The sequence below is a fragment of the Lagopus muta genome, chromosome 6 (assembly GCF_023343835.1).
Source record: "Lagopus muta isolate bLagMut1 chromosome 6, bLagMut1 primary, whole genome shotgun sequence".
NCBI classification, from domain to species: domain Eukaryota; kingdom Metazoa; phylum Chordata; class Aves; order Galliformes; family Phasianidae; genus Lagopus; species Lagopus muta.
Genome location: NC_064438.1, coordinates 48,533,186 through 48,821,543, shown reverse-complemented (window position 1 = coordinate 48,821,543; position 288,358 = coordinate 48,533,186). Strand labels below are relative to the sequence as shown.

The following is a 288,358-nucleotide window of genomic DNA, read 5'->3' as shown; positions in this document are numbered from 1 at the left end:
TTTTACTGTCTGACCACAGGCCCAAAACTAGTACACAAAGGGGAAAAAAAACAGGAATTGCAATTCTGAAATTTCAAATCTTTGCTTTTGGAACAAGTATTATCTTTCAAGAATCAAGAAGTACTAAGAAAAGAAATAGTTTTAAGGTAGTAGATCTAGACTTCAAAATTGACCTTTTTGATATAGAGGACAGTAATTAATTCCCAAAGGAGGTTGTGGATGCCCCATCTGCGGAAGCATTCAAGTCCAGGCTGGATGTGGCTCTGGGCAGCTTGGTCTAGCAGTTGGCAACCCTGCACATAGCAGGGGGGTTTGAAACTAGATGATCATTGTGGTCCTTTTCAACCCAGGCCATTCTGTGATTCTATGATTAAAAAGGAACTCAGGCCAGAATTGAAAATGAGAAGCAAAACCATTGCACACTAACATGAGGCTTATGTAAGTCAACCTCACTCTTAGTCCAGACATGCGTCTATTTGGTTCAAATGAAAACAATATTCACATTTTTGTTTTTCATAGGAAAACAGAATATAAAAAGCTAAACTCATCCTCTCATTTAGCCTTTGCACTGATTTTGGTGATACATCCTTCTGAAATACAGGTAACCAAGAAAAACCTTCAGCTCCCCCCCACCACTGTCAGTTCCCAATGACTCAGCTCTTCTGTAGAGGACCTGACATGATAAAATAGCACAAGCCTAACCTGGCAAGAATGTGTTTTTTAAAAAAAAAAAAAAAAAAAAAGTCAGTACTATTTTTTTGTGTGTCTTAGTCAGATCAGTTACGCTTTTCAACATCAACAAAAGAGTGTAGTTCACTGCTCTTATTTTGTTCTCACACATCAAAATGCTCTGTTACAAGTAGAAATTGATTCCCCAGGGTGCGCTTCTTAAAAAAACCCCTCTGATCATTCAGGTAAATGAGCAATGAACTACAGCCAATCCTTTTGAGCCACACCAGCAGATCTGTGTCAAGGCAAAATACATTTGCCATATGCATGATGCATGCCTCTTTGTTAAGTACTAAGCTTGCATATCCCAGCTATCACACGATATTCTCACTGAACTTTGAGAAGAATGCAGTCACATCCAAAGTGTATGCAAGCCTACGGCCCTCTATGGCTCCAGTTTCAGTTCTAATTTCAGACTAGGAGCTTTATCACAAAATCTTAGTGAACAAAAAAAAAAAAAAAAAAAAAAAAATTGCAGTGCAAGTGTACTTTATTCCCACTTGCCCTTTTCATGACAAAGGATTTCAGGCAAACTTTCAATAAATACTATGAAGCTCTTCAGACTAACAGTCTTAAAACGTCCATCCATGTCAATGAATAGATTTCAGAGTAAGAACCCCAGGTCTATCACACTCCAGGCACTGAAACCTGGACACTTCCACAGCATAACATTCTCAGCAACCAGCTGCATCCTGCAATTCTGTGGAACTGTTAGCACAAAGCAAACACAAGGTATCCATTCACTGAGATTTGAAGACAAAACAACTCAAATAGGGTTTTTTTGTTTGTTTGTTTTTTTAAATTTGCAGCCGGATAAGCAGCTTCATGCAGCCTGTAACAGGGCCAGTAAAGGCACAATAAGTTGTTATCTGTGAGGGAATAAATTTTAGCCAGAAACCCTGTGACTTTGGGAGGGTTGAGCTCTGGTCTGTAGGAGATGTACTACTTTTAAAAGCCTTGACTTTCATACAGATGAGTTGTTTTCAATAAACCTGGCATTTAGTTGTTTTAACTGTTACGCTAATACCTAGAAATTTGTGGAACCCCAATAAAACTCATGTTAAAAGGACACAAAATTTGTATGAACAGCCTTTGGGATAGAACTGCTAAGCTTCAACATAACTGTCAGGTTATTATTTTTAAAATAAAAAGCAGAAGAGTCAATCTATTCTCATCCTTGGAAACCAAGCTCCTTTTTTGCTGAGACTTAAAACAACATTAGCCTGAGCCAGAAACAGCACGGGAAACCTGAGCAGAGATTATTTGCATCAGGCATTGCTGTTGCAACCCCAGCACGGGCTCCTAGAAAGAAAATTGTCAGACAAGTTAAAGTGCAGTGTAACTGCAAATCAGTCAATATAAATTGTAGCTGGATATATGGACAGACATACTGTACTTTCCTGTTTTTTAGGTTCTACTGAATATATGCCGTTAGTGGTTTCAATACTCAAAACCCAGAATTCCCACATGTCCCACAGCTGAAATAATCCTTCCCCAAAGACGAAGACAGATGTGCACATTATAATCACTACCTGAGCCTTTCACAAATATCTCTGTGAAGAGCAACTATCGCCACTCTAATTGCAGTTCTCATATACCACATGGCAAGTGCACCATCTAGTCACAGAACTGCTCACTGCCACAGCCATGGCATGCTAAAACACCTGACAAACATTCCAGCATATATCGTCCACGTTTCAGCCGATCTTTCATATGAAGAAAAATTTGGAGGCAGCAAGAGGCAGATCTTACAGACCATCAGTTGAATTCACTTGAGCTTTATGTCAAATGTGGTTCTGTAGGGGAAGCATGAATGTTGGTTGGGCAGAGCTTTGTGGGCAGCATTAGTTGGAACTTTTTCAGTGGAAACTAGCTCAGTTGCAAACTCAGCACTGCCCACAAGAGACAGAACATATGTAAGCGTTTATTACATGATTCCATCTGAAGACCCATTTAGGCTGATAGTTTAAAACTCCAACAATTGTACCGCAGGCTCTAATAACATTTTGTTCTTCTGTATATCAAGTTCTTCCAAAGTCTGGAAGAAAAAAATGAAGAGAAAGGAATTCTCTTAAGCTACAAGTACTTTTTAAAAAGAGTTACATCATGCTCATACTCAGTGGAAATTTTTTTTTTTTCTTAGTTATAGGTATCACCAGGCTACAGAGAGTCCAAAAACACCCATTTTTAGGTGCACCTCTGCTGAATCAACACAAGCTTCCATCAGCCCCTTCAGACTCCTTCCTTCTTGCCTCTCCTTAAAGTGCGGGATGAACATTAGACATTCGCCCATAATGGAATTAACAATTCCTTATTATTGCATAGTGGTCGCACAGGCAGCTGCCTATAAGCAATTGAGTAGTACCACAAATCTAAGCAGCACATACAGGAGGAGAGCAGAAAAGAGTCTGAATTCCCTATTTCTTCAAGCTATGCCACCTACTTAGATTTCCTCCCTGCCTCAAGCTAGTGACGCCTGCTAGACTGACAAGACCTCTGAGGTTCATTAATACCAGGTTAACTGGGTGGCCTTCATTTCTCTTCTGCCCTGGGGCTCTGTGGAAACTGTCCCACCAGTTTCTTACTTCAAATCCTCAAAAGAAATGCTTAGACTCACCATTTCATTACCTCTTTAAACTAAAGTGTTCCTCCTTTAATCTACTCCCTTTTTACATGCCTCCACAAAGTAGGACACATGAAATCTTTTCCCAAAGTTACTTGACTGTGGCTGGTTTGGCTTGAGCATGTTATTCCTTTCTAAGTGCTCTACCACTACTCTTTTGGCTTTCTCTTATTCATGCTTAATATATGCCGGCATGTTTCAAAGAGAGATGAATTTAAGACTCTATTACAGAATCATAGAATCCTTAGAGTTCAAAGAGGCTTTTAAAAGGTCATCTAGTCCAAATCCCCTACAATGAGCAGAGACATCCACAGCCAGATCAGGTTGCCCAGAGCATGGTCCAGCCTGAGCTTGAGTGTCTCCAAGGACTGAGCATCCACCGCATCTCTTCCAGTGCTTCATCTCCCTCACTGTGAAGGACTTTTTCCCCTTATATCCAAGAGCATGAAGTTCATTTATGCTTCATGCATATTATTTGTAGAAAAAAAAAAAAAAAACACCCCATGAACTTTTATTCCTAATATGATACTGCTGCAAGTGCTATCAGTGGACATGACGACCCTGGATTTACCTATTGGAAAGCCATACGCATGTACGTACATTAATTTTGTAACTTGAACAGAGCTATCTATCTCTAACTTTTCTTATTGGCTTACACAGAAAAGAAAGCCTTGAAGCCAGAGGATTATTGGATTTCTTCGCATCTTTTTTAAACTTACAGGCAGTTTTTGTGTGTGCAAATATATACATGTACAGAAGATTATGACTAGGACAGGAAAATGAACATCTCTAGCCAAGATAAATGTAGAATCTGGATGGAAAGAAGCAAAATATAGGAAGGACAAAGGCTAGTGCCACTGATATTCAAAATAAAGACGACCTCTGGGAAATGTTGACAACTGATAGACAAGCCAAGCTTTCTAGAGGGGAAAACAGGCACTGTGGGCACTCATTTCTCGTTATAAGTGCTGACTGGACCTGCAGACAGCTGTGAAGAACAAACCTGAACAAACTACAACTTTTCCCTTCTAGCTTCTCCAGTTTCACATCTGCTTTATACTAGAGCAAGAATTAAGGTATTCTCTGATGAGTTCATCTTATCAACAGCAGAATATCCAGGCAGTTGTTTAAAGAGACACTCCATCAGACAGGATTCCACATTGGAATCAATCTCCTTATGGTTTTCTCCTACTACTAAGCCCAAATGTGTCTCCTTATACTTTCATCTCTGGCTTCCAGATGATCTTTGTTCTTCCTGAGCAAGAAGCCACTACTAATTCATTCTCAGGCTTGAAACTACAGGCATTGCTTCAAGATTCCCTATAAGCAGGCTGCCTCATATCTTTCAGCAATTCAGGCTCTCAGTTATTGAACTGCTCAGATGTCTATAGTCCTCCAAGACCCATTATTTAGAAAGAAAGCAAGCACAGGTGAGAGTTGAAGTTTGAATCCCTTAAAAGATTATGCTTGCCATGATAAGATGCAGGACTCTTGAAACTATCAATAATTTAAGCACTGGAAGGTAGAATAGAATAAGTCCAAAGAATTCCACGTTCATTCAGCCAGTCAAAATATTAACCATTCCTTGCTAAAAATCCTTTAGATGCCCAACTCCCAGCAAGTTGTGAGATGTTTGCCAGTACTCTGGAAGACTTGATGAAATTCTTTTTTGAATTTGGTACAAAAAAAATTGTAAAAATTAAAATGTGTCTCTCCTCTTCCAGTTTTGTCAGGTTTCAATGCCAGTAAGGTATAGACAGGCAAATCAAAATTTTATCACAACATGTTCAGAGTATGGGAACAAATATCACATTACAAAGTTTCTTTGCACATCCTTTTGTACAGACAAAGACAAAACAAGTGAAATAGGAGAGGCTAGGATTGAATATTATACCTAGAACTTTGAATATACATGAATCGCCAAAAAATACTTAGGATGAAGAACAGTAAGTGAAAAAACTACCTCAGCGTCTTTACATTTATGCTATCCTTATTCATGCAGCTTTGATTGTAAAGTGCATACTCTGCATTCGGTTTATACAAACCCACACACGTTAGAAGAATGAGTGAATTTTGCATACTACAGGTAGGACATGAAAACCAGCATTACTTAGGAACACATGCATATGTTCATACCTGATGGCTGAAGATCAAAACTGGATATTGTAGTAACCTTTCCATATGAATCATTAACTGCGTGCCACTAAAGATGCCAGGTCTCTACTCTCCAACAGAATTCCAAATAAGATCAATAATCCTGTTGGAGTAACAGTACTGGCTTCAGCTGCCAATGAAGATGCTGTTTAGGTTTTGTTGCAGTATTAGAAGTGGTTCTACTTTCATTAGAAGTAGTTACCTACAAGAAAAGAACTACAGCCTTGTTCTCATTTTCCCTTTTTTGCCCTTTTCATCAGTCAATGGTGATGGGTTAAAAATTTCCTAATATATTAAAAAAAAAAAAAAAAAAAAAAAGCAGTTTCGAAGAACTCTAGGTGTTTCCGTGTTCAAATGCTGCCATCAAGTGGAAATACATAGAATCGTAGAATCCTTAGAGGTGGAAGGGTCCTCTGGAGACCATCTAGTCCAATTCCCCTGCAATGAATAGGGACACCACAGCTAGATCAGGTTGCCCAGGACCTGATCCAGCCTCACCTTGAAAGTCTACAGGGACGAGGTATCAACCACATCACTAGGCAACCTGTTCTAGTGCCTCACCACTCACTGTACACGCTTCAGTGTAGTAGAAGGTGACAACTACTAGCAAGGCCATTGCTTTAAAAAATTAGGTGAACCAGACTAAAAGAATAAAACAGTGTATTTGTTGCAAGTTATTAGGCAAATTATAAAAACATTTGTTATAATGTAAACTTCTTCTATTTAACTTCCTTAAATCTGAAACTTTTCTATAGTATTGCTCCACACCCCCAAAAATTGTCTGTATCACTAAAGACTAGAAAATGTATTGCATTCCTGTGAACTTGTCAGGAGTTCAGACACTGATATGAACTGCAGAGGTAAAGAAGTAAAGCAGAAAGAAAAATTATTTTTCGTGATTTGGAAATTTAATGCTTTTCTTTAAATCCCAAAGCAATAGTTAAGTATTTCATTCTCAAATACAAACACGTCTTTATAAAACATCTTGTTCCCCTTCTTGCAAAGATTTGAAAGAACCATATCCTCATTTTCTTCAAGAAATTTAGGAAGAAAATTCAAAATACTTGGTGTTAGAACAGTGGAATCTATCTGGTCTTGATGTCTTTTATGGCTGCAGAGATGCAGCAAGGCTCATGAATACTACTCAGCTTTAAGTGCTGACTCCAATCTGGGTTGAGTAACCACAGACGTCTTCTCTCAAGGCTCCTCTTCTTTCACCTAAGCCAGGCACTATTGGATATTTTCCTAGGCTGTGTGACAATCAGGAATGCAAAATTTGTCCATGGCTCATTCACAAGAAATGCATAGCAAATGAGATGTGTTTTGGAAAATCAACAGTGCATGCACAGTACGTGTGCAATAATTTAGTGTGCTCTGGATGCACATACACATAGTTCTGCCAGAAAAGGAAAAAAAGAAACAAAACAGCTAAAGCAAGGAGTCCTGTAACTGCAAAAATTGTTTTGCCCTTAAGACTGTAATGGTAAATAAATTTTGCCAAGGCACAGACAAATTTAAGAACTTGGAGAGGGAATGACAGAGTTATGAAAACTATCTGACTCAAGCAAGGTAATCAGGATCACTGTCTTTGGTGATGGTTTGTATGCATTCCCACAGCCAAGTCATTAACACTTCTTCACTCTCAAAATCTGAAAGTCTGTTTTAAGGAAGAATACTATGGGCTATCTGGATCTAAATAACTATTTGAAAAGTGAGTTGAAGTTGTTGGCCAAGAAGAGCAGACCAACTGAACTCTTGTTAAGATGTATCTATAGCAGATTGTGTAGCACTTTCAAATAGAATTCTTATTAATCAAAAGCAACGCTTACATTATTGGGTTATGAACAGATTATCAAGAACAGCAATAAAATGGTAAGCTACACGTACTCTCCACAAGTGTGGCTTGTCCAGAGTTTGGTAACTGCTATTTCCTATGCTCCACTTTTACAGCAGCCAGACTTCTTCGCCACAACATGAGACAAAGAGATAAAACAACCAACAACCAACCAACAAGCAACAAAGCCTTCCTACACCCTGGATGTAAAACCTTTGTGGAAGATTCGTGGATCTTTTATTGTTAATATAGCAGGAACAGAGGTTAAAATTTCTCAAAAGGGACCAAATAAAAATACTATTTAATATATTCTGCTATACCTTGGGGAGAATAGAGAATTACTGACTTTAACTGATAAGTGAGAAGTATCCCACTGTCTCAACCTGCCCCTCAGGTTAGTTGTCCTTACTTTTTTTTTTTTTGGTCACTAATAAGGCAGAGGTGGGGTTTGAGGCTCAGAGAGATAACTGCTTGACTACAAAAAGCATTATAGGTCAGCACCTCTGGTAATGGTCACCACCGATACATTATTCTCTCATTAATAACAAATATATAAAAAAAAAATTGAAGTGATATCTGCATATTTTGTCTTTGTATCAGTGTTTTCACGAATTGTTTATTTAGAATTCTTGCTTTGGAGACTTCCTGGATCTTATTGCTTCATATACTGTAGCTTTTTCAAATTTAAGTCTTCCTTAGCACTCTAGCACTCTCTTATGTTATGATCAGGCATTAGAGCCATTCACTACACTACCAACACACAACAGACTTCCATACATACGTTTATCTTCCCTGTTCCAGAAAAGAATTAAAGACAGCTATAATTTTTTCCAACCTTTCATGTTCAAGTTAGTATTTGTCCTCTTTTGAGAATGTATTAGGACAATAGCAGCCTCATATACTTCTTCATTGCCAACGATAGAAAGGAACATAGTGAGTTACTGGCCTCAACTTCAAAGAGGATCTCCTGTCTATATATAAAGAAGTACACTGTGCTGGAGGAGCTGCCAACTAGGTTACTGTGGCCAAAAATCTTGTGACAGTTTATAAATATGAATTACTATAATTTCCTGCTGTCCGTAACAGGCTTAGTTACTTGGAGCCTTGCTGTAGTTTGTAGCAAAGTGAGTTATAAGGGCCCTGATGTAGCCCTTGCAGGCAGGGAGGGGAGAGGTACACAGCTGCATAACAGCTATGACAACCTTAGTCCCTGCAGAGGTGGTGCAAGAACACCAGTAAGGGAAAGTTAAACCCAAGCTAAAATGAGGAAAAATAATCTATTCCCTTCACAATGGGAGGCACTGCCATGGTACCATAACTTCATACAAATACACACCATCATTCACTGAATAAGTTCTGTCTCCTTGGATGATTTTACCAAAGACTTCACTGTCCAGCTTCTTCTGTACAGTTTGTAGTTTTAAGCAAAGACAGCTTTTAAATGATTTTTAAAGGGCAGGTATACTTCAGCTATGCCTCTTCTACTGCTTCACTAGATTTAGAGAGGTGCAGGAAACTGAGAGTGTCCCTCTTTTGATGTATCTGGAATTCAACCACAGATTCCTAGACAATATCTGTTTTAACTGATTTGGTCAATACTTTCCACAGAACCATCTCAACACTTACTTTGATGCTGGAATACTATAATGGGACAATAATAGCAGGGTGGCAAAGTCTTTGACTACAGCAAAAAAGAACAAGCTCAAATACAGCAGCTACTGAAACAAAAGAAAAGAGCTGCTTACCTTTAGAAGACCTTGGATAGGCAGAAATCTCCAGCAGGAGATGCCCTCACCTCCACTGCCAAGCCTTAAATGAGGTCTGGGAAAGGATGGATCCTGGCTCCACCCCTTCCAATCACTCAGAGCATTGCATGCATCTGAGCTCCCCTGGGTTAGCCCTGCCTTCCTACCAGGTGTTCAATCACTGTTTCAGGCCATGACTCAGCATTTCCACTACAGATGTTATCACTAATCTTTGCACTCTGCAATACTATGATATGCACAGATATTAACAACAATACAGCTCTATAACAGTAGCACTTAAGAGAAATATCAACAACAAAAAGCCCTGGGGCAATGACTTGTATCTACATTAAGGCTTTTTAAAAACATGTATCTCTCTCTCTGCATATATATACATTTATATTAATAATCATATAATTATATGTATGCATATAAGTTGCTTGAACAGCTCTTAACGGATGTGGGAATAGCCTCGTAATCAGAATCAGACAGCTTAGAGGAAGATGCTAAGTATTCCTACCTAGAGTGGTTGGAGGAGGAAATTGTTAACAATATTTGTTTGCATGTTTGCTTTTTAAAATTGCAAGAACCAGGCTATCAGGAAGGAGGCAAATCTGTGAGATGAGGTGGTCCTAAGGTGCAGCATGCTCTCACCAACGGTGCAGACCCTATGGGACTAAACAAATCTGTGCCTGTGAGTGAGCTCATCGGCAGTCCCAGACACAGCAAAAGAAGACAGGACTGGAATACAGGTCCACAGTCCATACAAGAGAAGAATCTGGATAAAACAAACCTGAATAAAATCTACAACATAGTGCAGGGTATTGATCTAACTGATCATCTGAGGTCCAACCAGAATGTGTAGATAGAAAACAGCATATCTACATCATAGCTCAAATCAGGACTGATAACTTTGGGCTGAGTTGAAATAGGATTTAGATGAGTGGGGATCCAGGTGAGACTGATCAGGGATGCTAAGACCTATTAGCTCCCTCAAGCCCCTGAAAATGCTGTGATTTTTATCAGCCTTTATCCAGGTGATGTTTTTGAGTCTTTTCAAATCTTGTCTGCTCTTTGAAATATGGCAGAGAAAATACAGATTTGAAAAACTTAAAACTTAAAAAGTGCCCTTTTTCATAATATCATAGAATGGCTAGGTTGGAAGGGACTTTAAAACCACTCAGTTCCCACCCCCAGCCATGAGCTGGTTGCTCTGTTCAGATGGGGTGAGGCACCCACAGCTCTCTGGGCAGCAGTGCCAGGGTCTCACTGTCCTCTGAATTAAGAATCAGAGTGCATCTAACTCAAATCTCCCCTTTTATTTTAAATCATTCCTCCTCATCCTGTCACTATCAGACCATGAAAAAGTTGGCCTTTGTCTTGTTTTCAGGTGATTTCAGTGTGATTTTATGAGAAATCATATGACACACTCTACCCTTTTCATTTCTGACCATAATATGAGCATGAATAATATTTGGCAGACTTCCTTGAGAAGTAATTATGGAAAAGCCAGAATCACATCCTTTGCATCTTGACCAGGTCTCTAGACAGAAGGTTTGACCAGATATGTTAAATGCCTTTTTAGTATTCTAGTAGATACACAATTTACTGAGGCAGCATCTGAACTGACAGAGGCCTGTAACCTGAAATTATAAACACACAGATTCCAAAGAGAGAGTAACAAATTTTGGAAGTTGTATATTCAGCAAAACTAACTGGATAGGTGAGACATCATTGTGAGTTTGCTCCTCCTGATACCAATTGCTAACATATTTATCACAGATAGAAGGATTAGGCAGGGGACATTTATGATGAATTGGTTGAAATATAACATTTACAAATAAAAAATTAAACGAGTATAGCCCTTATATGTTGTTTATTAGAAAAAAAAACAACAAATCAAAACAACAAAAACCACATCACTGAGTAATTTACAGGTACCATATTTGTCAAATAAACTATGCACTAGTCAAGAAAGCTGCAGAACACTTCCAGTGGTAAATTTTACCTTTTATTTTACAAAAAATAGCTGCCTTGAAGATTCCCTGGTCTTTAGTTCTTTTTTTTTTTTTAGATTTACTTTGGGGAATGAAAAATCCTTTGCAATACAGATATGTTACATTTGTCTTCATTACCATCCAGCACAAGCTGCAGCAAACGCACCCACAGATCCTGAGGCCAACGACAGGTAATAAGTTCAATTTATTTTACATATAGTTATGAAATGTTTCAATTTGGTAGCAAGCTTTCAAGGGGCTAGATGGCAGTGTAGTTCTTGGTGTAATTTGTCAATTTGATTTTCTCTGGGAAAATAATATTAACAGAAAGGTTTTCCCCATTACTAGACTTCAGAAGAGAGTTCTTTTTCTTGCGCAGGAGATGACTATATTTGGCATTAGCCAACCACATTTCACATTTTGAAAAAAATACAATCCCAGTTGTACCCAAAACTACAAGACATGTAAGTAATCCCAGTACAACAAAACATATCACTTGGCTTTTACTGAGCAAGGGATCTGCATTTTGGATTGTTTCTTTCACTGTTATTTTCAGGATTTCATGTTCTTGATGCACTGATCTGTGATGAGCTTTTGGTGGAAGCTTGTAATTCTGCATGTTCTTTGTGCCAATATTCACTGCAGAAAGGCTTGTATTTTTGCTGGCATATTTGCAGGTGGCACCAACAAATTCTGGCTTACAGATGCATTTGAATCCTCCCTGTGGATGTTCTTTGCATGTTCCTCCATTCATACATGGGTCACTTGCACAGAATGTGACACGACTGCTGCAGAGTTTTCCTGTATAACCATGGGGACATAAACAGCTGAAACCTGCACCAATATCTGTACATGTTCCTCCATTTTCACATGGGTTGGATTCACAGTCATCCCTATCTATTTCACAGAAGTTGCCAGCAAAACCAGAAGGGCACAAACAGGAAGCATGGGGTGCAAAACCATTGTCATCAACGCATGTTCCTCCATTCTGGCAGGGAGAGCTGGAAGAGAGAACAAACACATACATATATAGAACTCAATAAAATTCTAAAGAAAGAAGCTATTAGGAAACACTTTGTGTAATAAGAGAAGCTGGTTCTCTTCAGAAGAGCCAAATCCTAATGTAAATTCACTGAAGTCAATGAAATTGAATCAAAAATGAGTTCTTAAACAGCTCTGTCAATGCAGATTGTAGTATCTTCTGCTGACCTCTCAGGCAGAATTAATACAGCACTATATAAATCCAACCTGAAGAGTTGTGAATGGATTTTAATATATTCCAAACATTTATCCAAATTAAGCTTCCCAATGTTTTCATAAGCTTAGAGCTACTTAGCTGAGTAACTATCTAGACAAGGCTGAACAAACAGACTAGCAGAAAGGCTTTCTCCACCTGATTGCATATAATCTGTGCATTGTATTGGCAAAGCAAAACACTTTAATGGCAGCACAGTGATTGTTTTTATTCTGCTTCTATTGTGCTCCATGACAAAAAAGCTAGAGGTGAATAAGTACAGTTTCTACAAACAGCTGTTGAGACCAAATTTTTGAAAAAGTAACACAAACTATAATAAAAGATGTGATGGTTTCAGCAGTAGCAAAGGAAGCTGTCATGTGAGAACAAGGGCAGAGGAAACCAAGCATTTCTTCATTTCTTCAAACTCTTTCAGAATTTAATTATTAAAAGCCTGTTACTACGCTTTAAATGGTATAAATTCTTTGAAGTAATCTTTTTTTTTCTTTTGCTTTGAAATGTAGCTGTGCCTTACCAAGCACAAGGCCAAAAAGACAGAGACACCTACTGACAAAAAAATGTTATCAAATTCAGTGGAGCCGTAGAAAGTAGATGTGGTGCTTTAACCCATCTTGTTGGCAGAAAAGGGGCCCAGGGTTTGCAAATAAATCTCAAAATTATTTTCATGGCAGTGATGAACAGTATATGAACAAAGCTTTTAAAACTTACCTTCTAAAAATGGATTTCAGGCATGAAAAATACAACATAACACTTCCCAAAGATTACAATAAGCCTATTTGACAACAGTCAATTGCATATTGACTATTGAGTACTTCAGTATTGACAAGCAGTACTTCAGTGTTACCTTGCAAGTAGAAAGCCTTACAGGTACCAAACCACTGCAGCTTCATGAACACTGAGATTTCACATATGTAGTAGTTGGTAGCAGTGTTCCACCATGGATTTCCATAGTGGAGACACAGTTCTTTAAGAGCCTGAGTGAGGTGACTTGCAAAAGGAAAATAAGCTCCTTTTTACAAATGGCCCCAACCATAAATGGGATGAGGCTGAGCTTCTCAAATGTGCAGTTGTTGCTCTGGGGGTAGACATCACACTGAGTGCCCTCAGCCTTTGGCCTTACTGAAGATTGAAACCCTTGGTGGCCATTAGGTGACTACTGTAGAGAAGTCATGTCTGTTTTTGTTTTTTTTTTTTTAATACTTTCACATAAAACAAACAGCTCTGTGCTCTCACATTAGCTGTTCACTTTCACGCATGCTCTCACTATAGCTGTTGGCTGCAAAAAGTGCTATTGAGAGAACAAACTAGAAATTTGGAAGCTGAATTAGGAAAGGAGTTGTCCCTGGACTTTGCCAACTGGGAAAGCCTATAACAGTAGGAGATAATGCAATCAAGGAAATTAGCCACAGTCACTAGCTACTGTGTGTGTTTTAAGGAAATTATGGAAGCTGGAGCTGCACAGTCCTTGATTAACTGAATGGTTATAGTCTGTCTTGGAGAGCCTAGCACCCTCTCTTGGCTTTACAGATCTCACGGAAAATCAAACAAACTTGGATATATCAGTATGAAGAAGATTCAAACCTCATGGGCAGATCAGATTGAAGGAAATGCAGGGGATTTCTAGGAAGATGGGAAGAAATTACTGGAGAAAGCAAATGTAAAATGATTTTTTCTGATTTTTCATGTGAAATAATTTTTTATACTTTTTCAGAAGTAGAAAATATAAAAAGTGTTTCGAAAATGCATGCGTTTTGAAAATCTATTCTTCATTTATTACTGAGCTTCATTTACCTAACATTAAATATGTTTAAGTGAATATTGTATTAATAGTCTCCTTGAATAGATTTACAGTCCTAGTAGAAGAATTATATACTTTAGCATAGAGATGTTGCATCTTAGCAAAGAAATCTGAAGTATGGTCAGGGGTATAGATCTTAAATTCACATCAGAAACCATTATTTACCCATTAATAATACAAGGTCCTTTCCTGAGATGGCAGTTTTTTCCTGTAAATCCCTGGGCACACAGACAAATATATCCTCCATCACCAGTCTCTATGCATGTTGAGTTATTGGTGCAGGGCTTTGCAGAGCATGGCTGAATATCTGTTTAAAAAAACAATTAAAACATTTTTAAAAATTATTAAAACACTGTTCAATGAAATGAATGCTGAAGAGTCAGCAGAAGAGCAAAGCAGGGCTCAATTAAACTTATGAGAAAAGTTCAATTAAACTCAGGAGAAAGAATCAGCAAATAGTAAACAGTGCTTTAAATAAAACATAGCTTTAATGGCCATTCATCCTACATTTTACAAGTCCTGATTTATTCCTCCCTTTTAACATGAAGAACAGATTGTTCAATTATTGCAAGCACTTTGAGCTCATTTCTTTTCCTAGCTGTCACTTTTGAAATGATTTTGAAGTGTTCCAGTACATAAATAACTAATAATATCAATAAAATATTAGTAGGTAAGAAAGAAGTTCGAAGTAGCTTAGTCATCCTTTCCTGGCCTTGGCATCTCCATGAGCAGAATTCTGATAAAGAAAATAAGAATTAGGAACTCCTCATGCTCTCTAACCAAAAGTCTATCATTTTGTGTTCGTGAACAAACATTTCATAATAACAGATTGGCAGGTTATAAAGACCCTCTTAAGATTTCATCATCTGTCTGTGTTACATCTAACCCTTACAGAGCTGCACCAGAAGAGACAGCTGACATATTTGACCAAAAGTTACACATCTCTTTTTTTTTTTTAGTGTTTCCCTGCTAAGGGATTTCCCAATTGAACTACTACCAATTTTTACAAATAACTAAAATTAAATATACAAACAAGTGCGTATTTTATCTATCTAATGGAGCAGCTGCAGTGAAGAGCTGGCTACAAGGCATCTGATGCCTCACATATTCATGTCCATATGTACACTAAGAATCAATGAATGATAAAGGTTGGAAAAGATCAGCTCTAAGATCAGCTAGTTTGACCATTAGCTCTCTAAACCGCGTCCGCCAGTGCCACATCTCTATGGTTCTGGAACACCTCCAGGGATGGTGACTCCACCACTTCCTTGGGCAGCCTGTGCCAATGCATCATCACTCTTTCAGAGAATAAATTTTTCCTAATATAGAAAATAAAAAGGATTTAAGAGCATTTATTTTTCACTTCCCACAACATAATGGGAAAGTTAGTTAATATCATGAGGTACTGCTAAATTTTATCCATGGCAAAACACTTCAGTAGCCTTAGCTTTTAAATATAATCTTCCCCGGATAAAAGGCTCTATTTTCTAATGTGTTTGCCTGTTCTTATTACAAGAAAAGCACTTTGCACATGCTTTAAGATCCAATTTTCACAAGGACTTGAATAAATAAACTTGAATGCTTTCTAGAATGGTGTTGTTTGCCACCTATTTTGGCTGGCTTTAAAGGCAGCTAAAAAAATATGAATTCTGATGCATGAGTGAGAAAACTTCTGAAATGTATATGTGGATAGGCATATGTACTAATTGGTACATACGTATATGAATATGTACATTGCTACTAGTAATTTATGTACGGAATTTGGTTTTTAAACACAATTTAAAACACAATTTAGAGTATTATGTCCTTTTAAAATGTAAGCACACAGATAAACCAAATACTCCATATCCTCTATTCTCTTTAGTTTTCCTATCAGAAGACCAAAATCCAAATAATTTAATTGCTTCAAGTGGTAGCTGAGTCTCAGATGAAAATTGAAAAAAAGATTGTATATTTACAAATGTATTATGAATAGCTGCAATCACATTACCAATAAATTAATTAACCCTTTTGTAAAACTAAGCTGTCAGGCTGCAGTGCATGAAGTGATCATTCAGTGTTTTTCTCAGGAAAGCATCACAGCGATTGGATTTCAGGTTGGAAAAGATTCTGCACCAGAGGGCAGTGGGCATGGAACAGGATCTGTTGAGGCAGTGTCACAGCCCTGAGCTGCTTGGGTTGAGGAAATGTTTGGATAACATTCTCAGACTTAGGCTTTGCTTTTTGGGTGGCCCTGTGTGCAGCCAGAAGTTGGACTGGATGATCGCTGTGGTTCCCTTCTAATTAATTATATTTTGTGATTCTATGGTTCACAGCACAGCAGAGTTTGTCTCTTGCATGTCTATCATAGGCATTAGCAAAGAGGTAAGTTAGCAGTATTAACGCTTAGACCAGCTCACAGATATTTTTCCTTAAGTGACATGCATAGGCATGTGACTGTAACAATAATCATAAATGACACCAAAAATACTGGCCTACATGTTTACAGTGAACCCAATCTATAATTTGCATGCCTGTGAATTATAAGGTAGGTCATTCTTCATCTGAACTGAGAACCAGATGGCCAGCCCATGGTGAATATAAAACCACTTGATGACATAAAACTGCTCCAGAAAGGAACGTGATCCATAGTAAGGAGATTATACACTAAATTTCCTAGAAAACAGAAAAAGAGAACACCATCATTCAAAAAATACCTTATTCCCTCTTGTGTTTAGCAAGCAAATAAGCTGCTAAGACTGCATCTATATTTTACAGATATTTCAGGTGTTAACAGTGGCCAAATGAATTTGTGGGTTTTACCATCTCTCTGTTGACAATTGCTCACAGCTGGCAACAGTGAAACAGTGGTTTTGCCAAAAATTCCCTGGCAAATATGACACTTCCTATAGCAGCAAAAAGGAAGAATGCCAAGGGAATGACAAAAACTGTGTTACTCACAGTCCTCTGTCAGTCTCCCCAGAAACAGTACAAATGTAGCTTTTTAACAAGGCTTATCACATTACACACATGAAGCTAAAATTTGTTGCCACTGGCTAAAACATGTCAACTAAAGGCATTCTCATGTGAAAATGCAACAGTTGTGGCCTCTGGACATCACATCATTTCAGTATTAAAAAAGATTCAAGGAATGTGGCTTTTTACGTAAGAAAGTGATGTGTTTGTATTATGACAATTAAAAAAACAGTTATATGTATCTGTCAATGATCCCAACATGAATGGGAGCATTTGTTTTGTTCTTTTTCCTAACTTATCAAGCATCATTTAGTGGTAGTTGTTAATAAGTTATAACACTCTGTAATGACTTTATACATTCAGGAAACCAACACCATTGGTGTTGGACACCAGAGGGTGTCAGAGGTTGAACAACTAACCTCATTTGAGGATACAGTGCATTCACGGACCAGTAGGACAATTTTTAACAGCCTTCCAGTGGCAGGAAAAAGACTGGGTCTTTTGTGGCAAAAGAATGCTTTAGAGTAGGCCCACTGAGATGGACCTACTCAGTGAATCCATTGAGATGAAAGACTTTCAATGTAATATAACCATCTTTTCATCTGCAGGGACGTTCCATTTTGGCTGAGTATTCTTGGCACATCTTCATTGGGATCTAAATTCAAATTGGCAAAGAACATGGAGATAACTCTGAGTGTTGAGAGAAGTAATACTTTGTGGACTTTAACAAGGGATATCCACTTTATACTGAAGAATCATCACAATTAATGCTCATTAAAATATTATTTTTCCACGAATATATGGTTACAATTCCCAAAGAATTATTTTCCATCATAAATACCAACTGAAAAAGGTTGCAAAACTCAGAACTGTGATGATATTTAAGTGCCAAGAAATTCAGGTAGACCCTTAATATGGTTCTTAGAAGTGTGTCCAACTTGAAAACATAACCTTTACTTGCAGAAATCTTTAGTTTTGGAGCTCCATGTCACTGCAAGTACATGGTCAACCAGAAATCTTCTAGTCATCCTGAAAATTTTATCCAGTTCAAATTGCATCATCATTCAATACTGTTTTGGACATTCATTGACAGCCATGCTCTATAAATTGTAAGCTGTGTAACAGTGAAAGCCCAGAATAGAAGCAAAAAGAACAAGGACTTGGACACTTGTCTTCTTCAGATGCATCTCTGCAGGCTGAACTGGTGCACGGTCCTGGATGCTCCTGCGGTTTCTGCACTCTCACATCTTTTGGCTGAACACTTATTTGCCAACACCAGCCAACATAAACTAGCTCAGCAAAGACCAACTCCTCAAATTCCTAATGCCATGTGGCACATTCTGACAGGAACGGGGTGAGTGAGCGTGCTCTGCTTATCCCTCGGATCTGGGAGGAAGGCAGCATTTTGCCTGGTCAGACCTTTCTCTGACTTATATCAGTGCTATTCCATTGAGCCGTCATAGGATTAAGGAACAAAGGATTATGAGGTTTTCTTTTTCAATAAGTATTCAGTATTAAGCTCTTATTTTCCCATACAAAAATTTACATATATATATATTTATATATATATACATGTAGTGTGTCATATAAATATTTCAAATTAACTAATACATACAAAAAGATGTGTCTTCATCATAAAGATTAATATGACAATGATGAATAGTTGTTTGTTAGCATTATTCACAATTACAAATATTTAAAATAGAATGAGGAGTGTATGCCTCACTCACACATATGCCCAAATACCAAACACACTGAATGTTTTGGAAGAGACCTCAAAGCCCACCCAGTATCAACCCCTTACTGTGGGCTGGCTGCCCCCCACCAGATCAGGATGCCCACCCAGCCCAGCCTTGTGCACCTCCAAGGATGGGGCACCCACAGCTCTCTGGGCAGCAGTGCCAGAGCTTCTTATGTGCTGCTGCCCAGAATCTCCTTATTATCTTGCTCTAGCATTTTTTAAAATTAGTTATCCATAAGATCTTTTGTATGTCTCCATCACCAGATGGGGCTGTTTCACCTCATTTGCTCAAGGAAAAGAAAGGATGTGCAAACCTATGTCACAGAGGCTGCCAACCCAGCCCTCCTCACAGATGCACTGCCAGGGTTTGACACAGCTGCCATGCAAGCACCCAGGGAAAGGGACACACTGATTGCAGAGAGTACCCTGCCAACCAGGCAGACACCTGAAAGAGATAGGAGACAATACACAAGCATGGTTTATTTTTAATAAACATAATTACATGGATGTTCCCCTTTTCAGAGTGCAATAAACAAACTTTTGGATTCAAAATTGGACCATGCAGTGCACCTGATCAAAAAGATAGCATCAATGCTTCTACAATACTAGAAGTATTTATATGAAAAAACAAAAACAAAAACAATAAACCCAAAAAACTGGTTCATGCAATGACAATAAATAAATGTAAACAACAATAAATACTTTTCATACTGGGATAATTAGGCTAAAGAGGCATCTAGATAACTCTGCTCTATCACTCCAGTTATGGCATGGTAATAGAGTGCTGCCTCATTACTGTACCATATTTGCAGAGAATACACTGTTTCAGCTTCTATTTTAAAGAGCAATGAATTATTGAGGAGGTCTGTTTCTAAGCTAAGGCTCTGTCTGACAGATCATTTTACCTGCATTCTCTGGGAAATTCACAAAACCCGTTCACTGGGTGGCAGCCAGCTTTACAGCTCACACCTAAAAGAAGAGATTTTTAATACCAAAATAGAAAAATCAGCACTCAGGATAAAAAAAAAAAAAATAAAAATGTCCTATATACATTACTGATGTTTTTTAAAAGAAATCAGACTGCAGAGTGAAAAAGAGCAACTCAAAGCTGCATAGTAGTATTCTGATTTCTGTCAAATATGTGTTTCTGCAACGTAAAGGTTTTTAATGAACCTGGAGCACGTTACAGGGTGTTTCTATAAGGTAGGAGAACTATAAGGTAGGAGAATTGACATAAAGAATTGACTGCAAAAGAACACAGAATAAAACGCAATAGCAAAGTGTGAGTGCTCTCATACTACTTTAAAAGGGAAATTTCAGAACAGACACACATATGCCACCACACAACACCCGACTACAGCTGCATTATTTCAGAACTACTTGAAACACAGTAATGTCTTTAATCTGGAAAAAATATGTATATCTATTTAAAACTACTTACAAGCTCATTTCCACCTTACGTCTGATAACAACAACAAAAGATTAAATCTCAGATGAGTAACTCAAGTTTATTATAATGATGTCTCAGCCACTTTTCTCCCTCCCTCAACTATCTGCATCGAGAAGCATCAAGCCACACCACGAAGCAGCACCGCTAACCGCTTCCCTGCAGGCGAATGGCACGAGGAGCGCCTCGCACGGCGCATCGCCGCACCTCCGGCCGGAGCTATTGCTGGGGAAAGCAGAGCTCTCAGCCCGGCCTCGGCCAACTCCTCCAACTTTCCCAAGTCGCTCCCGCAGGTTACCTGGGGCGGCGGGGAGGACGAAGGGGAGCAGGCAGCAGCAGCAGCAGCAGCAGCCGAGGAGCCCGGCGGCGCGCAGCCTCATGTTGGGACCGCTGAGCGCGGAGCTCGCGCGGATCCTCCCGGGTGGCGAGGAGGAGGAGAAAAAGGAGGAGGCACCCCCGGCCTCCGCCCGCAGAGCCGGCGAGTTGCGGTGCGGTGGGGCGGGAGGAGAAAGCGAGAGCGGAGCGCTGCCCGGCTACCCCCGGCCCGGCTGTGCAGAGCAGCGGGCACCGCGCGCACCCCGCCTGTCGCGATCGCGGGCGAGAGGAGGTTCGTGGTGGGGCGCGGTAGGAGGGAGGGTTGAGGGGGGGGGGGGGGGGGACACTTTGAGCACGCCTCTTACCTCGGGATCGCTGTCCTCTAAGAGCCAGTGCTGGGCTCCGGGTTTCAGAAGACTTCTTTCCCAAAGCACATCAGAGCAACTTTTTTTTTTCTTTTTTCTTTTTTTCTGGGTGACCCCTGCAAAGGCAGTACAGGCTTGTTCTGTTTCAGAGGCGAGCGTGATAAATAAGAAAAGAACAAAGTGCCCCCAAAGCTGACAGTCTTTATTTCTTTTCTTTTTTTTTTTCTTTTTTTTTTTTTTTTTTTTTTTTGTGTGTGTGTGTGTGTGTGGTTGTTCATAATATATATAAGAAAAACATTTTTACACCACCACCAAGCAGTTTAAATTCTATGCTTTGCTCTGTGACTGTTCCTCTTTCTTTTCTATCTTTCTGTTCTTCCTTTGAGCTGTCCCTCATGTCCCTTATGATGGGCTATTTCTTGTTCCTTGCCATCGTCTTTTAAAGAAATTTTGCTCTTCCTAAAGGACCCGTTTTCTGCTTCAGGTGTGATGCTTACAACCACCAGTCATCATTTACCAGTTTGTCTACATTTACATGCAGCAACTAGAGATCACTATAATACAGTAAGAAACTATAAAACCTTTTCTCTAGATTATAATGGGCTAATTTAAGATTAACTGCCTGAAAATGTGAGAGAAACCAAGAAGCACGCATTAGCTTCAGTTAGCCCATTTACTGGTGCTTAAAGATAATGATGTCACTCAGGTTGAAAAAGTTTGCTTCTGTTAATGCTGATTTTTAGTTTTAACCTAGAATGGGGGAAATGAAGGACAGAAAAAGGGAGAGGATGAGAATGAGTAGTGGTTTAAAAGACAGCACTGAGGTGAAAGGGGTTAGAGGCAGATGCTACTGCTTCAAATTTCTCCAGAAGTTTGGCTACCTGAGAAAAACCATGCCCATTTGACTGAGATTATCTCCATGCCTTTTCTGTTTGTCTTGTGTCTTTCCTTTTTCACTGATACATTACTTGCTGCTTTGAAAACAGTGGCACTGAGGGACGTGCCAGGGGCATGGTGGTTGTGGGTTGATGGTTGTGTGGGTTGATGGTTGGACTAAGTGGTCTTAGTAGTCTTTTCCAACTTTAATGATTCTATGATTTTGTAAAGGGGTTTATTTGCCAGCACAGCTTTTGCCACTGTTCACCCTTGCTGGGGTATTGTGGATGGCAGAAGTGCATCAACAATTCTTATGCTTGGTTTGCTTTTTTTTTTTTTTTTTTTTGACCAGGAAATAATCTGGGCAGTTAAATGCCTACAGGTTTTTCGACATTTCTCTAGTATTTTGAACATCAAAGCAGACTTCCTGCTTCCTCTCTAAGTAGCTGGCAGAAAGGTCTCCTCATATTCAGTATTTTTTAGCACTTAAGACTAGAGAATTTCTAGAATTCATAGATTTTATCTGTACACTCATCACTGTCAAATTATCTGATCTCATCTGCATTGTAAATATGTACTCTGATACACAGTGATGTGTTTCTTCTATTTTCTGTGTTAACTGCTTGTATTCTTCCAAACTGATTTCTTATGAAAGAACATTAGAAAAATCTTGTTCTCTCAGTTCTGTGTATGTTATAATCACCATAACAAACTTCAATTTTTCTAGTTTGTCCTTCTTACTTATTTTCCATTTTGTACATGGATGCACCGTTAGATAAAAGTAATCTATTTTTTAGATCAACTCTACTTCACACTCTTCTATACATCATAGGTGCCTCTTGGATGGCTGAAATCAGAATGAATTTCCATCTTCCCATCTTTCCTACTACCATCCAAACAGAAAGCTGATAATTGTATTTTTGTAGCGTTAGAATCCTTTTTGTCAAAGTGTAGTCTGTCCATTGTATCCAACCAGAACCCACTGGAACAAAATATATACTGATATTAATAAAATAATTTCAGAACAGAAGCCCCATTGTTGTGCAGATCATTGTCTTCTCACTCCTTCTTCCACCTGAAGAAACCAAACTGCAAATCATTTTCTCTTACCTAGTTTGCTGGCCAAAATACTCTGATCCAAACTTCTGCAAGCACTACAAGTGTCCCAGAAAATTAGAGATTGTGTTTTTGTTGATCTTAAGGATTTCTTCTGAGAACAATTTTTTTATTATTATATTAAGTCTTTGCGTTAGAAATTGAGAAGAAAAGAACTTCAGTAGTCATCATTGCAAAGAGATCAGTCTGTCATCTTTGGGAAACAGGTAATGTCTTTGCAACCCTGAGAAATTTTCTCAGGAACTTGCTATAGGAATCAGGGCATCAAAGACAGTGACTGCAAGAGCTGAACCCAGTGAATAACCTCCATGGATCCTTTTCCAGAATCTGAGATTTTTTTTTTCCAGGACACCACATAACAATCTTGTCTTCTTGGACAGGAATAATGAACATGTTCAGGGACAGAGCTTCTGCATAAAGCAGGCTGAGCTGAATCATGATAAAAACATCCTGTTTCACACTGAACATGGAATTGGAGTATTTCAAACTTCAGCAGCTTGCGCACAGCTCTGAAAAGACTGGAAATCCTTGAAGCAGCCAGGAGTCCTTCAAGTTCTGGCCTCGTTGGGACTACTCATAACTCCCAAGTGCTTGTTTACCTACAAATATAACACCTTTTGTCCAGAACTGCAGGAAACTGGAGATGGAGTACCTGTGTTAGTGATGAGAAACACAGAGCAAATTGTTAGTATAATAGCTCCTAAAGGTCCCTGGTAGCTAAAACTGCAAGGATAACAATAGTCACACAGAAACCATATCTAGAAAGCAGACATAACAATAATTTGGGGTATACTTTTCAAATCCTATAGAGAAAAAAAACCCAAACCCCAACAAATTCCAGGGCAGTGCCATCTCCTTGGCAAAGCAGCAATATTTTGTGAACAGAATAACAGTAACAGAAATGCTGACCTCATCAGTGTACAGAGATGTAGATTAGATGTTTGGAAGAAATTCTTTACTCAGAGGGCAGTGAAGCCCTGGCACTGCTGCCCAGAGAGCTGTGTGTGGGTGTCGCATCCCTGGAGGTGCCCAAGGCCAGGTTGGATGGGGCCCTGGGCAGCTTTATCAGACATCATTAATGCAGCTGGAGCAGTAAGGAACAATTTTACACTCTCTATGTTAGTATGTCTGGACAGGATAGGCTGTGCCAACAAGGAGCTACACATAGAAATCCTTCTCTTTTCCCCTTGCTCCTTACAGTGTCCCACAGTACACTGCTGCACTGCTCCCCATGTGCCAGCTTCATTTCTGCTACCTCTGAGCTGATTCAGTATACTGAACAGATATGAGACTGATAGGGAAAAGATGAAATCATTTTTACCATCTCCATATTTCTACTACCACAAAAGTCAGCAGATGAATGTCTGTAGAACTCTGTGAGGTTCACAAGCACATAAACCAGAAAGCTTTTCTGCACAAAACAGATTTCACTACACACGGAAATAGCAGCAGTCAACAGTTAGCTATGGACTGCCAAAATATTTTTTTTTACTGTGGTGATTTTTTCTCATTGGAACAGTAGCCAAAGTGTGCTGAGCTAAAATATACAGCAGTAATTTACAGGAATTAAATCCAAACCCATTCCTTTGCCTTACGCTCAAGATGCTCACAGTATTTTCTCCATTGACAGAGAACTGTCTCAGTGCTATCCATCACCCAATTACTACACAGTGAATTGTGTCAGCTACTTCGGGAATCAAACAGTCAGAATGGCCTGTGTTGAAAAGGACCACAATGATCATCTAGTTTCAACCCCCCTGCTATGTGCAGGGTTGCCAACCAGCAGACCAGGCTGCCCAGAGCCACATCCAGCCTGGCCTTGAATGCCTCCAGGGATGGGGCATCCACAACCTCCTTGGGCAACCTGTTCCAGTGTGTCACCACCCCCTGTGTGTAATATTTCCTCCTAATATCTAATATCTAACCTAAACCTCTCCTGTCTTAGTTTAAAACCATTCCCCCTTGTCCTATTACTATCAATCCATATAAACAGTCGTTCCCCCTCCTGTTTATATATTACATGAGATCTTGGCCACTCTGAAGACAGAGGCAAAGCTTCCATCACAGGGGCAGTTTTCCACTGTCTGCAAAAATCTGTAGTGGGCAGATGGACCACTTTATGGCAGATGGCCAGAACTTTAATTGAAAGAAGATGAATTTCACCTGAATGTATAGACATCTTCTTTAACAGTGATGTTGATCAGACACTATGACGGTTTGCCAAATAAAGTAGAATCTAAGCAATTACATGTCTTAAGGGAAAGGTTAACTACACTTTTGGGAAGACTGATGAAACCATCACTTCTTGCAGCACTTTTTTTGCATTGGATTAGCCAAGATGTCGCTTTCAAAACCAGCATTTTTGGTCCCTTAATATCTTTCCATCTAGAAAACATTTCTTTCAAACTGCTGTTAAGAAAGCCTTTTGATTAGATGCTTAACAGTCTGACAGATATCAACAGTAGCCAAGAAGTTGTATCACACCGTATCCAATATATCCAACATTCTTTACCTGTTTTGACATGAAAACAACAATCAATCAGTTGATATTTTACAGCACCTTGTAATATTTTCTTTTCCTTTAGTATGACAAATTTGGTGCAGAGAACATACACGCAGATTCCTAACAGTCAGTCAGTAAACAGAAATTTTTTCAATCATGTTAGTGATGTTACACTTTAAAATGCATTTTTTATTCCTTCCCAAGGCTAGAAAAGTAATTTTACTTCCTGTTCAAAACTCAACTAGATCTGAGAGTTTATTTCAGGGAAAGGACTGTCTGTGTGTACAGAGAAAACGAAGAAGAGAAACAGTTTCTGTACCAAGACGCAATGTTCTTACTGTTTTCTGAATAGGGAGAATAAATGATTCTTTCTTCGGGCTGAAATAGATATTTATAAAGAAAAATATACAGTTTACTCTGGGACATGTGCATGTAAAAATGAACAGCTTACTTTTAAGTACAGTGAATTTGAAATTACAGTGAGACATTGAAAATGAAATGCCTGAGATTGGGGATTAAAAATTGAACCACAATCCAGTTTTTGTTTTTGTTTTTGTTTTTTTTTTTTGAGACTTTTCCACGTATGGATGATCCAGAAAGAGAAAATCATGTCTAGATGTGAATGAAGAGCAGGAAAACAGACAAAGGGGAAAGACATACATAGAAAAAAATAAATAGATGCATGAGGACATTAAAAGAAAAAGGTTCATCAATATAAAAAAGACATATTTAATAACTTAGAAAATTTTACACAAGTTGCTTTCCAGCATTTTTTTGGAACCAGCATTTCTAGTCAGAGCTCTGATCCTTATAAGTGTCTGGTGTTTTAAAGCTATGAACCGATCACAACTGAGGAGTTAGATGCTTGCAGTAACTCAGGGAGATGTTGGTGGTTGGCAAAAAAAATAAATGAGAACCAGTCCACATGCCTCCTGGACTTATTATTGCTGTCAGAACTCTACCTGCTATTTCATCTTCGCTTTTGTCTTAATCTCAGCTGGAATGTTTTTGCTAACTGCAGAAGCAAGCTGTTATTTTCAGTCCTAGTGGCTTCTCTGGTTTTGTGCCATTTTAGTGGAAGGATGCTGTGTTTGCTTCTGTTGTACACAACTCACAGCCAACATTTCTGTTGCCCTTATTTACACACACTCACGTATGGCTATTTATTGACTGCTATCAGTTGCCTGTCACATGCAAAAACTTCCATATTTTTACTTTGTCTTCTGACAAATAAACCAGCTCCTTTTTTCTACTCGCTTCTTATTTTCTTCATTTATTTTTATTTTATATACATTTCTTTGGTTGAATTGCTATCTTTATAGACATCTAATCATACTACAAATCAGGTTAGGTTCACTGTAGTCTTACTTCACAGTTTCTTGTTTGATTCCCCCTCCTGCACTATTAACATTGGTATGCTGTACAGTTCTTTTTTTTTTTTTACTGTGTCTAATTGGTTTCTCTGCTGCTACTTTTTTGTAAGGCTGTTTTATAATTACGGTTTTCATTGCTCTTTTTAATGATAATGTCAAATGAAATCTAAATTAGGTTATATTTGCCTTATTATGTTTACCTTGCATTTTGTCAGGGTCTATTTAACCTTTATTTTGTTACACAATATCCTATAATCCTGAATAAAGAAATGTTTAGTTCTATCAAAGTTTCTTCCCCGTGCATTTTCACCTCCTGTGTTGGGGACGTATCAACTGCTTCAGGAGAATTTCTCTGTCTCTAAATCTAATAATAATATTTTGTAACAACTGGTGCCACAAAAAGAATTATTTGAAAAGTAAAACAAACACAAACCAGAAGGGACTTATAGTAGGAGTAATAAACAAGTATATGCCAGGTGAAGTCTTACTTTTTGTAGCCAGAAGTTTATTTTCTATGATTACCATTGAGAGCAAATGAAATAGAGATTGGCAGTATATCAACTCTTTACAAATGTTACATCATCACAGTCTACATCCCTTGGTTTAATTCACGTCTCAGCTCTTATTTTCAAAGAAATCTTCCTTCTTTCATGTCTCAGCTTGAAGTGAAAGAATTTACAAATAAAGAACAAATGTTCAATAATGTTACTACAGTTATATATTTAAAATTATTGAATTTGGAAAGAACTTGCCATCAATAAGCATTTGTTCTGACATGAAAAAAGACACAATTTTTTACCTTTCAGTTCCTATATCAGCAGTAACTAATTCTATAACTTTATAAAGATGCTTTTTTCGGAGAAAGATTTTGGGTGATTTATTACTTAGTAGATATTTCTCTGGCACTGCGGCCCAGAGAGCTGTGGATGCCCCATCCCTGGAGGTGCTTAAGGCCAGGCTGGATGGGCCCTGGGATGCCTGAGCTGGTGGGGGGCAGCCAGCCCACAGCAGAAGGTTGGAAATGGGTGGGCTTTGAGGTCCCTTCTAACCCAAATCATTCTATCATTCTGTGATATTAATGTAGAATTCATTGTGATACCGATGGTTTTTTGAGATTAAAATTATAAATTAATTAAGCAGGAACCTTGCTGTTATCAGTGGTGACTGAAATAACCATGTTCCTATGAAGATTAAGAAGATGTTTGAGGCTAGACAAAACAGCTATGATTTCTGTCTCCCTGAATCAGATCTAACTCATGAATTCTGTGGTTTATTATTTTTTTTCAAACCAAATAAAACAAATACCTTGACATGCAAGAAGTTTTTTTCTGTACTGCTGAGTATACTGAGATCTTGTTGTTGCTTTAGAGTTTTTTGGTGACTTCAGGTCATGCTAAAAACCAGAACTGAGTCCAGAGTTGTTCCACATTCAGGACTTCCAGTCCAGCTGGCTATCAGCAAGGGCACTACGTGTTCCTTGCACCAGAAATGAGCAAATTTTCTGTTTTCCAAACTAACATGAACTATGGAACTTCTAGAGAAGGATCCATGTGCTCACAATCTTAAAATAGTCATTTTCTGTATTTGTCTTTTTTCACTGCTACCATGAATAATGCTAGCTACTAGTTGTTCACACTTGCAGATCTTTTACAAACAAATTATATATTTAATCTACATATTGCTGCCTGTTGAACACTTGTGCAAATGTGCAATTTCTCTTTCAAGTGTAATAATCCTTAGGCGTTTTGTTCAAAACTGTGATTTTCCCTCTTTACCCTTTCCATATTCAAACAAATTTGTCATTTCTTTTGTGTCCTACTCTTTTACATAAGGCAATAGCATTATGTTTTCTGATTTAGTGATGTTCACCATTACTATCAGATAGATTTTTATCTATTCTCCCTCTTTCCAATACTTTATTTATTTGTTTGTTTGTTTGTTTTTTGGTTGTGATACACAGTGAATGCAGCAAGGACTTAGGGACTGGAAACAAAACAAAGAACTGGTTTGTGTTTTGCCTTCTATTGGTAAAAGCCTCCAGTGACAAGGAGGAGAAAGAATAGGTGTCCCTTCAACTGCAGTTCTGGAAAGCAGTGGCAAGCATGACTGACATGAAGGATACAACAATGCTCTCAATTATGTTTGCATAAATGCAGAAAAGTACTGATTATTTTTTATTGCAGATATGACAATTACATTGTCATATTTTCATAATTTCATTATTATATGGTTTGCTTTTATCTTACTAATGTAGCTGCATCTTGTTTTAAATTTATAAACCTCTTGTGTCAAGAACTGCCTTTTTATTTTACATTTCTAAAATACTAGTCTCCATGATGGGTTCCAAGTCATTTTGACAATGATAAGATGATTTAGTGTTTGTGTTGCATTAAAATCTGGCAGCTGCTATCAGGACTGGAATCTGACTGGCACAGGACATTTTATATGAGAAGGCACATACTGAGAATATGAACAAACACAAAAATCAAGGCAGAACAGATTAGGATACAGCAGCACTCAAATAACACAATCATACTGAGCTAGAAAAGAGCACACAGTTTCCTTTCCTTTGAAAAATGGGATTCTCATATTGTTTCAACATTTGTTTGCCTGTTTTTGAGAAAAGTATGCACAAAACCTGTGCAATTATTCTATTATTCTTAAAAATGAAAAACCAAGCCCTCAATAACTGTGAAATGCAAGAAGTAAGATCTATCTGCAAACTTACGTCAGCTTTCATTGAATACGCTTTCCAATCCCGTCAACAATCTCCTCATTACATACTGCTTTTTCAAGGCACATCTGCTTTTCAGTATTTTGTTTACTCATGTGGCTCCTCTCCCTTATCTGCTGAATTTCTCAATCTTTTCTAAGGACTATTATTAATTTTTCTCTCAGACGTTTCATACTGTTCACATTAACATCCAATAGCTACAAAAATAGAAATGAACATATTTTCAGAACCTTTCTGTACCAAAAGGCACTCACACATTCATTTTAGATTTGGAGGACAGAAGGACAAAAGAAATTAAAATAAACACTTCCTGCTCATTTTTAGTTGCCAACGTAAGACATTTTTTCAGTACATTTAACACATTAGTTATTCAAAGCATAGCTCTCAAAACTGTGAAAAGCAATGGTGAAAGCTCAACACCTTTTCAATTCAGCCTCAAGTGAGAGACCCAGATAACGAGCAAAACATAATTAATCACTGCATATGAAAAGTTTGGCTCTAATGACTTCCACAGTAATATAGATATCCTCATGGAGAGGCAGAGAAGAAAACAATTCTGCAGAAGCCTTAATGCAGGAATCAGACTTCTCCTGCATACTTCTGTATGCACCTTCTGACCTCTTACCCTGCAGATCATGCACTTCTCTAAGCACAGCTCATTTTCACAACTTGGCTCTGATTCCTGCAGCAGTAACAGCACATGGCATTTAAGTAAACCTTTCTTCAAAATAAAGTAATATAAGAGAACTGAAGATAGGTTCACAGAGAAGTGCATTTATGATGTTTTGTAACACTTATGTTGTTTTAAAAACAGTATATGCATGCAGTAAATATCCTGGTTTTTTTCTTTTTTTTTTTTTCTTTTTTACTTTTGATGTTTTTGTTTTAGAATCAGAAATAGGAATAGAATATCCCCTGACATGGCATCATCTTGGTATCTTTATGGTACACCTGTTGGTTACCAAAATCTAGAGCCACTGCACAGAACTCATCAGCTCAAATTAGTGGAGTAGCTGCTGGTCATGGCAAGTAGTTCTTCACTGTGGGACAATGAGACTCTGCAGAGGAATTTTATCTGTATTTGAGGATGGCAGAGAAATGGTATGACTCAAAGAATTTCTTCCAGGTGCAGCTCCAAACTTTTCTTCACAAGATCAATTCCTTCTGCCTTGTATTTCCTGTGTTTTCTCATTTGCGTATTCCACAGTTCTTGGTCCTATCTCAGTGTCTGTTTCCCTCTGGAACTATCATAAAACCCAGAAACCAGCTTCTCTTCTCACTTGCACACAGATCTGCTTTATGAAAGCCACTAATCACACTGGCTTTTTAGTTGTTTTCCACTCATTACCTTAAATTCATTTTCTTTTCAGGTAGTTTTTGTCGTCTTGTTCCACTTTCCACCCCAGAGCCTTTTTGCTTTTTGAAGACTCATCTTCTCCTTGGCCAGACCAACAGGACAAACAAACTTGCTGAGGTTTTATTTGTTTCTGTTGAACATGTGCAAATGATGATTTTTAGGGGTTTCATCTCATATCGAAAAGAATAAATGTTCATAAGAAAAATAGGAAGCATTCCTTGAAGGAAAATTCAGCCTATCTTGCTAAACTTCAAATCTGTGTCTGTAGAATGAAGATAGGATAAAATGTTGAAAACTTGCTTGATTTTTTCTTTAATGTTACTGTAATTTTGGCCCAGTTCCATGCCAACCATATCCTGAATCTTGGAAATTGTTTTAGAATTTCGGCTGATAATAATTACATGCATTTCAAGAAAATACCTGATGCAGAAAATCCCAGCTGAAATAGCTATAAACTTAATCAATCTATTTTGTCTGAAAACAAGGTCTAATGAGATAAAGTATTTTGTTAACTTAAGGGTAGGTAATGCTAAATCACTAGCCATGGAGGTGAGGTGGATGTGAGATAATAGCAGCACGGGAATAGAAAGGGAATGATCAGAGAATACAGAACACAGTGGGAAGGAGAAAATAATAGGAATGACAAAAACCATGAGGAAGGAGAATGGGTCTGGAATACTGAGGCAAGTGCAGGACAGAAGAAATTAGCGCTAAACATACAGGCCATGGTTCCCAGAGAACTCACTCTCTCACCCACTGCATACCATAACAGTTCCCAGTCATTCTGCCACTAACTCTTGCCTGAACTCTTGCCTGCCTTGTTGCCTTTGCTTTAGAAGTGTGTTGGCGTTTGCTTTTGCACTGCATTTCCCACTGCTCTCTAACGATTTGTTGAAAAGAAGACCACCACTGGCTCCTGGAAAGCTACTTTCACTCTTAAGCCCAACTCTTCACCCTCTGAGCCCACAGACCTGAGCATCTGCACATCCCTAAGAGGCATGTGGGCCCAGTATCTCCATCAGCGGTACCTTGCCAAGGATAGATTAAGAAAAAACTTGGCTCATTCCTGCAGAAACTCAAAGGCACGTTCATGCTCATGCTGTGATTTCTCTTACACACTATGCAACAATGAAATTGAGAAGAAGCAGGATGACCCATTTGTTTGGTTGCCATGACAATGTGTTACTGAGAGCAAAATGCTGCTCCAAGCAGCCTTGCTGTTTGGCTGCTGATAGTACCTTAAAAAATAATGTAAGACAGTTGTCCATTGTCATTACACTGCACCACATTGACCTCTGTGAAGTGAGAGGGGCAGCTCATCTAAAAGAGGAGATCTGTTGCTCAGAACATAGCGTTTCTTTGAAAAGAAGTTTTTAGATTTTTTTTTTTAGGAGAGGTTAGATGAAGCAGATGAGTATCTAGTTGTTTATTTGAAATTTCAGGAAGAATCATTTCATTTCTAATGGTATTGTAATGCTGCAAATAAAGGGCATAAGGAAAGCCAACAGTGGCTTACGGACACGGGTGAGAACTATATTCATATCATAGCAGAAGTAAAAACATTTTCCCTGGAGTAGAAGCTGCTGACATCTGTAAGTGGGTGTGCATAGGGGACATGTAAAGATATGCTTGAGGTCTAGTTTAGAACATGGCTAAAGATTACTCTGCATCTGACCCAGACAAGGATAGGCAGTGAACAATTTTAAAACTTATGTTTTGCTATAAATATTGATAATGCAATTATTATTCATATCGTTAATAATGATGAGAATAATAATTTGAATCAGTGGAGAACTTACTTATTCAAATTGCTCTGACATATTGGGTTCTGTATCTACTTGCCTGCTCTTATATAAACTTCTATACTCATTTCTTTCAAAACTCCTGTCAGTGAACAGCAACGTGTCCCAGTAGACCAGATGTTATTTCTTCCTATTCTCTGAGACATTTGGAGACATGTAGCTGTTCCTGTCACAGGGAGGGATGTGCTTTGCAAATCTCCGTTTCCTTGACAAGAGCAGCTCTTAGCAACGGGCGATTTCCCCCTTGCAGTGGTTCTCTCCTTTCCTCTGTGTATTCGCTGTTTAACAAGTTTATCTCTGCTTGTACACAAGTTTCTTCCTAGTCTGCATCACCAGTTTTGATTTGCAAGAATTCAGAGATTTGCTTCCCCTTTTTAATAGAACTCTTTCTTAAAAGGATCTTCTAATTTGAATTTTATGGTAAATGGAAAGGGGCAAAAGTAATTTACAGAACATAGATGACAAGGAAAATTTCTTTAATGTGATAACTGATTTTACAGGAAACCAAAGAGACAAACTATTTTGATATCAATGAAGAGAGATGCTCTTGAGACAAAAGATAGAAATGTACTGGGGAAATCCCTCGTGTACAAATGTCTAAGATCTGGTAAGTTCTTCATAAAAGAAGAGAGGACATGAAGAAGTGATTAGTCTGTGATTCTGTTAAAAGGAAATAACATGAGATGAAGTTTACCGGAGTTTAAGTTAAGGAAAAGGAACTGACCACAACATAACAGTGGATCTGTAACAGGCTGCTGTTATCAGTGAAACTAACTGCTTCAAGAGCAATCCATAGATGCACACTGCAAGGTCTTGTCAATTTGCAGCCCAACTCCAAATCACAACCACTTAGCTTCATATGGTGTACAATATGAAACATCCAGAGAGGTGGAATCAAAGTGAAAGATATGCAGAGGAAAGGGAGTAGAGATTCCTGAAGAGTTCCAGATTTTTGCTCTGTGTTGCTCTAAACAGTTTCTGTACATGAGCTACAGGCTTCATTCTCTTAGCTGAAACTCTCAATACTCTGTGTTATACAAACTCAACATTTTTTAAACCTTAAATATTCAAAGAAAGTATGAGATGAACATTAAGGTAATGTAAATCATCTTCAGCTGTGATACAGATAAGCCAATTCATATAACATGAGAATTTAGCTCATGTTCTTAGGAATTAGGGATGGACAGCTCCAGAGGAATATATCAATCAAAAACACAGGAAAACTTTGGAATTCAATGTAGAAATGCGTAGAGGAAATACTGGAGGTAAAGGAGTTCAGCAAATGCAGGTATATTCATTAAAGTAGCGTAAGCATACACCAAAATAGTATTGTAAAGAAGTAGATAGGAATACAACCCAATAGGCATAATTATGAGGATAAATATGTAAGTTTCATAAACAGAAATAAAGAATATGATTCTGCTAGGAAGAGATGATTTAGGAAAAAATACATATGTATCCCATATAAGGATTGCAGACACACTGAATGGCCTCCTGGCCTTTCCCAGAACAACTGAGAGGCAATGCACTCTATTGCAGCATCTAAGAGCCATTTAGAAGCACACTAGAAGGCATGGCTCATATCTCATATACTTTTTTTTTGTCTTCCCTGATGATAAGAACAACTCAAGTCTTATAATAATGTTTTCTGAACCATTTACCAGCTCTATAAAGTCCCAGATGTTTGTCTGGGATCTCTAATGGATTACAATGAAATTTGTAAGGGATTAATTCAATCTACAAGCAATTGCTGCACCATGGAAAAGACATCAAGATAAGGTTCCTTGAAAGAACTCAGAAATAATAATTACCATCTAATGTCTCCCAGTCCAATCCCAAAGATTAGAATTAGAAGAATTCAATCTTCAGAAAGATTGAAATCAAAATGACTTTTACTAAAATATGTATCTTCCTGTTGATGTCAGTGGGCTTATAATTTCACACTGGGCACATTTCTTTACTAGTTGCCAAGGAGAGATTTTGATATAAAATAAACTTTCATTTCAAATAGAATACTGAATAGAAAATTAACTTTGTTCAATATCTGGAAGGATTCATGCCTATTTGAGTCAAAACCTAGGTATTTTCATTGACTATCCTCAAAAAGAAAAAAAGAATCTCTTTCTATGAACACGAAGTGGTCACTTAAAAGCAAAAGGTGAAGAGCATTATGTGCAATTTATACATGCCTATGCACTTGGATAGCTGCTGTGAAATATCATTTGCTTTTAGTATGAAGCCACAGGAATCAAACTGATTGGTACAGTATCTTTATGAGAGATCTCTGTAAGTTGGGAAACACTTTCTATTTCACTGCAGGTTTGTCCTTTAATTTGAGCAATGGCTGGAGGAAGAAATAGCGGACTTTTGATTTCAACCAGCATTCCCAAGTTACACAAAGATAAGCATGCTGATAAAGCAGACAAAGAACAGGAAAGGATGTAATTTCAGTGAGCTGCATGCTGGTTTCTGACTGTCACAAGTTTTGCTTTAGCTTTGTTATTTCAGGAGGCAAGTAATGGCCAATGTCCCACTACTTGTCTGCTGTCCCTTCTAGTAAGGAAGAGCCACCATCAGAACTTGAGTAGACATCATCCCATCACCTCAGGATCGGTAAGCCAGCCATACATAACCTTCTGATCAACTACCCCAGTTATCAGCTTGCATCTGTGGAGTACTTTAGAAGGCTGATTTAGGGCAACCATAGGCCTCTTCATGAACCTGAGATGGCAATGCATATTGATATTCTGTGCCAAGCACAATAAAATATCCTCAATTAAGTAAATGCTATTACTGGGAATGTAAGTCTGAATAGTCTTCTGGAAAATAACTGCAGAAATGAAGAGCAGAAACATAAATGGCTAATGGCTTATTCTTCTGGAAAAAGAGGAACTTTCTATAACACTAAAAGCCTGGATGATGCAGAAACTCAATTGTTAGTTCAGTTTTTTCATAAATGCACAGAACTGTTGAGGATATCTTCTCCCTTTCCTGAGGAAATCCAGTATGTTTTTGACAATTCCTGTACATTAGCAGGCAGACATTAAATCTTCATGGCCCGCCCAAAAATATATATCCTTCTGTCTATACACGTAGATGAGACAAATAAGCAGCTTTTGAAACCAAGTCTTATAGTGGTGGCTGAAAGTTTCAACTGAAACTTTTTTTTTTGTGAAAAGAATGGATTTCTACAATACAAAAATATCTGCTGTCTCACAAGTTTATCTTCATTACAAACCTTAAAATGGCCCCAAATCAGAGACCTTTTTTCTGCTCAGCTTTGAAATAGTTTAGTTTTCACATGTGCTTACTTTTATGGAAGACCTAAAAGGCCTGCAACAAATTGTCAATTTTTCAACAAAGATTAAATTTTTTTTTAGCAATTTCAGTCTATAGAAATCAATGATTGCAATTCATTATTGAAAAATAATTTGTGGCATGCAAGTCATGCAAGGTGATATTATTATTTTATACCTTCAACAAACAGGAGTTTAGTAAGAATATGAGACAACTGTAACCCTTTTGTATAAATCTTTTTCATTCTTATCCCTCTTAATACATATGTTCTATATGGAATTCCTCCGTGTTTAAAAATGCAACATGATTGGCTTACTGCTGGGATAACAACTTTAGTAAAATCTCCCATTATAATTTATTTAACCCCATGCTCTAAAACAGTTATACAAGCTGTAAAGTTGAAAAAAAAAAAAAAAAAAAAAAAAAAAAAAAAAGAAAAAGAAAGAAAGAAAGAAAAAGAAAAAAAGAAAAAAAACCCCTAAAGGCAAAGCAAAGTATTGTTATAGGCTTCATTAAATCTCACTGAAGTGTGTTGAATATTATAAACACAAGCCCTTAGGTTCCACAAGTTCAAAATTATGTTAAGACCCTGTTACAAAAAATAGATTCCTGCATTATAAATTTGCTGCATACAATGTGAGATGCAGTGGCATGTGAACACACATCCATATAGGTTTAAAAACCTAAATAACACTGTAGAAATAGTTGCTCTATGCCAGTTTACTGCGGTACCAAAGCCTGTTAGCAAAGTTGGTCTGTCATGAAGGTTTATCAGGATATTTGTTGACAGTTTGCTTGAAGTGGTTCCAGGCAGGAGCACCAAAGAAAGAATGAGCCAGAGAGAAGGCTGCTGAAAGCCCTTAGGTGTTAGTCTAAGCCAGTCCTATATGCTTGCCCAAAACCAGACTTCTAAAAATGCTGCTTTTTGGGCAGTGTTAACTGATTTGCTGAAGAGTCAGGATAGGCAAATTTTTCTGTTAGTCCTTCCTTGGTATAAAAATGTCACTTTTCATTTGCATCCTAAGCAAATTAGGAGGTATCAGAGAAACCTGACTCCGTCACCACTCTTTTACAAAATGTGGCTTTCAACTATTTAACTTTCTCCTACATATCTAGGGTAAAATTATACAGGCAAATAAAAAAACAAGAATGAACAAATCTCACTGTATTTTTCCCTATGAAGTAATAAATATTTTTTTCTGTACAGACAAATCTTATAAATGTTTTGAATAACCAAAAGAAATTAACATTACATCACAAGTTATGTAACTTCATACTGCATCTTTTTGGTGCTCTGAAACTAGAAAACATTGTAAATACATTTGATAGCTAACATCTGCAATATTAATTCCACACATCCTTAGTGGGGGGTGCAGAGGATAGAAAAATTGAATTACTTTACAGTTAACAATTTCTTTTCTTTGCATAACAACATGTCTTGAAACTGGGTCCGCAGAGTATTAGCAGACTTCCTACTATCTTTCTATGAAGTCTTGTGTTTAATGCAGGCATAGGTATACACACGTATGCAACTTATTTCAGGATTTCCTGTTGCCCTCCCCTATGACCTGGAGCTACTTTGAGCTATACAGAAACTAAGGGAGGAAAAGAGTCCTAGTGGGGATAACTAATGGCAGGAAGAGAGGAAAGAGAAATACCCGATGGACACATTTCGTTCCTTCTTTAGCCTATGACCTAATATACAGTTAAGTGAAGAAAGCATATCCATAATTGTTCAGTTAGTTTATGAAAAAAAAAAAAAATAAAGCTCTGCCATAGTTGATGCAAGGTCTGGCTGACTGAATATCTTTATTGTTCAAACACAGCTCCCCTAGGGTCAAGTTCTACAGCTTGGATTAGTCAAAGACCAGGCATCTGTAACACAGATGAGGCAGCATGAACTTTTAATTCTACTTTAAGACATTCTGTCCTGAAATCCTCTGCTACAAGTCCTTCCCTTTTCCAGTGGTCTGGTTTGAAGAATGGGCTTGACGGTCCAGACTGATTTGGGATTTACCAAACCTGGGCCACAGTGGGCCAAAGGAGCAGTGAGAAGTGATTAGAGCAATTTGAATGGGGTGCTGTGGGTTTTACTGGGTTTGATGCTCACATTCTTAACTATTTTCAACAGCAGATTTAATACAATATTGTATATATAAATTCGAAGAGACCTCATATTGCATCACTTCAAGTCCCTTATTAGGTTTTAAAATCTTAACATCTTTTATACCTCAGCTTTGACACTGCTTCTGGGCTAGATTTCTCAGTAGACACATTGTAGTTCTGTCAGATAACACAGTCTGTGATATTCCTTCCTAGCAAATTCCTCATCAGCTTTATTAACAATGGATCTATATTGCACGCTAGAGAATCCTAATCCTTTATGGTGCACTGCTATTTTCTGTGGTGCTGTGAGCACTGTCCTGTTCAAAGCCCTTGAACTGAATGCTAACTGACTGGATTAAATCTTCTGTACTTCCTTTTTCCCTCCTTTACCAACCTCCTTTTCTTTTATATTCCTTACTTCCCCTAGCTTTCTTCAGGTCTCCTTCCTGTATTCAATATTTATTTCTCAATTTTTCAAGCACCATCTGCAACAAAATTTTATTTTCCCTGGTGAGATACTTGGTATTTATGCACTGCAGTGTCCCACTGGCTATGGGTTGTGCGTTTTCTTGTCTCAGCCAAGGTGCAGTGTGAAGCTTGAATAAACAGAGATGCTGGACCTGCCAGCCACAGTCTGGAAAGCCTACATCCAACAACCCTCCTTACATCTGCAGGCTCCTGTTTACATCTTTCCTAGACAGTGGGTCGGAAAGAAGAAAACACATCAGTGTGCTTGAAACTATCTGCAGAAAACTTTATATTTAAAAATAAAAGATGGGAGAAGAATCACAGAGAATTTGAATGATTATTTTCCTGTTCATTCCTGATTCACTTTTTTCTACTAATGGATATTTCTTACTTCGGGCTTTGAAAATGACAGATTCATTTGCATGCTGGAGTAAGTGATAATAACTTAGCTGCCTAATTCCCTGCTTCGAAATCTACAGAGAAAATAAAAGAAATGCTCATTAACATTTTATGCAGCCTCTGGATATAAATGATATATCCACAGACAAGAAGCAGCTCTTAGACCTCAATACTGAACTCTTAAGATAACTTAAAATAAACTACTTTCTTCACAAGGCTTGCTAGAGTAATGTCTTGCTACAGCCAGGAATTCCTGTGAGTTCAGTTCACCATAACAGAGTTCTCATAGACAATTCTTTTGGTGCACTTCCAAATGGTGTGATTTGTGGCCTTGATGGAGTTGAGTGAGGCTTCTAACATACTTATGAGTCAGAACTTTGCAGCTTGGAAATAGACAAATCCTGGAACAGCTATTTAAGTTGTTTTTCTCCTATTTTCTTTGTACTACTCTTGGTTACAAACATTATGCTGTTTGTAGAATATTTAATAAAAGTAATTCACACTGTAGACCTGATTAGGTCCCTAGTAGTTTCCTGCATTTATGCCTTTCTTATCATTGGCCTATGAAGATATAATTATCATATTATTACAATAAATAATTACTTCAGGTTGCTGCAGAAGAAGCAATTGGCCCAGGCTGCCCAGGGAGGTGGTGGAGTCATCATCCCTGGAGGTGTTCAAAAAACATGGAGATATGGCACTAAGGAGCATGGCGGATGGGTTGGGTTGGATTAGACGGCCTTAAAGATCTTCTCCAAACTTAATGATTCTATGATTTTAAGAGTGGAAGCCTCTCTATGTACACCGTTGCAACAACTGCTGATAACCAAAACCCCTCTTTCATGACAGCTGTTCCAGCTTCCTACTTTGTCTCTCTGCGATTTGTTGTTCAAAATTCCTCTGTATACATCCCTTGTCCCTGTTATGAGTTTCTAATGTCTGTTCAATTTAGAGGGTTTCTAGAAAACTCTAAAAAATATCCAGCAGGAATTGCATTCTCAAGCCTTGTCTCTTGAAGATTTTTGCTTTGTATTTTTGTTTCGAGTCACATGATTCTTACTGATCTACTTTTTTTCTGACTTCTGCACACCCTTGGCAGAAAATTAGAGTATTTAGTCTTCCTTCAAGCTCTTTAGAGCACCTTTTCACTTACATTTCTACCTTCACCTCCATCTTGCCTTTGATTATACTTCCTTCTGTCAACCACTCCCTCCTTTGTCTGACCATTTGTTTTCACTTTCCCTTTGATGTTTTACTTACCCTTGAGGCTTTTCTTTACCCTGTACCAGCTGAGGGCTTTTTTAGTGTTTTGGTTTTTTTCTTTTCTTTTCTTTATTTTTTTGGTCTACAGTCAGATCCCTAGTTGAAAAAACAAATCCAATTATCCTTTATGCAATCCTGTTGCAAATAAATTATTTAGACACATATTGTATAATAATTGCTGATTCCAAAAGCAGCTGATTCTATTTCTGACTTTAGCTTTTGCAAACTAAGGCCCTACTGGCAGAAAACCCATTATCCTCTGAAGGAGGTAACATTTTTATACAATAAAAAACTAGTTTTCCCATTCAATAAATATATAATTTTACTAGAAAAATGTGAAAAGCTTTACTTGTGTGTGGGAACAGGTGCAATAGATCCCCCATAGAGCTATAAAGATAAACAGGAAAAATTGTCTTAATATCTACTAGAGAGCCAATCTGCTTGAGCCAACTCCCTGAGTATACTGGCAGTTAGAACATTCTACTAAGCATTTTGTGTGGAAGATACTGAATGATGTTAATATTCCATGGTGTAACTGACTGCAACAAACTAGGAACAAAGGAACCTAAGCCAAACCTCACTGATGCTTTTTCAAACTATCCTTAAAAAGCTGTAACCATGGGGAGCTCATGCTCTCTTAAGGTAAGATATTCCAGTGGTTAATTATCATCACTGTGAGAAAATTTTCCCTAATGTCTATCCTAAAACTCCTTTGATCTAATTTAGCCTCATTACATCTTGTCCTGTCCACTGTAGATACAAGGAAAAGATAATTCTTTTCTCTTTGCTGCAATCTGCTCCATGTCTGAGGTTTTCTGCTATAAGTTCTTATTTTCTAAGCCTCTCTGTCTTTTAGTTACAGGTAACAATTTTCCCGAGTACACAGACTCTTGAAACAGATTATGATAGTACCTTCCGAAAATTCTGAAACCAGGCTGTGAAATCTCTCACGCAAGTTTCCATACAGCTTGGCTGCACAGCACATGATAGAAGTGCCTTGTGATTCTTCACATAAGTCTTCCCTAGAACAAAAATAAAAGCTTCTAAATATCGTACATGTAAATGCATTTCTTCCTAGATAAGTGGAAAGTAGATTTCATGATTATAGAAAACAATACATCTGTGGTAGTCAGGTCTCAGTCTATGCCAGTCTCCTAGGTAATTAAAATTATAATAATGTGATAATTAATTCTTTCATTACTAAGCAATTAGCGCCTGGGTGTGACTGAAGGTGGTTTGTGAAGGAACATTCAGCCCTGTGGCCAAGAAGTGAGAAGGCAAGGAGTAATTGAAGCTGCAGACATCAGCTTTTAGCAGGAGCTCAGGTTCAGGCAACAAACACTGATGTCCTGCTGATGGTCACTGCCATCAATGATTTCCACTCAGGGCTTTCCTCCTTTCCCAGTAGATAAAAATAGTAACTTGTAGGCTTGCCTAGCTATAGTGGAGCAAGATTCCCTTCTGTCAGATATTGGCAAAAGAAACATAATGGCTTATTGTCATGGAAATTAATGAGCTGGAGACAGATTCAGATTACTGCATAAAGTGACAATGTATGTGGAAGCTCATAACTCCTACGTAACAATTCTCATGTGTAACAATTCTCATCTAAAAGAAACGGCTGACAAAAAGTACCACTGCCTGAGAATGAAGGCATTACCATCCCAGGAAATCCTGCCCAGTTACAAAACCATCACTCACAAACATAGCGATATTTTCCACTTGTTTTAGATGGATGTTTTAGATTGAATGGATGTTACTGTTACTTTTGTCCATGGTTAATTCACACTACAATGAGAAGGAAGTTTTCATCATACCTGAAAATGATTAACCTCAGTTTTCACAAGATTTGCCAGCAAATAATGCTGCAGAAATAAATTACTGCAGATCAAGGAACTGTGGAGCATGGAGCTGCTCTAAATACAACAGAGAAAAAAAAAAGTCAAAGGCAAGAAGAATGAGATGGGCACATTTGTCAGTAAGGGAGTGTTCCTTAAGGAGTGTTCAATTCTATTCTGCAACGCCTTCTGTAATTACAAAGATGAAAAGGTTAGGTTGTTGGTGTGCTGAGATCTATCAATGAATACTTTCTTTTTGAAAGAGGAGCTATTTTGTGTTTTCTGTTTGTTCTCAGACTGCTCAATGAGTCCTTCCTCAGACTTGGACCGCTGTCCCTTGGACCAAGCAGAAGATATTGTGCAGATTGATTATTTAAAAACCTAGTTTGTTACACTGCTAAGTTATACACAGGTAACTTATAAGTACAAACTTTATACGTTAATGTATTAGTCACACACTCAAATCATTTTCAGAAAGACTCACTTAGATCAAGGTTAATGTTAACAACGTTCTTAGGAATTTATACTTACATCTGAAAAGCAAACTGCATATTGTGAAAAACAAAGCTAGTCACTGAAAAAGACTGATTAAAGACTAAGACATGCAATGAATAACATTAAAAATGAAAGAATATAATAAAATATGACATTAAATTAAAAGCACAAATTGTTCATGTTTCACTGAGCCATCCATTTTAATACTACTGACATAATAGCATACATTATTTATTACTCATATTAATAAAATTATAGATAAAAAAAAAGGATGATTTTTTTCTGAAACAAATTCAAGTCAAGGAAGTCTGGAGCTAAGGATGGACCTTAAATTAGTCATATGAATTTGGTGGCCGAGTTAAAGTTGTTCTGCTTTTGGAGATTCTTTTTTTTAAATGGAGGTTGAAGTTGCATTTTTCAACTTTATGATTTCATTTATTACTTTCAGGAGATTTAAATGTTCGTGCAATTTAGAAATTGATTTAATGATAATCTGTTTCAACTGAAATTTAGCAATTGCAAACTACTGGATAAAACCTGGGAAATTTTTGTTATTTTGTTTAAGCAACAGAAAGAGAAGCCAAGCATTAACAAAAGGAACTTGACATGCACTAAAAGTCTTCCAGTTGAATACATGCTAGGACTACATGTGTTGTGATCACATGAATCATGCTTGTAAGAGTAACATTATTACATCTTCATTGTTAGACTATCAGCAGCTGTGTCCTTTCTAACACTAGGGTCACTCTAATGCAATCTCAAAATTTTTTTGAATACCTCTCATTTGTAAAAGATTGTAATTTAAAACTCTCTTACTTAGCTCTTCAGGAGGAGCACGTGACTTATTCTTTAATGTATTGGCTAGATGTAACTTTATAACGTTTGTTACAATGGGAGAAACTGACATTTTCAAGGTCTTTCAGCCAGAGATTTTACATTGGGTATTCATAATAATTATTCAGAAGGTGCTTTGGTTGCAAATAGGGGAACAAAAACAAATTCTAAAGAACTGAGTTTAGTAGCAAACCCTGGTGGAACAAGAGACAGAACTTTGCCACGATTGTCCAGGAGAGTGTTTGGAGAGGAGCTTGAAATGTATGGATACATTTTCTCTGTTGTCTCCATCAAGGTGCTTAATTGAATCTTCAGTGGCAAATTCTTCTATTTCACAGCTTTGAAATACGAAGAAAGCACCTCAGACTGTGTCTGTGGTAAGTAGCACCAATTTTGCCTATCATCAGACAGATGCAGTGGGCTTTATAGGGAGTACAAGTGTGTCTACTTGGATTATAACTCAGTCAAACAAGAACAACTTTTAATCTTGCATGCTTAAGATGCTGTGAACTGTAAGGACTGATAAATGCAGTTAATTTGTTTTTTTCAGTATTAGCATTTTGTTGAAGTAAACAATTTGGTAATGAGTGATCATCATACATTCTTTAGGCAGCTATTTATATTCTTTAACACACTGTTCATTCAAAAGCAACAGAATAAATTAAAGTGCTTGGCCATTCATACGAAACATAACGGAAACCATCTTGACTTCAATGACCAAATTTAAAACACTATCAATCTTTTGAGATTTCAAGATATGAATCTACCCTCTGAGGCTGGAATCCAGTTTGGACATAGGTGATGCGGAGGGAAGGAGGAAAGGAAACAGAATCCAGACAGGATAATTTATTTGCTAAACATACAACCTGTGCTCTTGCCACTTACTGAGTTCACTGAGAGCAAGGAAAAGCTCAAGGTACCTCCTTTCTTGTATTCTTTATCACAGGGATGGGTCTTTTCCCAGCAAGGAAAGAAAAGATAAAGGTATGACGTGCACAAGAAAAAATAACTCCTATTATACATGCCATCCTGAAAAATCTCTCTTGTTGCAAGAATGAGAAGTGAGAGTTGATTGCAACACATTTGCATTTACAGAAAAATGCCAATCTAATACTCCAGGTATGGCATTACCAGGATTTTTTTCAGAGAAAGCTTTTCTTACTTGTGCTTTGAACTGAAACAAAACCAGACTATAACAGCAAACTTTTCCCATCAAGGAGCATCCTGCACTGACCTATGATCTGTGCTTATTCCATACCCTCTCCCAAGTTTTTTGCTGGCGTGATCTCTTCTGGATAAAGACTGCTTTATGATCTCAGGATTAGCTGCACCGCTACAAGAAGTAGGCAGCCCTCAAAATGCCTCAAAACAACTGTAGTTGGAAATATAGAAATGATATATATATAGAAGCCAGCAACCCCTGAGGTAAACAAAGTGGAACTAATGTTCCTGTACTCTGTAGAATGTCGGTCTCTACCTACTATCTCCACAGCAAGGGAAGGACAAAAAGTAGTTAAAAGAACATACGGCTTTTAAAAGAGTTTGAACATTTTTCCTTGATCTTCCTATAGGCTGAACTTTAGGTTATATGAGGATGGATTTTACACATACCCCAGATTAAAACTTTACAACAGAGAGAATACTTGAGAACTCTCTTTATTCCTCATACTCAATTATTCTTGCTCAGAAAAAAAAAAATAAAAAAAATAATGGAACAACCAAGAAAAAACATCAATGCAAATCACCACTAGCTATGGTGCTTTTTTTTTTTTTTTTTTTTTTTTTTTTTTTTTTTTAAGAAAATCATTGTAATTCCAATAATAAAATTGTATGTCTCACAAAAATTTGTTTTGTTTCCTATATATTCCTTAAGAATGACTATTATTGAAGAAAAGCCCATAAATTTTATGCTGTGGGAGATTTAAAAAGGCTGGGAAAAATTATCTACTGTTGTACATGGCAATAGTTTCAACCCATTACATCTGCAGAAAATTTAGATCTCTGTATGTCTCAAAGAAAAAAAAAACATTAAAAAAAAAAACATGACTAACTTTTAAGGCACTCTTTGTCATCTGCAATAAATACTACATTGTAAATTTTGTAATTGCTATATCTTTTTCTCATTTACTTTTTTTCTACAAAACTATACTCTCCAGACAAAATTGAAATGGGGATAATTCACTGTAAGTGCAAATTATAGAAAGAAGAGAAAATTAATTTCTACAGGAGCTTTGGAGACTTTATGAGGTTAAAACAGGAAAAAGTGTAAGGAATAGAACAGAAGAGGTATGCCAAATTACTGTTAATTTCTGTGATCACGGAGTAATGTCCCAGAGATACATTATCCAACTGAAGTTAACAAGGCTCTGTTCAGAATAGATCTAGATCTCTTGTACGTATGTATCCGTACTTATAATGTTGTTCTGAAGAAAGGAATAATGCAAACACAAACATATTGTGATAGAAGTCAGTCCAAAGAGAGGAAATTTATTATTTTGATTATCATGATACTACCAATCATTATCTAGAACAGAACCAATTATACTCCTTGCATTTTGCTTACTGGAGATGAAGAATCTAACACATTTGAGCCTTTGCAAAATAAATTACTGTTCTAGCAAGTGGGATTGTTGTTCCATTCTTCTCTTCTGGTATCTACCTTGATGGGAATTTAAGTACAGTTGAAAGCATTCACATTTATTTCATAAAGAAGTATGCAAGATTGATCTTAAAGCAACAGTTATCAATACCATAATCTTTGCACATCAAGCTCTTACTTCTGGCCAGCTGACAACTTCAAAAGTTCAAAAGTTCTCAGCATTTTTTCCTGCATGTTTTAACTTGGCTGAGGAAGCAGCTTATTAAAAACTCGTTTATGTGGGTCAGTTCTAAATATGGAACCCTCGAAAGATATTGCAAGGCAAATAATACTTAAGTTATAGTGATCCCATTTTCTTTTGCTATGCCAGAACTGCTCTGTGGACTACAGTAAGAGAGATTTTTCCATTATGGCTGGATCAACATAACAAGCACTAAAAAACATTAAGATGAATTTTAACTTTCTATTTCCTCACTGCTCAAGGTCTTCCCCATGAATGCTGGCTGACAAGATCAGCAGCCCAAGAAGATATATCTAAAATCCAGCCACTCAGCAAAGCTGGAAAGCTTCTGGGCACTGGAACAGATGCCAGCTAACAAAAAACACTATGGAGCCTGTGTCTGAAAAACACAAACATTTGGTGCCTCGCCCTGAAAAGAGTTATTCAGCTGTAACAAATCACTGATATTCAGCTCTTTTATAGTGCCAGTTGGCACTAGACAGAAGTGCCAAGCCAAAGTAGGTTTCCACTCCAAATCTTTGAGAGTCTGAAGTCTACCATCCATCAGGGGAGGGAACAAAGCACGGGCAAGACTGGGAGCCAGACCAGTGCTGGAGGAGAACGCAAGTGACAGCCAGCCCGCCCTGCAACTGCACTGGGCTCATGAGGACAGTAAGCTTTCATCTGGCTGCTCTGACTAAAACAGAATCATTCCTCAGTATCAGGCAGTAGTTCATCAGTCATCTCTATTTCAATCATAATTTGTCATTGTTTCCCAGCCAGGCATAATGAAATTGATTTCCACTTTCAAAATCAATTTAGCCTCATCAGGAAAACAAGTGAATGAAGGCATTTCCAACTTCGTTGTAAATCCAGTGACTTGAAATGAAACTGTACTCAGAAAACCATGCCTATCTCTTTTTACTGAATCTTATCCTTGTAGAAGAAGGAGAAGCTGGAAGATAAGGAACAGTAGGAGAAAAGCAGCAACTTCAGCAACCTTTTATTGTCAGCAGTTGCTACCCTACTCCTGGTAACCTCCATTACGCTTCAAAAAAAGTGCACTTTCCTACTCCCAGCTTACAGAAGGAAGGAGAACCAAAGATCAAAAAAGTGAGGAAAAGAATCAGACCCTTTTCGTCTCCTCAGATTTTTTTTTACTTTCTGGTAAAAATATATCTTCATTCTGAGTTGGAGCAAAAAGTCAAATATGCCCCTGTGAATACACACAGAAGCTATCAATTTCTTGACTTTGCATCAAAAAGGATTAACAAGACACTTTGAATCCACCTGCTAGAGAAAATACTTTGGATCACAGTGTAAGCATCCATTTCCCCTGATTATAGCTAGAAGTGTTTGCTAGTATTTTAATGCAAAGCATAGAGATGCTGCATGCATTTTGCTCGTATAAGACAAGTTTACGCATCGTTCTGGTTTATGGACATCTGTATCACATGAATATTTTAAGATTTTCTATCTTTCTGAATTTTGCTTACTTCTCCCTTTCCTGTTTCTGTTATTATCATTGTTTTACCCAAGTTATAATTAATTAAAAAAAATATTCAGGTGAAGGTGCTAGTTTATGTGCTGGAGTGATCAACTCCACTTTGCACCAGAGAGCAACGTGTTGTGCTGCAGAGAGCTAGTTTGACCTGATGTATACCTTGGGAAAGTAAATTTCTGCAAATGCTCATGTGGCATAGCAGTTTTAATATATTTTAATTTTCTCTTCAAAATCAGCACATTGCTCATGTTCATCTTTTTACCAAAATTTTGCCATTTCCACTAATAAAAAAAGATTTAGACAATGCACTACATCTAGATCAATTGAATAAGTCATATGATGCCAGGCCACTGAAGAAAATAAATGTAAACATTACAGTTTTAAAAATCAGTGACAAAAATTAATTCACAATGCAATGATGCACAGAATGACAGGATTCTCACTGTGGACTAGGGCTCCTGAGCATTTTTTTGAAGAAAGGAAGAAGTTTAAACATCTGGGTCCTTTCTGCATTGTCTTTACAGCCATGCAGTAAATATAAATTCGTCATGTCTATTTAGTTGGCAAAAAACAGAATTCCATAAATTTTCAGTTTTCAGTAGTTTGCTACTGGAATAAATATAATAGAACCTTTATATAAATGCAGTGAATTGTTACCTGAAGCTGACAAGACTGTAAGAGCACAGAGAATGATTAATTTCATAGGCAGAATTTTCTAACAGAAAGAAGAGACACGCAGTGAGGATTCAGGTGCTGAAGAGGTGAACTGGAGCACTCCCACATCTGTTGTTGGCACTGTAAAACACAAAACCTACAGCAATATTTTATACTGCAGATTTTACAAAGGCATCCACCTGGATGGGTTAGGGCTTTTGTTGTGTAACCAATCTGGATTGCGTGTGCTTGGGAAGGAGAAAGACCTATACCAAGAGATGGATGGCCATGACTTGCTTCTTCAGAGAGATAAAAATAATCTTTTTGTTATTTTGGCTTTGTTGCTGTTGTTTGAGTACTGTGTGCATCTATGTAAGCACAAAAATTTGGAAGAGAGTCCTTGTTTGAAGGTAATGTCCCTCTTGGTTCACTTCAATGCCTGTACTCTGTGTCTTGGAGTATGCAAGGACATTCTTTCTGAATGAAATCAAATCAGAAGATGTACTCTAGCTGTGTATATAGTACACCTCTGCCATGCCACTGGTGTGAGTTCCGTGCCTTTGTGGGCAAGATTCCAGTTTTATGAAGTTCAACTACATGATATTGGCTCAGTTTTACTGTCAAACAATTTTGTCAGTCTGTAAATGAATGATTCCACAAAGCAATATCATGCAAGAGGAAAAAAAATAATATGCCAAAAACCAACCAAACCAAACGAAAACAAACGCACAAAAACAATATCATAGAACCAAAGAGTTAATGTGGGAATAGTCAGTAACTAGAAGTATTGAGAGATGAATGCTGACATGAAAATGTGCAGAACATGGGAATACTAGGAAAAAGGAATGAAAAGATTTTTGAAAGCAGTATGCTGGCAAAAACTAGGATCAGGCTCTTCCAAAGAACAAAATTTTCCCACGATGGCTCTCTAAATTTTACCTGACACTTAAAGAGTGCCTGTGATTTCAAGGTAGGCTGAGAATGCTAACGTCTGGCCTAGTAGTAGGTTACTCCAAGCAACTTACTCTATTTGTTAAGCAGTATGTATTTGTTGTACACTCACAAGTTGTATTTAATCATATTTTCAAGATATTAAGGTAAAGTAACTCAGAGAACTGAGGGTTACGTTCCCTATGAACTGAAACTGCTTTTAGGCTGCCTCTAATCCAAAGTTTCTTTTCTTGACAGTTTGCCCCAGGGAGCCAATTAAACTATTGAGAATAGAGCTAGGTTCAAATTCTGCCTTATGCATCACTTACAGTCTTGTTGGCCAAGCTCTAGCTGCTGTATGCTTTGTAATTTTTGTCCAAGCTGAAGCTGGAAAATATCCATCAGGGTCTCTATTCTCAGGCTGAGTTTGCAAAATGAAAATAAAAGTGCTTTTTCCTTGTAAAGTGCACACATTTGGTTTGCAGTTGTCACGTAACTATGATTATGGAAGTGTTTAAAGACATTTTTGCACTTATTTTCTCTCCCCATATCTATTTCAGAGGCTGAGCTGAGTTTATAGATATCAAAGCAGTCTTTCCATCAGTGTCAGAAGCTGCCAGACTATGAAGTTCAACAAATTTAAAACTCCCTCTTTCTTCCCAGACATTTCATTTCAACTGTTATAAAACACTTTTCTCCTGACACTTTCATGGAGAATTTCACTAACTACCTGTTCATCACCAGATACTTCTGCAAACTCAAGGGTAACAAAACTCCTTTCATTCAAAAACGGGAGAGCCCCAAGGCTACTCCATCACTCAGTGGGAGCACCATGGAGAGTTTGCTATTCATGGAAATCCATTGTTCCACAGAGAGAGGCCAGCTGTCTCATAAGGACAATTCTGTCCAACTCCAAAATCAAGCAGTATTGGGGACCACAGTCCAAGAGGAGTTGTCTGCAGATTGTTTTAGAAGGAGAAGGGACAGTAAGGATCTGCAGGATTCATCCTGCTGGCCTGAAACACGTGTGAAATCCATCAGGAAGTCAATGAAGCATAAATATCATACGTCCAGTGTTCATCTATTGTTATCTTTTAATGGCAGACAACAGAGAAAGCAGCACAGATGGCTGCATTTATGGTCCCATTCAGTACAGACATAAAATTGCTTCCTGACATTTTTTGAGTCATTTACATTTCCCACTCTCACTTACAGGGCTCACTTATGCCACTTACATGGTTTTTAATGAACCACAAGCAGTGCAAGGTCTAAAGCCAGCTTTCATCCTGGCTGTTAATGCACTCTAGGTTGCATCAGTGAAGAGGTAAAGATTAATTTTAACAGGTATGTGTTACTATGAGGCATGGGAACAGGAGATTTTCATTGGATATTTTGGAACAGTTTGATATTTCTGCCTTACTAAGGTGTGGAAACTACAGCATCCCACGTTGCCTTATTCTAACTTATTCTTATCAGATCTGAAGTCCCACACAACCCATAGAAGGAGAAAACTGTATAAGAAGCTTATGTGATTAATAAGTAACTAGTGGCAGGAAATATAATTAGTGTCAAACACCATGAATTTAATTCATAGCCTCCAGAACCTGTCAAATTTGATGTACAAGGATAAAAATAGTTGTTGAATGCAATAGCTTCCCTGTAACAGATTTCAGTAGAATGTATGGATAAGATACCATGAAGCTCTGTTTAGAAAAGGAGGAGAATAGGAACCAGGGTGCTCATGAAATGGATTTAGAAGAGGCAATACAGCTGTCACAGAAAATTAGTTTGAAAACAGAAGTCATCATCAAAAGGAGGTAATCATCAAATATGCCTGTTCCACGTGGCCTTCATCTTTCTTTAATTAAATGATGGAAACTGAAGATACTCTGCATCAAATTCAAATTATTTCAAGCTGCCCTTTCTTCCTCAACATACTATCATGGTGCGCAACTCTTATATTCCTAACCAAATATTAGGGAAAGTAACAGGTTAGCAAGTTACTGACTACATAGTCATGTTAGAGCAAAATGGACTGCCAGCCACTTACCAGGCTATTCTGAGACCACAAAACAAAATCTCTGGCATCCCTGCTATGCTGGCACTTTTCAAGCATGCACGCAGTTTATAGCACTGATGCATGTTATTAGTAGATTAGCGAGCCCTGTGAGAGTGGGAAATGTAAATGACTCAAAAAATGTCAGGAAGCAATTTTATGTCCTTTTTCCTCTCAAAGGGTGGTCAGGCACTGGAATGGCCTGCCCAGGGAGGTGGTGGAGTCGCCATCCCTGGCAGTGTTCAAGAGGCGCCTGGATGTGGAGCTACGAGAGATGGTTTAGTAGCTTGTGGCACTGATAGGAATGGGAGGGTGGTTGGACTAGATGATCTTGCAGGTCGTTTCCAACCTTGTGATTCTGTGATTCTATGTTATTAGTAGATCTCTCTTCAGACTCTGCTGCTCCAAATTACCTGTCTCTTTTGGCTACTACTGATTCTTCATTGTTTGTGCCAATATTCAGTGACTGACATGATTTTTTTTATTATTCCAAGAGGAATATCAGTAGCAAATTATTCAGTCAGTCATTACAATCACTGTAAATTGCAAGATTCTTTACCTTTGTTACCCCATTTTGTTGTCACGTCAAATTTCTAGCTCTGCCCTCTTTGACACCCACGTCAGGTATGTACATTTGCTAGAACTCCTAAAAGAGTTTACTTTTTTATTTTATAATTCCAAAAGCAATCATATAATGCCTGCTAGATTGTAGAAGCAGATTCTTTACAGCAAGAAACAACTAAAGATTCTTCCCTTGAGATTAAAGAATTATATTTTCTTCCCAATAAATTTGATTAGCCCTAAATTATGTATATGAGTAACTGAGTTCTTCTGCATTATTATCATGGTCTTTCCAGAAACAAACAAAAAAGAAAACAGCAGAAATATATAAATAGGTAAGTGTAAATCATGAAAATAGCGGACTTCTCTTTCAATAACAAAAGAAAAACATGGTTTTATGATCTGCAGTAGTCAAAAATTTATCTGCCAAAGCATATTTTTAGATGAAAGGAGTTCCTCAAAAGAAGAAAAGAGTGTTCTGAGTCAGCTGCTTCAGACAGCTTTAACCATTGGAAAAATAAAAGACTTGTTATTTTTCAAATGTAAGATAAAGAACAGTGCATCACCACAGCAGTATTTAAATTGAAACTCTCTAGCTTTTCAGAACTTTCCTTTTGGGTAAAAATAGTAGAAGGAAAACAAAAGATATGTTGGAGCAATTATTCTTTTTCCAAATCCAACATACATCCATTAACAAACACAGAGACCTGAAACTTCCCTTCCTCTCCCTGCTGTTCCTCTATAAGTGAAAATCCTTTTTTGCCCAGATAACGTAACATGTAATTTGGACTGCAAATTTATTTGCCTATTCTAATATTTGTCTTCAGACTAATACAGATATTGACATAGCTACAAATAATTTTAATACCAGTAAATATTAATTTTTAAAATGTGTTATTAAATGAAGCACCTGGAAAATTCACCACAGTATTTTTTTTTAATAAAAAATAGTGATTAATGTCAGATTTGAGAAAAAAAGCTGACCATTTTGCATAAGTAACTTTGAGCTATAAAGTTTTCTGAAAAGTAATTTTAGCTGAAAACTATGGTGAAGAAGTTGCAGGGAAACTAGATTGTATTGCATGTAACAGTGATAAATCTTCATGTACAGTTATTTTTCCACCAGAATTAAACAAGTGATTGATTTGCTTGAAGAAAATGCATTTTAAAAATGCTACATGCAAATATTCTAAAAAAGTCCTAAAAAATTCTAAAAAAAATATTCTGAAAAAATACTAGAAATTTACACCTGAAAATTCAAAAACGGATCATTCTAACTACACCAAACACAAATAAAATATCAGTGCTGATGCCTCATCCACACAGAGGAGCACAGTGCCAGATCATTAGCATTTCATTTAGTGAAAGCGCTGTCTGAATCTGCAGACCCTCTGGAGTAATCCATCTGTTCTCATTAATCAGGGCATCTGTTTTGGCAACTATGCATTAACAGGAATTCTGTACTCGATCAAAAATCCAAAAGCCATTCCTTTGTGAATGTGATATGAGATACCTTGTCTTGTCTTTAGAAGAATTTTATAATCCTCTCTCCTTTCTTGCCCCTGCGCCCTGTCAAATCCACACCTGAAGGTACTGCACTTCATCTTGGTCACAGTGAAAGTATACTGAATGGTGATGAGAAAATAGAGGTTTAAGCATCTCTCATCAGATGCATCAGCCTTGAATAACTGAGTTATGTCTCGCAGCTAAGTTTTTAGGTGAATTCATAGAATTTTCTAAAGCACTCTGAGTTCTTACAGTGCAGTGGCTGTAAAGGTGCAGTGTATTATTTTCTTCAGCATTTTGCTGACCTGAACTCAGTCTGACACACTAACGTAGCATCTGGAAACAAATATGCACTTAAGAGAGGAGGGGGCAGAATTTTATATTTAAATCCCTAAAGATTAACTGGATATTACATGAAAGTAACAAGCTATTAGACACATGACCTATATACGTCATGATGTAAACTAAAAATTCCTACCCACCAGGTTCAGAAATGGAAATAAATCTTTTTTTGTTAATAACTCAAATCTTAATTTTATTGATTTTAATGCTATCATTATCACAGGTATGTGAACATAAGAGCAATCGCATTCCCTTCCCATCAATAAAACAAAAACAGAAGAGTCTGCAAAGCATTCTTTCTGCTTTCATAATAAACCTAAATTACCCAAGGAGCAAACTGAACTGTTGCACTGTTTCCTGCATATCCAGTTGTTCTTATGATTTGTTACATCAGTTAAAAGAGGATTCTTATTAGTAGCATCAACTTCACTATAAAATAAAGCATGGTTTAATGACCTGCATTACATGCTTGGGAACTGGGACTGATTCTGATGCTGAAACTAAAAACTTCGGTAGCCAGGAGCAATGTGTTCTGGCCCCATACAAATTCTCTTGCTCTATTCAGGAAAGCATTTAAGTACAAGTACGTAAGACTCTCTGGGATTTAAGCAACTGTTAGCAGCTTTGTTCCAGAGCATGATATTTGTTTTCTATTATAGAACTTGTAAGAAAGATTATGGACATGAAGAAGCAATTAGGTCCTTAAGAAGTTAGCTGAAGCTTATGTTCATTTTTGTGATGGATATGAGTACTGACTACAGCAAAAATGCATGGGATTTTGGACTTGATAACACAGTAGTTTAATATGAAAGGGAAAGGTTATCCCAGAAGATGAGTGAGAGCTATAAAATCTGTCACTTGTTTTGTCCTTGATGAACTAGAGAGATTGTAAATCCAATAACAAAAGCCAAAAAATTTAGTTTATTAATGCTCATCTGATGTTAAATCAGATGTCTTAAAGATAGTCAGATATCTTAGTTTCTAGTGTAAAGAAATACAGTATTTCCTAGAATAAATTCAATAGCTTTCACGTGACTCTTTGGAAGAACAAAACTCATTAAAAAACAAGTATTTTTCTAACAGTGAACACAAGTCACTTCACCTTCAAAAGCGCAGCAGTAACAGCTACTGAATGTGGTGAAAGTTGTCAATACTCTGCACTGCGTTATCTCAGACCAAGTATTTGTCATTACTACCCTCCCTTTAGAGATGATAAAGCCTCTTCACCTGTAATGACTGGCATAAAAAAAAACCAAAACACTATTTTTTGAGACTGAACTGTGTAATTTCAGGGTGCATTAGAAGCCTGCCAATGTAGGATACTGAAAAGAAATATTTTTCAAGTGTTTATTTGTTTTTTAAAAACCCAACTATTAACACTTAACATTTCAATGGGAACCATCATGGCTAAAGCTGAACTTACACTGGAATATATTTTACTTAAGCCTAAAGAAATAACAGCAAAAATGGAAAATAAACTGAACTTAAACAGTCTTTCTTATGAAATAAATCTGCCTGATATCATTACAGAATTCTAGTTTTGAAAATAAGCCATAAAAAGTTAGAGAACATCTGGAGAACGCACACTCACTTTCCAGGCATCGTATAATCTGAGGCTCCAATTTTCCATATGTATCCAAGTAAGCCCACTAAATCACTGAAGTTCAAGATCTGGCGGAAAAAGTAAAAGCGTAAATGCTTCTTTTCTGTGAAAATTCTACATGATTTCTTTGGAAAAGTTCAAGAAAATCTTTTAGACAAGTGGAAGATATACGTGTAAAGTGCCACAGGACATGTGATGTGGCAGTACTCAGAAAGGAATCTGTTCCTGTCACTCTACTATGTGAAGACCTTACAATGTTGTGATTAAAACAGGATAATATAATAAAAGACAAAGCTTTAGTGTTTTCTCTTAACAATCTTTTCTTCTCAGCATAATATAACCATTTGCAATTTCTACTTGTAAGCTCAGAAAAAGAGAGAAAATAATTGAAGTATTAACAACATATTCATTTCTGGCCCTATTAAATGATGAAGAGAATGTATCATTTTTTTCTGTAATTAAGTACCTTTCCTGCGAGAAGTAGCTGGAAACATCAAAGGAAGTGTGTGAAAGAAATAAAAATCTATCAAGAGAAAATAGCCTATGAGTATCACATTTCTTAAATGTCAAAAGATCTTCATGAATGTTCAGCTATTAAGACATAGCCAATATACTGATAGATTCAGATGATTTTGATGACTTCAAATAGACATTTTTGTAGCAGAGGTGTTTTCATGCCCAGTGTTAATTTGGAAGAAAATTTCAGCTATGTCTAGGTTAACACGGGTGCTATAATGATAATGAAATTTTACAGGACAAGAGTCATACCAGTTAAGCAGTTTTTTTTTTATTTAAACAGGTAATACTCTGCTCAATTTGGTCAAAATGCTACTGACTTTACTAGGCCCAAGTGTAATTTAATAAGGATTTAGATTAGCTCTCTCCCTGTACTGAGTATATTTAATTATTTAGCATCATGTGGTAAGAGAAATCTTCATTAAGATTTGGAAAGAGTACAACTGGTACTGTATTTCTTATAATATATGCATTATACAGCTCTGCACACTAGAAGACATTTAAGGACACATGCAATTACCCTTCGGAGACATATAAGTTTACATACAATGAACTCAACTAGGTCTTGCATACAGTTTTACTAAGGCTTCTAGATTCCGTATTACTTAAAATGCTTGGAAATACATTTTTAGAAAATGTTCGCTCTTGAAAATCCATAAAACTAGACAGCAAAACTAAGGGGCTTCCATTTTCAACATCTGTGATAGCTATTTCACTTTCACCTCCAACAATACCCCCCAGCAATGCTAAAGAGAGAAAGGATTTTTGTTGTTTGTTCTTCTGCCCTGACACCCCTATTCCCCTCCACATACTTTCTCCTTCCAAAATTCAGCTTGGATTTAGAAGCAGCTTCATCATGCTTTTAAATCACTTCACAGAAACATAAAGGTTGGAGAAAACCTCTCAGATCATCTAACCAAACCCCAATCCACCCCAACCATGCCTACTGACCACATCTCTCAGTGGCATATCTCCACAGTCCTTGAACACCTCCAGGGATGGTGACTCCATCACCTCCCCGGGAAGCCTGTGCCAATGCACTGCTGCTCTTTCTGAGAATAATTTTTTCCTAATATCCAACCTTAACCCCCCCCCCCCCCCCTTCCCCCGGTGAAGCTTAAGTCTATTACTTCTTGTCCTGTCACTGTTGCTTGGGAGAAGCGGCCAACCCTCACCTCACTACAACCTCCTTTCAGGTAACTGGAGAGAGCAATATGGTCTCTCCTGAGCCTCCTCCAGACTGAACAATCCCAGTTCCTTCAGCTGCTCCCCATAAGATTTCCTTCACAGCTTTGTTGCCCTCCTCTGGACATGCTCCAGGGCCTCAGTATCTTTCTTTTAGTTAGGGACTCAAAACTGTAAGTGCAGTCTCACCAGTGCTGAGTACTTTCCTCTGAGATGAGAGCTGCATATTCAAACACAAACTATTGTATTTGTGACCATGCACAAAATCACAAGCCAAAAGAAATACTTATAAACATCCAAGATAAGGACATGCAAGGTAACCATATTCAACAATATAACTAACAACAGCTTAAAATCAGCTTTCCCTTCTTGCAAAAGACCACTGAATAAAAGTAGCACACATATGAATAATAAGTTTCTGAATGATGAAATTTAGTTTACTTGTTAAATTTATTTTCCCTGAGTAACACAAGTTAACAGAATAAAAATTGTTTTCACTCCCAACAATATCAACAGACCTTGTAACATGCAGATTCCGTGACTTCCAGCTGCAGTGTTTCAAAGTCACATGCATTCCTTTTTTCTCTTTCCATCTGGGCTGCTTTAAACAAGTTTTAAGGTACAAACAAGAAGTATCAGCATAGCACTGCTCTGATAAAAAAGGCAACTAAAAATAAAAGACTGAAGAAAGAGACTTTTTTTATATGGATGTAGACATCACTAGGTGTATCTGATAGAAAATTAGTCTTTCAGTGCCAGATCCCTCATTAAGTCTTAAATAACTGTTCATTTTGTGCAGTCTTCGTTTAACAGATTTCATCTCCGCATAAATCATAACAACATGTCTCTGGTTCAGGCTAAATGACACCCAAAGCTCCCTCATTTTCTTTCTCAGCATCTTTTTAGGACCTTCTGGTAGAGAAGTACATCTGTTTAAATAACAGAACTAGAACAGCGAAGGGGCAATCTGAGCTATCTACCCTGTCTGCTCACCATTCCTAAGGAGAATCAGACACCACAAGTTTAAAGCTCAACAAAAAGCCATCACAGTCTTGTTACATCTCTTGTAGTCCATAATTTGAGCAGTTTTATGAGCTCTCCAACACTTCATTTGAAGTGATTACAACAATCTCACTTCCTCTCTTTTATGAGGGAGCCAAAATTTGACTCATGTATCTGGCAGGTAGAACCATACTGTTTAAATAAAAATTAAACCAATTCAGAATATTTTGACTAAGATTCCCCCCATCTGGTTAGTTAATGCTATTGTTTTGAGACTGAAACTTTTAGTGATAAAACATTTATTTTTGGTGTAACTTTCATGGTGATATTCAAACCAATCCTGAAGTTCACACAGACCTAAAATATTGTCTTATCTCAAGAAAGCCAGTTGAATTGCGATCATATGTCAGTAGATTACAGAATAAATGACTCATTCTTTCTTAAAATTTATTTTGGTGGGATATCCACTAAATTTGGGAGTCTAACCCTACAATCTGATAAGTCTGCCTCAGTGTGAGGCATAAAAGATACTTGAACTTGGCTCATTCCTACTTCAGAAAGCACTTTGTTTGCTACCAGTGAATTGGAAAATGGTAGGAACTGCATTTCAGAAGGCAAAGTTCATTATAACATTATTGTGTCTATTTTAATATTCAATTCTGAAAAATAGAAACAAATGCAATAAAAATCTGAAAATGGAAGACCAACTGAGGGCAAAGGAACATAAAATATTGGAGTTCAAAGGTCTGAAGTCTAAAAAAGTGCAAACATACACAATAAGAATAATGAGCTTCCAAAATATGCTTCCAGGGACCTTGAAAACTGTTGGTAGGGTCTCTTGGGGAAAAAAAATCAAAGGAAAAAAGGAAAACAGAAAAAATGGCAATCACTGACAAATTAGAATACATATCTAAATTCAATAAGAGGAAATCAAATAAACAGATAATTATTAAAGGAAACTCCACTATAGCATATACAAACATTATAACATATATAAACTAGAGAGTACAACCTGGACACGTGGTACAGGAGAAAAGATCTAGGGTGAGGTCATTAGAATTCATGGCAATCTGTGCACAGTTTAATAATGGATCCCATGATGCGAAGGAGGCAAGGCTGAGATGTTATCTGAAATGGTCACATTTACATCTAAGCTTTCTGAGGCTACTTGCACTTGCAATAATGTGGAAGACCAAGTCACCTGGCACAGTATGCAAAATAGATGATAACTGAAGAGAAGCCAGTGGAAAGAAAAAAAGAGGGCTGAGCAGTTCACAGATCTTGAACAATGAGAGAAAGATGAAAAAACACTGAAAAACAGGTTCAGGTACTTGTTCATCATATATTTGCTGCAGAATTTTTATGATGAAAAAATATAAGTTTCAAGCAGCAACTTTTCTGCAGGTATGATGTACAAGTTAGTTGAAAATATGTCCTGTGCCTTTAGATTTATTTCTTTCTGCCCAAAACCTGAGAGTAGAGGGAGCAGCATTTTAAGCTCTTCTTTACCTTCACTCTTCCATGTCTTTGCCTTTAAGATCCTCTGGCTTGTCTGCTGAGGAAGAGGGTGTTTGACAGCGAACAGAAGTGTTCTCATGTAAGGAGTTAACAAAGCAGACCGAGTAGGAAGGAAAAGCTTCAAAGTCATTCCTCACAGTTATGCTTATCATCTTTTAAAACAATGATACTGTGCTATTTTTAGCAAAGATCCTGGAAACACATGGTGAGCATTTATTATCCGCAGTAAGAGCAATAAGATGGTGAGAAATATTCTTCAAAGTCTTTGTTTTCTTTCATGATGTGGAAAAAAGCTCAAAGCTGGATTTTTATTTTTTTTTTTTGTATGGTATTTTGGAATTAGAGCTGGCCATACTGTTACCATTTGAATATAACTACCTACTCTGTCAAAAGTGATTAAAGCCTCTAAATCAAAATACTAATGAAGATTGTTTTCTCTCAAAATCTATGAGATCTCATGTCAGGCAGGTTTTTTTAAGCTAGCACATCACCTCAGCAGCCAAACTGGTAAGACTTTGACAAAGCCTCCACCAAAGGAATCAAAGTTCCTTGGATTACAGGTGGCAAAAGAGCACAAAACGCAGAAGAATCAGAGACTGAACTTCTCAATTAAATGGATATAAATTTCTTTAGGCTGCTGAAATATTTTGTCATCCTTGTTATCTTTCAAGGAAAGTTAAAGATTTCCAAGCTACTGGAATGTTTTACACATGGAAATAGATGTTTGTCCTCATATATGAACTTGAACAACAAACATGACTTGAACAAATCAGCAAGCTGAGTTTTGAGGCCATCTTACATTTTCCAGGAAAATAATCTTTCTAAATTATGGTCTTCGAAAAAAGGCTTTCTGCATACAAGACCAATTTGAGTTCGTGGCAGCACATCTCATATCCAATGTGACAAACAGGCAGATGACGGTCTTACTGACAGTCTAATTCTTCTCAGCCCTATTTTAAAGCTCATATCTATCTGAAATAAACTGCTTTGTGTTAAAAATAGTTTGCTATGAAGTACTATATACACTTTGGAAACTCACATCAGTTGTAGAAACATAAGTAAACAAATGGAATATTAGATCATCCAATTTCTCTTTTTATGTTGTTATTGCATGGTGGTATCAACTCAGGCTAATGAAGTGCGTCAAATGGCTATGATTATTTTCATCAAGAAGGCTTACAAGGTCTCACTGTCAACCAGATTTCAATCCTGCCTGAAATGCCACAGCTCAAAATATGTCTGATAGCAATTCAGTACAAGAAAGTGCATGTTGCAGGCATACTCAATCTATGCCGTGAATCTTGACAAAAGCTGCTTGACATATGCTTCAAAAATATTCTTCCTTGGATCTACCAGAGCCATCTCATAATGCTCTGACTATTTCTCGCTGATGCATCCAAAAAATAAACAATGGAATTTATTTTGAGGAAAACTCTAATCTTTTAGATTGTCCAGTTTCCCTTCCCTATTTGTTTCCCATCTCTATTTGCTATGCCTGTATCAGGAAATTCAAGCATTCCTAGGAATGAATATCTACTGAACTGCTAGAATGTTTAGAATGTTCCTGGCATCTCCTAGCAAGTTCCAGGTGACACTTTCTAGAGCAGTTCTTGAGCACTGTTCAGGACTTACATTTCAGGCATTTGCCAAAATCCACGCCTTCCTCATAGCACACCTGTGACCCAGATCTAAGTTGTAACATCCCTTGTAATGAGTCTCCTTTTCTACTTATGTAGGATTTCACTTTTCTGCAACATGAATTCCATTTGATTATGACATGATGGCCTCAGGTTCTCTAAAGAGTTTAGTCTCAGAGCCAGCACTATTGTAATTCAGATGAGAGCATTATAATTTACACCATTAAAGACTAGAGGTTATTTATCTATTACAGAAGTAACTTTTGTAAAGATCTTTTCTGTTTTTATGTACCGATTTCACCTAAAGTGCAGAATAAACCCTTAGCTCTATCAGTTAGAAAAAAACCCCCGCAAATTATGTAAAATTTAGAGTTAAACAATGCAAATAAATTCTGTGCCAAAAATATGGCAAAAAAAAAAAAAAAAAAAAAGATTCAAACAAAAGAAAAGAAATCAACAATTAGAAAATGAAAGTCAGGTTGGTGGTAACCCGTAAGTTAGGTGATTCAAGATTTATCTATATGCCTTCCTAGCTATGCTACAATTTTACTACCATACTGCAGGAAAGTCCTACAATATTCATAAGTTCATATTTTCCATATGGGAACATTGATTCAAACATCACTAAGAAGCAGCTTTGGAGCCTGAAGCCATTCATATCTTCAAATTGATTTTGTCTTCAGGCTGAAAGATTTATAAGAACAAAAAAATATTATTTCAAAGTCTGAAATAGGTGAATAGTTCTGCTGAACTGTTTGATATGCAAACACAGAAGGAATTAACGATATGCAAATGCACTTGGCACTTCATAGCAAAACAGTAATTATTATTTTATTATAAAAAAGCAGTAAGTCAAAATATAAAGTAAATATGTATACTGCCAATTTGCATACTTATATTCATATTGCTTATATGGCTTCAAATGAGAATAATATCCTAAGTAAAGGTAAGTAGGAGACCATTTCCTTTTATTAAGAGCCATGTAGAATCATAGTAGGTATTTAGTCCAAAACCAGCTTTTTTTCCCCCCATCTGTGCCATGTCTAAAGCTCAGAGGACCAGAGTGACAAATATGAAACAGAGACATGCATCCTTTTTTTGGTACTTAAGAACCTATACATATACATGGAGCTTATAACGGAATTGTTTTCCATAGATTTAGGTTATTCTGTTAACTGATAGACAAAATACAAGTGTAGTTTTAAACTATTAAATGAGTCATCCAATGCAAGGAAGTAGCTATGTCCTACGAGATAACTTGGCACAGAACTATGAGTCCAATTTGTAAAAAAACCTACAGATCCAGGTAATACTGAAGTCTACACGCATAGACAAGAATTGAAATACTTCAAGATAAAATTTCTTAACTTGGCTGTCCAAAGGATCTGGCATAAGTTGGCACAACAGCAGCTTTAGCAAATACAGAACACATAGGCAGTACCATTCAGCATGGTGAGGACCATTCAATGCAGTTCTGAAAACCATAAAGCCAAATCCTTATTTCTGTCCAGGCAAATAGGAATTCAGGTGCTGCAATTTAAAAGCATTTTAGAAGAAATTCTGCCTTTCTTCTTTGAAGTTGCTGTGATCACTTTAGTAGACAGAGGTCTATTTTTTTTTTTTATTTTCAGTACATTCAGGACATTTGGCAAATTTTGTCACTCACATAATCTTTTTAGAAGTAATTAACACAGCAGAATTGAAGGTGAGACTGAATTCATAGGGGTAGAAAAGAACTAGTGATCTTCAATTTGACAGCCACCAATCTCACACTGAGTAAGAACAGGGCATTTTGTCTGCCTTTCCAACTTTGACAGCAGCTAGTAAACCTGAGGCATGCAAAAAAAAAAAAAAGTTTTTTTTTTTTCTTTTTTGCCAGACATGGGAGGTTTTCTGTCAAGGAGAGATTATCTGAAGAGGAGGAAAAACTGGAATGAACTTAGGGATAAAGCTATTTTTTTTTTTTTCTGACTGAAAAGCTTGCATCTGGTGCTGATTTATCTCTTTTTTTTTTTTTCTTATTTTTTCTCCTCAAGTGTTCATTTTTTAAGATTAGACCCAGCTACTGAATTCTGTTAATTTCTAAGTAGAATTACACTAAAGGTGGTCAAGAGTAGACAGGGTGGAAAGTTTAAAGCATGTTTCTGATGATAAGTGTAAATAATTAAATTTTCTAACAAATATGCACAAATAAATGGAGGAGAGAAAATAAAACCATGGAAGCCAAAATATATGGAATATATGCAAATATACATGCATCAACATGTGCATCATGTCACGCACAACTCCTTTAAGAATCCTGAATATGGATATAGAAGCGTAAGGATTAAAAAACCCCCTTAATTTTTAGCATTCTTATTTCTTGACTCTCTGCCAAAAGAAACTCAGTGACATGAACCCAACATCTTGCAGAAATCTCCAGAGATGAAAAGACTATAAATGCGTATAAAGTGGCCTAGATTAATATGATGACACTTCAAAAGCACAAGTTGAAATATTCGTCATTTCATCTTGATCTGTGAATAATTCATCATTTTAAAACACAGGCTTTTAGATGCAGACTTGGTTGCATAATTATTGAGTTTTCTTTGATCCACATTGTTTGTTTAATCAGTTACCTAACATTAGGAAGTATGCTTTGTAATTACTGTAATTTATCTTATATAATAGAAAAATGGAAAAAAGGCTTGAATACCATATTAAAGCATTCTGAGACATTTGACAAATCTTTTCAGCTGTTCTGAGTGTAAAAGCTTTGTGTTCCCTTCCAAGAGGAGGAATAGGTAAAGACTCACTATTGATGATTAAGCTCAGTTTAGCATTCTAACTTATAATCAAAGTTTATCTGGAAGAACTATAGAAACTACAGGCACTACAAAAAATGTACAGGCATCACATTTTCATAAAGTAATATTATCTATTCTAGTACAGTAAAAATTAATTTAGCTTGTTCTAATTCTGTTATACTAAACATTTTCTCTCTATGCTTGAAATATTTAATATATTATTTAAGCCAATTAAATCTCATAAATAATTCTTTTGTGTAATTATTTCACTCTGTTCCTGTCAGCCATTCAGTGAAAGATGGATTTCAGACCAGGTATATTTATAGTTAAATTGGCTTTAGTTAGGCTTAATTACAAACTAAGATTTATTATTTCCAAACTATTTGTTTCGTAATACAGATGATCACAGCTCACTGCCTTTAGATATAATCCAAAGTTGAAACCTGGAGATATTTTCTGCCAGTGAGCGCAAAACAAATCTATCTTTGAAACGGTACCAGCTCTCAACAGGAGCCCAGTGATAGAAGCTCTACACAACAGGGAGCAGCATTCACAGCTGTGCTTCCCAAACTGCCCGTGGGCCTTAGGAAAGAGGGTAAAAATCCTGTATTCTTCTGTATCTCATCCAGTTAACACACAAGGAATGACAGCCTAGGAGCCCTACTTATTTACACGTAAAGACCTGAGTTAGGCCTAGAGAATAAAGTGTCATAGCATAGTTATACTGAAAAAAGTTCACTAAGATAGTTTAGTGAAACTGTTGACCCATCTCCACCATACCACTAACCACGTCCCCGAGTACCACATCACCATGGTTCTTGAACACCTCCAAAGACAGAGATTCCACTACTTTCATGGGCAGCCTGTGCCAATGTTTCACCACTTTTTCTGAGAAATTGTTTATCTGCCTCTGAAATCAGATGAAGCTGATCCCTCTACACATGCTCAAGTGAAGAAGAGCCTGACTGCTCAGTCAGGCTGTTAATTTGTATTGGGGAATATTAATTACCTAAGAATGTCTGAAACAATGTTCTTGACACAAGACTGTGGTGAAAAGCACAAAAATGGAATGCATCTGCAGTGATCTCAGCTTTTGGCAAACACATTTTCATTTCCTTTCAAAATGTGCAAACTATTATTCCCCAACCCATAAAAGCCTAATGGCTGAAACTCAACTATCTTAATAGTCACATTTTTCTTATACTTTAGAAATAGGAAATTCTGAGATTTTGCCCCTGCTGAAATCCAGGTTAAGATTTTATCTGAGCTACTAGTGCAGAGCAATCTGTGTCAATGCACTCTCTTCAGTAACTTCAGTGTATCTGGAGTTAAACCAACAATACCACAAACCCTGTTCTTCTAGTAGCAGCATGTAGTCCTCAACATGCTAAATAAACTCAGAATAAAGTTTTTTACCAGTCAGTATTGAAATAGTTATTTCTGCAATCCTTACACAAGACAGAAGGTATTAACAAGGCTAGAATGCAGTGGAACACTCTTTTCAATCCTCCAAAATGGAAACCAGCAGCTGTATCCCATCCTTACACTAGCCTACTTGGGTTTTCCTTCCATCAGCATGTATAACAGCTTTTTGAATCCCAGTAAACTACTGGCATCCACAGCATCTTGCAGAAGTGCAGTGGAAATTGTGTGGTTAAAAAAAAAAAAAAAAAAAAAAAAAAAAAGTACTTCCTTGCCTTTGTTTTCAACTTGATATTTGAGCATTTTATTTGCTATTCCTTTGTTGCTGTATGCTGAGAAATTGAGTACTATTTCCTACCCATCTCCTACATGACAATGGCTGTAACATCTAAAATATCTCCCTTCAAACAATTCATTTCAGGCAAAAGACCCCAATGCAATTAGTCCCTCCTTACAGAGAAGCTTCCCATCACCCTTGCTGTCAATCCTTATTGTTTTTTTATTTCCACTGTAACTTGGGTGGGAGCAACTACAAAGTTGCAGACATTGTTCAAAACACAGGTGCACTGTGAATTTGAATAGTGGCATAACCACATTTCCTGCTTACGTCCTTACTCCTTTCCTTGCAGTTCCTAACATCCTATTTTGATTTTTTGATCACAATTGAGTACTATGGGGATGTTTCCAGGGCACTATCTGCAGTTCCAGATCCCTTCCTTTAAGGGTGAGAACTAATTTAGTTCAGTATATTTAGGGTTATTCCTCCCTGAAAGCTCAATTGGTTTTTATCAACAGAGAATTTCCTCTGTCATTTTATTGCCAGAACTTACTTATTTAAGACTCCTCTTTTTCAGCTGGATTCTCATTTGACTATGGTGAATAATTTTCTCTCATCAGCAAGTTTTGTCACCTCCCTTTTCATCTTTTTTTCCAGAACACTGACAAACATGCAGAGCAGCATAATCCCCTCTATCACGGACGCTTTCTCTTCAGGTTTGTTCTAACCTTTTTCTTCCTGTCCACAAATCAGGCCAGAAAAGGACCTTCTCTTTCAGTCCGTGATCAACCTTGTTTCTAAAGGAGCATTTAATATAGAATTTTAGTCAAAATTTTTTTGAAGTCCTAAGTATTTCTATAGTTTTGCATATCTGTATCAGCTGAATCTTATTAACATAATCCATCAATCTAATAGATTTGCATCACAAGGCTTCCTTTACAACAGATATGCTATCTGTCCCTCTATAAACCTGAAAACACAGCTTGAAAACTTAACATGTATACTGGAATTGTTTTTGGTTTTTTTTCCAACAATAGTTGGCCCAGTTTAGATTTACTGTTATATAGATCCTTTAGTAATTCCTGATTGCTTTTCTTTTTAAAAGTGGTACCACATTTACTCTTAGCTTTTTGACATCAAAACCTTGGCATCTGCCTGCCTGTGCTGCTTGCCCTACCGTGGATAAACCCATTGCCCCTAGTGCCATCAGCGAGGCCAATGATAATTAGTGCTATTAGACTGGAGGATAACTTCAATTCCTTCATCTCTGGCAGATTTTCCCATTAGTGGCAGAGTTTTGCTGCAGGAAGTGAGGTCACTTTGCACAATTCAGCATCTTCATGCCACCTCTCCCCTCCTCACCCCTCAGGAATTTTGGCTCAATACCTCCTCCAGAAGTTTGGCTTACATTCCTTCCTGACTCTTAATGATGGCATTGTGCTTTTATAAACAGACATAAACAGGATAAACCTCAACCAGTTACTACAGAAGCTGCTGAGACCTTCAGGCAATGTTCATGTTCCTGGCATCTGATTCCATTATATAAAATAATTTTAAAACTCCAAAGTACTACAGGAATTCCAGGCCATGCTGCCCCTTCAGGCTGACCTGCTGGTGCCATTCCTTTCCCTTACAGCCAGTCACATCCAAATCTCGTATTCCTTTCCATCCTCAGGATTCCACAGCCATTTCATGAACCCCAAAGTCTTTGAAGGGGGTGCTTGAAGGCAGGGACCATTAGAAGTTCCTGTCGAGCTGACATTCTGCTGATTCATTTAAGTCCAAAAGGCAAGTTATTGTATATTTCTAAGTGTGGTGTTTAGAATAAGGTTGTATAAAATGAATGAAAAAAACCCCAAAAAACTATCAGACCACATAGATGAGAACTGAAGCAAATTAGAAAAAAAAAAAAAAACACACTTAAGTAAATCACATCTCCTCACAACTAACCAACAGCCACCTCTGTTCTGTTACTTTCTCCTGCCCAGCTTTGAGTGTGCTGTTTGATATCCAAATGCATGAAAACATACTTTTTACAAATGCATGAGGTATATCTTTCAAATTATTATTACCAAGCATCTATGAAAACCATTTAAAAAATAATGAGCAGTTTTAATGCACCATAACTCATGTTTAAGATCAAGAGACATGCATAGCAGTTATTATAGGGAAGAGCTTCTAAAATAAGAAAAAAAACATGAATTACAAAGCAAGGAGAACAGAAGATAATCTCTGTATTACAGCAGCCAAAGTCAGATAAACAAGAACAGACATCGCAGTGTGATTGTACAAGATGTTTGTTACTCATGACTATGAGTAATAACAGATAGCTTTGCATATTTATTAATTCTTGTATTACAATACTGGCAATAAAGTGCGGTTGTTTTCATGAAATATTAGATATAAAAAAAAGAAGATACAATAAATTAGCTTAGGCTCAGTACATGACCAGAAACACTGTAGCACCAATAAATAAATTAGTGCTTGAGTGGTATTAATTTATTTTCATGCAGAACTCTGTTATGTTCATGACACATTAATTCTTCATTTCGACAGGTGAGCATTTGGAGCTCTGAAGGAAATGCATAACCCCAGAAGTCACATACACCAGCCTTTATACTGATTAGCAGAAGATATTTAAGTGAATATTTACTTTCTGCATCCCCTAAAACCTTATTGTAAAACAAATTATTTCCAGGATACTGAAGATGGGAAGACATACCAGCATGATCTCTGATGTCTAATCACATCATTCTAATATTCCTCTCCAGCCTCATCTCTGCATAAAAAGCTCCTGGTAATTCTTTTCTGTAAAATTTTAGCTCAGGGACAGATGAAGCAAAATACAGATCTCATAAACCTCAACAATAGACAACATTTCACATTAGCACCATAAACCACAGCTGTTTAAAACTTAGCCCTTTGGTAATTTAGTACATATTCCCTCTCTCCATGCTCACATGCCTGCCTTTCTTAGGAGATTTGTACCACCTCCACTTTTCCAAATCCCCTTCCATTATCCTCTGAAAAACTTTGGTCAATAGATTCCATGTTGTTTAGTGATTTTCCATTTCTTCTTCAATCTGTCGCAGCAACAGAACACCTCAGTTTTCTCCAGCTAAAGTCTTGCATATCTGATGACATTCTAATCGCACCCATTCAACTTGACACTCAAATGACTGACTGCTCATTGTCAACAGTTAAAGACACAAAATTCTTCAGGCTTGCCAGTCTAGCTAGTCTGTATGCATCTACACACACACATCCTTCGTAAGGCACAATTACTTATACCAATAAAAGACAAGCTGGAAGAAGATGCATTAAAAAAAAAAGTTCATATTAAGAGTAGATTCAAAATTAAGCCATATATTTACTTAATTCAAAAGTGTGGTACACAGTTTTTCAGACTATATTTATGACCAGAGGCAGTATGACAGAGTGTACAATCAATAGGTGCACAAAGGTTTGGCTTAGTAATATTATCACGATGGAAATATAATCAAAATTAATAGGAATACTCACTGTTATTATAGACTCACAGTAAACTCCACAAAGAACAATCTCCAGAAAGAGGTCCTTTCTCAATGACAGTCAGCACTTAAACAGAATCTAGGAGAGATGGAGCCAGGCTCCACCCCTTCTGGTAGCACAGGTGAATTGCTTTCAGCTATGCTCCTGCAGCTGACCCATTGCTTGCCTCAGGTGGTCAATCAGAAGTTCAGGCCATGATCAACAGTTCCAGTACAGAGAGAGATCCCGTGATTTGAGGGATGAGATTTTATAGTAGCTTTTATAAATTTAAGTTGTAGTCAACTTCTAATATTAAGAAATTTTATTTATATGGGACATTACAACCATGATCTATTGAAATATTGACTCCTTCTGAAGTTAAGCAACAGAACAAAATGTTCCTGCTTCAGCTCTTGTTCAGGATTATATACATCTGCATATACCTTGGTTCACATCTAAGAAAACTAATCCCAGAACTTTTCCTTTCAACCTCTGGACATGAAACACTTCTGATCAGGAAGCCTGACCTTGGTACACCTCAACTTGCAGCATGAATGATTGAAACTGTGATTGAGCAAGATTGCCAGGTAAATTATATCCGATTAATGGAAAGTCACATTTTCAACTTTTATTCTTTCCTGCCTTTGCAGGAAGCTACATGTCAAGCAACTGACCATATCCAAGATTCTGCCATGCCAGCATTATACAAGCATATTAGTACAGCTCAGTTCATGTGATGATTGTATAACTCATGCATTCACAGAATACTAATTTTTCCCAAGTCAAGAGAAGAAGTGTAGAAACCTTTCTTTTAGCAGACTTCTTGGGAAGTCTGTAGTTAACCAGCCAAATGACCTGATGGGTCAAAATTGAATATCATATTCAGTGAGCCACAGTAATTTAGTATGTCCAAGTTAGAAGTGAGATACATTTTTGCTACAATTACACTGAAACTCTCAGCCATGCCTTGCCAACTCTGGCCCCCACCTAGTCCAGTATTTGGACTGAATTCCCATCATGACCTTGATCTGTTGAGTTAAACACAATTCTGCAAGTAGAGACAAGAGTCATGGTACTTAGAATAGCAGAAATGAGAGAAGGAGACCACAATTTACATATCAAAGTGATACAATCTAATCGGAGACTTGAGCTGAAAACTGGGAAACTGTTGGCTGTTGAACATGGATATGACACAAATAACCTCTGAGGTCTTGGACAAGCTGCTGAGTTATTCTTCCAACTTCTGTTTTCCCATTGTTTCCCCAGTCACACAGAGCTCTATGAGCCTTTACAGACTTGATATAGCGGGCTTGGAGAAGCAATGGTTAAGGTGACAGTACAAAATGAACTGTATATTATGCTGCTCTGAGACTACCATGCAGTGGAGACAACTTACAAGTGTCCATGAAATTTCTCAGTTTGATCACAATCAGATCAAAGTGCTGTCTGCAGGGAACTCTGCCCTCCCTTCCCTGTGAGATGGGGCCAGGACAGACTTGTCTCTGCAAGGTTTTAATTCTGAGAGATTCAGAATAAACAGTTCATGCTATGCTACATGAGAAGGCAAGAAAAGCATTTGTGCTTCTGAGTATGAATGCTTTTCCCAACCACTTTTAACAAAGAAAAAAGTACCCTGCTCCACAAATTAGATAGTTTCAGCCTTGAAACCTACCTGATGTCCAGGTATCATGTGAATCACCACCTGTGTTGTAATAAGGATTATTTCTTTAAAATAATAAATATTATTTTAAATCCACATCCCCGTTCTAACAAAAGACACCTCAGGGACAGCAGTCCATGCCGTGCCGTGGATGAGCAGCAATTCAATACTGCTGCTCTATAGGCTGGCAAGAGTCTGAAGAGCCTTGCAAGCAGCAGAGAAAGATGGAGTACATAGTACCAGGAACTTTGCTTTCAGCAATTGCTTTAGCCAAGCTCTGAAACAATGATTGAGCCCTATTTTCCAGTGATTTGAGGCTCTTAGCCTAAATACCCTGTAATAAAAACATAGTACATAGAAGAAATAAAGAGAAGGACAACAGCTGCTCTTACTTTGAACTTGATGGATAAATAAAATAATGCTATGACAATTTTAAAAAGAAATTATGTCAAAACCATTACCACGTTGTTTTTCCAAACAGTCTGCACCTAAAACAAAAAACCACTTCTCCTCCCTCTGACTGCTGTCAGCTGAAGAACTCCTAAGCACAGCTGGCGGTGGGTGGCAGCAGGAGGCTGAACTGGCACCAAACTCCTGAATGCAATTACCAGCAATGATGACTTTCTGAGCCTACTGATAGCTGTTTCTCCTTTTCAAGGGAAATTTCCTTCCCTATTTTCTAAACAAGAGGAAAAGTCTAATTCAGCAATAGTTAGATGAGCCTCTGATCATACCTGCCTCTCACCTGTACAACCGCAAAGGGCTGAGTGTTACCACCACTCACATGAACATCATCTATGCTATTAGCATCTGAGTAAACAATATACTCTTAAGTTTTGTATGCAATCATCTCATGGTTGTTCTTCTAAAAGCTACTACTCTATATATTAATTATTCTATAGTTCAAAGCCTCGAATCTTCTAATGAGTCAGCCAATTGAGTGCAAATGAGGTAGATATTTCTGTTGCCTGGCTTGCTTTTAAAGTTGAAGGGTGTGTAAGCTTTGTTGAGTGATTTCAAAGTTATTTGAGGACAGATAGAATGAGAATACAATTCTCCTACACTTCCTTTGTAAGTAACCAGCACATGAAGAGATTTATTTTTTCCATGCATATGTAACACTACAACCACAACTATGTGTGTTGTTTAATACAGTGCATTTTTGTACAGCTAATTACGATAGGACTTACTGTATCTGCTTGTACTACTTTGCTATTTTATAAATTGAAATACTGTACCTGCATAAATATGATGTAGTAAAATTAGTTTGACTTGCTGTAAAGTTTAACAGTTAAAAAGAAAGACACATTCTTACCTATCCATTTATGCTTTTACACACATTGAATGAGGTAATGCCACATACAAAGAGGCATTTAGATGTTCCATTGTTAAAATGGATTTTCATGTGTCCACAACTAGACAAAAAAATCCACTTTGGATATCTCTTCATATTACTGAAAATACACATTGGATACTACTGCAGTTTTTACAATACCAGTGCCTGGTCTTTACTAGATAATACGCACCTCCTACATTGTAAAGGGAATTTGGGAAGACTTAACAATTAAATATTAAGGTAATAAAGCATGGCAGATTATATGTAATTCCTTGGTATGGAAATAATGCAATTCAAGTGAAACTACTAATCAGGAGGTCTGAAAGAACTTGTCAGAGAGAACAAACATTAAAAAAAAAAAAAAAAAAAAAAAAAAAAAAAAAAGCATTCCTCGAGGCTCATTTGAATCAATTTGTTTTCTTCTTGTGATACAACTTACCGAAATGAAAGTATGTCTAAACTGAACTCTTTTTCTGTTCCCAGCTTTCCCTCAGAAGAACCTCCTAACAACAACAACAAAACACAAAAATAACAACAACAACAACAAATCCAGCTGCTAACAGGATTTAAAACATTTTCCAAAATGTGTCTGGAGTAATCTGAGAGGACACATGGGACAACTGGGCTGTAAACAGTTGTGAGAGGCCCATCATAACAGCCATGAGTGCCTGTGCTCGCCTGTGCCCCATAGTAATAGATCACATCTGCTCTCCCTGGGTATACAGCTCCCCCAGATCAGACCTACATCTTCAGTGCCTAAGCAGCACTTTCTGCATAGGAGTGTACATGAAGACAGTGTGGGCTTTATTCACTTCAGTGACTGAACATCACTTGGGTATTCCATGTTTGGCTCTCCCCTTAGTGCCAGCCAGGCACCCTATTTCAGAGCCATCCTCCATCCTCCATAGCCCAAACAGGACCTGGAGATCCTGGAAGAGTTAGTGCAATTGTTTCAGAAGCCAGAAAAATTCTTGCCTCCTGTTACATGGAAATGGATCAGAGCTTTACCCCCGTGGTAGGACTGGGAATAAAACAATTTGTTAATCACAAGACTGGTGCTAACAACTTCACCTCCTACTCCATGCTACTGGGAAGAATAAAATTAGCACAGTAGAGAAATGCTAAGCACATTGTTCTGGTAGGCCAAGAAAAATATCTGTATGGAAGCAGGGAACGCACATAGGCAGAGTTTTTGCTGAGCCCAGTTATCTATACTCAGGCTGAAAGAAAGGACTTTAACACATTTCAAGGCAATGCTGGCAATAATGGTAACCACTCCAATTTGTGGAATTCAACATTGAATGTTACAAACCCGACACATTTCTGAAGCTGTACTGAGGGACTGAAGTTTTTTAAGCATCTGCTTTAAACTTTTCCATTCTGAAAAAATATGTTCTTTTAACACTTCTGTCTGTGCAAAAAGACTTCATTTTTTCCATCACAGATATTTCATTAGCATAAGGTGAAAACGTTTCCATAGAAACAGCAGAGATATATAATTTCTAAATAATTATTTCCCCACAAAGCACCCAAAAATCATTTTCAGATTACAATGCAAAATCTCTAAATAGCATTCACCTTCTAATGTTACTGAGATAATATAAGTAAAAATTTTGAGCTTTAAACTGTAGTTCTGAATTGTTAACAATAAATAGAATATTTTAATATTTAAATATTAGAAAATAAAAAAGGAATTCAAAGACTGCACTAGGTGTAATTTCATTATCTTAAATAATCAAAATCAATATATTAAGCCATCTTCTCACTGACATTCATTTTTATATATTCAGATCATGATGAATTTTTCCTTTTATTTTCTCTTTTGACTGTCAATTATTTTATGCCTACAATGTGTGCCTATAGTCTCGGTATCAAAATGAGAAGATGCACTAAATAAAATTGGCAGTTTCTCTGTCACCCATTCACTTCGGCAGCACCTTTAGCACAGTGCTAACAGCTACTGACTTGGGTAGTATGATTAAGAGTCAAATCTCCCATCTGGGCTTCAAAAATTCATTGGAAAAACATCACTGACAGGTAGGACAAAAGTACAGGAATTTCTTTGAATCTCCCTTTCAAAAGAAAAAGCAAGATTGAGCAGAAAAGAAAGGAGGAAGAAGTGGTTCTCGGGAGAATGGTATATTCCCAGAGTAGATAGCAAATCTCAGAGAACATGGAGTTTGGAGAAGGAGATTAGAGGATAGTGAGAAGGAAAGTATTTTGTCTTTGTATTCCACGTGATACATCTTTCTAACATTATTTAGCTATAATACGTAACTGAGTTAGAAATCATTTTGTGGTGTCTTGTCATTGTTTCACAGTATATGTCATTTTTTTCAAGGAGAAAGTGATTTCTGTGATTTGTTGTTTGACATTATGCTTGTTGGAAAAAAAAACCTGTAAGGTTTCTGTTGTGTAAATAAACAATAGGAACATCAGACAGCACAGATAAACCCAGTGAACTTGCATCAAGTGCAAGAGCCATTCCATGGGCAGTGGAGCTGCTGATGCAGTCTAGAACACGTTAAGGGGAGGGGATGAGGTGACACAAGCTGTGTGACACGAGACAAATCTCTCAAATAAACCCTCAGAATCTTGATCAGATATATAACAAGTTTGAGATAAGAGAACCTAATTTCTCTCAAAAATACCAATTTTAAACTCTCTGAGTCCAGTGGACAGATTTTAGATTTGCATTCTGCAAATTAAAAGAATACATATTAAAAAAGATTTTAAAGTTGACTGAAATCAACTCTCCTATGAGAAAAAAGGTTCTCTCTGGAGCATTCTCTAAAATACAGGATAAGGTGCGGTTTACTGCATAGATAATTTCCCAGCAAGGCAAGACTGAACACTCAAAAGATGAGGATCACCAAGTGGTGTAAGAACATAATTCAAAGATACCCTGAAGTCAAACAGACTGTCTATTAAAAACTGTCACAAGAGGCTAGAAGCAAAGGGCACAGGCTCCCAAACGGACTTAAAGAGTTATTCACTTTCTTAGGTCCTATGTCAAGGACTACGGTTAGCAGAAGCTAGTTTTGAGTGTGAATAAAAATAAAGGTGCTACTTACACACACTGAAAAGTTTTTTTTGCAGTTGCTTGAATAAAACCAGCAGCTGTGCCTATGAGAAAAAGAGAATGAAGTGGTCCAACATATGGCTCCTGGGTACTAAAATGCACAGGGCACCCTGGTCCCTGTCAGCTTCTCAGCACGTGCAATGCTGTGGCATGAGCCACCCTCACTCTCCTACTGGGCCCAGTGAGAAATAACAACCAGCTGTTAGAACTCAATATACTTCCCCAGAAAAAGTGGTTGCAGCGCTGGGGCTCAGAGTCTTCTTTTTAGGTTTAAAAAACTAAAAATAAAAAAAATAATGTGCAAAAAGGACTGATAAAGTCTGTATTTCCAGACCAATGCCTCTTTCATGAACTACATTCATTGTGACCTTCTTTGGTTTAATAGTATGGTTTATACTTCATCCCAGATCCCTAACAAAGGCAGCAAAAATTGAACTCTGTAGGTTAAAGCTACATGTGCTGAGCAAGCCAAACAGGAGAACACCATTCAAAGGATATAATTAAATCTACCAGGACTCATTCTGTGAAACAGCAGCCTGTCAGCAGATAGCTCTTATGTTTTAGGATCACATACTTTAATAATAATTGGGGAGCTATCACCTACCATATTATATAGTATTTAAAAATAAAAAACTAAAGGTTTAAATTCTTTCAGAAAAAGCTAATAGCAACATTTATCTAGACACTTTTAAAGTCAGAAGGTGACAAGTCATGACAGTAAGTTACAGCATGTGTTCTCCTGCAACACTTTTCAACATACCCTCTGTTTAAATCTACAGTCAACTCCAGCTTTGTGAAAATGAGTTCAGCACCCATCCAAGGCTCCGTAAAAAGGAACAAAGTTATCTGCTGGTGTGCCATATAGGCGGTACTCCCCGCAGCAAATTGCTTTCACTGTGCCATACTATCAGAGCTCTCATCATTTTTCAAGCAGACATTAGCTTTTCAACCTAGGTGGCAGGAATGCTTCCACTTGCTTTAGGATGAGAAATTTCCCTCAGCCTTGTTATTCTGCAGATCTTAAAGGGAGTAGCTAATTGCACAGTGACAGCAACCTCAGAGATCCACGGACTCAGCAAGCTGTTATAACATTTCAGATGACAGTGTCTTCATACAGCAGTATTTACCCTAGTTCAATATGCCCCACTTTCCCACTTGCATATATCACAGAATCATAGGGGTTGGAGAGGACGTCTGAAGACCACCTAGTCAACCCACCCCACTAAAGTAGGTTCCCTATGGTAGGTTTCACAGAAGAGCATCCTAGTAGTCCTGTTAAAACAGTACCTTTAGTATAGAAACATTTCTCACTTTTTTCATTTCTAGGAACTCAAGGATAACATTCCAGATTACTTAAATGTAATCAATACTTTTACTGGGAATTTTTGCAGGCAATAACTATCTATGTATGTGCAAGTTCTGATTATGCATTGAACCATATTAAATCAATACCTCATATGCAATAAAATGGCTAAGGACAAGATATTGATAACACAATCCTTCAAGGCCTTATGAAATTTCTCCTATGCATTTTGAATTATTTTTTCCTCCTGGCAGAACATTTGTCTAGCACAATACGTTATGATTAAGTGTATGCAGCTGGAATGTTTACTGCACATTTGCACCTGCATGTTGAGCAATAAGACCCAAGAGATTTGATAAATCTGCAAAATGCACACAAAAAGAAAAGAGTACATTGGAGAACAGAGTGCAAGAGATGGTGTGACTAAAGTTTGCTTTCTAAAGAGGAGCCCAGAACTGTGTGGTCATTATGAAGTGGCCTAAAAATGAATATTCCTTTATTTCTCTCAGCTTGTATTTATACCTCCTTATTATTTAAACATGAAGTAAAAAATTGTATTCATGTTTCACGTTAGTATTCCAAAGACAGTGACTGAAAATGCACCATAACATCCATATTAATGGAGCTCTTGGGAGGACTATTTCATGATTACATAAGATGATTTTAATATCTTTACAAGATAATATTTTTAGGTTTGCCCACAGCTTTCATTATGAAGTCCTTAAAAATTAGTACATCTCTTGTTGGCATAGTTTTGAATAAAGCCTGCATATTTTCTGAATGATAGAGCAGAATAAAATACACGAAGTCAGAGAAATACATTGTTTCACACTACAGTTCTTGAGAACACTGTATAAAATGAATTGGAATACCACAGCTCTCTCAAGTATAAAGATAATCAGAAGGAGGGGAATAAAAAAAACAACAACAAAAGACCAAACCTCTCACGCGAACAGTCATTTTACCTTACGCTCCACGCTTAACAAACCACTACACTACATGTAGTTAGTAACCAGATGGAGGAGCCAAGAGTCTGTTCTTTTAGCTGGCAGCCAAAAATACACCAACATTTCTGCAGCTACGGGAATAAAGTAAGAGCACCAAGTTATTGGAATGTATTGTCTGTTCCTGTGCTTTGATATTCAAGACCAAATTAATATTCTGTTCAGATCCTGAGAGTCCAAGTCATTCTGCAGCAAGGCACTGAGAATTCCTGATAAAACTCTCAGAGCTTAATATTGAAGATGTTTATTTTGGACCATTATTCCCAAGAAAGCTATGTTTCATTATGAAACTACAAATTCAATAATAGTCAAATTCAAAGTTCAGTTTGAAAGAATAAATACATAAATACAATGCACTAAAATCATCCTGTATAAACATTAAGTAAATCAGTGCAATCTGTTTTTTTAACGTTTTCAACTTCAAAACTATTTGAAGTATTCCTACAATTCAACACATGCATTTGACCCATATCAGGAACAGACACCTGTTGCACTCTGCTAGGTAGGAATGAGGACTGTACCTTGCTGCTAGGAGTTATTTTCCACCACAACAGACTGCGTAAGCCTTAGATTTCCTTGGAGTTGTAAGAATGGCTTAACAACAGGCAGAGCTGTACTTTTTTTGCTCTGTCACTGGTTGTGTAACTCCACTATCGAACTCCTTTCCTGCTTCCATTCTCAGGGTCTCCTTACTACCTCAGAAACTCCAGTGTTAACCCTGAAAGTAACTTAGTCTTTTCTTTCAGCCTTTCTCCTTCAACCCGTTGAGTACCTTACCTCCAGAAGCAACCACACTTTGAACATCCAGCTCTTCCCATTAACCCTATAAGTATCAACTTCCCTAGATTCTACTACATGCAGTACATTTACTTCTACTGGGACACTTCTAACAAAATTATACGGAACTGAAGATTTCTTCCTACAATTGGAAGCACCTGATGATTGTGAGAGGCTCTACGTACAGCTGTTCTAGTCACTGTGAACAAACAAGTCCATCAGGAAGAGAAGACTGCTTCTGAAAGAATAGTTAAAATAGCTTTTGCAGGGTAAATAAGTAGAATCCCATGACATCTATAGTTCCTTGGCAATTTCACTCCACCCCACAAAGGAATTTCTCACAGAAAGTGTGATTTTGCTTTGTTTGAAATAATCCAAAGGAAAGAATCATAGAATATCACTGAGTCCAACTCCTGAACATTTTCTTAACCTTCTTCATATGTGCTTTTCATGATCAATAGGGGAGGGAAGTAGGAGCCATGCTCTGCTTTGTTCAGGTTATTTAATGATATTCAGCTTGGTGATGGCAGTGGAAAGGAGTCTAGTTTGTAATTGGTAAGCACTTCAGTACAGGGAAATACCTTGGAAGAAAGAAAATAGTATGAGCTTGTCCCTAAACTGAGAATGTTGACTGAGAAGGCCATGGTAGAATGCTGAGTGTCCTGGTTTGGCTGGGATAGAATTAGTTTTCTTTCCCTTTGAAACCATCATTTTTTTTTTTGTTTTTCACTAGGATTCTCCAATCCTTAAGCAATATAATCAATTTTTTTCACATAAAATGAAGTTTTGCTATTTAAGCACAAATGTTCATATATATAAACATATATTGTTATTCTTCTCTTCCCACTGAGAAATCTAGAACAAGTAAGAAGTTAGGCAATACATAAAATTGCTAGTTGGAAGTGGTGCTAAAATTAAGTGAAAATTATGCTTATGTAGTAGGTTCATCTTTTCTCTAATAGACTGGATTTCACCAGACATACTACTTTAATTGAAATTATACAGAAAATATGTGTAATATTTGCACAACAAATTTGAACACTTCCCTTGAAAGCAGAACGGTACATAAATATGGAAATAAGCCACCCTGCAGATCTGTTTACCTGCCTTTCTGCCTTGGCCCTCTTCAGTGTGCAGAGATATCTTTGAAAGAATGGGTGTAAACTGGCCCTTTCTGTCCACTCTCGCTTATCCTAAAAGCCATGTCACCACAAGTGATAGAGTGTCCTAGCATCCTCTTCCTTGCCTTCTCCTCCCTCCTCACAGACTGCTGTTGCTCTAAAATCTATCAGCTCTCATTATTCCCCAGTATCTAGCTAAGCTTAAAATACAACTGTACTTAGGTACTAAATACAGTTGAAATACAAATATAAGAAAGAGTTATTGGCAAGGTCCATAGGGAGATACATGTTTTGGAAGAGCCCCTTATAATTATTTTTAATTTTGCACATCTGCAAAAACCCAGTGGTGATCAATTTCTCCTGGTGTAATAAAGTTTTCAAAGTTGTTTTGAGCAGTTGTGTCATTATTACCTGAATTACCATGGCCAGGCAGAACAATTTCCAAATTGCTCTTGAGATAATATCCTTTCTTCCAGTTAGGTAGATTAATGTTATTATTTCCTCAACTTAGGGTTTTTTTTTTTTGCTATTTTAAGGGTCTTTTTTCCCCAGCTTCAAGCTTAAATTAATCACAGATGTTGTTCTGATGTAGACACTTCAAACAGGCCAAATTGTAAAATTATTTCCTTATATTTTAATGTAGTAAATGTTTCATATTTCCTTATAATTAATTTCATTAGAGCTTTTGTAAATGCTTGTAATAGTGAAAATCTTCAGGTGTGTAGGGAGATTATATCCATGCAGTTAGAGTAAGCTAACCTTGTTCTCTAGCTACCCACAAGTGAATGCACAGCCAGTATATGGATTTCTGAAGCAGGTGGCTGACATCAGGTTTAATTCAACATAATGACTCTGAAATCAGCTGAATCAGAGTAGAGATGGAAAAATTCTACTGAGATATGGAATATCTTCCAAAGCCAACAGAGAATTCAGGGTTTGGTTGGGGTTCCTCTCAAAACAGAAGTGCAGGTCTTACCCTGAACATTGTTTTTCTATATTCCTTTGCTCACATAACACGAAGTTTGTGCATGAGGCTGTTGTATAAATTAAACAGGATTTTGCTTTAATTAGAAAATATATCATAAAGAAAAAGCAGTTTGCTTGCCTGTACAAAGAAAATTTTCACAAAATAGCTATTATGGGCCTCCAACTGAAATTACTCTCAGCTTACGCAATTGTAGATGAGAATGTGATTTTATCAGCTGTGAAAACTACACACAGAGGATGCATAGACACAGGCATCTCAGTTTTCAATGTGTGATGTTTCCACTATCATTTGGAGACTGGGTAAACAACTACTTTAGTTCCCTTTAAGGAGTTCTGCTACCATGGTTTTTTTTGGTCTGATGCTTCTGGAAGTAATTAGCAAGCTCTCATAACTGTTGTTTATAATACATAAGTGCTGACAAACACTGAAGTATACAGTAAGACATTATAAAAAAAATGAAAGCAAATAATGAATGATGATCACCCACAGTATGAATTATAGATTCTGCGCAAGTTAGCCTGGTTCATGTTTATGCAGTGCTTAAGGGTCTTCTGCTACATTTACATTTTTACCATGAGCCTTCTTGGTTTTTATCATCTTGAAATAGAGATTAAAAATCCAGTCAGATGATTAATTAAGTCTAAAAAGCCCTGCCTGCCTGATCTCCATGTTCTGAAAATAAACACAGTGCATTTTTCACCCAAGATGAAGATCCTGCGTTTCGGCGAGACCCTAAGAATTCAGAACTGAAGTTTTTATTTATGCAAAAGTAGAGTTCCTGGAACATCAGTTCTATAAAATATTTTTTGCTGGGTGGGAGAATAAAATGATATGAAGTCAGCACATTTCACAAATACTTTGGATGCATCAAATCATCTTGAACAAAAAAACCCACCAAGTTGTGGATGACTGAGTGGAAGACTCAACAGAGAGCTACAAAAATTAACAGATCTCTGCTCCAGGTGTGTGTTACTAAAAGATTGCACATGAGGATTCAAAGAAATGGAATAGGTGTCTGGGTTGTCTGACTGCTGAAACTGCTAATAGCACCTCAGACTGCCTACCAAAGGAATAGTAATGTGTGTGACTGCTGAAGCAGTGATATGCTTTTACAATAACTTTTTTCTACAGAGAAAAGCTGCCTTCCAACAAATTAGTCAAAAGACACTGCTAACCTATTTAAGGTCAAAAATAATATAATCAGGCACCATTATTCTCTGCTCTCTGAACAGCCATGCTGATACTCTGGTGTTCTTTAAAATGCTTGCACAAAACTATGTCCACTGAACTATTCTGAGCAGATCTTTCACGACTCTGGGGAAGTGTGTCAAAGAAATATAAATGTTCCCAAATTATAGAAAAGAATATTTATGTACATCTTGCAAAAAGAATTTAAAAATAGTTCTCACTTCTGCATGTCTTTGCAATGTAACTTTAAGCGTAACTGTTGGCCCATTCACATCAAAGGGTTATTGTAATCTCTTCAATACATCATCAAACTTACAGATTTTTCTCTCTGCACATACTTGCCATTTATGCCTTCCAACCTGGAAGAATAAATAAGAATCAAAAATTAATATAAAAATCATGCGATCAGCAATTTTCTGTAATGTGCTGTTGTATCTTCAGCCATTGCCAAGGAAATAGTACTAAACTTAGAAGCAACTTCAATTCCAGTGTTTGCACCAGAAACAATTACAATATTAGTATTTATTGTTAAAGAATAGTAATACTCTTATTGAAGACAATCTGTAAACCACCTTGTTTTTATTTATTATATATATTTATTATATTTGTACATATATATATATACATATACATATATATATTTGAATATTATACTAAACTTGGGACTTCCTCTTTCAGAGAATTGTTTCTCTGGTTTTGGTCTTGAAATATTCAAAATTGTTTTAATTGTGTAATAAATTGATTAAGTATATGTTTTGCATTTACATCCACAAAAAGGTTTTGTTAAATACATCACTTAATTTTTTTCAGGCCCAGGACCTTCAATAATGTGTTTTGAACCATCAACAATGTGCTTTGGGTTATGCCTTGTATCTGCTTAGACAAGTAATTGAGTGAGTGAGGTATTCCAAGTTCCAGACACATTAGGAAAGGCAGTATTTAAAATATACTAATTCATCTGTTTTCAGAAAAAAAAGAGCTAATTGACAGCATACAGTGAAAGACATCCTGTTATGCTTGAATTAAACAGAAAGTTCTAGAATTTACCTGTCAGTATTTTAGCAGTGGCCCAGAGTTTTTGGGAGAAACTCTCTCAAAGCACATTAATATTTACCATTATTGCTAAAAGAAGTACAAAATAATTAGGAATATATGCAAGCCTAAGGAATTACAAAGCAATATAAAATATCATATTTACACTATTTCTTTCAAAATGACTGCAATATACTTCTATTAATTTAATACCAAGTAGAAATACTCTAGCTTTTGGATGCTCTCTAATATTGGGCAGATTTGGGAGCTACATGATACATGAGACAGGAGATCCCAGGCTGAGTAAGGGTCATTTCAACTCACAGAGTTCACTCTACTCTACCCTACCTCCCCTGGAGTTCCACGTGGGCAGAGAAGGTGCCCAACTGAATATGCTCAGACAACTACCCTGCTGGAGTTCCTAACAAGGGTGTGTGTGTGTGTGTGTGCATCCAGCTCCAGCAATGTCACTTCATGTTCATCTTCTCATTGTCACTCTCAGCATCTAAAAGGTGGAGCACCAGATCCACCATCTAGGTCTGCACTGACATTGGCATGAATCAACAGGACTCAAACCTCTGGCTGCACTCAGGAGATTGTAGTCATTTCAGCTAATGGAATAAAGGATAACAATCTCAGGTTGTCATTCTCAGTGTGAATCAGTGCAGGAGAGGAATGGACTCTCTGCAAGCATTTTTTCCCCTGTGTTTGTGCTAGCAGAGAAATGACGATTCCTACATTTCCATGCACTTGATTGTAGAGTGCTCTCTTAAAAGCCTCAATTCTGCTTCGAATTTCCTGCTCTCCCCTCTCTCTCCAGGCTGTCTGTCACAGCCTTGTACCTTAGCTGACCTGTGGTCCTCATTTCATACTTCTCCCAGTTCCTATCCCTGCTCAGTAAATCTCAGTTCAAATTATCTACAGATTACATCTGAAGTACAGATATTTCAAAATCCTACATGCAAATCAAATTTTGACATATTTTCAGATAGCCAGATAGCTTAAAACAAGCACCATAACAAATTTCAGGTAGTTTGCATATGTGAAGTAACATTCTCTTGTATCCACAGGGATAAAACTTGGTATTTTCCTAGGCTTTACAGTTAGTTTGAAATTTACCAGAGCTATTTAAACTATCCACACACATTTAAACATCATATAGAACTATCAGCTAAATGCTAGCAAAACTTAAGGCAGGTGAAGAAATTGTCTTTCTGGAGACAATAATAATAGCATGGCTTCTTGAAACATGACGTTATTTCTGTGTTAACAAAGTGCAAAGTAAAACAAACAAATAGAAGTCAAAATTAAATATGATTGTATGAATTTGCCCAAACAGAAAGTTTTGGAGATTTCTTTATAAATATATATTTCTTTATAAAATTTTCTTTAACATTTATTTCCACTCATCCATGAGGGTTGAAGTCCTATAAATATCTTGGTGGATATTTTTGGTGGTTTATAGGAAAATAGAAAAGCATAATGTTGATCAGGCCAATGGTACTTGTTCCATTATTAACAAAAGTTATTAATCAAGAGACATGAAACACCCAATAAGTTATGTAAGTATATGCAATATGTATATTACTTCTATAAGTTATATAGCTATCTAGTAAGAGATACATATGGTAATTACAAGATGCTTTCCATGCCTTCTGCTAATCCTACCTGTATTTCTGTTTGGTTTTGTTGAAATCTGTCTCTTTTCTCCTCCATATGTTTAGTTTTTGGTTTTTTTTCTTTTCTTTTTTTTTAATTATTTGTTTTTATATTTTCTCTTACTATCACAGAACTGCAGCCTGGATTGCTAACTTTCCTGGACAGAAACCGTACTTTATTGCTTTGAACAGTACCTGTTGAAATTCCAGGTGAGTGCATTTATATTCTGATGCAAATCTGTACTTCAGTAGCAAACATTATAATTAGACACATAATAATAGAAAGACAGATTGCAGATCCCTTATTCACAGTGCTGAGCTATTACTCATGTGAGCTGTTTTATGAAATCATTCACCAACTGCATGACTCGTGTGAAAAACTGAGCAGTTAGGACTCCAATCTGGTCCATCATCATTATCTAATGTTGTGCATTTATGTAAATTGCTCTAATTCAGAGGTCTCTTCAGTGTAAATTCCTCTTTGGATAGACTCTACTACAGCTGTAGATTCTCTTCCAAACTGGAGATCCCTGGCAGGAGACAATAGAGCAGCTTGTAAGAAGGGATCTAATTTATCCTGGTTTTGTTTTTTTTTCTAAATTTAATCGTAAAGATCACCAACATCCAAATATTTCAGTGTTAGCTTCAGCCTTTCCTGCAATCTGTAAACATGGCAAATAGCAACCTGAGTGCTTCAGTCTTTCCAGGTTACATATGCTCTCTCCTTCTCCAAGCTTTTCCTCCAAAACTGGAGTTTTCCACGGGAAGTATTCTTTCCCTATTTCCTAACAATGGTCTTTAGTTACATCTGTTGACTGCTAAGAAATTACATCTTCCCTTCTTACCCTTATTTCTCTTAATCCATGAAAGTTGAAGTCTCTTACCTTCTATACCCTTATAGAAGGTATCCCAAGAAAAAAAAACACCTTGCTACTCGGTGTTAACTATTCAAGTTCAAACAAAATACCTGGTGATTGCCCAAATAAAAAAGCATTGAACAAGCAGACAGCCTTACATGCTTCTAGGCATGAACTTGTACTCAGTACAGCTGAGGTTCATAAGTTAGCACTTGGTAGTTCAGGTTTATGCAAATTTTAAACATTTTTTTGTTCTATGACAGATTTTTTCAAGTGCTTGGGAGTAGGGAGAAATTTGCTTCTACGCTGCTGTGATTATTTCTTCCCCAATTCTTATTGCTCTGCCCACTGAAGTTTATCCACATCTTCTATTTGTAAAGCACTGTAATTCACCTTGAGTGCTAATTAACACCACTCTTTCTCTGAGTTCTACTTTTTCCTCATCAGGTGAATTGATATCCACCTCCTTGTCTTTACTTGTATCTCAATGATATGAACCGTCTTCTGGATGAAGAAATCTTTCCTCCCTATTGATCTCCAGTCCCAGCTCCATTTTCTAGTTTTTGATACCCCACTTCCTACTTTCTGCTTCCTAATGCCCTGATGTTAATCTCTTCTTACCTTTGTAGCTCACACAGCTGTTCTCTGAATATCTAATTAGTGGCACTACAACAGCTTCCCTGTTTGCTCCCTCCTCATGCCCGTTTGCCTGCTTCAATACGGTTCTTTCTGTTGCTCCTTCTATGGCACTCCCAGAAGATATCCATCATGCTGGGACTGTCGAATCCCACTGCTGCAGTGCAGCCCAGAGTACTGTGTGTCCTATGAAGGGCTCAGAGGGAGGCACAGAGTCCTCAGGAGAACGTTGTTCACACGTGTTCACATATTCACAGGATCATGGAATCATAGAATCATTAAGGTTGGAAAGAATATTAAGTCTCTAGTCCGACTGTCAAGCCAGGAAACTCATGTTCCTGGGAGAAAAGTGAGCACGCTGGATGGAAATGCCATGTAGGCTGGCTTAGAACATGAGCCAGATGATCATAACTTAGACTATCCATTCTGGTACTGTCACTTAATCAGACAGATATGAACACATTTTCTCTCTTATGCTTTTTGAGACCCTTCTGACTTCGGTACTTCAAAGTCCATGATGGTACATCTTCTTGTCCTGTTCCAGTTGATCTATGGCCAAGCTGCCAACTTCAGCCATCATCCTTAAAATCTTCATGCTTTGTTTTTAGTGTTCATAAATATTTTTCTGCAAATTTTGCTGCATTTGTATTCGTATGGGTTTGAAAATAGAAAAAAGATGTTAAAAAAAGTTTATTTGCAAATGATAAATATCAGATCTAAGTAAACCAACAGTATGGATGAATGAATTTGCATTAAATAGGATACTGTTAGAATTTTTTTTATCACTCTTTTATTATTTTATTCCATTTTATTTCATTTCATTTTTCAGAAATATTTGCTTAAAAATAATTTTTTGTCTGTTTTGTCAGTTCCCTGTTTTTGGAGAGAAGCACTGAGTCAGAGTATGGAGGGAATTTTCAAGAGGAGCCTCAGCTGCTGTGTGCCTTTTGAAGCACTGATTCATTCTTACCCACACAGTGCAGAAGAAGAGCAACTCATCATTTTGGACTTTCAATTTCTACTACAGCTAACAGGCTTCCGAATCTGTTTCATGCTTTCTTATAATGTTGACTACCCTCATAGAAACTGCACCATTGTCATGTCAATACAGTGTAAATGTCCATGTGTTCCTGACTGAGAGAAAAAAATTGCTAAGGAGGAGGAATTAGTGTAGAAATAGTGAATTTTCATTTTTAGATTGTGGTGTTGTTTTTCACTGGAGCAGTCAGTAAAAAAAGAATTGTTTTTTTGGCTGGGCTCTTTGGGATTTTCTCTGCTCCTCTTACTTTTTCGTTCATACTTAGTGAGTGCAATCACATAAATAGCTTCCAACAAATTTCCTAGATCTTTCCCTTTCCTCATTTCAATAGTTTTGATATAAAGCTTAATCAAATTAATACTTTGAGGACTTTGAGGACATTTATGTCATACAGAAAACAAAATATAAGGCAAACTCAGGTACATTTTTAGAAGTAATATTACCAGTAATTTATAAAGTAGGTGCACTGGAAGATCAACTGAGCAGATTTTCAAAAAGCCATCAAATATTTGAATACACATACACAAAGCACACACAGAGTCTAACATAGACAAGAAACTAGCTAAAATTCTCACTATTTGTTTCCTGTTAGAGAACCCAGAATTTGTTAAATGAACCAACCTTATGTTATCTGATTGGATTATGCTCTGGAAATGGAGGTGGAACTGCTGTCGCATGAAAAAAGCAAAGAAATTTCGCACAAAATAAGCCCCATGCATTCCGACTTGTCTTCAGGCATCAGAGGAGCTGGGATTGGATGAGTTTAGATTCTGAGTGATGCCATATTTGGTTCTGTAAGCCTCATCACATAGAATATATGAACAATCACAATTAAGAATTCACAAATTGCGCACTGCCCAATTTATCTAGAAACGGTAGAAAGGGTTCTCACCACCATTAATATGGAATTTGACTGTGCTCAATGAGAACATTCATGGCTAGATTACAAAATTACAATGAATATATTGCTTTATATTAAAAGCTATAAAAATATAAGAATTTTAATTAAAAAACCTTTCGAGAAAAATTTCAGAATGGTTAAATACACTCCGTATTTTTCTGTGTTTAGAGGCTTATTTGAAAATTATTCAAGTTCTAAATTTAATTAAACCTCTAAACTGTGATGGTAAGAAATAAATGAGGTGTTGGCTGGTTGTCTTGCACATAATATTTCATGCTCAGTGCTTTGTTCCTCTTTTCAGAAGACTGTGCTTTTCAAAAAACCTGGAGGCAAACCACTGCTGCAGGGTAGGAAAATTTTATTGTCCTAGCTCTAAATGCATCTCTTCCATCACTTTCCAAGGTTTTCAGATATAGCACTGATAAATCATAATCTCATTTTCAATGATGAAATTCAATGAAAGCAGAATATCAATGAATAGTTTCCTCTGGCCACGCACTTTCTCTTTACAAGTTGTTGGGGGAATATGTTAGTTTCCTAAAACTCACTTTCTTAAAAACACTCCAAAGCCCTTATATTCCCAAAGACTGGATGAGATTCAATGTGACATTCCTAGGGAGTGATCAATTATTTTCTTTCTGTGCATGGCTAGAAATGCAAGTCTTTCCACTGAACAGTAATCTATTTTACAAGGCTAAAGGACACCTTACAGATTTCCAAAGTTTAGTTTCTAGTAGTTGCTTTTTCCATGTTCATTTGAAAAATGATATTTAGTCATAAATTATATAGTTAAATTAATATGCTTTATAGTGCAGATACATTATTAAACATTTCAAATATCTAAGCAAATGCTTAAACAAATTGTTACATTTTTAAATACTCTGATCAATACTTTAATTCTTTTTTATATTAGAGATATAAAATAGTGACCACATAACAGATCCCCTTGCCCATAACGAAATAATGGAAAATATATTGATTAGTATAAAATGTCTGGAAAATGAACAATATAGTTGGATTCACTGAAAAACAGGAATGGCAGATGTGACTGGAAACCTGTTTATTACCCTTTATCAGTCTGAACAAGTCTATACAGTGCACATGCACAGCAAGTACACTGTGAACAGGTAATTAATGATCTGGAGCTCAGACGCCTGCAATGCAGAGGAAAATGAGGCAGAGATTACTGGTGCTGTTGCAGTTATCAGAAAAGAAATAAAAGGCTAAGATCTAGGGTGAAAAGGATGCTATTCCTGAACTTTCTCAAGCAGGCATACTGAAGGTAGTGAAAGAAGGACAAAAGCCCAATCCTCTCCTTTTCATTTCTACATAAAAGATGGCAATCACATCAGCAGAGAACAGTTGTGATTGATTCAGCATATTCATCCATCTCTGTTTGGGCTTAGACCCAACTCTCATTGAAACCAAATGGAGTATTTCCTTTGCCTCTTCTGCTAAAATGGGTTGAGTTTGTCATAGTGTTCCGGGAAAGTAAAGAGCTCACCTCCAGCAAAAGCTGAAAATGCTTTTCCCTCAAGCAACAGAAATGCTGAAGCAATTGTATGTCAAGCACCTCCAAGTGGTCTGGCAGAGCTGCTGTGACTTTCCTGATGCACCTGGAGAGAGGGCACAGTGAAATGGCAAGGGCTTATCCTCTGCAAACAGATAGCACCATCTATTATACTTCACATGAAATGAAGCAGTTCTTCCTCAGCTATCCGTGGGAGAGCAAGAGGCAGAGCTCTCTGGTGGCTCCCAGGAGAAGAAAGCTCTGCTTCTTTAACAAATCCAAGAAGCACTTTTTCTTGTACGATAATTATGACTCAAAATACTATGTTTTCCCTTTGAAGCACACAAAAAGTTCACACAATTCACTACAAAGAATGTACAAAATCCCTCTCACTGCACAATTCAGATGCTCCCTGACCTTACACAGGAACTGCTAATAGCTTTTTTCAGCCTTCTGTCACTGCAATTCATGAGAACCTGCTACTCTCCCCACCAACCCCAGCCCATTAGCAACAATAGAAAAAATTAAGACTTTCATACCTATAGTGATCAGAGATTTTTTTACTTTTTTTTGCAAAGTTAACACGCTACATGTTGAATTACTTCTCCTTGATTCCTTGATAAAGAAGTACACATACACACACACATATATATATATATACAAACACTCAAGGTCAGGCTGCACCAGGCTCTCAGTAACCTGTTCTAGCTGTTGATATCCCTCTTCATTGTAGGGAAGTTGGACTAGATGACCTTTAAAGATCCCTTACGACTCAAACAGTTCTATGATTGTACAGAAAAAAAAGGTACTTTTTCTTAAACAAAGCTTCTATTTTTTTCCCCTCCATGCAGCTACAATAAAGCTCTCTCATATCTATTCCTGTTCAAAGGCTTTCACATTTACCAGGGTATCACGCCTATCAACATGCCAACTGAGACTTGCAGATAGTATCCTGTCCATTAACCTTTTAAATGTGACAGTCACATTGTGCAAATTGAAATCCATCACTTTAAATTGCTTAAGATTTTTTCTAACTGATACAACAGTCTCTTCTCCACTCTCTGGCTCCACTTAGTTCTGACAATGTGCCCTTTAAGATTCACCCCAGAAACCAGATATATTTACAGCTACCTTGATCTTATTCATTCTTTCTTCTTTTTTTTTTTTCTAGTTTACAGCAAATCTAGTGCAATTATCTACTTTTCTAAGCTCACACTTAGGTAATCTTCAATCTTGTTTATGACATGAGGAACTTTTCTCTGTGGCTCTTCTCTCTCCACTCCTGCTAAAAGGAGAGGTAGCTCCAGAGGAGTGATTTCCTCATGGTCCTAACCTTTTGTTATACCAGCAGAATGCAAATACTATAATGGATAGGTTAGCAAAGAGGTTGCCAATTTTCTATTCTATTTTTAACCTGAAGAGACCAAGGGAAAAGGGAATGGATTGTATTTCATTGGGTTTACATGATTCAATTTAATATAATAACTTTACATACTGGCAGGGAAGACAACATAAAAAGTGGATTTGCTAGTGCTATCTCAGACAAATTAGGCTGCAGAATCTAACTCAGAAATTTAATTTGCAATGATACGGAACAGACTGATGTTTGACAATCTCCACAATCTATGTTTTTGAGCCCATCATTATGTATGGGCTAAGTAGGAACTAGAAAAAACAAAATGGAAAAAAAACCCACCACAATAAAATGAGACAACAATAGCAAAAAACAAGCCTATACATATGCTGGCAGAGGAACACTGCAGCATTGTACACTGCTGAGAACTTCAGGATGAAAGTGGACAATGAGCTGCATTTTATTTTTGTTGCTTGACTACAGCATCTGTGTATGGATGTACATACAGAGTGAAGTTGAAGACATTTGAATTCTTGTGAACAAGGCTGAAGAAATGGAGACTTACAATTTAATGTCAGTCCTACTGCGGAACGGACTTGGGGAAATACATGACAAGTTAAAAAGAAGCCTGAAGTACTGCTTCTCAATTTATTCCTTTTCACATTAAGAGCCAGTGCTAATGCTTTTGTGGTTTGCAAGGAATGGAGAGCCTGAGGGTAGTGATAGCTTGTGACAGCAATAGCTTCAGTTCTTCAGGAAAGAAGAAAAAAAGATTTCGCAGCCCAAAAGGAACAATTACATTGCTATGCTTCTGAAATGGGCAGTGACAAATTATCCAAAATTTGTTTGCTACTATTTGAACAAAAGCAGAATTTTTGGCTTTCTTTACTGTTGCTTAGTTCAACTTTACCACTAGTACTTGTTTTGCCATTTTATTTGGGAGATGTAACTGAGAACGCCATTTCAATTTCCATCAGTACTTCTGCCATACAGCAGTATAATGAGCTGAGCAATTCCTGTTGAAACTGGGGGAATCTACAATTACTTCTGAATTTGGTGAAGATAAGAAACAAAGAAAAATTGAAATGCTGAGATAATAACAATCTTGTGCTGATCCCTGACATCACAAGTTATTATCATTAAAATGGAAAATACACAATCAGAATTAAGATGAAGATCTACACAGAACTTAGCATTCACAAAGGGTATATTCAAGAAAGGAAGTAAGAAACATTGTAAAAGAGATTAAAAAAAAAGTTGCCAAGGGAGTATAAAGGAACATAGTCCTTAGAAAAGTCTTGTGAGAACAGTGAGGCAGGTGAGGGAAGAGATACTTTACTGCTTAAAACCATATGTTTAGGAAAAACTTACTTAAACATAATTGGATCAAAGTTGACTGCAAAACCATATATAGATTCAATATAACTGCAAACAAATACATTTCTCTTTCATGGATCTCAGTCACTGGTAGCATGAGACGTATTTACATGGATACTATGCCACTGCATAGACTCTATAAACTCCTAAAATCATATCTGGCTTAGTGTAGACAAGTCCACCTTCTCCATTAGGTTATTGAATGAGGTCTCAAAAAATGAATACAGAGAGAGAGAAGCTCAAAGATGTTTCCACATCCTAAATATTCACAGCAATGCATGCCCTGAAATAAGAGGCATAGGATCAAGGTTGGTACTTCAATAAAAGCTCCAAACTAAGGGAAACAACTAAGATAAACTATAAACATATTTCTTAAGCATTTTGCAGAGTGTGGATAGGCTTACCGTAGTGCTATGTTGTTCCCTGATTCAAGCTGTGCTCTCTTCTGTCATGAGTCAACTTGAAACCAGAGCTCTGTGTATTTTAGTTCTCACTCAACTCAGTGAGAAAAGGCCCCCATTATTTGTAAACAATTTCCAAGGCATTGATAAAAAAAAATTGAATCTTACCCTGTAACACTGTGGTAGAAGTAATATACTGGATGTGAGAAGTTGAACTGTCACCACAGTTAGTACGTACAATGTCTGATGCTATTCCATGTTTCTGACTTAGCTCTCTGCTGAGCACAAGGTACTTGCTTCAGGGAGGGCCTGAATGGATCTGAAATTTGTTTTCAGATAGGAATGACAATTCACCATTCCAAAATTATCCATACGTAGATGACTGAATGCTTTGAACTATCAGAGATTTTTCAGTGAATTTTTTTTTAAATTTTAATATTATAAAATCACATCCTACAGAACATCAATATTAAGCAAAATAAAATAAAAAATGAGAATTTTGGCATTTTTTCTTCAACTGTTCAAATATTTATTCTACTTGCCTGAGCTAGACCCTGAGATTTCTATTTGAAATTAGTATCTCACTGAGTGTAATAGACCAAGCAGATTTGCATAGAAAGGCTATAACAATAGAATTATGTCAGAACAGCCTTTCATTTAATCTAATAATATCACATCTATCACGTTTATATTTTAAGTCAGACAGCAGGAGCTCATTTCAAGAACATATTGTGCTCCTGTGGAGGGGGTGACCCTTTGCTTGGCAGGCATCACTCAGCTGTCGCGTTTGACAGAGATGATTGCATTTGAGAATAGCACCGGAATGGCAATTTTCCAAGCCTTGTTCTCACCAGGTGAGGGCAGTCATAGTCCTTAATGAAAAGCAAGCAGCTGTCACCTTGGGAGAAAACCAGATTGGCAGCCCACGCATATAGCCAGAGGGATCCTGCTTGCCCTGAGCTTTGTGTATAGGACAGGAAAAGAAAAATCAGAAACAAGGAAAAGGAAGAGAATATTCCATGAGTGCAATTTACTGGTGGTTTTTGTCTTGTGTTGCCTGTCCTGTTTGAACGTCAACTGCTATCATTTTGCAGGAAGCGGGGGCACTGCAATAATATACATATTTATGTGCAAAACAGACATGGTAATGCAGTTATCTTTGTCCCGACGCAGTGAAAGACTGTAACATCTGCATATCAATAGCCACAAATTTGATGCAGTTTTTGCTAGTGTCATTTCAGAGAAACTCAAGGAGTGGAGAGAAGGGAGCTTGCTTCTCCTTTTTCCTATGGCACTGGCTTGCCTTATTCCTATTTGCAATCCAGTAGCTGAATTCAATAGAGCACATGAGATGAGACCTAAGTGTGTACACCAGAAAACCTCACTGCACCCAGAATAAGTGACTCAGGAAGTCATATTTGGCCCTTCCAGAGAAGTGAGAGCAGATCATTTACTTCTTACGGTACATCCATGGGAGCTTAAAGGCAGCTGTTGCAATCTGTTGGCTAGGTTAATTTCTCTGCAGACAGTGCTGAGCCTTTCCAGGGCCCTGGGGAATGGGTGGAATGAGATGAATTGAAATAGCTGCTTGTTGCAAACTGAGCGATGACCCACAAGATTTCTTCTCTGCAATTCTTTGAGCTTGTTGCTCCTGAATAGAGCTCACTCCTAATAACTATCCAGGTCCTCACATTTGTCAGAAAAATTTTTGCATTAATTCTGAAAGAAAGCCACTACCCTGTGCTTTTTTAAACATCAGTAATTGATTGCTGTCAAAGACATAAGCAGGGCCAGATGACTGATGACACTTTCTTTCTTCGGGTTCCTTCAACAAACCTGCAAAATTAAAAAATGATGTACCAGAAAATTGGCACTGTCCTGGCAAAAATGGTGTGAGTTTGCAAGATTTAGGAAAGCATCTGCTTCCAAAGCTGCCTAGAATTTGTGTGTAATGGAGTACCAAGGGTGCTACAATGCTCATTAAAAATTTTCATTAGGTGGGAAACAGGTCAACAGCTTTTGTCATCACTCTTATGCTTCCCTTGTAAGAATACTTTTCAAAGTCTAATGAGCCAAAAATTAAATCTTTTACCAAAATATCAGTCCCATTTGCTGTCAGATGTTTGAGGAACTTTTTTCCCTAAGTCTTATCAATATTTCCTTCAGTTCTCAAATTACAAGAGATTATCTGATAATAGCTGAGTTTATGCCTGAGAACTGCAATGCAGAAGAGGTTACAGTTTATGGTAGTTTATAATGGAAATAGTGAGTATTTATCATTGCAAGTAACTATGTTTCACCTAACAGGGTACATAAAAATTTCATCAATACTCTCTCCATAGAATGGTGATTATTCATGTTCGTGAAATGAACAGCAACACATTTGGAAAAGGGAGTTTCCAGAGATACAATTGCATAATCCTCTCACATCTTTGCTTTCCAGTCTAAAATAAAGAAACTCATAAATCTGTTTTGAAATCCAATCCAAACAAGCATATAAGAGCTTCTTTTAACTGGGTAAATGAGCAACCTGATGCAAAAAATAATAATAATAAAAAAAAGAATTGTTAAGAGGAGTTGTTTTGAGTCAATTTCCGTGCACGACTTTTTGTTTTTCAGTGGGGCAGCAAAAAAAGCATCTCTTTTTCCCTTGTCTGTACTTACAGTTGCGTGCGTGTTTTGAAGTCCCACAATAAATATTTTTTCTATGAAAAAATATTGTTTTTACATTTTTTAAAAAAATTACACTGTATTCATAAAAATATCTACCAGCCGCAAGCATAACGCACTTCTATCAAGAATAAGCAAACTGCAGCCTCAGTATATTTCATTTTGAACTCCTTTAAATAGGATAGCATGATGACATTTTACCTGTTTAGATAGATACCTTTTCTTGACTGTCCTTTTATTTGACAGGAAATACACAAGAAACATATTACTTGCTTTTCAAAGTACTGCATTACAAAGCAGCTGCACATTACTAATCTTGTTCAGCAGTAGAATCTAAAAATACTCATAGAATCATAGAACACTCAGAGTTGGAAGAGATCTTTAAAGGCCACCTAGTCCAATTCCCCTGCAATGAACAGGAACACCTACAGTTCCATCAGGTACTCAGATCCTTGTACAGACTCACCTTGAAAGCCTCCAAGGACAAAGGCATCCACCTCCTCTCTGGGCAACCTCTGCCAGTGCCTCACCATCCTCACTCTAAAAGACTTTCTCCTTATATTCAACCTAAATCTACCCTTATTAAGTTTGAACTTAAGAGACAGCTCTTATAAACAGTATTTTCTCTATCTCTTGATTTTATTATATATGGGGAAAATCTTGCTGTATTTAATCTCTAAAAGTTGGAATCCACACAGTTAACTGTTGTATTCTCACTTCTACTTGCTCTAAAATGAGGTGGAAACTACTATAGGTTTCACTTTTGAAATAATTTTTATGCATTTAAAACTCTGCCATTGTAGCAAATGTCTTTAGAATAGGGGAGGGTACAAGAAACCTTCTCTTCTCCCATGGAGGCTGCCTCAGTTGTACAATTTCATTTGCATATGAGGAGGTACTGTGACTCAGAGGCATTCCTTACTGTCCAGTTCTTTCTTTCCTTTCTTCCACCTGAGATGCAACAAAGAGTCAGAACAGTTTGAGTGGTGGCTTCATAATACCAACTAGGAAGGGAACTAAAGGGAACAGATATAAGAACAAATTCACTGCTGTCAGTGGTCAGAAATTCAACTATGCTCTCCTTCACTTCTAAGGAAAGGGAAAGAAATGCACAGATTCTGCTGCAGACACAGGTCTGGAGTGAGGAGACTCAAGAAGACTTCTTTGCTATTGCTACATTATATTAATATATAATTCATGACACAACCAAGCACTTTAGTCAAGATCAAGTTTTTTGAGCAGTGGGTATGAGCAGAGCCTCAGTAACTCTGGACAACACAGTTCCTTTCTCTCAGTTTGACAAAACTATTTTTCCATGTTCTTAATCAGTGCTGCGGGGAGATTCTGCAGTTTCACTGCCTGAAGCCAAAGTTGTACTGCACAGCTGAGAAGCTTTCAGCACCTTGTTGTTCATTCTGAAGAAATGGGCTGGATTTGCTGATGACTTCACCATGTCCTGGTAAATACTTCACTACCAGTTTTCCATCCCTTTCTGCCTGATCACCCTCATAGCTCAATTGGCTAACCCAAAGAATTAGGCTTTGCAGTGTCAACTGCAATATAGCCTCAGTGCTATATTGGGTGGTAATAATGTGTATCTCTTTTTTGCCCAGTACAGCCTTATACCCCCCCTCCCTCTCTGACCGGATTTTCTTCCAGTGTGTTCAGGTATCTAAAATTTCATTAAATGCAAAGGCTTGATGAAGAGGAGTGGGAGTTGTGATTTCCAAACAGATACAGGAGCAAACTCACTGCTGTTAGAGGTCAGAAATTCAACTATGCTCTCCTTCACTTCTAAGGAAAGGAAAAGAAATGCACAGATTCTGCTGCAGACACAGGTCTGGAGTGAGGAGACTCAAGGAGAAGACTTCTTTGCTATTGCTACATTATATTAATATATAATTTATGACACGACCAAGCACTTTAGTCATGATCAAGTTTTTTGAGCAGTGGGTGTGAACAGAGCCTCAGTAACTCTGGACAACACAGTTCCTTTCTCTCAGTTTGACAAAACTATTTTTCCATGCTCTTAATCAGTGCAGTTCTTAATCAGTGAAGGTATCTGGTAATCTGTATCAGATCATAACTGTATACATTTCTTTTAATTTTTTTTTTTCTGCAGCTTCACACTTTTGAAGTTGTTACGTCCTTCACCAGTCTGGTTGCTGAGTCCACATAGGTGCTGTGCTTGTTTCTCTGGAGTGAGTCAAGTGTTCAGGGAAGTCTGACTGGAAGGAGAAAGTATCATCTGGTATTTTCTCTCTGTAAGATCTGAGAAACTGCTGCACCAGATGTTCACAGAATGCCTGCTCTTTCTTACTGTATCTCTCTATTTAACAATCACACCTCCAAATTGCGCCTTCACTGCAGTAACGCATTTCGTGAAGATGGAAGGAATTACAGCCTTGAAGCTGAAAAGCTATAATTGTCTTTGACCAGACCTTCATATAGAGCAGAATTCTGGAAACAGCATTGTCTTCATCCTCAAAGCATTACTATGTATCCAAAACCAAAGAATCAGAATATTCGCTTTACAAGGGATAGAAATGTTTTTCAGTCAGTTCACATTTCTTCTGCCATGTATAATACGTACTGATGGCTTCTCACTCAGTACTGGAGAGCAGCATGGGAGAACAGAGTACAATAACACACAGGTAAACTTCTGTCCTTTCTGTTTTTCACATCAAGGTTGAAATTCGGCTGAGAATTACACCCATGAGCCCTGGAAAAAAGTAGCATGCATTTTGCTTGCTCACACCTTGAGATGGACATCAGGCTGGAGAGTATAGAATGGAAAACCTTCACAAGGACAAACCTTCCAGAGACCTTTTAAAAACAAAACTCTTTTCCAGAACTATGCTCTTATATCCATATTTTATTTGCCCCAGTACTTGCAGCCTGAACTCAATACAGTGGACAAGCAGAGGAAGGATGCAGAATACAGACTGCTTTTTTAATCTGTGGTTTGTCTCCAAACCAGACTGCAAGGAAGGGCTATACACATTACTGAGTGCTTGCTTTTTTTCTTTTTTCTCTTTTTTTTTTTTTTTTTTTACTAAGAATACACCCATGTTAGTAATAGAAAAATGTAATCCCCTGTATAGTTTCATAACAACAGTTTGCCTCTGTCAAAAATCTGCTGCCCTGCAGAAGTCATTGGTAACCACTTTGACACAGAAGCTGGCAGTCCTGTCAGCCAGTCTACCTCCCTCTGGTCACCCACACACATTTACACATCTATATGGGCACAGAGACCAGGAGGGAGAGAAAAATGAAATACCTCCTGCAATTGCTTGTCCATACCTCTTTGTCACTGGACAAAAGCTTTTTCCCATGCAGTCTTTTACATATTACCTTATTCTAGTCAAGCTTACAGAACAGTGATGGAGATAAATGAAATATTGAAGGGCTAATCCTTTATTTAAAAAGCCACCAGATATGAATGGCTCATTCTAACCATTTATTACTGATTCTAGGAAGATCGGGGAAATAAATGTTTCATATCTCCTTGCAAGTGGTAGATGAAAAGAGTAAAATATTCATCAGCTCTGGTGAGCTGCAAATTCTCACTTTCTGAAACAAATTTCAAAGAATTTCAGACGTTCAAAGCATAAGCATCACTGCTGATATTTTTCCAGGAGAGCCCTCATCTTTTCTTATGTTACACTCACAACTGAGCATTGGGATCTCAGACTTAATTAAGTGAAAAGGTCAGCATAATTAGAGGTTTGTAGTCGCAGTTCCAGAGACAGTCTTCTGAAGGCATAGAACACCTCCGATTTTCTCTGTGTGCTCAAATTCCTCAAAAGTTCATAATGTATTGAACTACAGTTTATCTTGCTTTCCAGGAGAACTAGCTAAGTGACAGTACCTTATCTATGTGTGTTTCTATCACACCATCACATTATCAGCTATTTTCCCTCATTATAATCACTCTTTCTCTAACACATAAGAATCAGGTTAAAAGAAATAATTACTTGGTAGTGGGTATTTGGAGAGATTGTTGCTGAGTGCCTATTCCACACTTCCTCAGTGCAAATGAGCATCTGAAGAAAAAGCCATAATTTCACTGTCAATCAGTTGCATTGTTTGTATGGCTTGGAGAGGCACAGCGTGCAACAAGCAAGGCAGAGGATCCCCTCACAACAAATAGGTCTGAATACAGTTAGGTCTGAACACAAACAATTTATTGCTTCACCTATGAACTGTTTCATTTTAATTTCTAAGGAATACCTTTTCTGAGACTCTGTATCTTGTCAGAGACAAGTTATTAAGTGTGACACCACCATCAGCATTTTGTAAAAATTATTTGGGTATCTCAACCATTGTTACGATTATGTGGCCACTTCCATTTCCTCTATCTAAACACATACATATAAGGAAACAGTTTCTTAAAAAAAATTATCTTTAGAATTAGGTTTTAATTCTAAGTTGGCTGTTGTCATTTACGTCAGTTTCATTATGCATCGATTTGAACACAGCCAACTGCCATGATCCCGCCTTGTGGCTTATGGTACATCTTTACTGTAGAGAGAAAAGGGAAGTAACATCCTTGTTCTATTTTTACACTGCTGCCTTGTTCTGAGCCTCATACAGTGTTCAAAAGCTCATTCAAACTTGTTTAGATTTCAGTATTGCTCTTTGTCACTCATACTGATATTCACAGACAGGCAAGCAGGTTTCTATGGGTCCTTTCTGCCTCTGCTCTCTTTGTGCTATCTCAGAAATCGAGCGATCTGGGATTGAAAGGTGAGGAAAAGAAAACCCACAGGTCTCTGTTAAGGAGAGCCCACACACCAAATCCTACATTATTGAGAAGAGGAATCCTGAACAAGTTCATATAACAAGACCAGTGAAGCCCTACAGTAGTATCTAAGGTTTGAGGAAGGGGCCATCATCCTCCAAATGGAGGTGTTTACACTGGGCAGACTGACCTCTATTGGGTGAGTTTTATTTCTGATAGACCCCAAACATTCTACTAAACCTGAACATCACCTGATTCAGCTGCGCTCCTGTTTCTAGGACTGTCCTCAGCTGCTATGATGCGCTCTGAATATCTGGCAGGTGCTGTGGCACAAGCACTCCATTACTGCCACTTTTTTCCTCCAGTAGGTTGAAAGGCCTTAATAGTCTGGCAGAAGACATCTACTTATTTAAATGGAAGTTGTTCCTGCAGAGCATTGGCATTATTTAATTTTTTCTAGTTACAGCTGAGAAGAGGTACAAGAGAATATAGGACAAAGAGTTCTTATCAGACAAGTTTTTAGATATTGAGTATTTATGCATTCAACATAAGAAACAGGAAAAGAAGAAAAAAAAGATTCTCATTTGGTTACATCTAAACTGAATTCTTACTGTAACTGAATTAACATGAAGTGCACTGGGCTGATAATCCTGGAGCAAGAAGTTCAAAACTAACAACATCCTCTTTGTGCGCATGTATACATTACAGCTCTAGTGTGGATTTCTCACTGTTCTGATGAAGCCCAAAATGTTAGGTGTCTTAAAAAGATTTATAGCCTTGCTATGCTCTGAGTCCATCACAAATTGCTTTGCTTAGCCTGCCAGATGCTCCTTTCAGTTCTAAACATCAGTAATGGAACTCGGTCTATTCAGCCACTGAATATTACTTGCAGGTTTGTAACTTCAGAATTCATTTTCAGTCAGCATATTTGTTGGGATTTTTATGTGGTTTAGCAGCATACAAACCCAGGGGCTCAATGATAGAAAAATGAATTCATAAAGTGTCATGAAAGCTGCCAAAAGAAAAATCAATCTCAATTGGATATTGGCAGAAATATATCCTTCATCATTATAGAGAGATACTGTGAAAGTTGTTTTTCCCATAAAAGTTTCCCAATGTAACAAAAATGAATCTGACAAGAAAGGTACTTTGATTCATCCAACTAATAACTAAGAGCATGCTATGCAGGTACCAGCCAAAAACAAATACCAGAACAAATTTCCAAATACATCTTAAAAGTTCTGATTCGATTCAAAACTAAGAACAGATTCAAAAAATATATAGAAAGATCCCTCTAAACTACTGAAATGATGTAATAGGCATTCACATGCTTTGGAAGAGGATCGTTTATTAAAATCTAAAAATGATAATTTTATAGAGACCTAATGGTTTCCTTACTCTTGAAATAAATATACATAGGATTACTGCAAAGCACTTACTAAGAATGTAAAAAGGATGATAAAACAATTCTTGTTCTCATCCCCCAATCCATATGTATTTTGTGTAATTTTTGCCCTCAGCTGCTCAGAACAAATAACAGTTGTGAAATTTGTGGAAGACATTGGTAGTCTCCCTTCAGCAACATTTTCTGTGACCTTCTAGCAATGAAAAGACATTGAGAAGAAGACTCCAAGGAGACCTAATTAACCCTAAATATCTATTATTTTTTCTTCATCACTATGCACCTTATGAAATCAAATACTGAAAAAAAGGACCTTGGTTTGCATTGCTTTCATTTTAGGTCTACAATGAGAGTTGGCTCTTCAGTTTTGGATAGGAAATACCAAAATTTAAATTCTGAAGTTATGCATTAGGTCATTTTGTTTGTGAGATCAGTTTCTTCTTTCTATCTTTTGGCCTTAACTTCTCAAGAACATAACTGCAACTAACTTTAGCATGAGCACAGCAGAGATACAAGCTTATAACAGCAGCAGGAATCTAGCATAAATATCTTAACATTTTTATATTTAACGTTTTGCAATTATGGCTGAGAAATGAAAAGCAGAATAAATAAATACAAAATAAAGGCAGGGAGGAAGGAAAATAGGATGTATTCTATACTAAAAGCCCATTGTTTTGTATTACTGATAACAGTTTACTGATCTATTGAAACGATTATACATAAATCACTAATGAATCAAATCTGATAACAAAATGAGTATTTAAGCCCATGTTTATATATAAGGAAAAAATAAAATCGTATTGACAAAGACTTCGTGGAAGCAAATACACGAAGTACTTGGCCACCAAATAATAAAATATTGTCCAAGTCTTTGGAACAACTTATCATTTCCTAATTCAATTGGAATTTCAGTTTAGAAGATAACTCCTGATAAATTACTCACTTGACTGTTGCTGAAATAATGTTAATAACTGTCTGACATTTCTAGTAAGTAGGATAATCTTGAAACAGTTTATTGCACACACATAAGCACAGTTCATCTAGAGGTGAACTTTACCAAGGCTGAAGAAAGTAAAACAAACAAACAAAACAGTGAGGAATATTAAAAGAAGTTTGTACTACTTAATGAGTCAATTTTAACAGTTAAAAAGCTACAACTCTATGGACGAATAAATGCAGCAATTACTACTGATGGAAAATGACTAAAAGGGAAACAGGAGAAAAAATATATCAGTATATACTAGAGCATATAAAATACAGAAATCTAATGAGAAAATCTAAAGACACAAGGGAAAAATCAATATCTGTCAAAAATTAATGTCATGGATATTAATGGAAGCACAGCTTACAAATTTTTGTATAAGCATATAGGAAACATGATTTAGTAGCAATGAAATATACCCATTACTTGATAGAGATGGTAAAATATTTAGTGACAGAGAAAAGGCAATGCTATTTGAAAACATTTATAATCTATACTTGGGAAAACGCTCATGATATACATATCCCAAAAGAACACTTTGTAGTACACCAGTAGATATGGAGATGATAAATATCCTACGTTAGTGTTCAACTTTTTATTGAAGCAAGCATTTCCGGAGAACTTGTATCCACAAATCCTGTAGATTAGGGTAAGCCCTGGACAGTAACTTCCATCTTAGGAAAACAGTGTGGAATAAGTACGAAATACAACAGATAAAGGTCTTACTAGTTCTGATTATTTCACAAGGATAAGTAAAATTATCTATGCAGCTGTAGGCTGCTCGGGCTAAATGTCAGTCATGGCCAAATTAATGGAACACTCATCCGACAAAGGACAGGAATATAATTAGTGCCAACCAATATTTTTTAATAGAAAGTAGTGTTTGTTGAATAAGTCTGATTTCATTTTTCAGCAGATAAGTTTGATGTACATAGGCAACTACAAAATACATGTCTTTTGTTAACCTCCTTTTCTACATTATTGCATTATCTTAAAAACTAGTTTCCCACAGTGTCTCTAAAGTACACAGTAAGTGAACAAACACCAGAGAGATGTCAGACCTCAAAAAGCAGCTCTCCATAAAGAATCAATGGAAATATTTTAATGAGGCCCATCCCCACTCAGGTTTTCCTATTAGTTTATGAACTTGCAAATCTGCAAAAAAGAATATTTGCAAAATATAAAGACAAGAGAAGAGTACGGTGACCTCTACTTCATTTAAGTTTTACCCATTATATAAAAATAAATATTTCTGCTGGATGAATTCTTCTCTGCCAAAGAGAAATTCTGACTCTGTCTGCAGAATAGGACCCATGGATGAATGCTGTGGCTGGAATGGATAGTGGATTGGATAGTGGAGCAGCCTTTGTGGCTGACTACTCTATCTAGTGACACATTAAAAACAAACAAACAAAAAATGTTTTGCAAGAATAGAGCATACTATTAAAGAGCATATATATATATATGTATATACTGTAGAGCATACTATAAAAAAGAAAAAAAAAATCACTTTCCATTTTTTAAAATGGGGAAAGGTGACTGCCTCAATATTTTAGCAATCACTTACATTCATGAGAGGTCTGAAAAGGTTCTTCTGTAGTAAAGGTCAAAGTGACCATATAACTTCAAGGCTACATCAAGGTAAAAAGTACTGGAGGTGTTGAGGTATTTGAAGTTTGAATTAGTAAATGGGATGTGATTTCCCCCTCCAAACAGAATTGGCAAGACTAATGCATAACCTTAGTATGATTTTCATGCTTAAGAAAAACTAAGTAGAGGACTTCAGAAAAACAAACAAACAAACAAACAAACAAAAAACCCCAAAATTTGATTACAGGGTATGACAGTCTCCAATAGGGAAAAAATATCATGCACTAAAAGACTTCCACAAAAAAACAGTGTAGGGGGGTTGGAAAACTGAACAAATTTTGGTTTTATTTTCAGTCCAACAAGCTGTTGTTCTTAGCACAGGTCTAATGGAGGGATATGCGATTGAGTTATAAAGGAAATGAGATTATATGACTTAACGATTTCTTTGCTCCCAAAGCTTTATGATTTGTGCTTGCTGTTTTCCATTCCTTCCAATTACTGAGCGTTTTATTCTGAAGGGGTAAGATTTCTTCTCTCCATTGCTCTGACTGAGGTCTGCCACACTCAGTGTTGTTTTTTTCAAAACACTGAAGAATATCTCAAGGAATATATCCCATATTCTCAGTGAAAAGTGATTTATAATGAGTATGCCACTTCAGAAACACAGGTAGCAGGGAGTCACATTCATTAAGCTGTTTTGCTTTCTTGTCAGCTTACTAAGCAACGGGCAGCCCTATAAACTGGAAAATTGCCATTCAAATGGACAAAGTGGAGGTTACAGGTTGAAGGGTTGGTTAAACGCAAGGAAGCTTGGCAAAATAAAGTACCCTTCAGCAAAATACCATAACTTTGAATTTCAAATATTATTGGATCCAAGAAAAGAGATCCCATGCTATGCATGACCTCTCATTCTTTGCCACTTTACCAGTGCGTGCTGCTTTTTTCCTTCTAGTTTTTAAATGTAATTTATTGCTCAGAATCTGAAACAATGAGGCTGCACAACTAGGTTCATCAATGCCCAGTGTCAACAGATGGATTTTCAGAATTCCATTTTATAAATACAAATCTTCCCATTGTAAACAAGCATAAAGGGCACATATCAGCAAGTACCTAAGAGCAGCTACAGACATGCAAACATTTGAATGATGTATGAATTTCTAAAGGTTGGATTCAATTATACACTACTATTTTGACATTAAGACGTCAGTACAAAATATCAATGCTATTATTTGCACTGATGCCTTTGTTACAGAAATAGTTCCAACTAATGAATCCTCCATTATTCAGGCCTTACCTGCCTTACTCCTAGATGAAGCTACAATGCAGATCTACTCCTCTCTGCTTGTTTGTTTGCCCTCGTTATTAGTCAAAGCACCCAATAGTGCACTGTCTCTAACTCTGGCATGAGTCATCTCCTTCAAGTTCAAGAGACTTGGTAGAGCTGAGAGTAAAACAGAATGCTGTAATCATGTACTGTCTGTAATATTTCTCAGGAACTCATAAATTGCCATCTTATAAAAGATCAACAAACTTATTTGTATTAAAAAAAGTCAATGTACATTGCCACTTCAACTCCAAAACCAATTATGCATAATCCATAATTATGCATAATCTGGTTAGAAAATATATCATGCCATTGTTACTTCTAAACAAGAATATTTACATATCTGCAATTCTTGTTTGAGAATAAACAATATTAAAAACTTGTCCCAAATCAGAAAGCAGTGGGAAATTCCTAAGATAAGTTAAAAAAATTTGCAAGCATCTCAAATCCAGAGACATTTCTGAGGTATATAAAAATTGAACAAATCTTTATATGCTTTGCTCTGCATATTTCATCTGTAAAGATCCCACAAGTTTACAGAGCAACTCTGTCTTCCTTGTTCCCTTAAACATTATTTTTTAGATAAATGAGGATGTGCTGCCATGTTGAAGGAGAAACACAGAGCCTGTGAAAATATCCTGCACTTGTAAATGATGATTAAGGGTCATAAGAACTCATATACCTTGGGGTTAATGGGAACTGAAATGGGAAGTATGAGATTAAGCATGGTGCAGCATGACCAAAATAGCCATCAATATGAATTCAACACATACTCTCTTGAGGCTAAGTATTAGCTGCCCAAAAATGCAAGCTGAGCTGGCAGGTCTGACCTGTTACCTTACAGATCCTAAACAGAAGCACTCACAGGCTGTCCCAGTCACACAGCGTTCTTCACAACAGAAACCTGATTGTGCATAATGCTGGAATTTCCAATGGTAAATCCTAATGTTCCACTGGCAAATTGAAATAGCAGGGCACAGGCAGGTATGATTTCTGTATGGTTACTAAATGAGGTGGGAAATGAATGGTACATTAAATTTATCTCATAGCTTTAATAAGGATACTTACACCAGGCCTCCTTTTTCTCACTGTATGTCTCAACACATCAGTCTATTTCATTTTTGCTTCACAACCTTTTTCACCCCCTCAGAAAATAACTTTTATGCTTACTCTTTCATTACAGATGGAGACAGCTTCACTGGCACCCCTGTGTTCTTTAGTGTAAAAGTCGCATCACGGAATCATCAATCAACATCAGCCTATTCAGGAGCACCCAAATCTGCTGCTGTCAGACTTGTGAGATGCTCACAGTCAGCTCTTCTGTCCTTATCACCACTCATTCCAGCCCAGTGAGCTTTCTGTCACAATAAAATCTGCCAGCATACTGCAGACATGCAAATGCCAAATGTTATTTAATGTGTCTGTTACCTGTAGAAAGACTAGTTACTGCTTTCTCTCCATCACAAGACATCTCTTAGATCCTTGTGCAAATAAAAACAACTTGAAGTCACATTGATTTACACTCCTGGAACTCAAACAAGCCTTAGGAGTATGTTTAAAAGTGGTATGGCTTCTTTAGAAGCAAGCAGAAGATATTTGATATTTGACACGCTTTGTAGATAACATGGATAACGCAGCTCATTACAAAATATTAAGGCAAGGTCTTGCAAAGCTTCTCACTATGACTTTTGATGACAGCTGGACATCTGCTCCCCTTTAGATCTCAGAAAATCAGTGTCCTAAGAAAGAGGCAATCAAAGTCTACTGCAAATTTATGGGTTATTGCTTTCTTACCATACATCTGACACAAAAGAATTTTAGAAAGAGCACAAGGATTGTCTTGATCTCAGTTATATCATAGTGTTGGATAGGTATTTATCAAGAGGAGAAATGGAATTAAATACATGATTAATGTGATTAAGACCTACTGGTTTCACAGATATTCTGAGTAGTGAAAGAATTTGTTAGCAATTCAATGAAGAAGATAGATTAGTTTTATCTCCGGGTATACTATCTCTAATTTTTTGACAAGTTTCATGAATTAAGTATGGTCAGTGAAAAACTAGGGAAATAGATATCTATTTAGTTGATTTTATAATCAACTCTTCCAGTTGATGATGAAGTAGATGTCAGAACTTCCTCCCCTAACTATGTACTATTACTTTCTGATGAGAAGCTTCCAGAGTTTGAAGAATGAGAAGCCACCAAGAACACTTAGAGAAGAAAGGCTAGAAGTGGTTAATGAATACTGCTAACAAGAGAGGACAGGAGATAACTTTAGATATATTTTTTCTCATAAAAATCTATTTATTTTACTAACTGCATTGTGCCAACTGAAGAGAGTAAAAATACAAAACAAGCTCTTATTTTCTGCTTTTTTGCAATCGTCATCTGTATTGGTGTTTATTATTTGTACTCTACACAGTATCCCTTTGGACAACTAAGCTTAATGTAGGATTCCAAAATGAAAAAAAGAACAATGAAGGAAAAAAAAAAGGAAAAAGAAAGAAAAGAATATGCACAAAATTGTTCGGTTTTGTTGGGCAAATATACACACAGCTGTATCCTTAGTGGTGTTTTCAGAAGTCATATGAATTCAGTGTAAAGCAGGACAAAAAAAATGGGCATAAAGCAGAAACTAGTAGAATGCTCTTTGAGTTTAATGTGATCTGGTTTACACATCCTGAGAAGTGTAAGTTCATTTTCCATGACAGGGGAAAGAAGATAATCCAAAGCTTGCACTCTCTAGTGAAACTACCTCTGGAATTACTATTACATCAGTTCAAAATCAAGCTTTGGATGCTCCCTTTAAACTTTTTAACTAGAGCTACACTTTTAATTTTGTTCTAAGTTTGATAAAGAGCTATAGAAGAACAGAAGCACCCTCTCAGCTTACCTTTCCTGTCCCATCCAGTGATTCTTTTTCTAAACAATATTTTCTTTGTTGGGTTTCATTAGTTAATACAGATGTGCACACAAATCTGCAAACAATAATAATATTAACAATAATCACAAACTCAAACTGTCTTCTTTCCTGTTCATTACATCTCATAATTAGTCTCCCAAAGTTATATGCAATGCTAATGAGAATCATAATTGCTCAATTTTTTAAAAATAATGTTATACTTAATTATTGCTGTACATTTTAATACAATTGTCATTTTGTGATTTTGCCCAATAATAAGAGATAACAATTTCTTGCCAGCACCCACAAGCATCTTTGCTCAATTAATCATAATTGTGACAAGTTTAGTTAAAAGTTGTAGCAAAATCAATCTATGGTATGTTGCTTTTTTTAGCTGAAAATATTAAAAGACCTGTTTGTATTTGTTTCAGAATGTATTTCCTCCCATAAGGCTTAGATCTGATGAAATCATTGTGCTATATGAAATTGTTTTTCTAATAAAAATACTGTAACTATAAATCCTAATCACAACATTTGCAGAAAATACAGAAGGCAATTAATATTAAAATGATATTAGTCTCTAGAAAAACCCTAGGGACAAAAAGCAATGGAATAAACCTTCAATTTTATGCTGGTGCACACTGTGTTTCTTTTCTTATTAGAATTCAAATTCATTTTCCTTTCTGTAGTAAGCAAGACTGCTTAAACATTGTACTTAGAAAAAAATGTTAGAAATGCTGCTGCCAGAAGGAAATTTCCCAATGAAAATTGAAATCTGAAATGAGATGTTGAATTCATGGCAATAGAAAGATAAGTAAGTCTTCAATATAAGTAGAACTGATCTTGGACCCAAAGATTTTCTCATATAAAAGGATATTTTTGAAGTTCAGTTTGAGAGTTCCTCATATTGCTAGTGTCTGCCATCATCTAGTACTAGCAGAAGAATTAGCATCCGGCTCAGAAGAGCCTTTTCTTTGTCCCCTGAATTCTACTCAGATTTAGCAGACATACAGAGTTAAAAACTGTTACTATCCTAAGAGGAAAAAGCATACATCAATTGTGATAACTGCTTGCAGATAAATTCCTACACAGAAATTTTTAGTTGAGAGTACAAAACATTTGAAGTTCTGTGGCCAATTTCACAGCTGAGTATGTAAATCATATACAACTTCCAGAGATGGAAGGAATCCATAAGGATCATCCAACCCAACTTTTGGCTCCACAAAAGAATGCCTGAAAATCAGAACGTGTCTGAGTGTGCTGTCCAAACATTTCTTGATTTCCAACAGTTCGGTGCCATGACAGGCACTCAGGGGAGCCTGTGCAATGCTCACTGCCTTCTGGTGAAGAACCTTTTTCTGATATTCAACCTGAACATCCCCTGTTGTCACAGCTGTATATAGTATACATAATTTCATTCACATTTAAAAATGAATTATCTCAAATAATTTAAATGTTTTCTAAATTCAGTTTTCTAAATATTTTCAGTGATGGGAACATTTAGCAAGATATTGAATGCTGTAGAATATTTAATTGGCAGAAATCATCCTTGAAATACTCTGTTGCAAAGTTAATTTTGAAAATAACATTCCCCTCTTCAGCAAAAAAAAAAAAAAAAAAATCTACCTGTCTATAGATATAAATATTACATACACATATATCTGATGGAAACTCACAGCAATAGTCCACTCAGAAGACTTCCAAAGCAACAAGTTTCTTTGGAATCCAGGAACAACTATCTAACTACAAAATTGGGTATTAGAATAAAAATGTCTTGAACAAGGTCACAAATTTACGTGGGAATTGGAAATAGAATTTTGATCAGGTACCTTTGGTCAGGTATTCTCTCACAGCTCTGGTCATGACTTCATAATAACAGCTTGCTAGTTTACAAAACAGAAAATATAGATAGCATCTCTATTAATTCATATGATGATTAGGATTTTCAAAAAGCCAAGTACTTTCTGAAACTGTTCAAAAGCTTTTGGCTTCCCGACCTGATTCTTGTTACAGTTAAGCTCAATAAAGTATATGAAAAGCAACCCCAGATAGGAATTCTATCTTAGGCTTTTAATAGTGAATTTACAAAATTATAATTCTACAGGTGTATTTTAAACAGTGATGTAAACAATTAAGAAACTCTACAACTGTCATATATATTCACAGACTGTCCTGCAATACAACTATTTTTCCTTTTTATTTATGTTTTCAATTAGGGAGATCTGGACTACAGAACAGCCAGATCCTAATCAGAGCTAGGGAAGAAACTGCATAACCCTATGATAAGTGACGTTTCCATGGATACAACTGACTTGATCTGCTGTTTGCAAATTTGTCTTCAATACATGGGAAAACAATTGCACATTTCCAATGATCTTCCTATGAGGGTACAGACATTGCCTGCCCATGCATTGAATGCAAAGCCAAGGACTGGAGTGCAGAACCATAGAGAAATGCATATAACTTGCACTGCTCATCTGATGTACTGTGCAAAGTGTGAAGCTCTTGGTAACGTTAAGCAGAGTGGATCATTTTGTCGGTGTGAGAGACAGTTAGGCAAGAATAGTCAACAGCACAAAGGAAGTCCAGGAAACAATTAGTTGTGAAGGAATTCTGGAAAAAATTATCACAAGGATGTTGAAGGCCAACATCTGAACACAAGTCAACAATGTCACAGTATTGCAATAAAAAGCAAATGCTGCATTAGGATATACTGACAGGAATATCTGACCAGATCTGTGATGTAATCCTCCCATACAAGCCCTGTTTGGAATACCAGCTTCTATTCAGACACCACATAGAGGTTTCTAAAGCCATTTCAGATGTACGTGGTGGGAAGGCAAAGAAGTAATGAGCATGCATTATTGCAAAGAATAATCAAGTGTGCTGCTTTAAGAATTTTTTAGCTATTATATACAGTGCAGTCATGGACAGTGCTGTTAGAGGGAGTTGTGAAATCTCCACCACCATGAATTCCTCAACAGGCAGAAGGACATGTCCACCAGGATTGATCACACTGATGTGGGGCGAGGACATGATCAAAATTACCTCTTGAGATATCTCAGATTTTAGGCTCTGTATTTCATAAAAATAAGTCACACTAAAATAAAAAATCCACTAAACACTGTAAGTGTACTAGATTTCATCAGAATAACAGAATATCTCCACACCAAGCCCAAGAGGAATCTGAAATTTACAACTGAAGCAGAGATATTCCAAAAATAGCTTTTTTTTTAATGCATATTTTTATTCTAAGTAGAATAGCTTCCACCTTTTTGACACAAAGTTGTCATTTTTGGCAAAGGCCTCAGAAATCCAGGAAATTGTTCAGGAGATTACTTTTTGACATGAAGGTTATGCAGAGATGTATTAAAAGCATCACCCTGCCTTCACTTTGTTCAGTGCTCGTCAGCCAGAAAGTTCTTTTGGAAAGGCAAAAGTAAGAATGAAAGCAAAGCCCAGGGAAGCCCTGATGATGAAGGCTTTAAAAAATAGAGAAAGATTTGCCTGTACATCCAACAGAAGATAAAAAACTTCATTCGGTATTGAACGTTTTCATTAATTACTCCATTTTTCTGGAGGCAAAGCAGGGATACATTGAGATATGATACAAGTTGAAGTGAAGAACGTCAGTGGGAACAAGAACATGTTATCTTTTGTTATAATTAGGGAGAGGACCGCAAGCAGAGCAACAATTATCTGAAATTATATCTACACTGTAGGAGGCAAAGCATGGACTTCACTTAAATTAAGCCTTATTATAAAACAAGGCATGTCACTGGAGCAATACCTGATGGGACAGCAATGTGGGGAAGAATCCAAGGAGAAGATAAGGACTCTGCATACTACTACAGAGGCTCTCCATCTCTCCCACTCTGTGCATCAAATGAGAGGAGCTCAAAATTTGCAGTAGGCAGTGGAAGATTACCAGCACCTACCTAGTCCTATGACAGAGAAGTAGAAGTCAGAAGCCAGTGACAGGGTCTGTATTCTCTTCATTCTTCCCCAGTAAATCTACTTTTGAGTGGTTTTCTTCTGATCTCTTCACTGTAAATCTAGCAAAATTCTTTGCAAGATGTTAAATACAAGGTTATATTGGTTGATGTGGTAGGTAGTATTAAACAGGTCACTGGAATGTAAGAAATGGCTTCTCCTTGTGCTGGCAGAGTCTACTGTATGTGTTAAATTCAATGAATTTCTGAAGATTAAAATAGAATTTCTTTACAGCTTTTGTCACACTGCAGTGAGAACCTGACTGCCATTATCACAGTAATAACTGAAATTAAAAAGTGAAATAGTGTCGTTTGAAGATGAATACAAAGAACATAGCAAGACTTACATGTTGACTCACTTGAGCTATTCTCTCTACCTGTTGTTCTGTGTATTTGTAATCTACAAGTGGAATTTATTTCAATAAAAGCAGCATTTTTTCAATTAAATGTTTCATAATGAATTCAATATCTCTGGACAAAACTCCCCTCCAATATAACATTCAAGCAACTAATGGACTGTGTTGTAACACATTTGGCTTGGACACTCCCTGCAATATGCCTGAATTCTTTAAAGAAAAAATTATCATTAACATAGGATGCAAAGACATCTGTTCAAGAATTGGAGTTGAGTTCAGCTGGGAAATGGGATTTGTAATCACATTTCTTCAAAACAAAATGCTATTATGGACCCAGAAATTGTCAAAGCTATGAAATTGCTCTTTACTCAGGGCAAGCGCTAAGGCCATTAGGCATAGATACCTGAATTAGCAGACTATTGCACCACATTTGAGGCCTTTCAGAGCCTGTTTCAGGTCATTTAAATATTTAAATATTTGAATATTTAAGCATGTTTAATGGAAGTTGGATGCATTTTATTTTTATTTTTAGTTCTACTTTATTGCTAAGAGTAGACTAAGCTAATTCAGGCACTTGAATGGGCCACTTGCGACTTAAACAAGCTCTCAGACAAGCTAACTGAGCATCTGTCCCCATTGTACAGGGACACTTCAATCATCTTCTTGCCGGCCTGGCCATGTGCTTCTGACTCTGGCAAAATATCTCTCACTGCACAAAAAATCTGACTGTGGGGCCAAATAGTCAGAGAACAAATCCAAAAGGAAAAAAAAGAAAAAAGTGATTAGCTTTCTGAACTTATTTCTTGTGGAATCAGCTTATCACCAGTTCTACCAAAAAGGACAGTAAGCCCAAAAGAGAGAGATGGGCAAGGGCAAGATCACACTTCTTGATAGTAGCTAGCTATAACTGTATGGCCACATGAGAAAGTAGATGAGATGACAGTTACTTCCCACTGTGTGCAAAAATGGAGGGGATGGGAGCACAGTACCAGTCACAAGTTCTGTCACCAGAGAAGGATGGTAATGAAAAATTTGGCCAGCTTTCTCTCAGTGAAAGGCAAATCTGCCGGTAAAAGGGTTTTATTAATATGCATGAGAAGCAGGAGGGAGGAAAGTGGAGAAGTAAATTTAGCAAGGTTGATGTCTACATCTCTGATGTGCCTTGTGTGTCAGACATGATGGGTACAAGATGGCTACAAATGCACTCACAATCAAAAATGACAAGAGGAAATAAAAAATTAATTTCAAATACTTTTAACAATTCACACAGTTCTGTGCAACTTACTTTTAAAATTCCCTTCCCTATTCAGGTTTCACTTTACTTGATGTAGAATGTGTTGTATACTTATAGGAGTTGACTCTTAAATAACACAATTAGCAATTTTCTGCTTTTAGGAATAGTCTACACTTCTTGGAACTCACTGAATATAAGTAAGATATACTTTGCATATTGTACGCTCTGCAGGATAAAAGTGATGTAGTCATAACTCTGTTGAAATAATTGTTTTCTTCTCCTTACAATAAGAATGAATTAGACACATCTCATATGCAGTTAGGTTACTGTCTGAGGATCACAGTGCAATAGCATAAGAATCCTTCCCCAAGATTCCAATGGCTCAAGCAAACACAACACATAGCAAATTCTCCTTTCATGACTCAGTTATGATGAACATAAAAACACCAGACAGCCTCAGCCTCATCCTCTGTGCAAGGCTTCTTGAAGAGGAGCCTGCTGGTTTTGTGTGTGTGTGTGTCTGTATACTGCAGCTAAAACACCTTAATACAGAAAAAGGAATTACCATAGAATCGTAGAAGTTGGAAAGACCACTAAGGTCATCTAGCCCATCCACCAGCCCATGGCTTTGACTGTTCTAGACTATGTCACTCAGTGTGTCATCTACCCCCTTCTTGAATACCTCCAAGGACAGTGACTCCATCACCTCCTTGGGCAGACTGTTCCAGTGCATTACCATACTTTTCAAGAATAAATATTTCCTAATATACAACCTGAACTTCCACTGGTGCAATTTAAGACCATTACCACTTGTCCTATTCAAACCAAAGTGGATCTGAGAAATACAAAAGTTAATAATACCTGCAAACGATGCTATTTTTAAACTTAAGCCATACTCCTTGCTAGTGTAAATCAGCACAGTTCTATTGAAATCAAAGGATGTTCACAAAAATCCACTTTCCAGATACTATCATAAATCCTTGTCAGAACACTGAAACTCTGAAATTATGATGATGATCTTGCTTAACATTTTTTATCTTCATAAACATCACTGTAAATGTGGGCTCCCTGTTGAAGGTCACTGTTCTCACAGCAGTTGCTTTAGAGGAACATCAGCAAGTATCCTGCAGCTAATGATTGTTACTATGGACTAAAGAATTCTATTGGTTCCAAACTTAGATGTTGGAGCTGGCCACACATTTTGTGCATTGCATGAAAACCTGTTTTTTGTAGCTATCTGCAGTCAGTTGACAGTTTGATTTATATTGCTGCATTGCTGAAGATGTTTTCTCTGGATTTGATCAGGAGGTGCACAAACTGCAAGTGGTGCAAGAAACAAGAAGCATCAGGAATTGGTTTTCAGCATTTTTTTCAAATATTCTCTGAGAGAAAATAAAACACAACATAATAGTTGTCTTTTCTGAGGCAGATTAAAAGAGGCAAGAGGCCGGAACCCATGGTCAACTCCAGATTTAGAATTAGTCTTGGCAAATGTTGAGGCTGTGTTCATGAAAGGCTGGTATCATTAACTCACTTTCTGTAGTAGCTGTCTGCCCAGCATAGAAGAAGTTACAGATAGCAACAATCCCAAAGAAAAAGCAGGTTCAGATAAATACTAAGAATATTAAAGCACATGAGTATTTGTTCTTTGCTTTTTAGGCTCTGGAGTTGAAGGTCAGAACAATTAGAAAGAAATGCTGAAGATCTAGTCACAAAAATCAGTTATGTTAGGGCCATCAATTTCAAGCTGATCATCAGGACTAAAGAACTGCACTGATGTTAGTAATTCAGGCAACTTAGGAAAAAGAGCATGAATCTCTGTTTAAGGTATTTGTTTGAGGCTTTTTTTCCAAATTTTACTGTAATCGTCCAAAGATATTCTCTCTGAAGATCTACTGTTCTAATGAAGTAGAGGCAAAACATGACAAAATGACTTTTTTAAAGAAGGTTTTGTTTAGATGGCTTCTGGAGCAGAATCACAGTCAGAACATCACATAGGGACAGAGTTAAAAATACGTGGTTTCCATTCTGTGATCTGCTTCTGCACTTTGTGTGCACATGAGCAGATGTGCTCATTTGTCAGTTGTTGGTTACAATGCTATTGCACTAGCACAGGGAATTAACCTGCCTTAGAGAGGATGTCAGTTCAGAGTCTAGTTCATCAGCTGGCCCCAGTGAGTAGTTACAAACATCTTCCCATATGTCCACAGACACTATAGGTCTCTGACCTGACAGTGAACAGGGCAGAATGAGCTGGTCCCCAGAACAGCTTGGCAAAGCCTCTTGTCTCTGGCATTGCTCCCAGATCTGCTCTCAGGGCTTCTTTAGCAGATAGGATACAGAGTCACCTTTGGAAAGAAGCAAAAAGCACAAGCTCTTGGGTCCCAACAGTCTCTTTACAACTTTTTGCTCTGGTAAACAAGGGGAAAAATTGCATAACATTGTGGAAGATCATAATGAAAGTAGTTATCTATCAGATCCACTGCCTGAGCAAATTTATCGAACCTAAACGTCCTTTTAGTTTTAATAGAACTACTGGAGGAGAATTGTAACAGAGGTGCCTCTCATCTTCTTAATGCAAAAGTGATATAAAACCTAATCAATTTTACTCACATCAGTAAATCCCCTTGATTTAAAAATTTCACATTCTTGTCTGAATTCAGAGGGTTTTGGAAACTCACAAAAAAAGCCCAAAGTAAAACAAAATGTGTGTGCTGCCATTTTTTTCCACTAGCTTAGGCTCCTTAGAATATTTATATTGATTTAAACTGTTTAGAAATCTTCAAATGAATCATCTATGTAGTATTAATGTGTTACATGCATGACCTTTCCTAATGCAGTCGTTCTTTTGTATGACTTTTCACTATGTTTTTTAAAGCAGTGGCTAATTAAATTAAAAATTGGACGTTATATACTTGTGAGCCTTATTTCTATGATTCTAATAATGATAATAACTCAAAAGAAATTATTTTACTATCATTTGGCTACCAAGGAGATAACAGGTCAGCATTTTGATCTTATTCTGGAGCCTATGGGACTTAAACACCCCAAGTCCATATAAATTTAAAATTGAAAAGCCAACTAATGAATACTTTAAACAGAAGGTACCTTAACCAAAAAAATATTGGTGCCAGAATACAAATTTTCAGAGAACTATAAAAAAAAAAAAGTAATTAAAGGTTCTGTTCATGCTCTAGACTCAGAAATTTTCCTCTACTTCTATCCATGAAGATATTCCGTATGAGAAACACATAAGCATCTTGCTATAGAGAACTGAAGTTCTCTAACTGAACACTATTTATCTCATGCCCGAAGGGCAGAAGGCAGAGAATTCACAGCAGATGCAGAGAATGTAAATTTTGGGGGAAATGCATCTCACAGGTCCCTTGATGCATCATTAAGATGATGGGCTAAATCTAGTCACGCTGACAGATTATATTGTCTCCCTCAGGACAAATATATATATATAGAATCATATGATCAGAAATGGGTTGTCTAGATCAAAAATGTGAATCTTGTATACATATAGTATATGTAGCATTTGCTATGTATGTATATTTTTTATCTAAACAACCCATTTCTAATCATAAAATAATTCACTTCATAGTACCTAAACTTGGATTGGAAAAGGAGGGAAGAACTATTTTCTTAGAAATAGTTCTTAGTTTGCTGGCTTCTGGAACCAGTGTGGATTTAAGCACTTAATGTAGCTGCTGTCTCAAAAAAATATTCTTGCTCTCTTCACAATCAAAAAGTAGGCCACCATCTTGCTTCTACATTTCTGTTAAATACGTTTCCTATTTCTTTTCTCTCAATACTTCCATAGCTGTGAGCTAAATACTGTCTGCTGAATATCAGCAAGAAGCAGCTAGAAGAATCCAGGTATAGTTGTGGATATTATTACAGGTCATTGCAAATATTTAAAGATCAAACCCTCAAATCTATGCCTTTGCTGTCATCTAACATTTTTTTATTTTATGATTAATATGTTATTAAATAACAATCAGATCTGCCAGACTTATTTTATTTGTCTGTGTTCCTGTTGTCCTAGAGCTGAAGACTTTTCATTTCTAAAGCTTGTACTTGGATATCTTAACTATACAAATAATATTTCATATGGTTGCTTGGAGAAAAGTTTGAAGAAAGCCTTAAACCGAACATCTGCCTCAGTGTCCCTCAGAGAATGTGAAAAGAAACAAGTGACAGAACAAGTGACTTTGTATTTCCACTGGATCCTTTGAGCCATAGCCCCTTCCAAAGTAATCCAGGGGGACACAGCCCATCAAAGAGCCACATCTGCTCTAGAACAGAAAAAGCATACCAGATTCACTCTGTTCAGGCTCATAGATTTCCCACTCTGAATTAATCCCTCAAAGAACTTGTCTCTCCAGTGCCTAAGGATGGAGCCCACAAAGCTTTCTGAATAAGCACAAAACAAATAAACAAACAAACAAAAGGGCAATTTCCCTACCCCAACTTATCAGCAACATTTGGAAAGAGAAAAAACAAGGAGGAACCTGCATCCTGCCCTTGCACCTCCACTTCCCCCCCCGCCTAACACATTTATGAAGATAACTTTAAAGGCTGAGTAAAGAAGCAAAATCTTTGTTCTCTTTTCTTTGTGTCTCCATGCTGCTACTTCTCAGAAATAACTTACAATTTCAGGACCCATTAGGGCTTCTATTGGCAGAATTACAAAACAATGCCCTTGGTAGAGCTTTCCATTTAAAATCTCTAATCTGCAAGTTATCTGATTCTGAGCAATGTTCCTCTAAGCAGAATTTATACACTCTCTCTCTCTCTCTCTCTCTCTGTATGCCCTTTGGGACCAGAGACTATGTATAGCACTAACGCACTTAAATTTCTAATTAAAAAAAAAAAAAAAAAGCTTGCAAGTTCCTCCAAATCAATTTTCATTTCTTTATAATGACTGTAATTGACAGCTTCACAGCAGTATCAGAATACAGTGATCAAGTGGCAAGAGCAGCATGCTCACAGATGACATAGTAGAAAAAAATATTATGCTTGCTTATTTTGATAAGGAAGCAATAAAATGACCAGAGTGAAAAAAGACCCCCGAGAAAAAATGTCTGTATGATGTTTAAAATGGAAATCAGTCAGCTATTCTTACAACTGAAAAGAAAGACTGTTATGCAGTTTCCCCGCATAACAGAAGCTTGTAGCTGCATCTTCCTGGAACCCAACGATCCAGTACTTGCAGTGTGGATAATTTTCATATCATTTATTTGGTAATCAGTTTTAGATCTCTTTAGAACAACAACAACAAAAAAATGAGTTTCTTGGATGTATCTGTTATTTTAAGAAAATGATTATGATAATAAAAAAGAGTAAATACAAAAGGTCTTGAGAAATGCATCCAGAAATATTGCAGTTGGAGGTCAAAGGGTGCTGAATGTTCTACATCTGATCACAGCAGAACTGAACACTGGAAATCTGAACACGTGCAATTTTTGAGCTCTAGTTTTACTGGAATAAAGCCTAGAACCTTGTCTGGGAATAGTTTATAACAGACAATCTTCAGGGCTCATCTTTCCTCCTCTCTATTGACATCTGAAGCATCTAGTGGAAAGAGGAAAGAAGGGAAAAACTGTTTGAAAGAGTGATAGCGGATTTGTGACTGGTCAGGTACGACAGATTTCATCATATGAAGGAAACCTAATGTGCTGTGCATCCAACCCTCTCTTTGACTTTCTATCGTCTTTTCAGAAATGCAATTCATTTCTGGTGTCAAGAACTGAAAACAAAGTACTGCACAGAGCACCTCCACTGCATAGCTTTCAGTGCTGGCTGATGCAAAGAAGATAACAATTTTGCTCAGATCTCTGTTACTTTTTGAAGAAAAACAAGAAGCTCGAGTGTTTTTGAGAAACCAAGTTGGCAAATGCAAGGATGTATTACCAGAAGGTGCTAGAAGCTGTCAAAAACATGATTTTTTCAAATTGTGTTATGGAACAGTTAGTGTACAAAGCATTTACTTAGAACACAACAATTCTGAGATTTAAAATAAGGTATCTTTAAATTTAGTAATAGCTGTCACAGTGACAGAATACAGGAAAAGAATGTCAGCTATGGCCCTTATCTTGCAGATTGAGTTTATGCCTACTGAAGCTGTCCTGTACTCTGATCTCATATAGGGCTGAACTCCCATGTGTGCACCTGCCCCTGGAAGTAGAAATCACATCTTTACCAACCCCATGGTCAAACTCCCATAAGCCAAAGTAAGCCATTTAATCAATCATTCTTCAGAATAAAACTCATAGAGAGAAGTTTTGAATGTCTGCTGTGATTAAATAATGCCTTACCCCAGAAAAAAGGGGTGTTTGCGCAAACATGAATATGTTAATCTCAAAATTATGAAAGAAGGTTTGGCCTGAAAAGTTTAAAACTGTTAAAACCGTTGAAAACACATTCCTAAAATTTTGTGTGTTTGATCCAGCAGGTAATACATGGCTCCTGGCCTGATGCTAGGGCAGTATTTTGGTGCTGCTTAGGGATTCAGGATGGCCACTGTCACCCAGTTAGGATCAAGCTCAAGGCAGTTCCCTCAATAACCAGCCCTGCGGGGTAAGGTGGGAGAAAAAAGTTAAAGAAAAGCTTTTGAGAAAAGGAGACCCTGACTGGTCATGACCACATTTAATACAGTGATAATTTCAGCAACTGCAGGATCTCCAAGCTTAACAAAGTGCTCTCATTGTCCTGGATAAAATAGAAATGTGTAAGTGACCTGAAAACATTAGACTGGCTCTAGGAGTCTCCAAAATTAGGACCTAAGGAAAGCATCCTTTCAGCTGACCACAAGTCATTGCACACTGCCTTATTCCCCCTTTCACACTCCCAATACCTGCCTGTATCACTCCTTGCCAGACAGCTGAGAAACCATAGAACAACTATGACCTTCTACAGATAGGCTAGGAAGGATACTTATTTAACACTCTCACGTAACTACTTCTGACCCCATGCCATGAACTTTCCTCTCATGGGTTTTGTTCTGTAGAATTGTTTATGTTCAGGCTGTGTGGGTGAGGAATTTAAATGCCTTTATTTGGTTCACACCCAAATACTTTTCATACAACCTAAAAAACATTTGCAGATTCCTTCACAGCCCTACTCCTTCCTCCTCCCCTCGTACATCTGCTGCTATAATAACCAGCCTGTTCCATATTTCTAAAAATTGAAAACTAGACTTCTGAATCACTTCACCTTTTGGTTGCCACTCAGATTATTAATCTTTATATCATAAATAGAGGCTCAGTTGGCTCTAAGCATCTTGTATTTTAGAGTCTGACAGGCACAGGCTTCCTTGTCTGTCTGGTGACTTATTTACATTCCTGTATCCTGGCCCACTACTGAAGCTTCCTCAGCTCTCATTCAGAGAAAATTCCCACAGTGATTTTAAAGGCCCCCTCCAAAGGATTCTCAGAATCTTTCTCATGTGTGGTACCAAGGGTAATGGAACATGAATTCAAGCTGTTTGCACCGGCCTCTTGCTCATGGCATCCTGCTACAACTCCAGTCAATGAAAAATGTACCCTGATTGCTATAAAAAGAAAAGGATGCTACCAAAGTTTTCCCCAACATGCTGCCCTCTTTTGTTGTGCTTTGCATTTCCACAGTCCAAAATAACCCAGCTTTGCCTTCTAGCACGTTCCAAACCAGAAGCTTTCCAGGTATTGTCAGGACAAGAATTCAACAGTGTTGTGAGGGGATGGACTCTCCTGCCCCATCAATGTCCTTCTTTGTCTAACAAGATGCAAGTGACAGCAATAGCCAACAAATGATCCACGGAAGGGGAGTAAGTTCCTGACCCCCAAGGCCAATGCTAGATCAGTGGCAGAGGGCAGAGGGCAGATATGGCCCCACAGAGCTGTGATCTCTGACCTCCAGCACCTCACACTGCTCACTTTGCCCTGGGATCCACTTACCAGGATGATTTTTAACTTAGAGGGCCAGCATGTCAAGCAAAAAACACCCATATGCAGCTCCAAGTAACAGCAATGAAGGCATTTTTGTTTCCTCCACAGCCTAAAAAGAGAACTTGAGACTCCTCATATCTTGCCTTGGAGCACTAACTTGAAAGTCCTTAACTATCCCACAGATATAAACGTTTGAATGTCCTTTTGTGCTAGGCCCTGAAGCTAATTTTCCTATTCAGTGATTCTGTCATTTTGTAAAATCTGTACAATATGCAACATCATTTATTATAAGAAAAAAAAAAAAGAGAGTGCAGGAAGATTAAAATTCTGACAGAGGCATATTAGCTTTGCTTGACAAAAGAAAAAACACTCTTCATCTGTTTGTGAATCATTCCTAAGATAATCGTATTTCTTTAAAGAAGTTGTTTCCATAAAAAGAAATGAAATATGTTTGTTCTGGAAAGCATCATGAATATTAATATGACAAATACAAGATGATGATTTGGGGGAACAAAGAACTCCTTCAAAAAAATTTATAATGACAATGTATAGATTTTAAAAGGCTAAAGACACTACTAATCTGAGCTAGATTTGAGTGTGAACATTTGTACCTAAAATCTGGTAAATATCACACTTGGTTTTAAAAATAAAGCCCAACTGGTATCTGTTTGACTCAGTTTGTACTCACTCCTCCTATGTGAGAAAGGTGTGCAATTTTGGAGACATTTCATCTTCTTGCAATATACTAACAATGAATACTTCGAGGAAACTTAAAGGTTTAGAAACATATTTTGAGAGAGTGAGGAAAGAAGATTCATCTTAATTTATATTTAAATGTGTCTTTTTTATCAGTAAGTAGGAGTTTGAGTCATAGATATGCAATGGATACTGTTTGAATAAAGAAAGAACCTTTCATATTGCAGCTTTCTCCAACAGCTACCTACAGCATCACGCAATACAATACCTCAGTATCTTTCCCACTACAGTTTTCCTTGTAGAAAATGCATGGGTAGGCAGAAACCAATATTAAATTCTCAACACCTCAGAAAAGCCTTATACAGCTATAGAAAAGCCTATGCAACTTATATCCTTTTATACAACTTATATCCTTTTATACAGCTAAAGAATGTATCATTTCATTTATGTTATAACACCAACAGCAAGTGCAAAGACATATCTACCAATGTAAATAATGTTCACAAATGTACAGAAATAGATTATTTTTTTAAAGTTGGACAGAAAATTCTTCTTTATATTTACGGCTAGATTTTATAATATAGTTAATGAAAAGATCTGCATAGCTTACCAAATGGTTGCAAAGTCAATTCTAGAGGTCAGATTTTTCAGAAAACTGCAGGAAGAGTAGCGTGGAAATGGTCAGATGGAGCTGGTAAAGGCCTTATCAGGATGCAACAGCATCACTTGCAAAAAAAAAACAAAAATAGATTGATGCTTAGAGTGTGTTTTATACACCTATCAACCCTAAAAATATCGAACTTGATCTGGGAAGAGTTAGAAACAAAGCTCTGGATGCTTTCCTGGCAAGACCAGAATACAGGCTTCATTCTGCATCAGCCAGCTTTGGTAAAAAAAAATAAATGATGTATTTTGCTGGTTGGAACCACTGCTCCTGTTTTTAGTGTAGAAAAAGAAAAATGAGGGTCACAGGTTTATTGAGAGAGTTGGCCAAAAAAAGTCAGCTGAAACAAAACAAGAAAAAGCCCCTTTGCCCCTCAGCTTGATTTTCATTCTTAAATTTTGCCCACTCCAAGAAAAAATATCTAAGGTAAAATTATCATTTTGGATATGGAAAGATTTCTAAACCTTTCTACATGGGTGACCGTGCTGAAAAGGAAGAAAGAGAGGATATGGCTGGTTTTCTGACAGTTCTGTGGGAACTGAATACCACACAAAAAAACCTAGAATGTTTACTGATACACTCTGATAAAACAAAATCCCAACCTTGGTCTAAAATTAAACATACAGCTTTTTAAAACACACATGAAGAGATCAAAAGGAAAAACTGCTGTCTTTTTGCTCTTTTCTAATTTAATCTAATATTGCCAAGTACCCACCAAGCAAGTCTGAACCACTTTGAACTTTGTCCAGTATTGGGTATATTGATCAGCAGAACACAGAATAGAGAAACAAAGCTCAGAAACAAACAAGTGAATTTAATCAATTGAAGTTGCCCAACAGCAAAAGGATAGCAGATAATTTGAACCATAATGTAGCTTTAAGGAAAAAAAATGTGTTGGCACCAATGCAGGAAAGGAGTGGTGACATAAAACCTGAAATTTTTACACTGCATTAATTGTAATGCTTAACTTACTCCCTGGGATTTTACAGATCCAAATAATCATACTGCAGAAAATACTGGGCACAGAATCAGGATTTCCTTTACATTACAGGAGTTTCAAAATGGTAAGAGAAAGCTTGGGGAAAAAAAGCAGCAGGTTTAAAAAAAAAAAAAAAGTCTAAATGTGACCCAGAAGTGTCAATGAGAAATTGAAGATACTGAGAAAGAAACAAGTAATGTTCCAAAGGATAACAGTGGCTAAAGCCTTTAGTTGTTATTAGCTTCTGGAACTATGATTTTGGGAGAAATCAAAATCTTATCTGTAAGAGCATGGATAAAAAAGTTATTGCAAACTGAGTGGTTCAAGTGCCCTTTCGAAATGTTAAAGATTGACGTTGCAGACATGGAGAAGTGCTTACACAGTAGCAATAAGCTGATATCTTAATCTTGGACCAAATAATGAAAAACTATTCTAGGACTTGCACTGCTAGAGCAGGAGGTCGTGACAATAAAATCCATTTAGTTTCATAGGGCTCTGGCTTGTTTTGATTAAAACTCGAGGACTGGAATAAGCTTATTATGAAAATAGAAGCATTAGTATCAACGCTTGATTAGAGAAAGTCTCTTATCTTCTTCATGTGTGTGAGAGGCTGTCTGGTGTGCCTCACCTTTGCTCAGGCAGAGGAAGATTAGTCCCTTCTTGTTGGAGAACTGAGCTCTCACATCCTCTGACTCCTGCCCATCTCAGGAGACAATTGTGCATGTAAACTAAGACTCCTTCTAAGAATATTGCCATAGAGGAGAGGTGGGCTTCCCTGAGAGACATTTCCTGACATAATACCCAGAATTTATCACTTTGACTTTGTAAGTATAGTTCCTTCCTATACATTTATCAGGAAGCAAAACAGTGCTTGTACTATAACAGAGACCATACAGTTCTCATGTGTTAATTATAGTTTAGGAACAGTCATCATTATGAAATCTTATGTTTTCAGTACAGCTGAATTACAGGGCAGATTATTTCTTGAATCAGAACCTTTTAACAACTGGTGTTTTTAAGTTAAACGTATTTATACACACCTAAACAAACAATGAAGTCAAACAGAAAGTATCAGAAAAAGGCTGCATCAACAGAACTATATTGTCTGATACAATTACATACGATTATGTCATAATGCAGATGTTTTGTGGGGCCTCTGTCACCCTATATTCTTCGTTTTCCTAACTTCCATTTTGACACCACAGGGTTGGATTTACAGATGTACTGAGAGTTTGCAGGTGTGGCTAAAACCAATGAAAGCTAAGCCCAGAGGACTATTTAATTCTCAGCATTATTTTAAAATGATATCTCAGGTGGGACTTGGTGGAATAAGCAAGCATATATTTTACCTCAGTCTACCCTTGTCTCCTATTTTGGCTCATGAAATACTCAATATTCTTTCTTCAGGATTCTCCACCTTACATCACATTTCTTTTGCAAGCAGTTATAAGCAGTTAAGCCTCCAGTAGCTCCATGCATAAACTACACTTAGCAATCTCCGTATCCTTAATACTGTGTCTCTATGCAATCAGACCCTACTGCTTCTTCATTTTCAGTTAATTTCTTCCCCACTCCAGTTAATTCCCGTTTCACTTAATTTCTTAATTATCCAATTTCATCAGGATCCTCATCCCCACCTTTCCATTTTGCAGTGCAGCTTTTGTTCTCTGCTTTTGCACCTGCTATTTTGCCCCCTTCTCTTCCACCAGATGTGAGCACGTATGTCACAGATGAGGAAAGGAAGAGCAGCTTCCCTGCTCTGTGTTTTGACATCAATGCTTATCCAGGTCCAGAACAGCTACTTAGATCAAGTTCAGGTTATTTATGTTGCTTGAGCTTATGTTTAATCACAATGGAATATTTGGACATGTTATCCAATAAAACTGAAATTCTCTGTTGAGCTTGTGCAAACTTCAATTACTTTAAGAATTGCACATTGGCTAAACTTCTGCAAAATCTCAGGCTGTGAAAAACATACATTCCTACACAAAAGTTACTGCTATCCAACTTTAAATTGCAGTTCATGTACCTGGAAACTACAGATATTTTGCCACTTTATCTGAATTATTTTTTGTTTGTTGTAATTTATTTCCCAAGATTGACCCTAATAACTAGTATTTAACAGTTAGCCAAGTTTAATCTCATGTTTTCATTACAAAGAGATGAAACTTGGTTATCTTTCAGAAGAGCCACTGAATCAGCTCTGCCCATGGAGATTTCCAGCCACAGAATTCTAGATTTTAAACGTATATTGCTTAGACTACAGTACATCAAATTAAAAGCTATATTTGGTGACCACCATTATCCTACTTTGAAAATACATATATAAAACCAGAATTCTTCTTAAAAATTAATTTCTATTGAAAACATACTCTGTTTTTCATAATGTCTTTGCCATAGCACTGCAATCAGAGTCAAGTCAATTCAGCTCAAAAATTTCAGACACTTAGGACTGGAGAGAGTACAAAATGCAATTTATTCTCTAATGATATTATGTAAAGTAAACCTACCACTTGCAGCAAGCCTTGAAATACGTGGCCTTAAATTAATAAGGAGGCATAAGTTAATTAAACACTAGAATGTCAAGGCTTTAATGACTTCCTGTACTGGGGAGCAAAGAATAACTGAAACCTTTACGTATCTGATGAAAGCAACACTCATATGCCAGTGATATTATTGTAATTTAGTTGCTGAAGATATGCTCTACTGGAAATAAAATTTCAGACCAACATCTCTGTTACTTTGGCCATCATCAAATAGTACATTGCACATATAGGTTATAAAATTTGTTCTGTATGTCTTCATATTTGCTGAAACTTCAACATAACAATTTACGTTACGGCACCAGATGCCTTTTGCCAGTTGTGAGCCAAAGGAGAGCAGTGGTGGGTTAACTAGCACAGAGAGAGCTTTGGCTGCAATTGATGAAATGGAAACTCCCCATGCAGCTTGCAAGGAAGAATGGCAGCTCTTCTCAGCTGGATAGAATGGCTGCATATCCCAGAACCTCTGTATGGAACAGTTACCTTATCCCAAGTACCTGCAACTCAGCTACTCTTCTCAGCCTGATGCACCCTCTGCGATCTCCACTTTCCATCGTGTCAATGCTCTTACCTGTTGCAGTGAGGATAGGTTAAGAACAGGCATTCTTACCCTTCCAATACCCCTTTCACTGATACAAATCTCTAGTTTGACTGTTATGAAACTTCTTTAAATGAAGCCTAGTTACCTCAGGCAAGAAGAAGGAATTGCCCTGAACTCCCTCAAGACTTAAAACCTAATTGCTAAGGCAGTTAAAAGGGAAAAAAGTTGATAGAAATCTTCCTTTAGAATATTTCAATCCCTTCCCATTCTTATGTGCCTATAAAAAAAAAAAAAAAAAAAAAACTTGTGTCAAACAAAGTAACACTCTTTAATTTTTTGATGATTTTTTGATCTTTAACCCTACATAAAACATCACAGTATTTACAATTTGTAGTTTTGCCAGTAAGCTACATAGCCACTGCAGACTGACTGGTGTAATCAAGGACAGCTGTAACTGTGCTGACAGGTTTTGACTAGCAGCAAAAAGGGCTAGGCTAAAATTTAAGGGACTGCAAAAAAAAAACCTTTGTCAAATTTAAACCTGGTGTTTCATTAACTAATTTTCATCATTTGCAAATATGAATTAGTTGCCTTCACAGTGTTTCACTGAAGGAAGAAAAAACAACATGGTAGATAAATAGAGGAGCATTGCCTGGTTTCTTAGTGTAACTAAAACTATTTACAGTCTTTACCTCGGCTGAGGCCAGATGGTTGCTTTTCTTGGGCAATTCTTACACTAAGCTAAGGGCTGTCAGGTCTTGTCTGGTACCAGATCTTAACTGAGGCTGCCACTGATCTTGCAGGGAGCTGCCTCAGTGCTTCTGTCTGCTTCAGTCTGTCCTGACCGTCTCTCTCAAGTGAAATTCCTCACTGGTTCTCATCACTTTAGCTATAAGTCATGAACCATCACTGTTCTCCAGCACAGAGTTCTGAATAAACATTTATTTACAAGAGTTTAGCATGGTCTGAAAATGTTTTCTACCCTTCTCTAGTGTTGCTGGCTGGAACATTTACATTTCTATAGTGGTCTCCTTTTGTTGTAGCCTATATCCATGGCTATAACCACGGCTATCCATGGAAGTCCATTCCCATGAAAGTTACAGCACAAACATCTAAGTAGCCTTCATCACATAATTGCATAAAACATTCCCAAATGTTATGTTTAAATTTTAAGTAAATAAAAGTGAGAGATTAAAATTTACCCCTGCAACATAAGTTCAGCCTCTTTTATAACAGCATGATGAAGAGCTGGAGACCAAAATCACAAACCTACACTGTCTATGCCTAGTACAAAAAGAGCTCAATTAAGTCAAATAAATGTCTTCAAAAGCAGCATTAAATACAAAAATTCTCAGGAGGAACAGAGTGCCCAACAACAACAGCGAAAGAGTTTCTATCTTCAGCACATCATCACTATCCTCTGTGTATTTCCAGTGTTAGGACATTTTCTGACAGTAAAATTCCTTCTTCAACCTTTCAGTTTCTAGTAGTTGTAATAGCAAGGAGATGCCATGCAGTGCCAATGCATGCAAAAAACAAATCATTCCACTCTTCTCTGTAGACTCATCCTTTATGGTCAGGCCAGAGTACAGCTTCCTTTCAATGTCTGAGTCAACACTGTGTTGCCCACAAGAGAAAAAAAATGCAAATAACTCAGTTTCAACGTTGAATTTGATAACTAGGATGTCAGATCCACTCTTTTTCTTTGTAAGGTATTACCAGTATCTTATGATATAAGCGGTAACATATGGGTTTGGATTCCCCATCATCAGTTTCTTTTGTAACTTTTGTATGACAAATTCTATATGCAAGTGAAGATCATGTTGAACTGCTTTCGATATATCACAAAATCACAATTACAGACTTATGGCTTGAATTGGAAAGGACCTCAAAGGTCATCCATTTCCAACCCCCCTGCTGCAGGCAGAGTTGCTCACTGCTAAATGAAGTTGCCCTGTATTCTTGTAAGAACCAGTAAGAATGGTCCCTGACAAAATAATCTAGAAAAACTTATTATCTTCTGATATGCAAATCCAAACATAATATGTTGGCTTAGATTACTCTGACAATGAAAATTAAGACCTTACCAAACCTACTCTCAAACTTCTTCTGTGCTAGTAAACAAGAAAACCTCATGAAGTGTAGTGACAGAAGATAAAGAAAACAATCTTTTTCTTCCACCTCCATAATTATTTCATATATTTAAATTCTGCTAGTCAACCTAAGAAGGAGACATCCAGTAAAAAACAAGAAGTATTGCCATACATGCTTACAACACAAAGACAGAAAACTGTCTTCAGTACTTTTTGATTGGTCAAGCTCAAATCCGTCAGGTCAGATTTTTAAATGCTGCCTTATTTTCTCTGAATTCCAGTTCAGAAGTCAACTTCATTGTATTGCAGTCTCTTATCTTCTGCTGTCACTGGATACAGATCAGCACCATGTCAGATTCCCTATCAGCATTTGTAGGAGCAGCTCAGTGGGGATAAGAACTACTGATGTTTGAAGCGAGGTGTCAGTTATCTGTTTTACAGTGCACTGTCAGTCTTACTCATCAGTGAAAAATCATATTCCCAAACACACTGAAAATATTTGCTGAATAAAGACTGGAAGAAAGAGAAGTTGTGCATTTGACAGTGATTTTAATTAAGACAGGCTCAGTAAAACTACCAATTTTTACTGTATGACTACCAGTATTTAAGAAGCTATAAATAGGTCTTTCATTCTGCACCTTCATTCTGTGTTTTATTGCAGACAAATACGACAGGATCATGAACTTTGTAGGATACTCAAACTGTTCTGCAGCACAGAAAACTGACACTGATAACCGTAGTTATTCCTAAATAATATTTTGGAGCAACAGATTACAAGACATACTGTAAAAATGAGCCAGGGATTTTGTGTCAGCTGTAAAACAGTATTAGTAATGATCATATGAACAGAAAGCAGACAGGCAAGGCTTTTTGTCTTAGCTTAATGTGATCAAAAATCAAACTATCCTTCAATTTGGAAGGAAAATATCTCTTATGAGATCTAAGTACTAGAGTCCAATCAAAAACTGTGCCTTGCCCTGTGAATAGTAACAGTCACTAAAATGAATGAATATACAAGAACGCATTAGAGACCGAGTGTACATCTCCAAACTGTGATTAAAGTATACATTATATTCAGTCAACAAGTTTCAGAGACACTGGAAGACACCACTGATTGACAGAAGTGTTTTGGGCCTGATGGAGCCTGATCATGTTTTAATAATTATGTACTTAAGTTTTTTCTGCTGTAGTTAATTCTGAAAATAAATTTTCTCTCAGGAGAATATTTTATTAAGTCAGAGAGCATATTGGCCAAATATAAGGCTGAATAAATGGCCAACATTTTAAAAATATGTATTTTCCTCAAATGCTGCAGAGCAGTTTGCTGTTTTTTGTTGGTGGTGTTGGTGGTTTTCCCAAACTGCTCTCTTTAAAAGAGAGAAACAACTCCAACAAAAAAATCAATTCTAAAAATTGGCCAATTCTAGTAATAAAGAGTTCAGGAGTTTTAATCTCTTTTACTCCTCTTTGTTTTTTATTTGTATAAGAGAATTTCTTTGGGTATATCATACTAACCAATCTGTCCAGTGCAGAATTGACAGCAGCAGGGTGCATACGTGTGCTTGGATTTCTTTCCTCTCATCCTGAATACCTCTCAACATCCTCCTGCCTATCTGGTCTCAGGGTGTCATAACTCTTCCACCTTATGTAAGTTCCCACTGCAGTCTCACAAATACTTTTCCCGGTAGTTCTTGGGCATTCCACTATCTGATATGGTTTTGTGCTCTTAGTGCTCATGCTAAGTAGCTACACTTTTGAAAATGGATGACTGAGGTACTAAAGACTCACTGACTCTACCAGGCTTACACAGTGATCTAGTGGAAGACATGAACACACTCTAAAGATCACCTTTTCTAGCAGGCCACCTATAATTTACACAGTTGCATCCTTTATCTCTTTCTCACCTATCTTATGCCTTCCTTCTTCATTTGTCTTCCAAGCGTTGGAGGAAGTTCTCAGGAAATCTCATGGAAAATTCCTTTTTACCTCTTTCAAATCCCTTTAGGGCTTATCTCATTGCCAAGAGCACCTCCACCACTGCAAAACTGTATTAAGCCAATAACAACCCTGAGTTTCCTCCTTTTTAGAAAAAACTATCCATGAGTTCAACACTGAAAATAAAATAACAACAACAACAAACTATTTTGGATGGCAAAGTGGAAGTCCTTGATCAGCTGCAGTGCTTTTATTCACAGGTCAGTTTGGTTTCACATCAACAATAATGGAAATGATGTTATTTTATGTTTTCCAATAGCCTCTTTATGACATTATGTTACTTCTCATTTTCAGATTATGCTTGCGATGATAAAACATAAATCAAGCCAAAGCAGGGAGAGGACTTGATTGAAAGAAAATTTCCTTTTCAACAAAGGAGCGGCCTTTCAAAAAAAGCTCAGAAACTGTGTTGGAAAACCATTCATTTACTTTATAAGATGTCAAATAAACTTTCAACTTTGACTTGTTGCCAGTATCTCTGTTTCTCCTGTTCAATTTCTGCAAAAACCAGAGCATAATGCATGTGCATTCTGTGCAGACTGAATAGAACAGCTCTCTAATATCAAAGCTGAGTTTTCTGCCCCATATTTTCATGAATCTGGGGCTGGATAGTAAAAAAATCATTTGGGGATGCTTATTTCTTAACACACATGCTGTCAAATTTCCTCTGTACTCTGGATTATTGATTACTAGTAATAAAAGGTTTGAAACACTTAGGAGTTTCCACAGTAACTGAAACCACTCTTCCATGTTTCACTATTGTAGATATGTGTAAACTCTACACACCTTACATTTCCCCACCAAATCCTTGAAATCCATATGGATATAATCTTTGCAAGATTTAGATTTTTAATGAAAAAAAGCAAAACAGGTATCTGAGCTAAGTAACGTCAGCCTTACAGGCACAATAGCTAAAATGCAATTATTCCCATTCTTCACTCTTTTTACTCATTTTATCATGGAAAAGTGGAATGGTCCTCTGTTTCTACAATAAATATAAGTCAGTAGTGCTATACCACAGGTGTGAATACTGCAACTGATACTGGTCAATATTTTCACTAACCAAATGGATGGTGGGACCAAGAGCACCCTCAGCAAGTTTTTAGACAATACAAAACTGAGAGGCTGATGACTGATAAACCAGATGATTGTGCTGCCTTTCAGGGGCATTTTTACCAGCTGGAGAAATGAGTGGAGTGGAAAAAAGTGAATCCAAAGTCATTTACCTGAAGAAGAATAACCCGTGCTCTGGTACAGGCTGGGGATCAACAATCCAGAAACTAGGTTTTCAGAGAAGGATCAGAGACTTTCTGGTTCATAAAAGCTTGAATGTGCAGTGTGCCCCTGTGGCAAGGAAAGCCAACATCATCCTTAGCTGCACTAAGACAAGCATTGCCAGGAGGTTGAGAGAAGCGGTTCTTCATCTCTACTAGGCCCCAGGAGAAACAGTGGCAGTGCTGGGTCGAGTTTTGGCCTTTCCAACAAAAGAGAATCTCAGACTTTCTGCAGCAAGTCCACAAAAGGGCAATGAGGATGCTGTAGGACTTGGAGCATATGTCATATGAAGAGAGGCTGAGACAGCCTGGGTTGTCACCTAGAGAAGAACAGACTTGGAAGGGGTCTCATCTGTATGTATAAAAACCTGATGGAGAGCAGTAAAGAAAATAAAGCCAGATTCTTCTCAGTGGTACAGTGACAGGATGAAGGACAATGGGTATAGACTGAAATAAAGAAAATTCCCTTAAAACATAAGAAAATACCTTTTATTGTGAGAGTGGCTGAACACTGGAACAGATTGTTCCTGACAAGTTGTCAGCACTTGGTCTGAGCTCCACACAGTTTTATACATTTATACAGAACTTCAGAATACTTCATTTATTGATGTCAGTGTTTCATCCTGTTGTGTCCAGTGCAGCCAGCTGAACTAGTGTTTTCTACTGGCTAGAATTTATTTTACTTACACCCACTAGAGCAATAAAATGCATTTGTTTTTTAACTTATAATTTTTAGACAATTCTTTTCTTCTCACATTATTACCCCAAACTTCACAAAATATTGCTTTTCTTGTAATGAATGAAAATTCATTTTTCATTTTAAAAACTCTGTAAAAGAGCTTATGTATAGAAAACTTGAACAAATGACTAGAGCATTCCCAATGATGATGATGATGATGTTACCAAAACCATTATTTTCTGGTCACCTTATATGAGATGTCCAAAAATCTTGAACAAACAATGTTGACAAATGTTAATTTGTCACACACACAGCACAAAATTTCCTCCCTAATCTTTCTATGGATCTATACAATAAAAAGCATAATTTCTGAGCTGTTCATTTGATCATTTAGGGATCTGCAAGCTTACAGCTGTGGAATACAGCATAGCTCACAGCATACTTTCTAGAAGCTTTTAATTCTTATACTTTCCTGTGTATAAAATAATACATTTTTCCAGTCAAGGAGTCAGAAAAGCATTCTTGAAAGTTTCATATAAGGTAGCTAGATAAGCATTATGGCAAACATTTCTTGGACTCTCCTGAATTGTAAAATAATTGTTAAGAATAAGTTTTAGGAGTTTTTCTTATCACTGACAATGACAAACTTCTGAATCCTAGACCATCCTATTCCTAGTCAAGGATTATATTTATATATGGTGACACAATGTGCAAGATTAGGTATCCAAAGTTAGAATTCCTTGTCTGTACTATGTGGAATAAAAGAAGAACATGCTGATTTTAACTGCGCTTGTTCTAAGCCGTGAGCAAAAGAGATAAGTGCAAAAATGCAGGTGGGAGACAGGGAGAAAGAGGAATGAAAAACATGAAAGATGAGTTTAGAGCTATTTATGGGAAATCAACATCAAAGAATTGATTAATTCTGGTTAGGTGAAAGAAGCAGCTATCAAAAATGACTTATTTGCATAAAACTCAGGAAAACACTGAGCAGCATGTTGAACTCTTAAGCTGTATTGAAGTTAAGTGAAGTGAGTTATGTAAAAATAAAATAATGACAGTTCCAAACAACAGATTGGTTGTGACTTTTGAATAGATAAAAAGCTCACTGGATTATTCAAGACTGAAACATAATAAAAATAGGTTGTAAGAGTATAGTTCTTTGAAATAAATTAATATTACTACTAAGATTTTATCACAATTGTGCATAGACAGATGAAAATTGGGGAAGAAATAGAAATGAAACAGAATGAAGTTCTTGTAGCTTTGTCATAACTATTGCAAAAAATGGATTTCTGTTTGATCAGTACGAGGTTAATGACCAGTAAGAAAAGTTCCTAGGCAATGAAACACTATTGTCTCTGTTATTCTATTGACATCATAGCTTGGCATATATAGGTTTCACTCAAGATAACTAGCACTTCCTAAACAATTTCTGAGCACAGTTTAAGAATTCATATGAACACAGGCACGTTCTCAGAAGAAAATTTTCATATACCCTCACTAGCCAGAAAGCTAACAGAGATGATCAATATGAGTACAAGTTATTTTGTGCCATTTAGCCCCAATACTAGAGATGTAAATTTACTAGTAAACAGGCAGAGCCAGTCCACTTTGCAAAAGTAGTCAGCCGGCTCAATATCAGGAGTAGTTTTTCTTATTAATTCAGCACATTCTGGAAACAGTGAGCTGAAGTGGTCCAGATAAGAAAAAATAAAATAAAATAAACAAATGAATAAACTTTTTTTTTTGCTTATATATGAGGGATGGAATGTCCAGTATACCGAAAGAGTAATGCATAACGCATTTTTAGATATGTCGGAGAAAAAGCTGGTTCAGTCAAGTAAGTCTGTCAAAATAGGAGTCTTAACAACAAAAATGCAGTGTTTAAACCATGCTCAACATTGGAGAAAAAACCTTGTCCTGAAAAGCGCTCCCTGAGGTTCAGAACATTTTGTTTCATAAAGAGGCATGATGAGCATGAAAGCACAGGTTACACTGTTCTGCAACTATCGGCCAACAGAACTATCAGTTCTGTTTGAAGCTATTGGGTAACTGTCCTCAAACAGGCAGAGCCAGCAGTGCAGATCAGAATGGCAAAAGGATCGGCAGCACATGGACACTTTCTATCTCAAGCATTTTGCAATTAAAACTAATAGATCATCTCAGTTTGAAAAAGACTCATATTTGCACCGTACTGAGCACAGTGTTGGCATTCAAATAATTAATAACTATCCGCACCATTTTATAACTGATGTGCACCACACTTGTTTTATACAGAGATCATTTCATCCATCACTGACTGAAGGCACCTCAGGAAAGTCCCTAGGAAGTGTTATGCAACATAATATTACATAAACACTTCCAGGCAAGCAGCAAACAAAAGTATTCTCCTTCCTGAATTGAAATTAAATGGAAAATTTTGTGAAGGGAAAATGAAATTTTCCCCGTGGCAATTTGACAACAGATCTAGTATGAACAGTTATCGTTTGGAGAAAAATAGGAAACTCTCTTTCTGACATCATGTATTTCATGTAATAAATCAGTACACTGCTATGATAAATAGTAATATAGCTTTTGTAACTAGTCTATTTCTCCCAAAACCTAATGAGGATGTGTTACCTACAGAAAAATAGACATTTTGCACTCTTGGCAAACTCTGACTGCTGGATTTGACTTTACTTATCCTGCATTAGACAGTAAACAAATTATTATCACAGTCCAATAATAGAAAAATATTATGAAACTTTTGGAAAAATATTTCCTTATTTGAAGCAACTGATTTGATAAAGTACCTCATATGTAACCTTATACCCCCTCATAAGTTTATTACTTCATTATATATGAGGGGTTACTAGGATGTGGGAACTGAAGACCTACTGGAAAAATTATGCTACAGGAAAGAAGGTACTTTGCTTTCCTCACAGCAGCCTCATTTGATGTGGCACAAGATTTTATATGATATACAATTCCATTCATGCAAGACATAAAATGTTCCCAATATTTTTCTGTGGAAGACGCATCTACGAATAGTTCCATCTCAATGAGCTGAAGCCTAGCATGGATCTGCCAGACTTCAGACATTGAGCAATTTCTTCTTGTTTCTGGTTCCTGAACTTGTTTAAAAATATTGCTATTTTTTCACATCTGGTAAGTGTGGTAATAGATTCTACCAGCAAACCGCAGGCCAAATGAGATGCTGAAGGAATCTGGGATGGTCACTCTGTCCCAGGATCTCTTTGATAAGCAGCTCCTCCTTGACAGCAGGGAATGCCAAGGCCAAAGGCACTGCTAAACTGAGGAGACATACTGTCCCCTGACAAGGCTGTCGATGCCTCCAGAAAGCAAACACAGACAGAAAATAACTGTCATGCTTTTTGTATGAGTGGTTCTCCAGAAAAGTCTGCTGTTGGACGACTGTGTTACCTCATTTAAATATTGGGGACTGGATTGAATTTTCAATGACAGTAGCAACGAGCACTACTGAAAATGGTCTCCCTCCATAGTCATGTAACTATCTGAAGTACTTACAATTTCATTCAGATTATCAAAGCAACCCCAGGAAAGTTGCCCTGAAAATAGGATTCTATCTGCTATGTATGCTACACTGAGTGAGAATTTATTCTTTCAATTCCTTCGTTAGCTTCGCTAATTTGCCCTGCTTTCCTTCTTCTTTAAGACAAAATTATAATCAACATTAATAAAACTTTCCACACAGTTCCTACCTCCTATTTGGCCTCCTGTAGCCTGTTTTCTACTATATTGCTTCAGACAGGTTTTGCAGTTTTGAAGACAATTCACCTACAATGGCTATTTATGTTAATTTTAGGATTTGATATAATCTCAGTGTAGCAAGCTCTGGAGGCAGCTATTGTGCACTACCACTGTATCTCAGGGTAAGGTTTGGCTGTCTTGGGACTGTTGAGATGGCTGCAGGAATGCTAAGAACTTCACAGAAATTATTAGCAACACAGTGTGTTAAAGTTAAAATGCAACTTCCCCCACAAAGGAACTTTCTTTACTCAGAAACACCTTAGTTCACAGTACTATTGAGAGAAAGGGGAAAGAAAAAAAAAAAAAAAGAAAAAAAAAAAGAAAAAAAAAAAGAGAAAGTATCCCAAACAGCAAAAAAGAATAGATAATATAATAATAACAGTTCCTGTTTTGTTGGTTCATTATCAATCATTACAATCCATCATCAGTATCTTCTGCCAGACTGTGAATTCCTATTCTGTATCTTTTAATGTATTTATCTATAGCAGCATTTTCTAATAAATTAGGTTCTAATAAATTAGGTCTCTTTAGAACTAGATTTGATATTTTGAGATGTCACCATCATGATGGAACTGGATCTGATATTTTGAGGTGTCACCACCATGATATTTCCATCAAACAGAAGAACACACAATATTATCACCTTACAATTCTCAAGCCACCTGTTAGAAAGCCACGTCCCGCTAGCAATGCATAATTGATGCCTGCCCTGACACATAATTTTTATTTTTCTGACCTGATGTCTATGCTTATCATGTCCCATTCCTAAGTCACCAAGTAGCTGACAGCATCTTCAGATATTAGTTATTGTGTAACCCTTGAAAACATTGTAGAAAACCTGCAGAGATAAGAGGAATATTTGCACTTCAGCTATCAGACAAGAAAGAGAAACTAAGGCTCCTTTAAGAGAAGATCGTTACTCACTCTACTAGATGTCTCTTTCAGAAAGACCTGCCAGCTGCTGATGAGAAGCACTGGTGGAGAAGTGCATATCTCTTTTTGCACTGACAGCCTCCTTGCTGGCAGGGGAACATGAAAAATGAAAAGTCCATGATTTAGTATAAGTGTTTCTCTGCAAAAATTAAAACATCGGTGTTTTATCAACATTTCTTATCCTAAATCTAAAACACAGCACAAAAGCAGCTACTAGGAAGAAAATTAATTCTACCCTAGCTAAAATCAGCAAAGTTAACAGAGAAATAGCAGTGCAAAAAAGGGTACTGCATGGAATACACAAACTCATAGTTCAGATTTCTATTACATGCCATTTTAAGAGAATCTACATTTGCAATGGCTTGACAGTGAGATGATAAAAAACAACAGTCCTGCTGGCATGGCAGTTGGTCTACATATTCTTTAAGAGGACAACTGCTTTGCTTCTCCAGTCCTCATGCTATCAGTACTACTTATAGAACTAACAGGGATAAAACTGTGATCTTCTGTTTCAAAGAAGGTATCAGTAAACCTTCATCATCCTCTCTTCCAAATTACTATTAATTTATCTGTATTCTAATTTAATTCAAGGGCTTAAGTTCAACAAGCATTTAACACAGTCATAAGAAAAATTGAATTTCAACTAATTTATCATGTAATGTCTCAGAAGGAACAACTAACTCTGAAGGGCCATTGTCAACTTTATTTAAAATCTTACATTTGGGAAGAAAAGCAGAAACAAAGTTTGCATTGCTTCAACGCGCTACAAAAAAATGTGCTAAAAATTTCCTTCAGAATAAGTAAATCTTCTCCAAAAATATATATGGATATGACGTATTTTTGGACTTGAAGATAAGATGGTGTGGATGATTCTATATGCATTTAGAAAGGAAGATAAATATGACCTTCAAGTGGGTTAAAACTGAATGTTACATAGAACAAATAATTTCCAAAGCATTTAGTTCCAGGTATGCACAGCTTCCTCAGCCATGAAAGTAATGCCTCCTATTTATTCTCATGGAAATTACAAGAGATACAAAGAACACAGCAGCAGTGTTAGACAGAGCAAACTCTGCTACAAAATGTTCTTTTTCAACATGGTCACCACTGTTAGCTACATATGTATATGGAAGAGTTTGTTGTCTAACTGTTCTGAACACCAAATATGTTTAAGGAATAGAGCAGCAAAGGCAGATTATTTTCTGTCAGAAACTCTGCTAGAATTTCTAGAATGATTCTATGATTCCTCCAGTTGTGCTGAGAAACAATTACTGCACTTTGTATTTTTAGCAGTATTTGCCTCAAATAAGTTTCTGTCATTGCTACTAAGTTGGACTGAGCTCTCTCTGGTATATTAGCAATCAGGCTAGCACCTATGTCATTTACTTTGGGGAACAATCAAAAATAAAAATAAACTGAACTCAACTGAAATAATGTAACCTCCTATAATGTACACTTCTGGGGGTTCTGGACAAATCTTGATGAGCTAGAGTCCCTACAAAAACCTGTTTGTTCTTCATATTCCCTTCAAAGAGAAAAGCAGCTTGCTCAAAATAAGCCACTAAAAACAATTGCTATAACTTGTCTTGGACTGAAACATATGCCCTGCAACAAACAACATTTCCTCTATTATTCAAGAAAGTAAACATCATTTTGGAATTTTTACCAACAAATGCAAATATTATGTCTAAATCACAAGTAATTCTTCCCATCTGTATTTCATGATAATACTTCATACTTTTTGAACTTTTGCTGAAGATTAGGAAAGAGAAATTAGAAAAATGGTTTAAAAAAATAAAGAAAAAAAAAAAAAAAAAAAAAGCACTTTAGGAAGTTGCATACATCCTCTGTCTTTAGATGGAAGACAAGATGTTTATGGTTTGGGAGGCGTATTTTCTCACATTACCTAACGTGATATAAGGCTATAAATGTCCCCCTTGAAGAGTCTGATAAAATACACATTTTCAAGTGAGACAAATTTAACAACACACAGCAAATATAGTTAGCAAGAAACTGGCTAAATAGAGCTTAACGGGAATATGTCTTTCTGAAAATCAATTTGGCATCTGGAGTCTGATTTTCTGTCTTGCCTTTCCTACATGTTCTTGAATCGGTTTTAGGAGAAATAACCACAGAAGTAATATTGGTAACATATTGGAAAGATGCTGGTTACAGATGGTATAAAGAACACTATCTTGTTGAAAATCCATAAAGACTCAAAGCAACAGACAAAAAGAATGGGATATAAAAATAGTTCATAAATTCTAAAAGCTTAGTGGTTTTATTTCCAGAGCTAAACAGTGCACTTGAAATTTAAAGATTGAGATTGCTAAAACATTCATGTTCTTAGCAGTGCAGACACAAAGTTAAGTAATTTTTGCTCTAAGCTGTACTAAAGTCAATGGCTTCAACTGGACAGTATTGTATCTTCCATTTTTTAATAATGTTTCAGCTTGACACATTTCTGTTTTGCTCTTGATAAAGGTTACATCTATGTTCCTCAAAAGTCATTATATATAGTTTAGTGGTTTTGGTTGTTTTTGTTGTTGTTGTTTGTTTGTTTGTTTTTAAGTGGAAAAGATGACATTTTCTGGAACACAGAATCTAAATTTGGACAGTGCAGGAGTGTCCAAAATTGACCATCTTTCCATACAGCAGAGGTCTCCTCACAAGCACACCCATTAACAACATTCATTTTCTGTACATGCTATAGTCTCCACAGAGGTGTTTAGATGCTGATAATAAAGTGAAATGAATGAAGGCTGTGGGAATCAGAGTGTAGGTGTGCAACAGCCAGGCTGCTGAAAGTTGAGTGTGACTGATGTGCAGATAGCAGGCTATGTGTGGAGAATGATAAACACAGTGGGAGAAAATATTAGTGCACATGTGAAAGGGAACTTGCTATATATTGCCTGAATTTGCAGCACACCCCCTCTGTCAAGGTTATCTCCCCCTCTTTTCCCCATATTTGATTATGCTTGACAGCGTGATGAACACTGCAGCCAGATGAGACATTTATTTTGTTGAACTATCCCCAGAGGACTAAGACAGAATAATCTCCTAGCCAAGCTACAAATTAGATCTTCAGGATACAAGCTGGGCCCTTTTTATTTCTTGTTTAAAAATGCAGTTCCAGAACTGTTGAGGTCATTTTTAGACTGAGGTCAAATTCAGTAAACATCTTTAGTCAGATCTTCAACTTTTAACGGATGACTTTATATTTCATCCAAAAGTCAAAAAAAAAGCATCAAAGAAAGGTATTAGCAGGACTAATTCTTCTTCGCACTCCTATTCCTAACAATCAATGCTGGGCACAAGGAGCATATGACTTTCCCCATAACTATCCAAGAGACCTGCACAAGAACTACAGGCCAAGCAGAAGCCCTTACTGCTGAGGTGATGCCCTTCTTGCCACAGGGGACACCCTGTGGCTTCTCGTTCTCCGAGGAGCTCTGCTTCAGGCAGGCTTCCTCCACAGGTCTTAAGTTAAGTTAATAAGGGAACTTCAGTTCTTGCTTACTTTCTCTCTCCATGCTAAATTCTGGGAGCTGTGAAGTTTTATATTCATTAAACTGTCAGAGAAGGTTTTTGAAGACCATTATCAAACTCCTTCAGTAATGTCATGGTTGAGCAACAGAAAATGCTCCCCACATGCAAAGGCTGAGTAAGATTCCTCCTCCAAACTCTCTGCTTATATCAATCTCTCCATGAAAGGAGGATGAGCAAAACCTATTAAAGACATTAAATTCATCATCAGAGTTGGTCATCTTAATGGAAAAACTATATTTAAACACAAATGACCATGCCACTTAAGTGCTTGTAACATTTTTTCCCTTCACATAGCAAAGATTTAAAAAGAAACATTTCTAAGACCTGAACATCACAGCTAAAAGCATATGAAGTGTTCTTGAAAAATAGTGCTATGAAAATAAGCATACCTTTAAAACCATGAGGTACTGTTCAGACTCATTATCAGTAGTGTTACTGTGGCCTTGCTCATAGCAATAACTCAGTGTGAATAAGTAAATGAAGAAGAGAACATTAAAAATCAAAATACATGCATGAGTATGTTTACACTTAACAAACTTAGTAAAAACATCACATCCTGAAGAATTTATGACACTCCATAGCAGTTTGAGAAAAAACTACTGACTTTCTTAAAGAGAGATTTTTCATTTTGAATTACATATTTTCCTAAGTTCTAACATTGACTAACATATTTAGATTTGAGGTAATTACAGGGATTTAAAACATGACACTGCAAAAAGGTAACACTGAAAGAAAGTGGCACTAAAAAGCATTACATCTTCCAAGCCTTCTATTTTCTGTCAAATATTTTGAGTACCTTCATATATGTTACTTGGGATCACCTGCAGATGCATTCTTTTTTTCACAATTAGGCAATGTTTAAAACTACCCAACAGTATTTCTGTGACAGTCTCCACCATTTCTAGTGATATTCAATCAAGTTGGAATGTACTGAGATGTTAATACTTCTGTCTGGGGCAAGCAAAATTGCACGATAACCTCATGTTACCCACAGTTGAACTTAACAAATGACCAACCAATTGCATTGGTTTTGCCCTAGAGTTTTGTTTTTACCATTTGCAGCACCAACTTTTATAGGTACTTGCAATCATTGCATCTATTTTCTCACCCTTCTGTGACCTGTTCCCCTCACTTTGAGGATTAAAATACCCAGTTCAAATCCTGTAAAAAGGAAAGATCAAATATTCCAGTCACACTGCTACTGAAATTCAAAGTTGAGCCTTGACTGCACTTTCTTCTTCTGCTTCTGAGGTTATTGTTAGCAATTATTTTACTGTGAGAAGAGGGAGGTGGAGGAAAAAAATGAGAAGGAATGAGTGGTTAGATAGCTGTGTTCTGCAAGATATACTTAGAATCAATCATATTACAGTTTTCTTAGCCAGGCCAGTGATCATAAATTTTCTATCTTTTCTCAAGCTCTGTGGCTGTGCCAGCCATTCATTCTAAAATGCTTCATGTTTCCTTTTACAGGAATTAACAATAGGATTATGGATTCAGGAAAAAGCTAGAGGAGAGGCAGGGAGTGAAAAGAGTCTTGTTCGGTACAGCACTGAATAGTGTGCAGAAAGAAAAGCATGCCAGGAGTCTGGAGAAATGGAGAAAGACATAGAAGGAAAGCATTTATTTGTAGCTTATAGCAAAAGTTTAGCTCAAATAGACAAAGCTTTTGCCTATTCTTTTATTCCTTCCTTTCCTCTATTTTCCCTTTTACAAGGGAACTGGGAATGTAATTTCATTGGCCCAATTTGAAAATGAGTACTAATACCTGGATAAGTATTTTTACATGAAGGAAGAGCTAAAACAAAAAGGGAGATGAGCACAGAACTGGGTGATATTTTGTTCCTTTAACCTCTCAGCTATAAGTATGGTGACGGCTAAAGCACTAGCTACAAATGATGTCATGTTTCCTCTCATGTCAACTCCTTGGAAAAAGTCACAATTTCTCAGAAGAAATACTATGTTCCTCTTCACTTGTCCATATATGTCTTGAAGGTTCTGGTGTATGGTATCAGCACATCTGTATTTGAATCTCATCAGTTTTCCTGATGGGAAGAATTTGCAAGTCAAAAGATTTTTTCATGGAACTATGCTGGAAACACAAAAAGGGATAAGGTTAAGGGTCCTGGAAGTACAGGAAAAATATTACTGAAGAAGCCATCAGAAGTAATGAGCCTCAACTTTTAGATTGACATCTGTATTTTGCAGATGGATTTCACCAGCTTCGCTTAGTTTGAAACTTAATTACTTTTGACAATATGGATCTGTTTTTCTGTCAACATGAAGGTGCTACTGTTCAGAGTTGTCCTCTAGAGTTCTGGGAAAATTTACCTCCTTGAACATCCACGTCTTGCACATTGTTTAATGCTCAAAACTCAATGGGAGCAGTAAAGAAAACTTCCTGTCAGATTATGAGGAGTAACTAACTGTAAGGGGTATCTTCTGAGCTTAACCATTCCACTTGCATGTAAGAACTCAACAGCAATAACTTACGAAAATCAAAGTTATCCTTCCCACTCCATCATCACCTTTTATTTTTTCAAGTCAGGTTATGGAGGTATAGCTAATTGTTGGCCATCTTCCAAAATCAGACTGGCAAGGTAATGATGCAGAGCGTGGATGAAAACAGATCATCTGTCTTCACAGTCATTAAAGGTCCACTGTTTTGGACAATGTAAATCAGGACAAGCTGAAACCTGTGCTATTTCTAGTTAATAAATACATAAGAGACTTCTTCCTGTCTTAAAGCATCCCTGGTCAAAAGCAATATTTCTAAACACAGCATTAATATTTAAAGAATAACTTATTTTCTGCAGTCCAAAACTGCAGATATAATTGGTTGTTGGATTATGATATGCATAGTGTTAATATTTACAACAAAACCTTGACATAATGTAAATGGTGACATCACTAAAACACCAGAAATGTATGTGATTTTAAAGATAAGGTTACAAGGGGATGATTTTATTGCTATAATTCCATGGCCTTATAATTGCAGCAGTTTGTGCATACTCATAAATAAGGTGATAGATTTTTATTTATTTATTTATTTTTAATCTCAGAATATCAAAGGGAAAATATAAAGCTTCATTTTCTCACATGCTACTATGCTACTTTCTGACTGGAGCTTGAGAATTCTCATATGATGACCAACTAGAGGCATGGACGGCTGCTGGTACAGCACTGTGGTGGTAATCACAGCCTTTTGGAGGAATTCAGTGGATATTCTGAAAGATCTCACTTTACTCAATTATCTGCTTATATTCAACAACACTGACTCAATCACTTTCAATCTCAAAAGCAGAAGACTAACAAATTATTTCCTATATATTTGGAATATCATCACCAGCCTTGATGCTACTGCAGTACTGAAAAGCACTAATAAGTTGATAGCGAATGACCCCATGGTAAGTTGTACAGCAATTGCTTGACTATGCTCTGCAAGTGTATGCTCTCATAGCAACACAGACAGCATATCATTCTCTGCTGACTTCATTAAAAAGAAAACGATCCTGTCTTTCAGTTAAAAAAAAAAAAAGAAAGAAAGAAAAAAAAAAAAGAAAAGCTGTAACTGTTGAAGCAGCATGCACCTAATAAGCTACTTCTAAATCTGGCTCCATCATTTCAGCCTGTGGACTAGCAGAACAGAGCTTGCAGAATCCTCCTCAAGTAAGTACTGTTTTCTCCCAGCAGCCTGTCTCTTGTTTTGCTGTTGTTTTTATTATTAATATTTAGAATGTATAACAGGTAGCAAAGGAATCTTCAGCATGAAATTAGTAGTGCTGCAATATGGCAATTGAATAACTGCTTTAAATATGAATTAACATGCTCTGCTGTTTCATTTGGCAGACATTACTGTCTTTAAAAGGCAATATTTAATACATTAAGGTACAAGACAGCAAATTATAAAATGTGGATGAAGCTTCTAGCTGCAGTGCTAGAAATCTAGGGAAATTATTTATAATAGACAGTCATGATAGGGCTTTTTAAATGAGTTATGCCTCTTTTATTTGCATAATCCACATCATCCACATCATGGAACACGTCTATTTGATCTCATCAGGACTGGAATGTGTATCCTGAATATGTTTCTGCCCATTAAGAATGAAATGAGCAAAATCATTCCTATCTTCAAGAAAGGAAAAGCTTATATACTAGAGTTTCTAGTAAAAGTAAAGCTAATATGTAGGCATGAAATCTACTTCAGGTTTCTATTAAATCCTGAAGGAAAATATTAGTGATGGATGACTTTGTTTAATTATACAGTGTTAATCCGTCACTGTTAAGCTCAACAGAGCATAGATAAAATTATTCTTTGTATAAGAAACAACATACATGCATGTCATTTGCCAAAACAAAAGCATATCCTGCATTATATTTTCTGCAAGAGTCTTTAAACAGCTCTGGTTAACATGTCTCTTCAATGTAATGAAATGGGGTGGGGCTATGGGAGTTGAAGGTAAAAAAAAACAAGAGACAGCAATCTTTTCTTCATGTATGAATTGCAACTGTTGCAGTAGAAAGGAGTTAGAAACAGGCAATCCACGAGTCTCCCCTTATAGCTAGTGTGCAAACACACACATGCTCACATGCACACAAGTGTTTTTCCCATTTACTTCTAGCTGCTTAGCACCAGTCCCCATGACATACAGCTCTGATTACAAACACGCAGGTGTGCAGCATTTGGCAAAAAATAGCTGTGTGTGAGATATTACAGCTCTAGTACTAATATCTTAGAAGCTTGTAAGACAGATCCTATACCTTCAAATAACATTGTTTGCCATCATATTTATTGTAGGAGAAAATAAACTGCATAAAATCAAATTGCTTAATTAACTTCCACAGAAACCTGCCTAAATACTTTCCTCCCATTCAAGTTATCCACCTCCCAACATCCCATGAAAACAGAATTCAAGAAATTATCATTCATTTCTCCTAGTCATTGTCAAATTATTCATAACAGCACATTTTAAAGCATACTGCCAAGCCAACTCATTTATATGCAGGAAAGCTTTTTTTAAACAAACTTTTCCAGGACATATTGGGGAATAGAACTGGAACAACCATTTCCTTATTAACTGTATAATAGAAATAGAAAGTCTTTGGCTGATTTTGCATAGAGAGAGATAAAGAATGAAAGCAGAAATAACAAAATTACTGCATTACAGTTACAGCGAACAATAATATATACCTCCTTGGCAAGCAATACTAAGCTTTCCTGGGCCAACTCTGAGCAGACTAATAAATTAGAATAAAGGGGTGGTCAAACATGACACGTCACTGCCCTTTCCAAAGTTACTGTAAAATCTCAGAATGGCTATAATATAGACAGCAAATAGGAAAACACAGTACCTTCCATGTAAGACAAAGAGAGCCATTGGTAGGGAGTAACTCTGCTAACAAGTTTTGATCCATGAATCCATGACTTAATATCCTGCCAAAAGAGGAAGCCGTCATTGGCAACAGTTTCTGAGACAGACTACAAGGGCAAACAGGGGGAAATGGACTGCACTTGTAAGGCCTCTAGGAGGAAACAGTGTCTTCAGGATGAAGGAGAAGGCATTACCTAGATGAAAGGCTCATTTCTTCCTTATACTTTGTGATTATTTAATTTACCAAAGGAATGATCGTAATGAAATCCCACAAATCTACTACACGAAAACTGTTTTTATGAGAGTCAAAGCCTTCAGGGATTTGAGCCAGTACAAAAAGCTGTAAGTTTTTTCAATGTGCTCTTGAACAATTCAGTCTATCACAGAATGTACTAAATCAAACAAGCTCAAGGGGCAGGAAAATAAAAAATAAACTATATAGCAACATCTTACTCCCTTTTCATTTATAAATTTGACAAGTTTCATTCCAGTCTCAAACTTTCCTCTATGTTTAATCTTAATCTAGTAGAATTCTATATTTCTGCAGATGTAATAGAGATGATGAGGGAAATGATGGTGTGGAAGATGTCTAAAATAATTCCTGGAATCATCACTAGGGTGGATTTTGAGCCCCTTGAATTCGTCCCAGTGACATCATGACCTTGCAGACTGTGGATCAAGTGTTAATTCACTTTACATCAGGCTAGGAACAGATTTAAAGGAAAACAAATTGTTATAGAAAATATTATTATTTTGAAAATAAAGCGAAAATCAGTGGATGGGGAATTCTTCCATTCTATCTATACAAAAAAAAAAAAAAAAAAAAAAAAAAAAAAAAGGAAAAATAGGAAAAATATTTTTATGTCAAGGCTGATTTTGCATGAGAAAAAAAATTCCATTCTTCCACTCAGTCTTCTTCTCTATTATCTTAAATCTAATTATGTCATTCCCTTCTCTTTGCCAAATAATAATAATAATTTAAAAATACAACAAAGAAGCAAACAACAACAACAACAACAAAAAAAACAATATAGGGACTGAGAAAAAATAAGAGAAAAGTTAAAAAAAAAAAAGAAGAAAAAAGAAACGTCTAGTTTGAAAGCAACATGATAGATGGACAAGTTTAAGAATAGAATAAAAGAATTTGACACTTTCCTAAAAAAAAAAAAAAAAAAAAAAAAAAAAAGGATATGCAAGGAACAGTGGAAGAAACTAAGACTCCTCATCTGTATATTCACAAAAGGATCAATTATTTTGCTGGCTGTTTTCACCAAATGACTACAAAGTGAACAGGAGCCAGACTCAAATGCTAGTGCAATGCAGATGACATAGAGCTCTACCCATCCTACAGCACGGCTACAAAGAAGGCACAACGTGTGAAGAGCTCATGGAGCAGCTGGCTAAAGCAGAAGCTGAGCAAGACAAAGGGGATGTTGGCAGAGGACAGAAAGCATTTTGAGGACTCATTCACAGTCCAGGTATGGAGCCTAAGTATTAATATGATAAATAAACTGTTATTCACAGATGTTATTGTTTTCAATTAGCTCCATCTTTCTTAGCTGAAGACAACAATCTATCATGCAGGTGATACCATAGGCTTTCAGTGCATAGAAGTGCCAAGAAGGAAAAATGGTATTGCGTATATGGTCCGAAGCTCAGCCTAGCTAGACCACAAATCTATACTATAGATCAGCCTCCATATCATTTTCAAAGCATTTCCTTATCTGAACTGTGGATAAATAAAAGATCAGTTAAAACATTTGAAAAAAGATCACAGTCTGCAGCTTCACTTCACTGGCTTTACTCAGCAGGAGCAGAATTTGTCTTCATGGGAGATTGAAAGGGAAAAAGTCTCTTGGGAATTAAGGGCAAGCAAATGTCTTATCATCTAATGCTGCGAATCTCTGGTACATTTCTTTGAGCAGCTTAAAAAATATACACAACATGTCCACTGTGAACTTTTCTAATGTTAGGGATCAAATGACACAACAGCCAACAGCTTACAAGTGATATTAATGAAACAGAAATGAAAGATGCTCCGATAGTATGACATTGAACATAGCAATAAGAGTCTGCGTGGAATGGAAACTCTTTTTCCTTCTGTGGTACTTCCACAAAAATAACTGAAAAATTAGTTTGTTGAAACATCTTGTGCTTGCATTTTCCCCTCCTTTAATTTTAATTCATTTTTAAGCTGCAAATAGAGCTTGCATGTGAAGAAATGTGGCTGGCTCTGGTCTTACTGCAGCTGGAGTATTTGTCAGAGAAGAGTGACTATTTTCAGGGTGGTGCAGGAGCTATGCTAAAAGCTTCTCTCTTTCCTCTAACATTCAACTTTAGCCGAGCATTTACCTTAGCCTGGCAAAGAGTTAGATTAATGGAAATTTAGAGGAAATCAGATGCTTTAGATCTTTAGATTTAGAGATTGAAAGCAGAGACTACCCACAATGCACGTCCTGGCATAGAAGCACAAATATCTCAAATATCTGTAGGCCACTACAGTGTCTTCTCAAACTCTTTTCATGCCACCAAAAGCTACCACATTTTAAGGAATTCAGACTTATTTCATGCCGGGGAAGGAAATACTACAAAATGCTCTCCAAAAAGCAATCCAAAAAGCAACCCAGTGAGAGAGGAACACCTGTAATATTTAAGGCAATACATTTAATTGTAAAGCAGAAAGGTTAAATAAAATAATCTAAAATGAACTGCACAGAACTGCATTAAGTGCAGAGTAGTGGATAAGATTTGATAAAATTTTCATTAAAGGCAGGAGGGAAGAGTGTATCTGAACATGAATGGACATTGGAAGGGCTGGGATATAGCTATTTTAGAAGTAGACTATCTAAAGAACGTATGCATCCTTAGGGCAATATTTTGGAGCAGTTAAAGACTGGCTGAGAACTCACAGTAACATGATTTACAATAAACGCCTTCCATTGTGAAGGCGTTTAAAGGCATAAATTTCTTGCACCAAGAAATGCACAGAAAAAAAATATCCGAATATTCCGAATATCTAATCATTAGCGTATCAAAATGCACAATCTTAGGTACACATAAACTTTGCACACTTCTTTAGTACTAGAACTGTTGAATGCCTGCTTTGATCCAAAAATGAGCATATCTTCCAGAGCTCTACACAAAGACACTTCCTGTTGTCATAACAACCTCCTGCAGCTTTTTTGCTATATGGAAGTCTTGTATTTGCTTTTGAGACTATTAGCAAAAATTAAAACTCCAAAATTTTTAAAGCAGCGATAGCATTAGAAAGCATAGGGGAACAAAGATAAATATAGGTATGTGTACACATACAAATTCCCACAAAGCTCAGATTTCAATTTGCAATCCTCAGAGAGTGGTCTGTGAAGATATTACTTTGGATCAATTTTTGTCTGGAGGTATTTTTTAATTCTCTTTTTTATCCAAAATAGGCAGGTTTCTAATAATATCTGTGTATTATCACACTAAGAATGTAAATAAATCTAACTTAATCTTTACAAAAAGCTTTGTATGTTTTGATATATAACAAATTTACTAGACAGGTCCATGAGCACATCAGTCTTTTCAAGTGAAACACTGAATCATTATGAAAGTTCAATTAAAGCTGTGATGTTTAAGATTCAGCTGTCAATTAAGCAGGAAAGGTTAAATATTACTATGTTTATATTATTCTTAAGCTAAAACAGGATAGAACATCTCAATCATTGCACCACAGAAAACGACAAACTTGGAATTTTGAATCCTTGGAACTAGATAATGAATTTTCATTGTTTGAATATTGTTACTATTTAGAGATACCAATTTGATCATATCCTCATTATGCAAAACTGTGTACCAATGCATGGAAATATACAATCCTTTCCTAATTTTTAAGGATAGGCAATGGTAGTTACAAAAGAAAGCAAAAATGTTTGTCGAAGAATACCTAAGAAGTTAATGGCAGAACTGCTAACAAAGAACATCACATTTACAGTCAAGTCTGTCATTTAGAACAGACTTGCACACATGTACTGAATAATTACAATTACTCTCATCATTCTAAAAATAATGCAACATCAATGCAGAAGTTTTTCTCTGAAATTATTTTAGTGCTAATAGGACAGTGTTAGAAGAATTCAGAAATGAAGCAAACCTTCACCCAACAGAGGCATATTGTAGCAAGAAATAACAGAATTATTTGATTGTTAATACAGCTCCCCAAAGGTATTTGTTTCAAGGGAATAGCCCAGGCTACTGCAGCAATGCATTGCTATTCACAGACATACCTACTGGCACTGAAAAGAGGAACTCTCTTTATCAGCAAAGTCTTCAAAGAGATTTGGATATATAAAGCAAATTTATTGCAGTGCTTTAAAAAGTCACTCATTATATGGAAACCAAATCACCAACATCAAATCATTACAAGAGAGTTCAAAGTCTCAAACATTCAAATTCTTGAGCATACACTGACTTAATATTCAAATACTTGATTAGCACAGTGACTAGTGGAAATGATTCCTGTGATTCCCGAGCTCTGTAGATAATATTTTGGTTAATTTTCTTAAGACAGGCCCCTGTAAAGATAATGTTACTCCCAGCTTTGTTAACATCTATTCCAGCTAGGATTTTGAGCAGTTAACAACAAAAGTTCTATATCATTTATTTGCATTCCAGCCTAACCTCATTCAGGTAAGAATTCTTCTGTCACTTTGCAAGGGTGGCTTTAATTGTTTGGTTAATATTATGTCACATTTTAAGAACTATTTAAGAATGTATGTATAAAGTCATTAGGCAGAAACAGCCAAAAAAGAGAAGAGGCAGCATTAAAATCCCTCAAATATACTCAAGCTAGTTTACCTCTAACCTACAACCCAATATTTTTCCTATTTTTCTTTTAAAATATTTTATTGCTGATGACACTTTAAAACAAATAGTCTCCTTCTTGACAATATGAAATAATTCTATGAGCCATGTCTGTTATCTGTTCCACAGACTTCTGTCACATTCGCACCTTAAAATTTGCACATACGCTGTCAATGAATTTGTATTTGGAGTTAACACCGCTTTGTTCATGCACAAATTATCACAGTTCTTCATGAATAAAAAGCTCTTCAAATATGCATAAACCATTCCAGATGCTGGATCAAGAACGAGGCTTACTCTGTTTCTGAAACAGATATTTTAATGAAGTCACAGAATCGTAGAATCACAGAATCTGCAGCACTGCCACTTTCCCAGGTTCTAACGGATCTTGGAAAGGAGTTCTAAGATGCACTAGCATAGACCTTACCTCCCTGGGGAATTCAGTTTTGTGCAGTGAGTAACCATATGTTTGCAGACATCTGTGTGAGGACACACAGAAAAAGAAAGCCCTAAATTCTGGCTTTACAAGGAGAGAAAAGTGTTGTATTCTGTGACTGCATTGAAAAGGTCATGAAGATCTTAGTGTTGACAACAGAAGGCATTCGCTGCCTCTACATGCTGTCACCATTCACCTTCAAGTGAAGGTGAAATAACCCTGTGTGAATAGGGCTTATGCATTTTAATCCACATTGTTTCTTTGATGAGGATATTTGTAACATACAATGGAACTGCACAGTACCACAGAAAATATAGAAGCGCTTCACAAAATAATTCTTGTAAAAGCAATTGATTTCCGATGTGTTAAAAGGACCTTTCTGTCCTCCCAATATTTGCAAAATTAATGCACTTACTGTGTTAATTTGAAAGATTTGCAAGACTTCAGGAGCTTTTATGAGCAATGATTTAAATGAGTCCTGGAATTGTCAATGTGGAGTCAATAAATTATATGTGATGGGCCAAGTGACTAGTAATGAGAGATCTGAATACAATGTCTGCTTGGAAATCTACTGGAATTACATTTTAAACTGAACTGCTGCTAACATATGAGCTATATATGGTATTTTAAATATGCTCTTCATTTACTGCTTTTTCCTTCCTTGCTGTCTTCTCATCCACCTCAATCCTTTCCAGAGATCTTTTTCACATCTTCCTGCCCCCAGGACTTAAGGGAGATCATTGCTTATAATCCACTTAACTTTTCTTTCTCCACATGACATATTTGGAAATGTCTGATTCCCCCCATACAAAAATGATTAAATCATAGAATGATTTGTGTTGGAAGGGACCTACCTTAAAGATCATCTAGTTCCAACAACTCTATCGTGGACAGGAACACCTTCTAATAGACCAGGATGCTAATAACTCCACCCAAACTGGCCTTAAGCACTTTCCAGGATAGGGTATCCATAACATTTCTGGGCAACCAGTTCAGTGCCTCACCACTCCCATAATAAATAATTTCTTCCTAATGTCTAATTTACATCTATTCTCTTTAGCATAGTCTGATTTTCTGATTCACAAAAGAAAAAAAAAAGGAGTTAAATAACATGCTTTCCTAAAGTAAGGAAATCCAAAAGCAAACAAACAAAACTAAACCACCTTTTGAATTTTCAGTCAGTTAACCTGTGAGCACATCATCAGAATTCTCCAAATTTTCGCTGATCACTGACTACTTATAGTCTTTAACCTCACTGAAAGCAGCTCATATGTTCCTGTATGCACAAAGCAAAAAATAGAAATTCTGCTCATCAAAGTTCATAGTTGCCTGTTTGTAAAGAGTGAGAATAGTCTCACATGCAAAGAAGTGGAAAAAAAAGCATCACTAATGCTTTAGATTCATTTCTAATTCTATGTGACTGCACCTTGCTTAGTTTAAATCTTTAACAAATTATTTTAGAATGAAAACAAAGGCTGGAACATGCAAGTAGAAACTGTGAATCACATTCTTTTTGTCTTTCTGGATCCAGCAGATCTGCTGCTAAACTTTCCAATAGAATAGCAAACACTATTAACATTAGGACAAAATAGGATGACCTTCTCTACTATTGGATTTTATAAAGCCCTGAAACAGAATCACCCCAGACTTTACTTAGTGAGAATTGATTTACATCATGGTAGTTTGGTTTCCAGATCAACAGACAGGACTATATCATATGCTGATTCGGATCAATGAGAGCTCATGCTCATCCACTAAGCACTCAATACCCTGGAAAATTTGCATGTCCTATAGATTCTGTTGATTAGTATGGCTAATTAAAATGATGGGAATGTGTTATTGATCTAATTATGAAACATACACTTAATTTGGATGCATATGGGGTAAAATGTGGTGGCTGTACTATTACGCCTTTCAAAGGCATTCCCATTGCCTTACAAGATAGAGAGGATTTATAGGAGTACCACTTTCATTGATGCCAGCTGACATACCGACACAAAAATAAATGGAGTCACAGTCAAAGGGCTCCATTTCTCCTGTTAAGCCAGAGGGTGCTGTGCCTGGAAGACCAGCCAAACAAGAGGGGGTTGGCAGGGTGACTAAAGAAAGAGCACACTGTGCACCCACCTCCACATCTGTAGCAGAAGCAGGAACTGATGTGGAGAGAAAAGTCTCTGGAGATTTGACAATGAACAGTTACTCAAAACGCTGCAGCTCCAGTGAGGACAGCTTTGAGTTACAGGGTAGCACAAGGTCAGAAGCTAAAAGCTTTGTTAAAAGCAAAAATAAGGATGAAGGTTATCGACCGCATCGATCAAAGCACAGTCAGAAAGGGGGTGAAAAAACCCATGGACTGGAACACACTTCTCTATATCCTGCAGAAGTTGGGAATGCCAGCCAAAAGCTCCAGAAACTGAAGACAACACAGAAGAAAAGCAGTTCCTCTGCATCTGACTTAAGCTTGGTGAGTCAAGGATCATCAAGTTCATTGTCTGTTGTGGAAGAAAAAATTGAAGCCAAACTCAAATTCTCTCAATTTATTAATGAAGTTACCTTCAGAGTGCTCGATCCCATGAGTTTGAGGTCATATCGAGCTGCTAAACTGAAAAACACCTTTCCGTCTGGTGTGAGAAGCCTAGATGACTTACGTATTAAGAGAAAGTCTCCTGAAAGCTGGAAAGAGAATGTCGTAGTTGGGAAAACTCATCAAGAAATAGACTTAGAGAGCTTGAGAAGTGATGAAGTTGTGGCTGGAGCACGGACACGCAGATTAGAGAAGTCTTTGTCACTGGATACAGGTCCCTCTCTCAAGTCATTTGATAATGGTGCCTCATGCAGAACAAGATCTGGTTTACCTGTAGAAATTATGATTTCTCAAAGCAAAGAAATGCCAGCCACAAAATCTGCATCTCTGCCTAGAAGTACAAGCATGGTGAGCTCTTTCTCAAATCACTTTTTTGGGTCATTTGTGACAAATGTGCACTAATGAAACTGTTTGAGAAGGTTGCTTTCTACCTGGGTTGGTTTTCACTTTGTACACAAACTTTTTTCGAGGGAGGAACAAATATAGAGGGTTTTTTAGTAGCTGAAGTATTCAACTCCATGTCGTATGAAGGGAAGGAAAGACGGGATACACCTCTCCAGACCTTTCCACTGTTTTTCATCTGTATGAGATTAAATGAGATATTTCTGCACTGCATTGAAGCATATATATAACCAAATCAGCTGAAGATAAGCAGTCAGTAAGTGCTCAGAGTAAGATAGTTTCACATGCAGAGAGTTCTATGACAGCCAAGCTCACTAGGTTAGAACTTGCTCAGGTATCTCTACACAAAACAGGTATATTCTTTTAGAAAGTTTAAGTACTATCCTAAAATTGCTGCTAAGGTTTGTGTGTCTGGAATTAATATATGTCACCTTACAATTTCTTTACTGATTCTTCTAAAAAAAAAACAAAACAAAACAAACAAACAAAAAAAAACCCCACATCTTAAACTGACAAAGAAAAAAATAAAGACTGAAGCTCTGAAGCTTTCTTCTAGGGTCTGGGCAAAACTATGCGTTTATTTTCATTATGAGATTATTCGCTTGACTGAGGATGGGTTTTTTTTATACCTACCCAAGTTGGTGAAGGGAGACAGTTTTTCTTTGGCATGGTCAGAAAACCTGAGCTGCTAAATCTGGAAGTGATACATTATGTTCTTACATCTCTTGAGCAAAGGTTGTAATCCTACATGACCAAACCCAGAACTGCTGTTCAAAACTATGTATATACACAGATAAAGACACAAAAGGAATAGCAGGATGGAGGGGGAAGGAGGGGAGAATAGGTAAACAGAACATATAAAGATTCATGTCTTCCACTTGCATGTTGACTTCAATGCAATTTGTTTAGTACAAGTCCTTACCTGAAGCATGCCTAGGAAAAGGATGATCATTAAGACAATCTTTGGTGCTGTTATTGTAAAGATATTTTAAAAACACTGGTTATATAAATGTACATTTGAACATATACAGAACATTACATAAAATTTTTTCACGTGTTTGTTGCCAATGTATTGTATATTGCCAATTATTCATATGTAGAATACTATCTCTAAGAGAAAGAAATAATTAAGTTACATTGAATTAAGTACAAAAACAAGATAGAAATATAACAGCACAAATCTTGAAGTACATGAAAGAACACGCTTGAAAGCTTGAGGTTGAGAAAGTTTGAGGTTGCACTTCATTAAAAAAAAAAACTGAAATGAAAAATTTTGTGACACTGCCACCTGTCTGATACGTTTTCTGCAGACATTTGAGGAGTTCACAACAATGCATGTACTGCTTTTTATAGATCTATATTGGATCCAAACTTGGTACAGTGATTTTCAACTTTCAGACTTCTGAGAACTGCTACAAATCTTCAGGAACATTTCAGCAGCAAGTATTTATGTATTAGCAAAGTGCTGCAACTGAAGTGAAATCTCACCAAGAACAAACTTTCTCCACTGTAGATATTTGCAGAGGAATTACAGACAGCTAATCACATAAAAAAATATTTATATTTACTTAAATGGGATTCTGAAAGGTAGAAAGTAATTACTAAATACAACAATTTATATGTTGTACGAAATTCGGAGTGCTTGGATGAATGAGAGAAAAGTAAAATAATTTAACCAGATGAAAGCAAACTGAACACACACCAGCCAGAGGAAGATACACAACTCAAAACTGTGTCATACTTCCAGGTTGAAAAAAATGACCTGTTCAATAGGCTGAAAAAAATCAAGTTGAAAAGGATTGTTGACAATGAAAAGAGCTTCTCAGTACTGGGAGGAAATGCTGATCACAGTCTGCCAAAGAATAGATTTGCATAGAAAGAAATATGGATGCACCCAAAAAACATGCATTTGCCTCACATTCAAGCTATGTCTGGCTTGTACCTTTTAATCTACATTTTTTCTCAAATGGGCACATGAGTCACATATGGCATTGGAAATGCCACATGATCATCTTTCCCTGCCTCCCTCTCACCGTGTTTTCTCACACAACATTGCTTAGAAGTATGCTCTCCTCTCCCTTGCAAATTGGAGATGACCATCAGGCTGCCAGTAGCTTCAAAGCAGATTTTGTTTGTCAAAATAGATATAAGAATACATGGCTTAATTCCTTTGCCAAATATTTGAGAGACGATATTGGTCATTACTCTTCACCATTTGGAGGCACCAGGTAAATACAATAGTTTTCAAATTTCTTTCCTTTATACTCATTATCATGTGAAGCAAATATAGCCACTGAATTCCTAGCTAAATAAACCGTAACAACTTCAAACTGTTATTGTTTCTTTATCTAAAAGAGCCTGTATGTTTAGTAATATTGTAGAAGAATCACAGGTCAAAATAATTGAAGGTGAGCACTGAAAGCTGAGTACTGAAGACTTCAGTCAGTTAGGACAGTATTTGCTTAGTACATTCGAGGACTTTGATTGCATCATTATAATCTCTCTCTCCTTCTGATACCAACACTGACTGTTTTTCTAATTCTGTGTACAACTACTGTGAAATTGTCATTTAGGCTGCAATAGTAATAAGTAACATTGCAAACGTATGCAGATACATATTCTTGGATCTTCCAGGATTGGTAAAGTAGCTTTTAAATATCTCATAAGAGATAGGCAGTCAAATATTCTAAGCTGCAAGATCTAATGACCAAAGCAAACAGCAGTTCTCTCTCACTCTGAGCTCGTCTGAAACCAAAGACAAAATTAATTTTCCACTGATTCAGTTATCTTAAATATCCTTTCAATCTCTGAGAGGTTATTTCAGTTTTAAGGAACATAATAGTATTACTTGCACCAGTAGCAGCCAAGCTAGGACAAGATTGAGCTCAGCAAAGAATGGCAGTCCAAGTATTTATCCAGTTTCATTAGTTAGAGTGCTGAATCCTCTTCTTCATTTTATTTTTGACATTTATGGCACACTCTCAAGATGTTAGAAGCCAAGAACGCCATGTGTGGCTTCACCTATAGCTAACTTAATACTTCTTGTCCCAGTAATGTAGCACTGACTCTTTTCCCCCCCTTCTAGGAGGAATGCAGCAGCCTTGTACTGTAGGAGAGATCAGCATAATGTTTTTAGAGCAGCAGATGTGACATCGTTTTACAAGCAACAGTATGAGCAGATGGTGTTTAGAGAGTTCTCCTTGCCTGCTCTAAAACACCTCCGTTGGGTCACTAATGGATCCTTCGTCTAGTTGAACACAGTACATAAAGCTATAATGTTCCCAAGATGATGCATATGGTCATTTACAGCTTCTCAGCTCATCAAATACAAATTAGACCAAAATCTTCTTTACAAAGCATAGACATCTACTAGTCAGTACTCAATAAAGTAAGCTATGTATTCAAGACAGGAAAGAATAAAAAGTTTGAACTACTTAACAATAAAAACTATATGCTTTCAATGAAATTAAATATTTCTCTAAAAACAATTAAAATTTTTAAAGTTAGGGTTTGCACTTGGTTTCTCCACCACCACCACCATCCATTTTAAGAGAAGGAAGGCAGCATGTGACACAGAGGGAGCTCAATAAATGAACAGGTATTATTATGAGGTACTGCACTTGAGTTGGGACTATCCCAGATGCGTGTACAGACTGGGGAAAGAGCTCACTGAGAGCAGCCCTGAGGAGTAGAATGTGAAGGTTCTGGTGAACAAGAGCTGGATGCAATCCAGCAGCAAGCACTTGCAGATTATAAGGCCATCTGTATTCTAGGCTGCAAAAACAGAGGGGTGGCCAGTAGAGAAAGGGAAGAAATTGACCCTTTTTGCTCTTTCCTTGGGAAGTCTCATGAGCAGTTCTGCATCCAGGCCTGGGGTCCCCAGTGCAAGAAAGATATGGAGCTGTTGGAGCTGGTCCAGAAGAGGACACAAAAATGATCAGAGGGCTGGAGCCCCTCTTCTGTGAAGAAAGGCTGAGGGAGCTGGGACTGTTTAGCTTGGAGAAGAGAAGGCTCCAGGGAGACATTATGAACTGGCCAAAATTATAGGCACGAAGGAAACAAAATTTTTATGTTGTTTAATAGAAATATGATAAAGGGGATCACTTTAAGCTAAAAGAGGGTGAGTTTAGATTAGATATAAGGAAAAAATTATTCATCAGAAATGTGGTAAGGCATTGGAACAAGTTGTCCAGAGGTGTGGATTCCCATACTTGGAGGCAAAGAGCAGATTGAATGGAGTCCTGGGCAACTTGATCTAGCAGGTGGCAACCCTGCCCATGGTAGGGAGCTGGAATCAGATAATTTTTAAGGTCCCTTCCAACCCAAGCCATTCTATGATTCTGTGAATTTCTGCACAGTAATCAGGGCTCCATCCAGAACATAAAATTATTCTTCTGTTTTTTTTCACTATTTTTTCACTATATTTTTCACTATTCATTATTCACTGGCAATCAAGATGTTTAGTGTTCATTTTCCAGAAATTTGTGTTAATATGACTTTTCCTCTTCCTTTGAGTTTGAAAATCACTTCTCAATTGCACACTCTATCTTTGGGTCCTTCTAGAAAGAAGTAGTACTTTCAGAGTAATGGAAATTACAACAGGCTCATAACAATTAACCATTAGCAGAGATTCCTGAAAACTGCAAAGCCAGACAAGAGAAGGTAGAAGAGTAAGAAGCAGAAAAAATATATATTTTTTTCCTCTGGCCCAGGTTTTGTCTAGCAACCTTTATGTGTAATTTGTGACAATGAGCTTTGAAGGTATTTCAAATCACTTTTCATTTCTTCCTTCAAAGATAAGTAGGTGATTATCCTGTTTATGAACAGATTTTTCACCCTGCCATAACATAGCTTTAGTATATCACAGAAGCAAAAGACCTCAGCAGACCAGTATATCTCACAGGCACATGCAGTAATTAACACAACCATTTTGTCTTGTGACCATAGTAAAAATCTGTGGATACTCCCAAGAGAATGTTCAAGTGCAAGACTGCTGAAAAGTTGCTCTGATATATTTTTCACTTGTAATTTATGGTTTTGCCCCATTTGTTCAGTGGTTTTCAGTTTTGATAAAATTTTAATCACTGACATACTACAGTTAATGGAAACACAGATACAACCTTGCTCTTCCCCCTACCATGCTCATAACTTTACCTGAGTAAAACAAAAATCCTTAATATGAACCTTGCACAGCATGCATTTTGGAGACAGAATACAGGGATTCAATACTGTTGTCTACCATAGATGCAATTGAAAAACCCTGTTTTCTCTGTAGGTCTTGGTACTCCGTATTTTTGACATACAATGAGAATGAAAAATTTCAAGAACAGATACTGTTTATGAGTTAAAGGATGGATTGTTTTATGTTAGATGTGTTCCATCCTCACTGAAATGAAACCTGCCTGCCGTCGCACTGTACACTCACGACTCAGAATACTGTGAAATGCATGCACTGACCTCAGGTACCCTCCATTTGGGAAGATGCTTTATATTTGTAGAATATATCTTTTCAAGAAGCTCTACAAAAGTTGATTTTTTCCTCTTTGCAAAGAAGCTTTAATTTGACCTTATCAAATGAAATGAAATTCAGTGCAAGGAGTACTAGATAACAGGAAAACATGTCTTGAAGATAAGAAAAAGTAGTAGATGCAATAAATCTTGCTTTGAAGGTCTCCTAACGCAATTTTTAGTAAAAATACTAAGAGGTAGATTCAAAAATGATTAGAAAGACCTCTTGGAGAGGTCATTAATAATATTCAGTTGTGAGTGGGGTCTCAGTGGGACTAGCAGTATTTGATATTAGCAGGAAAATGAATTTATTTGAGATATCGCTATCATTGATATACAGAGAGTAGGTAACACATGCAATTCTGCTCATTTGTCTGATTTGAAAGTACATTACTGCACTTGTACTCTTGTGCAATGATCTTGAGAAGATGCTTGTGAAATTTCCAGAAAGCAAACTCCAGACAATAAGCAGCCACTTAATGTGTTCAAAAGAAACTTTCCCATTTTCAGCCTTGTTGGAAAAGTCTTCAAGTCTTTTTTTTTTTCCTGTGTTGTACCAAACTTATTCAATACGTAGAGTGAACAGAAGTTTTTTGTCATCTACATCTCACTGTGACACCCCTCCTCATATTACCATTGTATCGAAAGCAATTTCTTTTTTCCATTACTAAAATGATACTCCACAATTTCTTTAGAGCTTAATGATGGAAATGTTCAAGTAAGCTGGATTACCTGTTGCTGAACAGCTAGCATGTGGACTCCAGGCTATGTAGCCTTCTGTTAAGACACTGTTGGCCACCAGCTCTTATTTTCTGACAGTAAATTCAATACCTGCAAGGATAAACTAACTTATTCTAAAAAAAAACTGCATGAGTTGAGCTTATAAGCATTAATGTTTGATGCTGTCTAGGCAAGAATGATCGGCGATATAGCAGTATCTGCCTCCTGCTCAGATAATGAGAACATTTAAAACAAATGAAAATGAGGAATAAATACTTGGCTTGTTCATACAGCAACAATTTTTATGCTAGGAATAAAGAGATATTGCCCTAAAGAAAATCTATTCCCTAGTTAACAGTAGTAACAAAACCTAGCTACATGAATATGGTTAAAATGAGCAGTTGTTGAGTATTCAAAAACTGGTTTACAAACATTTGTTTCTACAGGAGCCAGCCAGACCTCCATACCACTTTCTTTGCTGAGCTCGGTGTTGCGAACTCACAGAAAGTACTAGACACATCCTATTCCTGGAGCCTCAGACCTGAATCATAGTCTTGCAGTAAGAAAACTGGGACTGCCTGTGACATCAGCAAGAATCAACATACCAATGGCCAGCAGAGCTTAGGCTTGGGAGGAAGAAGTAAATACTATTCAGGACTGAGAGGCATTCATAGACTGTAATGGTCCTGGATACCAGGGGCACAGCAGTGGAAAACTTCCTAGCTGCTAGGAAGCAGCCGTTACCATAGTGAGGCTGCAACAGGGTTTGTCTCCATCTCCTCATGGCTGTGCAGTGCCTAGCAATGGGCCCTGCTGAGCCAGGCCTACTATTCAGCCCAGCCCTGTTCCTAAGAAGGTAGGCGCACAGTGCTGGGGCTGTCTTAGTGCTCCCTGGATGCTCTGCTCCTTGATGGGGTGCTGGGACATGTGCTGCCTGCCAGAGCCACTCAGAGAGTCATCATAGTCTCCTGGAATATCCAGAAACTCCAGTAACCTGACAGCAACAGGGCAGGGAAACCCAGGATGGATGGAGACACTTTACTCATGCTGCCACTCATGCTGAGCTGATCTCTGAACAGCAACAGAAGGTAAAATACTGCCCAGTACACACGAGGTTATCACAAGGAGGAATTGTAGATGTCCCTGTTAATTGCAGGACATGGTTGGACTAGATGACCTTTAAAGACTATCAACTGAAATGATTCTATGAAACAGAATTACGATATTGCAAAGAGAACAAAACCAGGGTTACCCAGTCATTATTGGGATTTTAAATGGAAAAACAAATTGCTAAATTGTCTTCATGGATGCTTGTAGTTAACATTAAAACATCGAAAAGTCTCGTAATTTGCCTTACATATGTTTTCTTTCTCAACTTTTCAATATTTTGAGGTTTTCTCTTGCTTCCTATTTGAATGTTCCAGGAAACATAAAATGGATGCTAAGTCAGTCAGCAAAGTTACATGATGTGAGGGTTCAGTCCATTGCAATCAATGCAGTTAATTAAAAATACAGTCAAAAGAGAAATGGTGATGAGAGGTGGAACACAATAAATAATTAAAACAAAATTAGTTTGGCTCCTTCTGAGCCAAACTCAGTCCCCAATTAAAAATAAAATGACTTTTTACTTCATTCATAGCAATAACAGCAAACTTGACAGAACTATCAGTCCTCCTTCCAATGCTACCTACCATGTAAGTGCAAAAGTCCCACATCCCAACTTCCTCTTGCTCTACTATCTTTCCCAGCATCAATCTGCCACTCAATTCCCAGCAGCAGCATGCTGGGAGATGGTCCAAGGAGTTTCAAACACTAAGCAGGAAAGAAGCCTATGGGGGTAGAAAATAACTTGAAGTCTTTTAATTATTCCAACAAAATATGAAATAATTATTTGCCAGCAGCTTTCCTTATAGATGCAGGGAAGCTGTTGGCAAATAATTATTTATCTGTTTATTTATTTGGGCATTAGGCAAATGCAGAAAGGACCAAGACTAATCCCTTCTCAAGCAGCTGGCTGCTTATTTGTACCTTTCTTATAGCCATCCTGGAGTGTAACACTAGCATTGCAGGAAGAAGCCTGGAAGGAAAGAGGCTTTGTTCCTCAAGCACCAGGCCTTCAGAACGGATGCTGGGCACTAACATAGCTAGTTTCATTTCTGAGCTCAAGTCTGCAGGAATCATTTATACAGTTTATTGTGTCTCTGTCTGATATTACCACAGCAGTGTTACATCTCTATAAATTGTGTGTAGACAGCTGCAGTTGGTTTCCTGCTTTTCTTGTATTCATTCACATCTTAAATGTTCCTTCCTTCCTTGAAGGACATAAATCTCTCCCCCATGTTGGGAAATGTTAGTGACAAAGAACAGGATGCTGAGAAGAAACTTTCAGGTTTCATTTCCTCAATGCATAAAATTTCCAGTTCTTTCAGAAGGAAAAAACAAATGAGCCCTTCTGGCTGAGTCACTATTTAATAATGTAATAATTAGCTAAACAACATGACATCTAGGCATTATGTATATTCCACTCTTATTGGACTTCTATCATCAGAAGAAAAACAACAGGAGCTCTTCTAGTAATTCGGTTATTCTAGTGCCACAGATCAATAGCTTGATTCTTGCAGTTCTCAAAGATATGAAGCCTAATAGCTATAATAAATACTAGCATGTGTCCTCATAGCTGTAGTGGAATTTTACAGAGGTGTATGTGCACCTTTAATATGTCAGGAAGAGCTACCTGACATATGTATTTTAAATCCTTATTTTCTGTTGAACATTTAAGACCACAGCTTTTCCATTGCTGAATGTTGCTTTGCATAGTCACAGCTTTTTTTCTAGACATGTATTGTTGCAAAATATAGGTAAAACTGGTCATGTATTTATAGGGTTTGCTAGCATATGTGAGATCAGCAAAAACTTTTCTGAGATGGTAAAGCAACAGAGGGCATCATAATGTTTTTCATACAATCGTCTGCATTGGTTTATTGTATAACTTTGGTAAACTTGAAACTGTATCCCTTTCACCAACTGTAAAATTAGAACTAATTGTTTAAATGCTTCTTGAACTCCAGCAGGTTTGTTCTAAGATCATCCTCTGATACTATGGCCTTTGATGAGACGGTTCAATCTCTACCGCCATACCACCATCTGCTTCTGATATCATGGGCCAACAGAATAAAATAAGAAGCATTACTTTTAGAGCATGTGTCATAATTCCAGAGTGGTCTGCAGGTATCCAAAATTAAATCAAGCCATTTTCTCATCAATAATGAGCTGTCAAATATTTCCTTCAATCATTCTTGATTCTTAGAACATCTAAGTCTTCCTTGGACATGTATATTGACACATTATGATTTTTCCCAGGCACATGAATGGCAGACTAGTTGGATATTTCTCTGTGTGCTGTTTTGAACTTCCCTGCCACCCAGCAATCATCCTCAAACACTTCCTCACTTGTCTTGAATCTTCGTCCTTTTTCATCCATTTAACAATTCTTCCACAAAGCAAATGACTCACCATGTTTTACATGATAATGGAATACGGTAGCCTGGCTCAACAGAACATCAGCTTCCTTTTTATGGGGTACCTAGATGCATCACCTCTGTCTTTAACTGTTTGTCTTCCATTGTTTGTAAATGTCCTGATAACAATGTTTCTGAACAGCAAAAACTCATAATCTGACATCAAACTTAAAATAGCCTTGTTTTCTTTGCTTCCTAGTTATTGATCTGTCTTCTACTGCAGTGTCACTCATTTGGCCTCTGTTACCATCCTTTTTTCAAGGACATAAATAACTTGATGCTTTCAGATTCTCCCAAAGAATTTGCAAAATACTATATGATTTATGTAATTATCTTTACATTAGATTAATTCAACACCACACTTGCCTGATTCAGTTTATCCTTATTCTTGTTTCCTTCAACATTTTGAATTCTCAGCAATATCTACATGTGAGTGCGCTGTCAACCCCTGAAAACCTTGTCCTATGTGCAATGACTTTCATGACATGGCAAATTTAGACATCTTATCTAAGGTTTGTCCTAAATCTTCCAGCAGCTGGTGACTTTTGCTCCAGCAAAACCCAACTCACCAGCTTCTCTGAACTGAAGGCTGATGAAGTTCAGACAGAGCTCAAACGCTATATTTGCACTTTCCTTTTATAGCTCAAAGTTAAAAATATCTTGTGTTTTTATGTCAAGTACAGCATTCAACCCTCTGTAATACAGTTTTACAGTTAAATTACTATGTCTGGATTAACTGGGAACTATTAACTTCAGAACAAGTGCAGCAGACCTTACTACTGTCAGAAATAAATCTACTTACTGATTATGTTGTTTCCATGAAACGCACCATAAAAATATTTTCCACTTTTCTTCTGAATTTTCAAAAAATAGTGGATCTAGTTGACATGTTCACAACTCTGGTTTTTGCTCTATTCTGTATATTTACAGCTGCTACAGTGGAGTACAGTACTTCAAATAAATTCTCTTTTATTATTTCCATTACCCCCAGTTAATGATTACATTAAAACTTAAGCAACTGCCCTGTTTGTTCATTATGTTAACAGCTTGCCTCTCAAAACAGAATGAACACAGAAAAAACAAAAAACTAAAAACCACCAAATGCACAAAAAAAAAAAAAAAAAAAAAAAAAAAAAAGTTACAGCTTTTCATAGACTTTTGGCATAAAAGCCTGAAATTACCTATCACTGGGCTTTCAGTGATTAACTTATTTTTGGAAAAATATGCTTTGAGGATTATGACAGATATTGTAAGAAGAAAAGACTAATAATTCTCGTGTGGTTATTAGCAATATATAACACACCATGTCCACAATGGAACTTTCCATTACTCAGATGTGAAGTCAAAGGCAAAGATCTGGTCACCTGGCAATCTGGTAAGCCCGCAGCAACCTTCACAAATTCAATTCTCTTATGAAAACAAATGCAGATTGCCCTGCCATCAGACACTTGCGCTCCCTGTTCTTTTCATCAGCACCAATGTTGCAATGAACACTGTACTGATAAATAGGAGGCATTATTTTCAGAATAATCTACACAGATTATTTAATTCCCGATGATAAAGAATGTTAACAATTTCCTTTGGTTAAAAATAGCTCGCTCCTATTGCTTATTAATATTTTGGACAGCACTGATTCAAAACATCTTGATAAACATTCATAACTTCAAAGCCTTATATTTGATCATTTATTTAGCTAAACTACTTAGCACAGAGGTAAGAATGACTTCAAAGCAACAACTTGTTTAAAAATCCATCTGAGTAAGTTAATAATCAGTTGTGACTAGCGATCTTTTGGAATATCTGGTTTAAAAATATTCCAAAAATCCTTGCTGCTTTTCTTTTTTAATGCCACAATTTCATTCCACTTTCTTCTGCTGGAAAAAAATAGTTTCTTTGTTTTATTGAGGCCTTTATCCTGTTTCTACTTTCATGTTTCTTTTTATTTTAAGATGGAATTACTTTCTCAAGTATTCTGAATTGGAATTTTGGTAGTTATTCCTTAATACTTTTTGCTTTCAATCTGTTTATCTGATTACATATTTTCATGTCTTATTTTAACATTTTCTCTCAAACCCTGCTTTTCCTTCTATGTTAGCCACATGTTTAAGTAGGAAAAATGGATGTCCTACTTTGCCTGATATTAATTTCAGTCAAATTTCCATTCTCCTGTGCCTACATATAAGTCTCCAGGAATCCAGATATCAGGTTGCATATTAGGGAAAACTTTGTTTCCAAAAGAGTGGTCATGTGTGGAAGGAGGCTACCCATGGAGATGGTTCAGTCACCAACCTTGGAGGTGTTCAAGAAATGTTTAGATGTTGTACTAAGAGACATCATTACTGGGGAAATACTGGTGGTAGGTGGTTGGTTGGACTGGATGATCTTGGAGGTCTTTTCCAACCTTGGTGATTCTATGATTCTACGCCCTGCAAGATTTCAAGTTGCATTCTGTCTGCTACCACTGCCTTGCCATTTTTTATATGAGAGGAAAGATTGTCCATTCCAGAAAAAAGTCATGGGATGCTATACTTATGGTCCCAGTCTAAACAGAGAGGGACCAGAACTAAAGGACACACTCATGGTTGCTCAGTCTGGGTCTTGCATAGTTATAGCAGACTGGGAGGAGGAACTGGAAGTATTGTTTTCAAAAGTTCTACAAACATAAGTACTGTGCAGTTTATATCCCTATTCATAACACAAGCTTTGTTCTTTAGCCAATGTTCCCCCAAGGATGAGTTTAAGAGAGCAACTGTAACAGCCTTTGAAAGGTACTTGATTTAATATGACATGATGTTTCCTTTTAAAGAAGTATGAAGCTATACAATGCAACAGCCATAAAACAATTTTTCATTGAATGCAGACCAGAACAACAGCTTTCAAAAGGGAAGTTTCTAAGGAAATCACCTTAAAAGATTCTCAAAAATTAAGCCTAAAATATTAAACCATTTCATTGGTGAGTGCGCAGTAAATTTTTAAAGCAATTATTAATTCATGGATAACATAAAAGTTGACAGTGCAGCAAATATTATAATGAGATTAGAGCAAAATTATCTCAATTTTCGGAAAAAAATATATGTATTATCAACAATAAAAGGATAACACAATTATCTGGGAAAAATCAGGAGATGATAGATTTGAAAGTGAACTAGCAGAGCTGGGTGAAGGTACAGCAAGGCTAAATTCAGTGCTGACAAATCCAAGTGTGCTTGGTGGCAAGAAGTCTAAATTTACAGCCAGGGAAGAAGGGGAGAAAGAGGAGGTAATAGAACAAAAACAAAACAAAACAAAAACAAACAAACAAAAAAAAGAAAAAAAGAAAAAGAAAAGAAAGAAGAAACAGAGAGAAAGAAGAGAGACTGTAACTTTTGTGACTACATCATTCCAGCCTAGTGAACTGATCTTCATTTCACCAACACCAGACAGAAACAGAAAACATTTAGAAAAGGAACAAAAGATAGATATCTTCTTTAGAAAGAGATAGCAACGAAAGAATGGATTAAGTTTAGAAGAAGCATATAAAAAGCAGGGGGAGTAAAATTGATTTTCAGCTGTTCCACTTTCTACCTTCATAACTCAAGAATGAAGGACTCACATGACACACAAAGGCAACAAATTCAAAAAATGATCAAAGAAGTGATTTTTAAACACAGAGTAAATTGTATAGGGAGCTCACTGTCGCAAAACAATCAAGGTCTAAAAGATCAGTAGGAATCAGATTAAAGTTAGACATATATCTGAAGGCATATAGATCCTCAGACAACAAAGTTTGAACCAAGTCCTGCCTGACAGGGGTTAGAAAATTAGTTCCGACTTACAGACAATTTCATAATTATTCAGTGAGTTCTTTAATCCATTTTCTTGTGAAAAGTAGTGATGCCCTGTATCAAGGAGCCATACATTTCAAAACACATCTCTGGAGACCACTGACATGAAAGATTAGTAGAGTGTTTAGGTCATCACTAGTCCAAAGAGGGCACTATACATTGGTATACCGCACATTTTGGCAGGACAATTCTAGCTTTAATAATATTATAAACAGACAATGTTCTGAGGATAAGAGAGTTTCTAGTGAACCAAAAAATGCAGCTGGGGAAAGAAATCAACAACAAAAGCAGCCTTTTTATGTGTTAAGAACTTTGTTTCTTCCAAATAAAGTTTCGGCAACAACATGGATTTTCTGTTTGCTTCTCAGAACGTACCAACTGGTGTAATAAAATATATTAATTCTTCCTATAAAACTAGACTATCTCTTTCTGTATCTGCCAGTTATTGCTCTAAAGCTTCATTTTGTGAAAGAATGACCTGACAGTATGAAATATTTCTTTCTGAGGGCTCATTTGGCTCTGTACTCATAAGCCAAGCTGCCAGACTGACCTCACTGCAGCATAGAGGGAAGCTGATCCTAGCAGCCCTTTCTAGTGATGTCTGAAGTACAGGTTTACTGGCAAATCCTTGTTATCCTTTTTGGTTTAATAGAGAGGAGAGTGATGTCATCCTCTCCCTGATAAGTACTGGAAGTTCAAATGAATTCTCTACCCCAAAGGAATATGCCTGTTGGATGAAACTCTGGAAGCTGTTGAATCAAATGTCAAAAATCACACACAGATCAGTAGAGCCAGAATTTTTTTCAATTAAATTTAGATCCTTCCCTGGCTGAAAAAGGACATCAGGATGGTCATCCTCTGACTGGCTCGGGCATTTTCCTATAGCATATATGAACAATAAAAGGTTTACTTCATGTTGATTGTAATTATGTGGTGATGCTAATATTATAAATTCAAAATTTTATTTTGACTGCTGAGCACATATTTAGGTTTTCTACATACACACTTTCTAACCCCTTTCCTATTTGAGCAATCTAACTCCCTTTTATGTTTCATATGATTTTTTTGGTTCAATGGATTCTTTATCATACTGATGACAATATATCTTTCCTGATTTTCTTTCCTCAGTGCCTCCCATTTACACTGTTAAAAGAAGAAATGTACACCCTTATAAGAGCTAGTACCCTAACTTGGGATTCAGATTCTCATCATGAATCTTTTTTGCATATCCAGAAAGTTATTTTAAGAAAATACCCTTATATGCTAAGTAGTTGGTTACATGCTTTGTTGCTCATTGGTCTCCATGTCCCCCATTTTATCGGGCTGACTAATTTCTCAAACAGATTTTCAGCACTAAAATTCCATCTACTTTGCTGTAAGCATTTGATAAATGCATAGCTTTCCTTTGTTTATTTCTTCTTGTTATTCACAACTGTGTTCTCACACCAAAGATCCCTACAAATATTCAAGTGCATTCAGTTTAGTTTATACCTAATTTAATGCCCTGTTTCATTGCCACAGTCAAACATAAGTGTTTTACAAATATGACACTCACTCTAAATATTTCACTGAGTTCACCTCCTTTTGTCTCTGAAGATTTCACAGTCATTGGTTCTTTTCTTCTCTTTGTATATTTGCAATACTGGGCAGAGCTGTTTACAACCATTGTTTGAGAAAGCCTCTTCACAAAGGGACTAAAACACAAATTCATCTTCCAGCTAGTCTCCTTGACACATAAAGAATTAGTTGAAAAGGAACATTTGAAAAGCTAGGTGAAAAGGAGTCTTGAACCATAGCAACATCTTCCCTCTTTGATAATTAAAAAAATATATATCAATTTAAATGGAAAACTTTTAACAGATGCTAAATATACATTAGTCTATAGAGTTCAGCAATCTGAATTTTTGTCACTTATTTTTTCCTGTCTTTTTTCATCAAATCACTGCAGTAGTAGTGTAGTTTTCCTAACTGAAATAGGATTAGGTTTGCAATTGTCATTGTATGCTACATAAATATCAAAGAAGAAACAATAACACTTATAGCACAGGTACACTGTAAGATATAGGATGGATTGAGGTTTAGGCTTCAAGCTCCCAAACATGAGTATGATATTTTTATAGTAGCAGAGAGCAAAAGGCTTCCTGAAAGTCAGAGAAGAAATGTAAATTAGATGAAGGTACTGAGACCACCATCCCCTCTACTGTTTCAAACACTAACTCTCCCCTTTCATCTGACTTGGAAGATTTTTTTCTCTTATTTTAACCTTGACTGGAAAGCCAGCATGTGGTGACACTATTTATAGAAAATTGTTTAATTCATTAGTCCCACTGAGACATTCCTAGTATTTCCAAACCAATGCAATACCCTTGAGTCTCCACAAGTGGTTGTCTTTGTTTATATTCACACATTTGCCCTTCCAATGCTCAAACCTGCCATTTTCCTAGTAGTAATAGGTATAACAGAGTTCTACAGGTGCTTCTGAAATTATAACCACCAAGAAAAACACCCTCAGAATAGCAATTCTGATGGTGATTCTCTGTTATGTCAGGTGAAAGAGAGCAGTTCTCTAATGGCTCAGATGCTCCATTCCTCCGGGAAGGCCAGAGCCTTTCTATTCCTGACCTGTCCTTGCTCATCATAAAACCATTAGCCCAGCAAAGCACTGGATGATGCATTATTAAGGCAATAATGCTTCCTTCACAAATTTCATCATTGCAACATGGCATTTTTGCAGGTGTAGGCTGTCATTATTTGATACCTCCCATTCTTTCCTTCTCTATAGCCTTTCAGCAGGCTCTCCTTATGTTTCATTCCCCTTTTCTTGTCTCTCTGGCAGCCACCTGAGATGCAAACAGAAGTCAGACCTCAGTCAATAGCGCTGCTTCACGTATGGTCTGTGGCTCAGAAATCATCAGAAGTCACAAAAGAGGAGAGTCTGTATTAAGTATCTGCCAAACAAGAAGAAATCAAACAACTTCCCTGTTGTGGGGACAAGTATTTTTTGTTGGGTTAAATATTGATGCAAGCATTAAGAAAGAAATAATCATGTTTAACAGAGGAAAAAGACGTTATTTTCAGTCATGAAATTTTATCATGATTTCTGCTGGTTAAACTGTAGAGTAAAAGTACAGAAACATTTTAAGTCCGTTTATGTCCTCAATTACAGTGGACTTCATTACCTGAAGATCCCCTCTGATGCTACTGTAGATTTGCTTACTGATTATGCACATCAAAATTAGTGACAGGATTTTGTATTGTTTTTAGCTTACTGCAAATAGATGCTCTTTAAATAGAATGAAAGTTCCCTTCCCTGTTGCACTCACAGAGCTCTGAAAATATTGCTCTAGAGGAGACAGATGTGACACTGCCTCTCAGACACTTCCTTCATCTTCATCCTATCATCTCTCTTTTCACTCTAAAAGAAGCCAATCAGATATCCTGACCACAAACAGTCACTTGTCCTTTGCCTATGTTTAGCAATACAGGGAAGCCTTTTCTTCATGGTGAAGCCTCTATAATGAATGTAATAAAGATCAAACTAATGAGATTCTATGGCACTTAAACAATAATCAGTAGAAGCAGATGAGAAACGCTATCCTTTGTGTAATTACCATAACTGCCCTACAGAGGCCTTGCTCAGAGACCATTCTTTATAGCACAGTTCCATTGGGGGTTATCCATTTTTGCTAATTCCAAAAAGTGTAAGAATCTAATTTGTACAGTTTATTTTTCTTTGAACTCCTTTCATCTCTTCATAAAGTAGTTGTTGAAGCAGATTTTTTTTTTTTTTTTTTTTTTTTTTTTTTTTCCAAAAAGGAAAAATTTGTGAACTCTCCTACATATTTTTCAGAAATCTGTAAGTTCTGTCCTTACCAAAAATTTCTGCCTGGCACAACAGTCCTTCCTGCTTCATTCATTAAAAATAGCAATGCAGCAACATGAATATATCCTTTGGGATTCGACATTAAATGCAGACTTCTGCATCCTGGGCTGACTTACAATTGTGTAGCTCTTTTGATGTCTCTTGGCACACCATTGCAGCTGTCCCTTGTAGTAGGCATTTGAATTGATTAACATGCTCGCTCCTTTTTTATTCCCCTCCTGCTCTCAGGGTTGTACCTTGAAAGATTTACTGCACTCCAGAGAGTGAGGTACTCTGTGGATGCCCGGAGGACAACATAATTGCTGAATCAAAATATCCCATGAGAACGTGAGCTTTGAACTTCGCTTTCAAGATTTAAATTCTCTATTTCTCAGCATATGTGTAGCAGATTGTCAGAAAACAATCTCCTGATCAGATGCATGTAGATAAGCAGGGGGAAAGAGCACTACTTTTAAAATACTGTCTGCTGAGGATCAGACAGTAAATCTTCAGTCCAGCAAGTAATTAAACATATAAATAGTCACACCAAATTCACCAGGACTGCTCATGTACACAGTTATAGTATAACCACTTGCACTGGTGGGATTTGGTAATGAGAATCTAATAAAGCAAACCAGAAATGGTTAGCAATCCAAACCATGTTTAGTCATCAACAAAACTGTGCTATAGTTTAAGACTGTTTGCAGTGGTGTTGTTATTCTGGACTGAAGATATAAATCAAAATTCCTTATCTCATTAGGTGTGGGTCCCAGTGGTTTATTTTGCAGTATCTAGTGGCATTAACATATTTTAGGGACTATCAAACAGAAGATTCTTCAAGAATCTCTGGTTGCTAGGAGACTAGTACTTCAGTCCTGCAAATCTTCCACACTGCAAAGAGCAAACTGGCAATAATAAGGTTTTCTTGCCAGATAGCACTAAAAAAACTGAAGTTTATGGCTTATTGTTTAAAAATTTTTATCTAGACATAACTTTGTAAAACATGAAAATTTAAGAGTTTTTGGATTTCTGGAAGCAGCTATTTTATCTTGTTTATATGATATACTATCCTTAACTCCTTCTTTAATCAATACATTGGGCGCCCAGTACCTTGAAACTTAGTCCCAGTGTCCTGGCAGATTTCAGACAGCTCCTTTCAGACAGTTCAAAGCAAGAGGTTTATTACCCCCCGTCCTGCTGTCTCCATTCCTACATGGGCAGAACATGACCTGAGAAGCCTCAAACCAGCACCTTCATCCCCTACATCTCCCTGTACCTTTCTGGCCTCCCATGTTGCAGCTACAGCAAGAAGATTGCAGCTGACTCCTGGGCACATAAAAATCTCAAGATATGCACACACAGTAACAGGAGTGCCCTCATGGAGGTTGTGACAGCATTTCCAAATTTTAACTTCACTGAAAGAAATACCCTCTTTCTTCTAAACCAGCATCACAATGTTTCAGAACGCACAGTAAGAATCTTAGACATCACCAAGGGCTATAATTTGATGGTCTTTAAATTTCTTTCTTCTTTGTGACTCAGGAGATATGCTAAACACAAGAACACACCGTTTTCAGTGAACTACCACTGTGCACAGCAAATGGGTTGTGTGCTTTCCTGATTGTTTGCCATTAGTACTGTTTAAAAAGGTATATGCTACAAAAGTATTCACCTATTAAGAACTGAGCTTGTTTTCTCACTCGGGACTTTTCAGTTGCTCTGTGTAAAGTCACTATTAAATCATAATCTGTACTACACTAGAATTAGCTTTCTCATGGATTTTGACCCTGATTCCCTCTAACTGCAGATGTTCCATTTCTTATCCTGCACCTGGGTAAGATAATGTTCTGATTGGATCCTTCACTGTCCTCATCTGACATCACAGCCAATCTCTTTTTTCCTTCATATGACACTAAAGGTATATGAAAGACAGTGTCCATGGAGAGATAAGGAGAAAAGGGGAGGGAAAATTGTAAAATACCAGCAGACATCAAAGCAAGGGGGACATTACTTTCATGAAAACTACAAATTCCCCCAGAATCTTCTGGCAGTCTTCTACTTTGTAATGATTCAAACACAGTTTGTAATTATAAACATTTGATAATTTCAGTCTAAAAGCCTACAGTTCCATGCAATTTTATACCCTTAATGTGGCATTAGTCCCCCACTATGGTACACTTACATAGTAATAGTAGCAACAAACGTGGCTGAATCATTGACAAATTTATCCTTAGGCATCTTCTTTTATTTGCCTTGACAACTAGACTATTGAATTTCAACAGGATGAAAATCTAAAATTAGCACTGTATGAAAAAAGACTGCAAGCAAAGCCACTAGATAATATGGGCTCAGTGCTCCTGTGAAATATGACACGTGCAAAAGCCAGATGTAATTTTAACAATACAACTTCCTTTTCTACAAAGGAATCTCCAGAGTCTGATTTAATGTCTCCACAGTAAAGCCTAACAATTCCACATTTTGTGTAGGAGGAAGAACAGACGTCTTTAAACTTGCAGAAAAGAACCCTTGAGAAGAACGTTAATGCAGATCTCAGTGAATATAAAAAGAAAAGACCTCTTATGACCCTATAGCAATTAAAACACTATCTAGGTTCTTCACAGAAGTCAACTTATACTTCAAATCACTACAATGACACAACTGGAATCAGCAGCACTGACACAGACTAGTAATGCTGTAGCTCTGCAGAAATCCAAATCACTGCAGCTTAGGAAGTATTTTGCCTTATTTACTTAGACGATGTTGTAGTAAGAATCTGCTTTTTTATGCTGGATTGCAGAGAGAAGCAGACAAAAGAAGCTTTTCTCATCTTTATACCCTGCCAAAAAAGGGATGAGGAAAGACATAGTTTAAGTAGTTATCAAATTAGCTAGAGACTTGGGAGTGTAAGGTTCAAGTTTCTTTTACCTTATGACATCAACATACCATGTTGGGACTCCCTTAAGGAGTTCAAATTCTCTATGAAACAGATACCTCTATAAGCCCCAGCGTACTTTGAAGATACTATAATGATAATTAATATCCAAGTACCTTGAGACTCAGAAAAATATCTACATATTTGTTATAAATATGTATTGCTCTCCCATAGTCTCTTGACCTCCAGGTAAATAGCAGAAGAAAATTTATAACTTTAATAGCAAGAGACTGAGACGCAACTTTTATGCTGATTTTAGAGATGGTTTTCATGCACCCTACCACCATTGGGAGCTCAACTGTACAGAAGAGATGTTGTACAGCTTTTTGTGGTATAAAGTAATCTAGTGTCAGCCAACAGCACTCTAATGAATATGACCAGCTCTTTTCTTCACTATGATTATATTTTCCTCGAACATAAGTTAACTGGTGGCTAGAACCAGTTATTTTCAGTCAAGTAGAATCAATGTGGATTTGGGGACATTTTTTCTTTTTTTTATCTCATCCATAATACTATTTGAAGATCCAATTCCTTTGGTGAAGGGAGACTGGCTTGAAAAAGGAAGATCAAAGATATTCCTAATGTTATTCTCTGGCCTCATTCTTTTATTGCTCAAGTAAAGTTCCTTTCTTAAACAATTACAGACATAAATCCAAATGATCTATCATAGGCCATGGCTTTTTATTCACTTGGAACACCCATTGTTCCAGGAATAGATACAGCCCCACTGTTACGACTTTGAAACACCACACACATCGGATGGAAGTGGGATTAAAAAAGAAGGTAAATCAATAAACAGATATTTTTTTTTTCCACCAGCACTGTGTGACAGGAGAAGTGAAATCTTTGAAGTCTGGCTTTCTTTTTAAGGAAATATCTGTGATACTGTCTGGGTGTATCACTGCATCTTGCTTATCTTAAACTTCTCTGCACACAGATTAGTTCATAAGTTACAAAATGCCCTATAAAATACAAGTTGTACCTAAATGCTTCCAAACTATTGTTTTCTACTCAGTCCATAGTGGTTAGAGAAAATGGTTCACTCCCTTTTTCTTTATTGATAACTTTCTCTTGTTTGAAAACAGCTATCTTAATGAATATTGCTCTGGCTAGTAGCTTTCCACTTCTCTTAGCAATTTTGTTCTCTTACACTGAGTCCTCCCCTTTAGGGATGGATGGTGCTGAAAGAAGGGCACAGAGATAGTGAGTACAATAAGAAAAATTAAATGTTAAAAGCTCATATAACAGGCCCGTGTATTATAGCTTCCATCACCTAGGTAGACGTAGATGTAGTTAGAGCAGAAAATGCATGTTTTGTAACAACATAAAACTCTATGTGTGTAGGAAGTTGGAATTTTGCAGTTCTGCTCCCCCTCCCATCTTTCTCTCCCATTTTCCATTGCCAACATTCACAAAGAAAATATCTCCAGTATGCAGAGACACACGCAGAGGTGTAAAGTTGTGTCAACTGTGTTAGAATTTGTAGTCCATAAGGTCTCCTGATGAGATGACCCAAGCTTTAGTCCCACTCAATACAAGGCCACCCTTACCAAGACAGAAGTCAGTGCATCAGATAATGCTTTATATTCTCTATTGATAAATGGAAGCTTCTTAAGTGGCAAATGCAGTGGTTAAATACTTCATGTAATGTCTACCCTTACAGTTAGCTTTGTCTATAACATAGACACATCAATAAAAGCAGTGGCATTGTTCAGTAGGTACTGCCATGTATTAGTCTGAGACAGATTTCACTTAGTAAGATTACATATTATATTGGTTCCTCAGCCTCCACTCACCTACAGTATTTGCTGATGTACAGTACCTAATGGGGTCACACTGGAGTCAAGCTAGCTGGAAGTAAAAGATACAGAAGTTCAGCTGGACAGACAGCTTGACTTCACCTCTTTCTTCTAACATTTTGTAATTATATGGCATCATATAATGCCAAAGAACCGTTAGTTATGAAAATATAGTGCTATTCTCACAGAACAGAAGAGCTGCTGTATCTTAGAATCATTTAAAAAAAAAAAAAAAAAAAAAGAAGAAGAAGAAAGACAATACTGCACAGATCTACTTTTTTTTTTCATCCACTCAGATTATCATAGAAAGGCTTTCCTCTTCATATGAGTATGTACTGCACAGCTCCTAGCACTCGTCTCTTCTGATATCTACAGTACAAGTAACTACTTCAATCACATTAACAAAGCGCACAGATTCAGATCATTTAATGGAGAAAAAGTATAGAAGAACATACCGAGCAATTGGAGTCCTAACTACCATTTTAAGGCAGAGCAGCCTAATTTATTTCAGTTTTTTTTTGTTCAGGTTGCACTGGATGGTTTGCCAAGCGACACAGAGAACAGGTGCAAGTTCTTTAGGGACTGTTTTTTGAGAAGGACTACAGCATTTCATGCCAGCTGAGAATATTAGGCATGACAGAAATCAGCTTGACTCACCAGAACAGCCATTTAAGAGCAGAGCCTCTAGTGTATCAGTCAGCAAGGCTTGACTTCACCAGAGCTCTGCTAATTTACCCCTTTTAGGAAGCTGGCTCTGAGACTTTACAGAATGAAAAATGAAACTAAGGAATCAAAAAAAATTTCCTAAAATATTAGGAAATAAACCAGCTTGACAATGTTACATTTTCCCAAGCATGCAAAAGAGAAGCCTGCAGGTAATATTTTCATTTTAATTTGTGGTTATTTGATACATGCTCACATATGCAGTACACGCTACAGAGGACTCTAAGGCCTATACTGAGAAAACTACCCAATTTTTCTATCTTATTCATATTGCAGATATTTCCCAGTCTCTTTCAGACATAACTTCATAGAAAATAGTCGTTGCTAAAGATTTTTCCAACAATAGTTCTAAGAATATCTTCAACCATAAAAATAGAAAGAGAAAATAAAGGAAAAAAAAAAAAAAAAAAAAAGGAAAATCCAGTGTATATTGAAGGTCAGAGAGAGGTTCAGGGTAATTTAGAAGAGGTTCAAATATTAAAGGGGTACTTTTTCTAATCTTTGAGATTAGAGATTATGAATGCGGGAACAATTTTAGGAAATCTGATTAAGAAAGAAGAATGCATGACAGTAGCTAAAATAAGTAATGAGAGCAAGTTGAGCCATTAACTGTGCTGATACAAGGATGTAATCCCAAACCCAATATTTTGATTGATTGGTACATGAAGTAGCAAGTCTAGATGCAAAAGCTTTTCATTAGGTGCATTGGTTCGTATGTTGTACTCTAACTGTAAAGAGAAAATGTAACTCTAAGGAAGGTGAAAGCTTCCACTACCAATTAAAATGAGCAGGCAAGAATGCAGAGAAGTAACAAAAAACACAAAAAGATATTTTTGCTAAAATTGCCTAAAGAACTGATTTGTTACTCATGTAATATGTCCTGATCTACCTAGATCTGCATGAAGCAATACATAAAATGCTCAGCTGAGAATTGTTGTTTAAAAGTGATTTAATAGAGATCTAGGTGTATTTTTAGACTAAAATACATATAAGGCTCCCATTCAGCAGAAATATTGGAAATCTGAGACAACCATAAGATGTACTGCAGATATGCAAGCTGCTCTGAAACTAATGCCTCATGATTTTTTTCCCATGGAAACTAACAGATATGAAGAGCAAACTAATGCTATTGGGTAGAGCACATTCTCAGCTACAAACACTACTTTTCAACATAGTCACCACAACTATGATTTTCACCATCAATGAGCAAGAGCCTTCATGTCCTGCTCATAAATACCTGCATGGTCATCAGGAATGTGGCTTGTCTTTCACTTTGCTGTCTCCATTGCTGAAATGCACCACCCACTACCTCACTGTGCTCACATCTACTGTTTGGTCTCCATAAATGTTCAGAAAACATCGGAGAATATCAGTGAGTACCATTCTTTCCAACAGAGAAATTCAATGGCACATCTTTGCTTCATGCACACTTGCATGCCAAATGCCATTTTATCAAACTGCCTTTCTGCTGTCATCTATCACACAGCAACAAAATATAATGGAATATTGGTGGGAAAGTTCAACCTTTACTGCCATACCACCAACTTCCACCTCAGACCAACATAATAAAATAGGAGGCATTATTTCTGGAGCAGCCTTTGTATATTCTCCTTAAAGGTATTAAAGCATTCTTATTATTACACAAGATATGGGTGAGATCTTGACATGATGAAAAGCTCTGATTGCCTGCTTTCAATTGAGATTATGATAATTTGGAGTAACACCGAAATGACAGAAGAAGTAAGTTTAATCTTCTGAGAGCAGTCAAAGAATCAGTCTTGTTTTCCCTCTCAGATAAGACATCTCTCCATAAATGCTTGTCAGAATTTAAAAACAGGTGGGAGTTGCTTGCCTTAAAAATTTAAACATAAAACTGTTACAGGATTAAACATAGATAAACCGGCCATACCAAATACAGCACGATTGGAATCACCCTCTGATTTCCATTTGTTTGGAAGCGCTCAGTAACACACAGGGCAAAGAAAGTACCAAAAAGTCATTCCAAATGGAGTGTAGAAGGTTGATAGATATTGCATGACAGAGTAGTAGTAATTTGGAGATGTACATTCAGGTGCGATGTGAAGATTTTGGATGTTGAACTTAGTTCTCACCTCTAAGAGTTAAGAGGAAAACATCTACTTCTTTTAGAAGTAGTTCTTTTTTCTTTACTGAGGTGGTTTTCTTCATAGCATATCTTTGCTGTATGCCATTAGTTCCAAAGGGCTGAGCTTCTATTTATTATCTAACTTGGTGCTGGAGGTTTCTTTCTTCACCATATGAAACATCAGATGTTGGTGTCAGATAGGGAGGGTATGCTAGGAGGATACAATCATACTGGTCTTGGTGGTACAGAGAGAATTGGCATGACTTGGTCATGGTTACTCACTTCTAAATTAAATGCTAGATACTTTCCCTCATGTCAGACTTTCAAAACCTTATAGTTTAATGAAATATTTGCATTCTTTGTAGTATACACGACGTTCCTCTTTCCAAGGGAAAATATTCAATAATCTCAACATGTTCCTTAGTACTGCAAGAATGAAAGGACTTGACTACTTTTGCCTTCTCCTCTCTGTGAATTAATGTGCCCCTTCAACTTTTATGTACCACCTGTGGACTGTCTGAGAATAGCGGAGGTATTCCATGGCCTGTGGTGCAGAGGTGTACATGGAGGAGGATTATTCTGAGCAAAATATCTATTTCATTATTAACCATGGCGAACTGGACTGAATTTTCTTTGCATTTCCGTGACAATTACATGCAAGAGTTTTACAAAAATGTTATTCTTCTTTGTCAAAGAAAAAAAAAAAACTACCAAACAACAGATCCTTTGAACACATGAAGCCAAATCAAATGCAGCAAGATGCTTCCTCCAACTCCATGAAATTTCCTATAGTTTAAATTTTTGCCTTTTTTCAAACATCATTTTAGTAGTATATTGAAGCTTATACTTTAAAAAGGGATTAAGAGCCTAAGTTAAAGACTGACTCTATCAAATTATGTAGTCCATAAACCAAATCTTTTACATCACAGAAAAGACAAGGAATATGGTTACACTGGTTCCTCTCAAACTTTAGTAATACTGCAAGTACGAAAGAAATGCACAAGTGAAACTATTGTAATTGAAAATGTGGCAGCTTACGAGTGTACTAGGAACTCAGAAGCCCTTATCTATGGATTAACTCTCATTTACAGCACTCCACAACACAGAAGTAAAATTACCTCCCACAATACTGATTAAGTCAGAATAAGAAGAGTCAACTAAATGAGAGGCAGTAACTTCCTGTTGCCATTTCTTGTCTTATACATTTGCTCACAGCTAGACAGCATTCTAACTCAAAGTCCACTAAACTCAGAGGGAAGACTGGTGAGTACTAAGTTAAAATTTGAGGCTGATTGTCCTAAAATGAAGTACCTCTTTCCAACAAATAAACAAAAACGAAAAGAAGTTGCACTTCCTCTTTCATATACACATCTGTATCTGTAAAAATTGACCTCAAGATGTTAAAGAAAGGAAATTTCATTACATAGCTGAGAGGCTTGAAATCTCATGATTTCTTATCCTTCAGAAAATGCTAATAGAAAAAAGGAAGAGAACCAATATTTTACCAATGCTGTCACCATGTGAATTTCATAGAATGATAGATAGACTGTCAGCATAACTTTCTACCTTATTAAAAGATATTTTTGTTCAGAAAAAAAAAAAATCTACGTTATAAACTCCAGTCGTGTAGGAAGAAAGAAAAATCAAAGAATTCAGTCAACAGACATAGTACAAAAATGATTAAAAATATTCTCCCATTGTCTTGTGATTGCTTAACTCTGTAATTAAACACAGGGAGATTAAAAAAAAAAAAAAAGAAAGAAAGAAAATCACAGTGGTTTTTGTTTGCTCTACTGACTTGAAAACAATTGAGTTTGTCATGCTGACTGAAAGGCAGTAACAATATACTAAATGAGGAAAAAAAAACCAACAACCCACAGTAATATATCCCGGAGTTTTCATTAACAGCATTCTCGCTTTCAGTTGGGTGAGAGATTTTATTCTTGAAGAATAATGAAGAACATCAAAAAGTCATTCAGAATAAGTGTAAGAAAATAAAACAAAAACGGAAACAAAAACAGCAACAAAAACCTTAGCCTTAGAATACTTGTCCCAAAATATATATTCAGGTGCTTTCAGCTATCAGAACAAAGGTCTTGTCAGTTGTTCTGTTTCATATTTGCATTCTTCAGATACTTGGAAAAAGAGATTTGTCTGCTAGTACTATTAGACATTGCCTGGTAGTGCTCATAAGCAAAGTAACTGTACCAAACACTTCCACAGAAAGGAAGATCTTCAAGCCAGTCTCCACATTTTATATAGAAGTCTGTATATGGAAATATAGGACATTAAATTATCAAAGCTGATGATTCCCTTTAAGAGAAAACTTGCTTTTTTTAGACATTTAAAATGCTTTAGACATGCTGCCTTGATATTATTTTTTTTAAAAAAGGTAATTAAATTACATCTGATATTTTTATAATTAAAGGTAATTACTGATCTTAATTAAAAATGTTATTAAAAAAAAAAATCACACAAGGTTGCAATCACAGCACTCAGTTCAGTCACTCACTTCATCATGAAGCACTTACAATAGACCAACCCCATAGTAAGCAGCAACTCATAAATGATACATCATGAAGGACATCCTCATACCAACATTAACCTCAGTCTTTGAACTTGAGATAAATCCCATAAGATTCCCTGCAATTGAGTAATTCAGAGCCATTTAGGATATGTTTTAAACTCAATTTGTTAGGACATTTCAGGTGGGAGCCTTCGTAGGGAGCTGTCTAAGGATGATAGGCTTCCACAGGCTATAGCAATGGCAGGGAACCGGCTAGGAAACAATTTTGCCTCAGCAAAATTGCCACCTTCTGAGAAAAGATCTGTTTCAGAAAACCAAACTTTTAAAATCATTTTGATTTCTAAGGTTTTTGGGAAGAGATAGAAAGAGGGGAAAAGAAAAAAGAGAAGAAACAAAAAAGAAAAAAAGAAAAGAAAGAAGAAGAAAAGGAAGTCAGAAAGGAGAAAAGGGTAAAAAAGATCTTCCAAAGGAACATAGTTATCTGAGACAAACTGCTTCATATGAAAACTATATGGACAATCTTATCTTTGTTTTCACCAGCAGTAAGCTAGGCCATCCATGTGATGAACATATGAGATTTAGTCCTCTCACCTGCTGTTATTTATTTACTGAGAGTAGGTCCCCATTAAAAGAAGAGACACAGCATTGTAGTGCTATGGCCTAGAAAGGCTCTGACCTAGGTCAGGGCATCCTCCTTGAGGAGGGCTAAGCTGAAGCCACTGCTCCTATCATCAGTCAAAGAGACAAGGAGCACTCTACACTTTGACCTCACAGTCAAAGAAAGGCAGAGGATAACATCCCCAGAGGTCCAATGGATAATTGGCCCCCTCATGCACAAAGAAAACAAATTTTACTGTGAGGAAAGGAAATAAAAGAGTTGCAATAATAATATCAATAATAATAATAATAAGGCTGATGAAATTGCAACTTGGTGTAGTTTTCTGGTTTGTTTTGGTGTAAGCTTTTTCTGTGCTTTTTTTTCCTATGAATTTCCAGTATGGATTGGCAGGCAATGACTCACCTGCATTCATAGATGAGGTCAACAGTACGGCCAAAAAGCCATCCTACAGATTCTCTTCTCCATCCTGCATTTAAATTGTTTGCAACAACCTTCACCCTGATACCATGAGTATAGCAACGTTTAAAGCATTAAGCAAAAACAAGGTTAAGATAGCTTCCCCTTATATAGTTGCCATAACAAAAGCACTAATAAGTACCCAGTCTTCTCAGGTGGCTCCTGCAGTTCAAGACAATGCAACAGCTCCAGTGAAAGTTATACCTAGCTTCAGAATGACAGGAACACAATGATTATGGCAAATTTTTTTTAAGTATACTTGAGGAAAACCAAAGTGGTAAGCCCCATGGGGCTGCCAGTGCCTTCCTATACCTAGAAAAAGCCCACAAGGTTCATTTTCCAATCAATAATGCTTAAACCATTTCCTATACACTTTAGAATGTTCATGGATTCAACAGAGAGATAGAAATAAGAAAAAGTAATGACAGGTCCCTATGTTAGATCTTTAATCTTAAAATCCAGAATTTACAACAGGCAACCCCCATGCTCCCAGTAGGTAAGCAGAGAGCACATAATGTAGATCACATCCTCTCCTGGGGAAAATGAGGAAGGGTTTTTCCACAGCTGGCTTCTTGCATACCAAGTTCTGGTGAATGCCTACCATCTTCAATACGTATCATCAGAAATTATCATGCAAACATTGTCCTGACTGACAACTTATCTAATAGACAAATCAAAATAAATGAAAAGAGGAGGGGGAGGGGGAAAAAAAAAAAAAAAAAAAAAAAAAGACATGATGAGGAACCAACAATTTGTCATTTGGCATGTTTTATTAGGCAGTTTGACAAATTTCCTGCTGCATAACTGATTAGAATTTCCCTATTTTTAATCTTTAATTTATTTCATACTCAAATATGATTGTCACTCATTAATCAATAGGGTTTAAAGTGTTCATGATTAATGGGCAATGCTTTTAGTATAAATAAGAGTTTCTGAGACGTTGGGATTTATCTGGCTCTAAAGCTTGCAGGGTTGCTCCAAGTGTTCATCCCTTAGATTCAATAAAACAGGACCAGGAGAATTGATGAGATTCTGTGCCAGTGGGATGATTAGATAAAATGGAAGCAGCTATTAAGGACCTGCAGAAGATAATGATGAAAAAAGATCCAAAGGGTTAACAGGAGTCTGCTTTTCATATAAGTACTGGCAGAGATTAACGAGTCTCTGTGCTGCAGATAAGTAGGATTCACAGCATCTCTATGGTAAAAAAGAAATGAGGCAGATTAATGAAATTACCACCTACTGCTGAACCAGCATGTAAAGAAAGAGTCAAGGCTACAGAAGTGCTGTGAAGCTGCTGAAGGGTTAATGGGAGCCCAGCTTACATAGCAAGCAGAGGGAACTGGGTAGGTACTGGAGTTGCAGATGAGTAGCAATGAAAGGGTTAACAAAAAGCCCATACGCATTGAGATGCTAATTGTCAAGATAGCGTATTACTTGAGGAAAGTAATTTGAATATTTGAAACTCCCACGAAGGATGCCAGCCTGTGTCCACTCCATCAGTCAGGCTCCGTGAAACACGGCGAATTGAACTCCAAATCCAAATTCACATGTGATGAAGTCACTTTAATTTCCCAGCCAGCCGAGCCCTGCTGCCATGCCCACTGCGCAGAGGGTAGCACTGCATTTCAACTTTTCATCTGAAATCCAGGAGGCACAGTAACCTGTTACTTGCTGCTGCTTTCTTCTTTTTTTTTTTTTTTTTTCCCTCCTCTTTCTCTCACCATTTTCTGCCTCAGTGCTACAACTGAGTCATTCTGTTGCCCATGGCTCGTGGGTATACACAGCACTCCTGCAGCGTGCTGCATTATTCCTGAGTTAATCTCTCAGTGTTATTTTCGGTAATGCAGATGTGGGGTTTGCTTACCGTCGCTTTGTAGACACTTGTCGAAAACCATTTGGAAAGCTTAACTATGCATAAATCTGCAGAGTGAATGTTTCCTTTCATTCACTTGCTCCTATTATTTGATTTCTTGTAGGCCGCTGCGGCAGAGATGGAGAAAATAAGGTAAGTGAGACAGTTTATTTACATCTCATTATTTCTGCTGCACAAAGGACAATACAGGCTCTTTGAAAATATGTTGCTTAATATGACCAGAGTAAAATACTGGATTGCATGACGATGTAAGAAAAGCTGTGTTTTACAGACAAAAGAAAAGGAATGTGGTTATAGTAGTAAATCTGTTTTGCAGACATGTCAATTCAGAAGGGGTGTTTTATACACAAACACGTTTTATTGCCAGATGCAGAGGATATATGATTATATAAATGTTGTAGTCACTTGTCCATTTACTGCAAGAGCTTACCAATCCATTTAGTGGGGAAAGTGGATCAATAATTCATGAAAAAGCTGAAGAAAATATAGGCTTGACTTCAAAGCATCTAATTACTGTGGTTTGTTTCAGTATAATGTTGTAAAATTGGTGTTCGATTTTTGTTTTATATTGCATACCAGACAGACAAATCTCATCTCCTCCGTGTTTAAAATGTTGTCATACTGTACCAGTTTCTCAGCACATCTCACTGCTTAAAGCAAAAAGAGATGGCTTTTATAAATACAAGTTTCTCATCTCACATCTGAATGCAAGTCTGCTTTGGGGGATATTGCTTTTGTGTATGCTATTAAGAAAGAAAAAAAAAGAAAGCATTCTAGCCCTTTAAAAATAATTTCAAATCAAATTCTGTCTATTCATTAAATCAAGTATTATCAAAATTATACTATTATCAAAATAAAAAGTTGAGCTTTTTATTTTATCCTTAAATATGTTCTGAAGCTCATTTTGATAACCCAAAATACTCGCCCTGCTCTTATTTGGTTTTATTGGACAAGTCTAAATTCCTTCCTCAAGCCTGGTAACTGAGTTTGGCTAGTGGCAACTACTGTTCAAGCACAACTTTTTAGGTCCCTTGAGGTTGGAATGACTACTCTGAGTTTTTGGAAACACAGAGAAGTTTTAGAATTCTGGAAATAACCAAAATAAAAAATGGCAATCGTGGAGGAAAAAAAAAAAAAAAAGAAAGAAAAAACAGATGTTTAATGAATCCTGGGCTGGAAACAAAATTCTGTTTTTCTTTTGAGAAAAACAAGGAGGTTCTCTCTCACAGTGGACTTGAAGATGCACAACTGAAAGTTTCTAATGTCAATACGTACTTCAGCTGTACATTTTTGTACTTTTTCATGTCACTGAAAGAGTAACTTCTGAACTGAAAGAAAAAATCCTGTGCAACATATTTTGGTTTTGCATGTAAATTGTAACTATATATTACTGTTGTGAGTTGTTGTTGGTTTGTTTTGTTTTTTTTTTTTTCCTGAGTAAGGACTGAGATAACACCTCAGTATGTGGTTCTGCATTTACTAAAAATTCTAAACAGGATCTCAGACGGTATATGCACATTCATGTCATGAATTACTCTGTTAGCAGATGCAAGCAAACATGTAGATACGTGTTCACTTGATAAGCATGTGTGCACAAACACATGCTAATACTTCTCTGAACATGCTTTGGCTTCTGCTCTTGACACATTTGCAATAACAGGCAGCAGAGTCCAGGAGAATAAGCTCAGGAAATTAATGAAAAGGAGAGAGTTTTCTATGAGAAGAGTAAATTGTCATAAAGCTCCATCTGCCTTGCAACCTAGTTTTACAGCTGTCAGACATGCAGCAGTCCTTACTTCAGTACTTCCTGAGCACTTGTACAGAAAGAAATCTCACAGTGCTCCACTGAAGAAGGTGGGAGTTAATAGCTAAACTCAAACAAGAGAAGGGTCAGGCTGTGTCAGCAGTTGTTGATGAAGTTTTCTGCTTAGACTTCTTGTGTATAAAAACTGCTTCTGACTGAAGTTGGTTCCTATCACTCAAGCTGCTGCCCAAAGATAGCAGCAAGATGAGATGGAGAAGCTACACCAGGACCTGCTCTAGTACATATGGTCTGATTTCTGGGCGGTCCTGTGTAGAACCAGGAGTTAGGTTCAATGATCTTTATGGGTTCCTATCAACTCCGCATTTTCTCTGATTCTTTGACTGCAGAAGTTGTGCTGCTTCCAATCCAAACTTTGCTGGGCTAGTGTCCACAGTTATTGTCCTGGGGCAAACTGACAGGGCAATGGAAATAAAGACTGGAGTCATTATTTTAAATGCCTGCTGAACTCACGGACCTGAGAGAATTTCATTTTTCCTAAGCCTTTCCTCCAAGCCTGACACCCAGATTAAGGCAAATTGGCTCATCTCTTTGGCACAGTAGCCTCAGAGAGACCATGAGGAGAGAGAGCCTGAAATCAGGGAAGGAAAAGAATTATAATGAGGGAAGGAAAGGAAAGAGGTGGTGGAGGAAAGAGGTGGTAGCTTTTTTGTTTGTTTGTTATGGGTAAGATGTAGAAACCAGTATTACAACACAGGAAAAGCCACTGACAAAAAATCCTTGAAGACATCCTACTAGGCCTAGCTCCTTTTCTATGCTCTGCAGCCAGCTGAGGATGTTCCATCCTGCAGCAGCCAGGCATAAATCAGGCATGGAGAAGGTACACGTGGAAGGAGGGAACAGGAAAGGGGCCTGGAATCAGCAAAAAGATAAAAAACAAACAAAACTCCCCAAACTACATCTGCAGGAATCATGCAGGGTGAAAATTCCCAGGGTTAGAGAAACCTGGGTTTGCAGTCCACAGCACGCTTCGGGAGAAGGAAACCTTTTAAGCATAAAGAACAGGTGCAGAACTTCTGAAAGGAGCTGCTCCACGCTTGTAGCCCTTGACCCACAGATTCAGACATGTTACAGCAGCTCTGCTGTCAGGCAAGCTGTGCTCCTTTTGCTGCCCAGTGCATCTGGGACACTCCAGATGCACTGAGACTGGAGGTGGCCAGGCCCATGAGACAGTCAGACACAGAAGGCTGCAAAACTGATCTACTGATCACCAACAACAAATTTGCTGAGCCATGGCAGCACAACAGTGGTGCTGTGAGTTAAGACACACAATTCAGCATTCTGCTCCTTCACACAGAGTCTGGTTGGAAAGATGAAATTCATCTCATATTAAACAGTGGTAATTCCCCTTGTAGGCTGAGGGATCCCTGCAGCATGCAACATCATGTCATGTCTTTTTCAGCCAGGTGGAAGGTGGCTGAATCCAACAGCATGACAGGTGGAAGGAACAGTAGGAAGCAGAAGTGGGCAGTTATCAATATCTAGCCTGATATGGGAAAGACATTGAAAATATGCTTTTTTGTATGGAAAGCTTGATCAGGAGAATAAGCAGCTACAACGAAGTCTTCACACAGAACAGTTCTTAGCATTGCATAATGTTTATAACATCTCAACATACCAATATATGATGCAGGAATTAAGTCTAACTACTAATCACAAATCCCTTGAAGATCTGTGCTGTATTTTGGCTGTATGGTTAAGTGATCATTTTAAATATTACTTATGACTACAGTCTCTTTCACTCAGCACGGTGCTGTTTCGTGTGTCTCTCTCCAAGAAGAGCATATACCTCCCAAGCCTTGGGCCTTGCAGACAATTAGCAGTGGCCGGCTCACTAAATTATAAATGCTCAGGAAACCACTCCTTCAAGTCAAATTTATTCCCTGGCAAAGATAGACTCGCAAAAGGAAGATGTCTACCAGTTCCACAGCAATTCCAGTACAAACTCAGTCATTCTTTCACTGTTTCCATTTAATCCTGCTTGAATGAAATACATTCAGCCTTTCAAGTGAAAGGTTGTGAAGCTTGATGTAAGAGACCTCCTGACATTTTCGTACACAATTTCTGGTCAGATTCAGTATTTCTTGCACTCCACAGGAGATACCAGTTAAAATTCTAGATATTGTTCAATAAAAGTTTTTCTTTTTATGAAGATGTTCCTAAAATGTAAGTGACAAATCAGAAACTCTATAAATCAGTAATCTTGTCTAATTTTTCAAGATTCACAATACGCTGAACTGTACAACTAAAGGTACATCGGACAGTACATATCACTACTGTGAACTGTTAGACTCACATAATTCGTGCCTACAAGAAGATGGACTTTCTGCATCCCAGACTGCAGTGTAGCTGTGTTATCTTCCAGCTGAGGAAGATTTTACCAGCACCAGTAGTGACACTCCACTCATTATCCATGGATCTCTGATCAAAGTGATTCAAACCTCACAAGGGACTGGTGAGGTAACATCTTTATTTCATTATAGCCCTTGTTTCAGAGCGTGTGAGAGGAATCTGTTTCACACACACAGCTGGTAGTAAGTCAGGAACTCAATCCAAGTCTCTTGAATTTTCAGACCTAAGACTTTTTTCAAGCATGTCTGAGTTCATCTGCAGTAAGAAAGGAAAAAAAAAAAAATCACTCTTTAAAAGGAACATCAAAGGCACGTGCAGCCGTGGGGAAAAGTTTCTATGGTAGTTGAGTGGGTAAGTGAATACCTCTTTTAATGCCCACTAGATCATGCTGCCACTTGGTATAAATAAAGCCCTCTTTATATGCTAATGAACACATCGCAATTTCCTGCAATTCCCACCTTGTCCTCCCTTCTTTAGGCTGTATCTATGTTAATTTTACCACAGTTACTTAAACACAGGGAAGGGGATTTTTTTTTAATTCAAGAAACACTTCGATTTATACTAGGTCTTGCCTTTGCGTCCAGATCTGCCCTGATGAGAGCCTCTGCCTGCACAGAGGCACGACAGTAAAGCTGTGCAAATAGCAGCTCCAGCATCTGCTCAGCAGTGTCCTATGCTGGGGCTTGGAACTCCAGCTGAGGATGTGGGAAAAGAGATGTCACGGGGAAAGCTCAGGAGAAACAGAGCATAGGAAAATGCTGGCATGAAAAGACCTCGAGTTTGGGGTCATTAGAGGTTATGGTAGAAGAGTCATATAGCTAAGTGTATACAGAAGGAAAAACCATAGTTAGAGAGCAGACTACTTGCAGTCAAACAAGTCTCTGCTCAGCAAGCTGCTTCCATTGCCCAGACAATCCCAAAAGCAGTGACAGTCCTTCAGGATTGTTTGCAGCATACCTGCTTTGCTCACCCTGTCATCCAAGACAGTGACTGCAGCACAGCTGAATTGCTAATCTCTCACCCTCAGAGACCACAACTAGCTTTAAGTTTGGTGACTGCCAACCACAGAACTAGGAGCAATGGATACTCAAGAGACCATAACGCTGGGGCGGGGATTAGCTGGAACACAGAGCCATCAGTTCAAGGAGTTTTACTGACACTGTCATGGGCACAGTATACTTCTGTAGTTAATATACGAGTCCAATCCGTTTTCACAACTGCTGTTATAAGTACTAGTCAGTCAAACCATTACAACTCCAACACAGTTGAGTTTTGTTGCCCTACACCCCATGCCCTAAACCTCTAACTGTTCCTTAGAAAAAAAGATAAAAAGACAGGAGTTTCTGTATGGAAGGAACAATCTCCAGTCACATGCTGTAACAAGTGTTGCATTACATCTACTAGCTCTAGGTAAATAGTCAGTAGAGTGGAAGTGTCCAGCAAACAAGAAACATGACAAGAAATGAGAACAGAATAGATTCAAACTGAAGGAAACCAGGTACAGCACAGAAAAGTGGCCTGCAGGGACAAGTGGGAGCTGAGCAAACATCAGAAGAGACTGAGGAAGTAGGTAGGAGGAGATGAGCCACGCCATCAAACTGGGAACTGCAGTGAGTCATGGGGGAGAGGCTGGACCTAGGCGATACGAGGCTTACAAATAATGCTTTGCCTAACCTTTTCCTGTAAGGTGAAGTGCAGCACTGAGCAATACTACGAGTACTCAGGAAAATGAAAAAAAGATAGGATAATTTGACAACATTAATGAAAAATGTCTACTTATTATAGTGTTCACAATTAATTCAAATTTTGTGACACAGGGATTAAAGCTTCCAGAACACATTTTCTCAAAAATGCAATACTTGATTGTCAGAAAAAAAAAAAAAAAAAAAAAAAAAAAGGAAAAAAAGGTGGGGAATTGGATGCTCTTCACATTCTTTTTATTGCTAATAGCAACTAGACCAGTTATGTAAGCACTTGGACCAAAGCTACCAGGAAAGTGGGCTAAATAGCGAAAGCAGGAACGTAGCTAGTAGAGACAATGACTGCCTCAGTAACAAAACAATCTTACAAGCTTAAGAGTATAAAGGCTTCCAAGCTGCAAACCAAAAAGTGTTCAAGATCAGCATAGTTTGTGAACCACACTTGACTGTGGTGAAATCAAGTACAACTTGAATGCACACTTCTTTGAGGAAGGAGAATAACTTGTTTGTAACACTTCTCTACAGGCTTTTGCAACTGCTGTTGCTGCTGGCAGGACTCAGGCAGTTTTGTTTACCAATCACTTCTTCGTTTACACACAAGTGATTTGCAGATACATTCAAATAAGAATTCTGTCAGTAGACATAATTCAATTTTGATTTTTAAAGAATATTATCTGAAGTACATGAAAATGCTGCGCTTATCATATTAAAGTAAAAATCTAAGGGTCTGAATTGCCTTAATGATGACCTTAGCTAGAATTACAATGCGCTTAAACATAGATAGTGAGCAGTAGTTGTACTTCTAGAAATTAATGAATAAGAGGGTTGTATAGTTTACAGAACTCTCAAGTGGGGTAGACGAATCATTAGTGGCTGTAGGTCCTTGCTAGATTCTCTCATGTGTGACCACCCTACTACTTGTGTGAACCACACAACTCCCCTTATTCAGCTCTTAAAGGAACAAGATATGTCTCATTGAAAAGTGCATGGTCTCTGCTCATTAGTTCATTTTATTAATGTTTATAGACAGAGTCAGAAACAACGCATGTGTGTATATTGTCTCTCATAGCATAATTCTACATGCATTCACAAATCTCAGGGGCACAGAGATATCTAGCTGACTTCCTGAACTTGCCCAGCCACCACCACATTTGCAAAACTCTAACTTGTAAGAGAAAACACACACAACTCACACAGCAGACTTGCATCTAGGAATGCAAACATCACTACAGAGTAGTACAGAGGAACAGGGGAACATTGCAGTAGCTAATTTAGTTGTGTGACATACCAGGACATCATACACAAATTACATTTAGGATAAGTGGAGCAAAATGCAAGTTTTGACTTCCTCATGTCAATTTCACATATCTTTGAAAGAGAGAGTAGGCAGAGAAGGAGGACTATCTCCAAGAAGAAAAGAGGAGCTTCAAACCTTTTCTGGAAGTCACTGAACTCCTCATGGAGTTCTTCATTGCACTGAAAAGACTCTCACTTTCACAAGAAGCTTTCATGACTCCAAGGAGTCATCCTCTTAGGAAAGACTAAGTTTCCCTTCTGTATCAAGGCAAAGGACTTTAATTCTGAAGAGTCCATCCAAATCAAGTCAAAGAGATGTTCTTGTGTTATGTGCTCTGTTAGCTTTAACTGCCATTTAGACATGGAGATCAGTTTAAGGAGTTGCTCCATTATTAAGGCCTTCTGAGAGTCATACTGGAATTTCCAGCAGTGAATGGCAACTTAATTTTTTTTCTCAGCCATCTCCTTACAGCTCATTCTTATTGTAGACAATTTGAAGAGCTAAGCAAACAGAACTCCCTTTCCGTGCATTTCTTTTTAAATGCTAAATCTTTGTGTTGTCATTAGCTCCAAGATCTTGGCTTAGCCAAGGTACTGCACAAAGTGACATGGATTTCAGTGGTCTGCCTGTAGAAACTAGACTACAAATAGAAAAATAAATTGTCTATATGGCTACATAATTGGTCTTTTGGCCAAGTCCTACAGATGCAGGTGCTTGAAATAGCACTCATGTAACAGCAAATGCATGACAAATGACTTTATGCTCAAACATTTAATTGAATTTGTATTTCCTGTGTCACCTGTCCTTTCCTCATAGTATGAATCCTATCTCTATCCTGTAACAAGGAAGTAATGTTACCAAGAAGTTAACTGGGAGCAGTTCAGGCTGATTGTACCAAATGCATTCCAAGATTTAATTCAGATCCATGAGTGCTGAAATACACATTTTGTAGTCTGGCTCACTATTCATAGCACCTCAACAGGGAGCTAGTAAAAAAGTACATTCACGGGCAGAGTCATATTCTTTATGATGCTCAAAGTGCTGTTTTCTGTAAAGAAACACAGCTTTTAGACTACAGACGTATGATCTATAGCAATGGAATAGTTATATTTGAATTCAGACTAAATTGTATGCTTAGTTTTGACTCTCAGCTTGTGTATAGAAATAACACATCTACATTTTGATTCCTGTTGGTGCAAGACCGACAATTAAAAATTGAAAGATCAAGTGAGAGTCATATATGCTGAGTGAATAAGAGACATCCAGAAAATTAGTCTAAAGCAACAGGAGTAGAGTGGAGAAAGCCAGAGCAGCAATGAAATTTAAATAAGCTTCTTGGAGAGGAATGGTATAACTTAACACACATTAAAATACAATCATCTCATAATAATAACTCAGGAGAAAATAAGAAAACACAGATCCTGTTTTATTTATTCACAAGATGCAGTCTGTTTGTCCCCCATATCAACTGCACACCACTGAGCTTTCACTACTGGAGGAACCAACAGCAGAAAATTTCTAGCTATTTTAGGAGATGCACAGACCTCCCCAGTCCCATGTGAAGAGATGGCCAAAATCAACAGTCCAGGTTTTTTCAAGAGAAAAGTTAATCAGCCTTTTGTATAACTGAAGAGGTAGCTCTGGCAACAGAGCATATGGGCAGGAAAGGGAGGAAATGAGTCATACAAAGAAAAGAATGACATGAGCTTCTTTGGGCCAAATTTAGTTGACCTATACAGTTTGGCAACAAAGTAATCCCCCTTTTCCTATTTCTTCGTCAACCTACAAGAGACAACCTCAACCTAAAACTTGTGAGAAGCTTTTTTCTGAAAAATTAAAAGTTTATGTAATTATAGCACTAAGCAGATAGTCTGCTAACAGATATCACTTCAGGAGAGAAAACTGTCTTGTTTATTGCAGATGACCTAAGTTTCCTAGATAACGGTTGACATTTTTTCCATCTTGACAAAATTTTGATGCAGATTTTTACAGCAACACTAGTCTTGAACTTGCTTTCCATTAGTTGTGTTACACTTTATGATTTGACACAGCCTCAGTAGATTCAGTGACAAGAACTGATTAGTTTCACATGCTAAGATCTATTAGAAGTTCTCCTTTCCAAACCAGGACTGAATATCATCTAGATTAAAGAAAACAAACAACAACAACAACCACCACCACCTTTCAGATGTCCTGCTAATTCCATGGTACACTTAGAAACATTTGAGATAAACAGTGCTAACACATATTTTTTTCCTGGTATGTTTTGCTTTGAAGACATCTACTCTAGTCTAAAAGCATTTTCTTAGTGAGTGAAAGCCTTGTCATGGTCCACTGTATAAAAACAACTTATGTTGTTCACTCTGAAAGTAGTACCTCTTATTTATTTCTATGGAAACTACAATAAATAGTACAGTAACACTTATTGATAGAGCAGATTCTCACCCACAAAACACTCTTTTTTTTTCAATGCAGTCACTACCATTAGCATTACATTTTCACCAGCAATGGACAAAAGCCTGCAAGTAACAATCCTGTGGTCAATCAGAACGTGGCTTGTTTTTCACATCGCTGACACCATTGCCGAAATGCGCTGTTTACCACCTAACTATGCTACATCCACTGTTTTGTCTCCGTAAACATTCAGCAAACACTAAAGAATGTCAGTGGGTGTAATTTTCCACATGGAAGAATTCAGTGACAAACTTTTGCTTCATACTCTTTTCCATGTCAGACTGCCCCTCTGCTGTTACCTGTAACATAAAATGTAATAAGATACTGGCAGGAAGGTTCCACCTCTACTGCCAACATCCAGCTCCAGCATTGTGGGACATCTTAAAATAGGAGGCATTTCTTTCAGAAGAGTGTTCATTACAACCTAGGAATATGTAGCAAACAAGTGACAAAAGCTGCATGTTATCTGGATTAAAGGAATTTGGAAGGTTCCAGTTATAGTAACAGTAAACAGTAAAATTCTAATTAATGCATTACTTGTAATACCATGCAGATTGGGCTGCTCTCCTGACACCTTGCTGTTGCTTTGCATTCTCATCTCCATACCCCAAAGAGCTCTCCAATTTCTATTGCACGGTAAATACAAAGTTTACCAGGATTTTCATTTTAAGGTTCCTATAGTACTGAACTACTAATTATCATGGCATACAGAGCTGACAGTTCTGCTTAAATTGCCTGACTAGATTTGTAGAGTATCCCATCTCTTTATTCATCATCTCTATATACACAACATTGGGAAAGCATCTTAAGATATAAATAGACATGGAGATGGTTGTTTGCTGAATTCTAAGTAACTGGATGAATCCATTACTGCATCCTTGGAGGATTCCAATTTTTCCCAGAACTACAACTTCTTTTTGAGTGTTATCTACCCCATTATGCACAGATTAGTTACATTATGTTATTGGTTTGCACAGACCACACAGTAGCTGAAAACTAGTTTTGCAGAAAGGTTATTGAAAGAAAGTCATGAAAGAAACATATTCTCTCATCAAAAAGCTGTGTTATCTGTACATTTTTCACATTCACATGAATAACAAAGAGCTCACATGATGTCATTCATCTCTCCGATGCTGCCTGATAGAAGTCTCTATGAATTGGAACAACCATTGGCATACATCTGCAGCATGGATTCACTGCGCAGAGCTTTTAAACTATATAACGTCTTCCAAATCTAACTACAAAGGAAACACCTTACCTTTTTATTATGAACCACTGAACTGTAGACTAGTTAACAACTTCCACAAAACACTAAGTGTAGAATCAGGAAAATCAACAAAAGCCATTATCCCTTCACAAGTGGCAGTTCTTTCACACAAAGCTATTAGCTGCATTTTCTATTCTTACCCTGAATATTTTTTCAGCATTAGAAATTAGAGCATTGGCTTGCAGAGTCATGCCCTGCTTGCTGAAATTAAGGACAATTATGTAATGGAAAAAGGAAATATAACAGGTCAGAATTGTGCATCTGCTGAAATTCAGGTGGTGGAGGCATTCATTGCCACTACTGTGTTGAAAATATGGAGCAAGGTGCAAGGTGTTGAAGGATCTGACTTTCTTGTTCGGCAGACACATGTAACAGCCACAGCCATTAGGATTCTCTCTGGAGCACTGTCAGCGTTCCAAGGATATTTATTTATTTTCGAAAACTCCACATAAATCACAAAACAAAACTTTCATCTCCCCAGGGGAACACTTACCATCCTTTCTAGAGTAATGAAGAGTTTCAGCAGGAAACTGGCAATCCTTCATGGGCAATATGCCAAATTGTATTTTTCATTCCTAATTTAGAGCTTAAACACGTTGGTAGACAACACTGAAGAGCTGGGAGCTAGAAATGCTCATCTCAAGATGCTGTGGATCCCAAATCTACAGGGTCAGGTCCTGTGCTGACCCCAGACTTGCAGAAATCCATTGATGTCTGCAAACCTCTGGGAGCACCTTAAAAATAAAGTTTTATAAATACAGACCGCTGCTTTTCCCTTTGCCTTCCAAGTCTTTCTTTACACTTTCTGCATCATTTGACATTTTACCATACTTCTGTATTAACCACCAAAAATCTGATCTGCGAGCATGACTTCAAACTTGTATTTACAAAAGTAAAGATACAGCGACATATGGACCACCAGCTGGTGAGAAGTAAGAATGATACTTTGTGGAGTTTGAGTCACTAAGTAAATTAAAGAAAAAAAAAGTCCATCTTTGTTACAGTCACAATCCTGCTGAGAAAAGCCTGTCTTCTTAAAACTGAAGCTGTTTGAAAGGATGACTGCAACAAGGCCACTACTCAGGAAACATGAAATCTGGATGTATTAAACTAGAAGCTAAACTATTATAAGAAGTGTACGCAAGCCAGCTATTTCCTGCTAACTCTGCGAGGAATAGTACCACAAAGGCAACAGTGGAAGACAGAAAGAAAAAAAAGATGACAGTCTGTTCCTTTTAAATGGGACTAAGAATCACTTCAAGCTTGAGGGTGACACTAGGAGAAGTTTCTTTTTATTGAGGTCATGACCACCTACACAAGTTTGAAAGTTTTCAGCTTTTCGCCTCCACACCTCTCTCTGGCCTTACGCCTTTCTCACAGCATTTGCCTCCCCTTCACCTTCTGGAGGGATCCTTCTGGTCCTCCATCAGGAGGACCACCCCTCCTCCTCCCCAAATGGTGGCTTAGATCTGCAGACTGTCAGCTAAGTACATTTCCCACCCAGCAACTGTAAGGAGATTAATATCCTATTTAACTACCAAATATCAACTCCTCCCAGGAAGTAGTTTATTCTTCTTCATCCTAATTTCTACCCTCCAACTGTTGTTTCTCACCATCCTAACTTCAGGAACAGATGAAAACTTCCTGCCTACGCTCATGAAGTTTAACAGAAATTCATTTTCAAACTTAAGAGACCATTCTCTTCAATCCCAGCCCATTTCACCAATCTTTTCACTTTGCCTGTTTCCCTAAAAGGGTCAAAAAGAAAAAAAAAAAATCTAGCATTTAAAGGACAGTTCTGTGGTTTAGCAGCTGCACTGCAGGCTGGGGCAGAAGCTGTCTTTTTGACCCTTCTTAGTGAAAGTAGTACACAAGGAAGACAAAAATATTCGGCAAAGGGAAAGATTTTTAGATTTATTTATTTATTTTTAAACAGGTAAAAATGGAATAGAAAGAAAGGCCTTTTCCTTTGAAAAACAGAACATTGTCTAGGGACTATTAAATAACAATATAACTAATTACCAAGCTAATTACCTTCATGCTGGAGCACCAAACAACTGAAACACAGAAGCTGCTGAGAGCACTTACTATAGTAAATTACTGAAATACTTCTGATGGCTTATTTTGCTGAATTAGAGTACTAAAAGAAGTGTGCTGCATTATTTCTCTATTGACTTTTCCACATGTGATTATTTATTATTAGATTTATAAGTACAAATCAGGCAGGAAGGTCAAGCTGCTAACAGTTATTCTGGAGCCGCATCAACTGCAAAGCGTTATCTGCACTGAACAGTAGGGACATTGCTTAACTGCATAACAAGGCATGTAGGTTATAGGTACTTAAATATTCATACAGAACAAAACAACAACAACAAAAAACAATACTGGGCCAGCATGCAAAGCATTAGACATATAAATGGGAGAAAAAGAAGATGCAAGACAAAGCTGTATTGCTCCATGTTGTATTGGAGTTGTAATGCACAAGAAATATGAAGCTTGCCTTCCCTGCCCACCCCTCCGTGAACAAAGAAAAGAAGCACCAGGGAAATTTCAGAGAAATCTGAAATCATTACTTTCTGTCTCTGCACTGTGTTTGTTTGTTTGTTCAGCAAGAAAACATTTTCAATTTCTAGTTGTCAACTAAATCCTCCTCAACTCCATGGCTCCAGCAAGCACTATATTTTAAGACAAGACTTTTAACGTTTAAGTGACTTCTGTAAAATCTTTGAGGAGCTCCTGTCAAAGCCAGGAGATTGCATGCAAGTTAAGTGCCTTAAGACAGAGAGGGCAGAGAACAAAATCTTTGCCCCAAGAGCAAAATACCTGTGTCTGAAATGAGTAGTTCCATTTGGTTGAGGAGGGTCAAGATCCAAAGTAAACACCCCTCAGCCAAATCGAGTCTCTCGTGGCAATGCTCACTTCTTTGCTGCCTGACACAGGATTTCAACAAGATTCTATCACAAATCCTTTCTCCTTGCCACTATTTCTTCTCAACAGCATGGTAGCATAGAACTATTTACGAGGAAGGATCCAGAGACGCAGTCTAGTCCTTATTGTGGCCCTGAGTAAAAATAAACCCCGCAAAAATCGGTGCTACTCACTATACAGGTAAAGGCTCTTAATATGACTCTTGGACATTGTATAAGCATCAGTGTATATGTTATTGCTAGCAAAGTATAACCAATGGTTTTTAAAAGAGCTACATCTACTAGCATGAGCAGGCTTGACTGCATTCAGATCAAAACAGTTATTGCAGTTTCTAGAGGTAATGTCTTCAATTTATTCTGATGTTTCCCTATTTATTAAAATAATAATAATAATAATAAGAAGAAGAAGAAGAAGCACTAAAGAATATTAAATGGTACAAGATAAAGGCAATTAACAGGACTACAACTTCAACAACGTTGTTCCCATCCTCTGGCAGTTTTACAGAGTAAACTACCATTTCTATGCTCTTTTCATCTTATGACAATTGTTTTGTATCATCACAGCATTAGGACCTGCGCCCTAAAACTTTCCACCCTGTATGGGCAGAATCAGGAGAATTTTCTTTTTATCTATTTTTCTAATAGCTTTAGTGATGTCAGAACATTAGAGATACTCATTATCTGAGGGCTGTGCAAATTCACATTAAATGAAAACATAACTTTTCAGTCATTAATACATTGAAAGGAGTTGTAGTTAAAGGAGAAGATTGACTGCTTGGAACCTTATTCATTACATTCAGAAGCAAAATATCAGTGACAGAAGCTAGGCAGCCAAAGAAAAAAAAAAAGAAAGATTGAGATATCAAAGAATTTCAGATCCTTTTCTTCTGATACCAACTACTAAAGGAGAGATTTATAGGGATGTAACAAAGCAAAAGAAATTCCTACAATGAACTGTAGGAAAATTTATGGCATTTCTCTTGCCCAGATGATGACAGTGAGGTGTGCTGTATCCAGGCAGCAGGAGTTCAGCAATGGGTGTTTGTTGATATTATAGAGTGCAACATCCCAACTCCTTGCAGATCAGAACAGTTAAGGTGAAAGAAAACAAGGGGGCTGTTTAGTAAAAAGGAATTTTGTACACAGGCTGGAGGCATATTTAAAACAAAACCCTTGGAAATGTGCAAGTTTTAGAAATTGATTTCACTTCTCAAAACCACAGAAATGCAAATAGATCCTGCAGAGGGATTCGAGGTCAGAATGACTGTATGTATCTAACCTTTAAAATTTTTGAGACTCAGACCCATCTGAAAAAAAGATGACAAATCACTTTCCCCAATTTAAAGGGCAACATGAATTAAGCATAGAGAGAGCTGTCAGGCTCCTCCATACAGTGGTTATATAACTCAAACAGAGCAGGTGAAGGTGGGACCCTGGAGTTTATTGATTAGTTCTATACCAGATGAAAACTCAGATGGGCAGAACTGTCATTGCGTAATGAGTTAATATTTGCTATTTGATGCTACGTCATTAAAAGCTAGCACATTTTTTTAGATCAATATGGTATTACGTTGTTTTCTGTGATTCAGAAAGAAGCCTTGTTTTACTTCAACTTTTTTTTTCATCTCTGTATCTTTCGCCCCCATTCTCAGGAGTATTGTTTGAACTTGAATTTCTACATTATATACTGCATTCTCAATATGGAATTCCCATATTTAGGTACTATGATTGTTCAAAAGACTCTCCAGCTGGGTAGGAAGACTATTTGAGTGATAATACAGTGATTGTAAAGAATGGGACATCAGTTCCCATTTTAGAACATACATCTTGGCAAGTTTGAATGGAGTATATTCAAGTGGGAACAAATGGACATTTTAAGCGTGTAATTTAAAACAAAACATTCAGAGCTTACATGAATAAGCTCAGCAACTGCAGCAACCCTAGCCCAGGATCAAAGAGCTTATGGAGGACAACTCCAAGCTCATAGTTATCAGGCAGCCCACAGGCATAACAGATTTGGTGTTTAACAACAGGAATCCTGCACTCCTGGTTCCTTTTCTTCATTTTCACATTTATTAGATGCCCACCTTTCTCTATAGCTTCTTGTGGTTTCTCTGAAGGAAACAGTCCTAATGCTGCACCTATTCAGCACTTAGCATGGGCTGAGGTGCATTACAAATATGTGCATATGCTTATATAGGCTGTCATTCCCAACCACCATTTAGATTCTAAAATGTACTTTTAAAAGTTCTTCCTAAACATTATGCTAAGCCTGAAAGACTTATTTTTTCACTTGAGAAAGAAACAAAAAGAAACAACACAAAATCAAAACAAATAGAAAAAAACCACCACACTCTAGCTATGTGGGGTTGAAGGATCAGGCTGCTTTTCCTCACAACTGAGAACCTTGTTTGCTTGTGGCACATTGCTTTAGCTGAGAAGGTGTCATGCATCCAATTAAAAAATATTGAGGAAGACAAGATTGGAATGAGAACGACTATATGCTGCAGCTGCCCTGAGATGAGTTAGCTAAAAAGTACACAGCTGGGAGAAATATTGTTGTCTTGACCATTCCTGAAGCCTTAGCCATGTCAGTGCTGTAACAGCATGTTAGTTACTGCTTAGTTACTTAGTTACTGTTAGTTACTGCTGGGTGTGGAGCACAAGTCTTACAAGGAGCACCTGAGGGAACTGGGATTTTTCAGTTTGGAGAAGAAGACGCTCAGGGGTCACTTTATCACTCTCTACAATTACCTGAAAGGAAGTTGTGGTGAGGTGGGAGTCAGCCTCTGCTGCTGTGTAACTAGTGATAGGACTAGAGGGAAACAGCCTGAAGTTGCACCAAGGGAGATTCAGGTTGGATGTCAGGAAAAATTCCCTCTCCATAAGAGTGGTCGAGCACTGGAAAGTGTTGTCCAGGGAGGTGATGTAGTCACTGCCCCTGGAAGCATTCAAGGAACATTTAGATGTTGTACTAAGGGACATGGTTTAGTGGGGAAATGTTGGTGTGTGGCTGGACTGAATGATCTTGAAGGTCTTTTCCAAGCTTGGCAAATCTATGGCTCTGTGATGTACTTTTTCCTTACCAATGTATTTATTCCAAAAGCTATGAAGAAATTTTCCATTAATCTAGAAAAATGGAAGCGGTCAGCCTTTTACCACGTATCAGTCAAATTCTCTTCAAGGCATTAAACAGACAAGCATGCAGGAATTTCTTTTCAGTTCCCTTTCCAGTGGTGCTCTCATCAATATCTTTGCTGCTGTATCCCAGCAGCTGTTCTTCTATCACAAAATGGAACAATGTGCATGGAATCCCATGACAGAAGAGTCAACCATTCAACCCCCTGTGAATGAAAGAAGCATCAGGCCTGGCAGATTGACAAAGGAAAAAAAAAAAAACAAAAAAAAAAAACAAGACAAGCTAAAAGCCACATAAGTTGTTCTAAAAGGCTGGGTCTGCTCAGTGAGTCATCAGGTGGGCACATCTAGCTCTCAAGGATAATCAAGAATTGAAGTTTAACAAAACTTCCCACTAGAAATTGCAAAGGAGTCCTGCAGTCTGCCATTCTGTAACATGTTCTGTGTTTCACTGTCATCCTATACTCCCTTTACTTGTTAAGAACAGCATGAGTGGAAAACTTATATTGTAGAATCATTAATTTTTGTGAGGGTCTCTTTATTTTGATGTTTTTTTTAAGCAAATATATTACTATGTAGCATTTTTCTTCACGTGTATTTTAGTCTGGTTTAGTTCCACCACCTTTGACAATGGTAGGAAACTAGATCATAGAGGAGAGGAAGGGTGATGCAGATTGCTTAGAGAGGTTTTGAAACCTTCGTCCTTGAATATACCAGCGTTAGGTCTTATGCAAGAACGAATTTAAGAACCAGCGTATGAACCTGATAAGTGAATATCAGAACAACTATAAAAAAAAAGTTTTCTCTACAGAAAATATCAGAATATGGGTTGCTTAACAAAAATCAGATGTGTTGAGTTACAACAAATTGGACCACTCTTTGGGTGTACTTCCGCAGAACATCTAGCAATTCAGTTACCATGGTGTTGAGTGAGGAGCACCATGGAAGATTTGTGGGGAAAGCAAACAACTTCTGGCCAGTTTTCTCTCTCCCCAGTTGTTTAGAGCAATCAGGAATAGGAAGGTCCAGTGGATACTTTGGGCAACATCCACTTACAGCAGGAGGGCTCAGCAAAAGAATTTGCTGATCCCAAGACAGCATTCATATCTACGACAAACTAAATGATGAAATATTATCAGAAGTATCAAAGAAGTCTTCTCCAGAACCATAGGAAACCAAGTTGGGAAGGGGAACGCATATATACTTATTTTCCTTAGTTGGTCTTATCTGGTGTTAAGATTCATAAAGATGTTCTAAATATTTCTCAACTCTTCTTGATATCACCAGGTCACTAGACAAAAATTGCAAAGGGACAACAACTGTACTTAAGGAAAGTGCTCAGAACTACTAGAGGATTACAGGTCAGCATTTACCCAGAGTAATGGAGCATATTATTTTACCCAAAAGAAGAGCCACTGTCTCAATTCCCCTTACTCCTGCTCACCAGCATGCTCCATCTCTTTCCTGATGCCATCATCTCTCCCAGTCCATTCCCAACAAACCATCCCATCCTTGGAACACTTGTTTCCTCAGGATGTGGTCACTTGGGATAGAAAGGGATTCCATTTGAAAGTTATTTCACAGCTGCCAGCAAATTGCTGCACTTTCTTGTACTTCCCCCCCCCAAAAAAAAGCTAGGCCCCACATTTATCACAAACAAGCCGCTTCTCAGTCAGCAAATGGAACAGACTTGTAGAAGTTACTTGTATACCCTGATTTATTTTTATACATCTCAGTCCATTACATGCCATTAAATACTCACTGAAATGGTAGCTTGCACTGAATTGCATGGAATGATTTTTATTGAATATAATTACTGAACAGGAAGCAGAGAGCATAATTAATCTTAGTGCAAAACTCCATTTTAACTTGGTTGATCTAGTACTTCAGAATGTAGTTACTCCTCGATTAATTTCTGCCCTTTCATTCATGGAAGTGGGTAGCCTGTATTTTCTCCAGTTAGTTAAATAAATATTAAACACTTCTAAGCAGCAAATCTGAAATTGTCTAAATGTTGCTGTAATAGGTATGCTGCAAGTGCATAGATTAGCTACAGCTTAAAGATAAAGAGAAAATTAATTGAAGTCTGGCTTGCAGTTGTATAAAATCTTTTTTTTTTTTTTTTTTTTTTTTTTTGCTTGGAACTGAGCTTTGACATTCTTCATTCCAACACAGACAGCTTTTCCAATTACTTCTGCTACCACTGCTAAGGCACTGTCATTACTAATAAGAGAGAAGACTGTCATGTTTTACAACAGGCACACAAATAGTATGGTTCATGGTATAGTTTTTAAGTACTCGATGCTGCAAAACAAAATGATTTAAAAAAAAAAAAAAAACAACAACAACAAACCTATCAAGCTATACACCCAGAAGATTATTAACAGTAGTATATGATATTTCTTTGAGTCAGTAATTGTTCAGTGAGCTTCACTTTTACTTCATTGTCCACGTGTGCAATGAAGAATCATTTCAAGTCAAGGCTATAAAGCAGGCTGAACAAAATGGAAAATAATTAAACATGCAAAACTGGATGCACTGTCAACAGGTCTTTCTGTTAGTGTAATCAGCATTTCCATCACTGCTTCTTCATACCCTACGTTATTCACAGATATATTTCTGCATATAAGAGCACCATTTCAGGAAGTCAGAGGCTCCAAACTCCTCCTAAAAAAAAGTAAATCTCACAGTAGCGTATGTTGATTTGTTTTTGTGAGAACATCTTAAAAATCCCCATTCACTTGTCTACATAACTCCAGTCAGCATACTTGCAACACAGCCTGAAACAAGTCTTTAGTTTGAATTTTTTGTCCTGAACATTCCCTGTTCTCTCTGACCTCACAAAATCCAAAAACACCATTCCCCATGTGCAAACTAAGTGTTTTCTGTCTGAACATCCTTGTGCTGGATTTATACTACAAGAGGAAAGAAGGTTACTTGGTTGCTGCTCCGTAAACCTGGAAGAGCTCTGCGCACGATGCTGAAAACAAGCGATAGTGAATTTCAGAGAGTAGCCTGAAAATAATTGTTACTGAAGGGGAGTGTCGTAACTGAGTCCAGCTGTCAATAGGACCCTCAAAGTGAGGGTCAGCCAAAGGCTGCCAGAGTTTTGAATCTGCCCTGGAGGACCTCACTTGACCACTAAAGCCAGAGGGCTTCACACTAACAAAAGTCACAGGTCTAAAAATTTATTTTATTTTATTTTGGGAAGCTCATAAGAATACATCACAAGATCAAAGCTTTTTCATAGGACTGGAAGAGATTAAGTCATACAGAAAGTACCTGCAAGACAGAAAAAAACTTACGATCTCAGATCCCTTTGTCAGCTTCTCAGCTGAGATATATTACTTGGAAAAAAAAAAAAATAGTTGCATCCTGTACTATAAATGAAACATGTTTTCTGGTGATTTAATGTTTAACATATATACGTTTCTGCTACAGCACAGGCCTCTTGCTTGGAAGGGCCTCAATTTAAACTAAGGGAGGGACACCTCTGTGGGCAGCACACACACAGCCTTGCTTTTCAAGGAATGTATTTCTGCTTAAGTGGAATGATTTCCAATTTTTTTTTTTTACTGCCAGCCCCAAAGGCCCACCTGCAGAGCATGGCAAAACCACACACCTAGGGAAAAGGGCACACCAACAGCACACAGGCAACCAAGAAGAGTCCATCTCCCACCAGGGTCTGGCACTGGACTTGAAATCCCTTTGGTTCAGTTCTCTCATCCTCAGTAGGAGATACGGTGCATTTTAAAACCTAATTGTCTTGTTACTGCAATGATGAAAGCACTCTGAAGTTGAGAGGAGTAGACAAACATCTCATCATTTCATTTGTACAGCACAAGAGAAGGGTGCTGGCAACCAAAACATTAAAAACTGCTAAAATAACTATGACATTATAGACATATATTATATGTCTATATGTAATATATAACCTATCTAAAACCTGCTTAAGAGTAAAAACAATAATCCAGAGTTCAAACAGATAAGGATCAGTCTTCAGGGTAGTAACAGAGCAAAAGTTCCCTTTATCTCACATATATCCTGGGCAAACAATCCAGATGTGCTCAGTCACATACAACCCCTACTGGGTGTTAGGGTTCTCTAACATTTCCCTCAGCTGAACTTCTGCCATTCCTGGAACCAAATCTCATGAATCAGTAGATGCAGCAATACTATTAGCATTAGAACAAACAAGATAAGGTCAGATTCCAAAGCCTGAAAAAACCTCCACCGCCAGGAGATTTCTTGCTAGGTCTTGTTTATCCCCATCCTGTTTTTCTCGTTGCCTTCTCTCACCCACCTCTGTTTTGTCATATGTAAGTAGGTAAGAAATTACAGACAAACAAGCAAAGATAAACACTTGAAACTAAGATACAGCACAAGCATAAAAAGAAGCAAGCATGAACTGAGAAGGCATATGTTTAGTCTTGCAATCGTAACTATGAAAGTAGGGCTAAAGTCTGAAATGCAATTCGTTTTAGGAAAAATCCTGATCAGTTGATTAAATGATTATAAAGCATGATAGCATAGAACAAGTTCTTGGGGCCCATAATACTTATTTCAGTCTATTACTACTGTAAAATTTGTGAAACTTTGTGTTCCTTTGTGCCTCATTTTCTGTTTAGATTTCATCTTCATAGATTTTAAGGCTAGTTGAAAAACTGAAGGATAAGAAATATATATATATATATATGGTACGGGAGGGCAGACAATCTACTGTAGAAGATAAATTATACATATGTATAGCCCATAGTCTATTCACATTGCACATTAAAAGGACATCCAATACTTCTTCAAGTATGATCTTTCTCTACCACTGAACAGTAGGAAGGAAGAAAATGAGGGCAATAAGCCATTAACCTTTATGACTTGCAGCAGAACCCATACAATTTAATAGTGAATGTCCATTACAGTTTTGTTGCCATGCCTCATCCATGCAAAACAGTGAGTCAGAAGATACCCATATTTTAGAAACCTGAAGTCTGCCTTCCTTACAGTGGTTCTGTATTCTACAGCCTTACATTCAACAGAATACTGGAAACTAGAAAAGCAAAGCACCTTACTTGCATTCTGCAAATACCACCTGTGATATCACAGCTGTCTCCTGAATTACAAGAATAAAACCCACTTCTCCATATTATAATGCAAAAACACCCATTAACCTGCTACTTAGCAATTATGAAACACTTATTTGTTTGAGAAAAAAAAAAAAAAAAAAAGAAAAAAAAAAGGAAATACACCATTCAGCATTCATTTTATAGCAGCAATGTACTCATCCACTGGCCAAAGCACCAGTGGTGGTTTGGCGCAAAGAATATTTACAAGCAATTCACCACAACAAATTTCTGAAAGCACTCCAGGTTGCTTATTTAGCGTTAGCATATACACAAAGCACTTCAGGGCTACAACAGAAAAACACTGCTACTCCACCTCTCTTATTAACCAGAAGGATTTCTTGCTATGTAACACAAAAAGAGATTCAATAAAGTGTAAGACCATATCAACTGAAATGTAATGGTCCAAAGCATATTACTTGATCAAAGACTTTGTAGTTGTCATTTACTAAGAGAAAAGTATTTTTCATCCAACAACATAGCTTTTATCCACAATTCTACGCATACCCTTTCACTTAAGCACCCAAATTTAACCAACACTTTTCATTTAAAGTAGCATAATAGATTATTTCACAAAAATAAAGCCTCACTCTGTTTTTCTAAGCGTGCAGATAGTTAAAATATTTCAAGCTCATATTTTTCCAAGTACTCATAGTAACACTAAACAAACAGAATGAGGAACAATACCCCAGGACATAACAAAATCCTTATTTTTAACATAGCATGAAATATCATTAAGTCAAAAGCTTACCTAGTACAATCGCTGTAGGTTCAACAAAGTTAATCCCACGAGTTGAAGATTTAGCCTGAAGTCTGTCTGTACAGAAATTTGGTTTTAGATTTTATTCATTCTAGCAAGCTCTATGGGGAAATAGATTTCTTTTTTAGGAGGGTGAGAGTGATAAATGGAGTTCACTCAGCTGCTGGTTTCCCATGGTGCAGAGGGCAAACGAGCCTCAGGTGGAGTCTGTAGCTGCCCCAGACAACAAATAGCTGTAGTGTGTGAGGAGGCTCAACTGCCTAGAAAACTGATGAAGAGAGGAACAGGTGTGCTCTTCTGTCTCCATACTGTGTCAAACATTCTTTAACCTTTGTGTTCTAGTCCAGCCTCTCTAAATGTAAATTCCTCAGAACTTTTTCCATCACAGGTTATCTGGAGAAGCACATGCTGTACACTTCCAATTACCTTCTAAGGAGCTATATCAAGCACCTCTTTCTTCATCCTCCTAGTGCCATTGGTGTCTCCGATGCATGATTCAGATAGAACTCAACAAATACAAGGGTAGAGCTCAGTGCTCACAGCCCACCTGCACTGACCTGCAGGTCAAGGCGTACTAGCAAAACCCTCCTAAAACTCATTGCTGCCTTCAGAGTGGGCACTGCTGGGAATGTATCTCAGAATGCTTTCACTTGTGATACCTCCCCAGCACTGATGGTGATTCAACTTCCTGCTCCTTGTTTGTCTTTAGTTGGGATATTCTTGTATTTCCACCTTCTAATCAATGGAACTGTCCATTTTAACTAAGAGCTGTCATATTTCATTTGTATTTAAATTCAATTTCCAGAGAAGGGGACCAGTTGTTCCCAGTATATATATTTCTGTGCCATGTTAGACAAGTTAATTTTAGAGTATGTCATTTCCACTAACACACAAGAAAGATTTGCTTCTTTATTCACCTATGTGGTATTTGTCATATACTACAAAACCTGAACAGAATGAATAGCCATAAAAATAATCAAAAAATATTTCAGCACTATCAAGTGGTCTCAATAAATCCAGTAACTGCGTTTTATTTGTATTCCACCTTTCCTGTTTCACTTTTAGTATTGATTTACCTTGTGAGGTCCAAATGAATAGAAAAGTGTTGAAATTCATACAAAAAAATTGCTGCCAAACATCACAAAATAAACCCTGCATTTATAGAAATCCAGAGAGACCTCTGCTCTTTTAAAATCTTTTTTCCCACTTGTACTGGAATCATTCAACCTCCATAATCTTTAACGAAGTATTTAACATCAGTTGAAATGGTCACACAACTTTTGACAGGGAGTATAAAAAACACATTTGTTTTAACAAGCTATTCCCGTGCTTACTACTGACACTCAGTGTACTAATTCTTTTTAACTCATGCTATAAAACAGAAATGTGCAGAGTTTACTGAACTCATCACTAGTCAATTTTAAAGTTTTCCTTTTTCTCTCTCAGTCCTCACTTCTGTAGCCTCATCTGAGTTTAATTCCCTGAAACAAATGGTGTAAGAGAAGAGCTTCTGAGAAAGAAAAACAATGAAAAAGTGTAAATATCAGAGCACTTTAACTGGTTTTGATTAGTTTGTTGGGTTTATTTTGTTAATTTTTTGCTAACTCAGTTCTGATTAATATGAGGCAATAGAGATGATCATTCATCACCTGGGGTAGCCTTCATCAGAAAGTAGTAGTTCATGTCTCTGCAGGGGATAAAACCAAAGCCCTAACCCTAACACTAACCCTTACACTTTGAATATAGAAGTGGCCCATAGTTCAAAGAAATCACAATAAATCAGAAGAAACACATAGCAAAATTCCTACTGGCTAAATTCACCAAAACTGGAGTTCATCCTAAATTTTAATCATCCAAAGACTCTCCATGGATCTTTCTTAGATGTTGAGCAGCACTGCAAGCAAATGTTAGGCCTGGACTCATGCCCTGCTTGCTGTTTGAACAGTTCAGTATGTCTGTTCCCAAAAGTACAGGAACTGCCATTGTTGTTGCACTTGATCACAGTAAGGGAAGAGAGCAAGATTTTGCATTCCCCTTCTGCTTTGTTCACTCAAAGGTCCATAGAGAGCAAAGGAACTCTCAGTCTTATCAGAAAGAGGCCAAGAAATACAGATAGTGAGCATGTTCTGGTCCTCCTGCCAAGATGTCTGGAGCTGTTAAACATACAAAAACAAGACAGGAACAAGGCACTGGGCGTTAGACCGTGAAAGGATGTCTCTTCTCAGCAAGGAGAGAATTGCCAGTAGGAAGTTTGGAAACGATGCTAAAATACACTTTGCAAAAGAGGAAGAGAGTCAGGAAGAAAAAGGTCTGTTAGAACAACCTATAATGACATTAACTGGATACTCTTGTGAATAGTTAAGATAGACCATCTGAAGGATCTGAGGGTGTAGAACAGCTGCCAAGATCCAGCCTCCCCCTTTCATTTCTCTTCAATGGAAGAGTGCAGTTTCTTTCCTAAATACTGATAGATTGAAGGAAAGTGAATAGTAGCTGCTGAAATATCTAACAAGATGCAATGTATAAATATACTCAGAGGCAGAAAATTAGAAGAATACATTAGAAAAACATCTGAATTCTAATACCAAGCTCAGATGTTATCAGTTGTGCCGTGGTTAGCTACGAGTCAAAGCAGCCCCTGGTGATAGTCAAGATTGCAACCCTTTCTTCAGAATAGCTACTACATAGGCAGAACACGAATTGCAGTCCTTTCTGTGACCTTGCACTGTATTTAAGAAATACAAAAGCATGGGAAAGTTAAACCTTTCTTGATTTTGTACTCATAGCTCTAATTATGCAGAGGAGATCACAGAGATGTTAGGATGGATGAACAATGTACGAGTAACACTAATGAAGCTGGAAAGCGGTAAGCCTTCAGCTCTATAAATTCTCTTTGCAGAAAGCAAAGAAAACATGCCACAATGAAAAGAAAACAACCCAAATTGTTATGGATAACCTATCTCATAATATAGGACTCACTGTTTTCATATCTGAGCTAACTTAATCATGTCCATAACATCTTTCTGCTTAGTGCTTCTTTCTCTTATCTCCTATTCCCAGGAGTCCCTTGCAGACAGTAATAACATTAATAAGTAGTCACCAGCTTCTGCAAGCACTGCTTAGGACACTGCTGGATAATTGGAGGGGAAACGCCTACTTGTTGACCAAATGTTGCCCAGTCCCTGAGGTGTCTGTTTATTAGACAGGATGCCTTCCCCAGATAAAAACTCAAGCAGTTCCTTTAGCTAGATACAAGTCTTTGATCTACTCTGGTTTAAACCATTGCTTTCTATGTTTGTGGGAGCCAAGAGGCTGTGGCTTTGGTCTGAAACAGGCAGTAGCCTGGGGCTTTGCAAAGAGACAAAAAGCATTACTCAGCTACTAAGTAGTAGCACATTTCTGGCAAAAGAGATACCTTTCAACAGGGTTTGTGGGAAAGTTAAAAGTGTCTAGAATTACGTGAGACTGAATAGAGTACAACCTTGTATTTATGGGTTCACCTTTTAATAGCTCACCTCAACACTTGACCTCTGCATCCCTAGAAAATTTGATTATATGGGCTACAAGATACTTTCCAACTCCCTTAACACTTGTGCAGAACTTCAGTCTACATTGGGGAGTATTACAGTGCTAACTTTTGGCTGAGATGGGAATTTGATTCTAATCACTTAGAGTCGTTAAACCTTGCAAATGTAAGAACCAGATTTCCAGGTGTCTTGGCCTTCTATCTTACAGTAATTTTTGCCTTAATGTCTTCCTGTAAGTGTTCTTGTTTCATTGAAGGGGATCAGCTACCAGATCAGACCTTTTTGTTTCTATGTTTGTAGTGTAAGAAGTTAATATGTTACAAATCTGGGGTCCAATTAGCTATCAGTTGCACTTGGCAGCCAAATCCAAAACAGAATATACCTGGATAACATAAGCTTACTACACCTAAAGTCGCACATTCTTGCTCTTCTGATATTTGACCCAAATCATATTCTGGGTACAAAATGCAGTCACTTAATTTCCTCAAGTGTCATAGAGTCATACAATTGTTTGAATTGGAAGGGACATTTGAAGGCTATGTAGCCCAACTCCCCTACAATGAACAGGAACATCTACAGTTAGACCAGGGTGCTTAGAGCCTTGTTCAGACTAACCTTGATTGTCTCTGGGGACAGAGCATCTCTCTGGAAACCTGTGCCAGTATCTCACTACCCGATGTCCTTAACCAAACATTGAGCCATTGATCACCACTCTCAGTACAATCTTGCAATGAGCAGAAGTCGTCTCTGGGTACATCTTTGCAAGGCAGTTCTGTATCTTCCCAGACTCCCACTGAGTTCCAAAATCCCAAATGTAGGCAACTGCAGGACTGGTTGGAGAGAACAACCCTTCTGTATTCCTCCATTGAAGGCAGGCACCTGAACTTCAGCCAAGTACTACTTCAGAGCCTGTCTCACCTTTAAAGTTTGATGCTCTGAATATGAGAGGTCTTTTCTGTATCTTTGAATTCTCACCATTCCACAATCTGCATTTATATCTCTGCAGTTTTAAAAGTATACATTAGTTTGTTATCTTACTCCGACATTGTCAGTACTGAATAAAACAGTCCCGTGCCTATGACTCTGCATAAAGACTGAGTCTGCTTTGTGCAGCAGACTCAGTTCTGGCATTCAAAAGGAAGTGTAAGAAGTATGGCAGGAGTTAGCCAAGTAGTGAGTAGACTCACCTGAACATATACATTTTTTAATTGTTAAATGAGACATGTTCTATAATGCTTAATATGGTTTTTTTTAAGGAGATAATTCATTCAATTCATAACAAATGTAATTGTGTTCTGATTGCTCACACCTGGCAATTTTGCACTGTTACTTTTTCTCCCCAAAGCACATTCTAAGCATAGAATGGACCTTGTGCCAGGTATACTATATGTTTCAAGCTCTAAAATAAATAGAATGGGATTTGCAGAGCCAGCTCTAGACATAGACAAAGTATGCAGTTGCAGGAGCATGTGTCTGATTTGCCTCTGCCAGAAACCTGCCACTGCTATTGCCAAGGAAAAAGCTGCTGGAAGTAGGCTGAAAACTATTGTTAATCTCTTTGCAGAAGCAGCAGTTGTTGCCCCTGGCCCTGGCACCATGCCTGCTTCTCCATCCCAGCACTGCCCCTTCTTCTGGCAGCACTCATCCATGGGGAGGTGAAAATCTTCATTGCCTTTAGTTCTGAGCTTGGTCTGGCTACTGTATATTCCAGATTCTACATTTTAATTGATATTTTTGAGGCTTTAAATGGTATTCAGGGTAATACAACAATTTTCAAGTCTTCCCATTACTTAGTCTGAAATTCAACCCCAGACAAATCCAAGAGTATTGGGCTGTTTTCAACATACCTCAAATTCTGCATCTTTCAGGTATTGTCTTTTCCTTCCTTTTTCTTGATTTTGCAAAAGATTCTCAACTCTAATGACCCTCCTAGAATCTTTTTCAAATTTTCTCGTCTCTTGGAGTCCCATACTGGGATAAAGAGTCGTTGCACTGTGTGCTGTTTCACCCAAATCCTACAAGACTGCACCTTCCTCAATGAACTAATACCTTAAATAGATGAGAAAAGGAATGGGTAGGAGACTTGTTCAAATGATAGAAGTGATTTTCTCTACATAGGGAGCCAAATTGTTTATTTGACATACCCAAGAGTCCAACGTAGCAGTGCATGGCATGGATAAGTGCCTTTAAATTGAATAGCAAACCCTAAGAAACCGAAAATAATGGAAGACACGTAGAACTAGAAAGAAACAATTGCAAATAGCCCCACTGAGTATTAGATGGACTAAAATAACCTCTATGGATATACAAGAGATAAACTCCATGCCAACCGACCCAGGAAATTCCACTGAATTATTTCATCAGAGGTACAGTCAGAGACGAATAACTTCTCTAAGAACTGAGTTTACATAAAGAATCTAAAACTATGGTGGCAGATAGGGGAGGAGGACCTGACTGCTTTCCTACCAGTCAGAAGAAGAAAAACAATTTCTGGAGTGAAATCTACTTTCTCTTTTTTTTTAAAATTCCTTCACCTAACCTCTAAAGTACAACATAGAAATATTTCAGATACTTTAGGGCTGTTGTTTACATGCATATTTATCAGCTCTCCAGAGAGCAGATTTCTGAAGTGGATCACTCCGTGCTTAATTTTCTCAGCAAAAGGGATATTGAAATGTATCCACAGGGAACACACCTATTCTCTTCAGGGGTAAAAGATAAGGGTTGTGTAGACAAAGCGAAGTAAAATCTGAAGAGATGTAGAATACTCAGCATTTCTATTGATTTTAAGCTGCCTGGAAGCAACCTCGGAATGTTTCTCTAGATATTATCTTTTTAATGCTCAATCATACTATGCTCAATTGAAAATACAACCGCTCTGTTTCACTGCATTCGTACTGTATACAAGTGAAAGTGTTGGAGTGATAAATGGTTTGCTAGCTGAAATCAGATGACAAATTAATTAGCTGCATCAGATTCTGAAATGTAGAATGAAATGCGCCTTCTCTGTAGGGCTTCCCCTCTTTATGAATCCTGCCATTGGCAGCTCTGAGCTGGTGCTTGGTTCTGGTCTCCCACAAGTACCGATTTACTTGACTGAAGGGAGTAAGATCTGGAAGGGCTGAGATCCATTGTTAGAATAAATCTGTTGACAATAACCATTTTGTGAAAAAAGCAATTTAGGAAAAAAGCATTTAAGAGCATGGACATTTTGAAACAGTTATCTGCAGTTACAGGCAACAGCATACTCTATCTTCTAAGTGTTGGGCTTGTTTTTTTTCTTGTCAGCTACTCTTATTGCAAACCTGTTCCAAAATCATGTAGTTCCATCATTAGAAAATTTCTGATTTCCGAACGAAAGTGTAATCATGGACAGTTCTGCTCTCTTGTTCTTAAGCCAACACTTTTCTTTAGAAGAAATAATTATTTCTCCTCCCTCTTGTCTTTAAAAGTGTGGACAAATCCTCTCTGTCTTCCTTTTTGTGAACTGACCTAAAGCCCCTTTGTTTTGAGTTTTTTTCTCTCACATACCTCTAAAGTCTCCTAAAAATGCTTTTTCCTATGTCTTTTCCAGAATGAATTCCTGTCTTGAAAGCATGTGACTGTGACAATATTCCCAGAGAGACAGCACTTCCCTCTTTTGCTGTAACACCTCACCCAGAAGTTTATTGGAACTGCTCAGAAAACAGATCTTTAGCCTGTGTATTCAGTGTGAAAATGAAAGTTATTGATCTGTCAGATTTAATTTAGGACATCCAAGGTGAAGCAATTAAAATATTCTATTCTGAAATGTTGGCTTTATTGTACTTATCACGTAAGGCAAGTGCTATTTTAAAAAGATGTCTCGTAATTATTAGTTCTTTCGGTTTCTGTGGAGGCATCAGTCACAGACTGCTGGATCTGTGCAAGTGCAGAACGAAGTCTTTCCACAAAAGAGCTGCTATTCTCAGTAAAGTTAATCCTGTTCTTTATTCAGTATGATTTTATTCACACATTCCTATGCCTACTTAAAAATGTCATCTTGGATTTTGGAAAGGTATGAAATATACATACAAGCACAGCTGATGTCTGCAGCAAATACTTTCATATATTTAGAAAATACTTCTTATGTAGTCCATTTTCTGGAGCACAACATGAGTCAGTGATGATCCAAGGTTCCCAAACTTAGAGGCTTAGATACTGAAAAAAAAAAGAAAAAAAAAGAAAAAAAGAAAAAAAGAAGATAGAAAAAAAACAAAAAACAAAAACAACACACACAACAAAAGGGGCAATTTAAGCTGATAATAAAGCACTTTGAAGGTAGCTTTTAATGTGCTATGGTTTTATGCAGCTGATGTTCTGAGCATTTTTCTTATTAAGACATAAAAATTCACTTCTAGAAGTCTTCTTGTCCAGATACCTACTACCAGCAACCCCTAAATGGGGTTTTCCATGATGAAAAAACATGGTTTTGTTAACGGCCCTCTGAGAGGGCTACTAAAGCAGCATTTTTGCCTGAAGTCAAACCATAGAAAGGAGTTAGAGCTGCTGCTGAGCTGCTGGAGGAAAACTTTTATGATAGGAATAAATTAGGCTGAAGTGGTTAATGATGGCCTAATTACATGAAAAGTACTTATTCAACCAGTCAAAGATGAGAGCCAAGTAGAAATGTAAGGAAGAACAGCCCTTAGGACAGTCTGATACTTGCTTTGTACACATGGAAAAACATTCCTCATGAGAGCTCGATTCTGACATCACACAAAAACTCACCCTCAAAATAAATGCCCCAGTGAAGTCATTGGCTCTTATCACTGACAGCCATCTTATCACCGGAGAGCCATTACTAAAGCTAAAACTCCATGGAACAAATAAAGCACGTAAGCAAGTATAGTTCTGATGAGAAATATCTACCTATAATGGATATATTTTTGGCATCTATACAGTATATTTATGGTTATTGATTCCCTTAAGAAATAACAGAATGCATTTAAGCAGTGTACAAACTATCAACTGTCACTGAACTGCACTGCAAAGATGATCTATAACCTTGAAAAATGTGACTGCTTTTCTTCTATAGCAATATATTTTAAACTGCAAGGCAGCAAGCTAGCTTATGCTTTTCACAGTATGCAGATATCAGCTTCTCAAGTAGGAAATTCAAAAAGAAATATTATTAACAATTTATTGTTATTTCCATGCAGATACTGAATGAATAATTCCTATCATATTTTTCCCTAGTTACAGGAGGGAGTGTTTTTGCATCTGTTTCTCTTCTCCCAAATCTAATAATCAGTAAAATTGCACTCAGCCAGCTGTTGAATTTTGGTTCTGTTCGTATATTTCATCTGTTTAAAGACTGACAGAATATGAAGTCATATAGCTGCAATAAAATGCAACATTGATACGAAGAGAAGTTATTGCCAACCTTACAAAAATTCAGATAATCTTGGATTGTGCTGTAATGCCTAACTAGATTGAAGACAGTGATAGATATTCATATGCAAAGTAAAGTAACAGTTACTAAAATCAGTAAAAACTTTGGAAATAAAGTGCTTCCAGGGATTCTTTGAGAGCTTAAACCAGTTTCTAATTATAAGAAATTTATGTAAAACCGATTAACTCATGTCTTCTCCTGTGGAATTGTTCACAAAGGGTATGAAATGTTCACACTTTAAGAACACAAAGCTCGCTAATTCATTTAGTCATAAATCCTTGCATCTTTTTGGAACAGCTGTACTGAACCTATTGCCTGATGTTTGAATGGAACATAATTTCTTTTTTAGTTACACATGTAGCTGAAGGCATCAACAAACAAAATAAAACATTGCAGGTAGCTTCAAACACACCACAACCATTCTATTGACATGCCTAATACAGAGATGATTATTCATTTGGGTTTTTATAGTCTAAGCATGAACATTTAACCCTAAGGGTTTATATACTACTTAGCAACACATATTTTCTAAAGATAGCGGATTTAAATTGTATACATATGCATACATATATACACATCTGTACGTACATATACACACTTCACAGAGAAATGCCATACAGTTTTGTAAATATAGATAAATAGGTAGGTATGTTAGTTTTGAATACCTGGTATCACGGATAGCAGAGTTCACTCAATTTTCCAGTAAGAGAATGCTTAACACTTTGCAAAATTTAACTGTATTAATTAGATTGCTGTATGCCATATTTGTATGTTCAAATGGCTTAGGTATTTCCAAAAATATAACTACTGAAAAGAAAAAAAGTTGTTTTAATCATAGATAAAAAATAGACTATGATTTTCTTCATTAAAAAAGTCTTCATAGCTGTTTGAGTTGGAGTAAAGACCTAAAATATGCAAAGGAAGCCTTATAAGGTGCTAGGAATAACATATTTACCAACACTCAGAACTGCACATTTAAAATTATCTGAAAAAAATAGGTATGTCATTAACAGAGATATGTAAGCTTGGTAACTAACTTCTGTGTAGATCGAGCTCTGCTAAGCATGCTCCAGCTAAGAGCTTTTGAGACCAAGCAAAACTTCTTCCCTGACTCTTTGTGGCAGTTGAACCTTTTTATAACGTCTGGCTTCCCAAGAGTAGATAAAGGGATGAGCTTTAATGCTGAAGCTAATGCTGAAGTACCAAGAGCAGCATGGCCATACCAGAAGTGAATTGAACAGGGATTGCAGTAACTGGGGAGAAAGGGAAACAAAAGTGGGTGAAGCTGGAGATGAAGAGAAGTCATGACAGTAGCTTGTTAGAAGAGTGGAGTAGAAAGAAAGAAAGATGAGAATGAGGGAGAATGTCATTTTGGTACCAGATCATAAGCTCAACCAGGGGGATACATGATTCCATAGGAGCCTGTTTCTCAATTAGGAAATTGTATTTAAAATATTCATGAAGATATATTGTTAAAGTCCCTGCAGCACTTTTACATTATTTAATGCTGTGGTCATAGATAGTTCTAGGTAACTCCAGAAATAGAATTGCCACCCCCTCACAAAGAATGGATTGTTTGACATTTTTATCAGCTCCAGCCTTTGTTCCATGAAGATGACAGCCAGTTACCTACTTTGGCAAGGCTGGTAGAAAAGTAGGTAGTGAGTGCAGCTGACAGCACCTCACAAGTCTGTGATGCTAAATCAGCACAACCACCACGTGCTCCTTCAATGAGGACAGAATATGGAGGTAGAGTCGTGACAGTATGTTCCAAGGTGGCCCTGCAGCTCTTCCAGCTTTTTCTGTCAATGGTTATTAGTGTTTACAAAAGCATGGCCCTGAAATAGCTACATGGTGTTAATAATAGCAAAAATAGCTATTCTTCTACTTAGGATCTTTCATACTGGGTCAAAATTGGGCTAAGTTGGGCAAGAACAGGAATCATAATAGCACAACCCAGTTTAAGGGTGGCGTTCAAAACTCTCTCAGGTCACACACTGAGTTTAAACTAAGATCAGACCAGGACATATTTTTTCCCATCTACAGAAAATCCGTCTGAGTTTTCACAAGGGAAAGTTTTGGCCTTCTGCCACCCATCCCAATGAATTGGTAGTTGCTCCTCTCTGGGCAGAGAAATAAAGTGTTGATCATATTTCACTGAGAAATCCAATTTTTTATTTTTCCAAATTGGCTATATATATGCAGCTATCATCTGTGATTATTGTCAGATAAGCCGCAGACAATATGTGAAGTAACATACTAAATGTTCTAGGACAAGACAAGGAAACAGACTACTACAACAGAATGTCCAAGCTCAAGCCTCACATGTCACAGGAGTCTGCCTTAATCACATCAGTGAGAGATAAAGGAAGCTCTATAGAAAGGAAAGGAAAATAAGTAACTTCACTATGTTACAGTGCAATGAAAAGTCATTTTAATGTTTGGTAATCTGAAATGCTTTATCATGTTTGTTGGCCAGATATTTTTCCTTTAGCAAACTGCTGGTTTTGTACCGTGACTATAAAAATCATACAAAATTAATAAGTTTTTTTTATTTTTCAGTAGTTACAACTTTCTTACAACTGTTGTTTGAGTGATAGTGACAGATGTGGGAAAATTTTCCTTTATATTTCCTTTAAAATTCATAGTTTCCTTAGACAAATATACGTATATGCATACTTTTGCTGATTTCTAATTTGCCAGTGGTAAAACAATATCCCGTGTAAACTGCAAAAGCTGAGAAATCAAGTTTTGTTTTTGAATATCTGGCAAATAAATAAACCTTACAGCTACTAATTATTTTTAAACCTTGCACATGAAAACGTGATTACACTCACTACCACAGACACTGATTGTTGAAGACAGGATGTTATTAAGTCACTTTGGAGAGCTTCTATAAGACCCACCGCATTTCAAGCAGAGCTTTTCTTAACGACATTATCTCATTTATGGAGCAATTACACAGGACTTGCTGTTTGAAAATGTCAAGAAAAACATTGAGCAAACAACTAAAGTGGAATTTACACTCCTCCGCTCTCTATCAAATCATGTCAACTTCATAGACTTAAAATATTCTATCAGGATTTCCTACACCAAAGCTATTTGCTGTGTATCAGTAAAAGATATGAGAGAGGTTAGTTGAACAACCTCTACATGGAATAAAGCAGGTAATGGATGTGAAGACTGCAGAGATTTGTCCATGCTGAGATAATTTTTTTTGTTCAAGAACAGCACATTAATTAATTCTGTGGATTTGAAAACCAGACAAAACTATTTCAAAATTTGGAAGTTAGGAAATTAGTATGGAGAATTTCCCTGTGAGCTAGGGAGAAATGTGCAAAATGCAATGGTTTCAAAAGTCTCCATTGATTCTGGAAAAACCTGTGGTTGAATTCCCCATTCTTGTTCAAAATTAAGATTTGATTTTTAGGAGTAGTTTACAATTCCATATGCAGATACAAAGTAGATGGCCAGATAGACACCATTTTTAAATATCCATTCTTACCATGGACAGTTTTCCTGCCACTCAGTTGAGAATGAATATATAGAGTAGTACTACAGCACTGATATGTATTAAGTAAGTTGATACCCATCGATTATGAGATTTATAGTTCATCTGAGAACATCAGGAAAGCTGTTAGAGATACATAATGCAAAGTAATACAGACAACTCACTGAAGAATCGATGATGCTGAAATAGTGCAGATTTCAGACATTTGTCCTCAGCTCTACTTTGAATGAAATTAATATTGCTGTAAGTTTATGTGACAACAGCACTTAAACTTCAAGCCATCTATTATTTCTCTGTATTCCCTTTGATTCTTCATGTATTTAATCCAAGTCTAGCACAGAAATTAAAAGATATTTGGAATAGTCCTTCATTTCTCAATGAATAACTCAGTGGTATGGTGGTACAACTAGATTGATGTACTGGAATTCACATAGTTCTTTTCCTCTGAGTACCCTAAAAGGTCTTGCTGCTGGTAGTTCTTAAGGTGAACACATTCCCACGTGGACTTACAGAAGTAGCAGAGTTCTCTCTATTCATAACCATGGAGCTTCTCTGCTGCTCTGTTTCACAGTTATTGGTCCTGAAATGTATCCCTGTCTGTAAAGATGTGCTCATAGGGACATCCGAAAGGTCACCACTAATTGACTGCAAGGTAGAATTTTCTGCATGTACAGTGATCACTGACCATAGGGAAAATTAATGCAAAAATTCTGTTTCATAAATATGAATGTGCTTGAGTTAGGAAAACCTTACGTTTTATTTTGTTTATCTTTCAAGGCATTTAATGTGCATTTCTAATATTGCAAAGCAATAAAACAATACCATTTGGCATATTCTGTGTGGTCTAATACTGTTGTTCTTACTCAGATTTTACTCAGGAAAAACAATCTTTCACTTGAGTGACAATTTGCTTGACTGAGGACTGAACAGAGCATTTTGAATCTTACCAGCATTGCTTGATGTTAATGTTGGACAACAGATCTCATTGCTAATTTGCTTGTCTTATTGGCCTTTTCTTGGGCTCAGGATCTGCTTTTGCTGTGTGTTATTTGTGGCTGTTCAGATTGCTTCCTTTTGTGCTTTTCAGTTCCAGCAAATATTTTGCAGCTATTGTTTCTTCTGCCAGTAGATGTGCATGGAACCTGGTATGTGGAACTTGAACCTCAGCCCAGATTTAATTAAAACTATTAAACATATTCTCACTGTGGTGCTCAGAAGGAATTTTGGAGACCCTCTTCCGATGAAGCATAAATTTGCTTAATCTGAGTTTTTGCAATTCAAAATCTTAAGAGCAAATACTCCTCGATAAAAGTAGGTGGAGTGGTACCCATTTACAGCCATGATAAAGTCAATCCTAAATGCCTATTCTGACCTACAATATACATTGTACCAGAAAATCAATCAATGTGTGCACCAGAACACTACCTTGTTTTGTAGACTTAACACTGTTTTAAAGTAAGATATTGCCAAATTTCTCCATAGCCTATTGATATGCAGCAAATCTAGCTAGGTTATCACTCGTATGTCTTATGAGCCATACCTAGCCATGGTTTATCCTCTATTCATGCTGCAGGGTACGAAATTCCTGGGTGCCAACCTGCCTATGGCAACCTAGAATTCTCCAGGGCAGGCTCGCAAAATCTTCACCTACTCTCTGGGACAGGTAATGAACAAGTGATGTTTTGTGAAGTTATGCTTTCTTTCTAACCTTTTGATGTCCGTAAAAATGTTGCATTTCTTCATGTCAGTCTCCAGTCTCTCATTGTTCAGTTGTGCTGTATTTTCTGAACTAGGGGAATGACAGCTGTTTATTATAGTGCACTAGATGCTTGCCTCAGCCAAGCCTGTTATAATGACTATTAGCATATATAAAAACTGAAGGTTTAAGATCCACAGTTAATAGTTTTTCTGATGGAGTTCCTATAATAAAGGCACATTGTATTCTCATGTGATGCCATAATAATCTGGCCATAATAATTTAATTCCAATTCCAATTTTAATTGCCAGTGTTTAAATATTATCTTCCCTTTGTTAGGTTTACGTCAATCTTCAGTCTCCTGAACTATTTTTTTTTTCAGTCTTATAGAGGATGTGACAAGATGAAGGAGTTATGATTGGTTCTAGTTTATATTCCTATGCAGCAAATAACGGAAGTTTAAATAATGACTCATTTAGACATATTTTGCTTAGATTTTCTTCTACTTCTCTCATGAATTCACACTTTGCTTTTTGCTTCTTGACATTATTACAAGTAGCAGGTATGTAGTAGAAATGTTATTCACTAATCCTCTGATTTTCAATGAAATCTGAAATATTCAAAATTGAAATCAGAAATTAATTAGATAAAAAATAAAGACAGTGAATTTTATATTCCCTTCTTGCATTCTAATTAATGTATTTGAGTACTGGTCATGACTTTTCATGCTAAGAGTGCTGCTAGCATAGGAGAGATAAATAGGATTCGATCAGTATTTTTTGGCACAAGGTACACTCTCTGAAGTGAAAACCAATAATCCTGGAAAAGTGCTTTAAATTCCTATTTTTCATCCCCTTGGGGCTCTGCATGTATGCTCTATTCTTACCTGGGTTTTAGTCTGTTGTAAAAGTAGCTTTGTTCTGATACATGTTCTTGTTAAAACCAGGAGATGAGGAGTGAAGCCTATCTGTATTTCTTCCTTTCAGATGAGTGTAAGTTTTATATTCTAGAGGACAATATAAAAGTTTTTCACCAAGCATTCCAAAGTTTTAAGTGCGCAAACCCAAGATTATATCTCGGGCTATTTAGACATTTCATACAATATATAGATGCTGAAAGACCATGTTCATTTATTCCTCCACTTTTTAAAAAGCATAAAAGGATCTAATTTTAATAATTTCCTGAATCTCTGCTTGTTTCTTTCATGTTTATTAATCCAAATTTTAATCACATTGTTTTAACAAACCTAGACTTAAAAAAATTATCTGGAATCTTGTTATCCAATTGTATTGAAAACATCAGCTTGTTGGAGAAACAAAAACACTGTTTCTTTCTTTTTTTTTTTATCGTGAAAATGAAAAGTAACGAATATGACAACTTCAGCACTTACAGAATTAGGATAGATTCTATTTTATCTGCCCTGATGCACCTTAATCTTCAAAAAATAATTACGAAGCAATAAAAATTTCAAATAGAATACTGAAGTTGTTCAGGTATAAGGCAAAATATTGCAGCTGTGCTTAGATAATCTTCATCTCGGAATACAGAGCAAACATAGCATCTCTTTGAGGCCTTTCCCAGGAAGACACTACTTCATCAGTATGCGTTTTTTTGGGGGGTGCTATATCTGAGGGTAGGTTGAAGGTCTTGGATTACCCCTGAACAAGCACACTGTGTATTTTTTTTCACGTGTATAATGCAAGCATTTGTTCAGATGAATGTCTGCTGCCTCATTTGAGGTTTTGGCACTTGTAGAGAGCTTCACTGTCTCACTCAAAAAAATACAGGAGAGCTTATGCCAAAAGCAGAGAGATAGGAGTGCTCACTGAATCATTAAGGCTAGAAAAGACCACTAAGATCATCTACTTCAATCATCAACCATACCCACTAACCACGTCCTTCAGTGCCACATGTTCCTGTTAAAAGGAGTGAAGCCCTATTCCCTCCCCTTTGCCATATACTCACAAATAAAAGACCACAAAGCAGAGTCTTACACTGACAAACCAGTTCAGCTGAGGAAGCAGGATAAAATCGACTTGACTGAACTAATAAATCCTGAGATTATGTTGGAAAGATGTTTGTATAAAGTGATGGCTCAACATGCTGAGCAGTGATGAACTTTGTAGAGGTGAACTGATTTATACTCTTGTGGAATAGAATACTTCACAGTTAACAACTCCTAAAATAGTGGGCTGCAATGTATAAAACAAGGTAGGGCTCAAAATAATCAGCCAAAGATGACAGATGGCATTTTTTTTCTCCTTTCTTTCTTCTCTTCTTTTTTCGCTGTACTATCAGGTTGATCAAAGCTCTGAGAATCATTTATTATTGTAGGAAAACTAAAAATACCTTGAAACATTCACACAAAATAGATAACAGACAACAACCAGTAGTTCTCTTTTCTTAAAACCTTGTGCATGAGTCTATATATAGTAACAGTTGCCCTCAGAATACAAATTAAATGCGCACTGCTGAGAATTTGGGTCTGACCAGGTGAAGGTGCATTATTTAATCACCTCTGCAGTTTGTTTTTGTTAGTCAAACAATTATCTATTCTACTGTCAGAGAAAAGCCTTCTCACAAATCCCTACAGCTCACCTCCGTGCTCTGTCACTGCACTATTGTCATACAGCCGCGTGTGATGTGGGAAGTAAATGATAAGGAATGGAGACTGCAGCAAAACTGCACCAATGGCTGAAAGTGTCATGCACTACATCTCACTCTAAGCACTAGCAGCTCTATCTCCTGTACTCTTTGGTAACAATAACATCAACATTTTTTAAAGGTGGACACTTACAGATTTCAGTTAGAGATACAACGTGAGCTCAACATGTGAATTCTATCACAAAACAGGATCATATTGCAACTGTGACCAAATATAATAAAAAGACATATCAGAAATTTACTCAGAGCAGATAATATATAGTGCTTATGAAAAAAAAAAAAACAAAACAAACACCATAAAATACAGTAGCACATGTAGTTATTCCTTCCCCCAGACTCAGTAGTAATTTTGTCTGACTTCTGGAGTCAAAAGAGCTTATTTTTTTCCAACTATTTAGCATAACTTCTCACATGGTAAGTGCTAAGCAGCCTACCAAAATGAGTCCCTTGAGACAGACACAGATGAATTTCAAATCAGAAGAAAGAGAAAACTGTGAATGGAAGGAACGTGCCAAGGTGAGTGCAGAGATTATAACCTCTGCACACCAACTTATGTCTGGGTGCTTAATGCAAAATGAAGCAAGCTGACATTCTTTCCCTACTACTAAAAACATTTATACAGTACTCACCTGCTCCCATTCCAACCTCAATTCTTTGGAAGAAAGAATGATATAAATTTCAATTTGTTTCTGGCCACTAGGTTTCATTCATTCTTATTACCCATCCAAACATGAACATACAACACAATTCAAGAGGAACAACATTCCTGTTCCAGCACAGTGTGATCCAGATGAATCAGAAAGGTAAACAGATAAAAACAAAAATGAGAAAGCTTTAATAACATAATTAAAATATAACTTTATAAGCTTGTGAGATTATGTAGCATGCTGCTTTCAGTAATTTCCAGAGGGAGTGCTTATCCTTGACCATAAACCAAAGCAATCTAGAAAATGGCCACTCAGAGCTGTAAGGAAAGCTGCTGCAAGCAGATGCAGCTTACTTAGTCACCTTGAGAGCTTTCTTTGAAGTTTGCCTTTAATTGTGCTGCCTCCATTTCTCAATATCTTCCTTTTTTTTCTCTCCTTTCTCATCACTGCTTAGTACTCTGGATTCCCTAGTGAGATGCAGTGCAGCCTGCAAGGACCAAATGTTAAAAGGCAGGAAATGGTTCAGCAGCTTCAAGATGCCTTCTATGTGAGGAAGCCCCCCATATATCTTTTGTTACAACAAAAACTATTTGTTGCAGTCATCTCTTCCTCTCTTCCTCCTGCTTTTTTTTATTCTTTTATTCTACATAACTCATCATTTCTTCTATCTGAACATTTTATGCAAACCAACTGGCCTCTGGAAAAAAATAAAAATAAAAAAATAGAAGCACTTACCAAAATTAACCTTCTTCCATAGTCATGTCAAGAGCAGTGTCCAGTCAGCAAGTGTGAAGATCCCTTCAGCTGTGGGAATAGTCAGAGTGGCAAAGTCTCTGATATCTTAGGTGAACGTGGAATGAAATTTGCCATGCCAGAATGCAACTTTTGTCCCGTGTTCACATGATGGATTCATTTCAGATGAATCATGATCTAACACAAGGCAACATTTGGACAACGTGTATACTCTGGAGTAAGGAATGAATATCTGTAGAATCCTCCATTCACAAGAGAAAACAAACATATTCTTTCTACTACCAGATAATGATCCAGAAACTGAATCAAATGTATCAAAATGTATGAGCTTTTTTTTTCTCTTGCAAAATCTCTTTTTCCTCACTAGTTCATCCTTTCATTTTCTAGCAACGAGGATCACTTACCCAACCCAACAGTTTGCACATAAAAGTCACTCACTCTAAGAATCCAAAGTTGAAATCAGTGAGATCTCACAGGCTTTAGAAAGAACCTAAAAGATGAACTGTAAGGCAGCCTGGAAGAAGACAAAGATCATAACTATTTCTATTACATCAATCGTGTTTCTGTGCATCAGTCACCTTTGAATTTGGGCACACATTTCCCTCTTTTCATTGCACCACATTCATTTTTTATAATCAGCCAGTCTGACCACATTCTGGTCTTTACAATTGCAATGGTCTCATAGGCAAAATTGGCCATCTCGTTAATAGGAAGTGGAATATATTCTGAAAATTCCAGATCCAAATCAAGTTAACAGATATTTTAAATCAGTCCTCTAGGAGGCAGTCAGCTATTCAATCTCCTTGCATTGGAGAAAAATGCTGGGCAATCCCAATCTTAAATTCACATTCTTTCCTCATCATTCCCCAGTGCCGTTCACAATGATGTGCTCCTTGGATGCAGGTTGGGTTCTCACTGCTCATTTTCATTTGCCCTTTAGAGTTTTCATCGCGCTAGGGGAATGGCAATTGCCTGCTGAGGAAGCTTCCTTTAAAATTATCAAAACACCTTTAGTGTCTATTTCTGAAAGCTGTAATTTTATTCATGGTATTTCTATTCAATCCCTTCAGAGCCTTAGGTTATGGACAGTAACTTTAAATAAAGGACAATTTGCATATCTTTATTATGAGAAAATATCAAAAATCTAACAACGTTCCATTGACAATAACAGTATTCACTTAAGACAACTCAGTGCTGACAGCTGGCCCTCTAAGGGTTTCCTAATATCAACATGTAACTGAATCTTCATTACTTAATCACTTCATATTACAGTTAATAGTGAATGTTTCTATTGGATACATATGTCTGTGGGCTTCATATAGTTGATATAGAAGACATCTCTTCTGCAATGAGTCTGTCAAGTCAGTGTAACCAAAATGAATATCCATTTGATTCATAAGAAAGATTGCTCTTTTCTACCTCTTACCTATAAATCTAGCACAGTTTAGACACACTCACCATATATCTTTGGTCAGGTATGAGTTTTAAATTGAATTATTCAGCAGATACTCACATCCTAAATTTTAAAAAAGCTACCTTTCAAAGTCCAGCAATATTATGTCAGCACTCCATGTACTGTAAATGGACTCTCATGCTAACAATCTCTCCCATAGTACTTTGGACTTCAACTGCTAAACATCTTTTTTTCTCCCCACTTTCCTTCCAAAGTATTTTCTAATTTTCTGATAAACTATCCCTCTTTTCTGGTTTACATTCTTCCCAGGACCTGTTGTACAAGTTAAATACAAATTGGTTGATGTATCTGTCAGGGTCTAAATGAAGCTGCTGAACTAAAAGCACGAGAGCCACTATTTGTGGACTGAGCTCACCAAGGTGTAGCAATGTAATCCGTAACCTCAACAAAATGAATTTCAAATCTATATCTGGATAACAACATATCTGGATTTAGACTTTGTGATCTGATTCCATTTCTCTAATCAGATAGAGCAAAAGCCAAGTTAGCCACAAAAAAATAGCAGACAAGAAAGATTGTTTTAACATTACTCTCAAATTTGTGATCCTGAGTATGTCACACATAATCAAAACTTGATTAACATAAAAATCTGATTACTGCTTCATTAAATATCTTTCATTCATCTAGAAAACCATGGCTAAATGTTTGGACTTTATTTCCCGTCTATAAATTTAAAAACCATTGCTGGTGATACCGATTCAGTAACACAACTATTATCCCAGAGCAAAAGCTCCTAGGCCAAGCTTTCCTCCTCTGCAGCATGGCTAGCCTGGGCAGCATGCAGATCCAATGTGACCCATGATCAGTAGCAGAGCTGTGCTTGAAGGAGGAATCCTAGGCAATCCAGATCAATGTACATGGATGCTGCTGCTGCTGAAGCCCGATAACTCCAAGATCAAGTTGCCTATGCAGTCCAGCTCTAGTCAGTAGGAACTGAGTGGCATGGAGGATCCACTGACATCTCTGCTACCTGTGCAAATCTCCAGAGCTCTCTGCCACCAGCTTGCTCCTCACTAGCCACTTACTGGGAAGAATCCACCAGCGTCCTGCCCAGCTAACTGCCTTCATCTCTCTACTGATAGAACCATAGAATTGTTTTAGTCGGAGGAGACCTTCCAGAGTAATGTAGCCCAACTCCCCTGCCGTGACCAGGGACACTTACAGCTCCACCAGGCGCTCAGAGCCTGACCTTGAATGTCTCCAAGGTATTTAGATTCGCATCAGACTTGCATATAAACTCTATTCAAAGATCAGAAATGAAAACGGGAATGTGGCTTTTGGCTCTCCTTGAGCCAAAGAGGACATCCCTTCTCATAATTCCCCTGAAGTCTCATGCTATTGAGAAAGCAGTTCCACAAGAGTGAGTGCACAAACTTGAGCCAAGGCCTTCTGGCTGCCCACATCACTTTTAGGTTTCTTGAGTCGTATAAATCAGCACAGCAAATCTGGGCTCACAGATGGCCCTTGGGCTCTTCCCAGTACCTTATCTCTTCTATTATACAGATCCTTTCAGAGCAAGCACCTAGATAGAACTGATCAATTTTGATGTTCCCTAAATAAAATAAATTTTTATAAAATAAAAAGGAGAAAGAAAGAAAAGATGTTTTTCCAGTCCTTTTCCAGAACATATTTTTAAAATTTCTGTCAGTGCTCATAAATTTCCAATCCTATGAAGTTCTTTTTTAGAATGTGACACATCACTGACATAAAATAGATGTGATAAACACTTTTAAAGTGTTTAGTCGCCTTCTTTTGTGGGCCTCCATGCAATCTGAACAGATAAGAAAGGAAATATTATTACCTCACTTCATATACAGGGAACTGAGTCAGGAAGAGGGGGAGTTATCTGACAAGATGTGGTTATTTACGTCTGAGCTCCTTGACTAGATTCCCCTTGTAATTAATGGAAAGGAATGGGTACTTCCAGATTTACGTCACCTCCTTTAAAAGAAGGCTTCTAAAATAGGTCATCTTACTCTCATCCTGATATTGTCTGTCCAGTTCTGCAAACTCAAAATGGGAGCCACAACTGAACAGACGCATTAACATTTGCTTCAGGTCAGGCCTGTACTGCCTTAACTCACTTGTCCAATATAATACCAGCCATGTGTTCAAGGTAATGTACAATACTCAGAGCCTCAAAACCCAGAGGGTAGGAACTCAGATTCCTTGTTTTTCAGTATATTTTGCATAGGCCACTATTTTGTTCGCATTTTGCATTATTTCACCGTTTATTTCTGTCCTAATAATGTTAACCAAATTTTGTTTTAGCTGCTACTAGAGCTGTGTCATTAATGTCATCCATTAACTCAGGGAGAATTTCCATATTTGAAACTATGTTTTTGCACCAGTTTAAAACAACATTGCACAACCACCTGCAAGGCAAAGCCCTGAGATGGCAAGAATCATGAAAGTGCTGCCAATGTATATTGACTTTTCAGGTGGGAACTTGGGATTTCCAGAATACTCTAACTGTGGGGCAGGCCCACAAACATCAGCTCTCTGGGAGAAAAAGCCCAGGGATCATCATCTTTGTGGTCTGTCTGAGGGTAAAAACCTCAAGAAATCCTCTGGCCTCCGCACAGCTGAGCAGCTCCAACTTTACACATCAGCACTCCTTTGCCGTCAGGCCATCTGCCAGGCAGATGAGCTGGCAGGAGATCAGACAGGTACAATGAAAATCTGTTTTTTCCAACTACACCTTTCTCAGAATAGAACTACCACCACATGGCATCTTTTCTTGGACTGAAATACTCCAGTGAAATAAATACAGCTCATCTGGACAGCACTGCAGATGAATACCAACCAGCTGAAGCTGAGATAGGCATATTTTCTGTCACCATTGGGCTGTGCAGTTGTTCCAGTACTCAGCTTGAAGCAAGGGCTTGGGGGGGAACTTCTAGGAAAAAAAATTTGTTTTGACCACTCACTACCTTGTGTGGACAAAAAAAATAAGGAAGGTGAAAGGTAACATTAGGGATGCAAGAACCTTTTTTGTTTTTCTCTTGATCACATAGGGATGGTAATTCTTCACACCACGAAAGTACTTGTATTTCGGTAGTACTTGGATTTGCATGTATAGCCTTCCAGTCTATCTTGTATAGAACAGACTTCTTTTCACTAAATGTAGTCTGAGTAGCACTACCTCCCATATGATTAGATTTCCCCTACGCTGCAGCTGAGGACAAGATCCAGCAATCACATTCAACAGCGTCTCCCTGTAAGAGTTCTGTTCAAGGGAAGAAGGCTTCAAATTCCCTTTCAGGCAACAATTCCAGAACTCAAACCTGGCAATTACTGGCTATTTTATGATGTTTTTGGACAAGAACCTGTTTTCCAGTATGTTCTCTTATCTATTTTTTAATGAGAATAAGCATAGCTAATTGTTAAAAATATTTATTTGGGAAGACTGAAGACACATTTTTAATGACCTTTTAAGTAGCCCCCCTTGAGAGGTTTACATTGACCATTCAAGTACAATATTTAATATTGTACTAACTGTCCTTGTATTCAGAGAAATACTTTAATGAAGTAAAATGGGCAATGACTTGTAAACTACTTGTTGAAACAGGAGCAGAGTTTTAGAGATCAGTAGAAGAAATAGGGAACCATTCATACAAACGGTCCTACTGTGCAGGAATTTGGGGCCTGTCCTGTAATTCCTTACTTCCCCAGCTGCCTGTGGTTCAGTAAATCCATGGAATATACAATCAGAGCTCCCTAAGGCATAGCACCACTCTATTCCCAGTTTATTCTTTGAAAATTAATTCTCTCTTCTCCTGGTTGTATTGTTTCTGATTGATTTTCTTACTTTTTAACTGAGGAACATATATGCGAATATTTATTTAAAATCTGTTTTCTGAATATATTTCCTGAAAACATATGCATTCTTCATTATATCTATAATTAAAAAAGAGTTGACTGACCACAGAAGATAATGACTAATTGAGATATATTGATTTACCAGCATCAAAAAAATTGTGCAGTGAACTTCTCTAATGAACTCTTATATGACAAAGAGAATCAAAGCAACATGGTTAGTTTGTGGATTATTTTGTCTTGGAGAAACAGGAAAGGTGATTAACTTATTCATCCATATTTTGAATTTTTAATTTTTTCCTTTTTTCAAATATGTCTAAATTACCACTACACTTAACACTAGAAGCTAACAGAGGGAGTAAAGGGAACATGCTTTCCCTTTTTTTCAGAGAAAGCATATTTCATAACAAACTGGGGGGTGGGTTTTATTCTATAAAAGTGGCTATATGTTTCAGCGGTATATGAATGCATTATGTGAAGAGTGCATCTACGTAGATTGTTTTCTTGGTTCATTAGAATGTACTTGATTGTTACTGACTTAGATACTCCAGGCATTCTCTTTACACCTTCTGTAAACCCAAAGGTCAAACTCTTCCTGTGGAAGAACTTCCTTCTATAGCAGGATCAGGTTGTACCTACACCTGACCTCACCAAAGTTGCATTAACTGAATTTGCCTGACATAAAGCAGCACCCTGAACATTCAAAACCATAGCCTGAAAAGCTCCTGGTTTTGTACAAACCTTAGATTTTGACAGATGATTTAAGATTAAATCTCTTCCACTCTAGTTTTCATAAAATCCTGGAATGATGGAGGTGGGAAGGAACCTCAGAATCTGTTTGGCCCAACCTCTTCTCAAGAAGGTACACCCAGAGAAGGATGCCCAGGACCCTGACCAAGTAGCTTTTGAATATCACCAAGGAGGGAGGGAGACCCAACCATAAGTTCATACCTTAATTCACACTTCACAGAAAATCCAAGTTGCCAAGTTACAGGAAGGAAAACTGACTTCTCTTTTGAAATGAGCAGAAAAATATAAAGAACAATAAGTCAGAACAAGAGCAAGTGAAAAGTGATGTGATGTGATGTGGCAACCTCATGAATGAAGATGTACAGATATGAGCAACATGGGTGCAGATTCTTATTTCCCAGATAACAAGGCAGATATATTCACCAAGTGAAATATAAAAACTAAATGACTGAAAAGCTACATTAAATGTCTGAATTAGAATATATTATTTTTAAAAAAATAACCACAAGTGGTAATCCAAAAATGACTGTAACCACACAACACCTGTAATTGAAATAGAGCACTATGCAGGCAAAACATTAGGCTGTTTCCTAAGCATAGGTTGCATGGATCAAGTAAGCATCAGTTGTAAAGCTTTTGCATTAACTTACTGAAGGTCCTATAGTAGTTGGTAAAGGAGAAGATCATCCCACTGAAGCCAGCTCAGATAAATTTTCCTTGAGGAATCGCTTGCTATTCCCACCACCCTTGTCTTATTAAAGATCCAAAATACTAGTACACCTATGCTGATGGAAGTACAGATTTGACATCAGAGGGCATCAAGATTTGCCATTCTTTTATGAAAAATTATTTTTTATCTTATGTTTAGAAAAACTAAGGCAATTCAGAACACATCTTTTGTTAGCCCTTTTGTCTCTAGGTGGTGGAAGACTACAGCTCTATGGTGCCTCAGAGCTCCCACCCAAAGCTGAGAGATCAGCTCAATATTAGCAGAGATAGCAGTAATCTGAAACAAGGTGCAGTCACCTCTAGAGATACCAGTTCCAGCTGGAGTCCCAGCTTCCTATTCACTTGGAAAATGTGTTAGAAGATTGAGGAACTTACCACCAAGTAGACTAGGATGAAAGAGCTCCATCATGCAGATAAGGAAGCAAGAGAGGACTGGCTCTCTTGAAAACACACAGATAGGGAAAATATCACCAGGGTCATCACTGCAAATTCAGGTGCATGGTTTGGGAAGATGGCATTTTGACCTTCACAGTAAAAGTGGTGCATTTATCTCCTGGACGTAGACTATCTTAAATTGTCTCTGAAATAAAACGAAAAAGTGAAAAACCTCTCTGAAAAAATTCACTGCTTTCTCAAGGAGTGTAAAAGCAGCTAGCTTGCAGCAGGACATACATTCTTTCTTAGTGAAGGTACTGTGAAAAATTTGGGGTCACACTTGTAAATAGCATGGATTTATTCCCCAATAGGTAGGAAAATGGAGAAACATAGTAATAATTGATTATTAAGACTTCAATTCTCATGATGAAACTCTAAGTATAGAATCATTAGCAGCTCTGTGGGACTAAGGAGCAAACTGAATGAAAGGAGACAAAGACTTATTTCTGTAGAAAATGTTATAACCTTGGCTATTGGCAAGGAAATAGTTTTGCATACTTTATATACATTCATTGCTCTATAAATATCTGCTACTTCAGCCACTATATTTTAGGGTAACTCTAAATGAAAGTTCCTGTGTTAAACCAAATGCTAGACTGCGTTTTGTTTTTAATGAGGGTTCTTCCACAAAATGTTCCATTGTGGCTAATGAGATATTAACAGTGAATGCACTAGGACAGATGGGAAGACAGTCAGCTGTCTAAATCAGAAGATTTTCAAAGTGCAGTAAACAAATTATTAAGCACAATTCACTGGCTCAGTGCCATTAAATACCGTAGAGAATTGGTCAGAGAATGCATCATGAAAAGCTTTTCAGGAGCAGCTAAATTCTACAGCTGTGATCTTTTGCTTTTCTAGTACTTTGCAAGAACAGAAGGGGGAATTACGAAAACGTCTATCATACACTACCCATAAACTGGAAATGCTTGAAACGGAATTTGATTCTACACGTCAGTATCTTGAAATAGAATTGAGACGTGCTCAGGAGGAACTTGAGAAAGTAACTGAAAAACTGAGAAGGTTAGTAACCAACTTTTTGAATTGAGCAGATTTGAGGAATTTACAAAAGGCTGTATTAAAGACATACATGTAAGTAAAAATATAAATACATATCTCAAATATTTATTATTTATTGATTAAACATTCTATGTTCATGCTGAATATACGTATTTCACATATCTGAATATGTATTACATACTGCATATGAAACTGTTTATCATACATAACATATTTTGTATTAAAAGTAAACACGCAAATAGAAACGTGTATATAGGTAGGTATATGATATTGTTTATGTGTAATCATGTGTTGGTTAGTACTTAGTTAAATTACACATATGAAAGTATCATAAAGGCATACACATCTCATATATATATATATATATACAGAAAACATTTTAATTCTATTCTTAATTCTCCTTCGTATGATTCTATGATTAATCAATTTGTCTGCAAATTTTCAGTTGTTACTCTCCACTGTACTGATACAAGAAAAGAGTATTTGTCTCAAAGCTGAAACTAAGATCAATATAAACAACATTATGACATTTTATGTCATGATACATTACATCATTCAGTTTCCAGTCCCAGATAGAATGACTGATACCAAAAACCTATTACTTAAAATTACTGAAGCTGTGGTACAGTGCTATTGCAAATCAAGGGCCCAGTTAATGTTAATGAGAAATTATCATAAGCATGCACTCCTGACATTTTTGGTAATGATTAAAATGGTCTGTAATCTGGCACTAAACTTAGCAGTGATTCTCATTATTAATTTTTTTCATTTGTTTACAACAATTTGGAACCTACTATTATCCATTTATGTAGGAATGTATCTGCATTTTTTGTGAAGACTTTGCTGAAAAGTATACAGATAATTGAACTATTTGATTTAATTCACCGAATGAGTAAAAAGAAAATTCAGAACAAACCATTCCAGGTCTACACCCAAAGAAATCATTCTTTGCAGAAGGCAAAAACTGAAGTACAACAAAGCCAGAAAAACAAAATAAAATAAATTTAAAAAAAAAGAAAACCTGAGTCAACCAAATAATTCTATGTAAATTGAAAAAATAATTAGGCTGTAAGATCTTAAATTAAGAAACATCTAGTGTGTTCTTAAAACTTAGGTTCTTTCCTATCTCTGAGGCTTCTTAAAACAAGACCAAAATGAGCAGGTGGATTATAGGCGTCATGACTGCGAAATCTATACTTATCTATCAAGAGCTCTGCAGAGGCTTTCCATATTGTTTTTCTGCCATTGGTATTTTTTTTTCCATCGTTTCATTTAGATAATGTATACTGAAAATAACATTACACTTAATGTAGTTTTGTTCTACTATATTACAGCTCTAAGGGCAGGGAACATTGGCAACCTTTTTTCCCAAAACATTGTTTTGAATGATCCTTATCTGAAGGACTGGCCATCCCACTTTTGTTAAAAGAAAGGGACAATATACAGTTTTTCTTAAGTAAAAAAATAACCTATGTCAACATCACCAGACACTGACAGTTTAAGTACTCTTCAAAATTCAGGCCAGTCATTCTTCATTTTGCTCATGGCAAAGTTTAGCAATAGTACCTAAACACCAGATTAGTAGAACTGACTTTCCTGTACTCTGAGCACTGTATTATATTATGAAGAAAATATATATTGAAAAATTATGTTTCAGGCAGGTAGAGACATTGGAGACCCAAAATATTTTACAAGCTTTAAAGATGTTACTACTGAGAATAGCGAGGCATACCACAAGTTAAACAAATAGATTTCCCAGCCTGGAAAAGGAAACTGTTGGAAATCCAAAAGCATGTCAGCAGTATGTCACCAGTATCAGAAAACCAGCATGAGAAAAACAAGGAATCAGAATTAGTTTCAATAATATGTTTCTTTCTTTATTCACAACACGGGGAGAAAAATTCAGCCCCTGCTAACAAATAAGCCGTGTGTACGATGATCCCACTTGCATACTAGAGATCACTTCTGGTATTAAAATTCCATTAGCGTTGTGCACAGAATTTTTTCTGAGAATCTGAACAGCCATCTTTTTCTGCTCCTTTTGAAAGCTTTTGATCTCTTAATTTGTCCAGAATTAACTGTTTAACCTAAGCAAGAAAGTCATCTATGTGACACTGCAGTCAAGGCTTTTGACCTCCATTTTTCTTTTTTGACCCACTGGGAGCAATGCTGAGTGTGTTTCAAAATATTAACCGTAAAGTAGGGCTTCGAAAAGTGACTGAAAAGATGTTGGGAATTTCACATTCCTCACAGCGATCCCCCTATCTAGAGTGAACAGCATGGCTTTTTAAAGATTATATTTTCATAATATTCAAATATTAATATGGAAACTCCAAAGTTTCTCCTAAGGTCACACTGGTTTTCCTGCTTGAGACTGCACCCTGGGAACCAGCTGCTCAAGGTCTTCCTGGCATTTTTCAGAGAGCAGAAATATCTTAAGACACAAGGAATAAATCCATACAAGCATATTTTTAGTGCTAAGATTAGCCCCCACACTTAATTGTTTCACCAAAAGCTAGACACATCATGGGCTAAAGGGGTTTTCAGATCAGAAACTTGGTAGCTGTGTTAGCTTTAGAATAAACAGAGGAAAAGTATTTTGTTTCTGTAAGAAAACCAGTGTAACTCGTGTTAACAGAAAAAGATTTTTGAACAAGGTTACTATTTTAAGTCACCTTTCAAAGCTAAGCTGAACTCAGGGTGAAATTCTCTTCTTTGCAGAAGGCTAACCCAAGCCTGTGTTTTACATCAGATATTTCAGAGCCATGTGAGGGCTTTGAAATAGAGATTTTGCAAGCTTTCTCTTTGCAGTCTTTGAGAAAAATGTATTGTCTGCTTGGTTAGAGTTCTGATACATGGCATTCAGTGGGGTCAGAATACTTTTCATAAGAGTCCAATTTACTGAGGAATCTAAACATGCATTTATTGCATACACATGCATGTATGTGGGTATCATATAACCCTATTAATTTAACAACAAAAAGCCATCAAAAGCCATCAAAATGATAATAATTATTTATCAATTCACATGGAAAGATTTTCTCCTTAAACTGGTTTCAGAGACTAATGAAGATGACCTGCTCTTTGATTCATTTATTTAGAGAATCCAAATTTATGACAAAAATATTTCATACTGCACAAGACTCAGACTATGTGTATATTTTTTTTCTACACAGAGTTAAGTTACCATTTACTCCTCGGATCATTTTGAATTTGAATAATTTTTCCTTCTTTTTTATTTCACAGTAATTGCCCTGTTTGTCTTGTATCCCTTTAACACTTTCTTTTATTTGTTGCTAAGTCTGTTTCTCCCCATTCCATCCACATTTTCTGCCACTTCTTTTGGAGCAGTGGATTTAAATTTGGGTTTTATTTGGATACGTGCTTATATTTGTGTGCACATTTATGCTTATTTTTACTACCTTTGCATACCATTCTCAACAGAAATGCTCTTTGAAGCTCAGCTTACTATGTACTGTTTATTTTTTGTTTAGATTTATTGTTTGGATTTTATTTGCTGGGAGGTCGTCAGTTTTTTCAATGCAAAAACTGTCCATGGAATATTTTCTGATAAACATATAACACAGGAAAATGTGATAAAGACTTAATACAAGCCAAGAAGCATATTGCTACTGCAAAAACCAACTACTGTCTACTGCATGGAAACACTGCCATTTGAAAGCCATTATATTAGCGATAACTGATCTTCCAGTGATCTGTAGTGAGAGAAAAATATTGTCTGTAGAATCTTAGGACTAAAACCACTGGTGCATTGCCATTGTAATAAGATGGATATATAGGTTATCTGGCTGCAATTGCTGTTAGTTTTGTTCATGTTTTTAAATACAGGGGAAAGAAATCTTCAAACCTTGTAAGATGCACTCCACGTAGGTCTGTACTGCAGAAAAGACTCGGGTACAGAGAAATCGAGCTAGAAAAACACTGAAACAATATTTTGTTTTGCACTATTCCTTCCTTCATAAATTTATGCAGATACTTTTGAACCCATTCCTGAATTCTAATAAAAATAAACACCCACATTTTCAGTGTGAGATATCTAGATTTATTTGCTGAAGAAAGAGAATGTGTTGCTGAGGTTCAAGGATGTGCAATTCCTTTGAACTTCTGTCAAAAGGGGAATATTCCCTTCTAAGTCATTTTTTCTACTGCAGTCATTGGGTTTCTGCTGCAATTCTCCACATTAGGAGAGTCTGCTAAATCTCTTCCTGTAGTGTCTAAGCAGAAAGCTCAAGCCTCCTCCCTGACATATAATTTGTGAGCCTGATGCACAGCTACAATCCCTTTGTGCAAGTTCTCATGCTGTGAAGCATGTCTGCACATAAGCGCAGAACAGCAAACACATTTTTACTTCCTGACAGAATTTGCTGCTAAATATAGTAAACAAATACGACATAGAAGTTTGCTTAGGAAGTAGGTGATAATTGCATTTCAAAGGAAACCACTGACTGGCAACAGGAGTGGTAAGCAAATAGATTTCAAGTAGTGCAAGCCAAGGTTTTGTACTGATGCGAAAATTTCAGGTAAAAATAACAGAAAAAAAAAAATACATTCAATTACATGATATCATCTTTGTTTTAGGATACAAAACAATTACCTAGCCTTACAAAGAATTAATCAGGATCTGGAAGATAAACTTTACAGAATGGTAAGTTATAAGTGATTTATTTTTTTTTTAATATTAAATGTGCTTTTATGGTTCTTAAATCCTATGACAAACATATTTGCTCCAAGTGCAGTATGCTTGAAAAAGATCTACGGGTTTATCATTTTCATGATCTAAAGCCCAAGCTGTGTAAAATGGTGTATCTCCATTAATTTAAATAGAGATTGCATTGGCTGATGATCTGATTGAGTAAATTGTAACTTTAAGATAATTCTCACTAATTTAGTTAATAACTTCATGGGTTTTAAATATTTACATTTTCATTAATTAACCAATTTAAATAGAGTAACCTAAGGTTTTTTCAAGCTTTTTAGATATTTTCACTTAACTTTTATTAATTAATTTAATAGAGCTTGAATAGCCTGATTTTTGTACGCTGCCTAAACTATAAATATCAGCATATAAATTTATAATTTGCATGCATCTGCAATCACAATGTCAAAGTCAGTGTCACAGGTCAGTTACTGAGTAAGGAAATCACTGCACCACTTACGGTCTCCATCTAGGACAAAAATTACAGCACCACTCATTCAAAAAGCTTTGAAAATGTTTAAAAGAAATGGCAACGTCCTGAGCATGCTGGCTCATTGCTAATGCCACTGGGTCGTCATCCTTGCTGCTAGGAGAAAAGTCAGAGAGAAATCTAAGGGTAACATTTCAAGAGAAAAAAATAGAAAAAGAAAAACCACACAACTGTTTTGATCTTCAAGAGATCTTCAGGCCAAGATCTTGTGCATAGCCTGCCCTTCCTTCTCTCCCAGGTCAGTGTGATTAGTCATTCCTTGCTCTCTTCCCTGCCTGGCCCTACACCTAGCAAGTCCCAAGCAAGCACAGCATACACAGCAGACAGATGTCCAGGCAGAGACCTGACATATCGCTATAAGGAAGCCAGGATAAGCCAATATCTTGCAAGGTCTCATAGATAACATTTCTATGAATGGACTGGTTGGAGTGAAGGGAAGGATTTATTTTTCTTTGAAAATAAGTAGGGACTTTGGCAACATACTCGAGTGACATCATTCTTTACAAAGAAATCACAGACAAATTTCTGAAAATGACTTTGTTCTTACCTCCATTAAAATAGATGACAATGAATGAAGTATTGATGCATTTTTAACTGGCTGGAAACAGGGCAAAGTTACAGCTGAGTTAGAGCTGATATTTGTTTATACACAATCGTAAAATGCATTTGATCTCATGGTGGCTTTTTCTCCATTTTTCCTTTATTACATTCTTTTTCCTTTTATCTAAATCACTTCAGGATTTTATCTTCATCTTTAGCCTAATATTTATTACATGCTACAAAACAGAAATAACTTTCAGGCATTCTGAATGGTAAAAGATATTCAAAAAATATATATAAAAGGAAGGACTCCAGAAAACCCTTGCTTTTTCAGCAAGTATTTCAGATCAAAGCAAAGAATTTTTAAACTGATGCATCCTCTTAAAACATGAAGCAAAGATTTCAGAGCATATTTCAGAAAGAAGGAAGATTCCATCCATGGTGCACTGTACCTCTTTTTATCCCACTAATTTGACAGTCATTGAAGGAAGCTTCAGAGACTCGAAGAAGATCAACCAGGCTTTGCACACCACTTAAATCCAGACTGATTTGCCTTCTGAAACACTGAAACTGGAGACATGAATCAAAACCAAACAAACAAACAAAAATCTGATAGAAATTCTATCAAAAAAAAATAATAATAATAAAAGAGGAAAATAGTGACATACTGGGGGAAAAAAAAAAAAAGTACCAAATCATCTGATTTTCAGAACATCTCAAAACACTTAATACTTCAAAGAAAGCTGAATTAAATAACAGCTGGTCTGCTTAGTCAACAGGTCATGGTGGGCTGTGCTCTTGGACACCTTTCCCTCCCTTTCCTCTTTAGGAGGAACAGCTGTGTTTATTTTTCGGTTTAATTTATTCAGGTTGCCATTATAAAATCAAAAGCCTTTGATTTCTCTACCTTTATCCAAATATATAAGCTGTGTTTACCTTCTCCCTCTCTCCTTCCATTTTTTTCTATTCTGACATATATGTGCATATATGCACACATACATACACAAATTTGTACACAAATTCTGACCCTTTAATGTGTCCAAAAGTATTAAGGGGAGAAATTTTGTGTTCTTCCTTCCTGTGGTGATCTGGGCTGCCTCCAGAAGAACCTTTCTCCCTGCCTTTACAAGCTACCCATATCTCTTCTTTTTCCACTAAGATGTCCCAGCTCATCATGACTATTCTGGGACTTCAGTCTGGCCTCCTTCTTCTGTTGATGTTTGAATATCCTGAATGTTAAAGTCTTCTGAAAGGATGTAAAAAACAATCATTAATTCATTAGCAGGCACAGGAAAGAAGCTGAAGTAGCAGTTATTTTTCTCCTAGGCTCTGCTTCCTTTTGAGTGCTAGGCTATAAAATATTTAAAACTGTTTGAAAGTCCTGATCACAAAAAATGACATCCAATTGAATCCTCTGTTACATCAGAACTCCAAATGAGAATATAAACCAGAGTGTCTGTGATGGCTAAGGACTGAAACCTGAAATCAGTGGAGAGTTTTGTATATTAAAGTGGTCAAATTTAAGTACATGACACTGTCACAGCAGATGCAGCATAGAGCTAAGATCCTGCTGTTATTACTTAAATAAATTTCTGTTCCTTCCATTACTATGGTCTTCAAATGAAGAAGATTTGTTTGCTCCTTTAAGCACCGGTGAATCAAGGGAATATGCAAACTGTCTTCTTAAATAATTAAGCCTTATAACTATTTTTTTTCCATTAAGCTGTAGGAAAGTACTAAGCAAAGTCATTAAATTTTTTACTATGAGTCTATCTTGGGGCTGTTGAATCAAAGAATGTATTTTCATATCTAATTCCTGTTACCAGCATACTTCACTTGCACTGACTGGTCTGAGTTTCCTGCAGATTCTTGGCCACAGTCCTGCTAGTCACAAAAACTGCAGATGCAAGTTGATTATAAAAGCCTTCTCAACCATGTGTTAATATAACCTTTTCATCAACTTAATTCAATGATATTTTGCATATGATCCTCACTTACTTTAAAAAGTTTCTGAAGCTTTAAGGCTTTCTGTTGCGGCTAGTTCTGCATTTTCCTTTAAAGACATAAAACAGATTATTAATAGTATCTACATTTGGGAAGAATTGACAGATACCCAGTAATAGTTCTTAATAAATCTAAATTATAATGAAAATTGTACCCATTTCACTCCTGCATTTTGAATGTACCATAAAATCTGATTTCATACCTTATTCCCCAGAAAGAGTCTGAAGTATCTATTCTGTAAGTAGAAAGTAAGCTTGGCATCATCTGTGATATAAGCAGCTTCTCATGCTGTCTCGCTCCAACTTATAGGAGGGAGAGGAGGTTCTTTTAATATCTTCATACCTGGTGTGAGATTAAGAAACAACGGTTCAAATGTTGGTCCGACCAGTTTGTTACAAATCCTGATCAGGGAGACAGGGAAGGGAAGTCTGATTTATACCTTGTCTTGTTCTGTTTGGATCCCTCATGCTCACAGAACAGTGCTTTGAGCACGTAGGATCATCAACACTATGGGATCTTCCATACATTTTCTTACCACACGTGGCTCTGTCTATAGCTGAGTCCTCTTTCTAAGTAGAGATGTAAGCTTTGTTTTTCTACAGAAACACACATCTCTTCTTTCAATCTACTTTCACTAACACGGCATTGTAAGGTACTACTACATTTGCTTCATCATGCCATCTCTTGTCCTTCCAACTGTAATTTATCTAGCATTTTATTATCCAGCAGGACTCCATCCTAATAAGACTTGCCACTGATATGAAATGTGGGAGACACACAGAGAGACTATAAGCACATTTTGTCAGCTCCATCTGAATTGCTAGCAGAAAGAGCCCAGAGTAGTCAGCTTAGAAAGGCTTAGACCATAAACAGATGGGTATATCTTTTCAAGTGTAACTGCAGTGCTGGGAAAGATAATAGCAAGTAAGACCTCACCTCCCTCTTCCAACAAGTTGCCCGCATTATCAGCAGGGTCAGGCAATGAGTTGATTGTGTTTGATTATAACCAGCTGACCCTGAGCTGACCTGACCCAACAGCTATGAACAGAAAAGGATCCTTTTACCACAGTCTAGTGTCTGGAGCAATGTCCTAACCAAATGAAAAAGGTGTGGTGGAATGGCAGGGCTACAGGGTACAGATGTGATGCTCTTAACTTCAGCCCCTTGTGCAGAGACTCTTACCTTGCAGAGTAATTGTAAAACAGGTGCCACTGAGCAGCCAGCCCACTGGTTCATGACTGGGGAAGCAATCAGCAAGTGCAGCATAGATCCATATTTTAGTATATCTAAGCAGAACCCAAGCAGAGAATGATGGGATCCTTGCCCAGACAAGGTTTGTTTACATTCATTTAATTTAGATAAACAAAGTATCCTTGTTTATAATGGCTTTTCTGTTCATATTTCCATTCCAAATGACCTGTATAAGAAACAAGTGTCTTTACCATGAGCTCAGGTTAGACATAGGACATGCATTGAGGTGAAAGTCTCGAGACCAAATACATGATGACCTCTAGCTGGAGGTATAGATACAAGCAGTTCCTATGTGGTACAGGTCAATCATATTTCCAAGAGGGAACAAATCTATACAGCCATTAATGATAACTGGTATGAACTAGTGTCCCCTGCTCAGAATGGCTATATTACTATTGACTTCTGTCAAGACATACTTGCCCCACGAAGAAATTTTCCAGACTAGCGCTAGACTTTTTTATAGTGGGAAGATAAATACTCATCTCAAGTATTTTCTACAAATAACTTGCAATGAAAATGCCTTTGTTTCAGATGCAGCACTTGACAGCATTACTCTAGCCATATTTATTTCTGTGATACATTATTAATTATACACTAGTGATAGTTATGTTCTTTTCTTTCATGGAATTACATTTCAAGACTGTGACATGGGGTAGTCAAGGAAACAAATCTTTATAAGATCTTCCCTAGAACAAAGTTGAATGTAATATTAAGAGCAAATCATTCTTCAAGTGAAACATCATACATCATGAGATCTAGAACCTCAGACTACTATAGCCCTACAGAATTGTCTTTGATAACAATATTCTCTTTGGAAATCAGAAAATCAGATTCTGCCCCAGGTCATTTTTTAATCAGCATCCAGTGATGTTTATTAAAAAAACATAAATTCTATAATTTAACTCTGATGGCCAAATTAAGGCAGATCAGTAATTTAGACTTACAAGATTACATTCTTTATCAGAGAAAAAAAAGATGCTGCTTCATTTCATAGCTCCATTTTGCAGAATGAACTATTTAAATTGTTATGGACACGGAAGATGCATTGGGAACACCTATCTAGTTCTTTTTTATTTATCATGAAATAAAGAAACTGACAAACTTGAACATCCCACTATAAATTCTACTGCTGTATAAAAATAAAAATACTACTGTATTTTTAATCCAGCAAAGCAATCAGAAAAAAATAAGCTCGAAGACTAAACATCTGTATGCCTAAATTCTGCCCTCCTCCTCAGGCAGCAATTCTCATAAAGGGGCAGAGTAGATTGTAAAAATTTCACTGTAGTCTCTTTTCTTACAAATTCCTTACTTGCTTGTTCTTTCCCTTTGTACTCCTGAAATCCCTTTCCAACTTTAAAGACCTTTTCCCCCCTTATTTAAGTCAGGATTCTTTTTTTACTTTATGTCTTGAAATACCCTTAGTCTTCAATTTGCATCCTGGGAACACATGACACAGTATACACAAGCACATCAAAGTTTCCAAATAAGTATGTCCTCATTATTCTTTTCTGTCAGCTCATAACTATTTCTTGGCTTTGTTTCATGTCTCTTCTGTCTGAGAGCCTTGTTTAATTCTGCATTATCAAACAGGTAAAAGCAAGTGAACATCCCTAAACAATGGGACTCTCTCCTTCTCCATAAAGGCATCTGAGAGTCAGAGATATCTTGGTGGCCACACATTATGAAGTTTCACTACCTTCTGTATAAATGTGATGAATTTTCTTAAAACTATTTCTGTCCTAGCCATATTTTTCAGCCTTGCTGCCTCTGTACCCTTATTAATCATTGTAAGAGATATATATGGAAAAATACATCCTCTTATTTTGGGAAATGATTAATATTCCAAACATTCATGATGTGACTACAGATGTTTTCAATGGGTGTAAATGAACTAAAGTCATACTTTTGACTATTTTTCCCCAATGCACCATGCTGTAATCTGGCATGAGAAGGATTAGAAAATACTTGATTTAATTATATGCTCTGTCTGGGCAAATACAATTCAATTAAAGAAGATGTGATTATTAAATCTAAAATTCATTAGCATGCACCTATCAGTCAGATGCTTGAGCTTTAAATTAACAAGTAGTTTTTTTACAGTTACCCAACTACTAGAAAGAGGATACAATTACAACCTCTAATAAAATTAGCCCAGTGTGCCTTGGCTTTAGTACAGTTATGAAGGAAAGGACAATATGAGCAATCCATGTAATTCCTGGTCAGATGTGTGTTTCTCCTACAAATAAAGCAGGATGGAAAGCAGGATGACAGGGAAGATAGTTGAAAACTAGGCACATGGCTGGACACATAGGAGAACTGGGCTTCTAGTAGTATTGATCTAGTTCTTATTAGGAAGACAAGCTGCCTGGTTTGGCTGTATCTGCCAAAGCAAATAGGAAGGTACCGTATATGGAAGTGGACAGTTATATCAGCTGGGCATCAACTTAAATAACAGCAAAACAAAAAAAGAATTGAAAGGTAGAAATATTCACATTCATTGTTGAAATGAAGATATCAAAGATAAAACTTTTCAAGTTGTCAAGAGGTATGAAAAGATGGTCTGGATTTGCCCATATGCCAGTGGTAGAAATCCAGGGGTAACCCAGAAATTTGGGAAATTTCATGGAATGCATGTGCATTAGTATCAGACAGCATGACTGAAACTCACATAAAAGATTTGTGTGACTAAAATGCTTAAATAAGCTTGTCTAAGAGAGATCAATGGACTCCAGAGTCTGGTGCTGGCATGCTATACTGTGCCTAGCACCTCAAATATAATTAGACTTGAAAATAAATAGATTATAGAAATAATTTTTGAATTATTCATATCAAGTAGCAGCAGAGCACATCTATGTCTGTGTTCCTACAGACAACCACACTGCAACAGAGGAGGAGATGAGCAGCATCTCTAAACATTGCTATTGGTAGCACACAAGAAGAAATAATGCTGTCATCTTTAGCTTTAACAACCTATGCTGACAGTCATTTACAGTCAGTATAGAGTTCTTTGGAACACATTGAAAAAATTTATAATGCAAATCTCCCAGTTATGAAAACATGATTTCTACATTAAACATAATTCTCCCTTTGCTTGTATTATGATTAACAGAAAGAATTATCTTTGAACTGAAGAGAATTGGTGCTTAAATGTAAGAGATCAAATCTATTGCGTTTGATATTTCTATTCAAAATAAAATCCAAACTAACAGTGTATGTATTCAATGCAAAAAGAAAAGAAATAAAAAAAAGAGTGAATCTCACAAAACTGATAATTACTTTGAGCCAAACCAACTGACTGAAAATATTTTAAACATTTGCTAATCATCATTCATGCTATTTTGCTAAAAAGCAGATCTAACTCTTAGGAATGAAAGAAAAGAAAGTTATGATTAAAAGCCTTGAAGAAAGAATTGCTAAGTAAAAAGGAAATTGTACAAGTAGCAAGTGCTCTGAAGAACTGATAGCAGTCAATACCAATTACAAGTCCTGAAATACAGGGAATAGATAAACAAAGCAAAAAGATACAGAAGAAGATTTTGTAACTTCTTACATACAATGATGCATCTGAAGTGCATGTAACTAGAAGAAATACCAAAATGGGTTTGGTATTTTATCTGCTAGTCATGGTAAAGTGTGCCTTGGCTTTAGTACAGTTATGAAGGAAAGGACAATGACTTGTGTGTGTTTGTGTGTTCAGGAGAACACACGAGAAAATAAAGTACTATGTATTTTCTAAGTAACCAAGGACAATATTAAACACCAATTCTGAAAATGGATAGTTTTAACTCGACAACTTTTCACAAACATATTTTCACGTTAGAGACAACCACAGCAAATAAAATTTTGAGGTTTTAAAATGTATTAGTAAGAAATCTGAGGATCACCAAGAATCACCAGATTGGAAGAAAGCATGTACCATTGCATATTAAAAATAATAATAATAATTAAATTGAGGTCTTCAGGATTCCTTTTTTTTCTACAAATCATAGAATCACTCATTTTGGAAAAGACCTTAAAGATCACTGAGTCCAACCACAACCTAACCAGATTACCCTAACTCTAATAGCTCTTCGCTAAATCATGTCCCTGAGCATCAGGAATGATGACTCAACCACCTCCCTGGGGAGCCTATTCCATTGCTTAACAACCCTTTCTCTGTAAAGAAGTGTTTCCTGATATTGAACATAAAATTACCTTTGTGTAACTTGAGGCCATTTCCCGTCACCTGTCACCAGTGAGAAGAGACCAACCCCACTCTCACTGTAACACCTTTCAGATATTGGAAGAGAGCTGTAAGGTCTCTCGTCAACCTCCTTTTCCCCAAACTGAACAGCCCCAGTTTCTTCAGTCTCTCCTCATAGGCCATATTCTCCAAGACCTTCCCAAGCCTTGTTGCCCTTCTTTGGACCTGCTCCAGCACCTCAATGTCCTTTCTGTACTGAGGTGACCAAAACTGAACACAGTACTTGAGGGGAGGCTTCACCAATGCTGAGTACAGGGGCAGGATTACTTCTCTAGTTCTGCTCACCACTCCATTCCCGATACAAGCCAGGATGCCATTGGCCTTCTTGGCCACCTGGGCACACTGCTGGCTTATGTTCAGCTGTCTGTCCACCAGTACACCAAGGTCCCTTTCCATCAAGCAGATTTCCAGCCACTCCTCCCCAAGCCTGTAGGGTTGCCTGGGGTTGTTGTTACCAAAATGCGGGACCTGATACTTGGCCTTATTGAAACTCACACTTGTCCCATCGATCCAGCCTATCAAGGCCCCCCTGTAGTGCCCTTCTCCCCTCTGGCAGATCAACACTTCACCCCAGCTTGGTGCCATCTGCAAATTTATTGAGGGTATACTCAATCCCCTCATCAAGATTGTTAATGAAGATGTTAGTAAACCTCACTGTCAACTTACTGGATTTTCAAAAAACTTAAAACACATCCATAGCAGATTACAAAATCTCATATTTTGCTCTTTTCTGGTTTTACTTTTTAATTTCAACAGTAGTTTTTAAGACAAAACAGTTCCTTTTACACAGGCCTAAGGGCCATAAAAGTTTTAATTAATTATAAAAGACAGATTAGATTTAGAATGAACAAAGGATTTGCACAACCTGAAGAGCATCCCTGTAACAGGGGAGTTGTAAACAAAAATCTGATGCTCTAAGGGCTTATATTATTCCCTCGTAACGTTTCTGCTGTTGGAGGAAGTCCTAGAGGAAGGTCATCTCTACAAAGCCTCTTTTACAAATTTTCTAAACCTCTCTACTTGCTCCCATTTTTTGCTTGCAATCCTCCTCCTTCTGTCAAATTCTGCCAAATGCCTGCTCAGCATTGTGTTCACTAATCCTGCTCATTGGGTTTTTTTCTGGAGTCCCAAACTGTGTGATGTGGTTGCAGAGTATCCACACATCTTTTCCCATCCTACTCAGACTACATCTCCCTTCCTTCTACATCAACAGCAGATGCCAAAAGTATTTCTGCAGAGATTTCCAGTACTTCAGGATAGGAAGTTCATGCTCACTAAGTCAAAATTTGCTCACATGATTAGGAGAGACCAACCAAGATTCTTAAGTCTGTCCTCTAAACGATTTCCATAAAACTTTCTGTTTGTACCCTTACATTATTAACCTATTATCAAGTAATTATTTACCTGTAGAGTGATAAAGTTCAGGTTTAAAACTATTATTGTATTCTTCATAATTTAAATGAAATAGCTGTTTTTAAGCATAACCTTACATCCATAAAATTGAATAGCTAAACTCTTATGCACAACCGTGTTATAACTTTTGTCTTTATAGTAAGATAGGACTCTGGAGATTAACCTGTTTTTGTGGGTTTTCTGCTAGAACTCATAAAATACAATCAAACACCAGCAGTAAGTGAAAGGTGCTGGGGGAAGGCAAAAAGCTTTTTCTTGCTATCCTCTACTTTGTGTTTAGTAACTGTATAGCTGACTTGTGCACAGATGGGCTGTGGCAGCCAAAATTATTTATTACTGTAACAGGTTAACTGACAATTTTATAGAAAACAGTTATATTGAAAATATACAGATTAGCAAGTCTGGCAACTTTAGTACAACCTGAATCAATCATTCTTATTACTGCTGAACTCCATATTTTGTCTCCTGATTCCCTGGGTACATTACAAAGAATTAAAATTCAGCAGGATAAGTATTTAAATATGAACTAGGATAAAACAGAGGGAGGTCTTAAATCAAAACCTTCTCAGCAGGACATTATTATACAGAAGAGAGTTTTTAAACTCAGAGTAAAAGCTCTTAATCTAAAAAAAAATTTTACAAGCAATTAAGGATGACCAAATCTTATATCACTAGATACGGAGACATAATTTATCACAGCATACATTATGTAGGAAATTATGAAATATATTACAATGTGTGCCAGAAATTGTAGAGAAACATAATTTTTTACAGGAAAATGTCCTGAAAAGCCCCTATAAACAAAGAGACTGGAGACAATTCTTAGACATGGCCCTTGAAGGACCTTTGGAGGCAAAATTTCATATATAATCTAACTGGTGTTTCAGCTAAGCGTACTTGCTTAAGATAATAGTAAATCCCCTGAAGATAAGGGTAGGAATCATTTTTAGCACTCAAACAAGGCAGAGAGCAGGAAGTCTAGAAGTATACCTGTTAAAATATCACAAGTATCTTTCAATCCTGCCTTGTCTGGTCTGCCCATTGACAGCAGAATTGCCTTTCTTCTTTATGCTTAGTTACCTTATAGTTATCTCTAAATGTATTTATTGCAGGAAGACAGATGGTCTGACTTTTCAGAAATATAAATATCCCTTATTACATCACAGTAGGAGTACATACTAGTGGAAGGAAGAATTTATATACAAAACAGGCTGGACGAGACCCATTACTAAATAAAATCTCTGAAAACAGAAATACATATCAAACTTTACTATTTCGAGGTAGGGAAAAAGCCTTGAACACACTTTGAAACTTGGTGGAGCCCTCCTCATTAAGTTCAACATATGATAACACACTCCCAGTTAATCAGCAGATACTGCCATCCATTCTCATTAGACTAAATCTGCTCCCTGGGAGATATCCCAATAAACTGGTGATCCCAATTAAGCTCTTTCCAATTAATTTGCACTTCATGGGGGTTTTAACATTATTTCACTTAAATTCAATCTGAGATTTCTGCACGTGTGACTTCAGCAGCACTTTCCCTATAAATAAGGGCTACAGATTTCATTCCAGAAAAGGGATTTGTCATCAGGAGATGCTAGTTTTCTAAACATTTCTTGATATTTCACAGTGTGGATATTAAACATCAAAGTTCTTAACTGGATCAGAATAATCACACCCTCACTCACCAGTTCCCATGAGTAGCTTTCCTACTGCCAACAGACTCATTCCTCCCAGTCTTTTTCCACCTTTCCCAGTATCCATTAAACTCTTATATATATATATCATTTATTCAGTAGTCTTTGGAGCAAAATATTCAGTAAAAAGAGTGCTTTCAGTAGAAAGAGTCTCCTTCCAGAAAGTCCAGAAAAGAAGGCCCAAGATCCTTGTGTGGACCCTTCCTGGAAAACTTCCTATCTATTTCTACTCTTTTATCTAGTCTTCCCAAATCCTAATGCTCTTTGCCAAATCATCCCTTAATCAGAGACAGACTATGCCCCATTTCTGACTCTCAAAGAGCTTCAGAATGTCAATAACCTCTTTCAGTTTGCTCCTCCAGCACTTCTCTTTGCTAGGAATTCATATTACTGCTGGAACATTTAATTTGACCTACCTCAGTGACACGCTTTGGCAAGTTTTGTCACCCAGAGATGGGACAGGCCTTCAATTCCCAGAGGGAAAAAGTGAATTAAAAAAAACAGATTTTGATAGTGGCTTTTCTCTCTTATTTCTGAAGATTTTGTTTTTAATGGTGTTCTTTCCTCTTCTCTGTGTAGCATCCAGTCAGCCTAGGAAAAGATAGCACAAGAAAAAAGATGTGGAGGTAATATGCACAGGAGAATAAAATTGATGGGAGTTGGAGAAGATGGGGCAAATTCTGATGACTGACAAGGAGTGGTAATAAAAGAATCAGATTTCCAGGTGTTGAAGAAAGAAAAAGAAAAAAAAAAGAGAGAAAGAGAGAAAGGAAAGAGAAAGAAAAAGAAAGAAAAAGAAAGAGAGAAATGGAAGAAGGAAAAAAAAAAGCAGAGAAAAACAAGGCTTACTTTGATAGGAGGTACAAGGAAATGTGCATATATTACATATGTTCTTCAGCCAAGAAATATTATTTGTCTTAGTTCAAGATGAATTAAATCAAATTTTTTTAAAGATGAGATCATTTTAGCTGACAACATTATCTTCAAACCCTGAAATCTATGGTTCAGTCAGTTTTTCATATCCTTCATCCAAAAATAAAGTACACATTGCTCAAATATTTGCTTATACTTGAAGTTTTTCTTAACAAATGGGCTGAAATTGCTCTTTTGTTGTAGTCTACCAGAGAATAGAAGCATCAGTTGAACCATCTTGTGATTTTTCTGCCCCTAAAGCAAGAGCTTTGCTGCAAAAAACATTGTAGAATTTCTGCCTGAAATTATCCCCTCAGGCCACCACTAATATAAACCTAAATAGATAAATCACTCACTTTGTGCTTTGGTATTTCAGGATTCATCACAAGAGAAAGAAATAAGCAGTTATTGTGAATTTCACCAACATGAATATAAGGGTGTTTTTTTTAGAAAATCTTTACAATACAGTTTTAAGTGCTTAATTTTATCTTGGCAGTGGGGAAACCAAATGAAAGGAGATTCTAATATCAAAGAAAACAGAATTATAAAAAATATTAAATTATGGTAAAAACAATCTCGGTAGTACACTGATTTCCATGGGGGTTCACACTTCATTAGATGAGAAGATAATTAGCAGGTTACTGCTGATGTTTTTCAAAGGTCTTTGATTCCAAATACTTCACACTGCTGCATTTATCTATTGTTTGTGGAATTATGCAGATCAGAATTTCTTTATTTTTTACAGTACTCCTGAGCAGTACTATGAATCTTGGAATGACCTTGGAGACTCTACAGCGTGTCTACTCACTACTTAAGTGGCTCATCAAGTAGATGCTTAGAGTTATTTTGGTGTCTGATAGATATGTCTTCAGGACTGATGATTTCTGCTGTGTAACTGAAGTACTAGAATAGTCTTTGTGAGATATGCACCACACAAAATCCTCATGTATAACTTAAGCTCCACGATGATGATTAAAGTGGCTTTAGAAGTCAAGAGCATATAGAGCTTTCTACAGGATATTTGCATCTGTGCACACATTGCTGTAACTGTTCAGGCTTATTTACTTTCCCTCTCATAGCTAGAACCCAGAGATAAGCTTTCCCTGCAAACCAAGTTTGAATAAAGCAGTCAGCACAAACAACAGAAGGAAGTGAGCCTATAGATGTGTTAGTTTTCTTTAGCAGACATGAACTGTCTATTACCAAAGCTAATTATTCCTACTTCTTCTCCAACCAAACAATAAGTAAGACATGAAAACTAAAGCCTTCAAGTTGACCATTACCATCCTTGATAAGAATGGGATATCAAGCAGATGATGGATCCAGGACCAGTGTCATAGGCTTTGTTTTCCAAGATGTTGTTTACAGCTAAAGAAAAAACTTCACCTAAACAAACAAACAAAAAAGAAACTCTTGTTTTGTATGGTAAGAGGAATTGAATTATATGTCTAAGCAAACCAGCAAACTTGAGATACAAATCTTCATACTCATTATTTCCAAGTGCCTGCACCTAGAAATAGGTTACGTAGAAGTCGAGATATATCCCTGCTAATGCTTACTCATAACCAGAATAAAGGCATTTAACGTGCTCTTGTTAAAACCTTGATGAACCAAAAACATAATTTTTGTGTAGAAGATGTGCAGAGGAGTTGAGGTGTTAAACTTGAATTACGTTATAAAAGACTACACTGATTACAAATTCCTATTTTACCATTACTGAGAGTTATTAAAAAGTGAGGAAGGAAAAGTAAGTACAAATGGCCCATTTGTGAATGACAAAAAATGTTCTCAGGCATGTGTACATTTAAAAATGACCTGTAAAAAGCAGAGGAGCAATGTGATGAGAGCATTCACTGATATCAGTAAGAAGCTCAGGAACATGGGGCTGAGGATATTGTAGCAGTCCACCAAAGGATTTTAAAGCAGAGTGACCAATAGCATTTTAGAATCCAGCTCTACACTCACCAAGAAATTCAGAACTAGCTATCACCTCTCAGTGTTCTGAGTTATAACAGATACGCCAAAGAAAATGCCAGCTTAAGACTATTTTATATATTATAAAGGATTAAAGAACAAAATAGGAACATCGTTATGCAACAGTACAAGCCAATGGTGCATCTGTAAGCTCACTACTGTAAGCATCTTAGGTTTCTCCATTTCAAAAATAATACAGGAGAGACAGAAATAAGTACAGCAAATGGAAATGATGATGAGAGTAAATGTGGAGTACCTCTCACGTAAAGTGCAAACACACAGATAGGACTCTTCATTTAGTAGAGGAAATGGCAGAGAGAAGAATCACAAGATATCTCAAAAGCTATGGGTAGCAAGTCTCAGTATTGGTCTCAATTTGGAAAGCATAAGCTGACACAAGCTATAGGTCAGAGTGAATCCTGAAAACAAAATAAATCCGAGAGAGGAACAGCTTTCATTCATTCATGGTTTTATGCCTTACCAGGATTTTTTTTTATATTCACCTCTCAATTGATTTTCCTGCTCCATCCTTTTCTAACCTATGAGTAAACTGCTATCCAAAATTATAACCACAGTGGTTCAGCACTCAGCATCTATTCCCAATAATTTGCAGAGGGAAATACAAAAGCACAAAATACAAAATTGATGGGAGTTAGTCTACGATTTAGGAAAGTCCAGGACAGAGGCTAAGAATGCTCTCTGCAGGAATAGATAATTATAGTACAGTAGAAAAAGAGAAGGGAAGTCTTTAAGGCTTTTATGAGACTGGTAGAAAGGTTTTGTTCTAACTGTCATTGCAAAATTACCTAGTCTGATTTTTGAAGACTAAAATTATAATATTGGATTATTTTTCTTCCCAGATAAATTTTTAAGGACAAACTTCATCTTTTAATCTTGAAAAGAATGGAAAAGCTTCTGTGCTGTAACCACAAACTCAGTGAACTCTCTGTCTCAGAAATGGCACCAAAGTGTCTCAGGGATTTGTCTTTTGGGCCCTCGTCTTGACGACTTCTCTGCACCACCTGTTCTGAATGAACAACTATTCCCAGGAGGTACAGCAGAGATCCAGAGTAAAACGACACTATAGAACACATCAGCAATCCAGGGATCCCATTTTATAAATCAGAAGCATACACAGGCTACCTATACTGCCTCTTTCTGGGGGTAACACGAAATTACATTTTTGGGTACAAACAAGGATTTAACTTCTCTCCCACATCCTTCATTTTTAGAATCATAGAATCATGGAACATTTTAAGCTGGAAGGAAACTTAAAGACTATCCAGTTCAAACTATGGGTAGATACACCTTCCACTGGCCCAGATTGCTCTAAGCCCTATACAACCTGGTCTTCCATAACTTCTCTGGGCAGCCTGATGCTGTGTTTCTCCACCCTCATAGTAAGGCATTTCTTCTTTATGTCTGATCTAAATCTTCACTCTTTCAATCTAAAACCATTGCCTAAATGGCTTGCCTGTGCTGCTATACTTTTATTTAAAAACTTTGGCTGCAAAGAAAGATTAGGTGAAAAACAGTGGCAGGCTTAAGAAGAATTAGGAACATATCTAGCAAGATTTTTTTAGATCTAAAGCCATGTTTTGATGAAGCTTTGATCCTATCACAGTTTGGTGTTTAAATGCAACATGTAGTCATAAAAGTCAACAGATTTGAATGTAGACATATTTAGGAGCTCAACATGCCAAAGAAAACATTTTTATTTAAGGTATTACTCTTCTCCCAGCCATTAGATTTTAAATATTGCAATTTTTGTTTCCAAACATCTTCCTTTCACTTTGCTTTATTAGTTAGTATTAAGGTGCTAAGTAGTAAATAGAATTGAGTCCACTGGGGTTTGTCACACTCTGCAGTTCAGAGCAGAAGCAGCTGAAATGTTGCTCTTTAATAGTGGCATAAGTCCTTGTAAGAGCAATAAAAGCTGCCACTTCCTTTATGAGGCAACCTAAATGCCATTAAAATGATGAATGAACTAGTTCCATTTTATTTGTTCAGCCTTTCCCAGCACTATTCCCACAAGTCTATTTAAATCACTAGCTTGTATTCTACACAAGTTTCCATGTGCTTGAAATGCACAGATGTCTGGAAAAGAACTAAAAGCCTTTCACAATGGCCAGAAATGCTTATTATTTTCTTTTCCAGTGTGCAAACAGTTAAAGAATTGAAGTGGAGCTGAAATATATAGCCATGATTAATCCCCAAGTTCTAAGGCAACTCTTAAGAGAATTTTCCAGGTATTTTAAGAGGTCATCCTGCTTTGCAGTGTAATGTTGCTCGTTATCTCCGAGAAGCTGAATCTCACACTGATCCATCCCTCTAGACTGTAATACAGAACAATAATGTTCAGATCAAAAGCATTGTGATTAAATAACCTAATTAAGAGGTACGTGGAACTGGTGTTGCAGTAGATTGTTTTCCTCCTATGAGGATGTAAGAAATTCTCCTAATTTACCTTCTTTTGAAAATTAAGAGTAAACATTTGCTTCTGTGACATGTTTATGACCTATTAATTAGGTCCTGCAAGGCTAGTTAATATCTCAGCCCTCCTTTAGTACTGTTCAAGCAGCTAAAATTACCTTCAGCCAAATATCCCAAGACATAAATAAAAGAAATCAAACACATTTCACTGAAGTTTGGGAGGGTGATTAAATACAGATCTCCAAGGTGCTAACTTTAACACCAGAGGAGAGGAGAAGGGAAAGGAGAGGGGAGAGAAAAAGGGAGAGGAGAGAGAGAATAGATATAACACAACAATTAAACTTTCAGGCAAATATGTTGCCAACAAAAATCCTTAGCCTGTGGCCTATTCTACAACAGTACTTGAAACCCAGCAGCCAGAATGGGCTGTATGTCACCAGGATACCAGAACTTCTCTGTACAAGAGGATTTTTAGCTCAAAACTTGAGTTTTTGATTGTCTCCTCAGTCTCTGGTGTATTAGGACAGATGCAAATGCCTGGAGTATGGATTTAACTAGGTAAGAAACGGTAGGAAAAAGTAGAAAATAGTCATTTGCTGTGGACAATGCTGTAAATCTAATAAGCGAATGTCTGCATTTTCTAAGTTCACAGAAACACAGAATCACAGAATGGCCAGGGTTGGAAGGGACCTCAAGGATCATGAATCTCCAACCCCCTGCCACATGCAGGGCCACCAACCTCCCCATTTAATACTAGACCACGCTGCTCAGGGCCCCATTCGACCTGTCCTTGAATACCTCCAGGGACGGGGCATCCACAGCCTCTCTGGGCAGCCTGTTCCAGCACTTCACCACTCTCTCTGTAAAGAACTTCCCCCTGACATCCAACCCAAATCTTCGTTCCCTCAACTTAACATCATTATTCCTTGTCCTGCTTTTATCTACCCTTTCAAAATGTTGACTCCCCTCCTGTTTATAGGCTCCCTTTAAGTACTGAAAGGCTGCAATGAAGTCACCCCACAGCCGCCTTTTCTCCAGGCTGAACAAGCCCAGTTCCCTCAGCCTGTCTTCATAGGGGAGGTGCTCCAGTCCCCTGATCAATTTTGTGGCTCTCCTCTGGACCCTCTCCAACAGCTCCCTGTCTTTCTTGTACTGAGGGGATACAGACCTGGATGCAGTACTCCAAAAAGAATCATTAATCACCACCCTCTGTCTGTGGTCTTTCAACAATTTCTTATTCAATCAAGTGGTCCACCCATCAAATCCACATTCCTCCAATTTGGAGATAAGGATGTCGTGAAGGACCATGTCAAAGGCCCTGCTCAAGTCCAGGTAAATGACATTGGTTGCCTTCCCTTTGTCCACCAATGCCGTCACTCCATCAAGTTCTGCTACACACCTTGTAATTTCATTTCAAGGATGTGGTTTAATGGTCAGAGAATAAACTATATAAATTCTGTCTATGATCAGTGACCACTTGTTCTAGAACAGTTCTAGCAATCATGCTATTGTGATGTGAATTGGGTAGCATGGGGGAGAATGGATGCTCCCAAGTCATAGAAACAAGATGTAAAGTGTCCCTTTGGCAAGACACATCTCACCTAACCAAGCAAACCAATGTAGGAACATAATATTTCTGTTCTTTTGTAGTCAACATGGAAAGATGGGCACTTCCAGCATCAGTAAAAAACACAAGGCAGTGTCCTGGAAAGACTAGCTGTGTTACACAATCCAAATAAATAGCAAGGGCCCTGTGCTCTGACACTGCTCAGATATGTACATGCCCATGGGCAGCACAAACCTGTATTACCCTCAGGCTAATGACAAAAATCTGTTATGAGTTAGGGATCACCCAGTGTGTGCTGCATAAAGGGAGAAAATTCTGGGTTGATTAGTTAATGATTGCTGGAAAAGCCATTTGGGTTGAGATGTCTCTCATGAGGCATTTTTAGGGATCAAGACCATGATGAGGCCATCTGGAACACAATATGTGGTTCTGGGTACGCAGATGCAAGGAAGATTAATTCAGTCTGTAATAGTACAACAATAATCAAGGAAATTAAGAATTTATCTTCCAAAATGAGATTAAAAGTTGCTGGCTTACTTAGCCTGAGAGAGCTTAAGGTTGTGGAGATTCTGATTGCTTTCTATAAACTCACCATGATATAACAGCAGAGGCTAAAAGCTATCTAAACTAGAAGACAGTACTGTTGCAATGACAAATGGTTAGCCATTAATAAATTTATCCTAAATATTAGACAAAGCTTGCAAACCTCCAGAGGTCTAGATCAACTTTTATTAGGGGCAACTCCAGTGCTCATTTATGTTTATGCTGAAGCATGCTCAGTTTTCCTTAGGATTTGCAGGACTGGTGCCTGAAGTAGCAAGGAGTGGGGCTTATTAACTCACAGGGTCCTTTCTTGATCAGCGCACCTCTAGCCTCAGGAACTTCTCTTTGTGAGCTGAGCCTTTGCTCAGCATTGTGTATTCAATGCATTGTGCCAGGTTTTCAAAGCTCTTCACGTCTTGCAGAGGGAAAAGCCAAATTTTCAGAAGTGGCCTACAGCCACAAGGCTGTTGTCTCCTTGGATACACTCTCCTGTGTGTGCTCACCCTTCAGTAGACTAAGATTTTTTTTCTTTTTTTTCCCTCACCATATAGCCAGGCTCAGTCTGGCTAAGGCAGAAGCATCACAGGCTGGTTGCTCACTAAAAGGAGGGCAGGTGGTGGAAAGCAAAGCGATGGCAAAAGCTGAGAGAGCATATTGGGAGTTATCAACATATTCAGTTTTGATACAGAATCATTATACCTAGATAAAGGCAAAAAATATATATACCAAAAAAATCAGAGCATAAAACAAAGCATGAAAGGGAATTTCTCCTTTTCTGAATATCACCACATAACCATATTTTTAGGTTAACATCAGCATCTCCATGATAGTATTCCAGTCCAAGGCAGCAGCCCCCAATCATCAACCAAGCTTCAAATTATCCCTCTGCCTTTTTTTTCATTCACTTTCAGTATTGTTCATAGTAGGTGAATATATATAACAACATATGAGAAACCTGCCAAACATCCCACCAGCAGAAGTGGTCTGAGAATTGAGTCTTTGGTAACAGTCCTCTTTAAGAATAAATCCAAAGAGGTGATGAAGAATGTAGCAGCACAATTCCAGACATGCTCTGTAACAAAACCGGGCAATCTCCTACAAGAATATAGGATTTAGTGCAGATATACTTAAGGCACTGAGGACCACAGTGATCCCTCTGGTGTTGGGACCCATTCAATTTTTTTTCCTTTCTTTTTTTTTTTTTTTTTTTTTTTTTTTTTTTCCCAATATGTGGTCCTGCTCTGTGAATAAGTCTTAAAGGTGCTACTGCAGCATTAGGGAATGCAGTAACACCTCAGTGATACATTTCTAATACTTTCAGTGAGCAATCATCCTTGCAATGCTTTTATCTGCCTAACACCATATGCACCTGTATTTTGACTTCCACTTTTACTGTCGTAATTGACATTACTTTTAATTTTTCCTGAAGAGCAAAATACATTCCCTTATCTCGATCTCGGTAGGCACTGTATAGGTAGGCGCTGCAATGAGCAGCTCTCCAAAATTTAGATCATTTCTTTTTTAGATTTTATCACTAAAATTGATACACTGCACTCAACCTGAGGGAATAGGCTTTGCTTTTGCTAGTCAAGAGTGCTAAAAATGTGTTAAGTGCAGAATCACAGAATCACAGAATCACAATGGTTCTCTTGTCTCCACTGGTTTGATGCCAGAATATTTTCCAAGAGATTATTGGATTTTAATCCTCTTTTAAAAGAAATGTTGTGCATCTCATTCATGTTGGGAACTCATGTTTGTCAGTTTTAAACTTAGAAAGACAATTGTATTTTAAAACCCAGTTTTGTCCTCTGCCCTTTGAAATGCAGGAGATAATTTTTATACTACTAATTTGAGAAAAATATTTTGGCAATACATAAATAATGGAGAATTAACCAGAGACAGAATCTGTTTATATTATTAAATATTTGAGCCACTATACTTAAGCAACACTACAATAGCAATGAAAGAAATACACATCTTTCTTATGGAGGAGCTAGGTCAGACCTATTTTTTTTGGTCACTGGTTTTCTAATTGAAGCCTGAAGAAAAGCCTTAACTTAGTTCTTTTTCTGCATTTGTTTCACATTATCATTAAAATTGCAATTGGGACCAGGGTATGGGGCTCTGAAGTTAGCTTAACCACTTGCAGTGTGCTGCTTTCGTCTTCTCCTTCCTATTCACAGAACAGTTGAACAGAACAGAATCTCCTGTTCTGATGCTGCTCCACAGCTTCCAGACAATCTCTTGGAATAGAGATTACATACTCTTGAAATGTCTTTTCTCAGATTAGAAATGCAAATACAATTCCTACTTCCGTTCTCCAAGATTAGAAACACCATCATCAACTTAGTTGTACATTTAAAATACTGCTGGAGACAGCCACAAACTTAAACGAAGATGAATGCATTCTGCAGAAGTCCATTAGTAGAACTGTTTTCAGTGATTACAGTTAGAAGTAGGAGTTTGTAAGAAATCCTAGTGAAAAAGGGCAACATAAATTGCAGTTACACAGCAGCAGACTGATGTCACAGGACTCTAAATTATGCATAGAGAAGCTGAGTCACCTGTCGTAGGAACATTTTAGCCTGCTGCATATTTCAGGAGCTTTTGTTCCTATAAAGAACACATTAAGGCTTTCAGTTTTAAACTTCTAACGGGTCTGCGGTCACTTGACAGTGATAAATAGTGACAATTAACATGTTGTACAGTTTAAACATCTCACCATTTGACTTCCATTTGTCATTTCCATTTCTCATGTGTCCTTTCATCCTCATGCCAGTGACCTGACATTAGGTCCACTCACTGATAGCCTTTCTTCTCACCACAGCTGTTGTGAACTGACCCTTGTCACTTTCCCAAGAAAAAAACAGGCAGGCTCACATCGCCCTTTAGAGCTTGAAGAGATTTTCTGTAACATCCTTGGGCAGTCAGCAATAGAAGTAATAACCATTCTTTAAACACAGGAATTACTGATTGCAATGCTTATAGCATGAGTTAGATGGATCAGCTGGGTGAATCACAGTGGTCTTCTTGCTGGTATGTAAAACCTACTGAAAAAACATATTGCTTTGACCAGGTTGGCTAAATTATTTGTGTATGCTTGGATTTTGACACAACAGATCTAGAGGGCATAAAATCTGACATGGCACCTCATGCCATCTCTTAATTTGCATTTTGGTTGGCTATCAAATGGCAACTAAGACATTGCTTAGAATCCATCTCCTGTGTTAAGTCTGCTGGAAAATAATGAACTTTGAGAACATGTTGGGATGGTAGGAAACATTCCTGTACCTCCCCATAGTGCCCAGCTTTATCACCACAAGCAACATAGACTGTCAGGAAGTTTAAATAGGTATTCCACTGTCTGCAATGAAAATTTTTCTCCTATTTACCAGTATTAAATTATACCTCAAAATATTTCAAAAGCCTATATTAAGTTGCTTTTTTTCCTACAGCTAGAGCAAGTAAACTGAGACAGAACCACACTGTAGTTTTGCTGAACACCTCGAGCCTTTTTCTGGAGCTGGACTCTGGGGCTCAACAAGAGTTTCCCTATCATAGCAGGTTAGAGAAGGGGATTTACACAGGCTTTGGTCCAGAACTTGACCTCCTCACCTTTGAGTCACTCCTATGACTTCTGCTGAACCTTGGGGCTAGTGTAGAGCCCAGCTTTTCTGTCTAGCTATCCACTTACCTGGAGGTTGGCTTCTTGTTTACTTCAGATACATTCATGCACAGGACAGTGTTCACCCTTTTATTTTGCAGTGGCAGGGTGGAGCAGGATGTTTGTTGAGATTCAAACCTAAAGCTAAAAAATAAGACAGAAGAGCTTTTCTGACAATTCTGTCTAAAACATTGATACAAGTTGACTATCACTGGTGAGAAGCAGCAGAGTTCTTCAGTCACCTTCTACATTAGCACATTTCTCTCAGTGAAGAGATCTTGGTAGCTGAAAAGGAAATTTTATCTCTACTTTTAACTTTTATCTTTTGACATGTAAATTAGATGTCAATACTGAAGTAGTGTATGCAGTATATCACTTGTGTAGATGATGTGTCCGTCCTTCAAATAGAACAATGTGAAAATTATAAAGAAAACAAAAGCCAATAGTTACAAACCAAGAGTTAAGGACAAAGCTAGATTAATTAGATGAAAAGTTTTCCCAGTTTTAAAATTATGACTCTAGAAATAATTATGACCAACACGTGAAATGGAAGGTGAAAGAAACAGGAAGGAAAGCCATAGGAGAAACAGAGGACATTTCAAAAAGGGACAGAAAGATGATCCTGGTAGCTACAGACCTGTCAATCTCACCTTGATGCCAGGGAAAGTTATGGAACAGATAATCTCAGGAGCCATCATGGATCAATTAAAGAGTTGATTGCTTTTTCTTCCTTTATTTTTTCTAGAGAGATGTGTCTGAAAGTAAAATAATGAGTTAAAAGCTGTTGATATCTTTCATATAGAAGCTTCACCAGACAAACATCACAGTTTAAAAAAGATATCTGGTTTATTAAGGTGAGACTAAAAGCTCATTACAGGCAGAGTTTCTGTCTCTGATGCAGAAGAATTTTTACTTTAAGCTGATTGCCATCTAACTTCCAAACCCAATGGAAACTACAATGGTCAGCCATGTGTCTTAGGGAGTATTCTCACAAAAATGCACTTTTTAAAAATTCGGCAGCTATCTTCCACATAAGAGTCCTAAAACCATTGGCTGAGCCATGCCAAGGGTAGAATAGGGTAAATGGAGTTCATACAAAGAAGAAAGTGATTAGTTACAAGTTTCAGCTACTGGAAAATTAAATCACAGGAATATACATAATGGAATCTAGCATGTTTTTATGGGAAAAAAAAAATGTTTTAAAAAAACAGCATACTTTCTTTAGCAAAGTCAGTTATATAGATATATTCAGACTTCAGTAAGAAAGTGCAAGTACCACTTATATGATTCTCATTAAAAAATGATGCACATGCAATGTGCAATATTGATACTGCATGATGCGATATCAAAAACAGTCAGTAGGTCAGCTGCAAAATGATTGGAAGCCACCTCAAAGAATTAGCAGGCACCAGGGTATTTTTGTTATAAAAATAAGTATGTTCAGAGTCATCAGGACAGCTCAGTACAGTTCTTAGGATTAATCAATGTTTCAGCCGAGTCCTAAAAATAAACATGTAATTATTGTTGGTAAAATGAATTAAGAAAGATTTGCAACATTGTTAAATAGTGATAAGTAAATCACTCAGAATAACTGGTAACTTTCATTCATAAGTTGTATCTATTCAGTCAAAATATATTTCCCATTAAAAGCAAGAAGCATACATTCTTTGGAGATGTTCATATCCAAACAAGAGGGAAGGTGGAAGGAAGAGGCCTCACTATGGAAAGCAGTAACAGGAAAAGACAGTGACTGTAAGTCAGACTGGTTAAAAACTTTAACACCAGCTCCCAGCAGCAAGCCATGACAAAGGTGACAAACATAGCATTTGTATCATCACATAAATAGTGCACTGAGTAGAATGATGGTTTTTCCACATCAGACAAGGGGAAATCCAGCTTCACTGAATGAATTTCAGATATATAAATCTTTTACAGGGTGTTGAAAGTCATTCAAGTTGACTGACAGCTTAAGACTGAGAAGCAAAGAGGCTTGTTCAGCAAGTTACTGAAGGAGCCCACTTGTTTAGCGTGATAAAGAAACACTGATTTGTATCACTGTCTTCACAAGAAGGAAATACTAAGTATCAGACCGCTTTCAATCTGACAAAACAACAATAACAGGAACACTTGGGAAGGAGACCTCTTCTAAGGAGGGAGACAGGCATCTGCACATGCAGGGGCGCAGATCTGCTGATTTCCCTGGAAGTAGCACATGCTTAATTTGTAGAGGTTTTCTCATCAAAACTTATATGGCAACAGGTCACTTCCCATCAGTTTTATGTCATGCTAGGCACATAATCCCTTCACATGGCTCTTCCCTGGGGCAGTTACAGATCCAGAGAATTGCTCCAGTCATGAACTATTGGGAAATTTGGATCCAACTCTCATCTCTGCTAAATGGGATTTGTATGGCTAGTTTCATGTGTCTAAAAATTAGATGTCTATTTAGCAAGTAAACATCTGAATCATTTTTACCCTCAGCAAACTCCAACAGCCAGAAACAGGCACCTTTGGAGAGCTATTCTCTGGCCACCCTCAAAATAATCAGTATACAATGAGGAACTCACTCATGCTTTGAAGAAATCTCTGAGCTGACTGATGGAAGCCAGGCAGGTGACTGGCTTGTGCTTGGACTTACAAATAAGGGAAGGCTTGCCTTAGCCGCTCCTAAAGAGTAAACTATTATTTGTTAGCTGCTGTGAAAATAATACCTTAGCGGCTTAATATTATTAGGAACCATGTGAATAGCTATGATAAATGCTATTGAAAAATCACGGCGTTCAAATTTTTGCAAAGCACTATAGTGAAAGAAAGCTTAATCTTGAGATAATACAGGAAAATACTCAGACTGTGAGCTAAATTTCTGGATGCCACATGGAAATACTGAAGATACTGACTCTCCATGTACTCTTAATGGCAAATAATGTTATAACCTCTCTTCTGAAACAAAGGTTGTCTTTTTTCCTCATTTTAAGTGCTTCTTTGTCATCAGTCTGTCTTGTAGTATGGAAATAAAGTTTTCTCAGCACAGCTGGACAGATCTGATAAAGAAGGATTTTATCAATGAGGACTGTGGAGTTACAGTATAATGCAAAATAGTTAAGGAGGCAGTTCTAGCCTCCTTATGAAATTCTATGAAATTCTAGCATAGCTCTGAACTGGCAGAGAGAACAGTAAAGCCAATTCAAGTCAGACATTAGATCCATGTGGAAATCCACTCACGACATGAGAAAAAGATGTGACATTTCTTTTGACTGAAAAGTAGAGCTTTTCTTGTCTATACAATCTCTGAAGACAATTATTTGAAGGACCACCCTGACTAGCAATACAAAGCACATACAGTAGTGAGTTTCCTGTCTGCTTGTAGGAGCAGATCCTTCCATAAAGATGTATCCTTATTTTATTTTCTTTGGATTTTATCCCAGCACTTACACGGGGAGGAAATGTTGCACTTCCTTTATGGTAAAGCTTAATCTGTATACTGAGTGATCTGAGTGATCCAGTCTGCAACCTCTCTTTATATAAGTACAGCTTGTTCCTGAAACACTCAGCAGCAAAAACAGCGGCCCTGCTATGACGATCAAACGTGACTATACCCAGCAAAGCCTTGTGTGGCCACACCATGCAGCCAACTTCAGCCTGCTGCTCCTGCACAAGCCTGCAAGGTTTATCAGCAATTCTGAAAAGCCAACAATAAACTCATTTCAAAAAGCGCTACAAAAACCACCACCAAAACTGCGGTGGTTTGTGCAGAAGGCTGCATCAGGAAGCAGATGAGACTTGAATAACACATTAGCTGGGTTGGAAGCAAAATTCTGTCTTTGCTCAAGCGAGTTACATAATGACTTTTTTCTCTTTCAGATTTTTTTCAAACTAGTTATTTAATATAGTCATTATGCTTGGTTTTGGCAGTTTGAATTGGACTTGTGCCAAAAAGGCACAGTTTAGCAGGGTGTGAGGTTGGATATTTGAACAGAGCATCTTACTTCAATTTCCCTTGCTCTGCCTTGAAAAGAGATTAAGGGGATTTTCTCACAGTGTTATTAAGGAGCTGAGATCGATTGGGAAAAAATAATTAAATTGCTTTATCCAGTGTGATATTTTGCATAGTAAATAGCAAAGATATTTTTAATAAAAATGGATGAGCTGATTCACACAGAAAATACTCAAGTACATTATGGTTTTTCCCTGTATTGTACTCACAATTTTTTGCCCAGCTTAACAAATCTTTCCGATCAATTTTCCATTTCAATAAGAACAAGAGCTCTAAATGTGAACTGGGATATTCAAGAGAAAGAAGCCAGAAGCCTAGATGCTAACAACAGGAGTAAGACCAATATCCTGATTACCCTGAAGTCTGCTCAGAGAGGACAAGCACTGCAAGGAAGGCAGAGCAGCCCACAACACCCTGATCTGTGCCAGCCAGCTATCAAATAGTAGTGCTTGAGTGCAAAGCTGAGTCTGCACAAGCGTCATAGAATCATAGAAAAATCAAGTTGGAAGAGACCCATAAAGATCATTGAGTCTAACACCTGGCTCCACACAAGAATAGGTCTTGAGCAACTGAACTCTAGTAGAAAACTACAGAAGAAAATTCAATCTTGCTACAGTAGTGCAATCAGTCAGAGCAAGCTTTTGTGACAGGAAAATATGTTAATTCCCAAAAGAGAGCATTTAGCTAAACAGTTATTTTAACACTGTAATTACATTCATTTTTCTTTTAGCTATCTAATTAATCAGAAAAAAAATACCAAAGGTGACAGGAAATTTGAATTTAAAAATTCCTAGAGCAGAACGAAGTATGGAAGAGCAAAGTATCATTAATAGTCTAACCTTACTTTTATTTGGCTGGGAAATTGTCGCTGCTTAGGTAGTTAATTCCAACTGGAATGTATTTGCATACTAAAATTATTAGCAACTAATACAAATGAATACAAGATTCCAAATCCAGAATTCCCCATTTGCTTTCCTAGGCCATTTTACTTCTTTACTTGGAGAAATTAATGCATTTTTTTCTTTCTGGTCCATTTAAGTAGAGCCCAAGCAGCAACCTGTTTCCAGCAATTCCTCCGCTGCCACAGATGAATTTGTGTGGCTAGAAATTTGAGTGCTAAATAGTCAGTCAGTAGAGTGACAATGGTGAACTTTACCAAGCACAGTATGAAGTAATGGTACTCCTCATTTTATATCAGTTCACATAATATTTTTTTTTCTTTGCAAGATGTTAATTTATTTTTATCACTAATAGCTCAGCTGAAACTGATTATACAAGAATTATATAATTATTTTTATAATCTGCTAGATAAAATTACAAAATAACAATAAAATAAAAAGCTAAACTATGATAGCATAAAATCTAGACCTTTTCTGAGGCAAACCTGGCCTTGTACAGTTGTTGCTTCCTTTTTACTATGTGTTCATCATAAGAAGGGCCTGTTGTGTTGGAATGATCTTGTTGCCACTATCTTCTCTGAGCGGAAGAACTCCAGCATGACATTGATTTTTTGCAATAGGTAAGGCCTCAGGGATAGGATTCATCATCAACATACTTTCTCTGACCTCCCCAGGAAAGTGAGAATATTAAAATCCTTAATATCCATCAATTCATCTCTGAAGAATACAACCTTGCCTGTGCCCTTGGCAGCATAAATACAGAAAATCACTTTCAATAATTAGCTACTATACCATAGAATAAATACAATGAATTAGTCATTACTCTTTACCATAATATAACAGCATTCCTAAAAGCCAGTCTGAAGAGGATTTAAGACAAGAATGAATGTTCTGGGGATTACTGTGGTGGGAAGCAAAGATGAGGCAGAGTCACATTCTGAAGTGTAGTCAGGATGCTGCCACAGACTGCTTAAGTCCCAGCAGTCTCCTGTCACTTTGGTTGTAACTTGGCAAAAAACTACATAATAAATTAGCAAAACATTTGAATCTTTTTCTCTAGTTGTTTGTAACAATGTACATTCTTAAACTTTGGTTTCAGTGAGTCTATAGGTGAACAACTCTTTTGGATACGTATTTTTGTGTTAAAACAAGATTGTTATGCAAAGAAGTAAAATGGAAAATGCCAGAGAGAGACATCAAATGAGCTACAAAGCAGTCGCAGAATCATTAAGATTGGAAAAGACCTCTGAGATCATCTAGTCCAACTTTCAACCCATCCCTACTGCACCCAATAACATGTCTCCCAGTGCCACGCTTATCCTTTTCTTGAAAGCCTCCAGGGATGGTGATTTCACCACCTCCCTGTGAAGCCTGTTCCAACAATATTCAGTATTGAAACCTATTCCCCAAGGTTCTTGTCGTAACTGGCTTCAGCTAGCACAGTTTCCTCGTTTATTGAAAATTCTGTGACCATTCTTACTTCTTGTTCTTGTGTTGTCAGCTCAGGACTTTTATTACAGTTTCTGCCCATGGGTGCAAGTGAGTGTGAGTAGTGATGTCTATAGCTAGGCTCTGAGCTCACATGTAAAACCACACAGCTCCAAAGCATTCATAAATGCACACACACACAAACCCGTTATCTGTCATAACAAGAAGATCTGCAGAGCAGAAACTAGCATGCAGCAAAGCTTAAGAACATGAATTGCTGCAGAGAATATCCAATCATGTCTGCAAATCTAAGCCATATTTTGCCTTTTTATGAGTCAATTGATAAAACATATGTTATGCATATGGTCTATGGGGAAGCTTGGTAAATAGAACAGATGTTAACTTTAAGAGTAAGAATAAGAGAAAAAAAAAAAAGCTTTTTCATGATTATTCCTCATTCTTGTTTCACTTACTTTGTTGGATGTGCCTCTGAAGTAATCACCCCACCAACATCCCAGTTTCCATTTTAGATTCTGCCAGCAGGCTAAGAGGTCCCTTGTTTCATACACTTAATTTTAAAGTTGTGCCTTGACTAACAGGAAGTGTGATAAACCTGGATGGGAGGAAGAGTTCAGATAAGCTTGAACTAAGCACACTAAGCACCCTCTGCAGCTATGAAAAGCTTCCACATCTGGTGGGACAGACTATTGCGTGCTCTTCTAGCCTGCAGTTCTCAATGGGATGAGTGCTTTTCTGTCTCACCACAACATAAGAGATGCACTGGCAGATTCTATAAAGTAAATTCATCCTCCCTCATTACTGAAATACTGCCACTGAATAATCACTGTGAATGCACAGAGCATCTGAGTGCCCTTTCTTTGTGACAAATAACACATTCTCATTTCACATCCCTCATTATTAGTGTAGTTATTAGTGATTATTAGATGCTGCTGCACTGACTCCGGAAGACATGCATTCACATGCACCAAGACTAACCTGAGGTCTCTTTGAAATCTTGACATATTCAACACATACATATTCACTATTTTATTAGGACCTAGGGATGTATTAACTGCATATTAAATCCTCTTTGCATAATAAAAACATTTGTCTCTATGGCAGATGTCATAACATGCTAATAATAGAATGTGAAAATATCAAATACCTTAAAAGAGCAAATTCTTTTTTCTATCACGTCAGTCATATGAGGCATGGTGGCCATAATTTCTCACAACTCTCACAGAAATCACAGAATGGCCAAGATCAGGAAGGACCTCTTGGTCCATCTTCTCCAGCCCCTTCTCAAGCAGGGATACCCACAGCAGGGTGCCCAGGAATACCTGGTGGTTTTTGGAGGTCTCCGAGGAGGAGATTCTTCTTTCTCTCCGGGCAGCCTGTGCCAGCACTGTCAGTAAGTAAGTACATTTACAGTAAAATAAATAAGTGCTTCCTGATGTTTCAGATAGAAACTCCAATGTTTCAGTTTGTCCCTATTGCATCTCATCCTATTTCTGGGCACACCTGAAAAGAGCTTGGATCTCCTTGTATATTTATGCATAAAGATGAATTCCCTCCTGAGACATCTGCAGGTTGAACAGGCCCAGCGCTCAGCCTTTCCTCGCATGTGAGGTACTCCAGGTCCTTAATCATCTTTGTAGCCCTTAGCTAGGTTCCCTCCAGGGGCGCCAGGTCTCTCCTGGACTGAGGACCCATAACTGGACACAGCTGGCATGATCTGTGCTGAGCAGAGGGAAGGATCACCTTTTTGATTTGCTCACAACCCTGGATAACACTAGCCGTTTTTTGCAGCAAGGGCACATTGCTGATCCATGTTCAGCTTGATGCCTACAAGAAACCCAGGTCCTTTCTGCAGAGCTGCTTCCAGCTGGGATCCCCTCCACCATGTCCTGATGCCTATTATTGTTCCTCCTTCATATACTTTGCTTTGTTGGACTTCATGAGCCCATTTTTCCCAACTGGATGGCAAAACAGTCCTCTGGGGTATCAGCCTCTCCTAACAGTTCTACGCCTCACAAGCTGCTGGTTGTTTTTTTGTCACTGTTGGTGTTGTTTTATGTTTTGTGGGTGTTTTGTTTTTATAGAATGATTCCAATGGGATTATAGAGTGTGGTTATAAAAAGGTATCAAAAAGATCACGGCTGGTGCTTGGTGAAAAAACACTGAGAAAACAATGTTACTCTGGTCTAAGAAGGTGGGAAATTTCCAATGTGTAAGGGAAAAGAATGGAAGGGGAGAGTGAAAGGGAGAGAAAAAAGTTCTGCCTGTATTCCACATAAAAACCTTGCAGGAAACATCCATCCTTCAATGTCAAGACCCTACGGATAGGATAACTGTGCCACTTTAGTGGTATTTGTAACAAAACATGTCTCTGCCTCTGTCATTCAGGTGTTACTTATTAAGAGGCATTTCTGAAGGAATGCTGCTGGCCAGCCTTCTTATTTGATCACTGCTTTGACTACTTATTCTCAGGATAGCACTGAAATGCTATCCAATGAAATGTTCTTTACAGGAACACCAAGAACAGATTTACTTTGCCATGTTTGAAAAGGCTGACATGTCCATAGAGCAGTACTGCTCATTTGCAAAACTGAGACTGATTGCTAAAGGTCTGTACACATACCAAAGCTCCCACAGGAACAGCAAAGGAGACAGCAAATATCCTGGCCCTGATCAAGAGGCTGACATCACTATACTGCAAAACATTCTGCCACTGAAATACAGGAGAGCACTGAAGGGATACTAAAACACTACCAATGAGACAACCAGTTTTATCGCATCTTATCCATTTGTGCTAAAGGACTGCAGCTGGAGCTTTTGCTTTCCAGATCTGGTAATACACGCACACACACACACACAAAAAAAAAAAAAAAAAAAAAAAAAAAAAGCCACAGGAAAATCCTTCAATTTGTCCAGAATATGATTATCTATTAAGTATTTCATGTTCTTTCGTCCTATCAAAACTCCTTTCACCCCACTTACACCATTAATAACAGATACAGAGACCAGACAGTAAGGGTTTTTAAAGTCACACCTTACATTTCTTCCGGATCTCTGTTTATATGAGGGGTATTTCAACTCTGATGTATACAAACTAAAGGAAAAACAAAGTTTTGGGAGATCTTTGTAAATTGTGGGATGGGCAATTAACAATCACATGAAATTTAACAAGAGCAAGTGCCAGATTCTACCCCTTGGACAACCCTAGCTATCCATGCAGACTGAGTAACAAGAGGTTGAAGGGCAGCTCTGCAGAAAGGGATCTGGGTTTCTGGCTGATAGCAAGTTTAATCTGAGCCAGCAATGTGCCCCCTGGCAGCCCAAAGGGCCAACCATACCCTCAGTGCTGCCACTGGGTGAGAGGAGGGGTTGTCCCACTCTGCTCAGTGCTGTGTGGCCTCACTGGTGGTTATGTCAGGTGGGGATTGGGGAAAAGCTCTGCCTCAGAGGATGGTGGACAGGGAACAGTCTGCTCAGGGTAGTGGGCATGGCCCCGAGCAGCTGGAGTTTAAGAAGCATTCTGACAGTGCACTCAGACATATGGTTTGGATTTGGGATGGTGCTGTGTGGAGCCAAGGGTTGGACTCAATGATCCTTACATGCCCCTTCCACCTCAGAACAGTTTATAGTTATATCATTTGATCCTTTTGGAAAAAGCAAGTACCTCAAGAAGGATCTGAGCAGGAAGCAGCAAGGCTCATGCTAAACACGGGTCAGGAGCAAAAGCCATGAGCTTTTGATTCCTCAACATCAATATCAGAGCTGTGCACTGCTGGAGCCACCCAGCAGTATAAATTTGGTCTGACTCAGACGTGGGCACATGACTGCAGTTCTGGTGAATTAGTCACTGTGCACTGTACTCTCTTATGCTGGCTCTGTGCTGGGGAGAAGGCCAGGGCAAGATGCACCAAGCTGACTCAACAAAAATTTCTGAACAAAGACCCAAAGCATTTTGGATCACACTTCAGGAGTCCTCAGCCCAGCTGCAAGCTATTGGCATCTCAATAACCCCATTAACTTGATCTGTTCCTGAGTTTTAGGAGGCAGGTTGCTAGCACCTGCAGAATAGACAGCAGTGCCAAAACAGAGAGGAGAGGTCACCAGCACTGCAGCATCTAACAGCTAGCATCCAACAGCAAGCATCTAACAGCTGCCAGGCACAAAGGTCTGCAGAAGGTGGTTATAAGTAAAATAAGCATCTCCATTTGTAACATATAATCATAGCATTGATATCATGATTCCCATCCTCCTTCCATCCCACTCTATCACTTATCCTCATTGCTGGAAAAATGACTGTCAGGCTGTAAATGAAAAGCTCTAAGTTGCAGCTCCCAGTAGTTCTTTCAATGCAGTGATCCAACACTACCATGCCATATCTGCCAGCTGCACTGTGTTTGGGGAATCTCAGGTTGGTGATCTCAGGGTTAAGCCTCTGTGTCATTGCTGTCTCAGGTGCACCACTGTAACCACACTGGATGAAGCCCTGAACTTTCAAAGTTGGGGACACCAGGACACAAAGTATGTGGTCAATGTGCCAAATCCTTTCAGGGTTCTGTTCATTATTAAGCTACCTCATTTTGCTGCAGTATGATGTACTCCTTGCTTATGTCAACAGCACTTTTAAGAGAAAGTTGCTAACACACACTGGTGGAGAGCACTGGAGCAGCCATTCTTTCTCATCCCCCTCCTCCACAGCACTACTGAGCTAGCTGTGATTTGGTGTCTATCTCCTGACACAGAGAATATACATTTGAACAGAGATGAATTCAACAAATATATATATACATATATATATACACACACACACACAGACATACATATACATATACATGTATACATATACTTTTTTTTTTAAATGATATTCAGTCAGGTACAAATTCTGGAAGAAGTTAGCCCGAAAGCTTCAGAAACTGAAATAAAATGAAACCATAATTCAGTCAATTCAGTATTATGTAGTGCAGTGAAAAAACACTGTTTCCAAAGCCTGAATCTGCTGCCTTTTTATGAGTTCTGTCTGTGCTGGAGCCTTTAAATCCTCAAATAGACAATCTTGCCTGAATAGTAAAATATTAAGCCAGGTAAAGTTTGGTTTGGTTAGACAAGAGCAACACTCATTGAAATCAGACATAGAGCAAAAGGAGGCCCTACAGACCATCTGCCCTGGCACTGACAACAACTTTAATTAAATGATTGATAAAATCTTCAATACAAAGAGTTATTTGGAAGATTAACTCCATACTCAGTGGACCTGGACCCCTTAAAAGCATGAAACAACTCAGAAAACAGAACATACATCTTTTTCCAAAGTATTTAGGTACCTGGAGGTGCCAGTATAGCTCTTATCTACCTCATTACACAGCTAAATACATTTGTAACTGTAATCTCCAGTCACTCTCAAAGTTTTAGAGGTGCACAGATGTCTAGGAGGTTTACAAAGTGCCTAGCTATTTAGTTCTCATTAAAACCAGTGATAGTTAGGGCTTCATGTAAAACCACATCTATCTGCCTAATTAAAAAATTAGCATCTAAAACATCATGCACCTTGTTCAAACCAGTGAGGCTAGAGCTCCTGCGAGTTCTCCAAGCTATGCTTTAGTTTTCAGTGACAGTCCCCAGACAACCTGCAGGAGCACTGGTGAGGTGGTCAGAGAGCTTGGCAAAAGGAGAAATTTGAGCCTGAATCAGCCTCCAGGCGCAGATTGTCCCTAGAAAATAGGAGCATTAAAATAGGGTGACATTAAAAATGTTATTAAAATAAGTTAGGCCAGACCTTCACAACAACACATCAGTCATATCTCCACTGTTTATAGCAAGCTATGGGCTCACTTAGACCATTTTAGAAAACATTTTTCTTTAAACAGCAGCTTAAGATGAGTTGCCACTTCTAATTTAATCACTCTTCTTTAATGTATCTTGGTGCTTTGCATCTAGATAATTAACTTTGATATTCATTTGGTGACTTCGAGGCACAAACTCCTGTTGCTGTCAACTGTCTGACAAGACAGAGCATGCGCTGATAGAAGACCTTCATGTGACCCTGGCAATATTGCATTTTGGAAATTTCAGTAGCTAATATGATCAGCCTGCTGGAGAAAAGCTTTCATAAGTTACTCCAACGATTTGAAAATGGAAATTGTGACTGCAAATTTGTCACTGGAGTGATTTCCTAGAACGAAACAGATGTACACTGAAGTTTACCTAATTTCTGTTCACATCGTACTGCTCCTTTCTAAAACAATCCTTTAGAAAACTGGCAAACCTTTTATTGTGGTCTTGCACAGCAGTTGCCTTGATCCCAGGCAGGACACACAGAAGTTACCATACATTTTAAAAGTAATGTAAGTCTAATAGCCTAATAGCCAATAAACAAATGATCATTACAAAATATTTTTATATTTTATATATGAAATATAAATAAAATATTTTTTAGGTATGAGGTGGCATAACAAATACAGCAATACAAAGATGGGACAGAAGGGGAGGGCCAAATTCTTTGCCTTTATAATGAAAGGTTACATTCTACTGGTAACAAGATTAAATTGGTGAGCAGCAAAAAGTTTGAATCAGATTCTTATTATCCCACACTGGGTCACCTTCTGCTAGCACATGCTCTAACCCTGGAATCAGTCAAACATTCGCCTCAAGAAATGAACACACAGGACTTCTAAAACAGTCAGGATAGTCAAGAGAAAAAAGAATTGGCTCAGACACAGCTACTTTCCTTTTTAAATACTGTTCTTCCATGTCATTGAGTATGGGAGCTAATGGCATAACTTAAACATTCTTGAAGCAAAAGTCAAGAGCAGCCCAAGCCCCTTCGAGGTAAGAAACTGGAGTATAGTGAATGAGAAACAGCTGAATCTCAACTGAATCCTTTTTCATAGGCTAGCTAAAGTGTTCCATGGTGCTGCTTAGTGTGAGATTAACAGAACATAGCAAAAAAAGTAGAAATAAAGATGTATTGATGTGTTGCACTTTTCCTTAAGTTTGAGAATGAGATCAAGATTTGAGTGTTTGAAATATTTTGACAGTGGAAAAAATACTGACTACTCCATTTTCTACACAGGGTCAACATTACGAAGAAGAAAAGCGGGCTTTGAGCCATGAAATAATTGCACTTAATAATCACTTAATTGAGGCCAAGGTGACAATAGATAAGTTGTCAGAAGACAATGTAAGTATTTAATTATGAATATATCTTGAGACTATGCTCACTAATAAATTACGCTATACACTTCCTATGCAATTATAGGAATTTCTCATTGCTTACATTAAATGTAACTGCCACCTCTATGGTTAAAATCCTTATCTGATGCTCCTGCCATTTTGTAATTATGACTGTTCTCTGATTACAGAAACTTCACTGATTATTTTTCCCTTGTCTAACCTAAAACTGATGAAAAATTTATTCCAAGAATAAATTAGTTTACCATAGGTTCCAATATAGCAGACTGGTAGAAGCATCTTCAGACATAAAGTGTGGACGTGTCTTCATTGCAGATTCTTCACAAAGCCTGTAGGCACAGGATAGAATCCTCCATTTCCCACAGTTTCTGTGATCTTTTAGTCTTTGCTCATTGACATGGAATGCGAGCTCTATGATTCATAGGTAGGACTGATGCAGCCTGGTTACTCAGATAGTCAGGTTTTCCCCAGCAATGGTTCACACTTTCCCTTTCTCTGTGTGAAATTAAATAGGGAATGTATTTTGTGATTATCATCTTGCATCTCATTAAAGATTACAGGAACCATGCATGTGTTCTGCAATTGGCAACAAAACTCATGAAAATCCTTCCATGACCAAACCTAACAAAGTCAGCAAAGAAATATTTAGTTCATTATTTTGTCATTCTTAGACACTTAGTTAAAAAAAAAAAAAAAAAAAAAAAAAAACAGAAAAATCACCTACAGAAGATGTTTTTGTTATTGCTCATTCTTCAACATACTACATACTCTCTTCCCATATTTCGTATGAAACTCCTAATCATAGCAGAAGGCAGCTGATCCCATTAATTGTTGATGTGAATTATAATAAATTCATTAACCGCGTTCCAGGTGGAAACAGAGTTCACAATCTGATCTCCTTTTACAGAAACTGTGTTGGAACAGCCATTGCTTCATAGCTCTAATATCTATAGCTAAATGAACCTGATAAATGCAATGGGCTAAATTTAGGTTCAAGAAGCACGAATTTAAGTCTGGACTAATTCCAGCTGAAATCAGTAGAGTTATTTCAAATTTGGAAATGGAAAGAAAAAAAAAATGGAAAGATGGAAAGAATGGAAAGAAAAATGGAAAGAAACAGGGAAGCTTTCCCAATATCTATTAATGCATTTACTATTACTTCATGAAGTCAGACTTATGTCTACATTTGAAGAATTTTCAATATTGATAGTTTTTAAAAGGTAGCTCAGACTGATCCAGAATAGAGTGTACTCTTCCTCAAAGACAGAATTATTGTGAAACACGGTGATTATTATTTTACAGCCCAGGAACATAAAAAAAAGCAGTACTACTTCTTCACAATTCATCTCAATTCACAGCAAAAAATTCTGCCCTTCGATATGCAGCATCATTAATGAAAGTAAAATTCCAGTGTTCAAAATAAAGAACTACAAAACAGTCATTTAAAATCATGCAAGAATAGACTGTGTCAAAGTGAATACTCCATTCTGAGGAGAACATGCATTTTTCTTGCCAATATTTCTTCCTCCTCCAGCTTCCTCCAACCATATTTCCCCCTGTCCCTTTGATGGACATGTAAAATTATACTTTTTGATGCAAAAATATATTTTGGATCATGAAAAAGCTTTTGGAATTTAGTGTTGATTACTGTTCTAGATGCCATAGATGTGGCTCATCACCACCTAGGTAAATAGGCATAAAGTCACTCCAGCCACACAGCATGTCACTGCATACTGAGAACACAGTACTGAGAACTAGTTGGATGTGGCACATCCAACTAGTAAGAAATTTTTTGTAGTAATTTTTGAAGTAGCTAAAAATAGAATCAGCAATGCTTTTCGTACTCCATGGCAACCGCTTCACAGAAACAGAGCCTCGCTGCTTTCAAAGAAAGGATTCAATTCTGGAATGACTTCATTATCGCGTGGAGGACTTGTCTATGCTATACATTGTACAGCAAAACTGTATGTGCTTAATGTAACACATCAGAACCAAGCACACATGCAACAGATTTTGCTTCCAAATTAAATTCTTGGATTCCTAGTATTTGCATCTGTTTTCAGGAATAAAGATAGCGTGTACCAACATGAAATGTAAGAGTTACATAAATGAAATCTATCTCTTCTGTAAATTTAAGGTAGAAAACATCATGTACAGAGCTCACACAGACACAGATGCACAGACACCTATATAAAAGTATTTAAGGACCCTTAAAGAAAAAGGTATAAATCAACTAATGATCACAGATAAAGTACTTTTACGGGCCACATGCCTCATGGACTCCCAGCAACACCTTGTTGAACACCTTATTACAGAATACCTTTAAACAGAGGGAATTTCCACTTTTCCTTTTAACAGAAACCTATCAGTTTTTACAGAAACAAGTGGAACGGTAAAACTCTGCATGTGTCGATATAAGATTAGCAGCAGAAGAAACTCAAATAATTTTGATATTCAACATTTTTTCCTTACAAATCTGTTCTTGTTTTCACAGATTAATAATAGTGGCCGAAGTGGTCAATGTTTTTTCGTTTATCTAATTGCCACACATGAAGTCGATTTGGAAGTCAGCTTAGTTTTTAACGGCACCTTGAGCAAAAGCAACATTTAATTCTTACCTACAAGGACCCAAAGATAATGGTTGAAGGATAAAGTTACAGTCATATGTCTTAAACTAAATTAACATGAAAAATGAGCTGAGGGCACATCTCTGTACAGAATTTTCCCATTAAACAGGCTGTGGGAACCATTCAATACAAATTAGTCCAAGCATCATGTTTAAATTCTCTTTTTCTCTTTCTGAAATTCTCACGATAGTTTCTGACCCAATAAAAAAATGATGTTCTGTAGCACAGTATGTTTGTAGTGAAATTTAAGTCATATTCTAGAAGATAAGTGGAGAGCCAAGAACCAGCAAGAAAATTTCATGAGGAGACAAAGGATATTTAAAACAAAAAAAAACAAAAAGCAATATGTATGAATATGAATTTCTCCCACAGTCTCTTAAGACTTTTTCAGCAGTTTTTCTAAAGTAGTATCTCAGTGCTGATCTGCATAACACTCAGTAAAAAAATCATCTGCTCTTCAATTTTCTTTCTGCTTAAAATATTATGTTTATTTTCACCCTCATAGTTCTATGCATGTTAAAAGTACAAAGCCAAGATCCTAATGGTAAGTATTCATCTTCTGAAATGCAGATAACTGCTGCATAGCTACAGTGTTTAATGTTTAATTTTTGGTAATTTATCAACCCTCACAGAGCAAAGGAACAAACTTCTCAACATCACACAAGAAATACAGAATCTTAATGTGTTTAGAAGTTGAAGTATGCTCCAAACTTCCCCAGAGTCCAACTCTGAAACATTTATCAGGCATGGGTGAAAGCCACAAGTTTGCAAACTTGAAAAAAAAAAAAAAAAAAGGCTATTTTTTTTCTTTTTTTTTTCCTATTTTGTGTGTGTGTTTCTCCAGGAGCTCTATAGGAAGGACTGCAATTTAGCTGCTCAATTGCTCCAGTGCAGCAAGAATTACGAGAGGGCACATAAACTTTCTGAGGTAATGTGACTAAACCTGATGAATATTTGAAGAAATAAATATTGTATGGAAAACTGGCTGTTTTATCACTTCCAGAATTTGTTTGCCCCTTAGGCTTTGATTTATTTCTCTTTTTTTTTTTTTTTTTTTTTTTCTCCACCCTTTAAGCAGCCCTGGGGGTTTTGTGCACCTGCTGCTATTCTGTGTAGCAGGGGAGGTGCTGACAAAATCAGTCAGTAATGGAACTTGAAGATACTCTCTGCTATCCAATACAATGCTTCTCTGCTGAACGTGTTAAATAGTAAAGGCTTTCACAAAACCAAAGTGGTGAGAAATCTAGGCTGCAAAATATTGGGGTTTGTGGAAGGAGTGGGGACATAATAGGATACAATCAATTTTCTTCGTCAAGTTATTTTCCAGTCCAGTTAATTCTAAACCTGAATCTTAAAACAGACTGGCAAACATCTTTTCTAAAGCAACCATAGCACTGCTAATTGAATTCCAAGGTATAAACTTTAATTAATATTCTTGACTTCCAAGGAAACTGACATGAGAAAGAGACTCCTTAAAGGGGAGGCAAATGTGTCAATCAACAAGGCAGTCTTTGGAGATGCAGGATCCTCCTCAAAGCAATAACACCTTCCTCATGTATATTGGTTTGTTGAAGGTCACAGAGGAAAAACCTTCCCTTGATCACTCTCATCAGGTAACTCATCCCCAAGAACGGCCCCTTTTGTGCAATTCTGTGACAGAATGATGCAAAACCAAATGTCAGCCATTTCTAAGCCACTAGACTGAATAACTAGACAAATCTGACAAGGACTGATCAACATTCTTTCATCACATGGACAATGTGATGTCACATGTCCTCTATCTGAAGCAAAACTTCCAAATTTACCAATATTCCGATCCCATTCTTTTTCCTAATGGCTGACTTCATTTAACATTTCATATCTAGGAGTCATCATTACATTACTCATACCAAAAGCCTCCTACCTATTAGTAAGAATTAGGATCACAAAGGTATTTAGCAGCTCTCTCACAGAGAGCCATCACAAACTGGAATCTCCCCACAATTTCACAGACTATTATACACTTAATGAAATGGGCAGTCTTCACTCTCAACTCAGAGTATTTATCAATATACTGAGTGTAAACATTGTCACAGTCAATAAATTCCTCACAAGCACAAATATTGCCACAAAAAGTGCTGCATGTTACCAAGAAACCTGAACTACTGAACAAAATATTAATGACAGCAATATAGTTTTTGTATTTCCAGCTTCCACTACAGTAAGAAAAATATTATTTATTTTAATAATTTTCCAAATATAAATAATGTATACAAAATAGACCCAATAGTTGTGTTAAAGGAAACTAAATATTAGCTGCCATATACAGCAATTTCACATTAAATGAACTATATTTCTTCTCGCTTTCATGGCTATTTACATCAGCCTTATTTATTTACTGTTTATTCAATCTTTTTTGCATCTGTACTTACTATGACTAATATTTCTGTTTGCCAGCAGATTGGCAATCTTATACTCTTTATTTCCAGTGGAAGATGTATGAGCTAATTATCAACATAATGATTAATCCAATATATCATAGAAAAAAACACTCATCCTACTCCGCAGTAACAAGAATGTCATTTCACAATATATCATATTCCAAATACACTGAATTTGGGGCATTAAAATATCTTCAAGCATTTAGTTAAAATAGAACTTATATACCATGTGAGATCACTAGAAGCGGTAGACAACTTGAATTCTTCTTGCCTAAAGAGAGGCGCAGAGGGCAACCGTCTCAATATTTTTAGGGCTGTCTCCTCTAAAGAAACAAAGTTAAGGAGTGTGTTTGAAAGTTGTGGCTAAAAGTGTAACCACTGGTTATTTGGTAAAGAGAAACTTGATTTCTACATAAAAGAAAAGGTTAGATCTGAGAAGATTCCAATCAACAATTCAGGGGCTATTTTCTTAAGTGGCATAAACCAGTATAGATATCGAAGTAGCTAACCCAAAAAGTTACTAACCCAGATACAAACTTAGCCCAAACATGAGCTCCGTGGACATTCAGCAAGAACTGTGTCAGCTGTTGTGCAGCACTCTTTATGAAGGATCAGCGGTGGAGATTTTATATATATATATATATATATATATATGCCTGTATTACATTTAAATATTTATAATTTAAATATTACACTATTATTGTACACAGCCTGTACAATGCTTGGCTGTGTAGGATTTACCTGCTGGGTTTTTTGAGATACAAAAGTGTATCTCAAATCACTACAAAGTGTTCTGTCCCAGAACATTTCTCCAGAAATGGTCAGTCTTTGATGCACAACAGATTTGTTGAATAATTTTGAGTCATTCGCCAAAGGAGTCATAATGCATCTTTGGGTCATAGCTCTTATTTTAGCTGGTGTAGTAAGAAACCCAAAAAGAAGCCAACAGCAGCTCTGGCAGAGGAGGTTTATGAGGTTTGTCCATCTGACAAGTAGTGGTCCAATTGCTGGGACAAGGTAGCTGTTCATTTGCTTCTTTTCCCAGCACAGAAGCACTCTTGTCATAGCAAGAAGTACCGTTGCTTTCAGTGAAACCAACTTTCCCATCTCTTCAAATAACATCACTTATAAAATGTGACACCGAAGGGCAGGAGCCAATTTGGCAGTGGGCTGGAGGCAAGAGGAGCACAAAGAAGGCCGTAAGAACTAAATATATATAATCTCTTCTTCTTTCCTCATCTCAGCAGAGAGCTCCACACCCCATCTTCAAATCACACACATTGACAGACTGTCTGGAAAGTGTTGCTGTAGGCTCTAATTCCCTACGTGCCTTTTTAAGGTGGTTGTTTACTATGTTGTTTAGATTGTTTTGATCCAGCTAGAATTAATTTGGAAGGAATCATCTCAGTTTCATAAGAGAAGCAGATAAACACTTCTAAATGCTAAGTAAATAAATGAAATTCATCTGATTACATTTGTTTTCAGAAATGCACAGAGACTGTGGCCTTCACATTAGTCAAAGAACCATATCTGGTGAGCTACATAATATCATAAACTGCACTCATATGTCAATGCTGCATAAACCCAAACAGATACCAGTACTGATATGCATCCTTTTCTCCTATCCCCTCTGCTATCTCTTTATGTTACAGTTGCCATCTGACTTTCAGGAAAGAGTCAGCATCCATCTGGAAAAACATGGGTGCAGCCTTTCTGTCCCCTTGTGCCGCACATCTTACGCTGATACCATACCCACCTGTGTCATCGCCAAAGTACTGGAGAAACCAGATCCAAACAGCTTGTCTTCACACTTGTCAAGCCCCTCTACAAGGGATCTCAATTTTCAGGACTCTGCTGGAAAACTCGGGCAGAGGCCTCAGTACAAGTCAGACATCTACTGCAGCGACACCGCTCTGTACTGCCCCGAGGAGAGGAGGAGGGAGAGGAGACCGAGTGTGGACACACAAGTGAAAGACGTGGGGTTCCTGCGGTCCCAGAACTCTACAGACAGTACTGTTGAAGAAGATGGCTTCCATTCCAGCTTCTCTCATGAAGCCTTCCCAGAGTACATTACCTCTTTGCCGACCTCCAGCTCCTATTCTAGCTTCAGCGTCACATCTGAAGAGAAGGAGAACGCCCAAGCCAACACTATGACAGCCTCCCAGCAAGCAATCTACATGAGCAACCGAGATGAACTGTTCGAAAGAAAGTCACCTGCAGGTTACGAGCATCAGGGAAGCCCAAGGTTTGCCAAGTCAAAACCTGCACAGCACATGGAGCTTGCTGATGACAACGAGAACTCCCCCACGTTTACTCGGACTCTGCCTCCTTATGCAAACGAACCTTTTCATTTCTCAGCCATAGCACCACAGCAGGCTTTAGCAAATCAAAAAATGAGGAATGAGTGCAGGAGCACCAATCTTTCAGAAGAAGACTTACCTGGGCGATGGAGGCAGTTGAGTGTGGAGGACATTGGTGCATACTCTTACAGGAACACTGGCAGGCTATCACCCTGCAGCTTTTCAGAGCAGTATTACAGCAGCCCTATGAAAACAGGAGACAGTCGAACAAGTCCCATCTATGCTAGTTACAAAGCAGATAGCTGCTCAGAGGGAGATGATATCTGCCAAAGCAGACTTGTGGATTCTTGCTTCCTAAGAACAGACAGTGGCCTGAACATTGACATCAGCACTAGCTGTAAACAGGACAAGCTGCCCACTTACAAAACAAAAGAATTAAGAGACCAAAAAAATGAAAGGATCACTGTCCAGTTATGCAGTAGCAAAAACATCGAAAATAGCCCGGTGTTGAAAAGAGAATATGTGGATGTGAGCCCCAACAGCTCTGCAGAGTCCCTCAATCACAGTTCGATAGAGGCTTCAGAAATCCACCAGTCTTCCATGGAGCAAGGAAGCCATTCGAGTATTCACAGCAAACAGCAGCAGTTTCAGCGGACTGGGAGTACTGGTTTGAGCCGGAAGGACAGCCTTACAAAAGCACAACTATATGGAACCCTTCTGAATTAGGCATCTTCCAGAACTGCAATAAGACCACAAGTGAAGGAAAGCAAACCACGTTTGATACTTCTTGTGAGCGTAAGGTTTAAGAAATGGATTATAAAATATATATTCATAATGGTACTATATGTTTGAAATGAAATCTCTCCAAAAATGTTATACAGCACTTTTCACTTAACATCCTTTCCACATGGGAGACCGTTCCCTCCCCTCTTTTATAAACCTGAAATATTTTTATAAACAAAATGGTATTTATTAGACTATCCTAAGATATTTGAGCAGAATTCTTTTCCCTTCAAGCAAGTTTCTTATTTATTTTTGTGCATGAGGCCATCTGTGCCTAAACTCCTGGAGGAAAAGGGTAAAATCATGATGATGGAAGTGAGAAAAAAAAAAAAAAAAAAAAAAAAAAAAAAATCAATCCACCTGATAAAATACCATAAACTTCATGTGAAAAAAAAAAAGCAAAACTGAAAAGAATGGTGAATTTGAAAAAGTATATTTTCTAAAAAGAATGGAATTGTATCTTAAATTATTTCATACAAATGTATTTATGAGTGACTAATGTATGCACAAAGTGATACCAATATTTTGTTCTTTTAATCCACTGTGTTTCTGCTTTCCTATTTTTCCTTGTATACTACCTCAAAAGTAATTGAGGGTTTCTTTGTCACGTTTTCTGTAGGCTTGCATTTATATTGTCTAAAATGCATGCAGTGTCATAATTAATACTGTATTTTGCATTACTTAATAAAAGACACCAGTGGAGATATTTTGTTGGGTTCTTTATCCTTTGTTAAAACATACCCTGGACAACAGTGTGTTCTGGATATTAACAGTCCAGTAAACGTTAATGAAAAAAGCTCCTACTTATGTTGCTCTCCAAAGGATCTGTCTAAACCACAGAGCAATGGTTCTCAGCCTTTGGCTCCTGGAATTGTAAGGACTGCTTCTCATCAGCCTTGGAAGGTAAACAAAGAAAACAAACCAGTTGTCAATAGCTTTAAATTCACTGGGAAAGGCTCTCCATATTCTAAAGAAACTTGGAAACTGTGTAAAAGTTGTGACAAAAGTTGTGACTAAACCTCCTCCTCTATTATGTATGTAGTTGGCACAACTCTTCAGGTCTTTAGAACTGTTATTTTCCACAATTGCCCTTTTTCATACATATTTCAAACACAGACATTTTTCTAAGATTTAAGTAAAGTCTGACCTTCTGCAGCCCATAGCAATTTCAACCTCAACACTGAGAAGCCATACTTCTACCTGTAGTTTTTGTGTTCCCTCCACAGTTTCCTGTTCTTCATCATTCCATCACTAGGGAGCGTACAACTTGAGCAGTCACAGAAGGGAGAGAAAAAAAGAGGAAAGAAAAACAGGAAGAGGGAAGGAAAAATCCTGTGGACTTCTTTTATGGCTTCAGTGCAGCTGCCTGGTAAGAGGCAGAATACAGCAGTAAATGCTAAATCATTCCTATAAGTCATATTCATTAAACATGTATCCTGTACTTGAAATATTGACTCTGACAGGTACTGGTGTGGAGAAGGATCTTACATAGTGCAATATGTGGTAGTAAATCAGTAAAATCACTGTGGAAATCTGAAAATCTAGTACCTATAAAGCTAAAATGATGTTATCATTCATTATATATTAGGAAAAAAAAAAACTCTCTGTTCTCTGCCAATTCTCTGAATATAGCCACTTGTCAAGTTACTATGAACCAGGACACTAAAACTGCTCACTTTTACATAAATGTCTTAACTCAAGAAGACGGAGTTTCAATTCATTTGGCATCAATATTTCCCACTGTTTCACATACAGTTACTCAAGTTCTTCATGAGTAACATAAAAACGTGACCACTATTTATACACGCAAGTACATTCTGTGCTATTTGGAAGATCAGGCACTAAGTTCTTACAGTTCCTCAGAGACCTGTACCACTGCTGAGGAGAACAATGGTAGTTAATAATATCACACAGGTAAGCCACAACAGAAGGTTGAAGTCAGGCTTATTTCTGTAAGAAAGCTATTATGCACCTTGCTCTTTTATGCTCTCACACAGCTTGGGGCAGGTTGCACCACACATAAAGCCACTGAAATCAATAGGGAAAAATATATAGAGCTCCATATTATTTCCCAAATACCAACTATTTCTACGGTAGAATCTGACCTGCACTAAATAGAAAATGAAGATCCAGAGAATCTGCTACCTCCCCTTCAAAACACTCAATGTTGACTCACTCAGGTTCCTAAAATTTAGGCAGTCTAAGGCAAGATATTCATTTCTTTGGTCAATGAATATAAGGATCTGTATGCAAGGGTGAAAATTAACTTTTATCTCACCTTAAAAATATATAAGCTATGGAGAAATAACTCCCGATATTTATGAACAGAATCACACTATCAGACTGATCCTTTCTATAATATAATTCATCATCTGATATTAAACTGCTATTTTGTTAAATGTATAAAACTTTTTCTAGGTATTACAGATCTGATTATTTAATATGCTGTTATGTTATCTTTTCTTCTGTTGCAGTTTCAAAGCCTGTTTCTACGCTTCACTTCATTCTCATTCTCAGATTATGTGGATTAATATGCAAATTCAAACCAGACTTTTCAGCCAATTAGTACAGAGTTTTTCTTATAAAGTAGCCTAAAACCCTTCAACATTTTTACAGTACAGAACAATCTGCAACCCTGGAATGAATTTCAATTGAAGGGATCAAAATAGCTAGTTACCCAACTTTAATGCACTGATTATTTTAAAAACTCCTTTAAATCAGAACAACTGATAGTCAGCTTGTATATTTTCTATGAACACAGGAGAAAAAAATAAAAAATGAAATAATTTTTCTCAGATTTACTGGTTTGAAAATGGTTAATTTTGTGTTGTTGGTTTTTTTTTTTCTACCCAAGAAATTTTCAAAGATTATAGTAAAGGATTCTGTCTTTATTTTGCTACATTCTGCTTTGATTTCTTGAGACAACTACAGAGACCAGAGGTGGGAGGCTAGGAAGGTACAAAGCATTTCACAAGCAATTTCAATTTCCTGTATGGAATGCTTTAATTCTATGCCTACTTTCAGTTTTCACATTGAGAGCAAGTCATTCAAAAATCCTGTCATGGAGCCGATTACAGGAATATATAGTCAGAGATATTTAAGACTGGCTACTTGGATTTCTGTACGTGTTCTCTCCAAACGAAGTTCTTCCCTCACATGGTTCCCTGTGGCTTTAGAATGGCTCTTCTAGCACCAGGCAAAATCTCAAGCATGGATTTAAAAATCACTGAAGATTTAAGAGCCTAATTCTGGTTAAGAACAGAAGAGATGGGAGAGCAAATCAATTATGTCTTGTTCAGAAGGACTTGTACTTCCTTCCAAGTGGGATGGACATGATTAAAGCAGTGTTTTCAAAGAACTTACATTCTATAGGACTTTTATGATGAAAAGCAACATCCAAAACATTGTTCTCAGAACACCTTACTTCCATTTCTCATTTAAGCAAGTTCAGTCTGATGAACTCGATACTGCTCTGACTGTAACTCCAGAAAAACAAAACAACTGATCTTCATTTAAAGAAAAATCCCCAGATTCCTGCAGCTGAGAATTTGCCTCAAAATAGCTTGTCCAAAGGATATAAAAGTCTGATTTTCTCTCAAGCATTATAAAACTGCTAAAGTATCTCCATGTTACATCAAAACCTCACTTTTAACAGTGATGACAAAGCATTCAAATTCTATATGCAGGGCTTGTAGTTATCCAGAACAGGATTTTTGCTTTGTTCGATTATTACATTTGCCATGAGTAAAAGCAGAGAAGGTGAGGAAAATAAGTGGCATAAGTGGCAACTACTCAACAGTGCAGTGAAGCAGAAGATATGAAACATCATTTTAATGACAGCAATGTGATACCAAAGAGTACACGACACAGGACACTGCTCACAGAAACACAACAGAGGTTGAAAGATCAGAGTGAGGAATAGCAAATCACATCACAAAAACAGTTAAGAATTCAAAAGAGGGAAATAGGGTACAGTTCACTAGGAAACAATGTTAATTTCATAACAAAGTGTTATGAAATTAAAAGGCACAAATGCATTTTTTAAGATGTGAGAATATTTTTCTCACTCCAAATTAAGGTTAAAATGAATCAAATTCTCAATAAATGTGAACCACAAATATCTCTTCCTTTTAACTTTTTAGAACCCTATAAATAGCTGCATTTTTAATGTTTAAATCATGGCAAACCCCAAAATACGTAGTTTTCAATTCAACAGTTTCTAAATTCTACTCCCAAACTAGAAAATGTATCATGTTAATCTTTTCCCCTTCCAGCACTTTTAATTAAAAAGAATTTCCACTTAAAAATCTGTCACGGGACATGATTACACAGCTGCTAAAATTGATTTCTTCTTCTTTAATTTTAATGTACTAATTTACATCCTTTGGACTTTCTTATAGAATTATTCTTCCCCACTCACATTTACAACCTTGTAATTCTTACAGACCGTTATGATATCTCTCCTTAAATACTGCTTAAATTGTGTAGGTGTAGTCCAGTCATTTTTCTTTGGAAGACACTCCATTCAGATCTCTAATTCATTTATATTCTTTTCAAGA

At 37.1% G+C, this 288,358-nt stretch overlaps 2 protein-coding genes and 2 long non-coding RNA genes across 12 annotated transcripts; 1 reads left to right on the top strand and 3 right to left on the bottom strand.

Annotated features, from left to right (window-relative positions):
• Positions 1–11,239: 11,239 nt before the first annotated feature.
• On the bottom strand, positions 11,240–20,825 carry DLK1 (delta like non-canonical Notch ligand 1). The gene is made up of 5 exons (XM_048947391.1): positions 20,577–20,825; positions 19,737–19,800; positions 19,146–19,276; positions 14,301–14,442; positions 11,240–12,083 (listed from the first exon to the last, which is right to left on the bottom strand). The coding sequence occupies exons 1-5, from the start codon at positions 20,656–20,658 to the stop codon at positions 11,342–11,344; spliced, it is 1,161 nt and encodes a 386-aa protein (XP_048803348.1). The 5' UTR covers positions 20,659–20,825; the 3' UTR covers positions 11,240–11,341.
• Positions 20,826–22,155: 1,330 nt separating this feature from the next.
• LOC125694351 (uncharacterized) lies at positions 22,156–59,693 on the bottom strand. 4 transcript variants are annotated; one of them, XR_007377518.1, is made up of 6 exons: positions 59,607–59,693; positions 55,383–55,462; positions 42,070–42,168; positions 41,165–41,274; positions 40,250–40,348; positions 22,156–23,602 (listed from the first exon to the last, which is right to left on the bottom strand). It is a non-coding gene; the product is annotated as an uncharacterized LOC125694351 (long non-coding RNA). The 4 variants fall into 4 exon arrangements; XR_007377516.1 differs by lacking the exon at positions 40,250–40,348; XR_007377517.1 differs by lacking the exons at positions 40,250–40,348; positions 59,607–59,693 and adding an exon at positions 57,614–57,679.
• Positions 59,694–108,094: 48,401 nt separating this feature from the next.
• LOC125694352 (uncharacterized) lies at positions 108,095–208,441 on the bottom strand. 2 transcript variants are annotated; one of them, XR_007377520.1, is made up of 4 exons: positions 208,248–208,441; positions 146,671–146,752; positions 122,911–123,025; positions 108,095–108,164 (listed from the first exon to the last, which is right to left on the bottom strand). It is a non-coding gene; the product is annotated as an uncharacterized LOC125694352 (long non-coding RNA). The 2 variants fall into 2 exon arrangements; XR_007377521.1 differs by lacking the exon at positions 108,095–108,164 and adding an exon at positions 115,908–116,018.
• Positions 144,876–284,491, top strand: BEGAIN (brain enriched guanylate kinase associated). 5 transcript variants are annotated; one of them, XM_048947386.1, is made up of 10 exons: positions 144,876–144,987; positions 148,042–148,168; positions 185,526–185,554; positions 222,281–222,370; positions 234,533–234,694; positions 239,291–239,357; positions 275,551–275,658; positions 279,141–279,224; positions 282,202–282,249; positions 282,369–284,491. In XM_048947386.1, the coding sequence occupies exons 2-10, from the start codon at positions 148,121–148,123 to the stop codon at positions 283,740–283,742; spliced, it is 2,010 nt and encodes a 669-aa protein (XP_048803343.1). In that variant the 5' UTR covers positions 144,876–144,987; positions 148,042–148,120; the 3' UTR covers positions 283,743–284,491. The 5 variants fall into 5 exon arrangements, with proteins under 5 accessions (XP_048803343.1, XP_048803346.1, XP_048803344.1 ...); XM_048947389.1 differs by lacking the exon at positions 222,281–222,370; XM_048947387.1 differs by lacking the exon at positions 282,202–282,249.
• Positions 284,492–288,358: the final 3,867 nt, after the last annotated feature.

What these genes read in the sequence shown, in the direction of transcription:
- DLK1 (XM_048947391.1), bottom strand. Translation starts at nt 20,658, where the DNA reads ATGAGGCTGCGCGCCGCCGGGCTCCTCGGCTGCTGCTGCTGCTGCTGC. An exon ending in GAATTTCCCAGAGAATGCAG is followed by an intron (nt 19,277 to 19,736) that starts GTAAAATGATCT and finishes TATCTCTTTCAG; the next exon opens with GTGTCTGCCTGGTTGGCAGG. An exon ending in GGACCTTGTATTATTAATGG is followed by an intron (nt 12,084 to 14,300) that starts GTAAATAATGGT and finishes TCTCTCTTCCAG; the next exon opens with CTCTCCCTGCCAGAATGGAG.
- BEGAIN (XM_048947386.1), top strand. Translation starts at nt 148,121, where the DNA reads ATGTTGGCAGAGGACAGAAAGCATTTTGAGGACTCATTCACAGTCCAG. An exon ending in GCAGAGATGGAGAAAATAAG is followed by an intron (nt 185,555 to 222,280) that starts GTAAGTGAGACA and finishes TTCATGCTGCAG; the next exon opens with GGTACGAAATTCCTGGGTGC. An exon ending in GGGCACATAAACTTTCTGAG is followed by an intron (nt 279,225 to 282,201) that starts GTAATGTGACTA and finishes ATTTGTTTTCAG; the next exon opens with AAATGCACAGAGACTGTGGC.